Below are 286,880 nucleotides of genomic sequence, written 5' to 3' on the forward strand. Positions count from 1 at the left end.
GGTGGTCTTAAGCACGAATATGCTCACTGAGTAGTCACCCCTGTTCGGTTACAGGAAGTAAATCAATGCCTATGTAATTTTATTAAAGCAATAATGATTACACTTTTAAAAATGGGTTCTATTATTTTTTTAAATAAAACTCTGAAATGTTAAAAGCAGATATCCATACTGGGTCATTAACAAATTCCTTGGACTTTTGTCCCATCTAAGAAATAAAAATGTTACTTGAAAATTTACTGCAGCAAAGTTCTCCTGGGAAACTGTCTGGTCCAGGGATGCGTGTGCCGGGAGGTTTTGGATTCCTGCTTCGATTTCACCACTTGCTGTTGGTCTGTTAGACTCTCTGCTTCTTCTTCGTTCAGTTTTGGTAGAGTACATTTCCCCAGAAATTTGTCCTTTTCACCCAGGTTTTTCAAATTTCTTAGCATATTCTTGTTCGTAGTAATTTCTTACAATCCTTTGTATTTCTGTGCTACCAGTTGTGATCTCTCCTCTTTCATTCCTGATTTTATGTATTTGGGTCCTCTTTTTTTCTTTTTTTTTTTCTTTTTACAGAGGGTTTTTTCTTTTTCTTTTTTAAAATATTTTATTTATTTATCCTTAGAGGGGAAGGGAAAGAGAGAGGGAAATATCAGTGTATGGTTGCCTCTGCTGAGGACACACAATGTATCGTGTGTCCCCTGCCGGGAACTGGCCTGCAAGCCAGGCATGTGCCCTGACTGGGAATCGAACCATGATCCTCTGGTTCGCAGGCCCGTGCTCAATCCACTGAGCTACACCAGCCAGGGCCCTCTTTTTTTCTTGATGAGTCTGCTCAAAGGCATCAAAGAAGGAAGGAGCTCTATCCTTCGTGACAGTATCAATGGAGCTGGAGAGTATTATGCTAAGTGAAATAAACCAGGCAGTAAAAGACAAATATCATATGATCTCACATGTAAGTGGAACCTAATCAACAAAACAAACAAGAGAGCAAAATATAACCAGATACATGGATATAAAGAACAAAATGTCCCTGGCTGGTGTGGTTCAGTGGATTGAGTGCTGGCCTGCAAACCAAAGGTTTGCCGGTTCGATTCCCAGTCAGGGCACGTGCCTGGATTGCTGGACAGGTCCCCAGCTTGGGGTGCATGAGAGGCAACCACACAGTGATATTTCTCTCCCTCTCTTTCTCTGAATACAACTAAGTAAAAACTAAAAAAAAAAAAAAAAGAACAAAATGGAAGTAACCAGAGGGATCATGGGAGTGGGGGGCGACGGAAAGATCTTCAAGGAACATGTGTACAGAACCATGGACAAAGCCAAAGAGGGGAAGGACTGAAGGAAGGCGATGGGGATGGGCAGCGTAGGGAGGAGTGGTGGGATGGAAACAGAGACCACTCTAATGGAACAATAATAAAACATAAGTATGACCTGAAATCAGGGACAAAAAGAAAATTTACTCTAGCAACTGGCAAAGCAATGCAAGGACAACTGGAATGGGAGGGATTACCTCACCGCTACGACCCTGGGTGGAGCCCAGTCTCCAAGGGTCTAGCTGGCACTCCTTTGTGTGATGACACGATGGATTTGTGGAAACCAATGCCTCTGTGGGAACTGCTGTACAATTCACCATCAGTGACAATTGGAGCTCCACCCACTGAGCATGTTACACGGTACACTGAACTAAAATGTTGGCACTCGTGGTCTCCTGGATCTCCAAAACCCTGTGAGGCTGGGGGCACAGCCCACTTTTAAAGTGAGGGACGAGAGGATCAGACAGGTGATTAGAATACCTTGCCTGAGGCCAGTTCACACCCAGCCTGGGGGACCGCACTGCTTCTGCTCTGTCTGTCCCACAGTTCGCTACACTGTTTTCTCACGTCCACTTCTCACTATAAGTATCAACTTCACATAAACACTAGTAATCAGCTCATTATGTTGGGCTGACTGTTGTGGAAATACAACTCCATGTCCCTATACTTAGGGTGTTCTTACTATGCTGACATTTTCCAAACGTTGTTCTACCTTCTCCAAAACAACCACAGAACGGGAGGCCATGCAGGGTGTCCTTTGATGCGTCGGGTCAGCAGTACTGTCTCTATCCTACTGATGTCATGGAACTGGTGCCTCAGAAGGGTCGGGCAGGGCTCTGTAGTCTTGAACCAGGCTGAAGGTCACCAGACCCCCGCCTGTCCCCTCTGCCACTCTATGGGGCAAGGGGTCCTTTGGATCCAGGCTTCAGATGACCAGACTCACACCGCAGCATCTCCACAAAGGTCTGCTTCAGCTTCTTGTTCCTCAGAATGAGAATGAATGAGTGGCCAGCAGGATAAAGCATTGTAATTACTTGTCCGATGAACTTAGTCATCTCACTGTTTGGTAGGAAATAGCTGGATGATGTTATTGTAAAGGCAAGAAAATAAAACACAAAGAGAAAGAGGAACGAGAGGATTATTCTGACAGCCCTCTTGTGGGCCTCAGTGCTTACATCACTGGGGCTGGTTCTATTTTGCCGCATCTGCTGCATGTGCCTCCCCAGGGAGAAGATCAGCAGGATGTAAGAGGCCAGAGATAGAATTAGAGAAGGGAGGTACCACAGCACCTTAAAAACATAACCCATCCAATATTCATCCATTTGCTTTCTAAGGTGCTCAGTCATATTCCCTATGCCAGCAGTTTCAAGGAGAAGAGAATTGACCTGAAATTCATGAATCAGAGATATGGCACTGCCACAGGATAGGAGCAATGCACCCAGCAGCATCCATACGACCACCCTGGAGACTCTCCACTTGAGCCAGAGGAACATGGGGTGGGAGAAACTGGCGATTTTCAGGCAGTAGAGGACACCAAGGCAGGTGGTCAGCCACATGCTCAGATGGTTTGTAAATGTCCACAAAATATCAATAACACCCTTTGCTGAACCATAAGTATAGATGTCGAAAAAGAACGCCACGATGATAGAATCAGCCAGGAGAATCCACAGCAGAACAATCCTGGAGAGAACGAGCGCAGTGAGGATGAAGTCAGAGCAAGAGATTTTCTTGCTCTTGAGCCAGCTGCTGACATTGGCCAACCCAAAGAAAGCATTCCCCAGCATTCCCAGGGTGAACAGAGCGACAGAGAGAAACAGAAACACTGACTTGGCGAGTCCCGGCATGTCGGCTACCAGGCAGTCCTCGTCTTTGTTCTTTCTGCTGATATACAATCTCCTTGTGATTTGAAATTTCTCCCTGTGAACCTAATGCCTGTACCTGCTGGTTTACTGTGCCTTTGTCTTCTCTCTTCCCAATTTAGTCTGCTGTAGAGCAGTCTACTGAACTCTATTCGGTTCTTTCGGGCTGGGCTGTCCTCTTCACAGGTGACACGGAGGGTCACATTCCATCTATGATCTAAACTTAGCAGCTCTTTGCCAATATGCAAAGACAGCAGTGTCCAATGTCACACAAACAAGGAAAGGCCGAGCCATAAAGAAGATGGAGGACTTGGACTCAATTTCTGAGCCACCCAGGACAGAAAGATGAGTGTCACTACAAGAGCCACATACAATCAAGAGGGAGGACTCAGGGACACACACAGGAAGGGGGAAATTCCAGAACTCCACCATAAGGCTCTATCAAAGTCATCCTGGGGGAAGGCTGAAGTCCACAAAGCTGGTAAATCTGAGTCATCACCACCAGTGTGCCTCTGGGGTGTGCCTTACTCCAGGGGCCCCGAGTTCCTCCCTAGTGAGCCGTGTCCTCAGAAACCCTTGCTATCTGAACATCTGAGTGCTAGCACTAATGCAGTAGAGCATATAAGCTCTTCAAAATTTGAATTTGTCAGAGTGCTTGACCACTATATTGATAAGGAGTTGAGCTGACAGAGATCACACACAGATACTACTTGTCAAGCAAAGATGGCTTATTTATCTAAACCTGGGCCTTACAAATTTTGACCATGACCAACAGGAATATTTTATATGACTTTTACATATGTATGTCACTATGTATGTCACTATGTAAAAAACATGCATGTCATGATATAAGTATATGTATATAATATGTGAGGTCTGTCTGGACAAAGCCTAGCCATTGTTAATATAATGAAAACAGTTTGTTTGACATCCATGTACCCTGGCAGCCAAGGAGAATGGACTGGAATGCGCATGTGCAAACAATGACAGCTTCACTGTACTAGTCAGTGGGTGTGGTAGACACTGTTGAGCGAGTATGTGCACTGTGTGGCCCTCACACTGAAAAAAAATAAGTGAGTAGAGCCACAAATCTACATCAACTTTGCATTAAGGACGTCCGGCCAACATGGAGGAGTAGGTAGATACATGCTGCCTCCTCACACAACCAAAAGAAGAACAACAACAAATTTAAAAAACAAACAAAAAAAACAACCAGAAGTGCCAGAAAATCAAACTGTATGACAGTCCAACCACCAAGGAGTTAAAGAAAGAACATTCATCCAAACTATTAGGAGAGGTGGAGACCGGCAGCCTGGGCAGAGAGCACTGGCAGCAGCTGGAGGACCGGACAGTCCCACGTTTTCCTGCAGATAAACCAGGAGAAACAACTGGGGAGCGAGACAGACAGTGCAACCCAGAACTCCAGCATGGGGAAGTAAAGTCTCAAAACCTCTGATTGAAAAGACCTGTGGGAATTGCGGTGGCAGGAGATACTCCCAGCCTCACAGGAAAGTTCATTAGAGAGACCCACAGGTCCTAGAACAATCCCACCGACCTCAGAAACAGCACCAGAAGGGTCCGAGTTGTTGGTGGGTAGCAGCAGAAGTGACTGAAAGCCGGCTGAGAGCTCAGCAAGCATCATTGTTCCCTCTTGGAACCCTTCCCCATACACAGTGCCAGGACACAGCCACATGGGTTGTGCCAACCTGGTGAACACCTAAGGCTCCGTCCCTGACTATACAACAGGTGTGCCAAGGGAAAAAAAATATGGCCCAACATATTTGATCTGAAACAACAGATCAAAGCTCCAGAAAAAAATACAACTAAGTGATGAAGAGATAGCCAACCTATTAGATGCAGAGTTCACAACACTGGTAATCAACGTGCTCATGGAATTGGTTGAGTATGGTTGTAAAATAGAGGAAAAAGTGAAGGCTACGAAACATGAAATAAAGGAAAATACACAAGGAACCAAGAGTGACAGGAAGGAAACCAGGACTCATATCAATAATCTGGATAGAAGGAAGAAAGAAACATTCAACCAGAACAGAATGAAGAAACAAGAATTCAAAAAAAAAAAATGAGGAGAGACTTAGGAACCTCTAAACCTTAGGACAACTCTAAACCTTCCAACATCCAATCATAGGGGTGTCAGAAGGAAGAGAGAAAGAGCAACAAATTTAAAACTTATTTGAGGTTGCTGGATGTAAGGAGAACAAATAATGAAGGAGAAATTCCCTAACCTGGCAGAGGAAATAGACTTTCAGGAAGTCCAGGAAGCTCAGAGAGTCCCAAAGAAGTTGGACCCAAGGAAGAACACACCAAGGCACATCATAATTATATTACCCAAGATGAAAGATAAGGAGAGAATCTGAAAAGCAGCAAGAGAAAAGGAGAGGGTTACCTACAAAGGAGTTCCTGTAAGATTATCAGCTGATTTCTCAAAAGAAACCTTGCAGGCAAGAAGGGACTGAAAAGAAATATTCAAAGTCGTGAAAAGCAAGAACCTACATCCAAGATTGCTCTATCCAGCAATGATATCATTTAGAATGGAAGAGCAGATAAAGTGCTTCTCAGATAAGGTCAAGTGAAAGGAGTTGGTCATCACCAAACCCTTATTATATGAAATGTTAAAGGCATTTATCTAAGAAAATGAGGGAGATCAAAAATATGAGCAGTAAAACAACAACAAACTCACAACTATCAACAACTGAACCTAAAGAAACTAAAACAAAAAGAAACTAAGCAAATAACTAGAACAGGAACAGAATCACAGGAATGGAGATCATACAGAGCGTTATCAGTGGGGAGGGGAAGGGGGAAGAATGGGCAGAAAGTTACAGGTTATAAGCATAAATGGTAGGTACAAAATAGACATGGGGAGGTTAAGTTAGTATGGGAAATGGAGAAGGCAAAGAATTATACGTACAACCCATGGACATGAACTAAAGTGGGGGAATAAGGATGGGGGGGTGCAGGGTGGAGAGGAATAGAGGGGAGAAAATTGGGACAACTGTAATAGCATAATTAATAAAATATATTTAAAAGAAAAAATTTACATTAAGCTTGAACATTCCCCCAAGGAACCTGTATAGGACAACACACGCCTCATGCATCAGGTCTTGTGCAGAGTATTTTAGCAAACCATCAAGTCACCCAGGTGACCCGGCCCCCCCACAGCCCAGATTTGGTTGCCTTGTGACTTCCGGCTTTTCCCCAAACTAAAATCACCTTTGAAAGAGAAGAGATTTCAGGCTGTCAATAAGATTCGGTAAAATACAACAGCGCAACTGATAACAGCTGGGGCAACTGTGTGAGGTCCCAATGTGCCTGCTTTGAAGGGGACGGGAGCATCATTGTCCCATGTACAGTGTTTCTCGTATCTCGGATCTTGTTCAGTAAATGCCTCTATTTTTCATATTACAAGGCTGGACAACTTCTAGACAGATATCATATATAATAAGTATGTATATAAATTGTATGTGAGAACCTCTTCTGCATACCCTCCTGCGTGTACCAGGATCCAAGACACATTGCACTGTATCACATGGTTTGAGTTGAGGCACAGGCTTTACTGAAAAACTTACATCCACAGAAGTGACAGCTCCTTGCCGCCCTGTGAGTGCACGGAGAGCCAGGGCTTCGCCGTGCAGTTCTCTCTGCCCTGGGAGCCTCCTCGGGCTCACACTTCTGATGAGCAGAGTGTGAGAGCAACTCTGTCAGTAAGCTGCTTCATGCTGAAAAATCTGGATTGGGGAGCCAGCAATTACAGTAGTTGTCTGGGGAGGTCAGCTGCTCAGAACCTGGGGAACGCGGAGCCCATGGGATGTAACAGTCCCAACTGCTAGAAGGAGAAAGCCTCCAATTCTATGGGAACTGAGCTATGTGAAGCACTTTCTGTCAGAAAACGTGGCAGAAGCCCTGTTATCTAGCTTGTTGTGCTAGCGAACTAGACTGCACGCGTAGGGTCATTTCTGGACAACCTTCCTCATGGTATAAGTTCCCTGCAATAACGATCACATTTCCCAGTTTGTCCAGGATAGTCCTGGGATGTGCCCGTCACTCCAAATTATTAATAATTCCCCCTTTTGTTGTCTTACTCACTGAATGCTCAGGCCATACAGTCAGTCTTTGGAACATATCACAATAGAACCTCATCAAACATACTGAACAAATGAAGTCTTCGAAGTTGGACTTTTGTCTTTAGCTCATTTAATTTCTAATGGTGTTGGTTTTCAGGAAATGTAAAGGAAAGATAGGTGAACTTCTGGAACTTAGATTCCATCCCTATGTCTGCCACTTACTCATCTAACATTTCTTGAGCATCTACTATGTGACAGGCACTGTGCTCAGGACAGGAAATCATGGGCTAGTCAGAAAGACTAGCATGACAGAAAGACTGTGGTGACAGAAAGACCTCCACACAAAGACTGCATGACAGTGTGACCAGTGCTGTAAGAGGCAGACACAGAACACACGTGTTGGCACAGAGGAATTTCTGTCTGAAACAGCCACAGACTTGAAAGGAGAGATGATATTTGAGATAGGTTTTTAAAAATGAATGATTTGGGGGAGAAAAGGGAACCTTAGTGCACTGTTGGTGGGATTGCAGACTGGTGCAGCCACTATGGAAAACAGTATGGAATTTTCTAAGAAAACTAAAAATGGACCTGCCTTTTGACCCAGCAATTCCACTGCTAGGATTATACCCTAAGAACCCGGAAACACCAATCCAAAAGAACCTATGCACCCCGATGTTCATAGCAGCACAATTCAGGATAGCCAAGAGTTGGAAGCAACCTAGATGCCCACCAGTAAGTGAGTGGATCAAAAAAAACTATGGTACATTTACATAATGGAATTCTATGCTGCAGAAAGGAAGAAGGAGCTCCTACCCTTTGCAACAGCATGGATGGATGGAACTGGAAAGCATTATGCTGAGTGAAATAAGCCAGGCGGTGAAAGACAAATACCATATGATCTCACCTTTAACAGGAACCTAAGCAACAAAACAAACAAGCAAAATATAACCAAAGACACTGAAATAGAGAACAGGCTGACAGGGACCAGAGGGGACAGGGGAGGGAATTTCAGGGGAAAAGGGGAAGAGTTTATAAGAACAAGTATAAAAGACACATGGACAAAAACTAGGGAGGGATGGAAATGGGAGGGAGGGGGGAAGGGCTGGGTAGATGGGCTGGGATAGGAGCAAAAGACAGAAAACTGTACTTGAACAATAAAATAAAACAAAGCAAAACAAAATAAAATAAAAGACTGAGAGTTCACCTGGCAGGCAAGGTGAAGAAAAGGGAATTCCATGCACCACAGAAGGAGGAGGGAGGATGGTGGTGATGATTTATCCACAAACAGATCACACATTGTCTGAGCCCGAAAACAACAGACACACACAGCGCTGAACGATACACTGTGCATTGTGTTGAGGTCTCAGAACAATCACTTCATTTTCAACCATGAGGTGAGCGCCACTGTTGACCCATTTTGAAGAGGAAGCAGCTCAGGCCGAGATTCTCACAGAGTTGTGGCCGAGATTCTCACGAGAGCAAGGGTTCTCCCCCAGGCAGCCTGGGTCAGGGTCCACTGCCTTAACGGGAGACCTCAGAGGTCACCTACTGGTGACACCCCAATAAATATGAGGGAAGAAACAGGGCCTTGAGCAGGAATATTAGGTCGGGGGCAAGGTCTCAGACCCTCTTCCTCCGTCCCACGCAGCACCGTCCGCTCTGGCTCCTGGAAGGAGGCAGCTGCAACCGCCAGGTGTTTGACTCGATCTCTGCAGCCCTGAGGGTCCCCTGCTGCGCCTCTAACACGATTCTCTGTGTGTAACACATTGTATCACGTAATGATCTGCTGTGGTGAATTGGGAAAACCCTCGACGAGACTGGCATCCTTTTCCTAGCTCTGCTTTACCCTGTGACATTAGGCAAATTTCTTGATCTTGCTGACCCTCAAGTTCCAAACAAATGGCATGAAGACTGACCTGATAGTCAATATGAATTAATGGCTAAGCCTGGGTTCAGGAGTCAGACCTGGAGTCAGACCTGAGGGCCCCTGTTATGTGACCTTAGGCAATTAAACTCCCTGGGCTTCAATCTGTTCATCTGTAACACAGGCATAGTCACAGTAGCTACCTATTTATTACAGAGTTGTTACAGTGATTAAACTATACAGTGCCTTTAAAACGTATGGTTCTTTACATGTTAGCTATTACTATCATCGGCATTAACAAGGTCATTGCACTACACACTACCTATCCTTGAGGTATTTTTACGGAAACTTGTTTAATGCCAAGTTTAACACATAGAAAAATACAACAAAATAAGCCCCCATGGCCCCACCACCCACCCTAAGGAGTCAGACCTCACCAGTGGTGGGTGAGGCGGCCTGCACCCTGAGTGCTTCCCCGGCTGCCCCCTTGTGCCTTCCTGTTTCCTGTGGCAACTCACCTTGAGTTTTGGACTGATCAGCCCTTTCCCATGTGAATACTTTTACCACATACGTGCCTCTCCATAAACGTATTTCCTACTTGTGTTTGATTTTAACCTTGTTGAAAGGGACACAGATATTTTCTGTAAGCTAATATTGAGTCCATGTGGTTTATAAGTTACTCTGGTCACAGCAACAGCTGAAATTCAGTTGCACTGCTGTGTAATATTCCACTGTTGAGCGCTCATTGGACCATTTGCTCTATTGATGAGTCTTTGGGCTGTTTCCAGTTTGGTACACGTATGTACATCACGGCTATACACAACTCGTGGACATGTTTCTTGGCCCACCTGGGCAAGTTTCCTGTAGGGTGTGCCTTAAAGGTGGAATAACCAGGTGAAACCTCCACGTTGTATGTTCATGCCAAAATGCCTCCCCAAAAGGAGGCGCCGGTTCCCACTCCCCGCCCTGTTCCACTGGATGTATGGAAATGTGCCAGTGTAAAGGGCTTAGAATGAAATTTCACGGCAGTTTCTGGGTTTGCATTTCTTTGATTATCCATGATCATTTTTCCATACGTAAACGAATCCTTTGTATTGACCTCCCTCCTAAATGCCTCTACATCTTTGACCATTGTTCTACTAAGCTGCTGTTTTTGCATTGCTCTGTAGGTCTTTACATATTCTGGCTATCTCATTTATGTAACTGAGGGTATCTTTTCATTTTGTGACTTGTCCTTCTGCTTCTTGGTGACTTTTGATAAATAAGGGTTATTTTTTCCTTTTAATCATTTTTTTAATTTTTAGTACAGTTCACATACAATATTAGTTTTAGGTGTACATCCCAATGATTAGACATTACATAACTTGGTAAGTCATAGTCCCAATAAATCTGACACCATACATAATTAGCCTATTACTGACTATATTCCTTTCATTGTACTTATAGCCCCGTGACTACTCTGTAACTACCATTCGTACTTCTTAATCCCTTCGCCTTTCTTGCCCATTCTCCCAACCAGTGAAGGTCATTTTTAAGAGTACAATGGATGGCTATTTTCCGTGTCCTATGTTCACATTTTTCTTTGGAAACTTCCATGTCCCCAAGTCATAAAACCATTGTCTGGTATTTTCTTCCAAAATTGTTAGAATTTTGCCTTTCACAAACAAGTCTGTAAATAACCAAGAATCCATTTCTGCATAAGGTGTAAGGTAGAGACCCAATGCCATCTTCTGGTATGGAAATTTTCCTAGCATCACTTATTTAGTAATCTGTACTTTGCCTAGTGATCTGGAAGGCCATTTTTATCATGTAGCATTTTCCCAAACTCAGGGTCTGCTTCTGGGTCTTCTATTCAACACCACTGTTCAGTTTATTGCCGCATCTATGACTACAGCCTTATTTTTAAAAAAAAGTCTTGCCAATTGAGAGCAAGTTCCTCATCTCATGCTTCTTCAGGGGTAAATTGTCCTTGCTTATCAGTAAATCTTTATAATCAATTTGCTCAGTTCCTCCAGAACACTGCTGGGCATTTTTATTCATTTTGATCTGTCTGTAACACCAATCCGGGAAAGACTGACACTTTACTGACACTTCCAATAAACATGGTATGGTCTACCAATGTATTTAGTCTTCTAAAGTATTTCACTAGTCTTAGAAAGTTCTCCAGAGACCACACATTTAGAGACCCCTCTCGTTTTCTAATGTTCTTGTATATGGCATCTTTTCAAAATTATGTTTTCTTTGCTGTTGTTTGCCACTGACTTCCATGCTCATCTCATTTACAGCAATGCTTAATTATTCATTTATAGATTGTGTTCTCTGTGGAATCACAGCATTGGTAACTCTGCTTCTTCCTTTCCAATCTTAATACTATTTTTTCTTTCCCTTCCATAACCGTGCTTGCTGGAGCCTCAGTAAAATAGTTAACAAGATAACAAGGCACCACGCTTTATTCCTAATTTAAATGCTCTCTTCTTCTTTCAAGACTATTGGAGGCACACCTTTGACACTTACCTTTTGTTTCCAAACCACAACGTCAAGATTAATACCTGTCAGCATGGAACCTCCCTTTTCCTCTGTTTCCCACTTACTGATCTAGTTTCAGCTCCTAGTTTACAACTCATCACTTGGAGAGGTCCCTTTCCTCCTGCAAGCTCAATGTCATGGACTAAACTGTCTCCTCAAAATTCACACATGACCCTGGCAGGTGTGGCTCAGTGGTTTGGGTGCTGGTTCCATTCCCAGTCAGGGCACGAGCCTGGGTTACGGGCCAGGCCCTCAGTTGTGAACGTACAAGACGCAACCCATCGATGTGTTGCACATGCATAGATGTTTCTTTCTCCCACTCTTCCCTTCTCTCTAAAAATTGAAATCTTTTTTAAAAAATCACATGCTAAAGTCCCTTTCTCTGCCTGCATGCACAAAGAGGTCATGGGAACACACAGCAAACTGACAGTCACCTACAGGCCAGGAAACAAGCCTTACCACAGAAACTGACTATGGTGCCACTTAACCTTGGACTTGAACCTGCAGAACAATGAGAAAATAAATGTCTGCCGTTTAAGCCAGCCAGTCTGTGGCATTTTATCATGACGGCCTGAGCTAAGACATTGATGATGCAATAAAAACGATGTTGTACTTGGGATCCAGTTATTCTGTGACGGACGCCTCCTCACTCTGAACGATCTGGTAGGCACTCCACCAGGGGAAGCAGAAGGGCAATACTTCCACCCTTAACCTGAGTGCTCCTTTATTTAACAGGGGACTGCTAATTAAGGGTCCTCATTGGGAACTACAAGCAAAACTAAACTATTTACTTGATTTTAAAAAGTGCTTAAATTCACTCTTTTTTTAACACCACTGCTAAGCTTTTGTGTACATTTTACACCCCAGTTCCCCCCAAACTTAAAATGAGACATAGGTTAAAAGCCGAAAGGACTATGGGAGCAGAGGTGAGATTATACTTTCACTTACAGTCGAAGGTCATCTAAGAGAAAGCATAAGAACAGAGTTGATCACATACATGAAAATAAAGGTTAAAATGTATAAATGCGTAAGGACTGGGTTTAACTACAAAGAACGAAAAAGTGGCTGACACAGGGAGAGGTTTATTTGGGTCTCCCAGAGAAGTCCAGAGGCAGACTGTCTGGCTCGGTATGGTGGCTCCTTGGTCGTCGGAGATCCCAGCTTCATGCCTTCCATCCTGGAGATCATCTCAGGGTCCAAGGTGGCTATTGGAGAGCCAATCATTGTGTCCACGTTTCAGACAAAAGCCAGATGAGGGTCTGGAGAAGCAAAAAGCGTGAGCCTCCTGACAGAGTTTGAGGAACTTCCTTGAAAGCTTCACCAAATGACTTCTGCTTGTAGCCCCTTAGCAACCCTGAACTGCAAAGGAGTAAAGGCAGTGTTTAGGCTGTGCACACTGTTACCCCCGGTAACATACGGACTCTGTACATGCCGAGGGGATCATGGATACCGGGTAGCGTACTAATCATGTTTTCTGTATTTCCTGATGCACTGACATCTTGTGGCCTCGCAGACTGTGGGAGGAACTGTCCCCCTCCCAAGTTTAGCTAATTCCTAGAAATAGTAAGTGACTTGCCCATGAACATGCCTTTGCCACAGAGAGCAACCAATCTGAGTCCACACTCCCATTAGCCTCCTTTAATCAGGCTTCTACAGGACAGGACACTGCTCCTCGGTACCAAATCACCCCAGGGCCTGGCACCTGACAGCCAGGGACCCCCTGCACAGCCCAGAGCCTGCTGAAAATTACACACACTGTCCAGTCCTATACTTGCTCAGCTTGCCTATCCTGCCTCATCCATTTCTACCCCGTGAAAAACCGTAATAAAAGCTCTCACCCATACTTCCCCCTCGCTCCTGCCTCCTGACCTACCCATGTGGTCCTACAAGGGGTGGTGTGGTCCCTCCCCTCGGGAACAGTAAGTAAGAAACTTCTCTCTCAAAGGCAGCTGTCTCCATGTGTGCCACCTCACCATACCCAATTCAAACAAATCCCGGGTAGGTGTAAAACAAGCCGGCAACTGCAAAGCTTTCCCCCATTATAGTTTTCCACAACAGAAAGCTGGAATGTAGGCAACATCTTCAAGTTATTCCACAAAATCTGTTTACAATGTGCTTGGCAGAAGAAAAACAAAAAGGTGCTCATCTCAACTTCTCTGCGAGGCCCCAGACTCACCAATCATCACCCTGGCAAATAGAAGCTTAACCTTATCAATGTTCAAAATAAACTCATTACCTTCCCCCTTCTCAAATCTGCTCCCACATCCACAGTCCTTAGTTTCAGAAACAAAGTGCCACCACCCAGACAACTGCCCAAGCCAGGAGCTTCACAATTACCTTAAAATTGCCTCTTCTCTTAGCACCACTATGACATTCTGGGCAGTGGGTACCTGTTCTTACTATCCCTAACCCGCAGCCCAACAGGAGCCCAACACCTCCCGGGCACGCAATGACCACATCAATGCGGATCCCAAACGCCGCTCCCCCTCCTCACATCCCCACTCTACTTACCTTTCTAGGCCTGTTCAGCAGCTTCCTAACTGCCTCCAGGCTTTTCCCTTCTGGCCCTCCATCTGTCTGCACTGTTCTTTCTCAAGCTATTTCTGACAGGCTGTCTCCTTCAAAAACCTCCTGAGCTCCCCACTGCCAAGGTCCTCTGCAAGCTTCCCAGGCCCTTTCTGATCTACCCCTGCCCACTTTTCATTGTTTTATCTTCACTGCTTCCGCATCTCTAAGCTTCTGACCACTGTTCACGGTGTTTCCTCTGCTAAAAACCAACCTACCCATTCCGCTCTGTGCCCCGCACAGGGCTTCACTTCTACCATGTCACACTTGCTACACAGGCTCCCGTTCATCGTTTTCCCCAACCCTCACCTTCCCAGATTAGAGCTCCTTCAACGCAGGACTCCTGTATATTCATCCCCAAACCCAGGCCTGTTCGGGTGCACAGCACACAGCAGATGTCCAATTGACTTCTGAGTTTACAAAGATGCCAGGTTAATTGTAAAACGTCATGGAAGATTAAAAACAAACAAAAGAAAAACACTCCTCAAGAGGAACACGTACTCAGTAATCCATGGGTGTTAGTAACAAGGTCAAGTACAACACACTAAAGTTAATACGTTTATACTCTCGTAAGTGTCCACGGGACTCGATGGCACTGGCTCGATGACTGAGAGTCACGGGCCTTGACTGAAATAGCTATGGCAGTAACAGGAGCCAGCGTGCGCTGAGCACCTGGCCCAGTCACTACATGCTGAGTAAGCTCCAAGTTTCATTTATTGTGCTCGTCACAGCAGGCCCATAAAGTAGATACCACCGCGGCCTCTGTTTTATTTACAGGAAAATAAAACCACTAAAATCAAAGCCTGGGAGAGTGAAGACCCTCACCAGAGGCCACTGGGCTGGTGGAGGAAGCAGGGATTCAAATTCAGGCTTTCGACTGGACAGCCTTAAATGAACTAGGACAACAGGCCACCACTTTTCAAATGACAGGTGTGGCAGAAAAACTACAAAATGTCAACATGTACTACTTGATGGACAGAAAGGCCCTGAGGTCAAAAGCACAGGAGAGCAAAAGGATGAAAGCAGAGACAAAAAGAGAAACGTCATCACTGTGGCTGCCTGACTCCAGCAGCAGGAAAAGCCGTACCCGCTCCCAGCAGGATGGTGGGACGGGCACAGAGGCAGTCACAGTAACGAGAGGACACAGGTGGGTGACGCCCGCCAAGTCTCATTCTCAAGGGAGCCTGACAAATTCTAGAACCACCTTCCCGACAACGTCATCTCTCAGCAGGAAAGACAGTGAGGGGCAGACCCTCGGCTTTAATTTAGCCATCAGAGACACTGCTTGATTAAAAAGCAGAGAAGTATGCCGTTGATAACCTGGTACAGAAATTATGACATTTTCCTGTACGTTATCAGAATGAAAATCAGAGAGAAGGAGGAGGGGGAGGATTTGCTCCCTTGGGTGCGCTCCTTCTCCCACCAATTACATATTCAAGTCCCAGTGAAATCTGGAAGCACCCTGCATGGGGTGCGGGAAAGGTTAGCAGTGGGGGGTCTGGATACCAGGGGCAATGGGAATGGGAGGGTGGCCGGAGGCAGGCAGCAGGCAGAAAGCAAAATGCAAACTTCACACACCTGAGTGCAAACTCAAGGTTGCCTCTTTCAAGCTGCCTGATTTTACTGTGCTATTTAACCTCAACTTGGCATGTTTTTCCCCCTCACAGGCAGAATGGAGATAACACTACCTTCTTCACGGGGCCAAGGTTAAATGAGACGATGAGAAAAAGCTGGGCCCATGTTCTGCACGCAGTACGCACAGGAACAATGCCAGCCATGAATATGGTCCCTGTAAGAGAGTTCTCTACAACTCGTTACCCACGATCATCTCTCACTGCCAGTTTGTTCGCTGTTGCTCCACAGTCTTCATGGCCCATAATGCAAACCCTGGCAGAAAATGAAGTGAAGTGATCCTGCCCGCAGTGTGTCAGTGAGCTCCAGCTGCACGACAAACACGCACCATGCCCCGAAACACCGCTGTGCTAGCTGAGCTGGAGGGGGCAGCCCTGGTTTAGAGCACTGTGTGACCTCTGGGGAACAGGGGGAAACTACCACTGATTTCCTCTGAGCTGCAGAGGCTAAGCTGTATCCCGGCTGGCAATGACAAAGAACCCCCGAAGAGCCAAACGGGCCCTCGGTGTTCTGGATGTCGTCTGTGGATTCATTGTCCAGTGATTTGTAAGCAATGGGTCACTGGCTGAAAACTGCTGGCAGTGAGTAGCAGGCCCCATAGGGGCTGGTCTTTAGAGCAGGTCACTCTAGTTTGCGTCCATGCGTTACGAGGGGAATGAAAAAACAAGGTGAAGCCGTGTCTAAGCATGAGATGCCAAGGCACAGGTGGTGGGGCATACACGAAAACCACCTGTTTGCCTCCAGGACACACTGAGTACAGCCAGGCTGGCTTGGAAAGCTTTTTTCCCAAAAGTGGAAACAGCTTTGTTTATTCTTATTATAAAAGTACCGCACTTTTAATGCTCTAAAAAATATATTAGGAATTACAAAAGTATAAGGGAAATCACACCGAATGCCGGCACCCAGAGACCATAACAGAATCTTGTAATAAAAGGCACTGTGTGCACACGGCGATGAGTGTGCACATGCGCATCAACGCACTGCTGGGGAAACGGGGGAAACAGCCGTGCCTGCAGCGCTGACCTGGGGGGGGGGGGGCAGCATCAGCGTCTGGTCGGGGAAGCTCCTGGAGAACTCTGGGCCAGACTAACAGAAGAGAGGACGGTGGCTGAGAATGACAGGGACCAGCAGAACCGCAGCCCCGGGGTCACCACCTACAGAAGATGGATTTCACCCCTAGTTACAGTGTTAGGTCTTTGCTGCTAGTGAGCTTTATTCCGTAAACGCTACCACTGAAATTGTCCACAAACAAAAGATGTGAAGAGGGTAGGTTAGTCTGGAGGCTGTTTAGGTCGGATACCAACCCACTCAGCAACCCCCTTCAACTTGGGCTAAAGCTTAATATCCCACTGGGATCACGCCTGTCAGGACTCACCCAGCCTCCGTTCTACGGCAAGCACAGGTTACAGTGCGAGTGCGCGGAGAAGATAAAGTCCTCGCCCTCGAGTGCACAGAGCAGGCAGGTAGTAAAATGAGTATCTACAACGGCGAGACGGACGCCTGACACACAGCGATGCTCCATGAATCCCGGGTGGCCGCATCAGTGTTGGGACAGAGGCACGCAGACGACGGGGGTCTTCCCAAAGCACGCTCCTCCCCTCGCTGTAGCACAGATAAGCCTGAGAGTTCCCTATTTTGTACACGGGTACGTAAAAACCATCCCTAGGAGAATAAACAGCCGGTGGATGTCATATAGACAGGAACTAACAAGGCTGATGGCACAAAAAGGGGAACAGGGAGCGACAGTGAGGCGAAAGGAGAAATATTATCACTCATTTTATATAAAAGAATATTTTAATTACTGTCCCTAAAACAATAAAGACTATACATGATTTGGAAAAGTGACTATACCAAGCGCTGGCCAAAGAAGAACGATCCACTCTACACCTTCTCCTTTGTCTGGTCACTTAGAAATATGATGTTATCTGTAAAGAAGTCAGAGCATAAACATTATTTTCAGAACTCTTCGCCATCCCTCTTCATCATTTCCCTCTAAGACACACATACATCAGTGCTGTTAACTAAAAAGACATTACACAGATCCTCAAAACACGACATAACCCTGTGGTGTTCACCGGAGGTGTATACAATAGGCATGACAAAGCTCACAGCCGGGCTGCGGCTGTCTGTCGGCCAACTCGGGCCTTGTGAGAGGAGGTGGGACATTTCTCATCTTCCCTGAAGGGAGCTGAGGTCTTCTCAGCAATAACTTTCTACCAAATAAGCCACAGATTCCGAAGCTTTCAGCACTCAGACAGACGGCCCCAGAACAGGCAGCCGTCTGTTCTCCCGCAGGAGAGGACCCAGGCCCAGCATCACGATGCCAGGGCGTGGAGGAGGGGCAGGGCTGGACACAAGGCCTTGTGAGCAAGGACAGACTCACTTACATGTTCAAGGAAGTCTGAATGCTCACATACAAGCATTTTACTTTTAAATTTCAAAACATTCACTTTTACATATCCATTCTTTGGAAAATTCTTACTAATCAGTATTACAGAGAGCATTTTTATCCAAGAACATCAGACATTACTCTTAAACTGCCGTCCCAGATGGAGTCCATCCCAGATGGAGTTCGCTCAGGACAAGCAAAGGAAAGGAAGTAAGTAGTACTTCCTGCATAGCCCCAAAGGATCCAGACTCCTTTAACTTTGAAATTACGCAAAAATGCTTATTACATAGCAACTGAATATTTGTTCATTACTATATACATCTAAAAATAGAGTATTCTGAGGCAGAATGGTTATTTCAGAAGGGAGTACCAGAGCTGCGACATTGTGTGAAGGCAAGAGCGCCACCCACTGGTGGGGGTTTCTAAGTTACAGGCATGACCCTTAGGAATTAAAAATATGGCCGTGAAACAGATCAACCAAATAAACTCTACTCCCTTCAATTCAAATGTCACTAAAGACCTATTCATTTTTACTATGAGCTATAAACCTACATTAACTACTCAAACACCCATGGTAGTAAATACTGTAACAAGAAAAACACAAATTAGCGGATAATCTGAAATGCATCTATTTGTCTAGGTTCGTAACAATTCACACAATCCAAAATCAGCCCACACATTGGTGTACAGTGAAATAGGAAAGTGTTAAGTGCTCATAAAATAAGTAATTGAGAGAGATATAGAAATGTCAATTATTAACAAATGTCTTATTTTAGTACTTTATCCAAGAATGGGGGGAGGACCATTTACCCCATTATAAGATAAACTGTCAATTAAATTTTAGTTTTTCTTTTTTTTGGATTATTTCTTATAAGATTTTATTAATTTACTTTTTTGGAGAAAGAGAGAGAGAAACATCAGTGTGTTATTGGCTCTCACACACACATGCCCCCTGGTGGGGACCTGGTCTGCAACCCAGGCACGTTCCCTGACTGGGAATTGAACCAGGAACCTTTTGGTTCACTGGTTGGTACTCAGTCAACTGAGCCACACCAGCCAGGGCAGTTTTTCTATTTATATAGCAAAGTTGTTTTGGTCAATTATGTACTAAAACTAACTATAGTAACCCAATGAAGAAGAAATGTAACATTTAGCACCTCACTTTCAAAGAATTAAAAAAAATTTTTTAATTTCTATTTATGTATGTAATTTGTTACAAATATAACAGGACAAATAATAAAAGATTCTTAACTATACCGTGTATTACGATACACTGGGAAGGAGAAACAGAATGGACACACACGTTCGGAGAAAAGGCAATGCAGTCACGTGCCACTTGATGGCGGAGTCGGGCTCTGAGAAACGGGTTGCTGGGCGGTCCCAGCGTGGTGTCGACACCATCGAGGGCACTGACACTGACCCAGATGGCCCCACCGACCACACACCTGGCTATGTGGTGCAGCCTGGTGCTCCCAGGCGACAAGCCTGTACAGCCTGTTACTGTACCCAAGTACATACCATTACGTCAGGAAAAAATGATAAACCCAGAGCTGCTGGGTGTAACACTTTCTGTTCTGTAGGAAAGTTTCTTTTCATAAGTAGAAAGAGTACACTCAAAATGCTAACAGTGTGGTAAATATATGAACCAGTAACACAGTCGTTTAACACTATCGAGTATTATGTACTGTACATAACTGTGTGTGCTATACTTTTTTACAGTGTGTGCTATACTTTTAACTGGCAACGCAGGCTTGTTGACACCAGCACACCTCACACAGGTGAGTAACGTGTTGTGCTGACGTTACAATGGCTACCACGTCACTAGGCCACAGGAAATTTTCAGCTCCATTATAATAATCTGGCTCCACTGCCCACACACGGTTCTTCATTGACCCAAAGGTCTTTATGTGATACCTGGCTGTAAAATTTCCAAATGCTGAAGAGCTTTTCATAGATTTTTTTAAAACAACAGGTATCAAAAACTATGGTATTGAGATCCATTAATACATTTAAGAGTAAGAATGTTATACTGAAAAAATGTTAATGTCAACTTAAAGATGTCCAAAGGGGTAAAGTTTTCAAAATTCCTGTAGTATTCTACAAGAATTTTGCAACCACTTTGAAAACTGTTCTAGGGGATAGCTTCTTAACATTCTTTAACTCTGTGTGTCTATCTTTTCCAGGTTATTTTGTACGTTGTTTAATGAGAACAAAACGAAAGCATCGTAAGTACCAAAAAGGTTCTACTGCCTAAATCTGCACGAACGTCCAATGCCGCTCACACCGGCATAGCTCTGCCTTGCCACGGGCTCCTCCCAGTTTAGGCCGTGCCCTTCAGAGGCCCTGCGTTTCAGTGTGGCTGGCTCCACAGTCGGAACCAGCGCAGGTAGTTCCATCTATGCTCAGCACTGCTTGTGAATTAAAGTGGTCTGAGCACGGAGACCATTTCGTAAAGGAATAGGTAAATGTGCGCAGGCCCACAAACCACACTCAGAATCCCTCTGGTGAGCTGCAGTACGATCCCATCAGCTTCAGCACTCCCCGCCCAGCTGAAGTGACTTGTAACACAGCCAAGCTTCTAAAGAGGGGGGAAAGAGCACAGCTGTCACTACAAGCTCCTTACCAGCTATGATTGTTGTTGCTTGCCGCCTCACGTTATTTTTATCCATGTATTCTCCGTAGTCTACTTTCCCTTCCACATAAATTCGAGACCTGAAATAAAACGTACAGCTTTTAGTCTAGGGATTAATATCCTTTACAAGAGAGAGTCGTATCAGAAGCAGCAATGAGGATACACTAAGGATGAAACACACAATCACAGATAACCTCATTTTTGCTACCACTTTGCAAAGTTCAGAATTACGAGTACTGAAACAGCACGTACACACTTGACTCATCTTGTTAAAAAGGACAATGTTTTCATCCTTGAACTGACTGTGGTCCCAAGAAAGTTTACATACCCAAAGAGGACACACAGATGGCCGGCAGACATGAAAAGGTGCTCAACGTCACTGATCATCAGAGAAATGCATAAAAACCACAATGAGATGTCACCTCACACTTGTCAGAAGGGCTATCATCTATACATCATCCAAGTACTGGTGAGGATGTGGAGAAAAGGGAACCCTTTTGCACTGTTGGTGGGAATGCAGACTGGTGCAACCACTGTAGAAAGCAATGTGGAGAGACCTCAAAAAATTAAAAATGAATCTGTCTTTCGACCCAGCAATCCCACTTCTGGGAATATAGCTGAAGGAACCCAAAATACTAATTGAAAGAACATAAGCACTTATATGTTAATTACAGTGTTATTTACAATCACCAAGATACGGAAGCAGCCCAAGTGTCCATCAGTAGGTGAGTAAATAAAACAATTACGGACATTCACACAATGGAATACTACTTGACCATAAAAAAAAAAGAAAATTTTACTCATTGTGACAGCATGGGTAGACCTGGGGAACACTGCGCTAAAGTGCAATAAGCCAGTCAGAGAAAGACAAATACCATATGATTTCACTCATATGTGGAATCTAATGAACTGAACTAACAAGGAAAATGGGGTCAGACTCACAGATGGAGAGCAGGATGACAGCTAGGGGGAGAGGCAGGAAAATTAGGGAGAGGACTAAGAGAAAAGGAAACAGGACTCATGGACATGGACAAGTGTGGTGACTACTGGGGAAAGAGGGGAATAAGGAGACTAAATGGTAATGGGAAATAAATACAATAAAGATTAAAAGTTTTATAAAACTTGTTTTCAAAATCTTAAGCTAAAATTAACAAAAAAAGAAAAAGCAACCTTAAGACCATGAAAGCGGAAGGGTGACCGAGCTGCAGCCTTCAAATGTCTCGGGTTGATTTCCAATGTGTCATTTCCCTTGACCCTTGACTTTGGACCCCGAACAGATTTGACTTTCACTCATTTTCCAATTCCTAAAGTTATTCTCAAGAGGCTTAAATTATTAAAATTCAAAATAGAGGTTTACAGCTTAGTGTTTCACTCAGAGTTACTAAGACTCTCTGCAGTAGCTAACAGGCTAAGCTAGAAGAGGGTCAGAACGCGCCAGGGGGGAAAACTGCAGGCACACGTTTTCCTTGAAACTTCCCACTGGTTTGCACATGCATGCACATGCTCACACATACATGTATAAAGGACAACAGAGGTACAAAGAAAAGGTACACGGTCACTGAAAAGAAACCGAAACTGCAGTTGCCGCTAGTTACTTTTCATGACATACATTAACTGTGCCCACACCTGCTGTTAAACACGCCCTTTTGTCCAGTGGGTTTGGAAAAAGCACTCGAAAGAGACCTAAGAAGCCTACGTACAAATGTCAACTACAAAATAACTGATGTGAACGCGACCATAACACCTCACCGTCAGGCTTCACGCACCCCAGATCCTGCGCCAAGGCCGTCACGCAGCAGACAGACACACGCACGCACCTCCGCCAGGACCCCTATAAACCTGCGCTGCACGTGCTCCAGGGCACCCGGTACACCTGCCTTCCCCCAGTCTCAGCTGCTCCTATGTATGCACACACCCCGTTTTCCCTAAGCTTTAAGTTCTCAGAAGACTAAACCAGGTTTCACACACCGTTTCACACAAAGCAGCACTTGCACAAGTATTAAGGACTGAGTAAATCTCTCAAGTTCATACAATCAGTGGTACTCAGGAACAAAGGAGTTACACATTCCATGAGGAATACTCATCAGATTTTAAACCACTCCAGTTGAAAGGCTCCCCCTGCCGCAACTTACCCCTTTTTCACATACTGGTACGCCACATCTCTGAGGCCTGGCCGGAAGACGGAAATTCTGTGCCACGTTGTCTTTTGACTGACATCACCTAAATCACAAGAACGGGAAACAGGGTTACAAAGGCCAGCAGGCAACAGAAATACCCAGGGACACATGCCCAGCACAACCAAAGTCCCTGTGTCCAAGACAACAGAGCAAAGCTAGAGAAGAAAGGTCCTTTCTGAAAGCAGCTAATCTCTAGTGAGAGAAGAACAGGAAGTAAACAATGTCTCTTTATTGCTGGTAAAATTACCAGCCCAGTCTTTTACACTCACCCATTTGGTATGTTTCGTTTTCTCCTGATTTCCACATCTCATTTGTGGCTAGAGAGAATATCGTGACTGGGTTTTTCCCTTCCGCCTGTCTCATGACAGGGTCCTGACCCACTCGCCCAAGTAACTGCACACGGTTCAGAGCTGAAATGCAACATGTAGGTAAAATAAGACCGAGAGAAATGTCCACAAGAGGAAAGTCAGTCAAAGGGGCAAATAATGAGACTGGGAGAAGAGGGTGGACAGGAAAGGAGGAAATATTCTTAGAGTAGCCCCACAGAACAATGTTAAGCTCTTTATCTGAAATTCTTCTTTAAAATGCCTTTAAAACAAAAAAAACTGTCGCATTAAAAAAAAAAAAAAAAAACCTGAGATCTGAAAATCTTTACAAATACAAGAAAATGCGTCTGTGAAACAACAGGCTTCACCAACTTTTGGTCCCTTGGCCAAATAGCACATAACCTTTGAAAACTCAAGGAAATTCTACCATAGGAAAGAGATGAGAGGGAGTAAAAACTGACTGGTAACAGAAGAAGGGCCCAGTTCACACTCGGCCCCGCAGCCTGATGGGGCAAGCCAAGACCCAAGAGGCCAACGTGAGCCAAAGGCATGATGACTAATAGATCGTAACCCAACCAGTGCACCTCTGCAACATGTCTGAGAAAATATTAGCACATTGCTAGAAACCATATACTTTAAACTTAGAACTTAGCTACTACTTACATCTTTCAAGAACCAAGCTGCTTACTGTTTCAGACTCATGTCTTACAAATTGATGAAACACCTAAAGTGGAACAAATGAATAAAATGGGTATAATGTTTTGGAATCTTGGGAAGAGGCAAACACAAACAGGAGACCTCCTCACATTCGGGCACCATCCAGTCAGCTGCTCCCACGGCATGCGTCCACAAAAGACAAAAGATGCACACTTCTCATGCTGTCCCATCGCACGGTGCCAGAAGGACCACGCACCACTTAAGGGCAGCCTACTACAGAAGCCCAAAGGTACTGGGTTGGCCAACAAGTCTGTTTAGTTTTCTCCGTAAAATAGAAGACATTCTTCATTTTCACCAATCACTTTATTGATTTGGATATTTTGAGTATGTTGGCTCTTTCCCATGAAGTATAACATTGATTGCTCTAAATTAACGTCTCGATTTGATCACTATCAACTTCCAACTGACCCATCCGACAGTGAAGCATTGTCCAGTGATGAATCTCCAGCACAAAACTTCATAAAGCACTTCTGACACATTCGATCAGTCACAGCACCTTCTCCATACGCTGCACAAATCTTTTTCTCTTGGAATAATAAAAAATAACATGCTGACAGTGTCGCATATTTTATCTTTAATATGAAGATGGCTGCACAAAAATTCACCAACTTTGATGTGTTTTTTTTAAATGCACCCTGATAGGACAGCTGTCACAATATAATCCAATATTGTTTCAAATTAAGTCCGAGACAACTAAGTGCTACCAGAGCCACCTTAGAGACAAAACAAATGAACTTTTTGGCCAACCCAGTATAAGAGACACCAGAGAACATGCCCAAGACAGTGAACTTAGACTATGCTCCTATTTCCTTTGGGGTAACACTCTTGATTATGGTGCTTCTGTGGCTGCGTGCAAAAGGTAAAATTCAATATATGTTGGGAAAACTCACATTTTCAATGGGCCAAATAAAAAAGGCTCAGATACACAAATTTGGTACTTTGAAAAATTCCAAAGATGTTACTGTCCAAATGCGTTGCCAGAAAAAGGCAGTCACTGCCACGTAACAGAAGCGCTCACTGATGACGACGGCTATCATGACTCGACACCGACCGAGTGCCTTAGCTCTTACCAATTAATCCTGAGAATAAATCAATGAACTATGCAAAATTATCCCCACTTCAGAGATGAAAGAAAATGAAGGTCTGAGACATTAAGTAACTTGCCCAAACCCTACAGGAAGTAAGTGGCAAGTCATGCCTAGAACCCAGAACCTTCCAACATCAAGGCTGCTGCTTTCCCAACGCCCTCTGGAGCCTCCTTAAAGGCATTCTGTTCCAGGGCTACTGCTAAGATATGAGCACACATCACCGGGCCCACTGCTAGGTTCACAGTGCTAAACCGTGACATCGAAGGAACCCCACGCACCAAGTGGCAGAAGATGTCCACCAATCAGATGTATAAAGCAGATGTCCACCAGTCAAACAAACACCCATTGCTGGGGCACTGTTGGCTATCGAAGCCTATCGCTACGTTTTGGGGCCAAAGGTGGATAAGAAAATAAAGATGCCAGTCAAAACATAGGAAAGAATCAAGCTGCTAACTAGTCGTATCATGATTCTTCTAGAAGTACACTAATTTGAGTACGCCGATGAATCCGGTGGCTCTTAAGTCACTAATAATACGTTTCACTTTGGACCCTCCATATCAAATCAGTACCCATCGAGTGGGTGGGCTCAAAGGGCTTCTGCCTCTGCAGCCGAATTTCTAAAGAAATCTAACCACCGAGGCTGATAATAACCCATCTTGGCACTAACATGGAAAAGTGATTACCTGTAATACAGGCCTTCGAAACATTGCTTCTGCTTTTCTTTTCCTACAGTCCAATCCTTAAGTCTTTTCCTGGAAGGAAAAAGAGAGGTAAATGAATTCTACCTCTCAGAGCAAGGGCACGAATTCACTAATCCTGAATTCCTACGTGCTCTCCTCACTTTTAAACCACCCACCTTATGACCATAACACGCCGACAGTCCTACACAGCTGACGAGGATTCCTTAACAAAAACCTGACACCTGTTATCTTTTTGATCCCCGTTAGCTTCCTCGTTCTCCAACTCATACAAAAAAAAAAAAAAACTCTTATAGTGAGTTATTCCCATTCCACTGTCTTCTCAAGTTTTAATAAGCAAGCTCCCAGAGGGCAGGGATTTTTGTCGGATTTATTCACTGTCAAATCCAATCCACCTGAAACAGTTCCTAACACATAGGAAGGGCTCCATACACATTACGATGTCAGCAAGGGACTTAAATCTGAAACTTGTTGCTGCAAAAATTATTGCCTCCATCCCGGTTAGTAAAGATTAAGGAGATTCCTGGGCTCCCCCGGCCGCGCCGCCGGGACGGCAAGCGCCCTTTCCCAAAGTGGCTCTCCCAGCAAACGATGTAGAGGGGCTGAGATGGGAGAGGAAACCGCGAAGTCCTCCCCACGCGTGACAAGAGAAGGGACAGACACCGATAACACCACCTCCGACCCACACAGGGCCGCACGCACACCCAGCACGGAGCTCATGCTGTCCTCCTATCCTCACCAGACGCACCAGCCAGACAATGCAGACAGCAGGGCGCTCACCGGCGCAGGTGTGACGCAAGACTCGCGAGAGGAAGGAGAAACCGGAAAGTCCGTGGCGTGCGTAAGCGAAACGCGACCAGCCAATCGCCGCGGGAACCACGCCCCCTTAACGCGTTAGTTCCGGGAGCTTTTTCACCGGCGGGAGCGGAGACGTCAACGCCGCCGCCAAGCGGTGAGTGGGCCCGACTTCAAGTTTAAAATGAAATGAAACTCCCAACCGGGCCCTGGAGGGGTCGAGGTAGGCGACACAAAGGATAGCTCCGCCTCTGGAAAACTAGAAAGATAGAGACGTCCTAAAACAGTACAAGTACTAGAAAGAGGAGAGTGGGCGTAGAGCTGAGAATGCAAAATAAGGAGTCGCCAAAAATTGGCAATCGATATAAGTATTTTCATACAATGTTTAAAAACGAAAATTGATGCCAAAAAATTCGTGCTGAACAAAAATTAATATTTTAATTAAATACAAGATTTGAGCCATACTGAATTCTGAGACACTTGGGAAAAAATATGCCCGCCTGTGTTTCTACGTACTCAAAAAAAAATCCAAAATATTAAATTTTAACTTGAAAAAGTAGCAGTGAATACTTGAATAGGTGTATTAAAACTTACAATATTGTTTAAAGTTTAAATATTTTATTTATACCCAAAACACTTTATTATAATTTTACTTTCCTGGCTTTAATGAACACACACAGATTGATAATATTTTCAATATCTACTGATTTCCAACTGCAAGAATTGTCGTGTCTGACAATTGTCATGTCAACTTTTCTTGACCAAGTGGCCATCTTGAATAATTTTAATTAACTTCAGCTTACAGATCTTGTATTTCTTTAAAATTCTGGTATTTTATCATGGATATTTTTATTAATTTTAATATTTTTTAAATATTGCATTGAAGTATCATTGACGTGGATGGCTGACTTTTCGTGCCCCTTAAATTTTGCCTCCTTCACCCTAATCTTGGCCCTGGTAAAGAAGAGGAGTCTGGAGCCCCTCAGACTACAGAATTAAGGCCAGAGAGGGTTCCCCCCTTATTCTGCTCCTTGCACTGTCCAGCTTCTAGAAAAGGAAGGTACCCTCCAGATCGTTCTAACACACGCAGATTTCCTCAGGACCCAACTTAAACCCCTTCAATGTCCACCTTTGCCCTTGAAGGAAAAACTATGAACTGCTTGACATGGTTTCCAAAACACACCTCAACCCACGTAAAAGTCTGACTTAATGGTTGGTATTATTGACATAGAATGCCCCAAACCTGTCGAAAAGTTTTACAAGTGTATTGAGCTAAACTGATGACATATGCTGGGGAGCAAAATGTGACATACTCCGTAGAATGGCAGTTTATCAGCTTATTTTCTACATTAGAATCAAAGAAGGAGATGTAAGGAAGGTGCATGAAATGCATTGATGGTACATTAAGGAAGTCGAAGAAAGGCCCTGGCTGGTGTAGCTCAGTGGACTGAACGCGGGCCTGCGAACCAGGTGATCGCGGTTCGATTCCCAGTCAGGGTACATGCCTGGGTTGCAGGCCAGTTCCCGGCAGGGGACACACCAGAGGCAACCATACATTGATATTTCTCTCCCTCTCTCCTTCCTTTCCCCTCCCCTAATAAAAAATCTTAAAAGAAAAAAGAAAGTCAAAGAAAGCATGGGGGGAGCAGGAAATCTCTAGGCTTGGATACAAGCAAATGGAGAAACTCTTTTCATAGGTAGAGGGTATAGAATAGTAATAATTAACACAGCACACAGAGATGGTTGTGGGGAACAAGATAACAATAAGGAATTCTATGGTCTCACACTGTGGTGCTGGTGATTGTCTTGGAGGCACAAGAAAAAGAAATAGGCTCTGACATTTCAAATGTATGTTATGCTAGCTGCGTAAGAACAATGGGCAGAGGTTGCTGAAAGATTGACCTTTGCCAAAGGCCTGGGATGCCCAGTTAAGAATTTGTAATCAGACCATCCTGTGGGGTTACTTTGGGTCACTGAGCTTGTCAGGCCTGCTTTGTGCCCCGCCCCCCAGCCCCTTCACCAGGCTGGTTGGTTTTATTGCACAGCCCCCTTTTCATTCACAGTATATTTCTACATGTTTAGCTCCATTGTGTGTCTCCCTTCACAATGTTTAATTCTTGAAACACTATTGTTAAATTAAAAGTTTATTTGGAGTATTGAAGGATTCAGTCCAAACAAGGAAGATTCAGGAAGCAATACAACTGCACGCTGGAGAGAAGAACAAAGAAAGGCGGGGTTTATAAAGACAAAACCCACAAAATGTCATTCTCTCATGCAAATGAGGGATTGCCGCTAGCTTATCAAGGATTGGTTGATTCCAGTATGCAAATAAGGGGGTGAAAGTACGAAGAAGGAAGGTCCACAGAGGTCCAGGTAGCAGCTGTTGTTCCAGGATGTTTATCACTGGGCCTGGCGCTGAGTTTAGCAACAAGTTTAGCAGCTTAATAGCAGCTCTGAGAGCTGGGGCACAAGGTGCACCTCACTTCCTGAATAGCCTCCTGACTATTTTAAGGGACCCCCTTAGCAACGTCTATTCCATTTTATGATTCTGTCTTTAGGCCTTATACGGGTATGAATCATTCCACATTCCACCCCCTGAATCATTACTGTCAGTGCCCTTCTGTGATTTCCTATTTAAAAACCCTCTTTCCCCTTGAGATGTTAAGTCAAACAAAAAACTAAATTTGTCTTTTCCTTTAAAGACAATGTTTCCCCTTCCAAGTTCCTGATTTGTGTTAATGGTGCCAAGATTCTCCCAGACTTGAACTTTGAAATTACCTTTAAAACTTCTCCCTGATCCCCTACATCTATCCCTCCATATACAATCATTTGGCTCTAAAAGTTCTTTCTTTGTTATACCACTAATCACTCCGTCTTTCTTTGTGTTCGCAAGTACTTTGTGGTGAGACGCATGGAAAAGCTTGGCCAAAAAGAATAACAGAAAGCACCATGCACATTGAAAATAGGCACAATATCTTCTACACCCAGCAGTGCCTATGCAGCTACCTTATCTTTTGGTGACTTCCTGCCCCATGGGGACCAGCAAAAGACAGAAGGAGAGAAACCACTAATCCACCACCTAGTACATTCAGGTGTCATGGTAGGAACACAGTAGAGAAGTTATCATCGTCCCTAATAGGAGTAGTTATCGTTGGCTAAGAAGACAAGTATAATGAAAAAATTCCAGTCTATACACTGCATACTGTTAATCTGCCTGCTTATAAATCACAAATTGGGGTTGACCTTGTACTCCACTGAGAAGGACAAGGCTGGCTTGGGAGAGGCAAGAGATAAATTAACTCAATTTTAAAACCTTGAACAAAGATTGGTTTTTAAAAATGGCAATGGGCAATATGGAGCTCTGTACCCCCACTAAATAGCACAGAAAGAATTGCTGCTATAAGACAGAAGAAAAACTGTATGATGGTTTATTCTATTGAAAAATAACATGAAAATTAAGGGAAAGGAAGAAAATAAAGCATTAAAAAAAACTTTACAAACCATTTATAGGCTACCTTTATTAATGGTACACAATTATCAAATGCCTTAATGACCAACATTATTTTATGTCATAGACTGGCCATTATAAGTTTTGGGGCCTGTGAAACTGGGCTTCAAAGCCAAGACCTGTTAGTGCAAGCCTACTAAATTGTCACCTATCTACTTGTGAAATGGTTTTTAACATAAGTTTCTCATTCCTTGTTAGTTCCATATTACAAAGAAGAATGCTTTACCCAGATTTGGCTTTGGGCAAGATAAAAACCTTTATTTACAAATATTCTATTCCTTTAAAAATATGTACAGAGAAAAGGATTTGGGATAAAATATGATAAAAATCACAGGAAACAAAGCCAAATTTTGATAAAATCAAGGAGAAGTTGGTGACATGCAAAAAATCAAAACCAGCCATAGCACTTACAAGAATGTCAGAGTGAATAGACCAAGGAGAGAGAATCACATCAAACTTCTCTCATCCCCTGGACCCAGTACTTTTGTCCCATCAGTTAATAGCCAGCTCAGAAACTTCAAGTTACATGTCGTCTTATTTCTACTCACCTCAAATAATGAGGAAGTCATTTATACTTAATAAAATAAATTCAGTATCAAAGAAAGAGATTGTCTCCATTCAGAGAACACAGTAGAAAACTAAAGTGGCTGAGAATTCTTTCACAAATACCATCATACAGCCTAGGAGACATTTGTTGAAATCCAGGTGCATTTTCTTGTAAGCCGATGCCTCAACTCAAAACAAGGTTGCGTATCTTTCTATGTGCAGGGAGCGCCACTGGATCCTTCCTGGGTTGTTAGCTAGAGCAGCCTCTTAGTGCAGAGGCTGCAGCCAGGGCTGCTGATTCCTTCTCTCCCATGAGTTCAGAAGCCCGTGCTTTCCCGTTGTGCCCAGTGAATGTGAGAAATGGACTCCGGGTGGGTGGCGTTAGGAATATAACAGGAGATTATTGTGCCTGCGACCAAGTCGTAGGACTCCTCAGTCGCTTTCGGATCTTGGCTGTAAGTGCTAGATTAGGCGTACTCTTGACATCTTCGGGCCTTCGAGCTGGTTAATCTTTCCATTTACAAGAGAGAGTCTGGCACAGTCAGTGTTTACTGTGGGTCGGTGTGAAACGAGTCCCTACGAGGAAGAATTCCCATAGGTGAAGCTCAAAGACTTCGCGCTCTTTCCTCCCACCAGGCATTTGGTGCGTGATCCTGTGGGGGTCGCCAAGACCTCAGAGTCACTGTGGCCTTCCTGGGGGGAAACCCGGGCCTGCTGGACTTCTCTCAGCTTCCTGGCAATGAAAGAGGAAAAGCATGTTACTCCATCCTAAATTAGATATTTTACACAAACAGGCCCTAAGCTGTACATGGAACAGAAAGTCTGCTCCTGTGGTTGTCTTAGAAGATGGCCGCCACACCCAGCCAATTAGTTTCCCAAATCCTGCTGATTGGGACATAGGTGGTCTTTAAAATTAAAAAAAAAGTTGGGGGGTGGGAGCAGTGCTGCCAGCTATATATGAAAGCACAGCGCAACAGCCCCTGGGCGGAGTCTGGCCAGACACCTGCTTCTGCTAATAAAGTTTTATTGGAAAACTTGGCCACCCTCATTCATATGCATGTTGCCTACGGCCGCTTTCCCATTACTGTGGCAGAGCTGAGTCATGGCAGCCAAGATCAAATGGCCCACAGAATATAAAATATTTACCTCCTAGCTCTTCATGGGACAGGTTGCCAACCCCTGGTCTAGACAATTGCAAGAAGGCAGCTGAACAGTATTATAATGTTGGCTTCCCCCTGCATCCATAGAGAAGATACTGCAGTCCTATCAGTAGGAGTAGCACACAGTAGGTTCTTTCTCCACTGCGACACCCGACAGCTACCTTTCCAGCGTGGCTGTCTTCATCCTTTCCAAGTTAAGCTGCAGCTGGAGCTCTTCTGCTTTCCCCAGCGAGGAGCGGAGAACTGGGCTTCTAGCCAGAGCCGCTGCGGAGGGCCTCTCCCTCGGGTCCGGGTGGATCATGCTCTGACGACCGACGGAAACAGAAGCTTCAGTGTTGAGGAAATCTCCCCACCCAGGCCACCTCCAAGCCAGCTTCTGCGGGTGGCATTGCTGAAACGCGCTTCTCCTTTGTGCGGAGGGAGCACATAGATGACAACCTCACTCCACCTGGGACAGGCCGTCACCCGCATCTGGTAGCAACAGTCAGCCATGCCTCTGACTTAGCTTTAAGTATCATAGTTTACAGCAGGTTGGATGATTAACTAGTCTAATAGCTTCATTTTCAACAGGAAGAAATGGGTCCTGGCATAAAAAGTGGCTTGTCTAAGTCTTTGACAGGACCGAGACTAAAATCCAGGTTACCCAGCTCCTAGTCTGGCTTGCTTTCTACCACAGCATGCTCCTTTCTCACTTAAAATTAATTAAAGATACTGCACCGTGACAATATATCCCTACAGCACTTGTCTTCAGGTGGGGGTGGGTGTCTGTCACCTAAAACGACCTGACGGCAGGAGAAAACACCGAATTGCATGCAGCGATTAGCAGTGTCCTATAATGAACCTTCCATCTGGGGACTGATGTTCAGTGCCAGTTCCACCATCAACTCTGACGTCTGGAGCAAGTCACTTCCCTAGGCTGAAACCGTTTCCTTTTCCTGGGATTTGGGACAGCAGGATTCACCTTCTGGACTGTTGTGAGAATCAAGTGAATTAACCTATATGTGTCACCTCGAACAGGGCCAGAACTGAGGCACTCGATAATTGCCTGCTGAACTGGAGGGTAACTGGCCCCTAAAACTAGGTGGTCGCACTATGCACAAAGACCACTGTGAGGAAGGGCTTGCCTCCTCCTGTCAGGAAAGCGGAAGTGAGGCAAGACAAGTTTGTAATTAAATTTGAAGTTTTCAGGCAAACCGTGAAACTCAAATTTAATCTCTGAGAAGGTAGATTATTTCTAAGGCTGTTTTAGGGATCCTCGTGGATCTTGTTCCTTAAGCCCTAAAGTAAGTCTTACATATTTTCTTTTCTTAGTTAAGCTTCTCGCCAGTGTAGTTTTTTTTGCACCACCCTCTTTCGGTGTGAGACCTCCCTTCCCTTGTCCCTACACACACTCAGATATCACTGAGTACAAGTGACACGCAGATTCCTGAGTTGACATTACCTTTCTTCCAGTAGCTCAAATGGTTGGTGGTATTGTCACTTATTAATCAATAAATTAGCTTATACTTTCTTCTATACACTCAAAACTTGGGGGTTTTTTTGTTTGTTTGTTTGTTTGCTTAGTAATCACATCACTGCTACTATTGACAATGATTAAAATTATAAAATAGAAGCAAGACCAGGTTTGATTTTGGAGTTCATTGATTATCGAAGGTAGATTGCAAGTCAGGAAAGCATTGTGAGCCTTGACTTTCTCAACCATCCACCTCACAGGGTTGTTCCAAAAGACAAATGGAAAGAATGTAAGCAGATTTTTTAAACTGTGGCATAAAAGGTCTCTGTGATAGTCTCTAAACGTCCTGGAGGAGCCTTCAATCTGCCGCATCTCTGCTGGCTTTCCGGTCGTGAGCCCTTTTCTTTCTGTCAGTGACTTCCAACATCTCCACTTCCCTTCCCCCGCCCACTCGCCATTATACATTTTTTAAAAAATACATATATATTTCATCTCCTTGTTTCACAAGAGAGAGCACCTTGAGCAGACTGTAGAATTCTTCAGAGAGCTCCTGAGGAATGTGTGGAAGGTGACCCTGGCGGATGTGATGCCACAGGGCACCATTGCTGGGTAAGGGCTCGGCGCCCGCGGCCACTGCAATCGTCAGTCCCAAGGCAAATATGTCTCCTTTGGGGAGATGCTGATAATCCTGCAAAACAGAAGACAGGCAGGCCAGTTGGTTTGCTGAGTGGCGTGAGTCTAGACCAAAATACTCCTGGTGAGAAAGGTTCATCTGAGTGCATGTGGGTTTAAACAGACTCAGTAGGCAAGGTCACCTCCACGGTGGTGAGAGGTTTACTTCTAGGAGGACAGAGGGCAGACCACAATCCACCCACTGATACCGCTGTGCCGGGCCTGACCCCACAGACATCCTAGGAGATGGGCAATGACTAACGGCCTTCTCAATGACCAGTGGTGGCACACTGTCAAGGAGTAAGTAGTGTGATAACGATGGGTTGGACCTGTATAGTTTTCCTTCCTACTGGGCCATCCATGAGTTTGGGAATTCTAAGAAATACTAGAAACAGTAGAGAACCTTTACAAAGAAGAGTACAAATACTGATTAATCCATGAATGAGCCAGCTTTCCTCCTGCTTTTTGGGGAACATTGCTCTCCTATCTTTGGTCTCCATTCTGAATAGGAAAAGGGATAACATGAGTTTAAATTATAAATATGTACTTTTCCTTTTTTTCCTTTGAGCGTCAGAAGGTTCGGTGGGTTACAAAACAGCCTCCATTCCCCTAATCTATACCTCTTGCAAAATCTCCTTAGCCAGGAAGTGAATATCTCCCTCCTCCACTTTGGGTTTGCTTATTGATGTTGCAAGACCTAAGTCTCCTGAAAGAGAAAGAAATGGAGCTCCTTAAAAGCATGGCTTTCTTAAAACAGAAACGGATGGAGTCATCAGTATAAATTTTATAGGAAAATAGAATGCAGGTCAGGATACAAGGCAGACTCACCGATTTTGTACATCACGTCAGCAGAGACAAACCAGTCGGCGTCATTTTCAGTCTCTTCTTGGACTACCAGAGAGTTGCTTTGCATCTGGTGGCAAATGAAGATGTTACCTGCAAAAATACAGGATTGACCTACATAATGATTCCTGAGATTTTTCACCCCCGAGGCTTTTTGGATTTGCCATCACAGCTACTCCCCTCTTCCTCTTCCGTGTGGCTGCTACAACAGTACGAGCTTTATCTGTTTCCCTGGAATCTCTCACACGACCTAGGAGCAGTGTGCTCAGTGATTGACAGCGTGACACCTCATTAAGTGAAACTGATGTCAGACACGACCCCATCCTCCAAAGAGGCTGGTGGCCTCAAAACAAAGAAATAAGGGGGGAAACCCACAATACAGGAACAACGTTTCCTTGAGTTTCACATTGAAGAGGGCCAAAACCACTCATTTCTGCTCCCTTCAGCCAGTGTGCAGGGGCTAGCACCAGTAAACACGGGACGTACCCGACACACGGTCACTCAGACCTGTGGAGTACATTAAATACTTATTTCCTCGGCTTCACTATCTGGGAAAGAGTCTTTTTTCCCTGTCCCCCCGGGCCCAGGGAGAAAATGGTGAAAGCCATCTAACTGGACTTGTTCAGGGGAAATGCGCGAAAGGAAAGGATCCAGCCAGCAAATGGTGCCTTTGACATTGGATAGCCACACAGGCACAGATTCTGTCTGGAGCGTGGAGAGGACTAAATGGGGCCAAGGGCGCCGTACTGACTCGGTTTGATGTCCATGTGCACCATGCCAGCGCTGTGGATGTACTTAAGCCCCAGGGAAATCTGTAGAAGGATGTCTTTGAGTTTCGACTCTTCAAAATGATGGCCAGACTTGGTGTTTTCAGCTATGGCAGCCTGCAGACTCCCACCTAGGAAAGAACAAGCAAGGGGAGCACCCCCACCCCCCACAGAATGAGAGAAAAGGTATAAATCTCACGGATGAAAGCAAGGAAACAATCGATAAATTGCTTGTGAATGAACCCCATCCCGTGAGTCTAGATGACTGCAATGTCAATGCAAAACACAGTATCTCCCCCTGTCCACCCCACAGGCATGTTAGAAAGAAGGGTTATAGGGCTTTTAAAGAGGAGACGAGTGTGTTGGATCCCCAGTATCCAATATGTGGCCCTGTTGCCTTGGGTATGCCTCGACCAACATTTTCAAACTTTCACCCAATCATTAACCAGAAGGCCAGTCAGCCTCGGTCCCACAGTTACCGTTGGCGTGATGATTAATTTCATGCCAGTGTCAATCCAGTCATTATAGCCCATGAGTAATTTTAATGCAATTGATTCTATGTTGAATTCCTTTGAACAATATATCATGAGATAAGAACATTTCAGGACTGCTGGCTCAAGGGAAATATGGAATGTCAGCGTGCACCTAAATCCTGAGTCACCGTGTCTGTGCCCTAACTGCAGCTCCTGCTTTGTTGCTGTCATTGTAGGACATGAGGCCTGGACTCACCTGACCACCTGGTCCTGATGGCCCTGCACTGAGGCAGTAGAACGTGTCTGAACCCCTTACTGCATTAATTAGTGTTTATCAGTAGCCCCTTCAGGCAAAATTACAGAGTCCTGTGTCTCCCTGGCAGTTATAAAGCCCATAGTTCCACCCTCAAGTGCACATCAGAACAGGATCTCAGATGGCAATGGTATTTTTAAGGAAATCTGTACTTAAGAGTATCCCATGAAAACAACTGAATTTGAAAAGTGATCTGTCGTGTCAAAATAATTAAGTTCAGAGAGGAAAAGAATTCAGCCCCTTCCAGAAACACAAAGAGGGGCTAAAGGTTGCTTTGTCCACCCTGGGGACCTTCGTAGAAAAGAATGCATGCATTAGAGATGACATTAATTAGAAAGGAAGACTAAGTGAAGAAAGAACGCGTTGGAGATTGTTGAAAACAAAGTCCCCTTGAGACCGAGTTTGCAGGTGAGGTTCTGAGGCAGGACAAGGAGGGGAGGGCTGCGTCCAGGCCCCTGTCCACTTGAACTCTTGTTTCTCTACTAGCCAGGGGGCCCCTTTAGCGCAGGGCCTGCACTGCGTCTCCCCTTTCCCTAGGTCGGGCACATAATAAATATTTTCTGATCTAAATGTTTATCCTGGCAACCAAAAGATGAGAAAGTCTGAGTCAAGTGTCCCGTAATAGGTATGGAAAGAAAGAAGCATGCTGGGGGCACTCAGAAACCCTGTAACGTGTTCTTGTGGATTCGAAGCAGAAATATTTCTAACCCCCTGAAGAACTGCAGGTACTTAGTAAGGGCAACTAGACCCATGCTGGCAGCCCTAGTAATTACTCAGAAGCTCTGTAGGTAATATTAAAGTTAGCCAAGCAATCATTAAAAATAGTAGAAGTTACTGAAAAGTACCCATATGTGCTGTATGCAAAGATATTTGAATATCCGTATTTTGTTACAGCTAATGTTGATTGTCCACTTCTTGGAGAAGGGCACAATTAACTGCTCTTTACTAAATAGCACATGTTAACGAGGAAGTATGTGTGTGCGGGCGTAGCCATACTGAATGGACAGTAAGCATCACACATCACACCTGCTAACCTCACCTAACTACACTGGAGCCTCAGCTCCGTAACCCCAGGTAGCCCCTGTGGATGGCCGTTGCCAGCTCTGTGCCCTGGAATGGATCAACCAGCTCTGGGCAGCGCTTCTCATACCACCTTCAGGAGATGAGCTGCTGAATTCCTTCCTTTAGATAAAATAAAGGTACTTCCCCTCTTGGCAGGAAAAAAAGACCTTAAGAGAAATATATCTACGTTTTCCTGTCTGCTCATGAGGCTAACTGATACCAAACCAAATACATAGTAAGAAATAGCAAATGCAGACCATCAATACAACAGGACATTTTGTTCATACACCTGTAGTCTCACTATCTTGGTTTGATGGTGCTGCCTTCAACACAAGTTTATTTTGCTGCTGGTAAAGGGATCCTGGTTTGGTGGAAAGCATAACCAGTATTCATGGCATTTCACAGGGACACCGACTTCCGGATGTCACATCACTCGGACAAACGTGAGAACCACCCTTCTAGATAAGCATGCCCTGCCAAACCTCAGTGATGGGAGGCATCCCTAGAAAATACAGCCTGTAGGGAGAGACCCATCGTCCAATCCTGTTTCAGGTAGGATCCAGGTGGTTGCAGAATCAGCCTGCTACTGAACACCTTCCGATGGCCTAGGCTGACCCCACGGTGACTTGTAGGGGATCTTGGCGAGGGTTGGGGGAGGAGGAGGGAACATTGATTACTGTAATTGGTTCAGGGCTCTGAAGAGACAATAAGGGATTTCAGATGACTGCTAGTCTCTAGTAGTTACAATCAAAGTTATCTCAACCATCTTATTTACCATCTGAGTTAAAGCCGTAACTGTGTATGATCCGGCCTGATGCTACAACAGGCTGGTGGCACAGGGGGAAGGCGGGCATGAGGAGGAAACACTGAAGGTAGGGGGGCGTAGGGTGAGTGAAGGGAGGAGAAGGAACGAGGCACTGGCTACTCTGCTACCTTACAGATTCTTCGGACTCTTATTTAGAGCCACAGGACAAAGTGTCAACATGGGTATCCATAGCTACAGACAAGACAAGGTAGAAGGGCACGCTTTATTTTCCCCGGTCAGTTCACATTTGAAGGGTTCAGAATATGTGAATTACATCTGGAGAAATCAGAGTTACATTTTGCTGGGTGAGGACGCAGTGGAGTGGGTGGACCAGCATGACAGACAGACAGTGATTAACTCATAATCTGTCACCTCCAGTCCAGATCCACTGCCTGGCCTTCACCGCCCGCGCTGGTCTCCCCGCAGTTCACCATGCTGCTCTTTCCTAGTATGGGGGCTCTTCCGTCCCATCATGTCCCTACTGTCTGCTTGGCCAGACCCACTGCCAGTGCCATCATGCCCTTTGCCTGCAGGCTGTCCCCTAACTGGACGTCTTCCCGGTCCTTCCCTGAACTCTCGTCATCCTCTGCAAGTCTTCCCTCCTGTAGGAGATTCTCTCAGGCCGCTCTAATCACAACTACTGTAGACGTCTTACTCTGTGTCAGGCATGGTCACTGCGCTAGCGTTTGATGTGGAAGGTTGCTAATTGTCAAACTACTCCCTTAAATACTTACTAGTTTCTTAACCCTGAGATTAAGTGGCATCCCGGTGATCATACCCCTAACATGAGGCAGAGCTGGGCTTCAACCCCGAGTCTGCCCAGCTGGAAAGCCCCAGCCCCTCCCCCCACTCCACGATGCCTCTTGCTGACAGTCATGCTCTCTGAAAGCTTTTTATCCACAGTTGTACCATCTGGCTTTGCACCTAGTTGTCTCTTGTGTAGTCACTGTAACGGAGCAAGTGGAATAAAGCTCCTTGAAGATAAGGACTTACCTTACCTCACTCTAGGTACAGTGTTTCTTACCTAGAGCTTAATACAGCGTCCAGCCTGTAGAAGGTACTGGAATGTTGAAAAGAATTAAAAGACGAGTTATAAGAGCAACAATCCCGCTATCTCATTTTTTGCCACTTTGAAATCTTTGCATTGCCCCAAATCTGTTTTGGTTTGCTTTACTGATTTTTGTTGCTTGTCATTATCTTTGTTAGTAGCTAAGAGTCACAGAAATAACAGAGAAATAAGACCAATATTCTGACAGAGAGAAGGAGGAAAGGAACAGGGAATCTTGGGTCATGGTGAGGGAAATTAGGAAGAGGAGAAGATAAGAAACATCTCAACTTTTCAATCCCCACTATAAAGGTAGGGCCCATTTTTTTTAATCTCAAAGAGACAGAAGAAGGAGCTTGGGGTGAGCTTATTGAAGGAAAACCCCACAAAGTCACAGACGGGGCTACAAAGGAATCAGGCTGTAAGGAAATAACAAGAGAAATGCCAAATCATGACTTTGCAGGACATGTGCACCATTGTATATGGTTCTAGCATTTCATAATGCCACTTACTGACCCACCTGTGTATTTACCAGTGCGCACAGTGATGAAGCTCGGTCACCGATCCCCGTGCTCACCAGCCAGGCTGGGCGCACGTGCTCGGGGAAGACGGCCTGCGTGCCAGCGAAGGGGCTCAGGGGGAGGCGTGCTGGGGGAGGGGGATGCCCTTAGCCAGTATCACCGGCCGGAATACGGATTGCTGGATATCCATATCCAGGCCGGAATATGGACTGCGGCTCCCCAGATGGTGGCAAGCTTCTGTTCAGTACGGTGGTACTTTTATACTTGACCACCGAACAACAACACACAGCTGCTGTTAAGTCAGCCCCTTCATCGTGGATTAGAAATACGTTAAACCAGAAGACCACTCTGTGACCTCAGGAGCCCAGAAAAAGTTTTTCTGGTTACCATGTACAGACCATCCTGAAGGGTCTAGGAGAACACATCAGGAGTCCCCGAGTCTCAGACCCCGCCCCTCACCCCATGCCCTGACTCTGGGGAAAACACTATAGCTCACAAGGAAGAAGCAGCGGGAAACACGACCAACTCCCAAACTCAGCAGCCCACTTGAAAAGTAATCGAAAGTTGGCTGTATCAATTTACCGCCTCCTCCCCCCGAAATGGTGGGGACGATGCCTGCATCTTTCAGAATACCTAGCAAATGGTAAAAGGATGGTTTACCCTTCAAACCACTGAGATCAAAGTTCTCCAGCATTAAGAAAAGTGTGAAGGGCGTGATAGCTTCTGTGAATCAGCTACTCATCAGCTTCAAGAGCGAGGTGGAATAGCGTAAACCTGAAGTCCCTGTCCGACCCAACCCATGTCCTCCAGCTCTCTGCTTTCCAAGCAAAACGGCAGTGCAGACGTGCGGGCATCACACCTGGCATAGGCTACAAGGAAGAGGCAGAGATTTTCTTCCAAAGACTTACAAGTTCATCTCCCTCTCCGTCATTGTTAGTCCGCATGCTTACCATTGCAGTATTCGTTCTGGATGACCATGTGGTCATCCTCTACCCATGCAGAGTAGTAACGGACCACGTGGGGATGATGACCAAGCACCGCGTGAGCATAAACTTCATGTAGAGCCGAATTCCTGAGGCAGGAAAGCATTGAGAAGAATGAACCAAGGCAATAGACATGCAAATGTTTTTCAAAGACAAGACACGGAGCATTATGAACAATGTCAGAACACTTATTGAGTGCTTACTAGTTTATCTCTAATTTTCGTAACTACCAGTAAGACACAGTGGCAAGGATAAAGGCTTTAGATTCTAAAGCCCCTGAGTTGACACAGGGGTGTCAAACTCATTCTCACCACGGGCAACACTAGCCTCGAGGTTGCCTTCAAAGGGCCAAATGTAATTTTAAGACTGTATAAATGTAACTACTCCTTAACAGTTAAGCAAGAGCTCGGCCCGTGGGCTGCTGGGTAAAAGCAAGGTGCCAGGCCAGATAAAACAAGGTGGAGGGCCAGATTCGGCCCACGGGCCTTGTGTTTTGCCACCTGTGCCTTAGGAAATTCAGTGACCAGCCCAAAGTCAAGCCAGTGATAGGAGGCCTCAGACCAGAGCCTTGGTCCTCTGGGTACCAAAGGCCGTGGTTTTTGATCAAACACGGCATAAGTAGAGGAGGCTTAGGTGGTGCCACCTCCACAGCAAGTAGGCTTTGGATCTTTAGTTCACTGCATCGTAATCACAGCACCCTGATGGGCTTCGCAAGGAGGCCACCATAGACTTGACTGGGGACATTGTCATGGACCCTCCCTCTTCTCTATGAAGGCCAGACAGTCCAAGTTAATATTCAACTCAGCCAACGTGGCATCACGAGGACAGTCTTGGAGAGGAATATTGATTGTGGAATAGGAAATCCAACCCAAGAAAAGCAAAATACAGTATTCGATGAGTTTCGGTATAAAAACGGAGAATTCCAAAATCTGTAATTCCAGATTTGGCTTAAGTATTATATCCCCACGGATCATTAAAAACTTTGGCTGAGTCTGAAAATATTTGTTTTACTTGGGAAAAAGGAAGAACAATTACTTCTGGGAATGAAATCTAAATTTCTGTTAGGCTTTTCTTGCTTGTAACCCTTGAAACTCGCCTGTGGAATTCACCATTAATACAAAGTAGAGACAAGCCAAGGAGTTAACAATCAATAACTTTCTACTTGGCAATATTTCTGATGAACTAAACAGACACTGTAAGGCCGTTCCATAAATCTATTAATTTTTAAAAAGCAGTTAGGACCAAGGAGTAAAAGCCACAGAAACCACACAAGCACACATACACGCACACACCACAAAATGACCCCAAATGACCATTGTATATTTCAGGAAGTAACTCATCTCTGCTCTGGAAAATTAAGAAAGGTTACAAATGTGAGACAACATACAATGGAGGGGGCAGGGTGGTCTTTAAAAGCCCCAAATGTTTTTCATAACGTCTGTGCTATTATTCAAAGTATTTTGACAAGAAAAATGCTTTCCAAATCCAAGTTTGCATTTCTAGTACATATCAAAGATACTCACTCATTTGATGATTGTGCAAAAGAATTTGTGGAGCGTTTTATTGCATAAACACATCCATCCAGCCTCTTAATGCACTTGTAGACTGTGCCGAATTCCCCAACCCCGATCTTTTCTACCTCCATGAACTCTTTTTCGTAGCGGGAAGTCATGTCAGTCTCTCGTAGGATACATCTCTGAAACATTTTAGTAAAAATAGTTAAAATGATCCTTCCTAAAAAAAATCTGTGAGCAATAAAATTGAGGAAGATTCCTAAATTTCTCTAAGTTTTCAAAACAGACATGTGGGGCAATCCATTGGATTCTGTCTGTATCAATATTCATGAGGGCAACAACCTCCCCAATTGCTGGCTGCCTTCTCTGTGCTTTCATTTCCTGTCTGACCTTACTGTTCGGACCGGTGTGTGCCTGCAGGGGACACGTCTCCTCACAGCCAGAGCTACTGCTCTTTGGCTGAAACACTGACCGAGGCCCAGGTAGAGCACGTTGGAAAACAACAAAACCAAAGAACCCACCAGCCTCCCTTTTACCCGCTACACATGCCTCACGCTCCGGCTGCTAATGTTCTTTATCTTGAGTTGAGTAAGCATACTTATCCTTGTGTTCAGTTTGCTTCCTCACCAATCTCAGCTTGGAAAGCACTTGTCAGCTGGATCATTTCAGGTTGCATGCCTAGATACAGAAACCACTTCCCCTACTGGGCAAGTAGCAACATCACTGGTTGCCGGCTAGTAAATAACCTCAGGTGAATCAGCTTTCTCATCTGTCAGATGAGGTCGATGGCAACTATCAATCTCAGGGTGTGTGCATGCGCACACACGTGTGTGTGTGCACGTGCGTGTGTGGGTGTGCGAGAGAGATTTAGCACAATGTGGAACACATAGTGAATTCCCAGTAAATGGTGACTCTGATTGCCATAAATTTCTATGAATCTCAATCCAAGCTCATTTATCTCCACAAAGTCAGCATGATCCCAGTGTCTCCATTAGCAAGAACTCTTTTTCATCTAACTTGGAGTTTTAAAAATCTTGACTCTCCCTAGCTCTTCATTTTCCACATCCAACACCAGTCTTCATCTGCAAGATCTGCCCCTCCCATTGCCCTGAGCCAGTCTCAAGCTCTGGTTCCTCCCTGTCTGGATTCGATATAGCTACCAGCCCTCCCTCCATCTCCTGTAATAGTGAGAACCATTTCTGCAGGAGAACACTGCAGAATCAGACACACGTAACTGTTTCACCTGAGGACCCCTTCTGATCAGAGGCCTCAAGGCCACTGACCAATCACCCACCCACTACCTTCCCATCCTCATCTCCAGCAGTAAATAAGCCAGCCTGCCCCACCCCTCATCCCTCAAAGTCCACCCCTCAAAGTCCACCCCTCAAAGTCCACCCCTCAAACTCCCCTCCTCCCCCTCCCCTCCCCTCCCCTCCCCTCCCCTCCTGTTTTGTGCCTTGACCATTGAACAGCCATGTTTTGACGGTAAACATCTTAATGGCAGTGCGATATCCCACTGACTTTAAACTGTAATTTACTTGGCCATCCTATTATGGGACAATTAGCACTCCTCCCCTTTTTGTTTTATTGAGTTTTTTTTCTGCTATTACAGTTATGGGTGCAGTAAACGTTTGTGGTGATGATATTTACAGTGCTATTTTTATCAGGTTGAATTATCAAATGAGAGATACTAGATCAAAAATCGTGAGGATTATAAAAATCAATACTGACATACTGAAGAGCTAAAATTTTTACATAGAAACCTCTGGCTCTGTGCTATTTTTTTCTGTTCTGTTTTTCGTTGTTGGGACCTTAGATATCTTGATTTGTCCTTTATTTCTCTACCTTATGCGTATAGAATTTGCCCCCTGATCAAAGACAAAAGCAATAACCTTTAATATAAAAATACTCCAAGGAAATGATTCAGCAATATACCTATCCAACACTGTCAGGTAAAGTAACAACTAGCTAGTAATATGGACCCTGATGAGAATCCAGCTAAATTCAGATGCAAAGCACATTTGCCACAAAGTGTTGGGAGTGGGGAGAAGTGAAGAAAGGAAGGAAGGGGGGAGGGGAGGGACAGATGAGAGGGGAGGAGAGTGAAATGACTGTCACTACAGCATTCCGGACAGAGGACGGCGCTCACCTTGGCAGGCAGCTCTTGTTCTGCCTTGCCTTCCCCTGGATCAGCTTCCTCGCTTAAAAAAAAAAAGTGATATCAATATACAATTAGCACTTACTGTAAATTGAAGTTATACAGGAAGATAAGAGCAAGACATCAAGGGATACTGTAGACAGTCCCCAATGAATTCTCTCAAGAGTCAAAGTCTTTCTCCAAAGAGAGGATCCGTGAGCTAGGATTCCAGGAATGGGTAGGAGCCAGATAAAAGAAGGGAGCGGGGTTTCAGGCAAGTACAACAACATCTGCTGAGAACGGGGGGCCGGAAAGCACACAACACACATGAGACTGTTGGTCGGTGGTCCTCACCGCCACCCTGCGCCTTCCCCTTCCAACACCCACCTCCCCCAGAGCCTGGCTTTGTGGGGATGAGGTTCACGGGCAGAGCGTAGGTACAGCAGGAGCAGCTCTGACGCTGGCTTAGATGTTGTTGATCAGTGTTCCGCGAGCTGGAGTCTCCAACAAACATCCTGTTTGCAAGATTTTAATGCCTATATCAGCCAAGCTATAGATTTTTCTTCTGGAGAAGTACCGGGTGGTAATGGCAAAGGGAAGGCATCACACTCATGGAAATAAATTGAGGTTTGGCATTTCTAACTCGAAATAATATTACATTCGAAATTTTATAAAGTAACAACACAATAAATAAGAAAAATACCCTCTTGGAAGCACCAGGTAACATTACCAAATTGTCACCAATTTCGTTGCCAGGAATTCAGATGAACTGTCTAGTCCTAGACTGGCTTCAGCGACAAGTGAAAACATTCATTCTGATGATTTATAAATAATCCTAAATGGCTAAACACAATTGAATTCTTGGTGACAAGAATGGGCGGTTTACTTGCGCTGAAGTCTGTTTATTTAAGATCCTGGAGGCAGCGCTGAGAAAACCTATTCTGGGCCCGAGGCTGGGTAATACATGGTCATTGATCCCAAAAGAAACAACTCAAGGGAACACGTGAAATGCTCCAAAAACTTCAGACCATGAGCAGTGCATTATTTTGCTGAGTTCATGGCTGCACAAATGACTGGTTCCTTTGTTTAGAGGTGGCTCCGTTCTCTAAGAAAGCATCCTTGGAGAGACTAGTAAGTAAATGCCCCTGAGGAATACGCACAGGAGTGCAGCCGGCTTTCCATGTTTAGCACTTCTGAAAGCAACCCTATCTTCTTCCCCTCAGCCCATCTTTCATCACCTGTGGAGAAGTTCAAGTCCTTGCCCCATAGCTCCCATCTCCAGTGAGACAAGCTAGACCAGAAATGAGATATACTCTCCAAAGTGTGACCTCCACCGTCCCCACCTGCTCCCCTTCTGTGGCCAGAGGTGATCCCCTTGAGGCAATTCCATGGCCCATTTAAGTCCCCAGTGGAAGTCAGAGGTCTCTTGCTTTCTCCACGCTGTCCTTTCATGGGACAGCCACCCTTCAGTGCACTTCAGAGTGGAAAGATGCTGGAGCCTTCATGACAAAGCCCGTGGAGACCAACGCTGACATGTGGGAAGGAGGGGATATTGTAACCCATGTCAAGGTCACCCTAGCCGAGTTCTTGTTCCTGGTCTCACTTTAATATTCTCCCTTCCTCTCGATCAGTTCTCCAAGGTCGCAGGCCACAGCATACATACTTACAGATCTCCTCGGATTTTCCTCTTGCCACTGGACTGGAGGAATTGTTTCCTATAGGACTCCGGGGTGAAGGGGTTAATATTAACCAGAGCTGATGAGGTCACTTCCTCCGTGAAGGAAACAGGTGTGAGCCTGAAGTGCTTAAAGCCTCGGGAGGGCAGCTTCCCTGTCGAGGAGACCATGGGCTGGCTCAGCTGGCCCTGGAGGAGGATGGCAAAAAGCAGATCAGAACGGGGTTAGTGAAAAAAAAAAAAGAAAGAAAGAAAAAAGTTGCCCATCGGCTAGCTAGTTAATGTTTGAACCAAAGACTGTCACTGCGGAAAGGGGCCTTAGAGGTTACCTGCTTCCATGTAAACTAGACGCTTCATAAGTGGTCCTCTGACAAGAATGCACATTGCCAGTCTGCCTCCTGAGAGTCCAACCGCGGGCCCAGCACGGGAAGCTATACTTCCTCATGTCCCCGGCCAGTGCTGGGGCAGTTCTGACGGGCAGCTTGGGACACCACCAAAGACAGTCCCACCTCCAACTTTTTAAGGGTGCCATTTAAGCTTAGACAAAGGAAAATGACTTTAGAACCTGGTCCCTGTGTTCTTAGGATGTATAGTTTAACTTCCCCTCAGTTCTTCGTCGAAATGTGGGTTTGGTGCCCACTAAGTAGCTGAGATAGGGCTGGCTGCTAGGTGGGGAGCTGAGGTGGATTCTGGCTCTTTAGGGATGAACGGTCCTTCGTCCATGTTTCAGAAATAAATCGCTTGGTAAGGGAAAGAGTTCATAGACTAAACATGGAAGGAGAAATTTCCAATCCCCCTTATGATGTAGGCGCCAAATACAGTGGGGTTAAAAAAAGTCCAGAAAACTGAGAAGTAACTCTCAGCCCCTAGCTTCAACACCCTGCAGTGGCTCCAACTAACACACCACTAGGAAGAAAACACATGTGGACGTACCCACCGCAAACAGGAGGCAGGAGGAGAACACAGGCCCGAAACCTCACCGGAACCAAGCCACGAAGCAGAGGGGAGTGGTCAGAGACTTGGAGCTACTGTGTCATCCAAAGAGACAGCAGGATGCTATTGTGACCTAAGGCCAGGGCCCAAGGAGGACCCGAGCCACCACGGGTTCTCCAGAACACATGGCAGACACAGGGGGCCCTGGTCCCGTGCTGTGAGGCCCTTTCTCAAAGATTTCCGCTCTCCCCAGAGTCCCTACCCATGGTTTCTCAGTGCAGATACAGAAGGTGGGTCACGACACGAGTCTGTACATGACAGCATTTATGTAAACATGAAGAACATGAGGCTACAGAAAAATGGATATCGAACTTGGACATACTACATGATCCCTGAAAGTGGAAATGAAGCTGTGGAGCACACACTATATTTTTCTTCATTTCAAAAAACCCGAATTTTTTTTTTAATGAAGAAAATGATGACACTGTCCCTGTGAGAGTTTGTACGAGGGTTTTACACACATCTTAGAGTTCAAAGCATGAACGAGCCTGGGGACACTGTCAGAGAGCCTTCAATGACAGTCTTCTTGCACGTTTATTATGGGGCTGAGTGTGGGTTCCAAAGATGAGCGACTGTGTAATACTTCTCAGTTGTCATGTGATTCAGAAAGCGAATTTAGAATTACAGTAAGCCATTCCTGGGAAAGAGCTTTTTTTTTTTTTATGTTATCATCATGTGGAAAGTAAACGCATCTATCTGGCATGAAGCAGGGACACGGCTGCCACTAGAATGCTCTGGCTGCTACGTCTCAAGGACCACAAATAAGGCCTGGACATTTTCCAGGTAAGAGGAAGGAAAATTATTCCTATCTGGGCAGACGATATCAGAATCCCTCGTTTGAAAATGTGATGACTCTTACTTTGTGATCCCCACTTAAAATACAGGGAAGGGCATCCATTACATTCATTCAGGTTGGCAGTATTATGAGTAACCCTTTTGAAATGCCAAAGAATGTAGTTTGGAACAAGATTTATGGAAGGAATTTCAGAGAAGTAAAGCAGGTGGAAAGTTTCCAGAAAGATGACCAGGTTGAGGGTATAAATATGCCCCAGACAGTATAGCTCATTCTGGAAAAAGAGGAAAAAAAGGGGAAATTTGGGGGAATAGCCCCCTGACTTCTGAGACAGTGGGAGAAGGTGGCAACCCCCCCCCCCACTAAGGCACATCATCACAGGGTCTTGGGACTGGGAAGAAAACGTTCAAGTCCCAGTTGGTACAACTAGTCCCAGTGCTTGATTCCCTTCTATATGTCCACCAAGGGGTCACAGAGCCACAGGGGCCTCCCTCCCTAAGGAAGCCCTTCTACCTCGATCTGCTAGGAAGTCCTGACGGTGAGCTGAAGTCCCTTCTTCCCGTGATTTCTGATCCTATCCCCTGGGCAAGGCTGAACTGAACCAACACTCCTTTCCTGAGCATCCTGGTCTCGGGCATAACATCTCCAGTTATCACTGCCCTGGCCTCTCTCCTCTGACCCAAACCCTCTTCTTCATAAAGTATGTACTTTCCCAGTTACATGTCCGAGTTCCCTCCCGAACTCTGTTCACTGCCTGACCCTCAAATCTTGGCATCATCCGAGACCCCTCACTTGAACCACCTCCCTTCTTACTCAGGCCACACGGACTCACCCACAGCCAAGTCCCTATACGGACCTCCCGCTTCCATTGTTTTCCTGGAGTCAGACCCATGTAGCCAAGCGTTTACATGACCTCTCTGCCTTTGCCAAACCTGTACCTCTCTCGTGTCACCTGCCTTGATTCAAGGAACCACGTAGTCAAACCAGCAAGAGGCCCAACTGCACCTGAGGTCTGCCTTTTCCCCTGAACTCCTCCATCAAGTCAGTTACCAATTCCTAAGCACCTCTCCGTTCACCACTGTTGTAATTCGGGCTCTTCTCCTTTCTCAGCAAATCTACCAAGAATACCACCGGCCACCAGATCTCTCCTGCTCCATCCCCTCCTTCATTTGAAGGTCATGAGTTTGCCAAGGTGCCTCTGCCCAAAGCCACTTAATGGCCCTCTCGACATCTTTAGGGTAAAGCCTTGACGGAGCTCCTGCCTACCGACTCTGGCCTCGCCACCTTCCCTCCGTCCTGAACGGACCCATCACATGGAGCAACGCCCGGCTTTCCCAGGGCCTCTCCCCTCCATCATTTGGTGGATGCTTTTCCCTTGGCCTCAAGGTCTCAGTCCTTTCTTCTTTGCCAGGTGAACCCCAACCCATTCTTTAAGACTTCTCTCAAACATCACTTTCTGTGCCAAGGCGTCTCTGACGTCTTGAGACCTAATTCCCACTCCTTTCTCCTCATGGGTACCACTCCGCTGGCAAACCTGATCTGAACTTGATCGATCATTTCAGGCGGGTGCTTATCTTTATTTGGTGGGCACTTTTGGAAGGCAGTAAGTGGGTGTGACCGCAGAGGGTCAGCCGGCGGGTCAGGGTGTTCAGTTGAGTTTTAAATGAGTGAATGAAATACACATGCTACGTTTGCCTCCCTGCGTACTTTTGCTCAGCGCCACATTCTCTCAGCCCTCTCTCCGCCTGCGTGCTAGGTGTCAGAACCACACCAGCTTTCATTAACCTTCACGTGCCTCCTTCCCCTTCGTATCTTTCCCGAGGAGCAGTCCACCCAGAAACCCTGACCGCTCTTGATGGAACCACTACCTAGTGTCTGTAGGCCCATCTCGTCTCTCTCAGACACCGTGTCTTATGTTCCTTGCCCACAGTGGGTTCTCAAAAAACCAGAAATCAGTGGCTGGCTGGCTGGTTGGTATTGGCCCCTTTAGAAAAACCCACAGATGGACGCGTGAGCATATGAGCGTGGTTTGTTGACAGTGCAGGCAAGAAGCCTAGTGCTCCCTTGGACGCGGTGCCCACACTCGGCAGGCGCTACAGAGACCTGCAGGCAGGGACTGCGCTGCCCTCAGAAGCACAGATGTCATCACAATGATCTGAAGTACTTCACACTGAGCCAGCAGAAAGCAGGGCTAATACCAGCCCTCAGGCTCTCACACAACGGGGCCCAGCCCATTAGAGGCCACCCTGCCTGGCCCTGGCTTTAATGACTCACATGCAGGAGACCAGTAGCAACAAGAATAAAGGAATATGCTAACTACTTGGGACCTTTACTTTTCTGCAATCCTCAGCTTATACAGACGTGTCAACAGGTCACCTCTTTGCTCACATACAACAGAAGAGCCTGAACTTGACAAGGCCCAGGAGGGGAGAGGACTTCCTCCTGGGGAGAGCAGCAGCCAGGAGACACGCACATGCTCAGAGAATAGGGACATTCCTGCAGGAGGAAATACTAGGAAACAGTCACATAAAGACAGAGCCAGTTGTCCTAATGGAAAGCACAGGCTCAGGCCGCAAGATCAGGTTTCTAGTCCTGTCTCTGCCATTGGCCGAGCAACAAGCCGGGTTATCAGACCTTGAATTTCTCCTTCGAGGCGAGCATCTTGACCTGCCTGCCAGGCCCACGTCTTTAAGGAGGAACTCTTTCCCCGCCCAACATTCATCTGTGGCCTCCACCGAACAGTCGCTGGCACCAGTGGTTTTGAGAAGACAGGCGGCGAGACATTTAACTGTTTTCTGAAAACTTTAAACTCCTGTACATTTTCACCAATGAAAACATAACTGGGGATAGGAGAGGCTGGGAGGCAAACCTAGCACATACACACAAAGGACCGAGTCCTTTTTCTCCATCAGCTGAACTGAAGGAACCTGGGTCCATCTCCCCAGAACTTACTCACTTTGGGAGTGAAGGGGCTCTCACAGTGTCGCAGCTTTCCCCTGTCGCCTGGCTGGGTTGGCGTGGAAGGGCATGTGCGAGGTTCTGACACCGGAGTCCTCAAAACAGACTCTGGACTCACTTGGTCTTTTTCCTGAAGTATGAGTTCTCCTACTTCACTGAGGGGTGTCCTGGGAGGTATGATCTTGGCCTCTGAGTCTGGAGCCTCAGACTTCTCTGGGGTGCGGCTCTGGGCCTCCCTGCCCTCTGGGCCTTCCTGCCGCTCTCTGTTCTCATCCTCATCTTCACAACCTGAGAAGTTTAGCTTCTGCTTTAGTTCTTTGTTAATACTGATGTAGTCCATCCTGGCCTGAGCTCTACAACTAGGCAGGAAGGCCTGGCCGAGGGGAGCAGTGAGGAGACGCAGGGTAAGGAGGAGACCTTCGGCCAGTCCGGCTTTTCCTCTGCCCTCCTCCCACCACATGGAGACACGGGTGGGTCTCTCCCTTAAGTACCGCAGGTCTGCAGGCTTCCAGCTTGGCCTTATTTCCATTCTGATTAAAGAAAGCACCAGCAACTCTTTGAACAACTACAGCCAAGTTATGTTGAAATACTTCTAGATCTCACACACAGTCTGTCTCCCTGAACCCACGGGCTACAAGATGCTCGTGCGACGGTGGGTTCCTTTAATTTAGCATAGATTTAAAGACACCAGGTAGCCAATCTGGGAACAAACTCATTACTGAAAAGAAAGTATTTTCCCTCCTTCACACCTACCATTTAGAAATCTCCCCCTCTCCTCCCCTCCTGTCCCCGCCTACCCAGTGGCTACGAAAAGTTCATCAGAATGCAGCATCACTTGGATATAATAACGATCTTTAAACAGCCTCTAACACACCTAGGCTGGAGTTCATCTCCCAAATAGAGACACGTCTTAGATCTTTGCCAGACACACCTGCCTTAATTCAGGCGCCCCCCACTCACTCACCCTGCCCTCCTCCAGGTGTTGACAGTTAAAAGTTTTTAAGGAATTGGACAAATTTTCAAACTGATGAAAGAAAAGCCTGTAAGATCAGTAACACATAGAAGCAGACTGGTATCACTGGAAAGTGGCAATTAGTCTGGCCCCCGGGGTCTTATAGTGAAAGCGTGTTTTCCTACTGCTTGGGAGTCTTTAGCACACGTCAGTCAGTTTCTTTCTCAGGGAGGCCCCCGGGGGAAGGTTTAAAAACTCTTTGAAGCAAAAACCCCCCACCATGTCCTTCATAAGAGGATGCACCTAAGAGGCAGTCCATGAGAAAAGGAAAAGGACTCTCCTGACCCCCTCCACCCTCGGGAGAGACTCGGGAGGTAGCCAACGTGAGGAATTGTTTATATGGTGAACATGGGTCCGGAGAGAGGCCCCCGAGGAGGAGTTCGATGTTGACTGAAATGAATTTAATTCCCCTTCTCTTGACAGCCTTTCTGTTCCTCTCTCTTCCCCGCTCCCCCGCACCCACCTTCTCTCTCCCTCCTTTCCCGTTCCCAGCCTCCTTCCCCAGGCCTCACTGCAGTCTGTTCTCCAGCCAGCAGCCAAACGGGTCCCGTTGTAAAGGATCCTGACCTCAGGTCCTCCAGGGCCTCTTGGCTCACTGAGAAGACGAAGCCAACCCCACCAACCCCCCCAACCCCGAACCAAGACCCTCGGGCCTCCACCACAACCTGCCTGACTCCTCCCATCCCCCTCACACACTCTGCTCTAGACTCCCTTCGTTGCTCCCCCTTTCCCCCACAGGTCGCACTCACCAGGCTTCCTACAGGGGTCTCCTCGACAACCCCAAAGAGGCACCATTGCCCATCCTCTGGCCCCTCACTCTGTGTCTTCACAGCCTTGACGGCTACATCATACATTACGTAGTTAACGGTTCACTTTCATAAGTGTGTCTTCCCCATCCCACCCCCAGTAGAATCTAAACTCCACAAGGGTGAGTTTGAGGTCGTATTCCCATTGCCTGGGACAGGGCTTGACGTGTAGCCGGTGCTAAGAATTGAGGCACCTGCGGTGCGTTCTGTGTATCCTCATGATGGGCATTACTGCAGAGTGATACCTTTCTTGAGTTTTCCCATTTTTCATTTTCAACTCTAATGCAAATCTCAGAGGCCTGAAAGGCAGGAATAGGCTGATTTTAAATAACTTGGTGACTTTGAATATATATCCTATCTTATTAATCCCTACACCAACCTGAGCTCAGCCTCTGGGGTCTGTGATTCACTGTCCTTCCAACCTGGGACTCCCCACCTAGTGCCTGCACCCTGGACGACCTGGGAGGAGTGAAGGGCAGTATGAGTGCAGATGGGCTGGCCTGACGGCTAGCACAGTCTGGTGTGTGGAGTAAACACAGGAAGGAAGCCAGGAGTCTGAACGGATCAGGAAGTGTCTCCGATGGCTGTGGGTCCTCAGTATCCGACCGTGGGACTGAAGTTCATGGGTCAGGTGTGGGCGTAGCGAGTCCTCAGTCATTCGATTCTTTTCTTGATCTCCTGCATTTGCATTCTTAATTGCACCCTGTGACATGTCAGCCTGTCCCATAATCTGAACCCTGCCTGGACCACTAATGTTTGCCCTGGCTGGCTAATGACGCAGAGCGATCACAGAGGCAGAGCAACCCAGTCCTCACTTGCATGCCCGGCTGCTCCTGGCAGAATAAAGTGGCTCACTTATATAAATGCGTTGGTGTGCCTCCGGGAAGCGCTCAGTTCTTATGCCATTTGAATGGGGGGGGGGGAATCCCACTTGTGTTTTTGGAAAATGGATAAAGTAATTTTAAATTTCACAAGGAAAAATAATTGTTAAAAAAGGAGCAGAAGACTTTTTTAAAGAGTAGAAAAGACTACCCTTCCGAGAAATAAAACTTTAAATTATACATGTATATTGTTTTTTTAATCCTCACCCAAGGATATATTTATTGATTTTAGAGAGAGGACAAGAAGGAAAAAGGGAGGGACAGGGAGAGAGAGAGAGAGGAGGAGGGAGGAAGAGAAAGGGAGGGAGAGAGAAAAATCAATCCAATAGGTTGCCCCCAAATGTGCCTCGACCAGGGAGTGATGAAACACCTGCAACCAAGGCATGTACCCTGACTGGGCATCTGGGAATTGAACCCATAGCTTTTGCTGTACGGGATGATGCTCTAACCAACTGAGCCACCTGCCAAGGCCATGTATAGTATTTTATCTACATATAATTAGTGTCATACTAGTGTGAGAATAGACGGGTCAATGGTGAAGAAGACACAGATTAGTAAATATCAGTAATTTAATATTGCACTTTAAAGGGGAATTATCATCATAGGACACCAAATATTTATTTAATAAGTGATGTGGCAATCATAGGTTAACTATTCAATAAAAAATTTTAGGGTTTCACTCCATTTCACATATCAATATAAACATTAAACAGATTGCAATCAGAATCATCCTGCAAATAACTAGAAGAAAATAAAATTGAATGTTGATCACATTTCTGAGTGCAGACCAACTTTCTAAATGTCAAAGCAGCATAAGAAAGCACCAGAAGAATCACTAAATGTGACTACATAAAATGTAGAACTTCGATATTTCATTAAGCAACTCAGCGGCATAGAAACCACACAATAAATCGGAAATGAGACTCACAAAAATTACACCAGGCAGAGAATGACTGTTCTTTGCACAGGGCATAAGGACACCCCCCCCCCCCCGGGATGAGTGAGTGTAAGGCATTCTATGCAGACAATTCACGGCAGAGGGACCACGTGTCCCTAGCATGCAGTTTGAAACCACCATTAGGGTCAGTCGCAAAACATTCCCTTAAAACAAAATGTCATTCTCATCCGAAAAATCGGTAAAACAGCTTTCAAACGGCAATCTCTCACTTGGACAAGAGTGAAAGGAAACGGATGCCCTCAGACACCTGTGAGTCAACAATTTGTCAGTACAACCAAGACCCTTAAGAACACGAACACAGTTTCCCCCAGTGTTCCCGTCTCCGGCAACCTGTCATAGTCCGCAATTCAAAGGCTGATTGCTTTTGCTCTGCCTGTCACCTCTCATTCTGGATCTCATTCCTTGCCCGCTCGCTGCCTTCACTGCGAGGCTGTAAGCCTGATGAGAAGGGATGTCTGACTTCCTCACAGCAGGATGACAGGCACCTAACGCTGGTTCAGAGTGGAGTTCGGCCAATGCTTTAGGCATCACCCAAAAAGGGAGCGGCTTGCTCCTCCAACGGTGAGAGCTGGAATGGTTAAGTAAATCTGCAAACATACAGATCATGGAAACCCTTACAATGATGCCTGTACAAAGTTCTAATGGGATGACGGCAAATGGTCGAGTTCAAATGCTAGAGAATAAAAATATGAAATTGATAGGCAGTCTGGTTTCTACATGTAGCTAGAGAAAAGAAAAACATGTAAATCTATCATCTATTTTAAGAATAAAAAAGGCCCAATAGGGGGAGTCTAAAATGACACCCTGGGTGGGATTGTGACAAATCGACCTGCCACGCAGAGAGAGCCAGGCAAGGACATGGGCTCGCCTCAGCCCTGCCATTGGGTGGAGGGAGGAACCACCGCCCCCACCCATCCACCGCCCGGAAGAATTTGAACTACAAGCAGGGATCACCCTGGTTCGTGTGTTAAATCCCTACTGCCAGTGTGATTCAAAGAACCTCAAGCAGAGAATTTAATTCAAAATAGGCTTGGTTTGGTGGGGCCTCCAAATGGGTGACAAAAGCAAACCCAAATCTGCGGTGAGAACAGGGCCTCAGAGAGGCCGGCAGCAATTATGAGTCACCATGGCGATGTGAGCAAGTCAAAAAATCCTGCAGCCTAGAACTGATGAAATGGGATACGCAAAACCTTAAAAGGGGTCGATTCAGTGGTGAGATTCCAGATCAAAAACACTTTTATATAATGCATGTTTCATACTCACTATGTTTTTATATATTGCAGACAAATTTAGATAACGTGGATTTAGTTTACATAATGTATTTTAGGTAGTGAAGATAGATTTAGTATTTGGAAAGCAAAATAATTTTATTTAAAACTTCTGACATCTTCGGTTTTTCGAGGAACTCGTTGAAAAACGCGGCATTATCCCCGGGCCTCTGACTGTGACTGCCCTTCATCCCTGCTTGCCCCTCACACCGGTCTCCCACCAGAGCTATCCTGATAGCTCAGCTCAGTGAGCTCCCTTCCTTTCATCTTGTGAAAGTCCGGCGACGCAGAGAAGATAACTGATGGACAGACTGCCAATGTGTGAAGAGGGGTGTCACGCCATCAATAACATTTTTTACTGATTTTTAGAGAGGGGGAAGGGAGGGAGAAAGAGGGAGAGAAACATCGTCGGCTGTGTAAGTGTCCAACCAGGAATAGAACCAGCGATCTTTTGCTTTGCTCCTTTTAGAAAGACACCCAGCCAACTGAGCCACATGGGTCGGGTCGCCATCGTTAACATTTTTAAGCACTGTTGAGTGCAAGCTACCTAGGTTACAGCTGGCAGGAGGGGCCAGCTGTACAGAGGTACAAGTCTCCACTTTCCTTCATTGGCTTAGCTGACAACGGTCGTGAGCGCCCGTCATGCACGGCAGTAGGAATTTGGAGACAGACACGAAGGCTGGGGTGCTCGAACCCACACATCCAGTGAAGACTGGATGAGGCGCCAGATTTAGGGTTTGGACATTTGCGGCTTCTGTGTATATAGAAAATTGATTGGGATGGGTATTAGGTGTTTATCTCCTGGGGGTGGAGGGCAGGGCTCACACAAAAGATCGAGAAACTGAAGTCCCTCGGGGGAGAAAGAGCCAAGTCAAGCCCAAAGCTGACATCTTTGGAAACTGAGGATTTTCCAGAGCCCCTATTTTGAATTTTAAAATGACATTTTGAGTGTCTCGACCATTGAGATAAATCTGGTGGCTGGATCACTCTTTCAGAGAAGGGGAAATAAGAATTAGGAATAGCTATCAAAATAATGGGAAAGAACATGGTGAGGAGAGAGACTTGTTCAGACACCTGATTGATCCAAGGTTCAGGAAGGTGGGCAGCTGGCCGCCCCTGGGAAGGACCCGCTGGATTCATGCTAGGGGGTGTGTGGGGGGTGCTCATGAAGATCCTTATCCCATGTGCCAGAGATGTGATGATAATAAGGTTTAACCCCTCTTTTCAGAGAGAGAATCAATGACTGCCCAAGACTGCTACTTCGCCGCCAAAATCCATGACATAACAACAAAGAATCTATTTATGCACTATTTTACCTCCCCCATAGGAACTGCTTTCATCCTATAGATTTAGTTCAGCCTCTCCCAGACTCCCCAGGGAGAGGTGACCCTCCACCACGCTCTGTGGACACTTAGTCTGAGGTGGATGGGGAGCCCCAGACAGGCCCCCAAAAGGCCAGGGCTCACTAGATAGGGCTGGAGACACACTGCCCGGGGCCAGACACCAGGCCCCGCCCCAAGCCCAACAGCACCTGGCAGGCAGGGCTCCCTCTTGAGCTTCAGTTCCCAGCACAGCGGCTGTTTGGCCGCACACCCAGGATTATGTAATGCACATCTGTCATGGTCCATATGACGGCGGGGGGGGGGGGGTGTCTTTGAAAAAATAATGGTGACATAAAAATTCACGGCGATAGTTTTCCCACGAAATCCTTGGTGAGACGGCACCATCACCCAGGCACAGGTAGTCAGATCCAGGTGGACGTGCGGCAGGTCACCACGCACTTCCCACCCCCGGGCGCGCGTCGGCATCCAGGCACTCTCAAACCAGGCGCGCGGTTCAGGGCAGCCGGCTGGGAGGACGCCTTCTCCGCTGGGAGGGCGGCGGGGGCAGGGCGGGGCCGCACGGGGCAGGTGCGGGCCTCCGGCGGCGGGAGCGCCGGGCCCCGGGGGCCGGCCCGGGAGGCCAGTTCCGCAGCCCGCCCCGGCGCCCGCCCCTCGCCGCCCGCGGCTCCTCCTCGCTTCGCCATGGTGGAGCGAGGCGACGCGGCGCCGCTGCTGCGCTGGGCCGAGGGCCCCGCCGTCTCCCCGCCGCAGGCCCCGGAGCTGCAGGCTGGAGGCCGCGGCTGGGGCGGCGGCGGGGGCGGCCGGGTGGCCGCAGAGCCGCGGAGGAGGCGGGAGGCCGAGGAGCTGGGTGCCTCCGAGGTGCTGCTGCAGCCCGGGCGCCTGGAGCTGGGCGACGTGGAGGAGGACCAGGTGGTGGCCGTGTTCGTGGTCACCTTCGATCCCCGCTCGGGTGAGAGCCTCTCGGGGACCGAGGGCGGGGAGAGGGTCGCCGCCCCCACACCGGGCTCGGCGGGCGGCGAGTGGCGCGGGAGGGGCCCGCGGCGCGCGCGCCCACACACCTGCACCCCCACCCCGCCCCCCGGCTCCCGGGGAGCGGGCGGGCAGTGGGCGTGCGGTCTGGGCGCGGGACGCGGGGCTTTGTTCGCTGCACCCTCCGACCCCCTCTACTTTCCGTCCCGAGGCCTCTCGGGAGCTCGCGGTCGGCGCCCCGGGCCCCACTGCCTCGTTGGCGCTTCTCCAGTGATAGAGGGTCCTGCTTGCGGCTAAGGGCGCACGGGCTTTTGTTTTGTTTTCGGGTTGGGCTACAAGATCCCCCTCCACCCTTTAAGAGGAGGAACGCCCTACAGGTCAACTCCTGAAAGTGAGTGTCCGAAGCTTCCCCCCGCCCTCCCCACCCCACCCCACTCTCCACCTGTCCCTGCTCCGGAACTTTCCAAGAAGCCAAAGTCACTTTCTCCGATCGTATTATTTTGAGGAATTAATGCCCGCGGCGTTTGGGGGGAGGAGGGGCACGGGATTGGGGAACTAAGCTGGAGACCGATGAAAGAACGGGGAAGCCTCCTCAGGTGGGCTCTCGGCGTCCGGAGGAGCCAAGGGTGGCGGCACGTAGCCTTTCCCCGGGCCACCCCGTCAGGAAGTGTGCAGTTCGGAGGTGAAAGAGGTCAAGGGGGTCAGAAGGGAGTGAACGGATCCCTCGCTCCGCCAGTCCCGGCCCGCGAGTGGCCTCTCCCTGCGAGGGCTGCTTTGCGGTCGGTAATGGAGGCAGGAGGGCTGAGGTCAGGACTCCGGGGTGTAAGAGCGCCCAGGTGTGCCTTTGTGTCCTTAACTCGCTCGGAGTTGCTGGCGTGCGGAGTGCCTCTTAGGGAAAGATACCTACCTGCTACTTTCTGGCATTCCCCTCCTGGTCCTCCCACGGTGAGCGGGGGCCCATTCTGGAGAGCTTGATGGGCGCCGTGCGGTGGGGTGGGAAGTGGTAAGAACCCTGAGAAGGGGGTGCAGGCAGGGCAGCAGAGAGGGTTCCCGCGGGGTAATGTGACTGTGCTCAGGGCAGTGTTCCGCGTTGGGAGGAGAGCAGGCCTCCGACTTGGACTGTTCCTTGGCCGCATCCCCGTGGCTCTCACACGGTTTTGACCGAGACCCACCCTGTGAAATTAAGTTTACATCAGATCAATATCCTCACGTGCGTACATTCGTGACTCACACATAAGTTTCATGAAAGAGTACCAACCTTTTGCACGTGTATGTAGCACATACTGGTACTTTCTAATCCATTTGTAAAAAATGTTTATGCTATCTACACGTTAATTTCCATATGGTTAGGTCGCCCAGACGCCAGTAGTTTGGAAAACTGTTTTTTTTTTTTAAACAAAGTAACCCTTACTGCTAGACAAAAACAGATACTTTATATTCATTGTACCCTGCCGCATCACCTGCAGGTCAATATACCAGGTCCTCGGATAGCATTGTTTCATTCAACTGCTTTTGTTATAACACTGATGGGGGGGGGGGGATCGATTTCTGATCAGGGCTGCTGTCTGTGCAATTGTCACATTCTTCCCTGTCTCCGCGTGGGTTTTCTCCTGGGACTCCAGTCTCATCACCCCCTCCCCCTGCTCCAACTCCCACATCCCAGGGATGGGCGCACGGCATTTCTAAGTGGCTCCATCTGAGTGAGTGTGGGTGCGAGTGTGCCCTGCGAGTGTGTCCTGCGTCCCGTCCAGGTTGGTTCCCACCCGCGCCCAGGGCTGCCAGGAGCGGCTCCGGCCACCTGCAACCTTTAACTGGCACAAGCGGACTGGAAAAGGGTTATTTTACTTGTCTGTGTTCATCTTCCTTAAGTGCATGCGTAGCTAACATGTCCCTCCATGTTCAATATTTGAAGCATTTGGGGGGGGCGTTTATTTAGAAGTTTGGTGGTGTTTTTGAGACCAGAAATAGGCTGTAGGAACTCAACTCTTGTTTCTGTCAATTAAGCCTTTGGTAACATTGGGTTTGTTACGTGTCCTTTCACTTTGAAGCCTCAGTGGCCAAGACCCGAGGGTCCAGGTTAAGCAAGGACTGGCTTCCTGCTGATGGGAGCTCGAGGTGCATTCTGGGAAGTGTTGGACAGCAGCAGAAGAAATGGGGTGTCGACGGGGGTCTGACGGAGCAGTGGTGGCTTCGGCAGGGAGGGGAAGGAGGAGCATAGGTGCAGCGGCTAAATAGGAAAAGCAGGGCCGCACCCTCGCCCTGCGGTGGCCGTCACAGCGGCTCAGCGCGGGGGTGTGGGTTCCTGTGGGCCAGGCACGAGCCCCGCGCGGGAGGGTTTTTCACGTGACGGTCAGTGTGGAGAGAAGGGATTGCGAATGATGTCCGGACGTTGACTGTAGGTAGGCAGGCAGGCATTTTGCTACAAGGCTGTTTGTTGCATCCGATCCTAATCCCCACTGATACTGGATGATCGCTTACACCCAGTTTTTATGTGAGACCGTAACTCTTCTGGATACAGAAGGAGAGAGTAGTTCTTTTACACCGTTAGATACAAGGTTTGGAAAGCTGGGTTGGGTTGGGCCTCCGCAAGGACCGATCTGAGAAGAAGTTATTTCCACTGGACTCATGGTTGGAAAATGATAGTTGGTGTAGGATCTACAAATGATGTGAGGACTTAGGGGCTTGTGCGTGTGCATGCGCATGCGCGTGCGCGTGCGCGCGCGCACACACACACACACACACACACACACACACACACTCAGTCTTTATCTGGCGCAGGGAGTCCCTAGCATGGCGGTGCTGGCCATCTGGGCCACAAAGCTGCTATTGAAACCAGGCCCAGATGCTCGTGGTGCACGCTGGTGGCAGAGGGTGGCAGCCAGGGGACCGCTTTCTCATGTGTGCAACCCACTCTGTAGGGCCCTGATTTAAAATTTTTGTTTTGTTCTATGGGTTTCTAGTAAAACGTTCTCGCTTTTCTCTGTTTAATTGAGGGGAAAGGCATCGTCACACCTGGAAATCCGCCTTCTGCCTCCCTAGGGAGGGGCACAGCTGTCTCACCACGAGACTGAGCACTTGTGTGCGTGCTCGGGGCAGATAAAGCTGAGGGCCCTCGGTGCAAGACACCTGTGAATACTTCCCCTTGGGCTGTTTCTTCACGAGGTTCACTTTAAATAGTTGCAGTTTCCCCAGTTATTTTCTTGGTGTGTGTGTGAGAAATTCCTGCCCTGTGTGTGTTTGTCCTGGGGCTGCCTCGGGCGTGGGGGCTGACGGAGGGGCAGAGAGCCCACTGAGGTTTTTAAGATGTTTCTTTTCCTTTTGTTCCCCTGATTAAGGATGAATTACTCTCTGTGCCTCCCTCAGTTGCTACCAGTGCCTCAATCACATCGAAATACCTATTTAATGCGGTGCACCTGAATGCTCCTCTGTTCATGTCAAATGAGTGCACACAAATCGCTCCCACGAGTTTCAATCTGCATACCCTCTCTGCGCAGCTGGTGATGCACGAGAGTTTTCCTTCCAACAGTGGAGCCAGAGGAGTTGCCGGGGATGAGGGCTAGGTGTGGTGTCTGTGGCCTGACCCGGATGCTGCCCAGGTCATCTGACTTGTGCAAACAGTGAGTGGCTCCAGCCATGGGTGGGACAGTGACAAAGTGGAATAAGGATGGGACAGCTGGAGGGTAATTTTGAAATACAAAGAGCAGTCCTGAGAATGGCTGGCTGACAGAGGCCAAGAGAAGGCCAGGTCTGAGAGCCCACGGGAAGGTCTCTGAGGATGATGGACGTGGCCACGTCCTTTCTCCGTCGTTTGCATCAGGTGGCAGGGAAGTTCGACTGCGGTCACTTTCATCAATCCCACATTGGCAGGATCTTTCCCAGGCTGCTGGTGACTCCCCTGCTGTGGTTTTCTGAAAGAAGTCCCTGTGTGGCTCTCCGTGTGAATTCTGTCTCTGCCCCTGAAAGTCTAAGGGAGGGAAAGCGGGAGTGGGGATTCTAGCGCCCACCGGTGCTGAGCACCTACTGTGTGTCAAGGACCTTGCTTCTAATCCTCCCAACAGTCTTCTCTGTGCTGATGAGAAAAACCGAGGACCAGAGCTGCTAAGTCATCTCCTGTCACAGAGCAGAGAGGGACAGAGCCCAACTGTGATCCCGGGCAGCCTGTCTCCAGGGCGGGCCCAGGGTAAAAGGATACGGGGCCCGAGGAGCGGGAGGTGGTTTTCCATGTAAAATGCATGGCCTGGAAGTCGGCCCTGGGTTGGCATAGGGCTGACTCCAATTTCCTCCTGCCTCCAGTTTCTCTCTGCTGCCTCTTTCTTCCTTTGCTTTGGGTAGATCCTCCTCCTGGGTGATGTTCAGATTACATACTTAGAGCGAGGGAAGGTCTAAACCAAGCGATACAGGCTGTTTCCTTTCCTGATGCTGGAGTCAGAGCCGAATCGTCCTTTGAGGTCTCCTCCACTTGGCGTTGGAGTACCCTGGGGCTCGTCCTTCTTCCCCTCTGGAATTAGGGCGTGTGTAGGGCATGGGGGGAGTGGGAATCAAAGCAGATGTTGGGGAGGGGAAAACTGGTGGGGGGGGGGGCATGGCTGGACCTCCAGCAGAGGCAGTCACTGCTTCTGACAGGAAGGCCTCACCTCGGGGCGGGGGGGGTGGGGTGGGGGGAGATCCTTGACTGGGAAACACCTGACCACGAAAGAGGAGGAGGAAGGAAGCCGTGTATGTATTTCCCATTAGAAAGAGACTGCTTTGGCTCCAGAACATCGCCTTTTCTACTTTAAATAGATGCGATGAGCTTTCTCACAGGCAGCCGCCGTTAATGCCTACTCTCCCCAAAGAAATGGTGGCTCACGAACTCCGAATATGCCCCCGGGGTACGGTCACTTCACATTTAAGCAGAAATAGAAGACCGAGGCAGCCCCCGGCATAGATAGGACAGTGTGTGTCGCCTAGCCGAGGAGCTTTTATAGCACGTCACCAGCTCTGAGAGGCCCTCACACAGAGCTGCCAGGCTGACCTTGGAGCGGCAGGTACGCCCACAGCCAGGCTCAGCATTGCCCTCTGGCTCCCCAGGGCAGGTGAGCTGCCAACCCAACTCGGTTAGTCCGAGTTCCTTTCAACGTGGACGTATTTGCCTTTGCAGGAGCCCAGGTTATGTTCCACCAATGTTTACTGAATGACTGACGGCATGTACACAGTGTAGGCTGCCTCCTTTGTTCCCCCGTGCGGGCCTGCGGACCCCTCCCCAGAAGTTCTCTTGGCAGGTACCTGTAGGTACCTGCCGCAGCCCAAGAAAAGGGTGGGTGTGGAGACAGGAAAGAGGAGGGGGAAGGGCCATGGGCTATGGTGACGTGTCCCTCTGTGGTTGACTGCCCCTGGGTGAGCCCTTCTGTTGAATCTGTCCCAGCCCCAGGTCCCTGGCCAAGTGCCTACAGTGCCGTGAGCATCTTTGGGAAACCACAGGGCTTGGGGTGTGCAGACTGAGTGTGTGTGTGTGGGGGGGGGCATGTTCAGTTTCTGTAGTGCTACATGGCTTCCCACAAGGATTGCTGTGTTTGTGAAATCACTTCCCTTTCAGCCTCAGTGCCAGGGCTGTCCAAACGACCGGCCGCATGCGGCCCAGCACAAAATGATGAATTTACTTAAAACAGTATGAGATTTTCTGGTGAGTACGTGTTGCACTGTATTTACTGTGTGGGCCAAGGCCCCCTCTCTTCTTCCAGTGGGGCCCAGAGACGCCAAAAGGTTGGACGAGCTGGTGTCCAATTTCTGAGGCGAGCGCAGTGTTTCTGATAAAGGATGTCCTGCCGCCCTGGTGCCTGGTCATCCCCCGACTGAGAATACTGCGCCTCAGTAACTTTTTCCCTTTACCAGGGCCTTTCTCTTCCCTTGCGTTTTTCCACTTCTCGGTTATTTCAACGATGTCCCCCAATTTGTTGATTTTTTTTTAAACCCTCTGTAAAGCTGGAAAAACGCTACAGTAAAAACCTGTATAGCCTTCACTGAGGTCTTCATTTGTTGGCATTTTACCGCACTTGCTTCAGCCTTATACGGTCTGTTTGCTCTAAGGTGCAGCGTGTGTTCCTAAGAATGGGAGGCCTGAGAAAAGGGGAGGTGCGGAGCAGAAAGAGAGAGGAGGCGGCGGGAAAGGCATGGTTGGTAGTGACGCCTGTCTCTTTGATTGACTAAGAATCACTGTGCTGTGAAAATCATATGGGTTTATGGGTAAAAAATGGGGCAGGGGCATATCACTCAAAACCGGCAGTGACTTAAAAAATGATGGAAACTAAATTTTAAAAAATGGTAGGCTAGTTTTCCATAGGGTCCGTGGTTAAATTCATCAGTACTCAAAACATGGCACTTTACCTTTAAAAAGACCCAGGGTTTGGCCCTGGCTGGCATAGCTCAGTGAATTGAGCACAGTGGATTGGCCTGTGAACCAGAGGATTGCGGTTCAATTCCCAGTCAGGGCACATGCCTGGGTTGCAGGCCAGTTCCCTGCAGGCCAACTCCCAGCAGGGGCCGTGCGAAAGGCAACCATACATTGATGTCTCTCTCCCTCTCTCCTTCCCCTCTAAAGATAAATAAATAAATAAATAAAAATTTTTTAAAAAGACCCAGAGTTTTGCATATGAAGGAGGGTGCTGGAGAGGTTGCGTGTTCCTGGGAAGTGGTGGGTGTCTGCGGTTTGTGGGCGGGGGGAGGGGGTGCCTTGTGTGTGCTCTGTGCAGCTCAGGGCAGCTCAGGGCAGTTTCCTGCGTTACCACTGGGAACCTTGTGGTCGAAATCACGTATCAGCCAACATGAAATGCCCTGTGATCAGATTGCTTCCTCATGCATCGGTTGCTGTGGGACAAGCTCAGTGTTGGAGAGAGAAAGCCAAGTGGAGTATTAAAGAAAATTTACATTTTAAATACATGCATTAGAAAAGAAAACTATTAAAAAGAATGAGCTAAAAGCGTTCACTTCGTGATGTCAGAAAATGAAGAGAAGAAACTACAAGGGAAAAATACATTTAAAAAATAGCTTCTCGTGTACCCAGTAAAGACCTGCCAGGATTCTTTTTCAGTTGCAGCTCACATTCAGTACTGTTTTGGACCAGTTTCCAGTGTGCAGCTCAGTGCTCAGACATATGGCCTACTAAGTGCTCCCCCGTTCTCCCAATCACCCACCTGGCACCACACATGGCCACCACAGTGTCATTGGCTGTGTCCCCCATGCTGTACCTTACAACCTTGTGACTTGTTAATCCCTTCCCCCTTTTCACCCAGTACTCCACCCCACTCCCCTCCAGCAACCATCAGTCTGTTCTCTGTGAGTCTGCTTCCATTTTTTTTTGGCTTGTTTATTCTGTTCTTAAGGTTCCACATACAAGTGAGATCATATGGCATTTGTCTTTCTCTGACTTATTTCACTGAGCATAATACCGTCTAGGTGCATCTATGTTGTCACAAATAGTACGATTTCATTCTTTTTAATGACCAAGTAATATTCCATTGTATATACGTACCACCACTTTTTTGTCCACTCATCGATCAGTGGACACCTGGGTTGCTTTCATATCTTGGCCATTGTAAATAGTGCAGCAATGGACATAGGGGTGCATATATTCTGGTGTTCGAGGTTTCTTTGGATAAATATCCAGAAGGGAATAGCTGGGCCGTAGAGCAGTTCTATTTTTGATTTTTGGAGGTGTCTCCATTCTGCTTTCCACAGTGGCTGCACCAGTCTGCATTCCCACGAACAGTGCACAGGGGTTCCCTTTTCTCCACGTCCTCACCAGCACTTGCTGTGTGCTGATTTATAGATGGCCTTTCTGACAGGTGTGAGGTGATATCTCGTGGTGGTTTTAATCTGCATCTCTCTGATGACCGGTGGTGATGAGCATCTTTCAGATGTCTATCGGCCATCTGTATGTCCTTTTTGGAAAAGTGTGTGCTCATGTCCTCTGCCCATTTTTTTAATTGGATTGTTTGGGGGTTTCTTGGTGTTGATTTGAGTTCTTTGTAAATTTTGGGTATTAGCTCCTCATCAGATGTGTCATTGGTAAATATCTTCTCCCATTTATTAAATTGACTTCTCATTTTGTTGATGGTTTTCTTTGCTGTGCAAAAACTTTAGTTTGGTGTACTCTTCTATTTTTTTCCCTTTGGTTTCCCTTGTGTTCCACACTCTCTTGATTATTATGGTTTCGTAGTAAGTCTTAGAACTGAACAATGTTAGTCCTCTCACTGTTTTTCTTAAATACTGGGCTAGCCAAAAATGTCATCTGTTTTTTTCCATCGAGTGGCTCTGGTAGGACTTTGTGGTCTCTAACTTCATTTGGGACAATTTTGTCAGATTGTATTGTAACAGCTGTCATATCAGCATGCATTTAAGAAAACATCAAAATTGGTGAATTTTTACAGCCATTTTAATATTGAAGATGGAAGAAAATACACCACATTTTCTGTGTATTATGCTTTATTATTTCAAGAAAGGTTAAAAACATGACTGAGATGCAAAAAAAGATTTGTGTCGTGTATGGCGAAGGTGCTGTGACTGATCGAACGTGTCAAAGTGGTTTGCGAAGTTTCTTGGTACTACTGACATTTTGACCAAATAATTCTTTGCAATGGGGCCATCTTATGCATTGAAAGACATTTAGCAGCACCCCTGGCCTCTACCCACTAGAAGCCAATAATGGGAGATAGCCAACATACTCAAAATATCCAAATCAATAGTTATTGGTGAAAATGAAAAATGTGTCTTTTATGGAAAAAAACTAAGTGGGTTTTTTGGCCAACCCACTATAAATCTTGGCTATTTTGGGCCTTTTGTCTTTTCATATAAATTTTAGAATTAATTTGTCAATATCCACAAAGTCCCTTGCTGAGGTTTTGATGGAAATGGCCTTGAATCTATAGCATAAGCAAATGTGAACTTTCCTCTGCTCCAGTTCTTCCCCAAAACATCCACTGTGTTGACACAGTGCGCAAACATCACATCAGAACCGACCACACACAGATGTGGACACCCTCCCCCACCAGTCATTTGAAAGGAAATGTAGACAGGACGATCCTTTACTTCTCATACTTGTGCATCAGCGCCCTGAGGAGAAGGACACTCCCCTGTATAACCACACTCACTGCTTCTGGGAAATGAACATTAAGCCGTCGGTTAGCTTGTAAACAACATGCCTGCCCTCAATAAAGCTGAGGCTTTTTTCGGTTTTCTTCAGTTTCTAATGCCTGTCCTGTGCTGATCGCTGTGCTGTGTCGGGTGTGAAGATCAACAAGCAGAGTCCCTGCCTGGAAGAGGGCCAGTCTCCAGGGAGTCAGAGAGCTAATACAGTGGAGATAGCGGCCGGGATGAGGGCCGGGCTTGCTTCACCCACTTCCCTCGCACTCCAGGAGTGTGTCAGCAGAGCGGCGCCCCCTGTGGGGTACCGAACTCCTCCCCAGTGGTGCTCCAGGGCCTGGGCTCCGTCCACAGTTCGTCAGCCTGACAGGCCGTTCTTCCCAACCCAGAGGGACTTGCATCCCCCTGGACGTGAAGAGTGTAACGAATAAATAGGAGGTCGTTCGGTCCACCCGACTTCCTGTTTCAGTATGTTAAGGAGTGGCCTGGCACCGGGGAACCAGGGGGAAGGCTGTGAGAACCCGCTGAGGAATGGGGACTCCGTTCTCTAGGTCAGCTGGGTTACGTAAGACCTGGGTTCCACCAGGAATGACAGTGGCTCAAGATAGGTTCTTCTTTATCGTGTATCGGCCAGGAGATCGCTGGCCCAGGGCGGGCATGCGGGCTCCGATCCACAAGGTCACCCAGGGACCCAGACTCACGTCGGTGCTTGCTCCTTCATCCCCTCCATGATGTGTAGGTGAGCCCTCCGCTCCCCCGCTGCGTGATTCAGGATGGCTTGTTACCACGTCCACATTCCGGGCAGCAGGGTGGAGGAAGGGGTGGCATTTTCCTCCCCATTAAGGCACGTTTTGGCAACTACACACCTCACTTTTGTCCACAGCTCATTGGCTAGAATTTACTCACACAGCCATCCCTGCATGCAAGGAAGGTACTGAGAAACATGCTTGTCATTTGGTTTTGTTCCCTGTGAGAAAGGAAGAATGGATACCGAGGGTCAATTTGTAGCCCCTTGAATACTGGCATTTCTTTTTTTTAAAAAAAAAAACGCCTTCTGTAAAAATATGCCTTAGATGTCCACCTCTTTTAAAGATTTTTAAAATTTTATATTTTTTTTTAGAGAAAGAGGAAGGGAAGCAGAAAGGGAGAGAAATATCAATGTGTGGTTGCCCCTCATGCACCCCCCACCAGGGACCTGGCCCACAACCCAGGCATGTGTCCTAATTGGAAATCGAACCAGCCACCCCTTGGTTAGCAGGCTGGCGCTCAATCTGCTGAGCCACGTAAGCCAGGGCTAGATGCCCCTTAAAATAGGTTTATTGGCTGAAAATTTGCAGAAACGTCCAACACTGTATTCATTTCAAAGAGATTCACAGCACAGAGCAACATAAGAAGGCCCTGGGAAGTCCTGCAGTGCCGTGATGTGCCCCTCTTTACATAACTTAAACAAAGGTGGTTTGGCTGAAATCCCTTTTTACAAATGTGTTGTACGTTTTGCAGAATCCCTGTTAACCTAACTTTGGAAAACACTCCTTTGGAAGTTGTCTGCATTTTCTAGTTTGCAGTGACTCGCGCATTTTTACAGCAGCCCGTCTCATGGTGCCGGCCACGGGAACCTATGCACATGGTGTCGGCCAAGGTTCAGTCCGGGAGGCGGAACCAGGGACTCGGTATTGCACAGGGGGGCAGCTGGGCGGATTCCTTGTGAGGCTGTCGTCTTTGGGTCTGGTGATGGCTCAGCATGTCCTGGCTGAGCAGTTACAGAAGAAGGGAGTAAAATTTGGGCAGGGGGCGGGGGCGGAGAGCACCACACTGGAACTGATGAGGTGGGAAGGGAACCTGGGTCAGTCCGTCACTGCCTCCACTTGAACAGTGTGGGCATCCTGATGAAGCTGATACCCAGGTTGCTATGGAACCAAACACACTCCTGGCTCAGGAGCCAGAAAAGCTGGAAGAGGACCCAGGGGAAGGTGGGTCTGGCCTCAGCAGGCCTGGCTGCTGCCACCCTACTGTGTGAGCTGCCTGGTGCTCCTGCCGCGCCAACCAGTCGTAAATATGTCGCGGCGACGCTTCACTTCTGCCTTCCCAGTCTCGACAGGAAACCCACAGGGAAGGAAGTTCTGAGCAATGGAGCTCAGCCTAGCCATGCGTATTCCACAGATGGCTTATAGCAGTGCTATTTGTAATAGCATTCCATTGAAAATAAGCTCAATTAGTATCAACAATTAAGTAAACAGCGTCACATACAGAGGATGGAAGTAATCAGTGAGCAAACTATTGCTCCAGGCATCAACATAGATGAATCCTGCAAAAAATACAGTGAGTGAAAAGAAACAGACACAGAAGAATGCAAGCTGTGACCGCATTTCTAAAATTTTAACAGCAACAAAGCTGATGTATGGTGTTAGAGGTTAGGGCCATCGTCGCCTTGGGAGAGGGTTGATGACCTGGCAGGGACACAAGAGGCTACTGATGTGCAGACAGTGCCTGCATCTTGGTCTGGGTGCTGGCTACATAGGCATGTGCACGTTGGGGAGATTCTTTGAGCTGTGCCGTTACAATGGCACTTCGGATCAAACTTTCTGTGCATATACAGTAAATCGAAGTTTTACAAGTCACTGATACATTTCCTGAGAAGCCGTGTGTGCTGAGCCCTGCACTCAGCCTTGTTCTTTGCATGCTTTTGTTTTTTAACTCATGTTCTCCCTTCCCCACAGGAAACATGGTAGAGTGGTGTTTACCTCAAGATATTGACCTTGAAGGCGTTGAGTTCAAGTCCATGGCCAGCGGGTCCCATAAAATCCAGTCCGATTTCATGTAAGTCCTTGTGGATGTACGTCTTCTCTGTATCGTTTCCTCTCCACCCTATACTTTCCCCAGAGCATAAGGCTTTTTATCAGGGGTCTGCAGGAGGTGTGTGTAAATGCCCTGGAAAAAAAATACATATATAGTTTTGTGTTTACATCATTCTTCCAGCAAGAAGGTCCCTACTTTTCATCAGGTTCTCCGTGGATTTCATGACCCCCAAAAGTTAACTACCATAGAACGTCTTTCCCTTTCTGAGAAATGACTGGACCTCCCTTGAGCGTTGGCTCCAATGAAAGTGTGGAGTTTTGGTTTGGTTTCAGTTAACTCAAATTGTTTATGTGCTAAAACTAGAAAGCCCGGCTTTCAGTAAGGCCAGCTGGCAGTCCTGTGGAATTAAAGACTCTTGGGAAGAGCAAAGAGCATACAGGGGGTGACGTGGCTTTAATCTTCTGGGTGGGCTGGGACCTTGACCGGCCAGCGTGAGAAAGGGGAAGGAAATGCCACGGCCCTGGTCACGTGCTCTGTGAAGGGCCTCAGAGCCCCAGGAAATGAGGAAAGAGTCAACGCGGTTTATGCTGCTGAAGCGGAATGCGGTTCTAGACAGGCCTGCAGATGGTCTGTGCCCTGGGTCATCCGTTGTCAGGCAGGAGCGGAGAAAGGCGCCGGAGTAGCAGGCCTGCCAGAGATCAATCCTGGCTCCGGCTGGACGGCCCTTGGCGAGCTCCGTAATTTGTGAGCATCGGATGTCTCAGTCCTGAGCAGCTCAGGCCAGTTCCCGTGAGGTTCTAGAANCGGAATGCTGGTTCTAGACAGGCCTGCAGATGGTCTGTGCCCTGGGTCATCCATTGTCAGGCAGGAGCGGAGAAAGGCGCCGGAGTAGCAGGCCTGCCAGAGATCAATCCTGGCTCCGGCTGGACGGCCCTTGGCGAGCTCCGTAATTTGTGAGCATCGGATGTCTCAGTCCTGAGGCTGAGCAGCTCAGGCCAGTTCCCGTGAGGTTCTAGAAATGTGGTTTTTTTAGGCTGAGCTTTCTCACGTAGAACCCTGGACACAGTTACTTCTTTTCTTGGGGACCGCATCTCAAATGGAAAACCAAAGCAACCCAGACTCTCTGTCTCTGATTTCGAAGCTATTTCCGGAAGGGGCCCTTCTTCGGCCTGGCCTGCTTCGCCAACATGCCCGTGGAGAGCGAGCTGGAGCGCGGAGCACGCATGAAGTCCGTGGGCATCCTGTCTCCGTCCTACACGCTGCTGTACCGGTACATGCACTTCCTGGAAAACCAGGTTCGGTAGGTGGCCGACCGACGACGTGTGCCTGGAGGGGCGGCAGCAGGGCCCTGCCGGCCGGCCGGTGCCCCGGTGCGCCCTTGGCGGTCCGGGTTATGTGCCCATGCGACGGGCGCCTTTCTGAGAACATCCACGGCCCTGTTTCCTCACGCCTCGGGTGCAGGCCTTTTGTTTCGACCGGCGTCCTTCATGCTGGTTTTCACACTGTCACGGCAGCTGGGCGAGATTTTGGTTTCAGGTTATTTTGCTGCGATCATCAACTTGGTCTAGTTAAACAGTTTGCCGTCCTGCGCCCGATCTTTGTTTTGCTTTGCTCCGATGATTGCCTCCTCGCCCCACGTGGGCACACTGACTCTTAACTTCTTTTAAGCCTCCTCATTTATTATTTAGGGTAATTATTACTATGGTGGGTAATAGAAAGGGAGTTCTTAGCAGAACTAACAAAGCCATTTATTAGTCTTTTAATATTCTTTTTCATGATCTGAGCATTCCGGTTTCCTTTCAGATTTTTGAAGGAGAAATCTATCCGTAAACCCTAAAGCACTGTTAAAATTTTAGCACATTTGCCTCTTTTCTCCTATGTATGCAGGCGTGCGTTTTAAAAAATACATCCTTTGCATCATACTCTATTTTGAAAATTTGTCGTTATTTTGATCGTTAATGTAGTAACCTTTCTTGATCATTACCTTTGAAAGAACATGAAATTTACTGCTTGTGGGGAAACACATGTCTATTAATAATTTATATAGAAGTGCAAGTGAATTTTAAAAATCCTCCCAAATCTTAGCACTCAAGAGAGATATCCATTCTCAATATGTGGCAAATGCCATTCTAAAATAGAAATAATTTTACAAAACTAGGGTTTATATTTTATGAAGATTTAATATGATCAACTGGCAACCTATGTTCACAAACTGTATTTAATTTTACTTGTATCTATCAGGAAAAGAGGAAATGAAACTGAAGGAATTATCAAACTTTAAGGGAATTTTTTTTCCCACAGTAATATATATTATTTCTTGATCCGTGTCCCCCCTAATTAAGAAAAAATTGGATGGAAAGCAGGAAGCGGTGGTGCCATTCTTACTTTGATTGAGAAATAACATGTACAGCAAAGTGCAGAAACCTTTGGACAGGTATCACTGGTTTGTAAATGGCGTTTCAACTGCTGACAGAGTCCATTGTCTCCTACGCCCGCCCGGCGCCTCCCCTCCCTCCCGTGTCTGTCTGTAGAGTGCAAGACCCATGGCATGGAGTTCAGGGTCGTAATGCCCACAGTTCTCCAGTCCGAGCTGCGTATTTCCGACCACACCCGGGGCTCCACGTGGCTTGCTCCATTCCTGAGTTCCTGACTTGATTTATTTCTTGATTGGCTGGACTGTGCCATCAAGCACTTTTTTTTTTTTCTCCCGAAAGGATTGTGGGCCCTGCCTCCTCCGAGGTCTCGCCTGCTTCATCTTTTTGTTCCCTTTCCTCTCGGCTGGTTCCGAGCTTGAGTCTTCCTTCCTTCCTCTCGGGAGGCTGCATGGGATGCTGTGCTGCCTTCTACTCCCATTGTTCCGGGGAAGTTGCTGCTGTCCGGGTGCCTTGGGTCCTTTCTTTACCTTTGTTGTTTCTGAACTTTTTATTTTTCCTGGGATAGTTTGTTCCCTTGGATCTACAGATACATTTTTTTTATTTTTAGTTTCAGGAAGCTTTCCTTCTATAATAATTCAACTTTTCCATTGCATGAATTTTCTTTTTCAGGAGCACCAGTTATGCATATGTTTTCTCCATATTATCTATCATTTGATAATAATTTTAATAGCTTATAAAGCTAGCACTGGCCCAAAAGTTGACTCATTTATTCCCTAGAGTTGAACATTTAGCATGTTTCTCTACATTTGGAAGCTGTGGTAGACACCTTCCAGCATATGTCGTTTCCTCTCTTTAAAATATTTAGTTTTGTGTTCCAGAAGTAATATTATAGAGTAAAAAAAAATTTTTAATGGGATCCTGACACTTTGAAAAATATTATTCTTTTGGAAAAAATGAATTTCCCTAATAAGCAGTACATTCTAAAATTACATGGAGGTATTAATCAGGGTCCTGGCTAAATGGTGGTAACAGAGGCCCCGAGATACAGTGACGCAGATGAGGCAGAAGGTCCTTCTCCTCGGGGACAGTGCACAGAGAGGCAGGTGCCGGGTGGGCAGCCTGCGCTTCCTTGCAGTCGTTCCGGGACCCACGCTGCTTCTCTGAGTGCTCCACCAAGTTCTAAGAGCATTTCCTGTCCTCTGAGCTGTTCTTCTCAACGCCACTCAGGGCCACACATCTGATTCCGGCCCACAGGGGGAAGGAAACACCTGGAAGTCGCCTACATCACTTGCCATTCCACTGTCACGTTCTTGGTCACAGAGACATGCCTCACAGCAGAGGGGACCAGGAAAGGTCATCCCTAGGTGGGCAGCCTGCTGACCAATGAAAATCCTGCAGCTTCTGTTACAAACAGCAAGTGGGAAGAATGGATTTGGAGGGGAAATTAGCAACCCCTGCTTCTGTTTGCCCCTCTGGCTGCTGAGGTTCCCACGTGTACTCGCCTTCCCACACATGGAGAACGTTTTTCCCACCCCAAGAGGGACACAGAGCTTCATTCAGTGAATGCCTCAGGCCGAAACCCCGGGACTTCTGTGTGAGGTGGGCAGTCCTTCTCATTAGACGAGGGCACGCTGCTCCCCGTTAGAGACCTATGAAGGAAGAGACAAGTTCATCCATTCCCCACCTCCCAAACGCTGCATGGAAGCTGGAGTAGAAACCACCACATTGACTCCTGCTTGGAAAGGGAAGATGCGAAATGCCATCGTTAGTCCGTAACCGCAATAACACAGCTCCGCCAGCAGGGGCTGCGGAGGCCCCTTGGCTAACCTTTGGCTAACCTTTGGCAAACCTTTGGCAATGCTCTCCAGCATCCTCTCGGCCACCTTCCTGCAGGACTACTTCTGAACCGCTTCCTGGGGCTGCATAGCTCTAGAACGCTTTTTCTGCTCGTGTAGATCGGGGGTCTAGTGGTTTCTTTAAGGGTCGGAAAGTCACAGACTTTTCAGGCCGGCCATGTGACCATATATATACATCCCTCAGAAACTGAACAGCGTTCCGTTTGCTGCCAGTTGGCTCCAGGGGTAAGTACCTGCTGCCAGGGGTCTCTCGTGGGTCTGTTTTTAGGCCGGTGGACTGCAGATTAGTTCCTGGTGTCTGTTCTCGGCCCATTCATCTTTGCCTCATTTTATGGGCAACTCCCTGGAGATGGGACCCTCAGTCTCATTTTTACAAATGGTCTGACTCCAGTGTCTGGCCAAGAATAAACTTAACTAGAGAGGCCTCGAGAGAAATTCTTATCTCCTGTGTTTGGGGTACAGAAGCAATTGGCTTTTCTAGTCCCAATTGCTGATTAGAGTCTCAATTAATTTACATGGCAGGGCTCAGGGAGAATACACTCCCCTTGGGCTGTATTTCCTTCCACTTTGGCTTATGGACCTGCCAGTTCTGGCCTGTTTTCATCTTGCTCTTAGAGTAGCTCACTAAAAACCAGCAGGGAGCAATCAGCATCCTGTTTCCCAGGGCTGCCCCTAAAGCTCCACGTTCAGGTGACATAGGACCTGTCTTCAAAGTTACTGAAGTTTTAGTAAATGTTTTGCTACAGTGTAGCAGGGGCAGCCCTGCTGCCCAGCCTTAGAGTCTGCAATATCCATTTCGATACCACCTTCCCTTGCCAGCTGCTAAGCCGATGCCACAACATGGTTTTGACACTGCGGTAACTCATTTCTGGGTATCACTTTAGTTAGGCAAAGTTGCTTTAACAAAGACCTCCAAAGTGCAGTGAATCAAATAAGACAGAAGTACAGCTTTTTTTAGCATGATAGTCCCTAAAGGAGAGAAGCACTCCGGAATGGTAGGTGGCTGGCTCTGTTTTATTGGGTCATCCCGGGACCCCAGGCTTTGCCTTGTCTTCTGCCATGTTCTAGAGAAGTGTCTACATCCACACAGTAGAGACCTGCTTGTTAGCAAGTCCTATTTTGTGCAGGAAGGCACAAGACGCAGACATCCCAGGAACACATGGCTTCTGCTCATCTTCCATTGGCCACTTGTTAGTCACTAGCCACGCCTAGCAGCAAGGGAGTCTGGGAAATGTGGTCCTTAATGTGGTGGCCATGTGAGCAGCTAAAATTTGGAAGGTTCTGTTACTAAGGGAAGAAGAGAATGGCATACAATGAAGAGTCTTCACCCAGTTCCCACATCCATCCAATATCCCCCGGAATCACTGTCAGAGTCTTGTGTCTCTTTCTAGACTCTGTGTACGTGTCTATGCAAACACAGATTTAGATCCTCATTTCCCCCTTTTCATACAAAAAGTAGCAGGTGTACACGTTTTGTACCTTCCCCTTCCATTCAGTGGTGCATCTGGTAGGTCTTCTCATCTCTCCTGTCTTTGATGATGAGTTTCCTCATTGTTTCTTCCTGTTGTAAAGGTGCCCCATGTAAGAGAACGATGTTTTCTTTGTCAAGTCTTACATTGACAGACACTTGGTTCCGTTACAAATGATGCCGCACCGAGTACCCACTAACAGGTATCGTTTCACATGTGAGCAGAGCATGTGCATGTCAAATCCCCGAAATGAAATTGGTGGTCCGAAGGGTCTGTGTATTTGTAATGACAACAGACGTCCTCACATTGCTTTCCGTGCAGACTGTACCGTTTTGCATGCCCTGCAGTAGCTCAGGGACGTGCTGTTTCCCAAAGTTTTGGGGTTTGGGCATTTTGCTAGGTAAAACATGGTACGTGAGTAGTTTTAATTTTCATTTTTATTCTTATAAGGGAAGTTGAGTTTGAGCCATTTGTCTTTTCCGTGAACTGTTCCCAGCCTTTGCTATGTTTGTTTTTGGTTATTAGCCTTTTAACACCTAATTTCGAGCAAGTTCTTTGTATAATGGGGGCTTTGTTCGTTGTGATAGAAATTGGAAATATTTTTCCACTTTGGTCTTTATTGTGTGACATTACTTTTTTGCCATGCAGATTCTTTTCCTCATTGAATTCAGTCATCTTTTTCTGGCTTCTAGATTGTGAGTTATACCTAGACAGCTTTTCCAGCTTGTGGATTGCAGAGGGCTCAGGCCACGTGAGAGGAGAGACCTGCAGGGCAGAGCACGAGGAAAAGAGAGCAGCGTCAGGAGCGAGGCTGGGGTCTGGGCAGGGACCAGGCTTGCTCACAGCCCTGACGTCTATAGAAGTTGACCAGACTGTACTTCTGAAAACACCTGACCTCTGTTCTATATTCATTCTTATTTCTGCTGTCTCTGATATCACAAACTTATTTATTAGTATTTCTCCTACAACTCTTGGCTTCAATATCTTCTAGTGAGAGAGTCCTTTCTATAACTGTTTCTTAATAATTAGAAAATATTGGAGAGCTACTGTATGATATTAAAAAAACTTAGAAAATGGAAGACAGAAGGTTGTAAAATAAAAGGAATTAGGACACATCATGACATTTTTGGGCCTTGCTTAGGTCTCGATTCAAACAACTAACTGTAAAACAACATTTTGGGGATGGTGGGTATAATTTGAATGTAGACTGGGTATCAGTTTATATTAAGGTATTATTATTATTGTTAATGTTGTTAGGCATGGTGGTGATATTTTGCAAGTAGACTTTCTCCATCAGAGATGCGTCCCCAAGTATTTACAGGTGAAGTGTTATGGTGAGAGACTTGCTTTAAAATATTTCAGGAGAAGGAGTAGACTGGGAAGTAGGGCACAGATGTGACCCTGTTGATAAAACATTGGTTGCAGTTGAAGCTAAGTGATGAGTCGATAAAGGGTTAATTATTGTCTTCTTTCTACTCTCTGCACATAATTCAAAATTTCCATAACAAAATGCTTAAAAAGACTAAATACAAAATTAACATGTAGTGATCAAACTTTGAAAAATAAGACAAAAACTCAAAGAAACAAGAATATGATCCCACCAACCAGTCATATCTACTGTTAACATTTACATTCCTCTAGTCTTTTTCCTCTGTGTAAATATGCACACGGTAATTTTTTAGAAAATGCATCACTCATTGTTTAAATTTTCTAACTTGCTATGTTAGCCTTTCAGTATGTCATGAGGGACAGTCCTCAGTGTCATTTGGGTGGGCTCATAGCATGTCAGCACACAGGCGACCACAATTTATTTAACTACGTCACCCTTTGGGGGCTTCTAGGTAGTTTGTTACTTTTCACCACTGTAAAACAAGCACCCTGTAGGCAAATGATTGTTCATATCCACATACTGTCCTTTTGGCCCCATTCCTAGAAATGGCATCTTTGGGTCAAAGGCTTAATTAGCCTTTACAGTGTACAATTTAATACAAGTTGCAAGGGATCCTCCAGAAGGTGAGACCGTTTTGGATCCGCACCAGCCGTCCCCGGGAATGTGCGCTTTTCTGCACCTGCAAAGCCCGAAGACAGGCTGGGTCGCACGGAGGGTGGATGCACTGGAGCGGTGGTGCGTCATCCTTGCACGGGGCCACCTCTCATTCTTTCGCCGGGTGGCTTACTGCTGGGTGTGGCGGGGAAAGTTGCAATGGGTGTCTGCATGGCCACACAAGTGTGTTATCCGTGAAGGGACTCTGGGTTTAAGGAGACTGCCAGTAACTCTGGTCCCACCGGGGATCCTTGATGTGGCCCAGAAGCCATGGCCCAGATCAGTAGCCTAGGTTATGTCAGTTACAATGTCACGTTTCTTGGACATCTCCCAGAGATGCTCGGCCTGCGTCTCCACATGGTGGTGTCGTCATCCGTGCCTCCTTATGGGTAAGCTCACCAGGAAGGTCTCCTTTTGAGTCCTCTTTGACGCCCACTTTACCTTCGGGCACGCTCAGCGTTGCTTCAGTGTCTTTCGGTGTGTCTCCGTAGTACGGTTTGATGACCAGGCTTGTTTATTGCAGAATCCATAGTGTGTTTGAAGTTCCAGGCTTTCACACCACACTTGTTTAGCATTTATGCAGGAAATGCCGATTTGTATTGATGTGTGTGCTCCTAGTCCGCAGTTCACGTTCTTCCTGTTCCTGTTTGGCTCCGTCGGTCAGGGGTGGCTGTCAGGGGGCAGGGTCCCGCAGCAGGACGACAGGACTAGAGTCTACAGGACTCTAACTTAGAGCTTCCCTTTAGAACCTTGGTTCAAGGGGGAGGCCCTCCTGGCGTCTCTGGGCCAAACTGGAAGAAGAAGAGTTGTCTTGGGCCACAGACTAAATACACAAACACTAACACAAACTGATGAGTTAAAAAAAGTTGTATGTAAAATCATGATTCTGTGTTGGGCCACCTTCATAGCCATCCCGGGCCGCATGTAGCCCACGGGCTGTGGGTTGGACATCCCCGGTGGCACAGCATTTGACGTGGCCACACAGAAAAGACGGTCATTGGAGCAGCACGTCAACAACAAGCCTGGGAAATGACCAAGTCTCACATAAATTACCCTGAGGCAGCCCCCCCTTTGACGAAGAAAATGCATTATTAAAAATACCATGAAACGATTCTCACTGTTCTTTTTAGGGAAATTAGGTCCTAAGGAAAACATCCTTGAACTTAATCATCTTTGTGTTATTTTGTATGAATCAAAATTGCATTGATTTGACACACCCCCCGCCCCCCCCCGCCCTGAAAAGTACCTGAAATCTCCCATCTGCTCAGCTGGAGATACACACCTGAGTCACCGCGGATTCCCGTCCACACCCAAGCATTTTGTGAGAAGGAGAGAAAGGGCTGTAAGCGCCCTCTGCGGGGTCCTCACGCATCACAGCCTCCTTGCACAGAGCTGACGGGGGAGCCCTGAGTCAGGGAGCTGCTGATCAGGGAGAGCCTTATTTCAGGAATCGTTTGTGGAACACAGTTGGTGGTTTCTTTCTCTTTAAAGTGTAAGTTTGCCTGAAGGTCTGTCCCAGGGCTCGCCCAGAATCGTCCCCATTTACCTAGGCCCTGAGCCCTCCCAGCACCGAGGCTGGGCTCCGCAGGAGAGCTGGGAAGAAGGAACGTAGTTCTCTGGGAGACTGACGTGTCACGCACGGCACCAGCTGCTTTTTCTACCTGATCCCACTTACAGCTCAGAAAAATACCGAGGTGGCGCCGGCGTCCACTAAAATGTAGTGCAAGGAAAGAGAAAATAGTGGATTTTAAAATGATTAGCAAGTTGCCTGAGATCTCGCAGACGCGAAATGGCAGGCGTGGACTGGACCCGGGAGCTCTGAGTCACTCCGGAGGGGTGGCCAGCTGCCAGCTGGATGGTGACAATCTCCGATCGGAGTGGTTTGTGCCACCGTGGCAGTTTGGGGAGCTTGCCTGCATTAGTCAGTCTTCAATGGTCGGGCCCAGTTGCAAGCAGGGGCGCCGCCCCTTGCCCAATAAAGCTGGACCTCAGTTCTTTTTTGTTTCCACGTGATAGAAATTGCAGGGTGCCACGAAAATACAAATAGGCTAATAAAAAGGTTTAAGTGCCTGTTTGAATTCCTGCCAATGTTAGTGTCCCAGGGTTGCTGAAACTAAGTGCCGGGTGCTGGGTGACTTACAGCCACAGGAATGTGTTTCCCAGGGTCCGGTTTGCTGGTGATCTTGACCTCTGTGGCTTGTAGGTCATCCCTCCTGGCCCGTGCCTTCATCTTCTCATGACATCCTCCTCATGGGTGTCTCTGTGTGCCCAAATTTCCCTTTTAGAAATATCCCAGTCATATTGGTGTAAGACCCACCTAAACCAAGACCCTCTCTCCATATAAGGTCACAGTCTGAGGCCTCCAACATATTTGGGGGTGGGGAGGGGACGCTGTTCAACCCTTAACACCCCCATTAAACATAGGGCCAAATAATACTCACTGTGCTCCTACATTCGCCTGGAAGGCAGGGTTCTCCACTGTCCAAATGGTCAGGGGCCTCAGTGTAGTTTTCTTGGTTTGGGGGTCAGGGGTCAGGGCCGCCCACCGCCAAGGCCCTGCCACCCCAAGCAGGATGGGGGGTAGAAAGAGAAGAGATTCTGAGCGTTTTATTTGTAACTTGGTGCAGAAGTTCTGAGCCCTTAGTGACGTCCTACAATGATGGTTTCCTCTTCTTTGGGACACTGTGGGGCAAGCTTCCTCGTATTCCTTTATAACGACCAAGCCAGCCAGCATGAGTCGTAAACAAAGGGCAGCTTGAAGCAGGGAATCGGTGGTCTTCCAAGTCACCCCTCTCCTGGCCCACGGCCACGCTCTGGGAAGCCCACACGGCCGGGCCCCAGCCTACCCCGCTCACAGACAAAGGCATTAGTCACAGTCCGTGAATCCTGCCCGTTTCCCATGAGAAGGGGAATGAGTTAGACAGCGGTATCAGACCCCACGCTGGAGCTTTCCCCAAGGCTCTTGTGTAATTCCCGAGGAGGCATCCTGCGCAACCTCAAAAAGGGGGCCTTTTCAGTTTACCTAGGCCTTTGCCCCTACGTGGTGTAGTTGTCAGGGCCGGGCAGAGGGGCTGGCGAGTGGCCAAGCTGAGGCAGCCGCCTGTCTCACTGTGCACCTGTGTGTTTGCAGACACCAGCTGGAGACGCCGGGACATTACTCCCACCTGGCTGCCTTCTACGAGGACAAGAAGGGGGTGCTCCACGCTGGTCCCGGGGGAGGTGGCAGCCTGCCCCCCGTCTACTGGCTGCCGTCCATCCACCGGTACATGTACCCTGAGATGAAGGTGAGGTCTGCCGCCCCTTACATGCCCGGGGCTCGTGTCTGTGTACAGTAGCACTTAATTATTTTCTTAATTAATAAGGAATTATGTATTGGGCTCATGCCCAAAGTCTGCTTTTGATAGAATAAGTAGCATTGCTAACTTCAGCATTTGGGTTCTTTGAAAACATAAAGCAGGTTCTCTGAAACAATATGCTTTCTAGACTCTTCACCATCATGGTGCAAAACTGCACTCACAGGCAGTCCTGGTAGATTCCTGGGGGTCGAGGAGAGGCAGGTTTGATTCTGTTGATTCTTGCTTCAGATATTTTAAGGTCAGACATCTGAGCTAACAATAAAGCATTGTAACAGGCATGATATTTCTTAGTGACAGTATTTTGGATATTGCTTTATTGTGTATTTTTCCTGAAGTACTTTGCCTTTGTACCAGAATAAGTTTGTTTACAGTTAACAAAACACCTGGCCAAGTGTTAGGTGTTGGCAGGGAACAAAGATGACTGTGAGTTTGAAGCTCCTCCCCACCTTCCGTGTGGACACCTCAGCCTTTTGGTAGAGAAATTAGGTCCTGAGTTCAAGGGAGAAATCTGGGAAGGCCTCTTGGAAGAGGAGGCAGCCCCGGAAGTGTCTGGCAAGGCAGAAAGTGAGGGAGGCTAAGTCCAGACTGAGGGAAGGCATGGCCAGTGGTGCTCCCACATTAATGGTTTAAACCAGTGCCTATTTATTATCTTACAGTTTGGGTGCGTCAGGAATCAGGCATGGCTTAGCTGGGTCCTCAGCTTTGTGGTCTCTTGTGAGACCACAGCCAAGATGTCAGCCGGGGTAGGGGTCTCACCTGAAGACTCGACTGGGGGAGTGTATCCACTTTTGAGCTCACATAGCTGCTGGGAACTCCGAGTTCCTTGTGGGCAGGCAGTCGGACTGAGGGCCTCTGTACTGTGCTGATCTAGCTGACAGGCCCCCGCGCGTTTAGCGTGGAAAGCACGATGGTCGGAGTTGAAGTGTGGCAGGCCGCTCCTCCAACAGGCCCTGTGGGCCTTGCTCCCTGTGCATTACGCACAGAAGCCAGTCCTGATATATTTGGGGCCCTAACCTGGGGCTGTTTGCTCGCCATTGTATTCCTCCCAGTGCTCAGTAACGTCTGTGCATTGAATGTCCTCGGTGAGGTGTCCTGTCACTTCACAGGCACATGTATTTCTGATGCTTAAGAAGTTACGTCCAGTCCTGCGTCCTTGGCACCACTCTCTCCTGAGGGAAGTAGTTAACCATCCTTGAACTGGAACTCCAGCATCAGGGGAGCATTTGAGTTGTAGAAATCTGGTTTCAGGGTGAGGCTTTGAAAGAGGAAAACACCATTCTATGTGGAAGTAACCATCCCTGCGTCTTTTTGGTTGTACTCTGGGGGTTTTATTTCCAGGTTTGCACGTGCCTGTATTGAGTATTTTCCCCAATGATGCTCAGACGAGCTGTCCCCCCCACCACCCCGCCTCCCTTTTGCTGTTTTTCAGATCACACACCCAGCCGGCTGCATGTCTCAGTTCATCAAGTTCTTCGGAGAGCAGATCCTCATCCTCTGGAAGTTCGCCTTACTTCGAAAGCGCATTTTGATATTTTCTCCCCCTCCTGTGGGTGTCGTGTGCTACAGAGGTAAGGAGAGGCTGGTGTCCGGGGCTCTTCCTGGGTCCCCAGGGCAGAAGCTGCTTGTGTCTTTCCTTCGTTGACCGAGTTCAGAAGAGCTGGGGGCTTTATCAAGGGGGTCACGGATTTCAAGCCTGGGAGTGACGTGGGCTGTGGTGACGATGCAGATGGGCTGGGTGACTTACCCGTAGTCTGGTGACAGATTAGGGTCTGAGCTTCTGCAGAGAAGGTGGATTCTAGATGTCCTCATGTTTAAGGGATGAACTTGACAATGAATGGGGTGTGGTTGGGTTCTGGGATTCTGACAGGTGTGAGGTTGTGATGCAAGACCAGTCTAGGATGACAAGGATGGTGGGGCCACCAGACGGGGACCAGGGTGGTGTAGGAGGTGTGAGAGCTAGCCTTGGACTTGGTGAGCGTGGGCTGCCGGTGAGGCCGTCTGGCACTATCCACGGGGCACTGGTGCCACTGGGTCAGCCTCCCAGGGGAACAGATGGGCTGTGAAGAAGTTGACAGGTCCTCATACTGCACTGGTGACCCCGGGGTGGATGGCGTCCTGTGGGGACAGTGAGTGGGCAGAGGCATGTCCGGGTTTATGGTGCAGGCACAGGATGGGAACTGTAAAGGTGGCAGACAGAGGGGACTGAGGTGGAATGTCAGGAGGCAGGAACGGGAAGGTGGAAGGGTTATGGTGGGCGAGGGTGTGGACAAGGTCAGCAGTGCCGCGTCCAAAGCCAGCCCAGCTGCGCTGAGGGCTGAGACCCATCCGCTGGGTTTGGTAGGGCATCACTGGAGCGGCCTTGAGATCAGGTTCTGCCATGGCACCTAAAAGTGCCCCCTGCCCACCATATCCTCAGAAAGCAGGACCCTGGCTCCTCCAGTACCAGGACGGCACAAGGCCAGGCCCTCATTAGCAACCGAGGAGGCTGGCTGCTCCGAGGTGGCCAGCCGGCTTTGCAGGAGGAGGAGGGGCCTGGAGGGACGGACTCCCTCCGTCACTGTCTCCACCTTGCAGTGTACTGCTGCTGCTGCCTGGCCAACGTCTCGCTGCCTGGCATCGGGGGCACCATCCCCGAGTCCAAGCCTTTCTTCTACGTGAACGTGGCTGACATCGAGAGCCTGGAGGTGGAGGTGTCCTACGTGGCCTGTAAGCACGCCCCCCCAACCTCCCACCCCCAGGTCCCTACCCAGAGGACGGCCTCCCAGCTCCCCAAGGGCCCTTCTGCTCACGGGCTTCGGGCTCCCCGGCTCCTGGTTTCCCTGGTGGGCCCAGCTGGTGCCTTCCGTGACAGCCTCGGGGTCCCACCTCCTGACCGCGGGTCCCACAGGCACCACAGAGAAGATTTTCGAGGAGAAGCGAGACCTGTACGACGTCTACGTGGACAACCAGAACGTGAAGACGCACCACGACCACCTGCAGCCCCTGCTGAAGATCAACAGTGCTGACCGGGAGAAGTACCGGAGGCTCAATGAGCAGAGGTAGCTGGCCAGGGCCGGTGGCATGTGCGGGCACGGCCAGCGCACACTCTGACCGACGTCCCCCAGGTGGGACCTCTGAGCCAGGGCCTCGGTCAAACCCGTGCCACCTACCCCTTCCCTCACTGCTCACTCCTGGCAGTGGGCTTGCCACCTGGGCGACAGGCAGTGCGGAGGCCACGCCCCCTGCCCCCTGAAGTCTCTGGACAGGGCAGCAGACCCACGGGGGGACTCCTTTCTGGTGGACATCCGAAGGCCGAGCCCTGAGCGTCTGGTGTGGGCGCCACAGCACTGAACGCTCACTCGTGCTTCCCCTTGTGTGATTCCCTGCATTTGGTTTCCTGTGAAATGAGCAGCCTCATTTTCATCCCTGCTGGACGGGCACTTTGGAAGGGTTGTCCCTTGCCTCAGGGGGCACAGGGCCAGAACCAGCCCTGGGCCCATGGAGTTTTGACTCCCAGCCCTGTATTTTCCAGTCCCTCCTCGCCCTGCCTTTGGACGGGGTCAGGTGGGGGTGCTCCTCGGGGTCACTCTCCCTCCCAGGAGGGGGTGGCCTGTGCAGACACCTGCGTGATGACCTGGCGAGGAGGGCCCTCGCAGCTCGCACAGTCTGACGGGGACTCCCCACGACAGGCAGACGCTGCTGTACTCCCAGGAGGTGGAGGAGGACTACAGCCCGTGTGAAGAGGACCTCTTTGTGCTGTAAGTTGCCTGGGCTGGGCCATGGGGCCTCCCCGAGGGACCCTTAGCGCCAGCGCTGTAGGCCTGGATCCGTCCCGGGTCCCGCCGCAGGCCAAGGGGTCCTTTATTGCTGCTGTAGTGCGAGAACTGCCTGCACTTGCAGAGCATTTGTGCGGCTGTGTTGAGCCAAACTGACAACAATTGCTGGGGAACAAACTCTCATGTGCTCCAGAGAGTGGCCGTTTGCAGCTTATTTTATCCATCAGAATCCACAAAAAGAAGGTTGCATGAAATCCAACTGGTGGCAGACTAAGGAGGCGGGACAAAGCAAAGCAGGGAAGTCTCTGGGATTGGATACAAGGCAAATGGAGAAGCACATACTTCTTTTTCATTGGTGGGTACGGGGTAGCTAGTAATGAACGCATAGAGCACACAGAGATGGGAGACCAAGACGACAGTGAGGGGGGCTCTGTGGTTGGCGCTCTGGTGCTGGTAGCCGTGCCTTCGAAGGGTCTGGAAGAGGAGTTACTCTGATGTTTCAAAGGCAGGTTATCCTGGCTGTGTGGGGACAGTGGGTAGAGCCCTCTTAAAGACTGGCCTTTGCTCAGGGACCCACACACGTGGGGTGTGACTACCAGCCATGACCTGCCCAGTTAGGTGATGGGAGCTTTTGCGAGGTTCCTTTTGCTCACTGAGCTTGGCAGGCCCACCAGGGGCCCCTCCAAGGCACCAGGTTTATCCTCAGTCCCTCCTGTGTTCACACTGCACAGGGCACTTAGAGCTGGGCCCCATGCCGCCAGCCCCAGAACCCGAGATGCCGTCAGCAGGGGACGCAGAACAGTGAAGAAAAGCAGCAGGGGAAGGTCATTCAGGGAAAACAAGGGTCCTGGGGTTTGTCCACGGCACGGAAGCTCTGTCTGTGGCTCAGGACTCAGGGACTCCTCATCCACGGCTCCCTTTGAATAGAGCAGTCCTCTGCACTGAGTATTATGGGATAATCTGAAAACTCAGCTCTTGCACCTACTGGAATCTCTCCCTGGGACCTGTTGGTGGTCAAGGCAGGAGCCCGGCCTTCATCCCTTAGTCCATTGGTTTCATTTATAAGCATCTGATGACACAGCACTCAGTGATGAGGACAGAACTGCAGTGGCTTCCTGTTTGGGCTTCCCGTCCGTGTCCTGGGAGGGGGGTTGGGAGCAGCGCTTGCGGTTAGCACCCTCTCTGGCTTTGGTGTTGAAAGCTTACTGTTGATCTTTCTACAAAGTGCATTACTGGGCTTCTAAGACAGTGTGCTTTCCGATGCACACTTAGAAAGCCATTCAGACATAGTGTCTGAGAATTGAGCAAAGAGCCAGTGGTCTCCTCCAGGTTTGACACCCTCCCCTGTACCTGAAGTTCCTGGGTGTCCAGAGCTTCCAGGGCGCGGGTCACCTTTGCAGAGCCCCAGAGCCCTGTGGGACACAGCAGGAAAGTCTTGATGTTTAACCCTTTCCTGAACATGGCTCGCCCACTCACATAGTGCCAGCAGTTGGTGACATTGAGGTCATGCTCTGTGCATAAGTAAAAAAAAATAATCCAAGCAAACCACCCAAGGATGGTGGTGAGCCAGGGCAGCGTTGGGACCTGCAGCTCCCGCCCCTGCTCCTGGGAGCTCCACCTCTGGAGCGTGGACGTCAGTGTCAGCGTCTAGTCCGAGGTGGCTCAGGGGCCACTCGGGTGCCCTTCAGTTCCTTGCTCAGAGGTTTTGCTAATTACACCCTGATTGATGCCAGTGGATTCTTTGCGAATCTTAATAGCATTTTAATAACCCTTCCATTTAACTTTGATCCTGTTTTCTTTAAAAAAAAAAAGATTTCTGGATTTTGGAGCCAGTTCAAGGCACACTGAACAGAAAACAGCGTCGCGTGGTCCCCATGTGCGGGCCGTGTGGCGAGCTTTTGTTTTTCTCACCCTCCCTCCCTATCTCCCTCTTGAATGCAGGTTTTTCCTGGAGCAAAACAACCGGATATTCCAGACTTTGCTGGAGGTGTCCGCCAGTCAGGACAAAACGCTGACCGCCGAGCATGCCCGGGGCATGGGCCTGGACCCCCAGGGGGACCGCAGCTTCCTCATGGACCTGCTGGAGGCCTACGGCATCGACGTCATGCTGGTCATCGACAACCCCTGCTGCCCCTAGGAGGGGCAGGCTGGACGGGTGAGCCGCTCTCACACGGGACTCAGCCCAGGCCCGGACGGCTCGTTTTTTATTAAGTGGACACAAAGGAGTCTTGTTTATACTTCCCATCAGATGTACTTTAGGCGGTCTCTGTTCTTCCCGTGCCCTGGAGAGGTAGGAGGCTGCCGGGGTTTCGTGTCCTACGATGTGGGAACTGACCGTGTCCCACGGAGTCTGCCTGGCTGGGCCTCCGGTGTTCTCATCGACGTGTATTCTCTCACCTCCCTGTGAGTGACCTGAGAGGTGGCGAAGGCCCTGTGTCACCAGGAGTGGCTGAGCTCTGCAGACACTGGGGCGGGCAGTCCAGGAAGCCTGTGTGGTCTGCATCCCCTGACGTATTCAAGAATGGGACCACTGTCTTCCCAGAGTGGCTCCAATGGTGGGAGCTAGACCGTGACCTTTAGAGGTTTTTGTCAGTTCTGGGAGTCCCATTCTGGGATCAGATCCATCTTCCTGTTTATTGGGACACGTCTGTGTCTTCTTGTGAGGAGAGACCCCAAAGTGGGACAAGGGGATGTTCCTGACACCAAGTACGAGCTTCCCTAAGGACAGGATGACAGGGAGAGGCTGCTTATCAGTCAGCTGACGACTGAAATTGTAGCATGAAGCCTCGAGACTTGCCTCAAAGTTGATGGCGGCCGCTCAGCGTAATGTCCCTCTTTCTCAGAGACCCCGCCTCCTGGGAAGGGTCAGCAGGTTGCTGAGGGCCAGAGCAAACTCGTTTTCCAGATGAGTCTCCATTAAGGGCTAACCATCCTCTTGACATCCTTTGGGTGTTTCTGAAGAGTGGCATTGGCTGCCACCGAAGATAGAGGAATCAGGGTGCGGGGTAGAGGAGATGTCTCTCCAGCCGGACGAGCCCCCGGGAGGCGTCACTAGCAGAGCCCCGGGACCAGAGCCCAGTCGCCGGACGCCGTAATTTAGCAAGGCGCTCTGAGCACGCTGACGAGGCCGTGCACCAGCTCGGTGCCCGTACAAACTTCCCCTTGGCAGAGAGGACATTCCCTGAGCTAAGGAATTGGGCCAGAGACCTAGCAGATTTGCCAGAGAGCCACTAGGACAGTGCCTTCACCCAGGAAGTGGTTGGGAACCCCCCCAACGACAGGGACGAGTGTCCGCTTTCCTCTAAAAGGTGGTGGCCCGGCCACCTTCCCGCAGGCCCTGCCTCTTCCCTTTGGCTGGGCGTTCGCTGGAGGTCAGCGTAGGTGAGGCAGCGCACAGGAAGCCAGCTCCTGGGAGTAGAGTCTTGGGGCCATAATTTAGGATTTGGACTTGGGGTGCTAGGTTGTAGGTGGCAGATAACGCCTTCCCCTGTACCCTTCCCGCCCAGCAGTCCCCGGAGTATCTGTCTGCCCATGTCTGAGCTCGCTCCCTCCAGGCTGCCGGGCACAGCACACAGGGGTAACTTTCAGACAGGCCGGTCACGTGTCTCATCTCAAGACTAGCTTTTTAGGGCTTATTGTTTTACTCAGAACTACTTTCACTATAGCTCCGTAACGCAGAATTCAGGACTACAGAAATTCACGTGTGGAACTGCAGAGAGACGTGGATTCGCTACGTCTGGGCACTGAAGTGTACGGTGCACCGCCCATCCGTTTCTGTCCCCTGCCGGGTGGGCATAGTGTCCTGTCAGTAACACACCCATTTACAAAAGAAGATCTGTGTGTCGAGGCTGAAGCTTCACTGAGCTTTGCCTTGAAAAGCACGCTTCTCCTCTTGCCTCTCAGAGCGGCCTTCCTAAGGGGCCGCGTCCCGGCTGCTGTTCGAGGGGTCCAAGAGGTTGGAGGGTTTCTGATGTGCCTGGGGGTGGGTGGTCAGAGCAGGGTAGGGGTGAAAGGTTGGGTCAGGTTCTCTCGGAGGACGCAGGCCGATCCTCTTGCCATGGAATCGGGGAATCTGGTGGAAAAATTCTCTTTTTTAGTGCTTTTGCTGCGGTCTGTCTGCATGAGGACACTTGGCTTCTGTGGTTTTGTGACTAAGCTTGGAAGTGCTACAGTACAGGCAGTGGGGCGAAAACGAGCTTTCTGTGGTTCCCTTTGAACCCTGGGCTTCTGAACCCCACACTGGTGCAGGCAGGTGTCTGTCTGGAATGTCCTCACACGTGTACAGAGGGCTGGGGTCTGGGTGCCCTGCTGGGGAACACACCTCCAAGGCAGAATGCATGTGACCCCACCCTGTGCTCCGTCCCTGCACTGCGGCTTCCTCGCGAGGCCAGGAATCCAGGGCGGCGTCCCCTCTGCCTGGCTGCCCAGACTGCTTGGTGGTTCTGAAGTGACCTTTGTCCAGGTTTGTCCACTCCTGAGTACTTCTTGCCTTGACTGAGATACAGAGGTCACCTTGGAAGGCTGCCTTTGTACCTGACGCTGCCATTCCCCTGCCTTCTCCCCGGTGCCTCAGGTGGGCAGCCCAGCCCAGCATCATCGGCCGCCAGTCTTCTAGAAGGGGAAGAGGTGTGCCAGGCAGGAGTCCCTGTGCGGTGACAGCAGAAGCTGGCGGCCACGTGGATGTGGTTTCCTGTCACTGTTGAAATGCTTCCTGAGAAACCATCCACTGTGGTTAGGAAGGTGCTGGTGAGCGTCCTTTGAGGTCTTGCCTTCTGGTCTGTAAGCTCTGAAGGGCCAGGGACCATGACTGTGAGCACTGCCCTTCTGGACGGGGTTGGAAACCTCCCATGGGGTGCGGTCCCTTGGCTGAGGGGTGTTGCTGGAGCACACGGCCCCCCTCGGCTGCTGGGCGTCCCTGGGGAATTTCAGCCTGCTCTAGTGCCCCGGCCGGGGCCATGTGCCCACCTGGGAACACTGCCCACCTGACCCCTGGGCCGCCCTCTCATCCTGAGACCACGCTGGAAGAAGGTCCGGTGGCAGGAGCCCTTGTGAAACCTGGAATCCAGCCTTGGGCGTTACTGACGGTAGAGTGGGTTTTTCTGAGTTTGCCGGCTTGGCAGATGGCAGCATTCAGCCTTTGTGACAATGTCTGCGGGTCTTCTAGCTTGGAACTCTTTCTTTGGAAGGAGTCCGAAATGGCAGGGCTTCTCTCCCGCTGTTTCGAAGGAGTGGGCCAAGTCCTGGGTTGGGGGTTAGCGTTGGCTTTCACGGAGCACAGAGCTCTGCTGAGGCAGTTCTGTGCCTGCGAGGGCGGCACAGCTGGGGCCCCTGCGTGCTCTGGGAACCAGGAGGCATGTGCCTCCACGCCCATCACCCATTGCAGCACCTCTTCCTCCATTTGGCCGGGGAGGGGGCACGGGACTCACCGATGTATTGGTGGAAATCATTTAGCACAGGAATTTGCATCTGTAACTTAACCTTGTTTTTGTCCACGTGAGTGAAGATGGGAAACTGAACTGTAGCCCCGGGTGCAGATAATTCCAAATACCACCTGGGAAGATTTATTTATCAGTGTGACAACCTGTGATTTTTTTAGCTAGAAGATAAAGATCAATTAAATCCTAGCCAGACGGCTGCTTTTCCTCCCAGTGGCAATGAGGACGAACTGGCTATTTGTCCTGATGCACTGAAAGCCCTTCAAACACAATAAAAAAAAATTGAGACTATTCACCTTTCCACCGAGGCCTTTTGGGAAGCTTTTGCAAAGGGCAGTAAATAATTCACCTTTTAACGGTAGTACAGGAGCACTCCGGATAGAGGCCGAGACCTCAGGGACCTTTTAGTTTTCTTTTTCTGATGAAACCGCGTGGCCCAGGGAACAGATTGAGATGCTTTCTCCAGTCCTGGTACAGCTCATCCTGGCAGAGGGAAAGGAGGGAGGTGAAACCAGGAGACAGCGTTCTGACTGACCGTGAACTTGCCTTAGCGTGCCAACGGTTCTAAAGGAGCAAGACAGTTCACCTGTGGGCCAGCAAGCACGCCCAGCTGTATCTTCCTGTGAGGTCCCTCCCTGGTGGGCTGCAAATCCAAGGAAAGTCCAGGCCGCGGCTTTCCCCCTCCCCTTCTCTGCTCAGTGACCTGGGGCCTGGGGTGGGTGAGGACCCTGGGGCCAGAGGACAGGAACAGCCTTTTCTGATTCAGGTAGGGGGAGACAAGGAGGCACAGGCTCCTTTTACTCCCAAGTCAGGACTTTTAATATTCCATTTGTGTTACTAATATACCTCCGTTCCCAGGAGCTGTTGGAGCGCAGAGCGGCATGGGAAAAGGCTAACTGTGAATTCGGTTCATGTTTTTCTTATAAGAAATGGAAGCTTATTTTTGTATCATTATTATTACTGTGTGATGAAATGAGTATGCAGATCTTGAAATGGAAAGAAATTTCCCAGCTGTAGTTTTAGGAGAAATGGGCAGTTTTGGAATTTGGAAGCAACTGAGACCCCCATAGAAGTTTTATAACTTAAATGTTCTGGAGAGTGAACAAAGACTGTGAAATGGCAATAGCACTCTTTTGGAGATGAACTTGACCCTCCTAGGAGAGGACGACGTAGAGCCCCCAACCTTAGGTGAGACTCTCGCACAACAGCGGGCGGGTTGAGACGTAGCTTTGTGACTGGCACTTTGATTCATTTTTGGAAAAAGCAGGCAGCTGGACGAAGCTGCACGTTCAGAAAAGAAATCAGAAAATTCTACTGCTCATGAATAGATGAATAATGATGGAGAAGTTAAGCTCTCTTTCCTGTCTTTAGTTTATTCCAGAAGCTCGGCAGGGCCTGGCCTTCCAGAGGTAATAGGAACTCAATTCAGAAGACGACTTGACCCCTGTAGGAGGAGGTTGGGGGACCACCCGTGCTGTGGGATGCGCATGGAGACTAAGGATGCACTTCTTTGTTTCCTGAGGACCCTTGGGAGACGCAGGGGGTGGGGTATTTTTGTAAATTGGCCAGAGACCCAAAGAATGGAAACTAGGCAGAGGGCAGTGACTTAGCTGATGGCGAATTTTCTTCACAGGATAGTGAAAACGTCCTCTGGGCGAATGAAGCAAAGATAAAAGCATTAAAAACTTTGGCAGGGAGAGTTCCGGTCCAGCGAGCCCAAGGAAAGCCACAGGGACAGCAGGTGCAGGTTCTGGGCCTTTGGACAGACAGGGTAGGAGGTGACATTAGGGGGACAGAGTACAGAACAAAATTAACTTTCTTATTCACCCCAAGCTGGCTGGTTACACTTTTTGGAGGTCTGGGGAACTAAGCCTTTTCTGAAAAGAAACAGTGTCAGCTTTGGGGAAAAGGGTTTTCCTCTATTTCCAAGTTAGAAAAAAGCGTCACGTCCCGGTCGCCTTAGATGTCACGACGCCTGTGTTTTGATTAATGCCCCGGTGTTGGAGTTCGAGCAATAAGCGAAACGGAATCTATTTTTGTTTCCAGCCCTTACCTCACATTATGACATCGGTGTCGGTTGTGATAAATTGTGCCCTCAGTGCTAGTGCTTACAGGTGTGGTAGTCTTGCTCTGTGTTCAGCGGTGGTAACTCTAAAGGCCTCAAGCTGGGGTCGCCCTGAACTTCGGGGTAAACGTTTCCTGCAGCGATTCTGTCCCGTGGCACAAACACCATCTGTGTTCGTCATATCTGTGTATACCCGAAACCAAGTTGTGTGCAGAGGGGGCGGATATAACTATATTTACAGACAACACTTTTTACGATTAAAATTCACATTTTAACACGAACCCGTGTGCTGCGGTCCTTCCCCTGGTCCAGGAAATGAGGTTTGTAGTAGGAAGGAGTGGCGGAGCAGGGCCCGCAGGCCGCACGCCGCCCGCCGCCCTCGCCCCTGGGCGGGAGGACGGAACTGGGAGCTGCTGGCGTCCGTCCGCCTGTCCTCCGGGCAGAGGCCGAGGTCTGGACAGACGCGCTCCAGGAAGTGGGAACCGGTGCCGGGAACACCTGTGCCACCCTCCGTCCCATCAGACGACCTCCAGAGAAGGACCCCGCAGGGACGGAAGCCCTTTCGATTCACGTCTCTTCCCACCAAAGGTTACTTTAAGACGATCTGTATTTTATCCGTGTGTGACTGACATATGCAGAGCGCGGCAGAGGTAACGCCTGCGTGAGTGTGGTTTTAATTCGAACATTCACCTAAAATGTCATGTGGCGTGCTTGAGTGTGATATGGTTATGTTATAGAATTACATGCTTATGATTCTGTAATAAGAGGTTTTGTAATAGACGGTTTAAAAAGGGGGGAGGGTGTTACTATATACTGTGTATCGGGTATATATAGACACTGAAGCTTCATTTTACTTTTAACCTTATTTTCAGGCAGCAAATTGTTGAGGTGGCTGCGGTGTGTTCCACGTCAGGCTCCTCCTCTCTGGGCCACGTGACCACGGTGGTGCCACCCGCTTCTCAGGGGCCTTAGAACAGGGGGAAGCAGCTGCTTGTGTAAAAGCACCAGACACACAGTAATTATAACCGTGCATGCAAATCGGCCACAGGTTACGCAAAAGACTCTATCAAGCTGTAGTGCATGGAAAGCATCTATATTTGTAATGGAAACAATATCAGCTTGAGAGTGAAGTTCGCAGGATGGAAGGTTAGCCGTCAGCAGGAGGCGGAGCCCCGGGTTCGCCCCGCCCCCGCCCCGTGCTGGAAAGGGCCTTCACTAGCACACAAGTGACGTGCAAGGGCAGCGCAGTCAGTGATAGTAGGCCAACCACATTCTCACAGGACATAGTCTGAATCAGGAGAACAACTTGAACCCGGGCATATATAGGTTCAGAGTGAATGAAAGTACTAATCTAGACTAAGTAGCCTTCCCCGATCTCGATGTAAGGATTTGAATCACACACGCGTGTGCGGGCACCCCATCAAGGCTACCGATTCTGGGCTGGTTGGCCGTTACAGTTTGTTCTATCTAGCATCAGGACATGCTAAATTCTCTGGGCTCACGTGGAGACTTTTCCCAGCTGCAGCGTCTCCCCGCCTCTCCGTGGGCAGTGTGGAGTGGGTGATCCTCCCGCTGCCTGCTTGGACCTGCCTGGACCTGCCTGCTCCTTTTTTGGCAGCAGCGTGGCCTCTAATGCTGCTGCGAAGACAACACAGGTAAGCCTGGTCCTCGTGCAGCTCACGAGTGGCCTTTCCATAGCTGCTCTGAGACCCCGTAAGCAGCAGTCCCCACCCTGCAAGCAGCTCGTGGGTGCAGGCTCACCTACTGCCCTAGCGCTGACCGGCCGGAGCTGAGCCCCAGGCTAAGACCTGCGAGTCCCCTCACACCGTCCCTGCCTCTTTACAAAACAAAGGCATCTGCCCCGTGGTCCATCGGACTGCGCTGCTCACCCCTCTAGTGCTGGAAACCCCAGGGACCCCAAACTGAGGAACTTGCGCGGGTGGGGTTAAAAGTGAACCCTGACAGAGACTGGCAGGTCAGGTGGTTCCTGGCTTTCAACAACCTAAGGGAAGGTGTAATCAAGCTGTTGAAGGGTCATCATTCATAATTTTTATATCACTGATTTTTGACATATAACTCCAAAGGAATTCAAAGAGCTACAGACATTGTTGTAAGAGAATTCTTTGTCTCATCTAGTCCTGTGCTTACATCTATGAAAATAGGACAAGGAATATAGAGTCTACTTCATCTTAGCTACAACATTCATGCGCTCTTGCATAAATGAACTAATGGGGATAAAGAACATTCTAATACATAAATTATCGAAATCTTGTGATTATTGATATACAATTGATGAAACTAGTATCATAATGTCCCACAGTTAGTGAAGAACTACGAAGTTTTGGGCATGAAAACAGACTGAACCATGGTGGCATTCTCTTTGCTGAGGGAGGTATGGAACCATACAAGGAGGAAAAATGTAAAATACTAAAGAACTTGTTTATTTTTGGTATGGCAGATGCCAAACTGCTGTGTATTTAAGTTACACTGAATATGTTTAAAAGAGTGAAATGAGTTTTTATTTCAAAATATCAATATTTACAGGACAGCAGGACGTGCATGCTCTGCCAGCTCGAACCTCCCGTCACAGACTTTAGAGGTCAGGTTCGGAGCGAGCCAGGTCGCGCGGTTTCCAGAAGACGCCCAGGAAGCCCTGTCTCGCGCCCCCCCCAGCAGTCGCCTGGGGGGCGCGGCTGCTCTGCAGGAAGGACGAAGATTGCTGGGCTCCTCCTGGACTGAGTCATTTAGGTTCAGGTTGGCCCCCAAGTCCCTCCGTTCTCAACAGGCACCCTGGACAGTTCGACACGCAAACCAACGTTTAAGAACCATTGCTGAAAACAAACTAGGATTTTACAGTACTTCAGCCATGGCCGAAGAGGGAGACTCCTCACCCACACTTTTGTTTGGAATGAGGCTCAAACGGAAACAAGCTGAGTAAGAATCAGAGCTCACCGAGCAGCGGCACCCATGGGGAAGCCAGGACACGGTGGCAGGAAGTCCTCAGGGGCCACGCGTCAGACGGATGCAGGAGCGAGGCTAGGATCCTGCTTGCCCCAGCGGTTGCTTTAGCCCTTCCCCATCTGCTGAGTGTGAGAACGTCCTTGAACTAGCCGGAGGAGGAGAGAGCAACTGCCTCACAGAGGTCAGAGCATGCGCTAATGGGAAGCAGGTGCCCTGTGCGGACGGGTGAGGTGTCTGCTCCCTGGGGTCCCACGGTGGCCTCGGGCTCGCCTCCCCGGGCGCTCACTGAGCTGAGTGTGGCGTCAGCTGCTCTCGCCTCCTGGGGTCCCAGAAGAACTGCAGCTTCCGGGGCAGCAGCTTCACCTCCACGGGCACTGCCTCGTACTCCTCGCTGTCGATGCCGAAGGAGCCCCCCGTGCCCTGTGGGGGAGACAGTGCTCAGAGCGCTGCATGCACACCAGGTCGTCCTCTCAGGGGCCCGAGTCTCTGTTCTTTTAAGTCACAGATTCACTGCTACTTCTGCAAACACCCCATCCAGGAAAGATACAGCAATGATGAAAAAGATTTCATCATTTCTCTGGCCTCTTATCTCCTACAAGACGGGTACTTGATAAGGTCATAATTTTCAAATATATATTAAAAGACAGGGGTCCTGCCACATCTTTAAGGAAGGAATTCATAAACATGACAAGTCCTTCTTTCCCCAGTCCTGCTCAAGGAGAAAGACCACACATCCATCCTCGTAAGAAAGCCAGGATGGCCACTTTCTAAGGTTCTTTGCGGTCTACATGCAGGTAGAGCAACCACCACTGTGGAGTCTATAAAACTGGGCTGGAACTTGTGCCTTTAATGCAACACGTCTATGTTGAGATTGGTGCCACCCCTGTGGGGGCACCGCAGTCCTTCCTGCATACGGTGACACAGTGGCCATGAGTGTGCAGAGGTGACCTGGAGTAACTTTGTTCCTGAGGTATTGCTAATAGAATAACTAACCTTTAACTTTTCCCACTGATATAGGTTCTTGTAGGCTTGGCATTTCACGGCACAGAAAAATTTAGCACCATTCTGAAAAACTGCTTCCAGAACAAGTGTGAAGGTAGAATCCACTGTTAACATTTGAGAATTTTCTGTGTGATAGTATAGTAACTCCGCATAATTTACATCTGGGGCCGGGGGAGCTCAGGAGACCCAAAGCTCATTTTAGAGAGCCTTGTCTTCTCTCGGGTCTGCCTCTTCTGACCCAGAGGCTGGCAGTCTGCTCAGCATGTCCGAGGGGCCTAAAGGAGGGTCTGTTACTCGAGAGGAAGGGGGCGCACAGAAAGGAAGGAACCACGAAAGACCCGGAGCTGCGGGAGGGCCTCGCCTGCTTACCTCGGGCAGGAGCAGGGCACACTGGCTGGCTTGGAAACACTCGGTGCCCTCAGCGCGCAGCTTGGGGTCTCGCACCTTTTTGCTTCTGTGAGCAGAAGAAAAAGCACGTTTGGAAACGAGGCTGCAAGAATGTGGCAAGTTCTGTTTTTGAGAAGGTTAAGCAGACGGCTCCCGATCCACTGAACACCATGGTGTCCTGTGAGTAATTTTTCCCATGAGGACTCCTGCTCAGGAGTGGACGCGTGCTGGAGCGAGGAGGCCGCCTTGCTGGCGAGAGCTGTGCCTAGAGTGGAGACCGCCTGATTTTAAATCGTCCACACAGACCCAATTCTTGGACTATTAAAGACCCCAAATTTAACAGAATTGAATTAAGTCCTTTAGGAGAAGTACTAAGCTTTTGTTATCTGGTGGTACTTGGGCATGAGTCAGCTCTTGAAGGAGAAACTTTTGATTCCAGTTTAAGGCAGAGGTTTCTTTTTCATGCGTGAAGCCCCAGTTTCCCACTAGGCTCCCTGCCGAGTCTCCACGGTAACCGCCTGCTTGGCCAGCTCCTGCTCACCCTCACTAAGTGGCACTGGAGGGAAACTAGGCGAGTAACTCTCCACACACAGCCGCCCTTCACTGCTGGGCGTGGGAAGTACAGAAAGGGCCAAAGCTAAGGGAGAAAGGGTTGGGGAGAAGGGCGGCTTCATCCAAGCAGGTTAATCCATTCTCTGTCACTGACTGACAACAGTAATTCTTCATCAGTGAAACTTCATCCGTTTTCTAAAGCAACTTCTCAATGGGTATTCAGATACCCAGAGAAGACAGACATTACCTGATTTCACTTCTTGCAGAGACCAAAGGGGACCGTGTTATTGCTGCCAATGCTCGCAATAACGAGGAACATGATGACTTCACTTATTCACCACGATCAATTTTCTACTTTTGGATGTCAGAATTACAGAGGAGATGGGGTAGAGCGGCCCCTACTGGTCAGACTCTGTTAAGACAGTGAGAGGCTTCTGCTCGCTGTACCGAGGAAGGGACGTATTTCCCCTCCCACTTTCTGCAGATACAGCAAATAAACCAATGGATGCAGGAGCAGCTATTCAGCCTCTGAAGAATCTGTACCCAGCAAACACACCACAAACAAATGACAGTGTAGTGAGGGTTCTGGCGCAGACAATGAGGTTGCCATGGAGACCCGCCTCCCCAGCAGAGATGTTTAACCCCATAGTGGGCGCAAGGGGGAGCTCTGAGCCAGAGCACAGAATGCAGGGAGCAGACTACCAGTTGGCATGGTAACGGGTCCATGAGGCTTTGAAGGCTGAGGGAGGGCCTAGAGCATTCTTAACCAATAAAACTCTGGCCAAGGGAGGGCTGAACAAATCAGACGGGACCTGAAAGAGTACTTTGTGGTGGAAAAGAGAAACCTGGAAAATGTTCAGGTTTTTCATTAACACCCAGGAGCAGGTCACTGCTACTGGGAAGTAGGTCATGATGAAAAAGGCCTTCCCCGCACATTCTCTCACCTGAGACCTGAAAACGACCCTGAGAGAGTCAGAAGCGATTACATCACTCCAGTCCACACACACGGAAAATGATTCAAAGAAACGAGGATTCCTCCAAAACATGAGGCCAGGGAGTGGCAGGATCCAGCAATTTGGGCCCTGACGCTGACATTGCAGGCACTGTGCCACGCTAGGCTGAGTTCCTTCAGTAGAAAGGCAAGGACTGCCCCCGTCCTCTGACCTTCCCAAAACGAACAGGGAAGGCCAGAGCGAGAGAGGAGCACTAGACATGTCCGCCCAAATCAAACGAAGAAAGCTGGGATTCCCAAACCAGGCGCGTCCTTCGCTGGGTCCCTTACATAGACCTCACGGGCACTCCAAACACGAGAGACAATACAATTCAACTCCAATGACTTCAGCCTCATTCCCTCCAAGCCCCAGTTAGGAAATTCCAATCCACTTACCCTATACTTATGAAGTCTCCTTTGCTGACATTGTCAGGTTCAATGCAGATATTCATAAAGTCTTCTGTGCTCTGAGAGATTAGGAAGATAAACGTCAATACTCCAAATTGTGGCTAATGCAGCCTGTTGTCGCCTTACCTTTAAGACCCACAGGTTCACATTTCAAAGCTGTGCATTAATTATGCAGGGGAGTTTTAGCAACTTAACCTTTTCCTTTTTACATTAAGACCTTTATGGAGCTGTACTTTACATACCATGAAATTCATCTCCATTGTTTTCTCCATCTCCCCACTACCTATATACAAGTAAAACTCAGGTTTGGAGGTTTGTCAAAACTCAGGGTGGGGAGTCTGTGAGGTTCTGTCATTAACAATCAGCGCCGGCGGAGGCCGGAGCAGCCCCTCCCTGCAGGCCGAGCTTTGAGCCCCGCCTCCCCAGTGCATCTCACCTGCTACAGCGGCTTCTCGGTGGGCAGGGCCCATGTGTCTTTTTTAAAGAGCTGTAGGTGCACGTCTGGTGTGCAGCCAGCCTTGGCAGCAGCAGGCCGTGATGCCAAGGTGATGTCTGAAGAGCTCTCCATTCCCAACCCCAGAAAGCTCTGAGCTCCAAGGAAGTAGCTATCAAAGCAGACTTGGTTCGAACCCCTCGTGCTCCCCCGACTGACCAGCAGTCCGTGGCTAGCAGTACCAGCTGGGCCCTCTGCAATTCCACCCCAACCCTTCTCTCTGCGTCTACTTCAAATGCAGGTTGTTTCTGTACGGACAGGCAGGACGTCCGTCTCCCCAGGCTAACTAACCCGCAGGCCTCCGAGAGCCGGCAGCACTGGCGAGGGTCACAGGGCTGACCTAGCACGGGGTTCCCTCCCCACCAGACACTGCAATGCACAAAGGAGGTGATTCGGCTCTGAGTTCACCCTTTATTTAATACCAACTTGTTGAATGAACTCCTCCAGGTGCTTGGGTTACATCAAGGAACCAATAACCCAACAATTTCTGCCTACAAAGAACTTGCCTTCTACCAGGGAGACTGAGGGATAAGCAAAACAAAATAATAATCACACTAAAACAGTAAGTGAGAGAGAATATTAGAAGTATGTTAGAGTATATCAGTATAAAAACAGCAATTATGGAATGAATGTATACGACATAAATGGTAGACTACAGAGTATATCAGGAAACTATACTAGAGTCCTGATAGAAAAATCAGGAAAAAACATGGGGCATCGGTGGCTTTTAAAGAGGGGTCCAGGCAGGCAGCAGGGAGAGGTGGGTTCCGAGCAGACAGCTCCAGGAGGTGAGGGGAGTAACCAGACACCCAGGGCCGCGGTCCTCAAACCCCCACGAGGGCCACTTAGAGGGCCTGTGACAGCTGGACTCCGACCCCATCCTCAGAGGTGGTAGTTCCCTGTGCCGGGGGAGGCCCAAGAGTTCTTGTCTCTACCAGAAAGTCCCCAAGTGAGGCTGCCATTGCTGATCCCAGGCCTGCACTTTGAGAGCCACTGGTCTCAGGAACAGCGATCTACAAAACGGTGGGAGCATGGCTGGCGGATGCGAGGGCAGCGAGGAAGCCAGAGTGGCCGCAGCAGAGTGGCTTAGTGGACAATGGGGTGAAGCTGGAGAAGACAGGAGAGAGCACAGGGCCCTGCAGACCATCCCAAGGAATGGGGCTGGGAGGCTGAGTGAGCCCTGTGAGCCCCGGGAAGGTTTCAGGCTGGGCAAGGAGGCCTGGCTTCATTTGAATAAGGCCTCAAGGGCCGCTGTGCCAGGAACAGAATAAAGGGGAGCAGGGAGACCACGCAGGAACCGATCCTACGACATGGACCAGAGGGCGGCGGAGGTCCCGTGAAGCGCTGGCAGTATTAGAAAGTGAAGCCACCAGGACTTCCTCAAAGGTGAGCCGTGCGGAAGGTGCAGCCAAAACTGGCTCCAAGACGCCTGAACAAATGCAAGGCCGGGTGACCTTGGGCCGCAGTGGGGAGGGTGGGTGAAGCAGGTCTCAAGGGGTGGAGCCAGGACTCAGGTCTGGAAGAGCCGAGACTGAAATGTATAGGAGACATCTAAGAAGATGAGCAGATAGTTACATGTGCAAGTCTAGGATTTGTCTTTGCAAAGAGTGAAAATGCAAAAATCAACATGCTGTACTACTACACTTACCAATGAGATGAGAAAACCTTATCTCAACAGATGCAGGAAAGGCACCTGATAACATTAAATATCCACTCAAGATAAACTCTCAGCAAAGTAGGATAGAAGGGACTTCCTTAACCTTACAAAGGGTCTACAAAAAGCCCGTCAAACTTGGGAACGAAGCAGTGAACGCTCCCCCTCTCCATCGGGAGGGAGACAGTAATTTCCATTCCACACCGTGCCGAGGTCCCAGGCGACGTGGAAGTAAGGGAAGATCAAAGACCGGAAAGCTAAGCATTTGAAAGGAGAGAGCAAAACTTGCAGTCAATATGACTGAATCAATAGAAAATCCAAAGGGAGCCGTGAACTTCATGTAATTAATAGGAATTTAGTTCGCTGATTCAGCATCAATGTAAAAAATCAATCATATGTTTTTCTACTGAATCAGACAGTTAGAAAATGAAATTTTAGGAGATACTACTCACAGTGACATCAACCATTGGGATAACCGGACATCTATACCCAGCAAGAGGCAAATGTTATAGAGAAAACTAAAACCTCACTGAAGACACGAACAAATCTGAATAAACACAGTGCTAGGCCACAGCCGTCTGACAGGGGAGTTGGCACTGCCGAGATGTCCTTTTCCCCTCAAGCTGCTCTGCAGGTTCAATGTCATTCTGACGACTGTAACAGGTTTTTATGTGGAACTCAGTAAGATAACCTTTCCAAGGGCCTTACAGAGGTCAAGGAGTTGAGAATAGCCAAGTGACTCTTTAAAAATAAGAAAAAATAGAATTACAGAAACAATGCTCATTAAGAGAAGCACAGAACTAGAATAAGTACAGGAAAATAGTATAATTGAATAGAGGCACCGCAGGCATTTCCACACATGCGGACACCTGACGTGTGACAGGTGTTGCAACCAGCGCAGGGTTGGTGGGGGAGTGGACCCTTCAGCATGTGGTACCTGGACGGCAGCCTTCGACATGGACAGAAGGAAAACTGGAGCCTTCCCCCTGTCACCCACAAAACTCAATTACAGGTAGAAGCGCTTCTTCTTAAAATAAAAATGAATTTGTTTGGTGCAAATCATTTTAACCTGGTTTTACATCTAACAACACACGATGAGCATCTTTCCCTGCAGTAACATATGCACCGAACCGGGCCGAGTTGGTCCCCTGATCAGCTCGTGCGGTGTTGCCCTGACTACAGCGGACGCGGCTGCCTGACAGCCTCACTCCCCACGCTCCGCACCCGACGCCTCGGAGACTCTGCCTGCGCTGCTTACATGATAAATGAACATTTGGAGCCCTCACTTGGCACCTTCGTTGTCTGCGAATATTTCACTGCACGTTCACTTTAACAGAGGGGTGTGGAAGACAGAAAACAAATGAGCTGCTACGGCACAGTGTCATAAACTTCCAAAACGGGCACAGAGGCAACAGCCCTGCGCCTTCTGCACACGGCGCGCCCTGGGCCACCGTCACATTCGCCTGCACTCCGTCATCCGCTGGTGTCCAACCACCAGAGAAAGGAGCCGTGTTCCAGAACAGCAGCAACGTGCTGGAAACATGTTACCAGGCTGGGCCAAAGGGAAGTGTATAATTAGAGATGTTATCTTTTTGAAATTCTTCTAGGACTGACTCTGTCTGTTGTAACCTTAATACATTCGCTTGCACCAGTGTTCCCAGAATTCTGCAATGTAAGAAGTGGGGGGCTGACTACACTGTGCACCAATCTGACGATTCCTGTAGGACCAGTTCTAGAAACACCAATGGCCCAGGGCAGGGTCGTATCTCCAGGGCTTCACATACACAGCCAAGGAGCCGCTGAGAAAGGGCGGCTGCTTTCTGCGGCAGTCAGCAGTGCTGGGACTGCCCGGGGACGGCCCGGCCTGGCAGCACCGAATGCCGACGGGCTTTCTGATCTACGACAGCTCCATAGTTGCTGTGTCAGTTTACATTTTTTCATGCTCAGCACTTTTCCTGTTTCCTTACCTTCAAATACAGTTAAGAGTTACATCTCCCCACTAATGTAGATGTCAAGGTTACGTGCGTTGATGTGTAAAATTCTTAGTGCACAGCATGTAGTATATATTCAGCAAATATAAGCCAGCTTTTTCATTTTTTATTCCTTTTGTGAATTCTATTCTTGACCTTTGCCTGTTATTTTAGTCCTTTGCCCATTTCCTATGGATTTACCCTAAGAAGTTGGTTATAAAGGAAAGCTATGAACTTCCACTCTACCACATTCTATAGATTATTTTCCCCAACTTGTCATTAAAGAATTTTGTCTATAGTTCTTTTTTAATTATACAAAGGTAAATGCATCGAAATGTGACTTCTGCCTGAGGCTCCCTGCCCAAACTTCTATTGCTATCCCTTAGATTTCACTCTAGGGCTCCAATGGTTCTGTTTTTGTACATTTAATTCTTAACCTAACTGGAATTGACCTAGAAGGCAGGGGGAGCTGTGTTACACAATGAACACGCATTCCTTTTACAGTTGGGAAACAGCTCCATGCTCTACTAATACTGGAATCAGAATGTGCCGCGCGCTCACCTCACCCACTCCTCTCAGCCCACTCACACGTCCGTCACCACGGTCACTTCTGTGTGCCTGTTTTCAGAGTGACCCAGCCAACTGTGAACACACTGCCCCGACTGCACAAAACCCAACTAGAATACAGAGTCCAGAGTTAAGGACAACGTCCTGTGGCGCTCTCATTAACATGCGCCACCGTGGGTTTCTCTAGCCCAGGGGTCAGTAGACTTTCCATGAGTGGCCAGACAGTGATGCTGGAGGCTCCAGGGTCACCGAGTCCCTGTCACAACTCTGCCTCGCAGCGTGAAGGCGGCCACAGACAACACGTACGCCCAGGAATACCGCTGTGCTCCAGTCTAGCCTTACTTACAGATATTGACCTTGAATTTCATATACTTCCCATGTCTTGCAAATTATATTGTCTTCCAACCATTCAAAAAGGTAAAGTCAATTCTCAGCCAAGCCCGACTGCCAACCCTGCTCTGATCCAACGCCTGCTCATGCGTCACCTGCAGCAGCCCCCGCCTCCAGCAGCACCAGGGGCCGTTCAGGTCTGTGCTGCCCCGTGTAGTAGCCACTAGCCACAGACAGCCACTGGGCTCTTGATGGGTGGCCGGTGTGCTTAAAGAAATGAGTTTTCAATTTTATTTAATTCCAATTAATTTAAGTTTAAATTGCCACGTGTGGCTAGTGGCTAGCACATTGGACAGGGCATATCAATAGACTGGACTCAGATAATAACAATACACACTTGTATGTTCACATACAATTAAAACATATATAGCATTTTTCCCTGGGGGCCTAAACCTACATATTTAATATAGTTTCAAAAAGAATGGACGTTTCTCAAGTGAAAGCCCCACGATTTTTCATTCCTGTGACGCACGAGAGCAGCTAACCTTTCATCCCTGAAGGCCTCCTGCCCTCAGGCCCCTCCAGCAACGCCCAGACACGTGACCAGGCCCCATGAGCTTTTAGCCACCACCTCACTCCCCCGTCCCTTCTGGTCGCTTCTGTTCCTCAAGGCGGCCCCCACATCCTCTCCTCGCACCCCTTCCTCTGCGTCCCACAGGACAAACGCGAGAACACTGAGTCAGTGGGACAGCGTGCCGCCTCCGTCGGCTTTCCCGGACACCAGCACTCTAAGAGAAAAGCGCACTCACGGTCAGGTCAAGCTGGCTGTTCCGTGTCGTGATGGACAGCTCGATGGTGGACAGCTGCACATCCCTCCAGACCTCCGGGCTCGCCTCCTGGGAAGGGGCTGTGTGGGGGCACAAGACGCGGGTCAGCCCCCCCCACCCCCCATAGCCTCTCCTGCCCGCCCCCCAAGGCCAGCTGCTCAGCTCCGTCTCCCCAGAGCATCTGCTGACTCTCCACCGGTTTCTGCACTGCCCGCTTCCCACACACGGGACAAGCAGCCGGGCTCCGGAAGGAACCTCTGCACTGGAAACACCCTCCCAGTGCAGCTGGCAATGCAGAAAGGTCGGTGACAGAGTTTATCTCAAGTGACATGGGGTGTTCGTAACCATGGGGCACTGTTCGTGCTGGTTTGTGTGCAGTGGCACATGGGAGGCTGACGACAGTGGTCCCCCAAAGGCTTCTGCTCTAGGGAAGCCTGGCACAGACTCGGGGTCTGCTCTGGACGCCTCTGACCTGACCAGCTCGTTCAACCTTCAGCCACCCCACCGCTCACCGTCCTGTGGCTGTGCCCAGTATGACACGAGCCTGCGCAGTATTCTCCGGTACAGAGAGGGCCGTGGGGCGGTCTCGTCGGCGACACTGGGAGGCCTCGCTTTAGGTCCCGTGTACGAGAGGGAGGCTTGATGAGTCTGAGGCCACTCCTTTGAAGGTGAAGAGGGAAAAACATGTGTCACGAACGCACAATTCCAAACTCGGGGAGTCTCCCTATGCAAAGGCTGGTTAGTGTTCTGCCTAAACCTGCTAGGAAGCCGACGGATCTCCCACAAGGCGGCATTATCTCTGGTGTGGAGCGTGGGATCCTCGAGCTCTCGTTTCCTACCGAGGGTCTGTCCTGAAAACCATGCACCCAGGGGCTGCCGCCCTCACCGACCTCCGCAACGTGGGGCAGAGAGAACTAACCCGAGTGGACTAACCACCGAGGCTCAGACTTGTCTAAAACCCCCGACACAAACGGCACAGAGTCCATCGCATGGTAAGTGTGTCATTGGCACACTGACGGCACAAACAAGGAACTGATGAAATTCAGTTCCATCAAACACCTCGCTTGCTTCCAGAATCACTTTCCACACTGCGGCCGGAGAGATCTCGCCCAGCCTCAGACACCGCTCGAGGCTTCTCGGGCCTGCTTCGAGGACAACAGCCCCGCGCTCTAGCCTTTTTGTCTCTACTGCCTGGCAGCGAAACATGCCTGCCCAGTGTTGACACGGGAAAAACAGTCACCCACGCACGCACATCCCTGTCACCACAAACGCTTGGTCTCGGGTCCTCGGTGCCACTTGATAATCCTGCCACTCGGCTCTCTGTGCTACGTGAGAACCGCCTGAACTCTCCACGCATCCATTTTCACCCGGGCTCTCTCTCCGGTCTTGGGGACAAAGTGCCCCTCCCCGGCCCCAGGCGACCCAGGCCTTTGGGTCCCGAGCCCCTCCCCTTGCCCGTGGATTTTGCCAACTCGGGTGTCTTTTCCTCTCCTTTCGTTCACCTCTTCCCTTCTTTGTTCCTCTTGCTTCAGGTTGGAAAGGCACGGATCTCTCTCCAATTAGGAAAACAACACTCCTTTGATCCCCTTTTTTCACTAGCTTTTGCCTTTTCTATTTCTTTTCCTCTCAAGTATCTTGACTGAGCAGCCCACCCTTGGGGTCTCCGCTTCTTCACCTCCATTTATCCCCTCACCTTCTCCACTCGGGTTCCCAACCCCCTGAGGAGGTAGCCAAGTTCAGTGGACACTCTCCTGTCTATAGTCAGACTCCGCTGTTGCTTCCTGAAGCCTCCCTTTCTGCCCGAAACCCTCCGTCCCAGTGGCTTCTCCATCAGTCCTCTCCCCTCAGCTATCTCTCGGCACCTCGGCCGCTGTGTCTGGTTCTTTCAGTGCTGACCTTCCGACGGGCTGTTCCCAGCCATTTGTTCTCTCGATGGTACCTTCTCCAAACCCACAGTTTCGATGCTACTCACACAAAGACATTTAAATTATTTCTTCAGCCCGGATCTCTGCTGAATCCCAGACCAACATCACCACCGGGCCTCCACCTGTCTGCCCCGGGGGCAGGTTGAACTCAGTCTGTGCAAAATGAAAACTTCCTCTTTCTTCACAATCTTGGCCCTAACGCCAACATCACTGACACTCACGGAAAACTCTAGTTATCAAAGTGCAGCCCTCACACCGGAAACCTGGGGATGCCAGACCCTCCTCACAGCCTGTGTGGGCTCTGCCTCAGCATCTCTTTAACCCGCCCTCTGCTGCCGGGGCTGACTGTGACCACCCCGGTCACCTCATCACCAGATTACTTTCGCAACCTCCCGACAGCCTTGCCACTAGCTGCCCACACCAATCTCTTGTGTGCACTGCCACCAAACAATGTCTCTACAGTGAGTGGGGCTCTGCGCATGTCATCCCCATGAGCTCAGGGCTCAGTGAGTCCCCCGTGCTCTCACAGGCTGCCCCCACTTTGGAGTCCCCTTCCCGCCGTCCTGCTGCCATAATGACAGACCATTCACACCACTGTGACTTCACACGTCCTGGCCCCATTATCTGGGCCTACAGATACTTCAAAGCTCAGCAGAAGTGACGCCCGCCCTGTGAAAACCGCTGACCCTCTTTCCCGCCGACCCTCTCCCAGAGGGGGTGCCCCTCCTCTCCGCTCCACCCCGCCCTTCGTCACACCTGCCACAGATTGACTTGCGCCTCCCTCCCAGCACCTGGACACTCCGTGAGGGCAGAAGCCTGTCTTATGGGCCTTTGTCTTCCAAGCACATGGAAGGGCTTGCCGCACAGCTGAGAGTCGGTGGGTGCTGAGGACCCGGGGGGCAGTCTGATTCCCCCAGGTTCGACAACTTAAATCTGCAGTTACTGCATTTCTTCCTAAACGCGCTCACTGCTCCACTAACGGAGTGATTCCTTGAGCAACAGCAATAATGCATTCTACTCAGGAGAACTTATTCAGAAGGTGATGGGAGCTGTTTCCCAATGCTCTGCAGGAGACACGTACTGCCGTTACTATAACCAGGAGACCACGTCACAATCTGAACATTAACACGAGAACCAACTTCATTCAAACCTCACACGCCAGTTCTCAGATTAGCCAGCCAACCGGTGACTGTACTAGCCTGATGTGCACGAGCCACACACAGTGTGTGGTCCACAGAGAAGATGACTCCTAGTCGCGTTTTCATTAATAAACGCTGCCCGGGTTCTCCAGGCCAGCATTGCTCAGTGCACAGCCCGAAGCAGCACTTTCCCTGACGATGGGAACGTTCCGTGTCTGCACCGACCGAGACCGTAACGCTGCCTGCGTGTGGCGGGCATGGTTTGAAACCTACTGTGGTGCACGTACGCCTGTATGATAAGACGTGCTCAGATACGAATCTCCCATTCATTTCTAGATACGGAGACAGACATGTAAAGGATGGATGACACAGGTCCTTCTGTTCAAGGTTTGTCTGGCAGCAGTGTGAATGAACAGGCAAAGAGAAGTGGAATATTAAAAAGAAATTAACTATTGGATTGGTGTGGGAGGGAATGAGTTGGTACATGAGGGGAGACTTCATGGAGGGACGACATTTTCATTTTTCAACACGCTTCCTCAAATGTCATTTCACCGAGCAACAACAGAATGGCGCGGGGAACAGCCCCCCACGCCGTGGCCTGCCTTTACCTGCAGAGTGCTGAAGAAGTGAGCGGCTTTGGTTTTCAGAGGCCCGAGATACCAGTACCTGAGAACGATGAAGACAAACATCTAATTAGAATATGAAAGGAACGATGAGTGGGACAGACAGCGCCTGTGACAGAGGCACCACTGGAATCACACCTCTTCCAGCGTCTGCTCTGAGGACCAGGTTTAGCATAAAAGAAGCACAGCTTTTCATCTGCGCTTCAACACCGCGTCACGCAGCCCGCAATTAGTGCCACACAGACAGATCCTTGCAGTGTACCAGGGGCACAGAACCAGTCTCCTGGAATCTCCGAATTCATCAGCTTCGCAGTCATGTGTGCTTCCAGCACAGACGGGGGCTGAGAACACACTCAAAGAGCACGGAGCAGAGATGACACAGCCGCAGGGAGGTGTCACCCACAACCTAGAACACACTGGTGTGTTCTCTCACACACCAACGTGCAATCGGAGTTGTAAAGCCGCGTGATTTCACACTACTCATGTCACGCAGCTTTAAAGTGGCAACGTAAAATCTGGGAGTGAGGGGTCTGCGTCACGCCGCTGCCGCACAGAAGCTGCTGGGGAGAGAAGGACGCCTGCGTGGAGCTGGACCCGTGGTAGAAAGCAGGTCCCTCCCCACAATGTGTGTCACCAACCAGCCTGTCCTAGCTGCTCCCTCTCTGATGCTGATCGATGTGCACTCACTTAGCAAAAGAAACAGAGTACAAATTCCTGCCTCTGAGGGCTATCATTTTATAAAACACGGTCCAAAAAAGAAACAGAAGTCAGTAAGGACTATATAAACACATGTGACACAGCCTGGACTGTTTATCGGCAAGGAGAGTGAAGAAGGACGAGGAACCACTGAGGCCCAGAATCCTGGGTCGGATGTGCTGCGCGACGCGGGGCTCAAGCCCGCACTGAGGGCGTGGAGTTCACTGCGACGCACGGGATTTCGATGTGGGACAGAGGGAAAGAGCTCATTCGGGGCAGGAGCAGCAGCCAGGCACAGGAAACACTGAGGGTGACAGGCTTAGAAGGACGGACGTGTGACTGTGCAGTCGGGGGTGGCGACGGATTCAGCGGGGCCTTGCATGCCGGAATGAGGAGTTCAGAGATAACCCCGAGAGCACTGTGCAGCTGGTCTAATTACTGTTCAGGTGGACGCTGTGCTGCTGCTCGTGCGGACCTGGATGGTCAGCCGACGTCACGACTGGCTCCGAGTCAGCCAGACAGAAACACGTCCCGGCTAGAGCACTTCGTTCCTGAACTGCCTGCAGTTGCCACCATCTCTACCAAGAGCGAATTGTGACAGCTAGGACGTCGTCTCCTGCCTCCCTGCTGTTTCCCCACAACACACACAGCAACTCCACGGACAGTCCTCATTGGGGTGTCAGGTGACCGGAATTGAAAAGTCAACGTTCTGAAGTCAATCATAACAGAGGCAAGGGAGTGAGATATTCCGGACAGGGCCTGGCCTCTGCCGGTGCCTAACTGCTGGTCAGCGCCTTTTAGAAGGCCGTCTGTCCTCAGCGGGCTTTTCTGGGCAACACTGAACACCTCCACTCGGCCAGCTGCTGGGACGGTCGGACACTACAGACGCCCACAGGGTTCCTCGGGGAATCAGGATGACCCTGGGGACTGCGGATGACAAGCTGTGAGACACCGAAGGATGCAGCGTGTGGACACAAACCAGCAACCTCTCTCCCTGGACAGTCCACTGTCAGGAACGTCATCGGCGGGATGGACGGAGTAAAGTGTAGGAGACGGCTCTGAAGAAGCTGTGGTGGGAAGGCCTCCAAAGTGAAAGAAGGATTTCGTGCTAAAAGCTATGTGTGAGATGGGTCACAATCCATTCACACTAAATTCATTCCCACTAAAACGGTGAGCCTGCTTTTAAGAAGAGGTAAAAGCGGACACCCACCACGGAAAAAGTGAGCCCCGGCCAGGGCCCCCTTCAGTCCCGCCCCAGGGGGCCTGAGCCCACTGATCCTCTCCGCAGCAAACACAAGAGGACGCCCGCTCCGGCCAGGCCAGGGGCTTCCTGTCCCACAACAAAGTCTCCAAAAACAAGTCTGCTCCCCTGAGGAGCCGGCGACGGCCCTGTAATCACCATCCCCACTGGCCCGTTCCCGCCCCCTCACAACGCAGCCTGGCACCGGCCTTTCTTCTCTCCCTGCGACCAGCCCAGGCCTCTCAGCCGGCTGGGCCTTTCGGAGAGCACCTCCCAGGGCTGCGACAGTGCCCCAGGCTGTGTCCCCAGCGGTGCCTTTCAGTCGGCGCCCAGACAAGCAGGGTGCGCGGTGGCAGGCCATCCAGGCACCCTTCCATCCAGCCTGAGCCTCCAACAGTGTGTGTGGAAACAGAGACGCACCCCTGTCCCCCGTGGCCACCACCACGCGAGTGTGGGGGAAACCGGAGCCTGCCCCGCCCTCTGCAACGAGACATGAACCTCTGTCTCTACGAATCCTGCATCAGACACCAGACCCGCCACAGCTATCCCCAGAAAATCGATGTATATGGACATGTCAGAGACAGGAAAGGAAGGAAAAGACTTTGAAACCACCACCACACATCCACTGAGTAAGTCTTTACTTGCTAACTTTGACGCCAGCATCTCTGAAGGATCCCCACCGGAGGCCGGTCACCGCAAACACAGGCTGCTCCTTCTCACCCTGGAAGAGAAAGGCATGTCACTGGAATTAATGATTACGGCAGCTTGGAACTCTGCACAGGTTAAGGACCCCACAAGGGGTCACGGCCTACTTGTCATGAAATCAAAACCTAAAAGGACGTTCACAATTTAAGGAATCAGCTCCATGAATGCTCAGTGAAAGTACTTGAGTAAACCACACTCTAAATGAAAGTAATTTTTGTGATTAGGCTTCAGGAATCGGCTGCGAGGGAACCTATTATCACACTTTGGACTGAGAACTAGAAGTACCCAACTAGGCTGGTTTTCAGACCGATTGCGGCTCCCACGTACTTGACCAAGGCCAAGATAAGGTAGGCCTGCGGTCCCCTCGGAGGCCGAGGACTCTCAAGTGTGAACAGAGCCCCTGGCTCTCTAGAACGTGTCACCTGAATGTGAAAGCACAGTCAGACATTCGTCCTAGCAGGTCAGAACACAAAGGGGCCTGGCTTTAGCCCAGTGCTCTATGGGGAAATGTTGCCCATACAAATTATAACCAGTGAGTTTCTATGAACCCATGAGATGAGCAATGGACACACACAATAAGGAAACATGCGCGATACAGCCACCACCTCAGAGGATTCCTGCTCGGTGATGGCCCTTCCTTAAGGTGTAAGTAGTACACACACCAGCTGGGGGGCTTCTGTAGCTCTGAATCACAGCTAAAGCCCAAGAGTGCCCTGCATTCTAGACAGAGCCGCCCAGCACCTGACACAACGCCCCGGTTTCCTAGATGGGCGGAACCAGCTGTTTCCAGCGCTGCAGGCCATGTGAGCAGGAGACTCGGGGCTAGAGGAGAATCCTTGACCCCGGAGGCTGCCGGCCTGGAGATGATAGAGAAAAGCCCCTTTTCCGCTAGCCTAAGAACGCCCCGTAGGAGAGTCTAACTTGCACATTCCGTTTCTGTAACCTGCTTCTGCCGCGCAGCCAAAGAGACCCACAGCAGCTCAGATATCCCCAAATAAGGAAATAGACCTAACTTCCACATTTGCTTCTGTAACCTGCTTCTGCCACGCAGCCTAAGAGGAAAGACAGGAGTATATAAGAAAGACCTCTGCCACTGCTCGGGGCTCAAAATTTGGAGGTCACTCTCCTGTGGGCCCGTGCACGTAAATAAAGATCGTGCTCCTGAACCCTTGGTGTCTGGTTGCTTCATTTTTCTGTAACAGAGGCGCTGGCTAGCTGTCCCCAGGGAGGGCAAGCTCCGCCCTAGGTCCCACCCTCACACCCGTTCCCACTACCCCCAACCCAGGGAGGGATTTCTGGGAGAACCGCACAGGAACAGCCCCGGCCGCTCAGGCCTTGGGTGTGTGCCTGCTGGAGCAGCAGGTCTGCTTTTCTGCGCCTGCGCGAGCAAAGGCACGGACGAGAGACGGGAGAGCAAAGAGGGGAGGGCGAGGCCACTCCCGGCTGGCAGTGTGGGACACAGCCGCCTCCTGGGGCCATGGGCAGAGCGTGGAAGACAGCAGGGCTTTGCGTCATCCCACTAGATGAAGCCGACTGTTCACTCTGTTCTCCACAGAATTTTGGTTAGCGGATACGTGTTATATGTCAGCGGCCAGCAATGACAAACGTCCGCCCTCAGAGGGCTCACGGTGCGGTGGGGGTCAGACTCAGACAACGCCGTACAATGTGCGAGGCTCGGACAGCATGGAGAATCACGGATAACATCGAAATCACAGAAGCGCGGAGCAGCTGCGACTGTGTGACAAGTGTGCGGGGAGCAAAGGATGTTCAGGGAAAAACGCACGTAGTTCCCAAGGAAACCAGTGAAATGGTGAAGAATCAGGGGAGGCTGGGGGGAAGAGTGGAGGGGAAAGAAACGAAGGAAGAAAGGCGCTCTCGCCTACACGAAGCAGCACTGTGTGCCTTTGCCGGGACTGTAGGAGCATTTCCCCGACGGCCCGTATGATGTTACTAAGTGGGACTAACCGCTACTACGAATAATAATGACAGGAGAGTCCACGGTTTAGTAAGTTGGAAAACACCAAGCTTATTTGGTTGTAGCAGGCCAGGTTTACTGCAGCTGTCCTCACGAGTCTGTAAGAAGTGAACACACACCACTCAGATTTCCCCAAGGAGAAACCAGCACACGGTCTTCCAGAGCCCCTGGCTGGCGGACGTTCTGCATGGCCAGCGTTCCTGGGAAGTGCTGTCCCACGCACGAGGTGGGGGCGCCAGTGCTGACCCTTCCACCCCGGGCTCAAGACTCTCTTCCTGTATCTGCGGGGGAAGAGTTTTAGGACTATTCTTTTCAGATTAACAGAAAAGCCTTGTGACCCCAAGGTTCCACTGAGTTGGGGACTATGTCCTAGTGAGGGGTGCTGATGGCCCTGGAGGGACAGGAGATGAGTGTGAGAAGCTCTAACAAAGCCCAGCCAGCAGGCAACGGGCACAGAGACATCGGGATTCACGAGGGGCCCGAGGGTCAGTGATGGAGAGACTGGCCCGTTGGGGACCACGCGAGCGCAGGAAAAGCAAGCGAGCTCAGGAGGACAGAAGAGGAGCCACTACACGGTGGCCTCTGAGGCCCTGTCACCAGCCAGGACGCACGAGGGCACAGGGAGCAAGGCCCCCTCTTGCCGCCTCCCCTAGGCTCCCCACTTGCTTCTGGGTTGGCAGGGAGTCTGACCGAGAGTCCGACCAAGAGTCCGACCGAAAGAACGAACTAGAAAGCATTCCCTCCGTCTTTCCGGTAGTTACTTTAGAGCCAGGTCCTGTGAGTCACAGACGTCTGAGCAGGAAAATGCCCATCAAAACTCACAGGACAGCGCCGAGAGGGACACCATCTGGGCGCAGTGAAGCGGGAAGGTGATGGGACGGAAGACAGAAAATCTGGACGCCACTCCTGTCCCCAGCACCTCCAGTCACATGGCCAGAGGGCTCTTACTTTCTTATTTGTCAAATGAGATACTAATACTTGTCTCGCCTTCCTTGTTGAGGTGGCGGCCAAAGGAGCTGTGAACGCACACTGAGCCAAGTGAAGAGCTGCATCACAGCTCCCGAGCACTCTCAGAGCTTCCAAGGACTTTCTTCCTACCTCTGGAACTTTCCGTGATATGATTAATTGGGTTGGGGTTTGTTTCCTGAAAGAAGAGGGGTGTGGTCTTGGGCTTCAGCTACGACAGTAGGGAATCAGGCTTCCCCTCCATGTAAGGCTGGCCCCGTATTCCGAAAGCAATCTCTGAAGTCAGGAGGGGAGAGAAGGCAAACCCAGCTGAGCCGCATGCCTCAGACAGAAACCACCACTGAGGCAGCTGGGTGTCATCTTCTGGGAACTGATTTTCAGTGTGCCGCTTCCTGGCTTGTGTCGTAAACACACACAGCCCCCAATACTGCTTTCATCCACACACAAAATCCACACACGGGGAAGAAAACACAAAGGACACAGGAGACATTTACGAGCACCCAGTCCATTCCTAGTCTCTCTGGAATGCACTGCTTCTCACACCTGTGTGAGAGGCAGTAGGTCACTCAGCTACTAACGGGTATGTCCAGATTCGCCTCCCTGGGTAACAACAATATTGTAGAATATCTTCATCAATGCCAGGCTGTGGTAACTGCACTAGGTTAGGATTTCAGTACAGCCCTTCCATTCTATGACAGCGATGTAGCTTTATCAGATGCCGAAGACTCAGCTGCAACTGAAGTCACCTTTGTCAAGACCAGTGAGGTCCAGGAGCCGGGCATCCCTGAATGGAGAGCAAAGGGAGAGAGGCTGCTGGCCAACAGTTCGGCTGTGACTATGCGGATGGCCAACGCTCTGGACCACCAGCAGCAGCAGCACCCTAGGAGGGAAGTTAAGTTATGGCCCATTTCCCTCTGTGATTGCTAAGTAACCGGATACTGTGGGGGGTCTAACAGTTGTGGCAGCCCCTGGGGACCCCTGCCCAAGTCGGTGCCTTCACTGGCGATGACGAAGTGGTAATTCTCAGAGTGTTCCCACTGCATTTACTAACCAGCGATTATTCTGTAAGATCTCTGGGGGCGAGGATTCTTCATTAGCCTTTTTCTGCTTTTTGATTCCAGCTGTCCCAAAACCAGTCAGGAGGATGCCAACAGGCTGGCTCTCTGTCTTTCTGTGCTGCCTCACCCAGTTTTGGGTACTTCCTCACCTTGTTCTTGCCCTGCCTCTACAGACCAGCCCTTCAGAGGGTCCTGGTCACTTAGCTCAGAGAACAGCTTCCAAGACCGAAACCTGGGTGCCAGGCTGGCTCACTGCTGTGGGGAGTTACCGGTTCTCAGCAATACGGCTGCAGAGCCAGTAAGTACATCTCTAAAGCAATTCGTGAGTTCGCCTACAAATCAGCCACAGTGCGTCAGACAACCTGATAGAAAAAATGGGAAGTTTGGCTTCCATCTAGGATGTTGGTCGCTCCCGAGAACAGTGTTCTCAGAAAATGAGAAAAAGCCAGATAATCTACAAAATCAAACCACTTCTTATGCCTGTCAGAAGGCTGAGATTGTGAGACAACCAAGTAACCTGAATTCCAAAGAAAGACGAGGCCCTGCAAAGGACAGACGGGACAAGAGAGGGACTTGCCCTTTGGCAGAAGGTGGGAGGCGGAGGCGGCCACCACGCACACCAGGGAGGAGAAACCAGGCCCAGTCCAGGGCTCCTCGGTGGCCTCTGGGGCTCAGAACGGCCACCGAGGCAGAGGCATGCCCGAGGCCCAGAGTCGGTCGATGGGGGAACCAAACATAGTGACACACAACATTGGGAGAACAGACAAATTCTCAGATGTGACGAAGAGGCCAAAGATGAGGTCAAAAATGGAGAAATCAAAAACTAGCATCGCAGACTTCGCAGTGCTGGGCTGTGTGCTTAAAAATGGTGACAACGGTAAATTCTATGGATGTTTTTAACCACAATTTTTAAAAGTAGCATCATTAACACACTTATTGGTGATAAGCAGAATAAATAGGTGAAATTATTTTTCCCCGGGGAGCTTTACTTGGGGTAGGAAAGGGGAAGAACGGGGACTGTTGTTTTCATCATCGCAGCTGAACGGTGACATTCTGTTTTCTTTACGTGTGTTGCCTTGTTAACATTTTCAAACTCAGGAGAGGACTGTACCTTGATCTGCAGGACATCAAGTGGGACTGTCTCTCCTCTCACAATGGCAAGTGTAGCGTCAGTAATACGTCTGCAAGACACCAGGGAGGAAGTGTTGTAAAAAATAAGCACCACACACACACACACACACTCCTGCCCACAGCACTAATAGTTGGCTCAGGAAAAAAAGACACAGTCCTTCAAGATACTCTGGGAAAACAGAACCAAGACATACAAAAGAGTTACTAAACAAATTCAGGGGAAAGCTCTGGTGCAGACTCAAGGGGGAGGCTTTGGCACAGAGAACTTTATACCAGGTACCAATCATTTAATTACTTGACATTCACTGAGTCTCCACATTACACCTGATCCTGATTACTGGAAAACATCCTGCTACTCAAATGGGTGACAACAGAATGTGTTTCAATCATTCTACTGAACTACTTCTTATTGCCCTAAGCACCACCCAAGGGTAACTAAAGGAGAGGATGTGTTGGAGCTATCTCAGTAAAATATAACCCAGAACCCATGACACAGTTCTCTTATTCTCCAAGATTACTAGGGTGTACTTCATTTTAATTGCCGACTCTTTTGTTCAAAGACACAATACCACTGCTGTTTACATTCTGACAGTCGGGTGAAAATCCACAGGGGAAAAAGGCATGGTCCATCGGCACCGATGCAGGGCGTGAAACTATGCCAGGCTTAGAAACCGTTCTCGAGTTTATGCTCTATTAAAGCCAAGGTCAGACACACATGAATGCACACAGATAGTCAGCAAAAGAAACAGTAAGTCACCAAGTGGCTGGACAACCAGGTATTTGCCCTTGGAGCAGGGAGAGGGTGTGAACCCACGTCGAACCTACCCTGGCCCAGCCTGCCTCGCGTCTGCACCGCCGGCTTTTCCCACCCTCAGGACCTCAGCTGGACGCCACCGTCGGCCCTCACCAGCCTAGACATGGTCCTGCCCTATAATCCTCCACCACTGAGCTGTGTTCATTTTCTCCACTGAACTGCCTGAAGGCCTTTTCAAAGGCAAAGCAAAACAAAACAAAACAAAAAACAAGCGTCCACATGCGTGTGGGCCTAACTCCAGACACTTTCTTTTCCTGATCTCTCTGTTTCCTCGTTTGCCGACACCAGGCTGCCTTGGGTTACTGTAGCTTTAGAGCAACCTTGAAATCAGATAGGGTAAGTCCTCAAAAATGTTTACTCTTTTCCAAAATTATTCTGTCTACTCTAGTCCTTTATTTTTCCATATGAATTTTAGACTCTACTTGCCAATTTCTTCAACAAGTCTTCGGGAACTTTGGGATGGTGCTGACTTTATGGGTCCATTTAGAAAGAGCCAGCAGCTAAATATTGAGCTGTGAATTGCGTGAACACAGATATCTTCCCACATATTTACGTCTTGGTTCTCTCTTCGGTGCTCTGTAGTTTCCACCGTATAAATCTTACACATAGTTTGTTACACTTATCCCTAAGCAGTTCAAGTTTTTCTAAAAGCTTAGCAATGTTAGCATTCTATTGCCTTTATTATTGCTATACCTATTTTAGAAAAATATATATTTTAGAAAAATAAATATAGTTGTCATTAGTACTGAAGTAAAAAATGTATTGTGTCTGGAGTTTAAGTACAGCTGTAAGACAGGAGTTATTCAGAAATTACTTTAATTTCCATTCAAAAAAGACCAGCTTTTCTCCTAATATGGCCCTTCCTAGTTTAACTCTGCTCTGTACAGTTCCCTTTTTTAATTTTGATTTTTTTAGAAAGGAGAAGAGAGGGAGAAAACGAGGGAAAGATATATCAATGGGTTGCCTCTCCCATGTCCACAGATGGGGACCCAGCCCACAACCAAGGCATACGCACTGACTGGGAATTGAACTGGCGACTTTTTGGTCTGCAGGCCAGTGTTCACTCCATTGAGCCACACCAGCCAGGGCTGCTCTATACAGTTCTGATTAAGAATGTGTATTTGATAGGCAAGTTACCTCTTCATGGTAACTGACGGGAATACCTATAAAATGTTTTCCTTTTTTTAAAACAATATTTTTTATTTCAATATAGTACCTTTTTTAGATTTTATGTTTTGAGAGGAAGGGAAGGGGAAAGAGAAACATTAATGTGTGGTTGTCTCTCGCACGCCCCCTACTGGGGACCTGGCCTGCAACCCAGGCATGTGCCCAGACTGGGAATATAACTGGCAACCCTTTGGTTTGCAGGCCAGAGCTCAATCTACTCAGCCATACCAGCCAGGGCTGTTCTTTCCTTTTAAAAAAAAAAAAAAATTTCTAGGTGAAACAGTTTGCAAGAGAATTTAATTATAAAATCTAATCTCAGTAATTATGCAGTCATCCTATTTGTTATTTACTATTTTCCATCCTAAAAATGTTTCAATAATAGGCATAAAATCTTCACTGTATTGTGTAGCTTGCTAAGCATGATTACGTATTTACCCAGCTAGTCTTCATTTTGGTTTTTAAACAATCTTCTGAAATAAGTACCATTACTGTGCATCTGACAAATACGGGGGTGGGGGGAGTGAGGTTCAGAGAGATCAAATAAAATTCCTAAGATCACTGAGCAAGCCTGTGGCAAGACCACATTGACTTCCAGGTCTTCTCCCCAAAGGTCCACTCCCTCCACTTTGTGAGGCCGCCGTGGACACAATCAGGTCACCGGGGATTCCCAAGGGCAGGCCCACACCTAAGACCTGTGCCCCACAGACGTCCCCATCGGTGTGGCCCAGCTGACAATGTACACACCCAAGTCAGGAGTCATACCCACTTGAACGGGCGTTGCCCACAAAGTCACACACGACTTCAGATACTTCAAGACCCCCAAATACACAGGTCAACCCAAATGCTTAGGTAACATTCTGGGTTCCTCAGGAAGGTGGGTTTGTGTTGGAACACACGAAAACACCTATTTTTACTCTCCTACTTCTTTATTGAAATGCCTTTACCCCACTTTTTCCCTTCCAGTCCAGATGCTATCCGTGAAGTAGGCGGCCCTTTAGAAAACGAGATTCGATTAGGGAAAAGCAGGAGGTGCGGCTGGAATGAGCGTGTTCGCTGTGACGGAAGCCGTCGGAAAGGGTTTTGAAGCTCTGCTTGCTCTGAGGAGTGGCGAGCACATCAACAGGCTTAGGAAGTGCTTCTGAGAGACGGACCTTAAAACCAAATGCTGCAACTAAAAAAAAAAACCCTTTATAGTCATTTCCCCCCTCAAAACTGTTTTTGTGGAAGATNTTAGAAAACGAGATTCGATTAGGGAAAAGCAGGAGGTGCGGCTGGAATGAGCGTGTTCGCTGCGAAGGAAGCCGTCGGAAAGGGTTTTGAAGCTCTGTGCTTGCTCTGAGGAGTGGCGAGCACATCAACAGGCTTAGGAAGTGCTTCTGAGAGACGGACCTTAAAACCAAATGCTGCAACTAAAAAAAAAACCCTTTATAGTCATTTCCCCCCTCAAAACTGTTTTGTGGAAGATGGCTAAAATGCAACCTTAAATTCGTCATTCTCCAGCGACACCTGCAAGTTCTAAATCAATCGGCCTTATAGCACTGTTTTGTGATTGGTTCCCTGCAACATTCCCGATCCCTTCTTTGTCCCCCGAATCCTGGCATCACCGACTGTGACCGCAGTACAGGAAGCGAACCCTTGTTCTCTGCAGTAGCCGAGGGCATCTGCCATGTTAACAGGTCTGCACAGTTCTGAACCCAGGGCAGACTAATTACCAAGAGCCCTGCCGTGTGCTCTACAGCAAGTTTTCTAAATGTTTAAGTTAGAAACAGAAGCAGCAACAGCATTAGCTTAACTACAGAGGAAGATCAGCTTCTCCCAAACCGAAGGCCATGAAGACCTCGGGCGGCCACGGTGAGCACACGCTGGCTTTTGGAAAGGCAAAGGGTTCTCCGAGGAGCAAGGCCTACCACCCTCTGGAGCACTGACACATCTGGGAGTGTCGGCTAAGTCGTTCAAACACCTATATTCATACCAAGGGAAAGACGAGCTCTCTAACCAGGACCCAAATCAGATAGGATTCACCTTAGGTGAGCGAAACAGTAATTCATGGTCCTGTCTACTGCCCCTTGGAAAGTCTACACGGGGAACACCAAGTTCGGCAGAGTGGACCGGCCTCAGAGTGACCAGCAAAGAGCTGGCCCCGTGAGATTAAGGCTGGGAGTGCAAGAAGCATTTTAGTGAAGGTCTGCTGTATGGCTCCGTGTGAGCCTAGGGTTTGGTATATGGACCCAGGTTTTTATTTTTAAAAAGGTAGAATTGTCGCCCTGGCTGGCGTAGCTCAGTGGATTGAAGGCCAGGTCCCCACTTGGGGGCACACAAGAGGCAACCACACATGGATGTTTCTCTCCTTCCCTTCCTCGCTCTCTAAATATAAATAAAAATAAAATCTTTAAAAAAATGTAGAATTGTAAAAACATATGACTCCTAAAATTACAACAGCAAAAATAAAACCGCAAAACTGGCCGAAACAAATTCCCAAAGAAGAAAAAAAATTCAAAGAAGAAAATCACCTCAGAATTATTATTGTCATTGACTCTAGAAGGTTATAACCAGAAATCATAAGATTCTGATTAATTTATTCAACAATTAATTTAATGTATTTAATAATGCATAAGTTCATTATTCATTTTTCTATCGACCCCGCCTCAGGTGTGACAACACGCTTATTAAAGATGTGGCAACTGACAGTGAGCCCGGAAACAATTTGCTCAAGATTATATTATTCATTGCCGTCAAATTCAAGACTCAAATTCAAGATTCCGATCTACTCGAAAGCCAAGAGCTTGATGTGTTAATGCTTTGGACAGGAATGAGCAACAGCAGCAGCAACCTGCCTGACTCCTGAAGACACCGTTTGACTCACGGCACCTGAACTTGGGCGTCCAGGCTGCCCAGCCCCGCCCCGCCCCCCACCTGCTTTCCCCGTGCACCTTCCTCCATAGGCACTGCCCCAAGGGTGTGACTCCATGTCGCTGTTTTAGCTACTTACATCACCAAATAGTAAATCCAGGACTACTGTTCAGTTTTCAGAGGAGCTTGCTATTTGTCATCGTGTATATTTAAAACAGACAATGATTAGTGCAAATCTGTTTTTCACTAGAGACTCTTACAACGCAAAAGCGTGAACACAGTTTGGGGAGGTCTCTTTGTGACGGACAGAAGGATATCAGCGTCACCTCCGTGCCTGGGGACTTGGGTTAGGTCACCTGAGTCCCACAACCTGACCGGGAACAGACAGGTTCCTCTGGTCCAGGTCCTCAATGATTGGAGGCTCCAGGCTATCAAAGCGCAACACAAATATCACATCCCGCGTGTGCACTGCCCACCCCCAGGCTCGCGCAGCCACGACGCTCCCACCCCGCAGGGACGACCTACTGGACTTTGTTTCCACTTTCGGCGAAGAGGGTCGGGCTCAAACTGCTGGTCTGCCCCAGCGGGATGAAGCCAATGGGGATCTTACTGAAGGTGGCCTGGGAGGAAAAGGAGAGGCAAGTTTTACTGCTGTGGTCAGAAAATCGGACAGGCACAGAGGTGCCCCTTTCGACAAGTGACTGGAAGTGACCCTGGGCCCCCCTCCCGGTCTCTCTTCCCCATCCCTAGACCAGCCATTGGGCAATACTAAGTAAGCAGCTTCTAAATCGAGGTAGTCTGTGAAGTCAACATGACTCTGAACTTGAGAGCAATATTCTGGTACTCGCTAGTAACAACTGGTGGAAAAAATACTGGTTAAAAAAATGAGGATCTTGAAGTTACTAGACAAACAGACAATTGTGACAGAGGCTGTATTATGTCCTCACACTATTCAAAGGGGCTGCAGATAAAATCCAACTCCGAATACCTAAGCTGCGCACAGTACCTGGCGACAGGTGAAAACGCCTCAGAAACGATCCCCAGTCCAAACGTGGCAGAGTCAGCGAGTCTGAGCAGGAGGAGGAGGGGGCACAGCCACCGATTTAATGAGTGACCAGAATAAAGAGACGCTGTAAGGGCCCTAAGGCCTATTTTGAAGATGATGTACTGTTATTACCAAAGGGACTGGGAAGGATCTTCTTTCTTGTTTTATTTGCAACGTATTTTAAAATTCTTGTAGAAAAATGTTTAGAATAGTGTCACACTCATACATCCATGACCCACATTAAACAAACGTTACATTTTGCCAGATTCGCTTCAGATGGTGCAGGAAATGAAATGGTAGAGATCTAACTGGGGCCGCCTCTCACCCTCCCCTCCCCTCCCCCCGCACCGCAGGGGGGCCGTTCGCCTGAGGAGGCCCTGTGGGGTCTCTCCACCCTCGCTGCACTGTGTGCAGCACCCCTAACAGGACACTTGTGTCTGAGCTATAAAACTTCGTAAAAATGCATAACATACTTTGGCAACTTGCCTTTTTTACTTAATATTTTTTAGATTTCACCGTGTAAATATTCACAAATGCAGGTCATTCATTTCAACCTCTGTGTGCCTTCCAGTATATGCATACGCCACAATTTATTTATAAAGGAATCCTTTGAAAAAGACTGTATAGAAAAGTTGTATTTTAAAGACCTCCTGGTAAAAGCTTTCGGATACTCTGGATTCCCAAGGCAGAAGAGCCCACCACGGGGTAACCCAGTGCCCCAGGACACGGGAGCCATGCTTGTCTTTCTAAAATCCATGGGCACACAGCCTACGTCCACCTGAATGTAGAAAATGGGCAAAAGCTAAAAGGAGGAAGAGAGAACGGAAACGTAAAAGCTGAAATGCAATGAGTTTCTTAAAAGCTCACCTCATCTGCTCTTCGAAGAACCCCAGTAATAACCTAAAAATGTTAAAGAAAAAAATTTATGGACAACATGCATCTCCTTTATCACAAAAGAACTGGATTTCATTTTCATGGACCACAAATGTGCTCCTGTTCTCTCCCTGGAAATGATGTCTGAAGGTGTACTGGCTCTTGAAATGCATAGGATTCGCCAACAGGGTCAGAGCTAAACTAAATTTTATTCTGGACCCAAGGCGCTCAGTACAATAAAGACGAAGGTAAAAGAATTCTAAACTCCCCACGTTATATTAGCAAAATTACGTTTTCAGGCCTAGAAGATGGGCACAAACGTGCCGCTCACATCGTTTACCCAAAAGGCCCCAGTTCGCCACGAGCAAGCGCACACGCAGGAAAGAACGGGCCGGGCCACCCTGAGAAAACCGCTGCTCACCGATGAGCACGGAGACAAGCGGACGGGAGGCCCTCTATTAAAAGATGCGTTCCATTTGCCTCTCTACACAGTTTACTTTTACATTTAAAACACAGTGCATTGTGTCTTGTGAAAACTGAACCACACCTGGAGAAAACATACTTCCTCATAAACCTGCTCTGCAGAGGCACCGTCAATCAACAAGTATCGATCGGGTGTTGCTATTCTGGTACACTTCCCTCTAATTCCTTTTTCTTGAGGGCATATTTTTTATGGCTGGATTATACCAAACAGACGATGGGAATCTTTCTTAAGATGATTTCGGGGCGTCGAGGCTGATGCCAGTCTCCTCCCTTCACCTCCTGCCTCCATCTGTGCCTTTTAGGATTAAAGGGGCCGCCATGACGTCTACTGCATCTGTGCTGACATGCCATCAGTCTTCTCCACACTTCATTAAAAAGCCATTAAGACAATTACAAGATCACTAGCACAGCCTTTTTAAAAGCAGCTTACTAAGGCTCCCATAATTGCTAGGCCGAACAAAGCACGGGACAGGGCGCTGTCTGCGGGGCCAGCTCCTGAGGCCTGAGCACCGATGAGACCACCACACGGAGGCAGAAGTCGACCCGAGCAAGGTGCCCTGTGAGCTGCGGTCACCGGACGCAGACTGCGCGGAGGGCGACGGCCTGCGCCACGGGCTGGGCTCCTCACCGGTTCCCACACCCAGGGGAGTTTCTCGTCTGCTGCTGGGAAAAGGGCTCTTCAAGGTAACACACTCACGGCCCTTACCGGGCCCAGGTGGGCGTCGGGGACTGGAGGACAAAGGCGGGGCAGCCATCGGAACACAGAGGTCACAGAACGTGTGACAGAGATGAACTGGGAATAAACGGGTGCCTCGGTTAAGGGAAACTCTGCTGCCTAAGAAACATCCCTTGCAACTGAAACTATGATCCCCATACCAGTCTTCAAAGTATGAAAAGCTTAGCATGCCCACCACCATCATTCCTGTTGTCGTCAAATTTATCGGACTTGAAAACAAAGGGCACGTGAGAAAAATGTCACGCTGTGCTTGTCTGAGAAACGATCCTGAAACCTGGAGAGGAAGGAGTCATTTTCTTAAACGATGCCCACTGTATGCCACGGCTCTAAGGGCAACTTTCTGCCCACCCCGCCCCCCAAAGCTGTTTTGGAAGACGGTGGCCGCACCTCCTGCAACGTCCCGTCGCCTCCAGCCACAACGATGACGTCTGTGTTCTCCATCAGCTCCAGCAGTTTCTTGGCCTGGCCCTCATAATCTGTCTGCAACACAAAGGACGCCTTTGGTAAATGTAACATCCCAGGGCTACCGGTGACAGGTTTAAAATACAGGTTATTTTACTCAGTGTAAAAGTTTTACACTGAGTCTTCTCTTAAATCCTGTTTGATTGATAGACATGAACCGCTGAAAGCTAACAAAGCAATATATACGGTTTTCATAGCTCTATGCCCCTGGAGCCAGAAGGGACCTCCCAAACCGTCCGTCAGCCCCTCCCCTGATCTCAGCTGCGCTGTGAGCTCCTCAAAGGGCCATCCCTGGTCCAGGGCGGACTCCATGACATCACTCACCAGTGGCTTTCCTCCGAAGGCAGGGAGTCAAGTGCAAACGCAAATGAGAAGGAGCAATGGAATGAGAAGAGCACAGATTTGGGACCCAAGAGACCTACATTAAGTCTCAACTCTGCTGCTTTTTTAGCTGAGTGGCTTTCAACTCTCGGAATCTTAACTTCCTTATCAACAAAATTAGCGTATTTTGCCATGTATAATGTGCACTTTTTTTGCCCAAATTTTTGAGGGGAAAATAAGGATGTGAATTATACATGGGTAGTACCTGAAATACCTCATACCTATTCTTGTGTTTTGTAATTATGTTACATAAAATTTCTTGTACCATAATAGGTTCAAAAATTAGTGCTCAAATTCCTTTATAATACAAATTCCTTTATAATATTACAAACTATAATATTTATATATTATAATTATAATGTATAATTATAATACAAATATAATTATATATTCCTTTATATAATTCAATATAAATAAATAATGAATTTACAAAATTAAAACGGAAAACGTTTTTCTGAAAGTTTGGGCCAGAAACGTGGGTGCACATTACACCCCGGTGCATATTACACATAGCAAAATACGCTGTGTGCTGGGGGTGGGCAATAATCAGAGCCTCCCCATAATACTGTTGTACAGCCGTATGCAAAGCAATGAGCAAGGTAACCCTTCATGACTGGCACTATACTCAATCAAAGAAGGTTTCCACTGTAGACAGAAATATTGTACATACACTATAGGGATGACCCAAATTAGTCAAAACGTACCTAGGCATCACCATTTTTATTGATAATATTTCATTTCGGCTATATATGTAAAGTAAATGAACTCCCTAAGCCGCCGCCTCTAAAACCAAGCACTGAATTTACTAGACATAATGCAACTAATGCTGAGACAGAAATACTCCCTCCAACGGGCGCTGCACTAGACACTCTAACAGGCAGCAATCAAAGACTTGGATTTCGGGGGCTACGGCATCTGAGCCAGCAAGTCCATCCACACAAAGCAAAGAGAAAGTCCCTGGACCAACACTACTTCATTTTAGGATCAAAATTGATCCTAAAATTATTCTGAAATTCTGAATTTTTATTCAGAATAAAATGTCCTACTTTTACTCTGAAAATTGAAATGACTGGCTTTATATATTTTTTTAAAAACATGCTGATCCTAATTAAAAGAAGAGTTTGTGAGCACCCTGAAATGGATGATTCTTGGGAACTGGCACGGGGCCACTAAGAAGGAAGCCTCTCAGAAGCCCCCTCCCCCTCCCCCCCACATGACTAGTTCCGTGCATCTGGGAGACTCGTCCGACATTGTAACTGGTTTTCAGCAAGGCACCCACCCAGCAATTGGATAATATCCTTGGGGACCAGGTGGGAAAATGTGGAAACAATGTGTGAGAATACAATGACATTAGTTAGCAATTAAGTAACATCTAGGCTCAAAGTGCAGGGCTCAGTGAAGTGACATCGGCGAGGTTCTCAGCGACTTCTCTTTGGGGCTCCTCCCCCTTCAGCCTCCTCCCGCACAGCTCTTTACCAACAACAGAGGTAGAAGGTGATTTACTGCTTACCTCATGGAGACAAAGCAACAGCCCCGCCCCTCCTTCCTTTTCCAACCCCATCCTCTCTCTGGTCTCCCCCAGCTCACTCCACTCCACGCACACTGGCCCCCGCAGTCTCCCTAAATGCCCAAGTGCACTACCGCCCTGACCAGCAGTGTGTGCGGCCTGAGTTCTTCCCCTCTTGGAGCAGCTGCGTCACTCACTCAGTCCCCTCCAGTCTCTGTCCTTGGCCTTCTGAACTAACCTAACGCCTCCACTATATTCAGTCTCTTTACCCTGCTTGATTTTTCTCCTTGGCAGTCATCATTGTTGGACGAATCAAATGTTTATTTATGAGTTTCTTTTCTGCATCCCTTCCTTTCACATTGTGCCTGGAGCTCTTTCAGGAGAGATGGGGAAAGATTGTTTTGTTCTGACTGTATCCCCAATACCTAGACAGGGCTTACCTAAGTGGGCACTCAATAAGCATTTGCAACAAATTAATCAATGAGAGTAAGTGCATGGAGGGAAGAACCAAAATGCAAAAAGATCTTCACTGATTTAACAGACCCTAATTTAAAAGGTTACATTAACAGGCGTAACGCATTAGAGGCTCTGATCTTCAGATGAAATTTTCAAATGCACCAAAAAAGGATTAAAAAGTGCTGTAACGATGCAAAAAAGATGAATCAACACACTAAGCTTACACCTTTGGCAAAGTTAACTCAAAATGGGTCATAAACTTAAATGTAAATTTTTTGGAGAAACCCTATAAAACTTCTAGACTGTGACATAGAAGATCTAGATCCTGGGTTTGTTAATGAGTTTTTAGATAAATCAACCAAAAGCAAGATCCATGGGAGAAAAATTGATAAGTTGGACTTCCTTAAAATTAAAAACTTCTGCCCTGTGAAAAACACTATTAAGACAATTAAAGAACAGGTTTAAAGACCATATAAGAGAAAACACTTGCAAAACATGTATCTGTTAAAGGATACAAACAACTCTAGAACTCAACAATAAGAAAACAAACAAGCAATAACCTAATTAAAAGAGCAAAGAGCTGAACTAACACCTCACAAAGAAGATACCCAGATGGAAAACATGCACATGAAAAGATGGTCAACAGCCTATGTCACTAGAGAACTGCAGATAAACCTACTTCTGCCCACCCCTGTATATACCCATCAGAATGGCTAAATTCAAAACACCGACGCCACCAAGTGCTGACAAGGATGTGGAGCAATGGAAATTTCATTCATTGCTGGGGGGAATGCAAAATGGCACAGCCACTTTGAAAAGGTGGTCTGGCAGTTTATTTCATCGTTTTGAATTTTTATAGAAGTTAATTGAGTCAAACTGATGACATCCTGGGAAGCATGACCTCAAATGCAACCTGGCAGGTTCTGGCAAAGCTAAGCACACTCAATTACACTCTTAGGTACTTGTCCAAATGAGTTGAAAAATTGTCTCCACATGAAAAGCTGCACATGAATATTCACAGCAGCTTTATTCGTAACTGTCAAAATTGGAAGCAACCACAATGTCCATCAATAGGTAAAAAAGGCAAACAAACTGCACAATGGAATATTAGTCAGTGAGAAAAAGAATGAGCTATGAAGCCATGAAAAGACACGTCACCGAGGAGCCCAGGCTGGACCAGTGGAGGAACAGCCTGCTGACCGACAGACTCAGAAGCAGAAAGATGGCTGTTGAGGCAGTTTGTTATAAAGCAATAGGTAACCAGTTTTTTATAAATCTAAATATAGCAACAATTATAGTAAGTGTTCATGGATTAAGTGGTCCAGTCAAAAGACAAAAAAAAAAGAGAGAGAGAGAGAGAATGATTTTTAAAATACCTTGTTTTGATGCCTTTACAAATGACGCACCTAAAATATAAAAATACATGTCCTGGCTGGTGTGGTTCAGTGGACTGAGTGCCGGCCTGTGAACTGAAAGGTCTCTGGTTCGATTGCCAGTCAGGGCACATGCCTGGGTTTCGGGCCAGGTTCCCAGTTAGGAGCATGCGAGAGGCAACTGATCCATGTCTCTCTCGCACATCAATGTTTCTCTACCTCTCTTTCTCCCTTCCTTCCCCTTTACAAATAAATACAATCTTTAAAAAAATAAAACATAAAAATATAAAAGGCTGAAAGTAAAAAGATGTACAAATTATACTAGGCAAAAAACGATCCAAAGTAAGCTGGTATAGTTACTAATCATAACAGGTAAGATGGACTCGGGCAAAATGCAGGATCAGTGGGTGCTACAGAGAGTCACTCAATGCTGGGGTCAAAGTGCAAGAAAAATAAATTGAGACTTGAGTGCAAACAGTCTCACAGTATCAACAGCAAAAAATGGACAGAACTAAGTAGGGAAACAGACGAGTCCACGATCACAGTGGGCGGTCTCTAACACCTCTGTCTCTGAATAGTCTGCAGTCAGAACGGGAGGAAAAATCAGTGAGGACACGGACAATCCGAGCCACACGACAGATGTGACATAAGGGACTGGGTCAGAACCTGACCTCCAACAGCTGACGCAAATTCCTTCCAGGCACACATGAGACGCAGTGAAACAAACCACCAGGCAGGCCACAGCAAGGCTCCATAAATTTTAAAATACTGGAGTTACACAGACTTCACTCTCTGACCAAAACACAGTAAAATCAGAAATCATTATGATAAAGATTTGAAAAAACTTTTAAATTTAGAAATTTAAAAACATGCCCACCTAACACATAGGTCAAACAAGAAACATGATGAAAATTGGAAGATACTTAGAAATTAAAAAATTACACATCTACACTTATAGAATGCAGCCGAAAAAGCAGAGTAAAACATAGAGCTCTAACGCACATAGCAGGACTGAGGGGTGCGAATTAATGACACAGAATCCACGTCACAGTGTCAGAAAGGGACAGCAGGAGAGCAAGGTCCAAAGAAAGGAGAAGAAAGGGAACAACAGAGATAAACCAGAAACTAATACAACAAACGCAAGTGACAGGGCCAACCAAAGGCGGCTCTTGGCAAGGATGAAGTATGTACATTAATGCACCTCTCACAGGACGATCGAGGGAGAGAGAAAACAAAACGAGGGGACAGATAAACTATACGAAGCAAAAAAATGAGATGCTATAGGAACCTAAAAGGTCAAGAGAGGATTTATGAACAATTACTTTGAGAACACGGATGACATGAACAAACTCCTTGACAAATTTACCTTACCAAAATTAATTCAAGAAGAAACAGAACTTTAGTACCTCTAGAGCCATTAAAGAAATCTGACACATATTTTAAAAAATCCCTCAAAGAAATCTCCAGGCCCAGATGGTTTTACTTGTGAGTTCCACCAAACATCCCAGGAACAAACAATGTCAGTCTTAAGTATCCAGCCTCTGGTCTCTGATACACAGAGTCTGGAATCTGCACATCAGGAACTTACACAGATGTCAGTTTGCACACACACCCCCCACTCAGTCCTGGAGGGAGACAGCTGGGACCCTACCTCTCAGACAGACACGCTGGGGAAGAGAGGTGAACGGTGCATGGGAAGTTGGGCTGAATGACCTTTTAATCCCTATGATTTAATGGAAGTGTGTAATGTTAAAAACAGGTTAACCACAGACTCACAAACATATAACAGTGGTTTCCAGCTACTACACATACCCCCCCACACACCCCACACACACCACGCACACATCACTTAAAAGCCAACAAAGTGGTACCCTGAAGCATCTTCTGAGAGAACACAATGCCCTTGAACTTCTTTTATCAGCTTTTCTTCTTACCTAACCCTTGCAAATTCTGAAGCTTTACCATTTAAAATTCCTCACCAGGGATAATTCCTCACCAGAGGGAAAAAATGTTGACTGGTCTGTGGAACTAGCAAGAAATTACTCACTCAAACTTGCAGGTTTTGTTTTTTTCAAAAAGGAATTCTTACAGCTACAACAATTTTCATCTTCCGAGAGACAGCGATTCCACGTCCTACTTTCACATGAAAGGAGTCAGTTATCTGCCTCCATCTAACCCTCCTCTGACAGTGAGAAGCTCCAAGGAAACAAAACGGCTTTCCTTGTCACAGCCAGCACACAGCGTTGACCTCTCTGTCCGTGTCTTCAGTGACACTGATTTCTGCAAACAGGCCAAGAGGAGAGGCCGCGTCATGAGCCGCGGCAGCCGGGACAAGACCGACGCTCCGCAGCAAGCCTCACCTTGACGACGGTCACATCCATGCCAGACAAGTGCAAGATCGGGGCAGCATTTTTTTCAAACAGAGTCCTTGCTTTGCTGTAGGCGAAGGAAAAAAACACAAATATTTTAACACGGATTCTCAAGAGAAGAGCATAAAGCCCAACCACCTTCTATACTGTAGAACAAGAAAGAGAGTAAGACACACAGGCTCCCTTTATTAGTTCATGTGTAAGAAGTTTAACAATGAGAAATGAGCGTCTTGGCTAGGGACATGGACTCCGCACTCGGGGCCCGAAGGAGTTCGGTCTTTGTCTGAAACGATAAGCTCGTATGCATTTGAGATGTTTCAGCTCTCGGTGCAGTTCCCGAGGAAGAATGTGCACCAGACAGAGCCACTCAAGCAAAAATGTTTGATTCAGTCAACAAGGACTTATTGAGCACCTACTATGTGCTAGACAGGTGTAGGAGCTGGAGATGCCACAGGACAAAGCAGACATAAAATGCATGCAATTTAAGTAGAATGTGTTACATCCACGAGGAACTTACTTGTGTTCTAGCGGCGGAAGGAGAGAATATATTTACTCTACCTTTTTTCGCATGGCCCCAGGGAACAGACTGAACCAGAGTATCACTTAATTCTAACCAGGAAACACAACCTTTGCAGGAGAAACATGTCGTTTGTAACAATTTCAAATACCATCTTTACTTCTTAAGTTTTAAACCTGCAGTACAATTCCTGGAAAAAGCAGTACTCTTTTCCATGACGGCCAAATTTCTGCTAGGATAGAGAGAAGCTAGAAATGAACTACAGGACAATCAGCAGCTTCCCAAACTCCCGGCACGGCCCGCCCTTCTCTGAGCTGCCCCAGCACCGGGTCTGCATCTCCTCGGGGACTGTCACACGGCAGGATGATTAGGGGTTTGCTAGGCGGTCTCCAGGACCAGACTTGACGCCCTAAAGACATGGACACCGAGCACGTCCCTGAGTCCCCTGGCCTCTAGGAGTATGCCTGGCGCAGGTGGAACGTACTTATTAAGAACCTAATGAATTAATGCACAAATGAACGCATGAATAGACCCACCCTAAATGTGGACCCGTACATTCGGAGGGGAAATGACATGACTATGACGTAACAAAAGAAACAGTTAAAAAGCCCTTAGAAAAGTTTAAGTGTTTTAAAAATATCAGCCCTGGCTGGTGTGGCTCAGGGGATTGAGTGCTGGTCTGTGAGCCAAAAGGTCACTGGTTTGATTCCCAGTCAGGGCACATGCCTGGGTTGTGGGCCAGGTCCCCGGTTGGGGGTGTGTGAGAGGCAATAGATTGATGTGTCTCTTGCACATCGATGTTTCTCCCCCTCTACTTCTCCCTCCCCTCCCCTTTCTCTAAAAATAAATAAATACAGTCTTTAAAAAATAAAAAAATACACATCATTCTGATAGTGACTCTTGTCCAATTCAGGAGAGGATGCAAAACATAGGAATCAAGGAATACAGAAGTTGCCCAAAGTCCCCAGTGGCGCAGTCTCGAAGCTGAATAAGTGTGGAACATACCAACCAGGAGATTGGCCTTTTCACCCAACTCTTTTCAACTGTTACGTCAGAAACAAACTACTCCTGTCGAAACAGTCAACTAGCCAAACATCTAACTGTTACATCCACATTTACTCAGCTCTCTTTCAGAAAGTTTTCTTTCAACCAGTCACGCCTGCTTTGACTTTCTTAAGAATGTTTTACACTAGAAAGACACAAGGTTAGCCAGTGACCAACACGTACAGACCAAATTCCACATTCTCTACGGTGACGAGAACCACCACCAACGGCAGACAAAATGCAAAACCCTTATTATGAATTAAAATGGAAATTGAGAAGCTTGGATAGACGTTCCCAAGAACCATTTGAGAGACCATCTCAAGCCAAGGGCCTAACCGAGCAGGTGATGAGCAAATCACACAAATCTCCCCTGCCTTTTCCTCTGCTCTGAACACTTCATGGAATGAACGTGAAAGCCTAAACGGAAGGTTCTCCATGCAGCTGGCCATGTCTGCGGCTCACCCCCAGCAGCAGCGGGCTGGGACAGTCACACCGCACACACTCCTCCCTTCTGGACGCTTCCATTACCGGATGGATAAGACAGGATGCGCTGGAGGTGGACTGGCTCTGAGAAGTGAAACTCTGAAGAAGTCTCAATCTGCTATATTAACTACTTGGAAAAATCCATGGGCTCCTTTAAATTAGCCTAAGAAATAAGACTTGAACATCTGGACCTTTATTCATGGCTTTATGTGATGCCACGGGCACAGAAAATGTGTGAAAGTGAAGACATTGATTTCCATCCTAATGTTCCATGTAAAAGATTAAAAACCAGGTGTCATAGTAAGAAATGCATTATTTATTATACAATCAAGGGTGAGACAGCACTGGAAATAAAAACTGTATATACTTGTAGCAATTTCCAGGTTGACGCACACACACACAAGAATAATTACTCCTTAATGCATTATTTACTAATGATAAACACACACTTGTATTGTTTCTTAAAGCTCTTATGTAGCTTTAAACCAGTACTACATAATGATATAGCTACACAATAAATTATAAATTATGTGTCAGGGCAGAGTCGAGATGAGAAAAATAGAGCAATAAATAGCAAAAGCTGTAAAGAGCGATGCCGGGGCGTTTCGGAGCGGCTGCTTGCTGGCACCGCGCAGGGTTCACCTTGCTCAAGGGGACGGCAACTCGAGGGAGGACAGCCTTTCCCAAGCCTCAGCTTTAGATAAAGACAGTATGCTTTTAAGCAAGCATCCATCTTTAAAAATGCAAACTCGTTTAAATACATTTACGTGAACAAACCTAAAAAATAAAGTCTTTAAAAATGTATCTCTTAGAACTAGAAACTCAATATAACTGACTGTAGCCCAAACTGCCATCTATTTTTCTTCATCAGAATTAACACGTTGCTAAGTTACTAGTTTTCCAAAGGAACAGGAACTAGAACAGTCCAAAGAGGCAGCAGGAAGGGTAAAGGCACTTTGGGGATGGGCGGGAGAGCAAAGCGGAGAATCCTGGGAGCCCGCAGGTAAACAAGGGCAGTAACAGCAGCTTCGACTTCCTTTATCCCGCCTTCCTGGGACTTGGAAACCCGCCAGACACTCCAAAGGGATTATCTCACTGCATCCGAAAGGCACCTATTACCCAGGCAGTTTTGTAAGGTTCTGGGCCATTGCTTTTCCCATTTACAGAAGAGTAAACAGAGCGTTTAAGTGAAGTAGCTCCCACAATACGACAGAGCGGAAAGGAGTTTACGGACCTGGTCCTCCAAACTCGCAAGCTCACAAAGTTCTGTGCTACTTCCACCCCGACCACCACCGGCTGCTGAGTTATCTGGGGTGTTTCGACTGTGTTGTGAGGCTCGACGGCTGGTATGACGCAGCAGTCATGCTGTTAGAGGAGAATGACCAACGGGCATTATGACTGGGTGTGTTTAGGGGAAGGAAGCGGCTTTCACAGGCCATGCAGACAGGATTCCCTTAGGCAGAGTAATGGAGCCGAGGTAAACAACCTGTAGGTGAATATCTTAAACTGTTCAACTGAAAAGAAATAAGGCATGACTTGTCCTCACATCTGTGACACCACATGTCATCCCAAGAAAGTACAAGAGAAACTCATTTCAGAAGCTGAAAGCGTTTCCTCTAAGATGGGTAACAAGGCCAGGATGGCCACCACCACCACCTGTGTGCAGCAGCAAACTGAAGTCCCAGCCACAGCAGCCAGACAAGACAAAGAGAGAAAAGGCACCCAAAATGGAAACAAAAAAGTGAAACTCTCCTTGTCTGCAATGACATGATAGTACACATACCGTGGAAAACCTGGAAGGCTTCACGCCAAAACTGTTAGAACTAATAGATGGCTTCGGTAAAACTGTAGGATATGAAATCAATACATAGAAATCTATTGCATTTCTACACACCAATAATGAATGATTAGAAGAAAAATTAAACTAAAATCCCATTTACAATTGCATCAAAAAGTATAAAATGCCTAGGAACAAATTTAACCAAAGAAGTGAAAGACCTTTACTCTCAAAATTATTATGAGACACTGGAGAAAGAAACTGAATTAGATACAAATAAATGGAAGGATATACCTTACTCATGGATTAGAAGGATTAATGTCATTGAAATGTCCTTCCTACCTAAAGCAATATACAGATTCAATACAATCCCTATTAAAATACCAATAGCATTCTCCTCTGAATTAGAATAACTAATACTAAAATTCAGATGGAAACATAAAAGACCCCAAACAGCCAAATAAATCTTGAGAAAGAACAAAGTGGGAAGTATCATGCTCCCTGATATGAAACTACACTACAAAGCTACAATAATCAAAACAGTATGGTACCAGCAGAAAAACTGACACACAGACCAATGGAACAGAACTGAAAGCCCAGAAATAAAACAATACCTGTGGGTCACTCCTTTTCAACAAAGGAGCCAAAAACACACAATGGAGAAAGGAAAGTCTATTCAATAAATGGCGTTGGGAAAATTGGAAAGCCACACGTAAAACAACAAAACTAGACTGCTATTGAATACCATACACAAAAATTAACTCAAAATGGATTAAAGGCAGCTGAAACAATAAAATACATAGAACTAAAATACATGGGTACTAAACCTGTGGACCTTGGTCTCAGGGAAGTTTTTGTGAACTTGCCCCTGAAGACAGAGGAAATAAAAACAAAAATAAGTAAGTGGGACTACATCAAACGAAAAGCTTTCGCACAGCAAAAGAAACCATGAACAAAACAACAAAGCAACCGACTGAAGGGGAGAAGATATATGCAAATGGTTAAGGATCTAATGTTAATATTTAAAATATAAAATGAACTCATGTAACTTAACAACAAAGAAGCAAACAGTCCAATTAAAAAACAGCAGAGGACCTGAACACTTTCCCCACGAAGACATACACGAGGCCAACAGATACATTAAAAAAAATGCTCAACTTCACTAACAATGACTGAACAAAACCACAATGAGATACCACCTATTAGAAGGGTTATCAATAAGAAATGACCTGGGGGAAAGTGGGGGTGGGAAAATGGAGACAACTGTATTCAAACACTAATGAAAAAAAGAAGTAGCGAGTGTCAGAGAGGATACAGACACAAAAAGAACTCTCATTCACCACCGGTAGGAATGGGAATGTGTGCAACCACCATGGAAAACAGCATGGAGGTTCCTCAAAAAATTAACAACAGAGCTACCACGTGACCCAGCAACCCCTCTTCGGGGGTATGTACCTGAGAAACGTGAAACATTTATCGCAAAGATACACGTGCCCCTACGTTCCCTGCAGCATTACCCACAACAGCAGAGGCACAGAAACCCCCTACCGGCCTCCCCACAGCTGAGTGAGCAGAGCGGGCGGCACACGCCGGTACCCACCACGGGCAAAAAAGCGATGGACTGCTGTCCTTTTCAGCCACGAGACGGGCGCTGAGCGTTTTGTGCTAAGTAAGTCAGATGCTAATGTGTGGGATATAAAACAAAGCAACAAACAAACAAAACAAAGGAACAAACTCACTGATGCAGACAACAGCCAGGTGGTTACCAGCGGGGAAGGAGGTGGAGGAGGGAAGGAGACGAGGCTTTGGGTGGTGAGCACACAAGGCAATACACAGGTGATGCGCTAAGGAACTGCACGCTTGAAACCTACATGATTAGCCAACGTCACCCCCAAAATGCAACTGTTTAAAATAAAAGTGCAGAGAGCTCCCACATACTCCTTGCCCCACTCCACACACAGCCCACCCCACAGTCAACACAGCACACCGGTGTGGGACATCTGTTACAATAACGCACAGGGACACGTGAGTGGCATCCAAGGTCCCGAGTATTCTTCACATCTGGATTCCCACATTCCCTCATGTGACCCTGCTGGCCACCAGCCAGACCGGTTTACTCACGGTCCTGCGACACAGCAGGAAGCACACCCAGTCCCTCCTGTCCTAGGCCCCTTTCCACGGACCATCTCCTCAGCCCAAAAGAGGGAGCACTCCCCTGGCACCCTCCCAGGCCTGGCTAAGGCTCACTCCTCCAGGGCAGAACGCGGCTGCCTGTGCCAGCCCACAGCTCTGGGCCGTCTCTGAACGCCTTGCAACGGAGAAGGCCCAGTAACCCACGTCGCGGTGGCAGGGGTTTCCCCAGGGGGCTGCTGTCAAGCAGGTAAGACTGACTTGCGAGTGTTATTCTGGAATGATCAGTGAACTTCAGTTAGCCAGGTTTGCTAAGCACCAGTTAGCTTTACAGTTGGCCCTCTTAACCGTTATTTCTTCATCACACAAAAACCTTATTGCTGGAAGAGTACTGAACCTAGTCTTCCAGTTCCAAACAATCCAACCAGCTGCCTGATATTTCATGATTATCCCCCCTCTTACAAAAACTGAACATGCAACAAGCCACCAATGTCCGTGTAACAGATCGCCTACCCTTTGCACGCGGCGGGGTTGAGGAAGACGGTTGCCTTCTTCACTTGTGCATTGGGAGGAATCAGCTGATTGCCAAACACCTAGAAGGGGGAACAGAAGAGTTTTAAGTGAATGTCCTTTTATTCGGTTAGTGATCACATATATTCTTTCATCCCAAAAGAATTTACTTCCAGAAGATAATAATTGTTACTCTAGGAGAAAAAAAGAATGTTCTTTCATGATTTCACATTAACACAAACACCATAAATAGTAACACAAAAGTGTCCCATTATTTAATAATAAACAAACACCGCTTGACCTACTAGAGGTAACTTGTGTTTTCTCCACGAGCTATGGCCAGGTTTATTATAAACACACAAGCGAGACAACAGCTGCCAGAAGGGGATTTTAATACATTTGTCTTTAGTTTTCAGAGTGTAACCTTTTTCTACTTCAAATTATTACTAAAACTTATTTATGAGGAACCTTAGTGTCACCCATTAACCTTCATACATTTACATACATATCTGAGCTAACGCTCTGCCTGNTTAATAATAAACAAACACCGCTTGACCTACTAGAGGTAACTTGTGTTTTCTCCACGAGCTATGGCCAGGTTTATTATAAACACACAAGCGAGACAACAGCTGCCAGAAGGGGATTTTAATCCATTTGTCTTTAGTTTTCAGAGTGTAATCTTTTTCTACTTCAAATTATTACTAAAGCTTATTTATGAGGAACCTTAGTGTCACCCATTAACCTTCATACATGTACATATATATCTGAGCTAACGCTCTGCCTGCCTCCTCTGCTTTGCTACCTTGAATGATAACCAAGCAGCATCAACTGTGGCAGGAAAAGAAATGCAATTAATGTTCACTAACCACTTAGTATCTGCCACTTCCACACGCATTACCCTTAGTTCTGAGAAACCTAGGAGGTCTTAAACTTTCCCACTTTAATCGATTAGAGAGACAGGCTTCAGAGAGACTTAATCAAAGTCACAGGGTTAATAAATTACAGCCAGCATTTACATCCATCGAACTCCAAAATCCGACCTTCTCCTTCTTTCTCAGCTCCAAAAGCAGAGGAAGGACTCAGAGACAAGGAGATGGAGGGGTGGGGACTAACTAACAGGAGCACAAGATCCGAAAAGGACGAGCGGCACGAAGGGCTAAGTTCCGAGTCTTAGCCGGCGGGGAGCAGGTCTGGGCCAAAAAGGCAGGATTCCAGGGAAGATGTACAAAGTAACTACCGGCCAAATAAAGGTAACAGCCAGATTTTCATTAAATAGTTGCCTCTAAATCTACCTCCGGCCTGATGTCCACTGGAGATCCTTTCTTACCATTGTCTATTTCTTGCTTTAAAAAAAAAAAAATTTTCTGAATGCTTCAGAAAGACATACTGTTTCTTTGTTAAAAAAAATACATTCTGGTACATTATAATTTCTACTGTTTTCAGTCTTACTGAATTAGACCTTAACATTTGGCTGCCAAATCTCTAAATATTATAATTTGTTCTTGTTCTACCCATACTATTTCTGGAATGTGGCCACAAATGATATAATTAACAAGTTCTCGTGCCCACCCAGTTCTGGACCCACAGTGCCACATTCTTCCCCCTTGTCCTGGTTTCTAGTCTCCAGAATACTTACTTGCAACTCAAGTTTCAGGCTGACAGCAGGTTAAGGAGTTTATGTAAGACTGTGATGAGTTAAGTTTACATGAAATTTAAAAAATCAAATTCTTTCAAAAATTTAGACTTAAGAGAAGGGCATAAATAGGAAGCGTCACTTTTATCAAACAGGAGCTAAGTATGTGTGTTGGGAAGAGGAAAATTAGAACAGTGGGAAGAGCCCCAGCTGGTGTGGCTCAGTGGATTGGGTGCCGGCCTGCGAACCACAGGGCTGCAGGTTCGATTCCCAGTCCAGGCACATGCCTGGTTGGCGGGTCAGGTACTAGTAGGTAGTGCACAAGAGGCAACCACACACTGATGTTTCTCCCTCCCTTCCCCTCTCTAAAAATAAAATCTCTAAGAAAAAGAACAGTGGGATGAGGTAAATAAATGAAAAGGTGGAAATAACTCAAGGAACAGAGTCTCTGAAAAAGTAAGAGGGAATGGACTTTGGAACAAAGGTTGAGGCATTTATCTCAGGCAAAGGAGGACCCCACGACCATTCCCTCTTGAAGAGCGAAAGAGAGGGTTCCTCTCCCAATTTCCCAGCTTCTAATGGAAAATTAACTTGTGGTGGGGATCACCTTGACTGAGTACGAAGTTCGAGTTCATTTCCAAAAGAACTTAGAGCCATATGAGATAAAACAAGCGACCAAGTGCTCAAATTCAAAAAACAGATTTAGAATGGTTAGGCAATCATAAAAGAAAGGAATTTATTTCCTAATAGTACTGATTGTCCCCGTCATCCATGAAAACATTTCCGGAAAAACAGTAGGTTCACCACCCACGTTTCCCACTATACATCTCATACCTTTTTCATTTCCTGTTTCTTTTTTTTTGGTATTTCTGCCATAATACCCTTAAATGGCATACAACAAGAAGGCAACTCAATCATGGAATTCACCTGCAAGGTATAATGCACAAGTGTGGAGGGGAAGAGAACAAAAATGTGGCCTTGGACTTGAAAGGATTTACAGCTGAACCATACGGAACACAGCGCGATACAGGACGATTTAGGCGCCCTATCGCGGGGCGGCCAACGGCGCGCTTGGTATGAACTGGCTGTGCTGAGAGTCAAGCTTTAGAAATATGAACCAACAGTTATAAGAAGATCTGACTTTGAGAAGTAACGCCTGCTCTGAACTGATAGCCTATGGGGTTCTTGATGGGGATGAGTCAGGGCTTGGCCTCGTCCCGGTCCTCAGGAACGACTGTGGATGGGAACGAATTCCCCGAACCCCGCCCCAGCCACCCAGCCGCATCCTCGGTAAACCGGCCTAAGGAGGGGGCAGCCGAACTGCTCCGCACCAGACGGTTCACTTCCTCCGCTGGCTCTCCGCCCCATCGTCCCCCAAGTGGGGAAACACCCACGTCTCCAGAGGGGAGGCCCGGCGCCGGCGCCCGAGTTGCCCGCGTCTCCCGCACAGAGGACGGGAGGCGCTGCCCCCGCTCACAGCCAATGGCCTTACCTGAGCTTCTTGGCAGGCCGCTCTCCGCAGCAGGTTATCACTATCAGAGGAAACAAAGGAGAACGAGTGTTAGCTCTAATAAGCAGGTGAAAACCCAAACAAATAAAATGGTTTCTTAAACACGCACAACTCTCCCCTATGAAATACCCGAGTGAAAGGTTCTTGAAGACCTACGACAAATTATGAGCGTGTCTGAAAAACACTTCCTCTGAATGAAACGCGGTGTGAACAACTTCCATATAATGGCAGGCAGAACAACGCCCCCTACAATGGCCACACCCGAACCCCCAGAAGCGGAGGCTCTGCGGCGTCACAGGTGGAAGTAAGCGAGGCACCCGGCGACGGACAGATTCCAAAGGTCCGCGAAGGAGGCTGAAATTAATCACCAGGGTGCTCCGAAGCAGAGAAACTCTCCTGGCTGTGACGATGAGCAAATCCAATTATGGGGGATGGGTGGTCGGACAGAGGCGGCCCTGCGGGCTTTGAGGACGGAGGCCAGGACCAGGGGGACCTCCTGGAAGCTGGAAAGGCAAGGACATGGGCTCTTCCCGACAACCTCCAAAAGGAGCGCAGCCCTTGCCGACACCTGGATTCGAGCCCAGAGAGACAGCGCTGGACTTCTACCCCACAGAGCTGGGAGAGAATAAATCTGTGTTGTGCTAAATCACTAAGTTTGCAATCGTCTGTGAGGGCAGCAATAGAAAGGTAATGAACCCATCCTGCATGTTTCGGACCCAGTGGAAATGGCTCAGGTCACTCGCCAGAAACAAATTTGATGTTTAGTTGCTTCTGCTGCTGTTTTAGCTAAACCTCTTATTTTTTGTATCACTGTCAGACATACACTTTATCCCAAAGGGAAAATTGTGGCATGAGGCAAAATTCTGCCTTTCAGGAAATAGACATACAAGATATAGACATACAAGTCCAGGAAGCACAGAGAGGCCCAGACCAAGACACATCATAATTAAAATGTCAAAGATTAAAGATAAAAGAGAACCATAAAAGTACCAAGAAAAAAGCAGAGTTACCTACAAAGGAGTTCCTGTTAGACTGTTAGCTGATGCAAGTCAGAAGGAACTGGCAAGAAGTATTTAAAAAAAAAAAGAAGTATTCAAAGTGATGAAAAGCAAAAAGCAAAGACCTACAACCAAGATTACTTTATCCAGCAAACCTAGCATTTAGAATTGAAGGGCAGATGAAGTACTTCCCAAAGTAAAACTAAAGGAGTTCATCATCACCAAGCCATTATTACATGAAATGTTAAAGAGACTTATTTAAGAAAAGAAGATCAAAACTATGAACAATAAAATGGCAAGAAATTCACAACTATTAACAACTGAATCTAAAAAACAAACTAAGCAAAATACGCAGGTCGGGGCTGACCTGGGCCTGTACCACCTGGGAAACCCCAGGCCCAGAGCACCCAGCGAACAGCTACATAGCTCACTGGAGCACCACCACCCTGCCCCTGCACAGCTGATCCTCCATGGAGGACAGAGGTTGGTGGTCAGTGGTCAGAGCCAATCCCTGCAGCTGACTGGCCTGGGTAAATCCCTCCCATTGACCTGCCAACAGCAACCAAGGCTCAACCACAGGAGGAGGGTGTACTCAGCCCACACAAAGGGTGCACCTCAAGTACCCAGCTTGGGTGATAGGGGAGGCTGTGCCATTGGACTCTACAGGGCACCTACTACATTAGACTACACTACCAAGACATGGAGTCAAAGCAGCTCTATGTAATACATAGAAACAAACACAGGGAGGCTGCCAAAATGAAGAGACAAGGAAACATGGCCCAAATGAAAAGACAGATCAAAACCCCAGAAAAAGATCTAAATGAAATGGAGACAAGCTATCTATCAGATGCCAATTTCAAAACACTGGTTATAAGGATGCTCAAGGAACTTGGTGAGTACCTCAGCAGCATAAAAAAGACCCAGTCAGAAATGAAGAATACACTAACTGAAATACAGAACAATCACAGGGAAACAACAGTAGAGTGAATGAAGCCAAGAATCAAATCAATGATTTGGAACATAAGGAACCAAAAAACAACCAATCAGAACAAGAAGAAAAAAGAATCCAAAAAAACAAGGACAGTGTAAGCAGCCTGTGGGATAACTTACAAGGTGGACACAAAGAGGCCCACCCCAACACACATCATAATTAAAACACCAAAGGTTAAAGATAAAGAGACGGGAGGGTGAGTATGGGAGAATGGGTGAGAGGTGAGGGGAGTAAGAAGCACCAAAATAAATGAATAAATAAATTTGCCTTTCAAAAATAAAAACATTCTATCAAAATATCTACCCAACATAAAGGTTTCTCAAATGTGTCTGCCGTGTATACCACGAGAGCACTTTCAGCGGCTGACTGCCCACAGGGCCCAGAACCTTCTCCTTGTCATGCCCTGCTGCTGGCACTGCCGAGACAGCTGCAGTTATTCAGGATGAAATTAACGAAACTAGCACCCAGACGGGATGGCCAACACATAATTTACAGAAAAGAATTAAAGGGGGAAATGGGCATTTCATGTGAATTCTCTTTTTAGACCTTTTTCATAACATCGTTGTCCTTGAATTTTGCAGCTTTACAGTGATTTAAACGAAGTTTTTATATTTAAGGTTGAACTAAGAGAAATTAAAAGAGCCAACCATTTGCTTTTGGCCACAGGTGACGTCTACGGCTGCCCAGTGATTCTCCTCCCACAGCCAGGCTGCAGAGGCGGTCTCAGGGCCCACCTCGCGGCGGCTTCCACCAGAAAACCCTACCCCGGGCACACACCAACGCTGCCCAGCTGAAACCTAGGACCGAGGTGCCAGTAAAGCCATAAAGACACCAGTCCCCCCGAGTGCATGCTGTACCGTGACAAAGACTTCACAGGCACCAGACCCTCGTGAAGTCCAGCGCACAAGGCCTTTCCGGCCAGGCTCAGTCCCACATGCCTGCGTGACGCTGCTCCACAACCACCCTGTGGCAAGAGGAGTTATCCATACAAGCTCCTCTCGCCTCCCTCACCCAGGATTCACAAAGAGCCCTGCATCCCTCTCTGCCTCCCCATCCCTTTCCATCATTCTAGCATCAACAAGCGTACACGTGCACACACACCCAGAGGAGGAGGTAAGTTCAGGGTACAAACTAGTGAAATCATTTAAAATAACTAACGTGTCCACAACCCTTTACAGCTAGCTGCCTCAATACCTCACATCCATAACCTCTCTACACAATGACAAGGGATCACACTGAACCCTCAGCAACTGCTGGGCCACAGACTACATCGAGGCTCCAGGCACCTGTGCACTGTGACCAGTCCCTGTGGACTGGAATCCCCCGTCCAGCTTCCCCAGCCCAGGGTTTCACAGCATCCAGCCTTGCCCGGCTGGCTGCTCCCTCAACCACTTGCTTTGGGTGTGTTTTCTAGTTCAGGCATTCACCTGTGCCTCCAGTCTCGTACCTATAAGCACACCCTGAGGGTCATGCTGTGCAAGCCCTCTGTGCTTCTGTAGAAGCGGAGTGCCTGTCTCTATGTCCCTGTCCTTTCCCCCAGCGGCTCCGCCCTTCCTGCGGAACAGGCCCCTGAAGGTGCTGGGTTCTCTGAGTCATAGTGGGACCACCTTCCACAATGTGTTTCAGCCACACTGACACTGTGGCCCTCGCTGGAAAGGGAACAGCCCCGAATTTGTGTAAGAATATGGGGTGGCACCTCGGATCATTTTTTCCTAAATTCTTCTTTGCTAGAAGGAAAATTTTGACGGTCGACTGGTAATTAAGAATATTATTAAAGATGTCTCTTCTGAGCTTACTAACACTGCTTGATTTTATCAGAGTGCGATTCAAAAATCAACACTTTCTGATAGTTTCCTGAATGTTAACGTGTCAAAAGGAATACGCTGTCAGTATCACTTGTCAGAAAGCCGGAATACGTATGAATTTAGATACTACAAAGGAAAGTCTCATTGTAATCATGCTTCTATTAGATACCAAAAATGGTGTTAACCATCTTGGTCTCACTCTGTGAACCAAGCTGTTTCTGAAAATCAAACATTCTCAAAGAAAAAAAGAGCTCTCCCATTAAGGCGTTCTGATGGCCTACAGCAAGCTCCGCAAACTACTCCAAAAGAGCAGTCCCTCCCTGCTTGGTGTGGCTCAGCTGGCTGAGCACCATCCCATAACTGGAAGGTTGCAGGTTCGATTCCCCATCAGGGCCCATGCCTGGGTTGCCAGTTTGAACCCTGGTCCGAACGTATACAATCCCCAGCCGCAGTGTGGAAAGCCTGCAAGGGCTGGAAGGTGACCGACACAGGAGCCTGTGGGCAGGTGGGGGCAGCTGGAGGCCACCGGCCATGGCAGTGGCAGAAGAGGAGGTCTGAGCAGTCAGGCATAGGCGGGTCACCAAAGGCCTTTTACGCTATTTAAAAATTCAGCAGATACTCAGGAGTAAACATGAGGGCTGGCTCCCGGGAAGGAACGGAAAGGGTGGGGTCAAAGGCAACACCCGCGATTCTGCGATTCTGCCACGGCCACGTGGCGCTCTTTGCAGAGGAGGAGCAGGCAGAGGAGGAACTGGATCTGTGGGCCTGCGACCGTGAGGACACCCCAGGCGGCGTGTCCAGGGGACAGCAGGCTGTACCCCTGGAACGGCAGCCCGCGGTGCTGACTAAAGACGCACATGATGAGAGGAGGGAGGGGCGTGGGGAGGATGGCACAGCGGCCGAGGAGCGGGAGCGGGAGCGGCAGTGGAAGGAAGAGCCGCGCTGGGCGCGCTGGGCACTGAGACCGCGCCTCCTCCGAGAGCCGAGAGCCGAAGGAGAAACGCTGCGGACCACGGAGGCGCAGGCTAAGCACCATTTTCCCCATCCCCCAGCATCCCCTGATGCTGCCTCTACACTCGACAAACTGCAGGTTTTGCTGTTTCTAAAAGTCACAGTGATTTGCCCCTCCAAGGATCTGATCATGTTATCTCCTCTGCCTTTAAGAAATAGAAGGCCAAGCACATACCACCCGTGCCCTTGCCCCACCACACGCAAAGCTGAGTGTCAGCTTTCTTCCTTGACTGTAAGGGTCTAAAGTCACGGAGAAGTCACCATTTTCTCTTCCAGAGCATGGACTCTTATAGCTCGAAGGTCCTCAGTGAATACCTGTGTGATAGTAAGCAACAAACGTTTGAACAGGAGAGACTTACTGCAGGAAAGGCTGAAGGTGGCTGGTTGTGTGAGTATCCAGGGTCCTTGAACCAAGGGAGCAGCGGGGCCTGTCCCTCAGTGGGACGACCCCCAAAGGCTAGAGGAAGAATCACTCTGCTGAGTACAGGAGAGGATAAAAACTTACAATAGTCATAGGCATGTTACTAAAGCCAAGAGAGGGGTATGTGTGTTTGGGGAGGAGTAACGGAATCAGCACCCCCTACACAAGGTAAGTGAGGAATCACAAGACACATCCCAGTGGCTGGGACTGGCCATCCGAAAAATCCTGAGTGCTAACAGTCAAGAATCCGAATGTGAGCTAAAACACCTGTCTCACACACACAGACACACAACTACTATGTATCCACTCCAAGCCCGTGTTCTTTCCCATACACCTGTTGTCTCCAGGGAGAAATGAGGCCAAACACAACCCGAAAGAGGTGCTGTAGGCGGAGTCACATCAGAAAGGGTCTCCGAAGATGTGCTCAGCATGAAATGCAGGTATTCTTTGACAGAAAAAAATGAGAAGCTCCTGGATTATAAAATGAAAAAAAAAAAAATCTGATGTCAGGCAGCCCAAGGCTTTAAAAGAATACGAACGTGCCCACTACCACAGGAAATGAGATGCTCTCAATTCATTCCAAGCCGTGAATGTTTTATTTATTGCTGTAGGACTGCAAAACGAGATAAGTTCTTCCTTCAATAGCAACTTCACACGGAGAGAAAAATCCCATCGATCCTGCTTCCCACTACAGGCCAGAGGCGAATCATACAGTTTCCACCACCAGCTTTCCCCTTGGTGTATGCAAACACAGTTTTGCTTTACATGAAACAGATTTCAAGTTTCAACACTTATGGCAATTACTTCAACCTATCCGAGCTCCCCAGAATAATTCATCATCACATCACCAGGGGCGGTGCCCACTGGTGGCCCCTGTACCAGTGGGGATGGGTGGCAATGGAAGCAAGATGAAAATGAAATTCAGAGAAGGGATTCTCTTGTGTGCGGAGAGGAAGAGCTTTTTCAAATGAACATCGCGCCCGACTCCCCACCCCCACGGATAATGATCTGGGCGGTGCGGCTCCGCAGGCACAGAAGCGCTGACCACGTCTGCCCAAGAGAAAGACCTGTGACCACTCGGGGGAGGCACTGCCTGCTAAGGAAGAAAGAAGGCCTGGTATTCTGGACCGAGAGAGGGCTCCTGGGGCTAGGAGACAAAGGGCAGTGTGAGAGGCTAGACACTCTAAGAGAACAGTAAAAGTGTTGCGATTCTTATGAAAATGTTAGGGCCTTCTGGCCTCGCCTTTCCAGCAGCCTAAGGAGGACCTCTCTTCTCGTTCCCCAGGCATCCCCATCACGTGCCACCTGCTACTTACGAAATTTGTACCTTCTTACTGGTCCCCAGCACGCGGACATGGAGACCTTCCCTAATGTCGTGGAAGTACAAAGGGCCGGGAAGAAACCCCTTGATTACTGCGTAGGAAGGGCCGACCCCTCATCTCAGCGCCCCTTAGTGCGTATAAAAGAGGGGAGAAAACAGGAGCCCCGGGGTCCTCACTGGCATTAAAACGCCACCGGCTCTGTTGCTGACGGTGCAAGTTCAGCAACAGGAAAACCGAGCTAACAATGTCCGTCACACGCACGGGACAAGGGCACTGCTTCCCTCTGGACAAAGGGCAAATGCACTGCCCTCTGGGTCCAGGGCTTCAGGGTCAAATGGTGTCTCTGAATGGGTGTCTTTAGTGGGTGGTCTGTTTAGCAAGGCCACCAAAAAAATCAACACTTTTAATAATATAAAGCAAGCCAAGAGCATTTCCCCAGGTCTAAATTTGCTAAAATAGGAAGGAAGGAAGGCAGGCAGGCAGCAAGGAGGGAGGCTGGGAGGCAGGGAGAAGTCTCATTCTTGGTTAAGAAGAATGAATGGCTCAGCACTGAAATTACAAATCTAGTAAAAACTGCTACTCTGAGGAGTGAGTCGATATGAAAGGAGCTGCAGTATCTCACGTCTCTATAAAGTCAATCCTCCCTGTGGGCCTTCGCCAAAACGCGTTTTAACCTGCTCACTGCATGAGATGTGTGACTTACCCCAGATAATGAATGTACCCGCCGTTAACCCCAGCTTCCTTAGCATCCACAGCAACTGCCAGGTCGCCAATCCCTGTTTCCACTATCTGTGTCTATCTCCTTGTCCAAGTATCAAAGCCCCACTGCAGCCAGGCAAACAAAACGCCCGTATCAAAGGTACCCAAGCCCAAGTTCTAGTTCCTGAAAACCTCGAGTGTTCAGGTTGAAAGAGACCCTAGCAGTTGTCTGGCCCCACGTTTTCTACCTTGCCCCGCACACGCTGATCCCCGCCAACCAGATGATACAACAGCATCCCGGGGGCAGCACAGTACCTACCATCGGTGATTCTCATTCGGGCAAAGACACACACACGTGCGGTGCATATAGAGCATATGCACCATAGCTCCAACCCGAGTCCCGAAGCCCCGGGGAGTCCCATGTGCTCCGTGGGCGGGGGGGTGGGGGGTCGTTCTGTTCCGCAGCACCTTCTCCTTTGAGCGCCTGGAAACTTGTAACTGGTCTCAGACACCACGCCTGGGGAGTCGTGCAGCGTCGGACAGAAGTCACTAAAGACAGCACTGGGAGTCACGTCTCCTGATTCTCAGCATGGCCTTTTTCTCTCAATGTTCTCCTACCCTGTTCTCTAATGGCCTTCCCGAATGACGAAAATGCGACCCATAAGGGTCTGCCCACGGTTTGATGACACACACAGGCCACCACCTGCGGTCAGCTCAATTCATGAGTCCTCACTACAGTGACGCACTGTTTTCTTTTCTGCAAGTGGGCTCAGGAAAAAACCCCGCTCAGCCCAACCCCGCTCTTTATTCACTCATCCAAAAGCACTTAGAAGCCAAAGACTCGATCTCCCCTCAATGAGAAAACTCCACTTATAATAATAGTTAGTAATTTAATAATAGCTACAATGAAGCGCTAATGCGTTGCCTTTTCTTTCCCACCCTCTGAAATACAGAAATGTAAACCCCCCCCTTCTCCCAGTCTTATTAGTCCCCAACCATTTTAGTCTATGCAGGGTGGGGTGAAGGTAGGCTTACAGTTTTTCTTACGGAAAACAATAATTAAAAAATAATAATACAAGAGTAAACTGTGTTTCGCATGCTCACAACGGTAAGCCAACATTTGTCCCCCTGGACTGAGGTGGACTTCAGCGGAAAAAGCCACTGCCTGTAGACATGTTAAGTTCCTCCAAATTTCTCAGGTTTTCTCCACACAATTTGTTCCCCTTCCAATTCAGGAGAGGAAATTACTTAATGAAAACTGCCATCCCCTGAGGGGTCCTCTCATACAACCCAGCTAATCGTTTTGGTCCGTTCCAGAGCAGCTTTCAGCAACCCAGGCGGTAGAAGCGGATTCTGCGGGTCAGTCCCTCATCCCATGGAGGAAACTGGAAGTGCAGGCCGCCTCTATCTCCACATCTCGCTCTTTTTCTCCTCCTAGAACACGGAAGTATTCTGTTTTCACCCTCGTATTCTAGCCTCAGCTTTCCACAGAAATATCAGTTTCTGCTCCTACTCCAACATCCTAACACTCACAGGAGCCAAGTGAGTGGGTGGAGCTCTGTGGACATCCCCGAGGGCTGCTGGGCTCACGTTCAAGTCCACACAGCAGCACCACGTCGGTGACTCGGGCTGCCCCTGAAGGCCGCGTTCTGAACTGCTACCGCCAGCCGCTTTTGCAATGATCCCTACCCCTGCGTAACTCTCCTTAGCTCTACCGGCATTCTTTCACGGCCCTCTTACTCCTTCTACTTCCTGCTCTTTTTTCCATCCACTCATTCACACCCAACACCTCAATTTAAACATTCTATGCCAGATACTTTTCTTTCATTTACTATAAAATATCAGCATCACCAGGCAATCAAAACCTAGCTCTTTCTGTTGGATTGACCACTGTGTTTGCATGCACCACTACAAACACACACACACTGGGTGTCCATTACATACAAGGTACTCCAATCCACAGGGATCGTAATGGCTCTTCCACAAGACAAGTTGCCTCCCACCCAAGCAAGTTGTTCGGTATAAACACTGTGCACAAAGTGATGTTTACTCTGGGCTCCAGGATGCAGCGCAGATCCAGACAACTCCTGACCTACAAACTCAAATTACATGGTATTTGTGTTGGTCCCTGACCCAAAATACAGGAGAGGTCAGGGGTCGCCTAGCAAGGGGTTAGAATTACCACCGCTGGCGCTAAAACTGTCTGTAGTGCTGGGAGTGGCTACAACCATTGATACAAACATCACTAAAGTGATGTGAAATCAACAAAACAAACTATAACTTAAATGTATCTCCTGCCCGTCCATCTCAGCACCCCCCCACCAGTAAACATGAGGAAGAAACAAAATAAATTAAAAAATAACAAACAGCCCTGGCTGGTGTAGCTCAGTGGATTGAGCACAGGCCTGTGAACCAGAGGATCGGGGTTCAATTCCCAGTCAGGGCACATGCCTGGGTTGCAGGCAGGTTCCCTGCAGGCCAGTTCCCAGCAGGGGATGCACAAAAGGCAACCATACATTGATGTTTCTCTCCCTCTCTCCTTTCCCTCTAAAGATAAATAAATAAAATTTAAAAAAAATAACAAACATCTGTTTTCTAAGTAATCTGACAAAAGAGTTGGAAGGAAAAGGAATGTAATGAAATTTCATTGCACTTAAAAAAACAGCCCTGGCCAGGCAGCTGAGTTGGTCAGAGCGTCATCCCCATGGGCCAAGGTTGCAGGTGCAATTCCCAGTCAGGGCACATGTAAGAATCAACCAATGAGTGCATAAAGAAGTGGAAGAACAAATCAATGTTTCTCTTTTTTTTCTCTCTCTCAAATCAATAAACAAAATAAAATGCATCTTTCTAAAATAAAAAAGGCTCCCCGATTCCCAATCAAATCAGGGCTGACAGGCACATATATTATTTAACTGTCCATAAATGAGCTTCTTTAAATAGTAACTATTAATACCCCAAATCTCAGCATCCGCTTGGGCACACAGTAACAGCCATGAACCTTGAAATGGCTAAGAAGAAGTCAAACAAAGTGCTTTCTTAAAATTGTAACACATCCCCGGCTGGTGTGGCTCAGTGGATTGAACGCCAGCCTGCGAACCAAAGGGATGTTGGTTCGATTCCCAATCAGGGCACATGCCTGGGTTGTGGGCCGGGTCAGGTGCCTAGTAGGGGGTGTGTGACAGGCGACCACACACTGATGTTTCTCTCCCTTTCTCCTTCCCTTCCCCTCTCTCCAAAAAAATAATATTCAAAAATTTGTAACACAATCCACAACAAAGAGAAGCCACGAGGAGGAAAGCCCTCACTACCTTCTGCAGTGGCTGAACCAGCCAGGCCCAGGCCCCCTACTGACTGCCAAGTCAGGGGCTTCTCCAGACTAATGTCATGTAAAACTCCTATTTGTCTGAAATCCCAGAGATACTGATGAACGAAGCACAAGACATTACTGAAACCATGATCTGTACGCCCCCACCAAAATACCAGTCCAGTCGAGTGCGGCTCCCTCCTCATTTCCCCCAGGAATCCAATTCCCCCTGGAGAGCCTGCCAGGGTCTCAGAACCAGCGTCTCTAAAAAGGAACAGAATCCCGTCTCCTTCAGTGGATTCTCCCGGCCACTTTCCTCTTTCCGAACAGCCAGTTCACCCCTGTCCTGACGCCAGCACGGATTCTCCGGCCTTCCTCTCCCTCAACCAAACTCAGCCAGAAGTAAGAACAACTAGTGTTTTTTCGAGAAGTCAACTAGTCACCAGGCACTAGACACCCAAAACCAAAAAAAAAAAAAAAATAACAAACATCTGTTTTCTAGGTAATCTGACAAAAGAGATGGAAGGAAAGGGAATGTAAAGAAATTTCATTGCACTTAAAAAAATGCATCTTTCTAAAATAAAAAAGGCTCCCGATTCCCAATCAAATCAGGGCTGACAGGCACATATATTATTTAACTGTCCATAAATCTGCTAAAGAGATCTCAGCATCCCAGTCACCTCTGAGGAAACTGAGGCGCAGTTCCAAGTTCAGTAACTTGAAGAAGGTCACACAGCCAATAAGCAGCCAGACCCAAGCCCGACAGTGGCCTCTCTGCCTATGCACCACACTCAGGTGGCATTCACACCATCGCAACCTCGCATCTGCCCATTTATTTGTCCTGTTCCTAAGGTGACCACACTGGCTCCTGCCTTTCTTCTATGCCAGCCACAGATGCCCTCTCAACCTTCACACTTCCCATTGCAAAAAAAATGCAACTCCACAATGAAGTCCAATTCTTTGCCGGTCTCTAAAGACACACTATGCATTTCCATTTCCGGTCTACGGTGAAGTCATTAATATCAAGCAGAGCACTGTCATACTCAGTCTGCAAGGTCCGATTCCAATGACACCTTTGGTGTGACGCTTTCTCTGATAAGGAGGGAAGAGCCATAGAAGAGAAAAAGAAGTATTATTCCTGCCAGAGCGCTTTCTTTGAGGGAAAGCCTGCATGGCCACCCAGGGAGATGGGGGCCGCTGCGCCCTCCAGTTGGCAGACAGACCGACACATGGGCGTAAGTACTGCATCCAGGGCTGCACAGCTGGTGGGTGTGAGGTCGACATCCAAATCCACGCCTGCAGTTTTCCTCCTTACCATGTGGCTCTAGTAAACTCTCAGGAGGCCCCCGTCTTAACTTTCTCACGGGTGGACCAGGCTGACCACAGCTGCCTCCACCGCTCAATCTGGACGTCTCCAAAGCAGGACCACCGAGCACGTGTACTTCCTGATGGGACGCAGCCAGGAGAAATCAACACGCCTCTGAAGCAGTCTCGCCAAAGCAATTCAACCTGAGTCTAATTACGCCTCCCAAGTGGTGCTCCGCAAACATTAACGTGCACGCAGAACCCGTGGGGTCTGGTTAAATGCAGGTTCTGACTCAGCACATCTGGGCATGGGCCTGAGATTCTGCATTTTGAAGAAGCCCCCAGAAATAACCTGTGCTGCTGGACCACACCCATGCTTCAAACAGCGAAGCCCAGAATCTGGACCTGATCCCTAGTTTGTAAGACTCGGGAAAGACAGAGGAACCAATTAAACAACTCACGGCCAGGACTGGAATGAGGGGAGTGAGGCACACGCCTCGGATACAAAATTTAAGGCAAAAAAACATAGTAATAAAGGCAAATATTTTAATACAAAATTTTAAAAATTGAAATAAATGCAAAAAAATCCATGATGAATACAATGTCACAGTTTTAAATACAGACAGTCAGTATTACTGGTTTTTCCTTCTGTCTCCTACTCCAACACGGCTGCACTGAGACCTGCTGTAAGCAACCTGCCAAATCCAGAGCACGAAAGAGGCTGGGGCAGCGGGGACCTGCCTGGTCTCGGAACCACGTCGGTCGCATGAAAGGGAGGAGGCATTAGCAGGCTTCAGAGACAGACACCAAATGCAAAGTATGAAACTTGTTCTGACCTTGATGAGAACCCAACTGCACCACAGAGAATGGGGTGACAACAGAGGAAACACAAACAGACTGAGTATTGGGTAATACAGGAGACTGTTGACTCTGAAAGGTCCGAGATAATGGCATTGAGGTTTTTTAAAGTCCTTACTCATTGAAATAAGGTACTGAAGTATTTATGGGTAAAATGATATGAGAGAAAATATCTGAAATATCCCAGGGAAAAAAGTTACAAGATTAGTAAAATGTTGCTATCTGTTGAAGCTGGGGGATGGTATGTATATGTGGATTCATTATACTATTCTCTCTAGTTTTTATACTTAAAATTCTCTAGTTTTTATACTTAAAATTTCCAGAATGAAGAGGAACTAATCCTGTTTTCTTTAGGCAGCCCCTCCATTTACTTTGAACCACTCGGACAGGACACCACACAGAGCGCCTTACATGTCAACAGTAAAAGTAGCCGCTCTGTTTAGCACATGCCGGAAGCAGTGATGATCTCACCAAAGTGTCACCATACTACACTGAGCAACTCTGCCACAAATAAAAGTGAAGTTCAGCAAGCTGGAATAACTCGACCGAAGTCACTGAAGGCTGGATGGAGCCCAGGTTTGACGCTGCGCGTTATAACATCCGTCCGATGCCACGTGGGGCTTATGGCGTAAGCATCCTCAGCTTGCAGTCCGTTTCTCTCCGGGCACCTAATCAGCAGAGCCATTCCGAGTGGTTAAGATGAGGACCACCTGGTTTTGAATCGTGGCTCTAACACTCACTCTCCGTGTGACCTGTGGCAGGTAACTTCCGACTGTCCCTCAATTCCTTCATCTGCACAGAACTATTAATCTCATACTACCGGGAGATTAATTACCATCTTGTAAAGGTGTTAGAAGATCAAATGAGTTAATAAATGTAAAGTGCTTAAATCATGGGTGACACATGACCAGGGCTGATTAAGTGTTAGCTATTATTACCATTGTTATTACTAAGTTCTCAATCAAACTGAACGACACTGAGCCTACCCCTGAGGGGTGGGCTCAGGCGATCTCCGAGCATTGAGCACAGGATTGAAAGGTGAGTTGCCACCAATGTTTACGAAAGCCCATACATAGTAATCAAGACTAACGTTCCTATATTCAGAGGAAAAAACCCAATAATAGTAAAAACATACAGACAGGGGGCCCAGGACCATCACTACAGTATCACATTTGCTTTGCAAGTTTAAGGTTGAGGAATTCATGGGGTTTACAGGATTTAAAAATCTCCAAGAAGGTACCAGGAATTGCTGCTAAGCTAAGAGCCTGGATGCTCCACAAAAATAAGCAGGATGGAGCCCTGGGTCAAGGCCAAGGTGGGGGGCAGAGCAGGTGCCGGCAGCATGGAAATGAAAGAGGCTGAGAGCCAGGAGCCAGACCTGAGCAGCAGCAGAGCCGCTGTCCACAGCTGAGCCGAGAGGGTCAGCGGAGGAGCTGCATGCACCAAGGTGCACCAGCCAGGACCACAGGAGGTGACAGGCCAGGACAGGCAGGGGGCACAGTCCCAGTGGTGAACAGGACAGTGGCTCCGACTGGGTTTGCTGGTTTTAACTGTCCCCTTTGTGGTGAAGTCCTGTCAGTCCCAATACGACCCTTCCCCAGCTGTCCTTTACAGAAGGTGAAACAAATAAAGGCCCAGATCCTCTCGGGCCACCTGCCAGGTCCCGTCTTCCTTCCCCACTGGCGTCTCTGCACTCACTCACTGCCCCGCTGCCAGCAGGCACTCACTCTAACTCCCAAGTACTCAGCGTGTGCCGCATCACATTCCCCCACAATTGTGAGCATTTATGGAAGCCTGAGGTCTATCAGGCAGGATGCTCAATGCTGAGGGCTTCACGGTCATCTCAGCTGGTCCTTCGGAGATGCTGTGAGGCACTCTTACCAACCCCACCTCACGGATGAACCTGCGCCCAAGGAGCCCACGGTCACGCAGCCACAAGTGTGGGTCTGTCGGACTCCGGGCACTGCCTCCTTTCTGCCGCCTTTTATTTTGTCCTGAAAGGGCTAGGGAGGAGGGAGAGACCCCTGCAGGTAACCTGGAACACAACCTCCCCCCAGGGAACCCGGAATGCTCGGGAAGAGCAGGTGAAGAGGAACGAGCAGTACGTAAACTCTCTCCACCCTGGGCACATGGGTCGCCGCCTTCCCTTCGCTCGCTCTCACCGCTGCCGAGGGTGGTGGTCCCGGCTTCCCCTGCCAACCAGCACCGTTACACGGAGGGAGGCTATGCAGAGGGGAAAACGGCCCAGGTTTTTCCTCCCTTAAAAGAAGGGAGAAAAAAGCAAGAGGATTCCCAGTGGGAAAGAAAACTTACAAATATAGTAATGATGGAATGAAGCCTACAAATAGCTAATATCTATGTCAAAAGATAAATCAAAAACAATTAAGAAGAGGACATATAAAAATAAGTTAATACATTAATTTTTTTACAGATCTGTTAAAAAAAACTTTTTCCCTTAAGAGTAAACTATAGTTTACACTATTACTTCATGTTCATTATTAAAATCTTAAAATCGACATTAAAATACAGGCAATTATCATTACTGTCATGTGATTTCTATATCAGGAGATGTTATTTTCCTTTCAAAGCACTGAATAAAAGTCAAATACATATAATACAACAATCTGCTTGCTATTTAAAATGAGAAATGTAAATTATTATGTCCACTGATCTTTGAAATCAAGATCAAGGAGCCTGAAATTGTCTAAAATAAGTGGTAGGTGACTATCTTCTAGAACACTGCTCAGCACAGAAAGGACCAAATGAACGAACTGCAGTAAACGCAACAACAGGGAGAACCTCAAAGCCACTACGCTGAGAGGACAAGGCCTCACGAAAGGGCCGCAGAGAAAACACGAACAGAGTGTCGGCAGCACCCGGACTGTGTGGGGACCCCAGTCACACAGGTGCGTGCGTCTGACAGAACTTAGCAAATGTGCGCTTGGGATCTGTCCTCCACATTCCAAGTTTTCCAAGGAGGGAAGCAAATCCTGAACTCTAATCACTGACCCACATGGTCAGGTATCGAGGTGGACGTGCACTGATGTCTGCAAATTACTCTGAAAGGCATCAGGAAGTAAGACTGAGCCCTGGCCAGGGGGCTCGATGGGTTGGGGAATTTGCCCAAGCACCAAAAGGTTGCAGGTCCAATGGCTGGTCAGGGCACACACCTAAGATGCGGTTTGATCCCCGGTCAGAGCGTGTATAGGAGGCAATCAAGAGATAGTGTCTCGCCCTGGCTGGCGTAGCTCAGTGGATTGAGCGTGGGCTTGCGAACCAGAGGATCGCGGTTCGATTCCCAGTCAGGGCACATGCCTGGGTTGCAGGCCGGTTCCCTGCAGGCCAACTCCCAGCAGGGGACGCACGAAAGGCAACCATACATTGATGTTTCTCTCCCTCTCTCCTTCCCCTCTAAAGATAAATGAATAAATAAAAAATCTAAAAATATATATATATATATATATATATATAAATGTCTCTTTCACGTCTCCCTCCCTTTCCCTCCCTGGCCCCTCCACACATTTCCTCTCTCTAAATTCAACAAACCTATCTGGGTGAGGGTAAAAAAAAATTAAAAGCAAGACTGAGAAAGGGATGCAGAGATACACAGATATGCAATAAAGCAAATATAATAGTAAAACCTAGAATCCAAGTAGCAGATAAGCAGGTGTTTATTGTAAACTTCTTTCAACTCTGTTGTGTGTTTGAACATTTTCATAGAAAAAAGAAAAAATATACTTGTCTATATATTAAACAGGAGACTAAGGAGACTAAGAAAAGGACAAAAAAGGGAAAAGGCAGAGTGTAAGGGAAAGAATGATAAGAAAAAAAAAGAAGGGGAGTCAGACAAAAATATAAATTGAAACACATACAGAAAACTGAGGGCATGCAGAAAAAAACAAACAGGGGGATTTGTGATGCGTGTCTTGGTCCCTGGGCCATGTGTCCAGTTCTTACCACTAACCTGTGTTAAATGCTAACCTCCCTGGCTGGTGTGGCTCAGTGGATTGAGCACCAGCCCGAGAACCAAAAGGTCACCGGTTCAATTCCCAGTCAGGGTTTGAGCACCAGGTCCCCAGTAGGGGGCACTCAATAGGCAACCACACACTGATGTTTCCTTCTCTTTCTCCCTCCCCTCCTCTCTAAATATAAATAAATAAAACCTTTATAAAAAATAAATGCTAACAAATATGTTCTATTTCATAAAGGAGCTTCATTCAATTTGAGGTCTGAAAATGTAACAGGAATATGACATTCTAATAAAGCTAGTAGGAAAGGTACGTAAGAGGCAATATTAATAAGTACAGCACAATTTGTATGCTGAAGTGAGCACTGCTCTCCAAAGCTGTCACAAGCACAGAAATTATGTGAGATTTAGAGCATGATTAACCTGCATCCGAATCCCAATTTCATGAGTAAGCACCCATATGACTTAAGTTACTAATCCCTCTAACCCTCCATCTCCTTATCTGTGATATGGAAATAGGATCACCTCTCTCCCAGCGTGATTTTGAGGATTCAATGAGACCATATCCATGGAAATGACTCGCTCAGCACCACGTACCAAGCAATTCTTCATTAGATATTGTTTTTCTTTCTTCGTATTCTAATAATGCCATCATTGCTTTACATAGTTTTGTGACACACTTTTTGAGTTATGGACCAGAGGAGGAAGAGAAAAAGTGTTGCGGGTGGAGGGGAGAACAGGGGCACAGGTATGAGGGCCAACAGCAGAGAGGTCTTCTTTTAAAGGCTGCTGGGGCGTGGAGGTCGGGTTTAGAGGCCACGGAGAGAGGATGAGAAGGATGTAAAAAAGCAGAGAGCAAGACAAGGGCAGAATCAGGCAGGGCCCGTCATGCCCTGCTGAGGAGTTGGGTCTTTGTCTTCCAGGCACTGGGGAGTCACTTACTAGTGACTAACCCCCTCCTAGGCTGTCAGTGGAAGAGCGACATGGTCCAAGTTGTCTCTTAGACAGAATATTCTGCCCAGGCTGGTGTGGCTCAGTGGATTGAGCGCCAGCCTGTGAACCCACAGGCTGCTGGTTCGATTCCCTGTCAGGGCACATGCCTATGTTACAGGTTGGGTCCCCATGTGGGGGCAAACAAGAGACAACCAATCAAAGTTTCTCTCCTTCTCTTTCTCCCTCCCTTTTCCTCTCTCTAAAAATCTAAAATTTTAACCCAAAACACCTAAAAAAAGAATATTCTGATGGCTGACTGCACTGTACAACTCCAGGACACTATGAACACAGAATGTCAACAGAAGCAAGATGTGGACTGGAACAGTATCATGAGTCCAAAACCTAAGCACAACACCCGAAAACTCTGGTGAGGTTATGATCCCCTGACAAGCATGGGGAATGAGGATGGAACCTGGGGACACCAGCATTTACTGATGGGACAAGCAAAGACACCCTACAGGAAACTGAAGGGGACACGGTCAAAGAGAACCAAATGTGGCCACCATGGACGGAAGAGTACCGGTCCAATGTGGTAACTAGGAGGCGATCCCCGACCTCGTCAAGAGCAGGTTCCATCAAGTGACTGGACAGAAACCAAACCTCACTAAACTACTCTAAAGTGGAGACAGAGACTGCGAGTGTGAGGCACACTTTCAATGGCGCAAACAGGAGAGACAGGGCAGCGGGTACATGGGGACACACAGTTGAGAGAGCACTAGGAAGAGTGAGAAATGGGGGAACGAAGGGGGAAAGATGAGACTAAGATGCAAGGGAGGAAAAGGGTAACCATGGCGGGGGTGGGGGCTGGGGATGGGATGCAGGTCGGGGTAGAGAGCCGGCCTTGGGCGGAGGAGGCAGCCTCACCCAGAGGCAAAGAACGAATGTGCACACACGAACAGCTGCCTGGTGCTCTTTCTCTTTGCAACTGGAGTTACAGTTGTCTAAGGAGGAGTATGGAGAAGGCAGAGCAGGAAACAGAAAACCTGCGGATATTTCAAAATAAATGTGTGGAGCACGAGAGAGTCACCTGGCTGTGGGTTTTGTACCTAACCCCCTCCAGGAGCATTCAGCAGCCTGGACGTGTGGGTTCCCCACCGGCCGGGCCATCAGCGGGGCTGGGATCCTGCCCTCTGGGGACTCAGACCTGCATCCTCAAGTCAATCCCTTCCTCCATAAATAAAGTAACAAGTGTTTTCTACAGGTGGGGCTTTGGGAACAACACTGAAAAAGACAAACAGAACTTCTGCTCTTTTAAGTCTTATGATGTAAGAGAAGAAACAAACGGAACAAAAAAAAATGTACAGCAGTGGTGAATATTACACAGAGAAGTTCACAGCACCATGAAGAAAAGGTAGGAGCTGCCTAACCGAGACTGTCTCCCCAGACAGGGCGGAAATGATACGAGACCTGGAGACATGGCAGAGGACTGCTGTGTGAAACGGGAGGGCATTCCACGAGACAACAGCATACGCAAAGGCCCTGCAGGGAACCCGGAAACAGAAAGAACGTGTCCCTTGGCGAGACTTGGAAGTCCCACGTGCTAAAAGGTAAAGTGTAGCAAGGGGACACGCATTTTGTGGGGATGTATCCACGGGGGCCCACGGCACAGAGAGCTGAGGAGAACTGCGGACGTGAGTCTCAAAAGCAATAGCAATCTGCACTTGTAATAAGACTGTTCTGGCAACGGGAGGCGAAACAGATTAGAAAGAGACAGAGCAGATGCCAGGAGGACGGTAGGAGCCACTCGGTAAGAATCCAGGCCAGGGGCGGTGGCACCGCAGACAAAGGCGCTGCCAGTGAGGACAGACAAAACAAATCAAACCAAGTACGAGGCTTAGAAGAAGCAGAGTCACTTAGGATGTATAATCTGAATGTGGAAGATGACGGTCAGTCGTTAGTTTGGGGAATCAGTCGGAGGGTGAGCAGTGCTAATCACGGAGAAGGCACAGGTTGGACGGGAAAGCTTTTGATCTTCTTAGTCCACTGAGGCAGCTGTGAGGCATCCAAGGAGACAGGCTAAGCGAGCAGCTGAATGCATATACCCCCAACCTTGTCATATAACAGTCCTCGAACTCTTTATGTTTGTGGAAAGGCAACAGAGGGAAACTTCCTCCACGTAATAAAGGCCGCGTGTGACAAGCCCGCAGCTCACATCACACTCAACAGTGCAAGAGTGAAAGCTTTTCCTCTCAGATCGGGAACAAGGATGCCCACTCAGCACCTTCATTCAACACAGCATCGCAGCCGACATGATCTTACATGTACAAAACCCGAAAGATTTCATGCAAAAATAAAAGTTAGAATAAACAAATTCAGCAAAGTTGATGATTACAAAAGTTACCATGCAAAAAATCAGTTGCATTTTTATACACTAACAATGAACAATTTGAAAAGAAATTATGAAAATAATCCTATTTATGAGTGCATCAAATAGAATATTTAAGAATAACTTAACCAAGGAGACAAGAGATTTGCACACTAAAAACTAAAAAAAACTGCTGAAAGAAATTAAAGACAAGCATAGCGGGAAGCTATCTCAATGTTCATAAATTGGACCACTTTAAATGTCCGCACAGCCCCGAGTGATCTACAGATTCAGTGAAATCCCTACCAAATCCCAGTGGCATTTTTTGCAGAAATAGAAAAAAAATCCTAAAATTTATATGAAATCTCATGGGACCCCAAAGAGTCAAAACAATCTTGAAAAAGAACAGAGTTGGAAGACTTACACATTCTTATGTTAAAACACATTACAAAGCTACAGTAATCAAAACCATGCAGCACTGGCATAAAGACAGAGCAACGGCACAGAATGGAGAGCCCAGAAGTAAATCCGTGCATGTCCGATGACCAAATGACCTCCAACGAGGACGCCAAAACAACACAATGGGTGAGGCTGAAAATGAATTGATGACCTAAATCTAAAGCCTAAAACTATAAAAATTCTGGGAGAAAACTTCACGACCTTAGATTTGGCAATAATTTCTTCAGTGTGACTCAAAAGCAGAAGCAACAAAGGCAAAAACAGACAAATGGGATGACAGCAAACTTAAAAACGTCTGTGCATCAGACGATACAATCAGCAGAGTGAAAAGGCAACCTACAAAGAGGGAGAAAATATTTGCGGACTTACACAGCTCATAAGGGATTAGAGAATGCTTACAACTCAACAACATAAAACCAAATAACTTTATTTTTCTTAATGGGCAAAGGACTTAGACATTTCTCCAAAGAAGATAAATAAACAACCAAGAAACATACAAAAAGATGTTCAACATCATCAATCATTAGAAAAACGCAAGTCGAAACCATGAGATGCCCTATCTGCCCCATTAGGGCGGCCGCTATCAAACACCTGGAAATAAGGAGCGTCACTGAGGACGTGGAGTAACTGGGGCCCGTGTGCACCTGGCGGGAACGAAAACTGGCACAGCCCACATGGAAAACAGTATGGAAGGTCCTCAAAAAATGACAAGCAGAACTATCATTGATCCAGCAATCCCACTTCTGAGTGCACACCTGGAAGAATGGAAAACAAGACCCCAAAGACAGAGCTGCACACCTCGGTGTACGGCACTGCACGGTTTGCAGTAGCCAAGGGGTGGAAGCGGCCCAAATACCCATCAACAGACACATGGATAAAGAAAATAGGGTGCATACACATAACCAACATCATTCAGCCTTAAGAAAAGGAAATGCTGCCACATGCTACAACATGGATGAACCTTAAGGACATCATGCTAAATAAAATAAGCCAGCTATAACAGTCAAATACCACGTGATTCTGTGTATAGGAGGAATCTCAAGCAGTCTGCAGTCTAAGAGGCTGAGAGCAGGAGGGAGGTTGCCCGGGGCTGGGGGAGGAGGAACTGGGGAGTTATTGTTTAGTGGGTAGAGAGTTTCAGTTTTACAAGATGACAAAGTTGTGGATATCTACTGGGTAATAACGTGAATAACTTCACAGCAATTGCCGCACACTTAAAAATGGTTAATGTAAGGGGGTAAACTTTATGTTAGGTGTTTTTTACAGTTTCTTAAAAAGGGGGGCTAAATTTAAAAAGGGCAAAATGGTACTGCAGCACACAGGAGAAAAGTTTGAAGAAGAGCAGCAGGACGATGGGCGCTGCATTCGAGCCGTGACCTTGAACATCAAGGGGGAGACCGCAAAGTGAGGCCTCCAGGCTCCCACTTTGAACCAGTGTCTGGTTCAAGCTGTTTCACATCCAATTCAGCATGAAGCCTCCACAGTAAGTACAGCGGTGGTTGCCAGGTACTGGGGGGCCGGGGGTAGAGGGGAGGAATTACTGTTTAATGAGTATGCGTTTTCTGTTTTGCAAGATGAAAACCATTCTGGAGATGGATGGTGGTGATGGCTGCATAACTATGCGAATGTATTCATTCAATACCACTGAACTTCGTACTTAAAAAAATGATTAAGTTGTTAAATTTTATGTTACAAGCATTTTACCAAAATAAAAATTGTACAAAAAAAAAGAGAATAAGGCCTCTGGTGTGCAGGAGACCTCATGGAACTTTTCAAACTTTTTTCTTTAATCCTCACTGAAGGATATGTTTTTATTGACTTTAGAGAGGGGGGAGAGATAACATCGAGGTGAGAGAGAAACAGCGACAGGCTGCCTCACGTACGTGCCCAGACCGGTGCTGGAACTGGTATGCGCCCTGACCGGGAATCCAACCGGCAACCTCTTGGTGCATGGGATGACGCTCCAACCCACCGAGCGACATGGCCAGGACTACACCGACAAGACATTATCATGGGACCTCTAAAGACACCCTGAACAGGGGACACAGTCATTTCCTCCAACCTCCCCCTAGGTAATGGGAACAGCAGCAACCCACCGTGAGTGCGAAGTCCTCCCTGACTGCACTCGCCCAGGCCTGGACTGCCTGCCCCCCCCACCCCACCCCCAGCCAAACCGAGTTCCAACCTGCCAGGGGCACCAGGGGCTGTGTCCCCAGGCCCAAAACGCTGTCGCTCGTGCCCACGATACCAAACCTAGATTTAACTCCCAACCTAGCTGCAGATTCCCTCTCCCAGAAACACAGTCTCCATTGGCCAGTCTGTGGTGAACTGGTCAGGCACCAGTAATCTGTCCCACGGCCCCTCCCTTAGCCAGACAGAAATGGCAGGATTAAACCCTCTCCTCCTCTCCCCACCCCCTCCCCCAAATATCCTGGACCAAGAAAAATCTTATCTTTTGTTAACTGCTCCCTCACCCCACCCTTCTTCCTATCAAAATGTCCCACTGCACACAGCCCCCCAGCGCCCTCTTCTGGTTGTGAGAGGGGACAGTGCCTGGTTTCCGAATCTCTGTATAGCGACAATTCGATCTTCACGTTCACTGTTGGATTTTGTGTTTTAACGGAGCCTCCCTTGAGGACTCAAGTACAGCTGGGAAAGGGAGTAACAGGCAATCACCATGGCTGTCATATTCCGTTTGTTAAAACCTTTCCTCTACCCTCTTCTTTTTTCTGTATTACCGAATCTAAGCTTCTTACGTCTGTTTTTCATGTATCAGTTAATGGAATTCAAGTGCTTGGCGTTGAGAATACTTAGAAAGAAAGGGGGGGCGCAGTTTCATCGTCTCTGTAGCTGCAAAACACTAGATGCCGTGTTGCATCATAAAACTATCTGACAGTGGGGAACAGAGACGCTCACAGAAGCGTCAGAAGCGTCGTACGAATCTCCTTTCCGACGTGGGGACTTCGTCTAGAAGCGGCCCTGGCCTGTCTTCTGTGTGACAAAGCAGTCATTTAAGACACCTGGATTGCAGCGAAACTTGCTATATATTCAGGATGGAGCCCTTAATCCCCCCAAAGCCTGCAAATTGATTGGCTCTCTGAATAACCTGTATAATTCTTATGCAAAAACTCTTGTGAATTTAAATCTTAGTACCCTATTAAATCAGAAGAGGCGCTCAGGCGCTTTCTCCTCCCTCCAGGCCTGAAGGCTAATAAAACCCAGGACTCTGTGGAATTCCTTATTCAAACAAAGGTCTGACAGCCTTCCTCGAATTTAAATGAAGCCCAGCTAGAGGGATGGAGGAGGGCAGTCACAGGGGCTGGGGGAGCAGAGCAGTCTGGCCGGGCCACCAGAGCAACGAGCGATCAGGAGGCTGCAGTGCAAAACAGGAGTGAAACTCCAAGGGACACCAGTCCCAGTCGCAGTCCCGGCCCACTGTCAACAGGGCAGGCAACTCTCTCTCCCTAGGCTGGGCTCCATTGCTTCACCTCCCCAACCCGCAGCTACAACCTACAGCCACCGCAGCACCAGCGTGAGTAGCTCTGCATAGCTCCAACTTTACAGATCTGGTTGCCACAAGAAGCCTCTGTCTCTGTGGGTTTAAGACTTATTCTTTTTTCTAGGCCACGGCATTTCAGAGACCATGTTGGGAACCACCCCGCCTGGTTTCAGAAACTGTAGCCACCATGGCTAAGGCTGAACAAAGAGACCTTGGGGCCATAATCCACTAAGGAGGCAAAGTTTATCTTCTGGGTGGGAGCACGGCCTCTGCACCCTTTTACCTCACCTTGCTCAGCCCTTGGCACCAATGACAGGTAAGATTCCTCAAGGAAGGGACAACCTAGGACAGTCATGGTCACAAAGGGGCCCTCAGGGAAGGACTTGGGGGGCTATAGAAAAAGGGGATGATAGACTCTTGCCCATCAGCTTTGACATAGTCTGAGTCCTCATTCTATCTGTAAGAAGTCTCCTACTCTCTTGCTGCCTTCCTACCCCTGCCTGACTTAAGCCGGGAACAATGAGGGTGGTGCAGCCCTGGGCAGTTTCCGGCCAATCAGACCTAAGAAAGAATGCACAAAATCCTGTGAAACCTGCTTTGATAAGAATGTCCTCAATTTCTGATAAGGGTCCAAGCATAAAATGAGTTTGTTTCCCAAAGTTTTATAGCCCTTTAGCTAACTGACCCTGACTCAGAATAAACTCTCATAGTTCTTTGAATCCTTACTGCATGACAATAATTGATAAGCTTTACCTTTATTCCTGTGCAAATTGAACCCAATAAACGCCCACTGAGAAACAGGCTCCTGGCCCTTCTCCTTTGAGAGATCAGCCACCTTTCCTCCCAAAGCAGACCAGGTCTTGGTAAACTTATGCTTATCAATGGCAGATGGTGTCAGGGGTGGCAGGAGGGGGCTCTGTGGGCAAAGCTCCCCCACAGAGACAAGCACAGCTGAACAGGATTTCACCCTCAGGCCCTCTGGGACAGTTTGGTTGCAGGAGGGAAGGTGGGGTGGGGTGGGCGGGGGCTCTCAGGTAGTTACCAGTGTTTTCCGTACAGCCAATGGCTTCCCCATGTCAGCAGGCAGACTCCAGCTGTGGTTTTCTTCCAATGACTTCGAAGTGTTTTGAAGAACACAGTCATCTTCTAAAGGCAGAAAAAGAAAAGATGACACACGTGATCATCCGAGGCCAGCACCGGGAGTCCCTGGGACTCCTCCACGTTCACCCGCCCAGGTTCCCTTCCCTCGCTTCCTTCTCCCGGCTTCTCGGGCCTCTACTCGTCTTCTCCCTTCTAGTCCCACAGTTGTGACCTTCTCACCTGCCCACCCACCTTCTGAAACTCCTTTGTTCACTTCTTTGCACCTCAACTCCAAGTTCCCCTCCCTGATCACTTTTACTCATTGTGGGGGAGGGGAGGGGTAGAAAGGCGAGAAGGGAATTCTAGGCTTCCTGTTTTTCCTTTGTTCTTACAGTCACTACACACAGTTTAAGGGTGTCTGTGGATCTGTTGTGTGTGCATAAGACACAACACCAAATTAGTAGTGTAAGAGCTTATTTGAAATGGAGAACACTAGACCCTCAAGAGGAGAATAAGCAGAGAACAGGCACAGAAACTCAACGAGGAGGAAATGTACGTGGCTATGTGAAAATGTTCAGCTTCCCCCGGCTGGTGTGACTCAGTGGATTGAGCACCAGCCTGCGAACCAAAAGGCCGCTGGTTCGATCCCAGTCAGGGCACATGCCTGGGTTGTGGGCCAGGTCCCTGGTTGGGGGGTGCAGGAGATTGACGTATCTCTCATGCATCAATGTTTCTCTCCTCTTTCTCCCTCCCTTCCCCTCCAGAAATAAAATGTATTTTTTAAAAGTTTGGCTTCCCGAGTCATCAAAGACATGCAAATTACTAAGAGCTATCGATAGTCACCTATAAAATAAAATGTTTTCAATGCTCACATTCACCGATGACACAATGAAATGAGACAGACCCTCTCACACACTCCCACGTGGAAGGTAAATCAGCTCGCTGTCCCTAAGATATGAAGGGATAGTACATATCCTCATCCTGTTTGTCTTCTTCACAGCACTCATCACTTGATCCTCACTTGCTCATTTGGTTACTAGCTCCTCCCACTGGGATGTAAACCCCATGAGAGTGAGGAGCTGGACTGTCCTGGTCATTGCTACATCCCCTGTGCCTAAAATAAGACCTGGCTCATAATATCTTTGCAATCAGTAACTGTTGAACGTGATGAAGTTCAGGACATGCTACCCCACCTGGGCATAGTGAATATTTTAAGCAGAACGAGTCTGACCTCCTCCTTATTTTACTGGCCTCGAACAGGTCAAAAACCCTCATGTGAAAGATGCTCTCTTTACACCCAGAGGAGACCATCCTGCTCTCCCAGGGCAAAGGGATGACAAGGAGAATCCCAGCAGGCAGCCCCCTGCTAAGTTCCCCATTTACGACAGTTAGCTCAGACCTTTTATTCCATCACATTCCTCCACTCTCCATCAAACCTAGCATGAAATACTCAGGTCGGTTTGCCTGGGTCCTCCACTCCTTTTAAAGTCTCCCGTGTCATGTAAAACTTACCCTAAATGACTGTGCGTGCTTTGCTCCTGTTAATCTGTCTTTGTCGGGTCAGTTTCCAGGTCCAGCTTTGGACTACATGAGGGTCAAGTGAAACTTTTCCTCCCCTACATTAAATGTTTCTTCCCTAAGGATTTTTGATGTGGGAAAAACTCAAAACACAATGGTAAGTAAAATCAGCAGGCTAAAAAGCCGTATATAATTGGTACTATCCCAGTTATGTCCAAACATAAATATAAATGGGAAAAACACCAACAGAAATAAACACACAAAAATTTAAGTAGTTCCCTCTTGGTTGTGGGATAATGGGCGACATTCATTTTATTTATTAAATTACAATGTGTTTTCTAAGTTTTCTATAGTGAAATAATTTTCTGAACAGATAAATATTTAAACAGGATTTTTTATGACCATGCGTGCATGCGGTAAATAAACCAATTTTAAAAAAAGCCTGAAGATCCTGCTTTCACTGAAGATCCTGCTTCTCTTATCGCTCCCTGGAACTGCAGACAAAGGCTCTCTTCTGCCCTGACTTTAATCAGGTCCCCCTGAGCTGGTCTGAGCCCCACTGTGGGCTTCCCTCAGTCCTAACAGAATCCAGTTCGGGCAAGAATCCTGTCAAGGTGGTTTAGCACGCGCACGTGCACACACACACAAACTCGCCCTTGGTTTTCTGACCACCCTGCCAGACTGAGTCATTCTAACAAGAATCCCCCGTATCCCTGGTATTTTCTGTAAGTAATTTTTCATCCACTGACCTCCTCCGCCTGGTTCTTGGCTCTACCCCCCACAGTCCTGGGTGGGGTGGGAGCCCAGTCGTCTGCTCCTATGCCAACACGCCCACTGCAGTGGTCTCTACAACCGTGGAGACAGATGCCTCTCTCTCGCCTCCTTAATAAAGTCCGCCTTACCATTCTTTAACAAATGTCACAAAATGACTGTTTTCTTTAACACCACCATTGGTTAAAATTCCTCCCAAGGCAAGAAACGTCTTTATCACCAGCAACAGCGAGACCCGTACCAGAAAGTACAGCTTCCTGTGAACCAGGGGCCCAGTCCAGGCTGGCAGTCATGGAACCCGAAGGCACACCTGGTAGTAGTTGGGAGGTGACGCAGAGGCGCACAGTTGTGCATGGTCAGGGAAGTCTTCCCAGGAGTGACAGTGACACCGAGTCTTGAAGAACGAGGAGGAGTTACCAAAACAGGAGTTCACGAGACTGATATGCACAAAGGCACAAAAGATGCTAGAGTGAGCTCAGGAAACACAAGGAGGTAAGCAGGTATAGATAAGAACGGGGTGGGTACGGGGGAGTACCTAGAACTAGGCCTCTCCAAGGCTAGTAAAAAAAAAAATGCTAAAATGCTGAGAACATATATAAAATACAGATTCTTGAGCATTACCTCCAACCCTGATTTCTTCTGGTTGGGCTGTCATTGTCATTTGTAACAAGTACACCCAAGTTTCTAACTGAGGTCCGCACTACACCACGCTTGGAGCAACAGTGGTCAGGAGGTGAAGGATGGGGAGGGTGGGGGAGGTCCGGAAAAGATCAGGAAGGACCTTGAATCCACACTAGGGACTTTGAATATTATGCTGAAGATGACAAAAACCTTGAAGGGATTTAAGCGAGTGAGGGATATGATTATTATATCTGAACTGTAGAAAAGATCACTTCGTAGCAGGATGGCAAACAGAATGGATGAAGCTGAGCTTAAAGCTAAAGAGAACCAGTAGGAAGATATTACCATACCCTCTAGTCACCAAAAGAAGGAAGGAAGGAGCAACGAAGATAGAGGATGGATTTGCGAGATCTTTATAAAAGAGAATTTGGGCCCTAGCTGGTATGGCTCAGTGGATTGAGCGCGGGCCTGGGAACCAAACTGTCACTGGTTTGATTCCCAGTCAAGGCACATGCCTGGGTTTCAGGCCAGGTTCCCAATGGAGGGGGGGGGGGCACACAAGAGGCAACCACACACTGATGTTTCTCTCCCTCCCTTTCTCCCTCCCTTACCCTCTGTCTAAAAATAAATAAATAAAACCTTCAAAAAGAGAGAGAAAATTTGGAAGCATTTGGTGATCCATTGATTGTAGAAGGTGAGAGAACAGGAACCGAGCCAGGTTCGTGCTTGGGCAACTGACTGGGTAATGGTTTCAATCATTAGATTTGGAGTGTTGGTTTCTGGAGAAAGGCAGCACATGCACTTTAGGGGGCGCTATGCTTGAGGTGGTTGTAGGGCATCCAAGTGGAAATGATCAGGGAAGCAGTTTGAAGCTGGGAGAAATGGGGTAGAAGATGGAGATTTCAGAATGATACGGATGTGGGATTCTTGGCTACGAAGGAAGTCGAGGCTGAGTGCAGATAAAATCACCCAAGAGTAGAGATTGAGAAGAATGCCAGTAAGTCTGAGAACAATCTAAGAGTCCATGAGTCTGTTTAAAGCTCACCACGACCCAATGAATAATTCATGTGTTATAAGAACAGTGGGCACACACAGGCGACCTACCCAGTGTGTTGCAAAGAGCGCTGGTTCAAAGTTCCTGAGGCCTAGATTCTAGCTGCAGCTTTGCCACTCACTGGCAGTGCTGTCTGGGTAAGTCATTTAGCTTGTGCCTCTCTTTCCTCATCAGTAAAATGAGGATCCACCACCAGCTCTGACTAACTTATTAGGCTGGAAGGATCACACCTGACAGGGCTGGGAATGCACTTCCCTCATCAGTAACCTGAAGACACACCACCTGCTTGATGAACTCATTAGGCTGCAAGGATCGCATCTGATGGGGCTGTGAACGCACGCTGTAAATTTCTCTGTAAGCATTTAAGTTGTCATCCCAATGTGCAATATTTCAGCTCGCAATGTATATGCCTTCTAATAACCCAACGGAATTCTCTTTCCCCAATATCAGTAAAAGTCTAACTTTCATGTGTTCTGATGACTGTCTCTAGCCTGCAAAGCAGGGTGTTCTTTCCCCTCGAGGAATTGCCAAAATCTAATTGTACTGGACCCAGGTGAGGGTTCTCTCACTAGACCCCAAACCCCTGACATGCAAGTTCTGCCTAGGGCTCCTGTAGCAAACAGAACCTGGTAAAGCACCTGGAATGAATGAACCCAATCAATCGACCAGACACTATTCGCCCCGTTTGTCAAATGACTAAGGTGAAGCCCAAAGGAATAAAATAAGGGTCCCACAAGTTAGCGACAGCTCTGGAACCAGAACCCAGGACAGCTGATCCCCTCAGTGACCACAAGGACCCCGCCATCCGCAGCGGATCCTCCCGGCGACACTGGCTCTGGGCCCTCCCAGGCTCCGCCCGCACTCGCGGCCCCGTCGCAAGTCTCGGACCCCAGGTCCCCACGACCGAGCGCGACCCCTAGGACTCCGCTCCGCGGCCCGGGGCCCGTCGCTCACGTCTAGTCCCAGCGCCCCGCTCCCCGCTCAGGCCCCGCCGCACTCACCACGGCCGGTCAGCTCGCCGCCCCGCCTTCCTGTGTGCTCCCTCAAGCGTCCTCCGCTCATTCCAGGGAAACGCTGCCGTCGCCCTCGGGTTCCGGCCCGGGTTCCGGCCCGGGTTCCCGCCGCGCGGGGACGCTGCGGTGTGCAGGGGCCGCCACCTGGGGGCTGCCTTCATTTTTCGTGCACTCATTTACTCAACCTTCCATCTATCATTCAACTCTATTTTAGGGCCTAGCACTGCATCAGCAAAGAGGAAAAAGGACTCATGGATATGGACGGCAGTGAGGTAGTTGCTGGAGGAAGGGGAGGCCTAAGGGGACTAAATGATAATGGAAAAATATATAATAAAGATTATATATTTAAAAATAAAATTAAAATAAAAAAAACTCAATGAACAGGGCAATTTTAGGTAGTGATAAGGGCCACAAAGAAAATGAAACGAGTGATATAAAGGAGGTGAGTGGGGGAGAACTGTTTTAAATGAGGCAAAGTTAGGCCCCCTGGGTGAGGGGCAATTAATCTGAGACCTAAAAGGTGAGAAGGAGCAGGTCAGACAGAGATCCAGGGGAACCGAGTGCCCAGGGGATGGAACAGCCAGTGCAAATCTCTAAAGCCTGAGGCAGTTTGACAGGTCGGGGTCAGTGTGTGTGAAACCCAGGGAGCTAAGGAGTAAGGAGTGGAGTGAAGCTGCAGCAGTGGGCAAGACAGGCCCACCACTGCAGGCCTGTGGTGTTGAGGAGTTAGGACATTAAACCATGGTGTTGAGGAGTTAGGACATTAAACCAAAAGGGATGGAAAGGTGTTGAAGGGATTCAGTCCTAGAAACGATGTGACCTGGTTTACATTTTTATTTTTATTTTATTTTATTGATTTTCAGAGAGAGAAAGAGAAACATTGACTTGTTGTTCCCCTTATTCATGCATTCATTGGTTGATTCTTGAATGCACCCTGACTGGGGATCAAACCCGCAACCTTGACACATTGGGGCGATGCTCTAACCAACTGAGCTACCTGGCCAGGGCTTTTAAATATCTTTTACGTTTTTAAATATCTCTCTGGCCACAGTGTAGTGAATGGATTCTAGGAAGCAAGAAAGCTACAGAGAAGCCAAGGCCAAGGCCAATGCCGACCAACCAACAGCCCTCTCACTTCTCTGTCCCCCTCCCCATCCCCATCCCCACCCCCACCCCCACCCCCAACCCCACCCTGTTGGTGTGGAGACCAACCCAGTCAGCCCAGGCTTCCTTCTTTCCTCCTTCTGACCATCGTTCTGTCAACTCAACATCTGCTAAGTGCGTGTGAGGATGCCCTCATACACAGCCGCCCCACAGGTTGCAAGCTTAGAGAGCTCACAACCTAGTCTCCGCATTTACAGGCTGCACCACAGCTCAGCTTCGCCCTCTGCCTAGTTCACCTTCAGCTCCACCTTCTTCATAGGTGCTGATTCTGAACACTAAACACTGTGCACCAAACAGAATGAGCCCCTCCTTCCCCGGGATGCCCTTCTTAATCCCTGGAACCTTTGACTACCTTACAGATGTGATTAAATTAAGGATCTTGAGACGTTTAGCCTGTGTTATCCAGGTGGGCCCAGTATAATGAGGCGCTCATAAAGGAGGAGACCAGAGATGAGAGTCGGGGAGGGAGATGAGGAAGGAGCCATAAACTGAGGAATGTCGGCAGGATTGGGAGTGGTGAAATATGCTAAACTTGGTCATGGGGATGGTTGCTCTACTCCATGAATATACTGAAAACCACGGAACTGGGCACTTTGAATGGGAAGATTGTCTGGCATGAGACTTACAGCTCAATAAAGCAGTTTTTAAAAAGAAAGTGATAGTCCCACGGTTTCCCTTAGATAGGATCAAAGGTGCACAGGATACCTGAAATTGCTAGGACCTTTGTTCAGCCATGAAGGGGGCAGGGAGCCAGCCTGGGGCAAAGCCAACTCGCAGAGGATGAAAAGAACCCGAATCCTTGATGACATCATCGAGCCATTCTACCCTGCCAAGAGCTTGCTCACACTCTAGGCGTCCTATTATGTGAAATAATAAAATCCTTTATTGTTAAGCCATCGGAGTCAGGGATTTCTCATCCTTGAAGATAAACTACCAGCCTACTGATGCGTACAGAACACAGTGAGGACAGTGTTTTTGCAAAGATTATGTGGTTTTAAGTGGGGGGTGGGGGAAGGCAAGTAAAAACAGATGGCAGAAAGGACCTCCTTGACATCCGTGGTATGCTTAAACTTTTCTTGTCCCTGACATCATCACCCAACTATTTCCCTGGACCTGTGCCCTGCTCCTATTCTGTGGGTTTGTTAACCATAAAACAGAGTTAAAGGTTCAGAAAAAGGGATATAACACTCACATCACAATGAATAGCCTTACATGTAGCATCTCAGATTGATCCTGCTTGAGGGAATAGAGCTTCCCAGGCAGAACTTCTACCACAGAAAATTACCCGCAAAGCCTTTTGACACTCATTTTGGTTTATTTTCTTATTTTATGCACAGAGATACTTCTTTAGACCGCTTTGTTTACTTTGAGAAAAAATATGAAGTGGGGTTCTTAGGATATTTATGCTTAAAATCTCTCCCTTATTGTAACCTTTAATACCCACTGCATCTAGTGCTGCCAGATTGGAAACATGTAAATGAGACCTTTCAAGAAAGCAGTGGGTTCCCGGGAGAGGGAGCGTCTTCCATACCGTAACGTGGAGCTCACAGGAACCCTCCGTGATGCCCACTCTCACCCTGGATCCACATGGCTGTGCCTTTTCCTGAATGTGACTTCTTTTGTTCCTGGGTCATCTGGCTGGCACTTTCCAACGGCCTGTTTAATGTGGGAGTGAAAAGGGCCAGAAGTTGCATGTTGATTGCATCAGTCAAAGGCCCCGATATTGTTTTGCAAAACCCAGCCTGCCAGACAGGTGGGGTCAGCGGGCAGGAACTGATGCACGGGGGTTGTGCCTGTTTACCCAGGGACCTCAGTGGGTGTAACACCCAGCTGAGAGTCCAAACTTCAGATTCAGCAAGAATATTATTCCTTTGGTGCCAGCATCCCTTTATTGGGTATTCCCTGTTTGATACAATGGGGACGAGAAACAAACATTTGGGGTGTTTGCCAGCCATGCTGTCCCCAAGTCTGTTACTTGATTTCCTGACTCACATATTCTGGTGAAAGGAGGAAGAGCGACCGCGGATCACTCTGGTTCAGAGACTCCCCTCAGTCTGACGGTCGGCACTCCACACTGAAAGAGTTTGTTTAACCAGCTGGAGGCACTTGTAGATTTTAACACGCCATTCCGCTGCTCTGTAAGGCCAGCGCCTGGGGTATGGTGAGAGCAGCGACCCTCACGGGCCGCAGTCTGTTACCTAACTTGGGTTCTTGGGTTAGAAGCGATGTTGCATAAGATACCATGACCATTTGTAAGGCCCCTGGTGAGTCCCCAGACGGTGGCTTCGGCAAGGCATGTCAGGCGTGGAAACGAAAACCAAACTGTGAATCCTTCCTGGGTCTTGCTGCAGGCTCCATTCCACCTCCTTATCCGCGCCCAGGCCTCAGGAGTAGGATCAGACTTGCTAGGTCTGCAGGGCTCTGATGGCTTTTCATCAGCACACACAGATGTCCTATCTGTCACCTCAGACGTGCGTCCCTTCTTTGGGTGGAGGATACAGGGCACAGTGTCCTTCACTGTGATGGCTTTAATGCAGTGGGCCGGCCAACAGGATGTCTTCGGCCAACAGGGCTAGTGTGGCAGTAGAAGTCCCTTGCCCTCAGTGGCTACAAGTTTCCAGGGGACCGTAGATGAGAACAGGTGCCAAAGGTACCTTTGAAACCTCGGGCACGCAGGGGCGGGGGGCTGGTTAAGATGGGCCACCAGAGAGACTAGCAGTCCAAGAAAAGGTGAAAGATGGCAAAGAAAGGAAGGGAGAACCTTTTACATGTTTGTGGGGAACCCTGGAGATGCTGCTGTACCGCCGAAATCCAACTCTCCTGCATTAGTTCTGTCTTGAACCAGGGAAGTTCCCAACAATAATCTTAAAATAAAAGTATGCTCTGAGCTGTTTTGGGCAAGTATACCCGACGACCGTTTTAAAAGATTGGATCTGTATTCAGTTCACAACTCTCTCTCTCTCCAGACCCCGCAGCAGGTGATCTCCATCGACATTTCTCATGGTGTGTTTACAGAGCATCATTCCAGAGCAGAGCTAATAGTTACACACACTCACACAGCAAACAACAGTAACAACAAAAAAAATCCATGAGCGGAGAAATCACTAAAAGTGTCTTTATATTAGAATTCAATAGAACCTTTGATATATAAATGAACATACGAATTTCCAAATGAGTAACACAATGCACAGTGTTTTATGTATTTTGGTTGGAAATAAAACTTCGACTTCCTGACTGTAAGTGTTGTGGAGTCAAGGAGTACTGCAGAAATACTACCAGACTTTGAGACAGGAAACCCAGGCTTAACTTCTAGACCTTCTGCTTAGTAGTTATGTCCTTGGGCCAGTTGTTTACAATGTCTGAATCTCTGTTTCTTTATTAACAGATAATTCTCTAATTTACCTACAGGGCTGGTCATGAAAATTAAATTAGTTATTGATGTAAAATCATCTACTAAGTGCCAAATACATGTAAGCTCTCTGTTTAACTCCAAACCACACGGCCTTTTTTAAAACAACAACAACAACAAAAAATGCAACTTGTAGTGTGGTGATAGCCAGAGGGAAGGGGGGCAAGGGCTGGGAGGAGGGGGGTCAAAGGTGGGGGGAATGGGACATCTGCAATAATGTCAACAATAAAGATAAAGAAAAAATTCATCGTGAATTGTATGAATTAGATCTACAATGTTACCTACAGAGATGTGCCTAAAAGTTTAAAACAGGTGGAGGGGACGTGAGTTGACATTACATATACGTCCTGTGTGTAGCAAATGCCATAAGCTGCCATCCACATTATGGAAAGTCTCTTCCTGCACGAGGGACAGGAAGCCTTTAGTACAGTTGGTGAGTACGGAATAGGATAAAGATGGCTGACCCGCTGGTAGGAGGGCATCAACGTCACTGCAGCAAAACAAGGCAAATAGCAAAAGAAAGAGGAGGGGACACTCTGCAGCAGTATCGCAAAAGGAAGATAACCCGGCACCCAGCTAGGCACTCGCCTCCTTCACTGGACATATTTGACCTTGGGCAGCTAATGGAGACTTTCTTGCTTTAATCGAGAAATGGCAGTAACACTTCCTCTGAGTGCGGGTAGGGGCTGGATCGGATTCTCCTTCCAGCTTTGCTCGGAGGTCCTTCTGATCTTGGCCCCCTGGTCCCAGGTTGCTCGATATCCCACACTGCAAAAATGGGAAGCAGAAATACTAAATCCTGCTACTAACTGTGTATGTAATTGCTGAGATTAAGTTCTGTGACTTAACATTTCTGACGTTAATTCGTAAGCTCTTAATATAGTCCTTACTTCCACCTGGTCTCTTATCTTAAACCTTAAAGAGAAAGCTTCTAATCTTTCTAGGTTGAAAACCAGGGCAAGAAGCCTGGGTTCTTTGCTCCGGTAGCGCTGCCAGCCTGAAGCGCACGCCACTAGATGGCGCTGAAGACCCGACAGTAGCAGGAGAACTGGGAATAAACACCCACAAGCCATTTTCTTCTGGGTCTATTGGTTGGCACCAGGCTGTTGTTTCCTTCATTGCTAGGGATCTTGGGGGATATCTTGGCTTGAATCTAATGCGAACAGTCTCTCCTCAGTGCTCAGCAGCTCGTAAAGGGGTCTTAGGTTCAGCGGTAGTATCTCCAGGGCCTTATCCCAAGATCATGGATGAGCGAGGCTTTCTGCCGGGGACCCTGCACCTTCGCTCAGTTTCCGGCCTGGGGCCTGGCTTGTGTTTCTGCAGCCATTCATTCAAGTGTGCATTGTCTGTCGCGAGTGTAGGGCACACCTCTAGGGCTGATGTGGTTGCAGAGGTACCGGACTTCCGCACCGGTTTCTCTCGGTCTGCCATTAGCCTCAAGCCTCCGTTCGCACGGTGCACCAGGGGGAGCGCTCAGGCCCTGAACTCAGGGGACCGAGCTGCTGGCAGCTGAGCTGTGTTTTCGGGATGGGGCCAGAGGGGGAAATACTGTGGTTCTTCTATTTACCACCGGCCCACAACCCCTCTCTCTCCTCCGATACACCATCTCCCTACTGGGTATGTGATTTCCCTACCCCCGCCCCTCACCCATCAAGCTGCCTTATACCCTTTTCTTTCTAATTCAGCTCTTGCTCTTTAATAGGATATAGTTTTGGGTGTTTTATTTTTTTTAAGTAAAGAATCTGTCAAGAATACATTATTATGGAATATTATCCAGCAATGAAAAAATGAGCTACCAAAGAAATGACGTGAAGAAACTTTAATAGCATATGACTTAAGTGATAGAAGCCAGTCTGAAAGGGCTACATACTGTAGGATTTCAGCCATTTGACCCCAGAAAAAGTAAAGGTATGGAAACAGTAAAAATATCCATAGTTGCCAGGGGCTGGGAGGAAGGAGAAGATGGATAGGTGGAGGGGGCACAGGGAATTTTTAGGGTAGTGAGACCAGTCTGTATGACACTGTCATAGGGGATAGATGTCATTATACATTTGTGTCCCCAAGAGATGTGCTGAAGTCCTAACCCCACGTACACACAGTCTTTATGGTTAGTTAAGATGAGGTCCTATTGGAGAAGGACTGGCCCTTAATCCAATAGGACCGGTGTCCTTAAAGGACAGAACGACGCAGGAAAGAGAGGGCCCCATGAAGACACGGGCATGTGAGAGGAGGTTGTCTCAACAGAGGCAGAGTCTGGAGTGATGCTCTGACAAGCCAAGGAATGCCCAGGAGTGCCCGAAAAACCGGAGGCAGAAGAGGCAAAGAAGGATCCGGCACTGTGGGTTTCAGAGGGAACGTGGCCCTGACGACAGCTTGATTTCTGGCTTCCAGCCTCCGGACACAGTCCTGGTGTTGGAAGGCCCTGGTCCCTGGTACTTGGTCAGGCAGCCTCGGAGCCTAGCATAGCCTTCGCTCTGCTTCGATTCCCTCCTAAGTGACCTCGCGCACTCCTGTGGATTTGAAAACCATGTGTGTGCTCATGATTCCCAGGTTTATCCACCAAAGCTGTATTATGTGCACAGCGATTGCAACTCTGCCCACTTGGCAAAGGAAAACTCTTTGTCCATTTTCTCATTTTTCCCATTTCCACCCACCAGGCTTCGGTGTCTGTTAACCCAGAGAGATATTGTTGGTGGCGGGGCAGATTGAGTGGGGTGAGGGAGAGATGAGGGTTGTGACCACAATGCAAAGAAAAACAGAAGGAAACCCTAGAGTTGAGCTTCCAAAGTTCAGGTGCAGGAGATATGAGAGTTTTTCAAAGGTGATTTTTAATTGTCTATGCTTCAGTCTTACGTGCTGACTGGACAACGGAACCCCAAGCTCAGATGAGACTCTGTTCATTCCCTGGGCTACACGCCACCTCTTAACTCCATGTGGCGCAACTGACCGCTGGACACATCTGACGGCATCTCGCAAGCATCTCAAACAAGAATGTCCAAAACTGCACTTTGGATTTCCTTCTTCAAAAAAGATGAACAAGCCAAAGAGGAAAAGACTGGTCCTTGCCAGAAACTTCCTGTCTCTGAGCATGGAAAGCCATGTGGAAGGTGGGGGCGGTAGTCAAGAAGGGAAGAACTTCCCAGGAAGATGAAGAAATAGAACTCGGTTTACTAAAACGCCGAAAGCATGAAAGAGAGACTTCTGAGAGGAGATAGTCTGAGGATGGGGAAGGTGAAAATCAGCATTGTCTTGCCCAGTGCTGCTAGTATGATGATCCTACAACCCCCTCCTGGTAACGCGGGAGCCCCTGTGTGTACTGGTTCACCACGGGGAAGAATCATATTTTGTATGAATAGTTTTGGCTTTCAGCCCATCTTCATGCACGTTCAGGCCCGATTTTTCTGCTCCTCACCAGATTGCACTCCCGGTTGCCTTTTAATTATTGGATCTCTGTTCTTTATCTGCAGCCTTGACTAGTAAGTAACCTTATTACAACAATTGCCCGAGACTCCGAACCAAACAGCGCACAATAAAAACCCACAATAATGAAAATGCTTCGATTGAATAAAAATCTCCTAACAAGTAGCAGGGCATTCTGGAATGGATGGCATGAGTCACTGACTGTGTGATTTATTTTGGAAGTGATACCTGCTGAAGGAAATCATTGCGATCCCAACGTTCAATACCCAGGCCTGTTCTGACACATGAATCAGAGCCTCTGAGCGAAATAGCCTCGTGCAGTCGATATTAATCTGTAACGAACCCTAATGATCTGTTGGTACTTATGACTGATGTTTTAAAACGTATCTGCTGGTGACTTCAGTAGTTACGGCATATTTCTCTTCATTGTCCCTTAACTGCATATGTTTAAAAGTGCGTGTGTGTGCTGTGAACTCACTATGGTAGTTACTATATTTTCAGACTGTAAGATGCACTCCCCCCCAAATTTGGGGGGATATGGAGATGCATCTTATAGTCTGAATGTAGCTTGCCTGGCTCACTGTGGGGGGCAGGGGGTGGAGCGAGGTTACGGCGGGGTTATTAAATATTTTACCACATTTTTGGCTTCAAACTTTTTTCTTTATTTTCCCCCTCTAAAACCTAGGTATGTCTTATGGTCTGGTGTGTCTTATAGTCCCCAAAATATGGTATACTGTGATTTACTGCCTGGAATCCCCTTCTTTTTCTTCTTTCTAAAGAAGAATAAGAAAAGAAAAAAGTCTCATACATGTTTAAGAAAGTCCTAATTTTGTGACTTGAAAAAGCAGAGCAGTTTTATGAACAGACCACTAGAAAGCTATGTTCTGAATTCTATTCTTCTTCTATTAAAACAGCACAAAGTCACCACGTGGGAAGAGATCGGATCAGACACTTTACAAAAAATGAGATGCAAATGGCCAATAATGATACCAAAAGGCACTCAGGCTCCTTAGTAATCAGGGACACACAAGTTGAAATAAAAAATGGGACGCCGTAACAGGATGGCTATAATTACAAAGACTGATGGATAGTGCTGGGTTTGGAGGAAGACATAGAGTGGTGGGAACAGCCACACACTCCTGGTGGCAGAAAACCAGTATAACCACATTACAAAACTATGTGAAATAGGTACAGAAGACAAACATGGACAGACCCAAAGATTCTGCCGATAAGGGTCTCACTGGATGAATTTTTTATTGCTGCCATAACAAATTACTGCAAACTCAGTGGCTTAAAACAACACACGTAATATCTTTCAGGTCTGCAATCCCAAACTTGGAAATGGCTCTCCTGGGCCAACTCCGGGTGTTAGGAAAGCACTGTTTACTGATCACGTGATGATTTCGGCTTCTAGAGGCCACTGACGGTCCTCGGCCGGTGGCCTCACACCCTGCAACAGAGGGTAAAGTCTCACCCTGCGCCCCTCTGGCCTCCTCTAGTGCCCCTGTTTAAGGACCCCCGAGGTTACACTAGGCCAGATCATCCAGAATAATCTATCTCAAGTTCAGCTGATTAGTCAATTCGCTTCCATTTGCTACCTCAATTCCCCTTTGTCACTAGATGTGACATATTCCTGGGTCCTGGGGGTTGGGACGTAGACATCCTACACACCATCACTCCTTTGACCACCACGGCGGCCAACTGCGATGCACACACATGTGTGCATCAGAAGACATGTGTAAGCATGTGTTGAGCAAGTGTGGTCTTCGCTGGTCCAAAGCGGGGAACAACCCGAGTGCCATCAGTGGTAGGGCTAGATTGTTACGTATTGTGTGTTGTGCTATAGTCATAAGACAGAATCCTCTATAGCAATGAAAGAAATGAGTCCCAGCTACAAGCTACCGTTTAAATAGACCTCACAAACGGAACGTTAAGCCAGGAGCCAGACACAAATAAATACATATGGCAGGATTCCACTTATATAAAGTTGAAAAACAGGCACATGTTTCAATGACACCTCAATAAGGCTGGGGGGGAACCAGCCCACCGCAGGGCTAGACGCCACGGCATTGACCTCATTCTGGGAGGAAGAAGAGAGGAGCTGACTCGGAGGTGGTCGGGGGGCTTCTGGATACGCTGGGGTCCTGTTCTATTTCCGGACCTGGGTGGTGGGTTACATGGGTGTGTTCACTTTATGAAAATTCGCTGAGCCGTACAGGTAAGATGTGGGCGCCTTCATACCTGTGTCCTGCTTCCATAGAAAGGTTTTTAGAAACAGCACACTGGTGATGTTGTGCCTTATTAAATTACTTTCTGCCTAGCGGTCTCACGCCATGGGGCAGCCTCGGTCTTCCGAGGCCTCGAAAAGCCACAAAACGAGCTTGGAAGTGGCCTTGGAGCCTTTCCATGAGTCTACCGTCGGCCGACACTGTGACATGGCCGATGAGGGAGGCAGAGCCAGTGGCACCAGCCAAGCCACTCCCAGATCCCTGACTCCCAGGAATCGTGACATAACAGATGTTTGCTGTTCGAAATCACTGTTTTGGGGGTCGTGTGTTGCTCAGCAAGAGCTCACTAACAGAGGAGCCATCGGCAGGAATCTGAGTGAGCGCCTTGCCCTGTGGAGGGCACCTGCCCACATGGAGCGGAAGTGGGGCGCTGAGTAGGAGATCAGTCCCCTGTCACAGAGGACATACGAGGGACTGATTGAGCGTGCCATCCACATTGGCTGGTCAAAGAGCAGCACCTTAGTTGTGGGAGACAGAAAATAGTGGCGGTGTACTGGGACAGTCACGCCTGAGCATCCCAAACCAACTGGGCAGCAGAGCTCCTTCTGGCTGAGGTTCCCACACACTCCAGGTGCCAGTCCAGAGCACTGGTCCCTTTCCAGCAAGACATCAGACGTGCCCTTCTGTTCCTTCGGGTACAGCAGCCGACGGTTCCCGGGTCCTTTCCCACCCCTGCGGGGGTCATGCAAACCTTCCTCAGAAGTGTTGTTCTGAGGATGCCTCCCAGGTGAATTCTGGGAAGTCATGTCTCCCCTCACCTCCTCCCAGCCTGGCTCCCTGAGTCAAGGAACCAAAATCAAGACCTGCCTCTGGGACCGTGTCTCCTCAGCTGCCTCCGTGCCTCCCTCTACAACCAGCACAGAGGAGGGTTCCACCCCTCCAGGCCAGCCTCGTCCAAAGCTTTGATGGTTATTTATCACTGAATCCAGCCACACGCTTTTGTGAGGACATCTCCAACCTACCGAAGACGTATCACAGCACCCCGACTCGCTCCCCAACTTTTGAAGGCAGGGACTTCATCTCAGGCATCTGCCCCTGTAGCATCGCACACAAAGGCAGGTCGGCCACACGTGCCCTTGGACTCACGGGAGGAGCCGCAGAGACATACATGTGTGGAAATATTCCTATTGCTACACTCCATCACCCGGATGGGCCAAGAAATGTACATTTTTAAGGTTCCCTTCACTGATCGGCTCTTCGGCAGCAGCAGCCCCTTATCAGGCTAGTGGATAAGAAACAAAAAGTTAAACTGAGTTCGTGTATGAAACCCAGCTACATATGTATCTATCTCACTCAGCCTCTTCGTGGTACAAATTTCCTCCACACCTAGTTCCCGTCAAGGACCGTGAGTGGGGAGGCAGAGAACAGCCAGGGCCTTCTGGTAGCAGAGGTGGGGGACCTGGAACCCTTCACTGGACTATTTCAAAAAATACCGATGGCCCTGGCTGGGTGACTTCGTTGGTTGGGGCACCGCCCCATACGCCAAGAGGTTGCGGGTTTGATTCCCAGTCAGGGCAGATACCCAGGTTGTGGGTTTGATTCCTCGTCAGGGCACGTACGAGAGGCAACCAATCAATGTTTCTCTCTCCCACTGATGTTTCTCTTGCCTCCACTCCCTTCTTCTCTCTCTAAAAATCAGTAAATATAACTTCAAGTGAGGATTAAAATAAATACATAGATACATGTACATATACAGGGTCCAGCACAAATAACACCCCTTTTTATTACAAAATCTTTTCGTACAAAAATCATAAGCATGGAATCCTGTAACATAACATCACACTCTAGCACACCACATGCCATTGGAGGTGAACTGTTCACACTAACACTACAGATGATCACACCCATGTCACTGCCCCGCCGACCACACTCGCGCAGGCCGTACTTCTGCTGGACCCTGTGTGGGTGTATCTACCTTGAGCCCCTGCTGGGTCCCAGGCAGTGACCTGGGTCCTGGGGTGTTGCATGCATAGCAGCGAGCAAGGCTTGCCCTCGGGCCTCCTGGACCTCCCATCACATCCTGTTGGACACGTGAGAGAGGCACAGACTCGATGCGTGGTACGTCAGGGAGAGCTGGGTGACACGGGGTGGCGAGGCCGGTGAGGGGGCACAGGGAGGGTGGGGGGCGGCGGGATTCCACACGGGGTGGTCGGGGGGGAGTGAAGCGTGACCCTGGGTGGTCTCACTATGGGAGGTGCGTGCAGAGAGGAATTCCAGAGTTTAGAGATAACAAGGAATCTGCAAGGGGCGCTGAGAGAGAGGGCAGGTCGCAGCCATTTGCCCTGGGCTCCATGTCTCCCTCACGGCAGTGCCTTCTGCCAGCCCCAGCCTTCCGTCTATCCCCAGCTCTCCCAGCATCCTCTCTGGCCCAGGTTAGACAGGCTGGGTCCTCCGCTCTTCCCGAGCCCATGATGGGGGGTCAGAAGTACCGTCTCGGGCTCCTTCTTCCCTTCAGATCCTCAGCCAATGCCTTATAACTGCTCCTTCATCCCCAGGTGGGACTTCACCTGGGAGCCTCCTCTAAGGTGTGCCCAGGAGCACACGGCACAAGCCCCCCCTTCACCTTAATGTGCTCAGTCACCCCCAGAACCACACACATGAGTGCGCATGCACACGCACACACACACACTTAACCGCTCTATCCCTACCAAGTGGCGCACAAGAACCTGTCTGATGTCCTGCCCCAGCTCGGCCCCTCCTCACTCATCACCATTCATCTACCACCTCCTGTCTGACGTGGACCTGCCTTTGCTGCAACTCGCCCACCCATCCAACCAGGCGCGGCTCCGGCTGCGTTAGAGGGGACGTTCCAGAATTTAGGAGTGCCCCCTCCCTTTCCACAGCCCCCAGCTTTCATCCAAGACCAAGCTCTTGCTTCGGAGGCCCCGTGAGACTCGCTACTGAAAGGCAATCACTCGCCTGTGTGTTCTGCCCGCCTTCTCCTTCCCTGGGGCAGGGAACTCCTGGCTGAGATTTGGCGGTGGGGGTGGGGGTGGGGGGGGGATTGGCAGGGGAACCGAAGGTGATAGGATCTCAAGGAGAAAGAAAAACAAGTCATTTTAATGTTTTCAAAATACGAGTCTGGTCTCAGCCCAACCGTGCACACTCAGTTTACAATTGTCCCTCGTGTTCCCGCCCTACGCACCTAACGGAAGGGGATCGGGAGGTGAACTGTGAACAGGAGATTTCTGGGCCGGCGGCTCGGAAAGTGGGACAGAGGAAGCATGGAGGCTGAGTGGGGAGAAGGGGGCCGATGAGGACCAGGGCCAGCGGATCAGCCTCCCCTGCCTCTCTGCCAGCCTGGGGAAGGGCTGCAAAGGGGAGGGCACCCATTTTTAACAAGCAGTTCCCACTCCTGGAGTCAGGTGCAGGGAGAGGCCCGGAGAGCTTCGGCCGAGGCCAGCAGAGGGGAGCTGTCATGGAGCCCCGGGAAGATTGAGCACATTGATTTGTTTCCCCCCCCTTAATTTTTTTCTAGTCACTGTGGTTTGTGATTGAGTGGGGAGGTTGGGGAGGACGGCCAAGGCTTTTTTTTTCCCCAGGCAAGGCTTTTAAAGGTGCCGATACTCCAGCAAAAAATAAGAAATAGTGGTTGCTGAAAGTGCCCGGATTCTCCGTTCTCCCTCCCCGTGCCTCATTTTTCTTTTCCTCTTTTACTTTCCCGGATGACCCTGCCTGTCGGTGAGGTGATTCACAGCTCGGGCTCAAGACAGAGTCGGGAGTTGGTAGGCTCAGGTCCTGGAGAGGCTGGTGACCTGGCCTTGACTCCGGGCTCCTCCCTTCCTCCCTGTGCCCCTCACGCTTGCACCCCTCCGATGCTCGTGGGGTGTCCATCATGCACCCGGCACTCCCCATTTGTGTAACGTGGCAGAACAAACACAGCCCTGCCCTCGGGAAGCTTACATTCTAACCCAGTAGAGCCCAGACTGGTGTGACTCAGGGGCTTGGGTGTCGCCCTGCGAAGTGAAAGGTTGCCTGTTCGATTCCCGGCCAGAGCACATGCCTGGATTGCAGTTTAGTCCCCAGTTGGGGCACGTACAAGAGGCAACCAACCGATCCATGTTTCTCGCCCTGTCTCCCTCTCCCTTCCACACTCTCTAAAAAAAGTAAAATAGATATAAGAATAAAATGGAAGATAATACTAAAGAAACGGCAAGACATGAACGCGTGCCTACAGGTAGTAAGTGTCGGGAAGAGAAACAGAACCACACTGTGAGAGAGACGCGCCAGGCGGGGGCTTCCTGCTTCCGACGGTGGTCAGGGAAGGTCTCTCCGAGAGGGCACACTGAAGCAGGGACCCGACGGATGACATAAAATGCAGGCAGACCCAGATCACACCCACAGGGGCACTATGCCCAGGAAAACCAGAGGTGGTGGCACTCCTCACACCTGACAAACAGGTGTAAAAATCACTTTGCATATTTATTTGGGGGGGGGGTCATGCTTATTCATTAGCCCCACCTGAAAGGCAGCATCTGTCAAAGGAAATCATATCGAAATGGTTCCTGTTTTGGGGAGGGGCATGCTAAGCCACTGGCGATTTTTTGAAAAATAGAACTTCCTAAATCAAAAGAATTTGTGAATCATGCTATAATTTGAATCTAAAATATTTTTTATCCCAAAAGCAGGAAGCAGACATATTTGTAACATGAACAATCTTCCTCATTTTCATCGGGGGGAAAGTCTAGGTTCTTTTGTGGAAAATAGGCGATGGAGGCCCTGGCTGGTGTAGCTCAGTGGATTGAGCACGGGCCTGCGAAGCAGAGTATCATGGTTCGATTCCCAGTCAGGGCACATGCCTGGGTTGCAGGCCAGTTCCCAGCAGGGGACACAGGAGAGGCAACCATACATTGATATTTCTCTCCCCCTCTCCTTCCCTTCCCCTCTAAAGATAAATAAGTCAAATCTTAAAAAAGAAAATAGGCGATGGAGTATGTCCCGGCGTCTTTCTCACACAGTGGTAGCGTTTCCAACTCATAGACTTGGAGCTATTACCAACGACAGTCATCAAAGCCGAGCTGCGTGTGTACAACGTGCCCACGCATACTCCTTCTTTTCTCCCTGTCGTCCGCCCCTATGGCCATTCATTTGCTGCTGGCTGGGGATACAGGTATGAACAGAACAGAACCGACTACGTCCCTCTTCTTAAAGATTCTGCTGAGGGAGGCAGTCAATAAACAAACAGGTCCACACACAATGGGTGGAGAAATAAAACAGAAAAAGAGGAAAGATAGTGATTCCTAGGGGTGGGGGTTCCTGCTTTATATGCACACCAGAGGAGGCAACCTTGGAGCCGAGACTGGAAGGACTGGAGGGGAAGACTAGTCCAGGCAGAGGCAACAACCCTGAGGCATTAGAGACCAGAAGCTGGTATGGCCGAAGTGGATGAGCGGAATCTCAGTTTGCACACTCCCTGAGACAAGGATCTGAATGCAAGCCTTTTCTTAGGAAGCACAAGACTGAATGAGGAAGTCAGAGAGCAAAAGAAGGGAAGCTAATCAATGGGACATTGATGAGGGGGTTCCTGCCACAGGCAACAGAGGCTCAGCCTTGCTGGGGACTTCTTCTAAGCAAAAGTGTGGGCTGGCCACACCCCAGAACTCCCCGGGAGCAGTCAGCAGGTGGTCGTGGGTCCAGCTCCCGTCCCCTTGGGGAAGGTGGCTCTGGAACCTGCCCCTGAGTCCACAGAAGACTTCAAGCAGAGAGAGGACGGCCACTGGAGCACAGGGCAGTGTCTGCAGGTGACCTTTGGGGCAGGCCTGGGGACGCAGCTATGGCATTGACCTGCTGCTGGTGGAGGGATGGTAGAGATGAGCCAAGAGAGGAGGGGGGTGGGGTGCAGGCGGGGGGCCCAGGTCATGCAGGCCTGGTCGGCCACGATGAAAACTTTGGGTTCTATTTTCAGCAAGATGGCAAGTATGCAGAGAGTTTGAGCAACATGAGCTAACTTCCATTTTTTTTAAATAAAAATATTATGACCGCTGTGGGGAGGACAGACCCAGAGGGGAGCAAGGATGGAAGCAGGGGGCCAGTGAGGAAGCCTTTGCGATAGTGGAGGCGACAGATGATGGGAGGTGGGCAGGGGATGCGGGCAGACTGATGCTAACGGGCAGCTGGTTCCTCAGTGTGTTTGAAGGTAGAGCACGCAGAATTTGCCAGTGGATTAGAGGCGGGGCGTGAAAGAAGGAGGAGTTCAGACGAACTCTATGGCTTCTGGCTGGAGAAAACGGAATAGACAGTTCCTGAGGTGGGGTGGGCTCAGGGAAGGATTTCGGACCTGCTCTGTTTGGAAGGCCTCCCATAGAGACAGTCAGGCAGTGCACTGTGGGAGCTGGAACCGAACTGGGGCCGACCTGACCCGCAGCCCTGGCCCGTTCCCGTCTGGCCAGCCCAGGGTCGTCTCTGTCTCGGCGTGACACTTGGCCTGGCAGGCTGTGGGAGCCCCTCCACCCTGCCTGCATGCTTCTGGGTAGGGCCACTGTTTGCCCCGGTTCTCCCCCTGCCCCGACTCCCAGGCGAACAGGAGACCAGGAAGCACCCTATGCCTGGAGAAAGACCATGTTAAGACCTCCCTCCAACCTACTTCCGACAACCTCTTTACGGTACCCACCTCGAAGGCACAGATGCTCGGGTAGGTTGTACCAAAGCCTAAATAAACAACATCCATTTCATGCTCGCCCTCGAGCTCCTGAGGACAGGGTTTCTCAGGTACCCAGGTATGGGGACCAGGATGTCTGGGACAGTGGAAACAAGTTATGTTTGCCCTAGAGACACATGCTAATGCTAACTTCGGAAGTAACCATCTCTCCAGTTCAGTGTCTTCACACAATGTAAGTTTACTTCTGGTCCACATCCCAGTCCATTGTGAATCATGCATCTCTCCTGGTGGGGGACCCAAGGTCCTTGCACCCTGTGTCTCCTCCACTGAAGAGCCCTTCATGGCCACAACTTGGGGCATCGTACGGCCAGGTCTGGAAGTGGCATGCACAGCCTCTGCCCACATTCCACGGGCTAGAACGCAAACACGTGGGTCCACCCAACCGCTAGTGAAGCTGGGTCATATAGGCGACCCACCTGCCCAGGAAGAAGAAACAGGACTGGTGACTGTCTCCCCCGTTCTGACACAAAGGCTTAGCCCTCCTAGTAAATTACCACGGGGGACTCTGGTTTTGTCTTTATTCTCTTGTGAGTGTCACAGTGTGACTCTGCTTTGCAATTGTTCCAATTGAACAAAAAGTTAACGTTTCGGAATCGGTAAAGTCGAGAACCCAACCACGCCGACCCCAAAGTGCGGTCAACCTGGGAAGTGCCTCCAGCCACATCTCATGGGGAGCGCCGCCCACAGGAGGCCCCAGGACATTACCCACGCTCTGTTTAACACATCCCGGTGTCCTCCACGTCCCTATTTCTAGATCTCTTCCTAATTCTTCAGGAAGCCAGGGTTCACGCCTGTCGCAGGCCACCTGGGGCCAGGAAGGTAGCTGACAGAACGTGATTCAAAAAAGAAAAGGACAGAGAAAGGGAGGGAAGGGAAGGGAGGAGAAAGGGCTCAACAGAGAAGAGGAAAACCTGTAACTTGGAGGATGGAAGAGAGACTAAAGGCGCGAGTCAATACAGGAGAGAAAGGGGTGGGGGGGACCCACCCGGTGACAGAAAGGTGGGGGAGGCAGTGGAGAGGTAAATGCAAAGGGGAAGGAATGCCGGAGGCAGCCTGGGAAAGGAGCAGGGCTGTTACTGAGGCAGCGCAGGCTCACTGACTGCCAGTAGGGGGACCCTCGGGGCCGGACGCAGGAAGCTGGGAGATGGAGCCCCCTGGAGGACTGAAGTGGGGAGGGCTGAAGGGGCGGGAGGGATGCCAGTGGGGAAAAGCAGAGACGCACAAGAGGGAGGGGCAAAGCTGCCAGTGCAGGAAAGAACCGACAGGCCGCCCTGTGCTGGCCAAGAAGACCCTCTCTAAGCTCACAGTTTTCTGCCTGAGTTTGGAATAAACGCACTTGCCCAGGAAGAGAAGATGGGTGCCCCCGCTCCATCTCAGCTGTCCCCTCACCTGTGCTTGGTTGTACCTGGGTGCACCTGGGCAGGTGCACAGGCTGTCTCCTGGACATTCTGTTGCTCCTCAAGGATGCCAGGGCTGGGGCTGGAGGCCAAGGAGTGTGAGGTGGGTGCCAGTGACAAGAAACCTCTCTGAGTGCTCAGAGGGGGTGCGGCGTTGGCCGTGAGGTCAGCCACAAAGGATTAAAGCAGCCCCTCCATCTGGTGTCCTGGTTTACTTGGTGACATTCTTCAGACGGAGCAATCAGCAGACAGAGCATGCGCAGAAGAGGTCGTGCTGGCCGGGGAGAACCACGTGGGGCAGGTGGTGGAGGAAATGCCCCTCCGGGAGACCGCCCAAAGCTGGGCAACCTGGGCCTCGAACCTCCTGGGACGGTTCACTATTCTGCTCCGTGAGGTCAGCCTCAATTTGGTGTTTTCTCCTCTTCCTTTTGTTCTCTCTTAAATGTTGCCTCTCCCCTATTTTTCTTCACTCAGAGCCCACCTGACACTTCTCATGGCTCCTTCAGGAGGGCGTATCCCCAAGGCCATCTTTCTTCAGGCACCTTGGGAAATTCGTGTCTGTTATCACCAGGCTTCCTCATCGCCCAAGTCCAGCCAAGCCTGTCAGTTCAAACGCACGGTTCACTTTACAGCCACTTAAAGCCAGGAAAGGAGCAGCTGGTCTCCGCGTCGCGGTGTCATGGTGATCAGGCTGCCAGTACGAGCCGCACAGGAAAACCAGGCCATCGCTGCCGAACAGTGGCCGTCTTGCTGCCATCTTGTCTCAACTCAAACACCTCTGCACGGGTTGGAGGCTTTTCAGGGTTCCCCTGTTATTGCCCCCCTTTTCCATCCTTTCGGCCAGGTTCCCCGGATCCGGGGGAAGGCCACCAGTGGTTTGCGGTGGTCCCTGCTCCCACCCTGCCTGCCTCTTCCTTCACAGTTTTGGAAACCAAGGCTTGTAGGTCGTCTGAGTCACCCACAGCTACCAAGTCCAAGTACTTTCTGGGCTCCACGCTCCCAGATCTGTTCTTCCCTCTGGTTCTCACTCTGTCTCTTCCTGCCCTTGATTCTAGGGTTTCCCGGTCGGCCCTTCACCCCAATTCAGCTGATTTTAGTGGCTCTGCCTGTTCCGGCTCCTGCCCTGGCCTTGGCAGTCCCCCACCTGCCCTAAGTGTTCCCTCTACTCTGACCCGTAACAATCGGCAGGCTCCAGGGGTCGGCGGGTCCCGGCTGGGGTCTGCCCTGTAAATGACAGTCTTCAGAAGTTGAGTCACTGGGCTGTACTGCAGCTGCCTCATTTCCCATGTCGACCTCGGGTTCCAGTGGGGACACGGCGCCTGCAGAAGGGGGGGTTATGAACTGGGTCGGACAGCTGGGAGGTCCTTACATAACAGAGCACCTTCTGGACTCTGTCATGAGAGACGGGCTGGATCTTACAGGTCCCCTCGCCCAGTGGTTCCCAAGGAGACGGGGGGATGAACAGAGCCGACACGTGCCCGTGACGGGAAACCCAAGTCTGAGCATCTGTAGCGTAGTGGGCGGCGGGGCAAGCGGGCAGGAAAGCCGCCAGGAGCCCGGCTGGCGGTCAGAATCACAGAGCAGTGTCTGCTGGGCGCACGCTCCCCTTCTCCCCTGAGTTTCCCTAAAACGGGATTTCTGGACCCTCTGTCCACTTGCCCTTGTGAAGCGTCCTATCTTCCCAGCCACTCCTTCAGGGCTTGGCTCCCTCCCCTTCACCGTCTCTGTTTCCTCAGACCCTCTGCTTCCCCCCACCAACCGGAGCCCACACAGATACCCCAGAACAGCACGGACATGCCCATCGCTCATACCGACCCCGGGCCTTCACGTCCGCTCTCGTTCACGCTGGCTCCTAAAGGACACACCATCCCGATCGGCTGTCCTCCTGTCCCACCACCCGCGGCCCACACGGACACAGCTGTACATGTGCACGCAAGACAGGGTGTTTAACAGCACTTTTCTGGCGTCTCCTTGTTTCCGTTGAATCCCCAAAGGCAGAGACGCATATAACGGGCATCAAGCGCCCCACCTCCTAACCAGGTGCAGGACACCTGGGGAGGTAAACAAATGGAGTTGGCCCTTCACCGCCTTGCAGCCTGCGGAGGAGAGACCTTAGAGACAGGAGGGGGAGACATTCCTGCAGGAAGAATTTACTACTGGGCATCCTTCTTAAGTCAGCAGTGGTTGCTAGGGAATGCTCGGAGAGCCCGGCATGCTTTGGGGGCACGTTGAGGACCAGTACATAATACATGTCTGAGAAATATACAGGCGAAAGGCTTGAGGTGGAGGGAGGGAGGGGAGTGGAGAGAGAGAATGAGAACCCTAAAAACCACAGGCACTTGCACAAGTAACACAAACCAGTGTTGTTTCCCGGTGGGTCCCCTGTGTGGCATGCTGGAAAGAGGTGACCTGCAGCCACCTGCAGAGGGACCTGGCCTGTAGGCACACCGCCTGGGAGGAAGAGCAGACCCAGCAGAAGGGCGGACAGTGAGGCGAGAGCCAATGGTTACACGGCTGTTGGGCAGAGCCATGGTCACCAGACTCATGGCCCTCAAGCTTCTCGTGGGGCAGGGGTGTCCGACCCTCGGCCTTTGGGCCACATGCAGCCCAGAGTGGCTGTGAACATGGCCCAACACAAAATCATAACTTCACTTAAAACAGTATGGTGGGGTTTTGTGGTTACACGTCACCTGTATTTAATGTGTGGCCCAAGACAACTCTTATTCTCCCAGGGAGGCCCAGACATGCTAAAAGGCGGGACACCCCTGTAAGCGGGGCCTCTCAGGGAGACCCCCGGAGAAAGCCTGGAGCAAACAGCCAGCTAGGCAGTTCTGCCGAGGGCAGAGGCGGGAAACGCCTCTCGTCACCGAGGCGGGGAAACGGGACTTTTTCCCTAACCTCTTCCCCACGCTGACCAGGGCCCCAAAGGGCAGCCAGCACGTGGTTGGGAAGCCAGCGGAGGAAAGAGAGAAGCGGTCACTCTGTCTTGTCCTACAGGCCTGGGAGTCAGAAGCAAGCTCTAAAGGGTGACCCTTATTATACGGGACTGGACGTGTCAGCCATGAAAAGGAATCTGTTTTGTGATGATAAAGATCGGGACAGTCTTAGAGCTGCCCAGAATTTCCCCCAAGGCAAAAACTGGGCCAAGGAGCAAATGGACACAGAAGGAATGAGCATCCTCCTGGTTCAGTAGAATGAGCGTGCCCGTTCGCACCAGCCGGGGGGGCACTTGGGCAGGTAGGGACATAACTAAACAGGAATCGGCCCCAGTGAAGATGATCGAGAGGGATGCAGACTTGGTACTGGACTGGTCATTCCATCCAAGATGTTCCTTGCGACTGGAGGCTGGGCTGCCCACACCCACCAGCAGGGGGCGCCCTGACACCCAGTGCAGTGGGGCTGAGGGTCATGGGTTTATGGCCCAAACCACTAGGCTTTCTATAGAGTATTGAAGAGCATGCTTTTTTGCTCAGTTATACTTTTGGTATTAAAAAACCGCATCTTTATTAAAACCATATCAACATAAACTAGTGTTAGCAGAACATATTTTTCCAAACAGTGACTCTCCTATTTCTATAAAGAGACAGAACTATCTGGCTTTTTTCTTTCGAACCCAGAGATTCACGTGTGCAGAAGAACCAACATAGGGCCTGCTGCAAGGTGGGGTCCCAGGCCTTGTCTTGCAGGCAGCAGGAGTAGGGAATCCAGATTTTAATCAGCCCTCCTAGCAGCTCCATTTTGAGACAATTGTTTCAATTATTGGCTACTGGCTACTCCTTACTTAATCTAACCTTTTGTTTTCTCCTACACTTGAGTGAAACTAGTTTCTCCTGAATCTTTCAATTCAAAGTTGTTACATTTCAAAGGGCCCTAGGTTTTAGCAACTTCACGAGATAGCAAACGTACTAAGCGTTTCTCTTGTATGGAAAATTATTTAGTTGGTTCTAAAGACCTGCCTTCTGGTTTTCTAGAAAAATATGTATCTGCCCTTTGTGTTGGCCCCTGTTGCATGAGGTGATAGACGCAAATAAAACGACTAGTTAACTGTAGATTTACAATGTTTTTTCCCCATCAGAACTTCTGTTCCAGTCAATTACAAACCATTGCTGAAATTTATCCATGAGACATTTTCCACAGCCAAAATCACACATCCTGACAAGATTCAAGCCTGCTTTGAATAGGGTGTAAAAATCTAAGCTAGCCCATTTGAGTGGAATTAAACACGATTTTTCAATAGATAACATGATTTCTTCGCACACTCGGAGATCATCAGGCAGAAGCAGGTGTGAGGAGAGCAGAAGTCAGAGGGAGGAAATCCTTCCAGTCACGGATTTAATCAGAGGCTCCGGGCGCCGACCTTTCAGGCCCTTTGCCTCTAAGATTCTGCTGTTTGTTTTTTTATTATTGACTTTCTTCTTGGCTTTGGCCCCTCATGCAGCCTGTTGAGAACATTTAGAGTCTTGGTTTTGTCTTCTCTCTAGCATATTAGCTGTTCCCCCAGCTTTGTTTGGTCCTCAGTTCGCCTCACTACGAAGAGGCTCTTTCAAGCTGGTCAGAAAACCTGGGGCTGGACAGAGACCTCACTTCACTGCAGGGCAACCAGATTCACCCTGGTTTGCACGTGGAATCTCAGTATACACTTGTGATCACACACACACACACACAGAGCAGAAACGTATTGAGTACCTTCCCAGCCTATTGTCAGAGACACGGGGCAGTTGTGAGGAGGTCAGGATGGGAGGTGGGCAGCAGGAAGGTGGCAGGGAGGGACTGACAGATGTCTGTCAAAGCCCCCAGGACACTCAACAACTGTGACAAGAGCAGCTGCCTTTATTTGGCACTGACTGGGTGTCAGTCACCAAACCAGCAGTGAGCACAGTTCGATTCCCAGTCAGGGCACATGCCTGGGTTGCGGGCCAGGTCCCCAGTAGGAGGCACATGAGAGGCAACCACAGGTTGATGTTTCTCTCCCTCTCGTTCTCCCTCCCTTCCCCTCTCTCTAAAAATAAATAAATAAAATCTTAAAAATCAAAAGAAAACGACGATCGTAATAGCTCCAGGCACGGGCTTGTGGAATGACACAGGGAACTCCTGCCGCTATAACAGAGAAGCCCTCAAATCTTAGTGACTTTACATGGCAAAGCTTTTCTTCACACACAGAAGAGTTCAGTGGGGGGCCTTCCACGGAAACTTAGGGACTCGAGTTCCTTCCTTTCTGGGATTCTGCTAACTGCTGGGTAGAGAAAGGTGATCTGGGGATGGGATAGGCTGGGTGGGGGAGGGGAGGCCAGACCAAACCTAGAAGAAACGCACAGTCCGCAGTACCTGGAACCCGGTCCCGTGCTGCTCCCACCGCAAGGCCCGCCAGGAACTGGGCTCTGTGAGTCCAAGAGGTACAATAAACGAATTCGGTCTCTTCCACGGTCATGAGGATTAAATCTAAATTCCTTGGACTGGTACCTGGCACAATAAACAACAGTGATTATTACCATGTTTATTGCACTAGCTCTGGCTGCATTTCTCATGCATCTTCCTGATCCCTGTGTCCCAGCTGTCTTAACCTCTCCCTGCCGAGTTCCCCCAGCTGTACCTTGACCTTGGCTTTGTGATGCATTCAAAGCCCCAGCAGCATTTTCCCAGAACCTTTCGGTCATAACACCAGTGGGATGTGAGGGAGAGGCCAGGCTAGGGCGGTTAAATCTGCGGGAAGAGCCCAGGAGAGAGCTGCAGAACCAGACAGCGGGGTCCACATGCTACTGGCGGTGAGTGAATCTAGGCTTTCAGGTAAGAGCTCACGCAGAGAATATAGCGAGAGGAGACCAGAGGTCCGAGTCCTGAGGGAGGGGCACTGCCGTGGCAGACAGTCTCCCAGATCTCACGCATCGGACACCAGGCTTCTGTCTCTCGTACTGTGGTTTTCTGGAGCTTTTTCTCCGTTCATCTCAACTTTAATTTTTATTTTGTAAGGAAATGTATTACCACTACAATAAGTGAGCAACTAGTATCAATGCTCCCCCCCACAGAATGTACTCCCCCAGATAATACAATCAGAACCAAATGAACAGACAAAACCCTGTTTCCACATGCCAGCTGGTGGCACGTGGTCACGGTAGCCTCTAAGTCTGAGACCGCCTTCTTCTCCCCCCTTTCCTTCTCCTCCTCTTCCTCCTCCTTCAGAAAAGGAAGAGTAGCATGCACCAGAAAGGTGCCGAAGACATTAATTCCCAACTGAGGCTTTCTCTGAGTTTCAATCAGAAGAATTGAAAGAGCTCAGAGAGAATCTATATTCCCACGACACAACTCACACTTCATTCCGTGCTAAGGCGGGGTTCCAATCCAGAGCGGAGCACTCGACCCAGTGCACACGGCCCTGTGGTGGCTTTGCCCCATCTAAGAGGACCCCTTCTGCCACCAGGGGGATAAATCTCTTTTTTGGGGAAAACCCGGAGAGGGTGAGATGGCGTCACGGCACCTGAGAGTGACAGCATCCGGGAAGGCCGTGGTCAGCGTCAGGGGCAGCAGAGGGGCCGGGCCAAGTCAGGACAGGGAAGCTCCTCCCGGACTTGGCAGCCAGGGGTCGCTGGTGTTTCCGGGAGCGAGGGGCAAAGGCGGAATGCCGTGGCTGAAGGGTGAGTGGGAGGCGCCACTGTGGAAAATCAGCAGCAAGGAGCTTGGCTGCCAGGACTGAGATAAGATGCCACTTAAAATTCAGGGAGGTGTTTTGTTTCCTTGCATGGAACATGGGAGGCATCTGAATAAGCTTTTAGGTAGCGGGGGAAGGAGGTGGATCCCAGCCTGTAAGTACTGGAGAGAGCAGAAGACAGATGGAGCAAGGTCCGGGTCTGGGGAAGACGAGAAGGTTCCGATCAAGAGCACAGGTGTTGGGACGAACCTAGAATAGGGAAAGGGCCCTCTCTTCTTAGTTTGGTGGTAGGAAGCGAGGGCACATGCGTGCCCAGGTAAGAATGGGGGTGTAGGGATAGAAAGAAAAAGGGGTTCATGTCTGGAGCCTGATTTTCCTCTGTCAAAGAGGGGGGTGAGATTATTGCTGGGATCAAGGGAAACACTTGAACTACTTGTTCTTCAGCTGAGAGATTATATTAGCCAGGGCTCTCTAGAAACCCAGAGCCAATAAAATGTGGGGGAGAGAGAGAGAGAGATTTTAAGGAATTGACCCACACAATTGTGGAAACTGGCAAATCTAAAATCTGGAGGGTAGGCCTGCAGGCTGAAGACCAAGGGAAGGGTTGACATGGCAGCTCAAGTTCTAAGTCAGTCTAAGGCAGAACTCTCTCTTCCTCCTGAAGACCTCACTCTGTTTTCGCTTAAGGCCTTCAACTGATTAGACAAGGCCCACCCACACTATGGAGGGTAATCTGCTTTCTCAAAGTCCGCTGCTCTAAATGTTAATCTCCTCTGAGGAGAAAAACCTCACAGTAACACCCGGATTGATATTTGACCAAATAAATATATGGGTTCTCCAGCCTCACCAAGTTGACACATAAAATTAACCATCATAAAAAGTATTAATGATCTCATTTATATCAATAGCACAAAAATGAGATGATGCAGAGAAGGAGAAGACTCTAGAAGGGGAGAGAATCCTCCGGATTCTAGGAGGTTCTGCCTGGTAGGAGGTACCCTTTGGACCACAGGGTTCCTTGCGGGGCCCGAGCTGATACAAACAGCATGGAAAAGCCACGGGGGCCAACCCACCCACAGGAGCCCACCCCACCTCCAAGGGGGGTTACCTTCTCAGCACAGCAGGATGGACCCTCAGAAAGGGAGCCTTCTAAGTGCAAATTCTGATCTCGAAGCATGGCCGTTAACTGCCGGGGATCCCCTCTTACCCTGCGCCCAGCAAGACACGGTGCTTTCAGGACACCGAACTATAGGAGTTCCTTTTCATCCTTCCCCCCCCTTCTATTCTGGGCATGGACCAGAGGCATCTACCCTCACCTCACTGAGACCCATATGATTACTGACTACGTTTTCTAGGCTGCCTTTTCTGGGTGGAGCAGAATTTCCAGCTGAGCTTATTCTTCCCTTCACCCACAAGCCAGGGGTCTTTCCACATCCGTCCTGGCCTTGGTAGGAATTCTTGGAGGGCAGCCTGGGACAGAGCGAGTGGTAAGCCGCCTACTCTGGGTGGAGGGCGGATCTATTCTGGTCAAAGGCATTGTGACTGGGACAAAGGAACCGAGGATGCGCCTGTCAAATCGTCAGGCTCTGCTAAATGTGGAGGCCAGCTGGACTCTAGCAGGAACTCGTGCAAGATAAGGGTTAGTGACTGGGGCAAAAGAGGCCCACAGGAAAGAATCGGGTAAAATTCAGCAGGAGTACATGGCCATAGACGTCTAACACTTGGATGGCCACAAGCTACGGGACTGTAGCGCAGGGACAGGTCCTCGGATAAAGGAGAGAGTTATGCCACACCAAACAGTTTTGGAGCCAAAGGGACCTTTAAGAAGAAGCCCACCCCTCATTGTATAAGCATCAGGGAAAAGATTTCTTCCAACTTTAAAAGGTTATGGTTCTCGCCCTGGCTGGTGTGGCTCAGTGGATTGAGTGCTGGCCTCTGAACCAGAGGGTTGCCGGTTCGAATCTCAGTCAGGGCACATGCCTGGGTTGCAGGCAAAGTCCCCAGTAGGGGGCGCAGGAGAGTCAAGCACACACTGATGTTTTCCTCTCTTTCTCCCTCCCTTCCCCTCTCTAAAAATAAATAAGTAAAATCTTTTTAAAAAGTTATGGTTCTCAAAGTTCACATCCTCCGAGCTCTCCTGATTCTGCCCCTGATCCTCTCCACTGGATTCTGTACACCGGCCCGACCCGTCCCCCAGGGCCATGCTCAGCACTCTGTGGCTCGTTCTTCCCAGGCTCAACTCCCATCCTGTGCAGCTCTGCATTTCCCAGGCCTATTGTCATGCCTGCTGTATAATTAATGGTCAATAAATATTGATTGACTAATAATACAAAGAAACTCCACAGCTGTTCCTCCACATGGTTATCACACTTTTTCACCTCAGATACTCCTCTCTATGTACCGCCTAATTCAGTGACTCTCTCACCATTGGGGAGGTCACACGCTGGCCACCTTTCACTAGGTCTCTGAGCAGCAAAATCCATAAGGAGAAAAGATACTTTGTGCCCAGACGTTCCACTGCTGGGAGGAGAAATGCAAGGCTGCATCGGCTCACTTTCAAAGGTGCACGCCCACGAAGCTTGTGCTCAGCAGGAACACTGACCTTTTCGTGCGGGTCTCGGCCAAGCTGCACCCTCTCATTCTGCAGCGTGCCACGACCTTGCACCCAAACTGCGAGACTTCGTACGAATTTCTGGGCTTGAGCTCAAGGTGAAATTCAACCAAAATCGCGTTACATTCGGCACTGCCACGGACGGTGTTAGCAATTCTTCATGGGTTTGGGTCCCTGGCAAATTGGACATTTCACCTTTTCTGTTGTTAGCCACTTTGACAACGGTGTCAAAGGGGTCGGGACCAGGACGGGGGCTCTGAGAGCAACCGTCCCCTTCTATGTTGACCCCAAACCGATGGTGAAGTGGGTGGGTCATCCGCCATGAACTAGAAAACACGGCCAAACACCCCCTAACTCTCCATCTCACCCACGCACACTTTATGGGTGACGCGTTAAACACTTTTTGTAAAGTTCGTACATGCTTTCTCTACAGCAGTACCTGGAATTTGCCAGCCGCGTAGTCCATTAAAACAAGTGAAGGGGGTTTGTGCGGTGGGACCTCTTACCACGCCTACGCCACTCGGCCCCAGCACCACTGACACGTTTTTGGAAATCTCACACCATCGCCTACGAATGGATCTGATCAGGATTATGGCCGGGCGTGGACGTTGAGCTGATTTTACAAGGCTGGAGTCCCATCTGGCGGCCCATCCGACGTCATTTTTCTCTTCCGCGATCCCTCGGCAGTGACCCACTGTGACGAGGAGATCGCAGTACAAGTTCTTCACGCATCCCGGACGAAGCTGTTCAGACGTGAGGACATGTTGTCGGGGGTGGCCCTAATAAGCACGGGGCACTGTCACATGGTCCGGAGTGTTGCCAGCGCCTGCAGTCACAGCTGTCCCTTACTTCTCCTGATTTCACCCGACTCTGCAGGACAAGGCAATGGAGCAGGACTGTCACCGTGCACACCCTCGATGCCGGAAGAGTCACCTGGTGAGAAGCCATTCATCCTCCTCACAGGGCACTTCCAATCCTGTTCCCAGTGGAGAAGAAGAGTCTATACAAGTGGGTATTTGTCTGGTTNGGCTCAACTCCCATCCTGTGCAGCTCTGCATTTCCCAGGCCTATTGTCGTGCCTGCTGTATAATTAATGGTCAATAAATATTGATTGACTAATAATACAAAGAAACTCCACAGCTGTTCCTCCACATGGTTATCACACTTTTTCACCTCAGATACTCCTCTCTATGTACCGCCTAATTCAGTGACTCTCTCACCATTGTGGAGGTCACACGCTGGCCACATTTCACTAGGTCTCTGAGCAGCAAAATCCATAAGGAGAAAAGATACTTTGTGCCCAGACGTTCCACTGCTGGGAGGAGAAATGCAAGGCTGCATCGGCTCACTTTCAAAGGTGCACGCCCACGAAGCTTGTGCTCAGCAGGAACACTGACCTTTTCGTGCGGGTCTCGGCCAAGCTGCACCCTCTCATTCTGCAGCGTGCCACGACCTTGCACCCAAACTGCGAGGCTTCGTACGAATTTCTGGGCTTGAGCTCAAGGTGAAATTCAACCAAAATCGCGTTACATTCGGCACTGCCACGGACGGTGTTAGCAATTCTTCATGGGTTCAGGTCCCTGGCAAATTGGACATTTCACCTTTTCTGTTGTTAGCCACTTTGACAACGGTGTCAAAGGGGTCGGGACCAGGACGGGGGCTCGGAGAGCAACCGTCCCTTTCTATGTTGACCCCAAACCGATGGTGAAGCGGGTGGGTCATCCGCCATGAACTAGAAAACACGGCCAAACACCCCTACCTCTCCATCTCACCCACGCACACTTCATGGGTGATGCGTTAAACACTTTTTGTAAAGTTCGTACATGCTTTCTCTATAGCAGTACCTGGAATTTGCCAGCCGCGTAGTCCATTAAAACAAGTAAAGGGGGTTTGTGCGGTGCGACCTCTTACCACGCCTACGCCACTCGGCCCCAGCACCACTGACGCATTTTTGGAAATCTCACACCATCGCCTACGAATGGATCTGATCAGGATTATGGCCGGGCGTGGACGTTGAGCTGACTTTACAAGGCTGGAGTCCCATCTGGCGGCCCATCCAACGTCATTTTTCTCTTCCGTGATCCCTCGGCAGTGACCCACTGTGACGAGGAGATCGCAGTACAAGTTCTTCACACATCCCGGACGAAGCTGTTCAGACGTGAGGACATGTTGTCGGGGGTGGCCCTAATAAGCACGGGGCACTGTCACATGGTCCGGAGTGTTGCCAGCACCTGCAGTCACAGCTGTCCCTTACTTCTCCCGATTTCACCCGACTCTGCAGGACAAGGCAACGGAGCAGGACTGTCACCGTGCACACCCTCGATGCTGGAAGAGTCACCTGGTGAGAAGCCGTTCATCCTCCTCGCAGGGCACTTCCAATCCTGTTCCCAGTGGAGAAGAAGAGTCTATACAGGTGGGTATTTGTCTGGTCTTTTGATGCTGAACCAGTAAGGGGCCTGAATGCCACCCACAGTACCAAGAGGGCAACCTGATTGTCACAAGATACCAAGAACACAGAAGACCGTCTAGGACAAACGCGTCGAGGTGACAGTCCCAAGGCAGGCTCGCTCCGTCCCTGATGAGACCCCGGCTGCTCTCAGGAGCTGAGGTGCCGGATCCAAGTGGAAACAGGAGAAAGTCCCGACGGGAGTTTTCCTCTTACAATCTTTGTTCAGCATGTGAGCTTTGGAACAGGGTGAGTGACACTGTGTTCTCGTTCCCCTAATCTTTGTTCAGCATGTGAGCTTTGGAACAGGGTGAGTGACACTGTGTTCTCGTTCCCCTAATATGTCAAACAAGGAGATCGACAACACGTCCTATGGCTCGGAGCACCCGGCTGGGCTCGGTCTTTCCTACCCAATTCTGGGACTCCAAAGAGCCATGTGCTTTTCAAAGGGGACAAAGTAGTGAACTCGGTTTATGGCCGAGCACTCAAGTGTGCGTCTTCAGAAGGCAGCTTAGAGGCGAAGCGGTGGAATTGCCCCCTTCAACAGGTAAGGACGCTGATGTCCAGAGGGGGCTGATGACATGCCCAAGGTCACACAGGTACCCAGAAATGGACCTGGCCGGTGAACCAGGGCTTTGCAGTCCAGGGTCCCCTTCACGGTGACACGCTGCTGGGCCTTTCACACAGGGGTTGTAGTTTCTCTCGGACCCTTAATTTCTGTTCTTCTGACTCACAGACGTTATTTTCTTCCAAGAAAAAAAAAAACACAGAGTTTGAATAGTTCTGGCTCCCGCTGCTGCCAGGCCACATTTTCTAAGAGTGGGACCGTGGAGGGCGGTGGATTCAGAGCCAGTTATGGGGAAGCAGTGTTGGAGAGCACACACAGGCCCAGGTGTGACCCAAAGACCCCAGGGCGGTGACGACTGGCCACCGGGGGAGGGAGGCCGCAATGCAGGTCGACTGTTGCAACGCCCGAAGTGGTTCGGGGGTGTATTTATAGGAGGGTGACACGCACAGCCCGGGACGTGACCATTAGGCTGCAATCTGCATCAGTCAGATAGCTATCGAATAGGACGCCAGGCTTGTCACGCTGTGAAATGCGAGAGCCCAGAGCGGGGAGCTTCGTGACAGGCAATCATTACTTAGCCTGAATGTTAAGGATTCCGGCTTGCTGGAGGCTACCATTTCCCGGATTGCCCCCACCCTCCCATTGCTGGCACAGGTGGGAAGCAGGAGGGCGGAAGGGGTGGGGAGTCACCTCAGCCAGAAATTGCCCGCCAACCTGCTGGCCTCTCATCATAGAATTTTCTAAACCAGCTCTGTCCTATCTCCTTGCGGTCAAGGTTAAGATCCCCTGCCTTAGTTCTCTCTCTCTCTCTCTGCAGAGACCTGAAGGTCTAGCATAATCAATTCTCATTGATCAAGGATGGCTTCTCTACCTGTGCAGGGCACTTACTAAGCTACCACCTCCACAGGTTGGTGACAGGGACTTCAAGAGCAAAGTGTTGGGTGGACTCAGGCTTGCAGCCGTCACCCCAGGCTGACCTCAGAGGCCCACAACCTCCGCCTGGTTTCCGAATTTATTGTCAGCCTGTGCGTGGAGGCTGTTTTCCCTCAGTCTTCAACAAACCCCTGTGGCAGTCCACACCTCAACAGCCTCACCTCCTCCACACCTGAGTGGCTCCAGCTAATGAGGGCGGTGGAAAAGGCAGGTGAACCTCGGAGACATGACGTCGGGACTTGTCTGGCTTTGGACCTATCTTCTGCAATAACTGCCTATTTGGGGGAAAGGCGGTGATGTCTTTAAAGCAAGTCTTCTCTGTCACGTCTCCTCTGCCCTTCTACAGAGATTTTAAGCTTCATTTAATCTCTCCTGAAAAAAAGAGAAAAAGACACTCAAAGGAGAAAGCACGTTGTAGGGACCAGAGAGCAGTTTCTCGCGGACCAAAGGCCACAGGAGGAAAAGTCCTCGTGCTAGCTCTCTCCATCACACCCCAAAAGAAGTACTCCCCCCCCAAATAAGTAAAAGGACATTGTGTCCCAGTTGCAGTGGAAAAACTAAAAAAGTGGAGTCCCAAGTGGCTGACCCTGGGACCAGCTGGTCCTCGCTTCTCTCCAAGGAGCATGGTCTCCATTTGCTCTCTCTGGTCCAGGGCTCAGGGGCCCTTTCATGGAGAGCTGTGGGGGTGCACAGGGCCGTGGAAGTGGAGAGTGTAGCAGGGAGGGGCTAGTCCTCACGCGCACGCCTCCAGAATTGCAGAAGATGGAGCGCGTCAACATCAGGAGGCCGTGAATGTTTGGGAGGTCAGGCTTTGCGCTCAGAGAGACCTGGGGTTCCACACAGCCCCCACCAGCTCCCCGCCCCCAGCTCAGGGCAAGTCTTGGCCGCATGCGAGGACACACACAGACCTTCCGGCAACTGCTAGTCTCCTCTCAGATCAACCCCCGAGTCTGGTGCTTTTCACTTAATACTTTATCTGGTACATCTTTCTATCCCAACACACTGAGATTGCCCTTGACTGTTTTCATGGCTGTATGGTATTCCGCCACATTGCCATGTTCATTTCTGCCATTCCCCAAGACTAAAGTTCTTTTTTTTTTTTTTTTTACGATTTTTGCCACAGCAAACAGGGCTGCTCCAAACAGCCACGTACAAACATCTTCACGCGGTTATAGCTGTAGGGACAACTCCCAGAAAGAGAGTGGCTGTGAGTGACTTTACAGTTCTGCCATTGTTCATTTGTCCCCAAAGAGCCTCCTGTGATTTGCCCACCCGCGGACGGTCCCCTAAGAAGTCTCTCTGAAGAGGCAGCACAAAGAAGGACGACAGGCGTGTACGTGGGGGAAGAAACTAAAAATGTCCTTTGTCATCCTTGGCTTCACCCACAAAGCATTGTTGGTGCTATTTTGGGGGCCCTGGGGTGTGGAGTCTGTTGAAGATGAAAGCACAGTTGTGCTTTTCTTGGAGGGGACATCTGTCAGAATCAGGCTTATTTTCGGCAGCTCANTGGTACATCTTTCTATCCCAACACACTGAGATTGCCCTTGACTGTTTTCATGGCTGTATGGTATTCCGCCACATTGCCATGTTCATTTCTGCCATTCCCCAAGACTAAAGTTCTTTTTTTTTTTTTTTTTTTTTTACAATTTTTGCCACAGCAAACAGGGCTGCTCCAAACAGCCACGTACAAACATCTTCACATGGTTATAGCTGTAGGGACAACTCCCAGAAAGAGAGTGGCTGTGAGTGACTTTACAGTTCCGCCATTGTTCATTTGTCCCCAAAGAGCCTCCTGTGATTTGCCCACCCGCGGACGGTCCCCTAAGAAGTCTCTCTGAAGAGGCAGCACGAAGAAGGACGACAGGCGTGTATGTGGGGGAAGAAACTAAAAATGTCCTTTGTCATCCTTGGCTTCACCCACAAAGCATTGTTGGTGCTATTTTGGGGGCCCTGGGGTGTGGAGTCCGTTGAAGATGAAAGCACAGTTGTGCTTTTCTTGGAGGGGACATCTGTCAGAATCAGGCTTATTTTCGGCAGCTCAGCAATGGGCTCCCTGCCTTTCCAGGGGGTTCTTGGCATCCCTCAACACTGACCCATTTGTGGCTGAACAGTTTAGCTGTTCTCTCCAGCCTGGTAGCTCTCCTACAGCCCATTTTGAGCGTTGATAGGTTGTTTCCCAGCAAAAACTGTGGATGCAAAGCCCCCAAAGTAGGGTCTTACACTCCTGTTACTTGTCTGGGAAGGGTGCGTGAAAAAACCATTGTTTTTTTTTGTTTTTGTTATTTAATGTTTAAACTTTTACATACACAGAGATGAGTGCAGAAGCAGAGAAGAAAAACTGACCATCAGTTTCAATGATCAACTCAGGGCCCATCTCATTTACTTCCGCCCCGGCCCATGCCCACCCCCCACATCACACACGGAGGCACCTCCCAGCAGCTCAGCATTGCATCCCCAACTGTTTCGGCGTCTGCCTCTAAAACATAAGGACTTTTTTTAGAAAAAAATTTGCACATTGCCGTTTGCACCCTGAAAGAATAAACAATCATTTTTTTGAATGTACCAAATTCTTCAGTGTTCAAATTTCCAATGGCCTCATAAAATGATTTAAACATGACTTTTAAGTGGTAGAGAAACAGACATTCAGGGCCAAGAGGACTGAGTTCAAGCCTTGAGTTTGTTCCTCTCTCCTTGGGTAACTTTAGATAATTCTCACAGCTCCTCTTTGCCTCCGTTTCTCAGAATGTGGAGGCCGGAAGAAACCAACCTAAAAACCTGCAGATCACACTAATGATGGGGGGCCAGAAACAGAAAATAACCCACTGCAAGGACTGAAACTAGAGTAAAATCTGATTTCAGCATAACCGTGACCAGGCCAATACATGTCTACTAAAGTCAATAAAAGTTGTGAAATCTGTCTCCTCTTATCCCCGTGAAAGAGATATGTCAGGGTCGGGGGGTCCTTACCTTCTCCTCTGGGCAGATAAGTGATTTTCAAAATGAAGTCGATATAGGAGCTGCTTTCATTTTCAAAGCACATAATTTTAACATTGTGTGTGTGTAAACCCCCTAAATATGCCTCAAAATATCCTTGTGGTCGTTAGGAGACAGGGAACAGGGTGGGGAGGAGGGAAGAGGGAAGATAGCTTTGCCGATGATTCTGGATGCCATGGGTAAGTGTTATCGAGTGAGATAATGTATGCATACAAAAAAACCCGATAAAGTGCCATAACATTGTTATTCGGAAAGCGAGGGTCCCCACGTGGTCCTAAATCACCCCTAGTGTTTTCCCCACTGGATTTCCATTCACAGCCACACGATCCCTCTTCTAAAGAAAAAGCTGAATTCTCTCTAGCACCCAGAGGACAAGAGAAGGAAGGGGAAAAGCCAAACAGAGTCATATATTGGCAGGAAATGGAAGCTAGTGCTGACGCTGTGTCAAGTCCTCTTAAGAGAGACCATTGCAAATGCCTTTTCCTGGCCACGGGCACGGGGGCGGGGCAGAGCACACGGCCTAAAGGGAGGCAGAGACCACGCGTGGAAGAGGCATCTGTACTCCTCAGTGTGGTCTGGGGAGGACAGAATGAAGAACACCTTTCCCCAGCGGGTGGGCCGTGGCTTCCTGGAAAGGTGTGTGTGTCTCTGTTTTTTTCTGGAGGGTGAGTCTTCTCTGACTTGTGACTCTCACAGTGTTCAAAAAGCCCCAGGTAAGCTTGACATCCCCTTTTCAGCCCCCTTGATTGTGCTGTCTGTCGCCCAAACGAACAAGGGAATATAATTCTCTGAGCAGAGAAAGAATTGGTTCCTCCATCGGACAAAAGCTCCGGGCACTGATCAGCTCCTGGGTGACCCCGTCCTGCAGTGAAAGGAACGTAGGCTGGGTCCTTCCTGGTAAGGACACACTTCTCGTTGTATGTTCTTTTGTTTAATTGTGTGTGTTTTTTTACTGAGGCGAGAGTCACACAAGTTAACCATTTTAAATGTGTACTTCAGGGGCATTTAGTATATCCGCAATGCCGCACACACTTCTGCCAAGTTTCGAAACATCTGTGTCGCCCCAGGAAGAAACCTTGTGCCCGGACGCAGTCCCTCCTGCGCCCTCGGCCGTCACCAGTCAGCTCTCCATCTCTGTGCATTCGCCGGCTCCGGACAGTTCGTACCAATGGAATCACACAATGCACAGCCCTTCGGGTCTGGGTCCTTTCGCCTGTCTTCTCAATGAGTGGCATCTCTCTGCAGAAAAGCAGCTTGGGAGGGAGGTGGGCCGGGCACCTTCTCTATCTTTTGAAGACAGCGGCCGGTGCTGAGGGTTTGAAGAGGCTGGATTTGTGCTATTTGAACGCCCGCAGAGCACCGTCTTTGTCCTTCATCTGAAGGCAAGGGGCAGGCATGCAGATGCGATACCTCCTTCCCCTGAATGAACAGGGGACTAACAAAGCCAGCCCTCTGCTCTGTTCTGAGAGCACGGGGTGGGCAGGGAGAGATGCCCTGTGGGGACCTGGGGTGGGGGACCTGTGGGGACCTGAGTTCCTCACGGGCTGAGACTGGCCAGAGCAGTAAGATGAAGATTCCGAATTACCTTGGCAACCAGATAACAGGCACAGCTGTTACTTGGCAATTTCCATCGACTCTCGGTCCCCTCCCCCCTACACTGTTTCTCCCACTGCCACACACACACAAACACACACACACACATACACACACACACAACACTGTTCCCTTTAATATGCCTCTAAGACCACAAGACTATTTGTGCATGAGGAAATGAGGGAAAGTGAGAAACACAGAGAGATCCAAGACGCGGGGAAGAAGAGCACACTTTCTAAGCACAGGTGGGAGGTTGCGGTTTGAACAAACCTCCTCCCACTGGTGACAGGGGCGAGAGGAAAAGGGGACAGGGTCACAGGGGAGAGGGAGAGGGGAGCAGCAGAGCAGAATATCAGGCAGTTTACCTGCTCATTGTTTCCAGAAACCAGGAGAACTGAACAGAAGTAGAGGAGGTGAGGAGACCAGACCGCTATTTCCATTTTGCTTTCTGTCCCCTCCCCCCCCCCCGCCCCCGCCTCCTTTCCGAATGGCCCGGTACAGAAAAAACTTGCCCTGAGAAGTTCCTGCTCCCCTGGTTCCTACCCAGTGGGTGCTGACCTCCCTTTTCCATTCAATTATTTCACACCCATCACTGTGCGCCTACTGTGTGCCAGGCCCTGTGGTAGGCTCTGAGGCCACAGAGTCAAACACAGGCATGGCCTCTGCCCTAAAGGTGAAGGGCAGTGCAGCCCATCATATTGAGGCAGGTTTGCACGGTGACAAACCTAGAATTAGGGAGGCAACTGCACTGTAAGGCCTAAAAACATAGAATCATGCCTGAAACGAATATAATATTGTCTACCAAATATACTTGAGTAAAAATAAACAAATAAATAAACCAACCAACAAGCAGGCAGCAAACAAAATAATCACCCATTAGAATAAAAGTGCATTAATGAAAACCAACCAGTGACCCAAAGTGAGGGCCGGAGGTTAAGGCTAAAAGAAAAGGACTAAACGTTCATTTGTTTCTCTTTAAACTTTTTCTTTAGAATATTTGGGGGCAGAAGAGTCAAGCTCTTCTATACCCTTCACCAAGCTTTCTCTAAGTTCTTTCCAGCAGCTCCATCGAAGTATAGCTGGTACATAAAGAACCACACATACTTAACGTGCCCAGTTCGGTGGGTTTGGACGTAGGCAAATGCCTGTGATACCATCACCACCATCGAGATAAGGAACTCGCCCACCACCTCCCAGAGAGAGTTTCCCCGTGTCTGTGTGTGTGTGTACATGTGTGGTAAGAACGCTTAGCACAAGATCTGTCCCCTTACCAAATGTGTCTCGGAGCGCACAACTCCGCGCTGTTAACTCTAGGCGCTGCGTCCTACAGCGGATGTCTAGAACTTATTTCTCTTGCAAAATTGAAAGGTTATACCTGCTACATAACCACTCCCCATCCCCCCCACCCTCTGGCCCTGGCGACCGCTGTGGCATTGTCGGCTTCTGCGGCTTTGATGATCCTAGGCACCTCGCCTAAGTGGAACGGTGCAGTGTTTGTCCTGTGACTGGCTTATTCACTTCACATGATGTCCTCCAGGCCCGCCCAGGTTATTCCAGACGGCAAGGCTCCCTTCTTCTTTAAGACTGAGTCATATTTTTTGTATGCATCCCCCACACTTTCTTTATTCACTCACCCAGCAGAGGACACGGATCGTTGCCGCGTCTCAGCTATTGAGTCGTGCTGCGGTGAACATGGGCGTGCAGCCATTACGGCATGGAGAGGAAGGACCCACTTCTGACGAGGCGGTCAGCAGAGGCCTTTGTGAAGAAGTGCCTGTTACACGGAGACCTGAAGCCACGGGGGCCACCGTGAATACTGTCCCCACTGTACACTGCGCAGATCAAGAGGAGGCCGTTGACACACAGTCTGTTCAGCACCAAATATGCAGAAACCGTAAGACTACNCAGCTATTGAGTTGTGCTGCGGTGAACATGGGCGTGCAGCCATTACGGCATGGAGAGGAAGGACCCACTTCTGACAAGGCGGTCAGCAGAGGCCTTTGTGAAGAAGTGCCTGTTACACGGAGACCTGAAGCCACGGGGGCCACCGTGAATACTGTCCCCACTGTACACTGCGCAGATCAAGAGGAGGCCGTTGACACACAGCCTGTTCGGCACCAAATATGCAGAAACCGTAAGACTACAACCCCAGTCTTCTCAACTGCTCTTTCCCGTTTTCTAGCTATGTATTCAGGCTTTCTTCTGATCTGTTGGTGGGATGTGGTAGTGTGTGGGGTGGGGGGGGGGCAGGGAAGAGAGAGAGAAAGAGAGAGAGAGAGAGAGAGGGAGAAGGAAGGGGAGATAAATGAGGGACCTAAGAGGCCAAAATAGAATATTCTTTATATAATCCTTTAACAGGCTCACGGTGGGAGCCGTGCCTGGTGTGGCTCAGTTGGTTAGCGCATTGCCTCATAACCAAAAGGTTGCAGGTTCTATTCCCAGTCAGGGCACGTACCTAGGTGGCAGGTTGGATCCCTGGTCTGGGCACGGACAGGAGGCAACCAGCTGATGCTTCTCTCTAAGCATTGATGTGTCTCTCTCCCTTCCTCTCTCTCTCTAAAAAGCAATGAAAAAAATGTGCTCCGGTGAAGATTTAAAAAAATACAAGGTAAGCAATAGGAAAAGCAACAACTTAGGTTCGAATAGTTCTAATAAGAAAACCCACTAAAGGATGGAGAAGAAGCCATCAGCAGAAATGCTGTGCTGATCACGATGGGATACGGGAAAGGGAATGTGAAAGGCGAGGCCTCGCCACCGGGCGCTTGAAGGCACGACAGGCAGGACTTAACGCCGACACCGACTTTCCGGTCAAGTCTGGAGCTGCCGGCTGGACACTGGCCTCACTTCCAGCCAAATAATTTGGAGGTTGAAGCAGGAAGATGATGAGGGATTAGAGGATGAAACTTCGGTGTGAGAAAGAGCAGGCGTCTGAATTTTCTAAGCTGGTGCATCGCGTGTGGTGCATAACCAGTGTGCTTACTGTGATTTGAACAAGTAACAGGTAGCAAGGAAATACGTCAAAATACGATCGGTGAGCACCTTCTCTGGGTGGTGACCTGCCGTGGATTCCTTCCTCCTCTCTTCTCTCCCTCCTTCTCCTTAAATGGAGGGTCTTCAGTTAGATACGACGGCACATCAAAAATTTCCCTGGAAAATGGCTGAAAGCCATTGTACATTTTAGTTTCAGAAACGTGTGCCATCTCAGAGGAATTGGGTTATTCCGAAAGAAAATGCATACGCTAGGATATGCGATATTCGGTAAGATGAATCCGCACTTGGCCTTCAAAATAGCTACGGGTAGACTGTATTTTTGCCTAGTCCTAGTTTTAGGGGAGACGAAGCTCAATCCTTCAACATTTGAAAGTGATATTAAAAGGCAGACCTCTAGGGGCTAGAAACCAAATTCTCAAGCTTGTGTAGCTAGATTCCTTTCAGAAGGCCATTTTGCTTTATGGCCATTTGGTTCAGAATTAATGAGAAATGCGTTGCATAGACACCACTTTACATTCCAGACAGTACCTGTTGGGGATTCTTCCCCTCGCCTTGTAGGTACAGAATATCAAAACTAATTTCTTTTGTTCCCAACCCATTACTGTTCTAGTCTGTGTACCTCAGAGATAATTATCTTTGAAAGCCCACAATTTTAGAGCATCGATCAGCTTATTAAAACCACCAATTATGGAGGTAAACACCCAAGGAATAGGGGGCCTGTTGGGGAGAAAACCAGCTTCAACGATTTCACTGGGAGGACGGGCCACGTGGAACGAGAAAAGCCTCTGGGTCGTGATGAAGCCCCCAGACTTCCACATCTTTTGAAATGAGTCCCTTTTCTTCTCAAGCTGCGGTGATTTTCACTTGTGAACAAAATCCCCCGAAGGCGACCAAGGACTACAATTTTAGTGGTGTCCCCAAGTCTTTTGAATGATTAATGTCCCCCCAAAGAACACAGCAGTGGAACGGCATTGTCACAGATGGGGAGCCCTATGGTGTCACACAGCCGGCGAAGACCTCTGGGCCCCACGGTACCAGGGAGAGCAACTGCATTCAAAGACACCTCTGAACGCCCATCTCGGTGGTTTATTCTCAGGGCTGGAGGGAGCCGCCCCTTCCTTGGTGGGCCCAACCCTTCCTAAGTAGCTGGGCTACGGAGAGAGGAGGTGAACATTGACGCAGCATCAGCATCACGGCTCGGTGAACAATTTTGTTCTGAGCCCCACCATTGTGTAAAGAGCGTAGGGGTGCGAGGCTGCATTGCGCACGCAACTTAGAATGGATTTCCCTGTTCCTTCGTTCATCCTCCACCTCGTGTTTTCTGCAGATGGATCCAGCGACCCTGTCCCCGTATCTCTGCCTCCCAGCGTTTCCGTTCCCACTTTCTGATTTCGTGTTTCCAAACAACTCATCACCACCTTGGAGGCTGCTTATTTTACTACCCATTTCTCTGATGCCCACACTACGCTATCGGCTTCGTGAAGGTGCAGATAACTGTGTCTGTTTTGCTCACTGCCCTGCCCCGTGGACGGGACTGGGCCTGACGCAAAATGCCTGCTCCGAATGATGCCCTCCGAATGCTTCTGGCACAGTCTGAAATCTGAGAAAAAAATGGTTACCGCCTCCTTTGGAACTGATCTGCAGGTCTGAAGTCATTTTTCATTTCTACTGACTGTATTTATTCAAGAGGTTTCAAGTGATTCAGTTTGAAAGATAGGAGAGTGGACTATATACTGAGAACAATAAGATTAATTGGTTTTAATAATCAGTAGCAGCACTGTTTTGTTTTGTTTGTTTTTCCGTAGGTCAGGGGTCAGGGGGACAATGGCTTCTCAGGGACGGGGCTACATTTGGGCTGCGTGTAGTGACTTCCTTCCAAAGAGGACCGTATGGAGACGGGAAGAGGGCTTCATTGCAGTGAAACCTGACAAACAGAACCTCAGCCACATGGTCAAGGTGAATGTCAACAAATAAGCCACATTGATAGGACGTCCCTTGATGTAAAGTGACCCCTAAATAGCCTTCAACTCAGTCTCAGCACTAGAAAAATACAAGACAAACCCCAATGGAGAATCAGTCTGTGAACTACCTGAGTCGTGGGCCTCAAGACTGTCGAGGTCGCCAACCCCAAGGGCCGTCTGAGGAAACTGTCACAGCCCAGGGGAGCCCAAGGAGATGGGACAGCTAAATGTGACGTGGCATCCTGGTGAGATCCTGGAACAAAATAAGAAGGCCAAATTAGGCAAAAATGAAGGAAACCTGAATGTTAATAATGTGTACAATCCATCCACTGTATTAAACATACCACACGGCTGTAACCTGTTAGTGAGAAGGGGAACTAAGTGTGCGGTACGTGGGAACTCAGTATTATCTGTACTTTATTTCTGTGCATTTAAAAATGTTCTAAAACAATGAAGTTTCTTCTTCAAAGGCAAACATTGGTTCTTTTGCCTTACCTGGCACACTGCCAAACCAAAGAGTAGGTAGGGAAGTGAGTGGGGAAAAGCTACAGGTGACCCTCCTGTCCCAACCTCGGTGACAAGACCAGCTGAACGCAGGTGGAAAATGCTGCCGGTGGTCATCTCTGCCTCAGATGTGGGAGTGGGGTGGTCCCGAGGCAGGGCTCTTTATCCTGCCCCAAACACTGAGAGACGGAGGCCCGGGAAAAGTCCAAAGGGGTCACCACAGTCCCAGCCACTGACCAGGAGGAAGAACAGTGGACACGGTTGCTCTCAGGGATGCAGCCCAATCGCTGGTGTGACACCTGGCATGGGAAGGTCAGGCCACAGCCAGTGATGCCGACAGAGGATCATGGGGACAGGCCGTCCCATTACGCCCAAGCAACTAGAACCGCCTGCAACCTCACAACGATGCTCGGCAAGAAACCCCGTTCCTCTGTCACTCTTCACGAAGGCACTAGGCTGCAGCCCTGGCGTCACACCGTCCGAGCAGGTCTCACTTGTCGTCAGTGGCACGTCATCTGGGCTGCTGGAAAACTGAATTATTTAATAACAAGTACACATACAGTACCAGGCACTATTTTAAGCACGTGGCAAATATGAACCCACTGTACCTTCACAACGGCCCCACAGGATAGATATGACTGTTATCATCCTCAGTTACTGAGACGGAAGGTGAGGCGTGGGCCTGCTAAATATCTCACCCAAGGTTACACCACTACCAGGTGGGGCCGAACTTGAATCTGTGCCGGTCAGACACAGAGCCCTTGCATGTAACCAGTGAGTTGTACCGTCACTAACTAAAGCTCCACCATCTAGCTCACAAAGATACAAAAGAAGGGGTATTGGGGGGGTGGGCTTCCATTGGGAACTGCCCCCCCACTCCCACTTTCTTAGGAAGAGGACAAACTCTTCCCCCAGGACCACCTGTGCCTGCTCTCCCCTGGTGGCGGACAACCATGTGGTCTTCCGCACACCTGCCAGCGGACAGCTGCTACCGAACTCATGCTGCCTGACACCTGTCCATTGGAAGAAACGAAAGCTCTAATCGCTTGGCTTTGTTCTCCTGGCACTGACCCCAAAACCAAGGTTAGACCCAGAAGCAGGGACCTTTCTTGGGACAGTAGTTAAAAACCATACCTGCTCCGACGTGGCTTTGAAACCTCAGACTGGGACTAATTTTTTTTTTCCTTTGTCCTTTGAAATTCTCCTGTGACCTCTACCCTAGATAAAAGACATTAGCAGAAGTGTTGAAACAAACTTCCAAATCACGTCACCAGGTGCCGAATTCTTCAGACTGTAGGACGTGCAGGACCATAAGATGCACCTAGGTTTTAGAGCAGGAAAACAGGAAAAAAATTTTGAAGCAAAAAATAGGGTAAAATATTTAATAATGTAATTAACATAGGTAACTGCCCCCGCACACACAGTGAGCCAGGTAAGCTACATTTGGACTATAAGACACACCCCCATTTTCCTCCCAAATTTGGGGAGAAAAAAGTGCATCTTATAGTTCAAAAAACACGAGTAAGTAGGTGTTCCAGACCAGTGCAGGCAAACCGCCTGTCGGTCAGGTTCAAATGCAGATTCCAATTTAGTGGCTCTGGGGTTGGACTGAAGCTTCTGCATCTCCAGCGAGTCCCCCAGGGAAGCTGATGCTGCCGGTCCATGGACCACGCCCTGAGCATCATTCGTCTCCCTCCAAGGAAAAGGCAGCGCTCTGGCACAGGAAAGCAGGATGTCCTAGCCCAGAGTTTCTCCTCTCCTGAATTGTATTGCAAATCACGATTGTACTTTACATGGCTGGTGGCTGATGTGAGGTGGTCGTCTTGACTGAACCATAGTCGAGTACAATAAATATGAGTTTGCATTTGCATGATCAACATGCCCCCCACCCCTCCAGCTTTGGGTGCGGTGGTGAGCGCGGTGCCTGTGGGACCTGCCTTCTGGCAGGTTCCCATCCAGAAACCCACCTCAGAGGGGTAAGATCTGGAACCTGCTTAATAACGAAGGGGACATGCTGTGTGGGGGGCGCAGGGAGGCTGGCAGGCACTGAGGAACGACTCTGGGCCAGGCACTCTCATCCGGTTAATGCTTTCATTTTCTAAAGTAGTCAGGGTGGGAGTGGGGAGATGCTGGAATTTGCACACACGCAAGAACACATCGACTCTGCCCTGGGCGCTGTCCGCCTTTGCCAGTTTTGATCTGAGCCCTTTCAGTGAAGCAAACCACCCCTCCCGAGGTTCCCCACCACCCCTCAGCTTTTCCAAGCTCTGTCAGTCCTTCTAGCAAACCGTGGATGCTAGGGCTCCCAATAACACTCTAAGAAGAATTTAATACCTCCATTGAGGACCAACTTGAGTGGGTGGGTGGGGAAGACCTCAGTTTGGTTCAGATCAGTATTTACTGAGCACCTACTACACACCAGGCACTACTAAATTGCTGGGATATGAAGATAAGTGACAATCCCTGTCCTTCAAGACGGCCCAGTTCCTGAGGCAGTCCCCAGGAAAACACTGATTTCACCTGGAAGTGCTAAATGCCATGAGAGAGAGATACAGCCAGGCACCATGCGGCTGGGAAAACAGCACTTGGCAGGATGGACAATCAGGCAAGGAGGGCTTCCTGCAGGAGGCACCCCTCCATGGACCACCCTGGTATTTGGAGGTCTTGGTCACAGTTCCTGGAGCTGCCTTCCTCCCATTATTTAACAGCTCTCACGGTGGGGATCTTTGGGTTAGGAGGCATAGGTGCGGCGGTGAGGTAGGGCAGGTGTGTTAAAGCCAGCAGACAGCAGATTCATCACAGACAGAGAAATCAAGTTGTGTTTTATTGGGAAAAGAGAACCAGCCTGCTCACCTCTCTGTGGCTCGCCCCCAGCTGTCCACAGGATGCGCAGGCACTGGGACCAGGTAGCTGCCGGCCCCTCCACCCACCTCTGCAGCACAGATTCACAGGACCTGGTGGAGCAGCAGCCCCCCCCCCCCCGCCCCCGCCCGGCCCTGTCCTCACCCCACCCTGGCTGGTGGGCAGGAGGTCTGCCATCCCACCTGCCAAAAGGCTTTGCTTGTTTATCAAGGTCAGTCGGGGTTTCCAGTCTTTCTCTCTCAAGGGACATTACTACGGAGGAGGGGAGGGGACCCTGAGGATTCTGGTTCCCTGTGTCTTCAAGTTCTTCTCCATCACCCGTTCTACAAGGCACTTACCTTTAAGACATTTTATTGTTTATTTCCATGGCTTCCAGGATGCTTCCTTTTTTGAAAAAAAATTCTACTGCTTGCAATCGGGTCCCTATCACAGACTAACTCTAGACGGGGCTTCTAGGACAATGGCCGACACAGCGCACGTCTTGCGAGGGAGAATGCCAGCTGTGGGGCCCGTCGCTGTCTCGATCACACACACGTCCATCTGACCGCTTCTCACAGACCACAGAGCTGCAGCAACACACCCCTTCTCAGGGATCTCAGGGATGCGCGCTCTCCCCCAGGTGTCCGGCCCACGGACACTCCTCCTCCGCCTGTCCCACCACAACACCCCTCTGTAAGTTTGGGGAATTGTCTGCTCTGCGAACCTTGGCGGGGGACAGAGCTCACCACCCAGCAGAGAAGCTGAAGACTCCAGGTCTTTTTTCCCTGTCCCCCCTGGGCAGAGCGCCACGTGGGATTCGGAGAGCAGTGGGACCCTGGGGTTCATCCTGGTGAAGGCGGCCGCAGAGCCAACACCGGGTCTCCAGGCCAGCCGCAGTCGGCTGCAGTGTCCGGAGCCCAAGGGCTTCCAGACTGGACTGGGCTGTGAGACCAACCCCTGGGTGATCATTGCTTCTCGCCTGCGCCGCAGGCTTCCAGACCTGCATGTTATCAGGACATTGCTTTTTCCTTACAGCCAGTTCTTCTTCCTTAAAACAACAGGTGCTGGCTGACACATGCCTCCCACCATCCTCCCTCCTTCCCTCTCGGTCCCACCCAGCTGTGAGCCAGAAGCTTTTAAAGGGGGCGTGGGTGGCTTGGCCAGGTGGCTCGGTTGGATGGAGCTCCATCTCTTACACCAAAGGGCTGTGGGTTCGCTTCCCAATCAGAGCATATACCTTGGTTGAGGAATGATCCCTGGTCAGGGTGTCAACAGGGGGTAACCAATCAATGTTTCTTTCTCACATCAGTGTTTCTCTCTCTTTTCCCCTTCCTCTCTAAAATTAATAAACATATCCTCACGGTGAGGATGGATAGATCGATGGATAGATTGATAGATAGATAAAAGGCACCTGGGGTGAAAGGAACTGTGTGATTCTAACTTAGGGCCAGAGAGGGTAAAGATGTGAGAGATTTCTCTCCGTGTTGATAGTGAGGAAACTGGTGGAGTTAGAATGTAACCAGTCATTCCAGCATCTCCTAAAGTCTCTTTAGAAAGGTTATTAATGTCAGTGATAGGAGAAAAACAGCAGTCACTTTCTTTTCTCTTCTGAATGCCTCTCCATCTTCTCCTCGCCCAGCTGTGAAGGCAGGTACCTTTGGCTTACACACGCTTGAGATGTTTACTATCTATGTCCTTCAAGATTCGAGTTTTCAGCCTGCTATCTACATAAGAGTTGTTCTATCTTTTTTCTATACAAAACCTGAGAGGAAAACATCGTCCTCTCTCAAATACGGCAGGGCCTCCTCCGCTTCCCCAAGCAGACACCATCGCTTAAAACACACAACATGATCTTCTTTATTTAATTGTTTAATCAGTTTACATTCCACAACTGACAGGTTATTTATTTTTATTTTTTCCATGAACAAGTCATTTAATTAATTACCAGACACTTTTTTTTTCTTCAATCGATGGAAATACAGTATTTCTGCCGATTTGAAAAAGAAAATTGCACGATGCAGTGTCAGTGAAGTCCCCAGATGCTCTCTGCTTCCTCAGTCCTTGCAAAGTCCCAGGAACCTGGCAATTTCCCTTTTCATCCCCCCTCCCACTTCCCCGCGAAATTCACCTCTCAGAATAGCACAAGAGTTTCAAGATCTGGTTTGGATCACCTTTCGTGTAATTAATTAATTATGAGAAGGAACAGACAGTACAGTAGATCTGATAAGATGTAGCATTCTTGTTCAGATTAAACAACACATTTATTCACATCGTATCAGAACACATTAACAGAATATTTAATCTTATTGTAGCACCAATAACCACAGGAATTGCTACCTCCCAGGGCAGAGGCGTGTTGGAATCCTGCAGTACACGCCGCTCCCAGTCTGACCAATCAGAAAGCACTATGCAAATCAAAGGTAAATAACTGTATATGGACTGAGCAATAACCTGGTGGACCATAAACACTCCAGGTGCTGGAGAGCTTTGTCGGCTATGGTCCCTGCCTAATGACCACATATAAAACATACCAACTCGGCTCATTTTCTTGCACTCAGTAACAAGGCTCGGAATGGTATACTGTATTTTGAATGTGTCGAACCTTGTCATATTGGCTCTTTGAAAGGCTTTGAGAATGAGGGGTCGCTTGCTTGCATTTTATTCTGTTCTCTGCACTAAGATATTGCAACTCGTCTTTCTTCTTCCTGAACAAAAGAAGTGTCTTTAAATGTAAGGAAGGTCCCGGGCAGGGAAGAGATAGGCAATGGTGGACCGAGTACCAGGGCAAAGGACAGAGCTTGTCACTGCCACCTCGGAGGAGACCCAGTCTGCCTGTGCCCACGGCTCCTCCCAGGGTGTCTCCTTCTAGCATTTGACTTTAAGATACAAATTTAAGGAAACTGAGGATTGAGCAAATAGCTCCAAATATTGGTGAGATGTTATTAGCAGGTGACTGGAACAGATGACAGAAGGGTGGTGATGGATCTTTGTTCTCGACAAGGAAAGACCTGTCTGCCCCACCCCCCAAGGCCCCGCCCCATCACTTGTAAGACAATTGGGACTGGATGAGGGATAAGCTGATGCTCCTGTAACAGAAGAAAGCGACCTGCTTTGGCCTCTAGGATCTCCACAGGTGACTGGGGCTATGCCCAGGGGCAGTGCTGATACCCCTCCCTCCGGGGCAGTCGCAACAGGTACTCGATAAGCATTGGTTTTCTCTAACTTGGCAGGTAGAGCAAGACAGGACAGCTGCCTGGACGGGGCTCCTATCCATCCCTTCTACTCTGAGCTAACCCTGACCTCTAGCCTCTGCTGGATGTCAGATCTGACGGACTCACGGGTGAGAAGGGTCCCTTCTGTCTTGTGACAACGAGTTCCAACCTGCGCTGTCCTATACAAGTGCCAGTAGCCACATGGGGTTATGGAGCCCTGGAAATATGGCCAATCTGAATTGAGATGTTTCCTAAGAATAAAATGCACATTGGATTTGGAAGGCTTTGTTCAAAGAAAAAAAAAAAAAGAGAAGAACATACCCTACTTCAGTAATTTTTTATATTGATTCCCCGTTAAAATAACAATAGTTTTTGACACGTTGGGTTGAAATCTGTGTTAAAGTGAATTTTACCTGTTTCTCTGGACTTCAAAAAATGGCATTTGTGGCTCATGTGATCTCTCTGTTGGACAGAAATGGTTTAAATTGCCTTCCTTGCTCTGGATGGTGTGGCCCAGTGGACTGAGTGCCAGCCTGTGAACCAGGAGGCCACGGGTCCCATTCCTGGTCAGGGTACATGGCTGAGTTGTGGGCCAGGTCCCCAGTTGGGGGCGCTCAAGAGGTATCTCTTGCACATTGCTGTTTCTCTCCCTCTCTTTCTCCCTTCCTTCCAGTCTCTCTAAAATAAATAAATACGATCTTTAAATTGCTTCCCTTGTGCCAGAGATGACCCAGGTGGGCCGTCAGAGAAAAGGCAGGTTTGGAAAAGAAGGTGCCACGGGAGGGGAGGGGTTAGGTCCCTGGCCGAGCCTGGTGTGAATTCCCCTCCTCGGGCAACTGGTCTTCTCAGTCCCAGGGGGAGGCAGCTCTTTTCATGTTATAAGATCATCCACTCTGCTCCTCTTTCCTACTTCCTCTTATCTCAGGGGGCCCTGCCTTTGGGGGCTCCTTCTCTGCTGCCGCACTGAGGATGATCCGGGGTTCTGCCATTTTCCCTTTCAAAGGGTCCTATATCTTAATTCCACCTCTGCTGCCCACTGCCTCGACCCCGCTGCCCACCCGGGATTTCCTCCTGATTTGGCAACATCCCTTAGCCAGACTCTCCGCTCAGGGCGCCACCGGCCCGGCCTGGGCAGGGAGCCACAGGTCACAGAGCGATTCGCATGCATCTCGCCCCGTGACAGTGCCTCTCCTGCCCCGGCACAGCCGAGCTCTGTCAGCAGCAGCAGGAGAGGGAGACCATCGAAGAGGGGGCGGGGGAAGGCATCTGAGAGTGACAGGTAGATCGAAGGCTTTGGACTCTGGGCACAGGCTGGCTGTGAGCTCGAGGCAGCTTTCTAAGGAAGGAAAGTGGAGCGGGAACAGCAGGGAGGGACACTCCAGATGCACCTCCGTGACGTAAGCACGCCCCAGCACGGGCTCCAAGCCTCTCTAGGAATAGCAGCAGAATGGCCAAGGAGCCCTGGGAGCCCCCCTGCTCCCGTTTGGCTGGGGGGATATGCTGACATGGTGAGGTAACAAGGTGTCCCCGAGGCCGCGAGCAAGCCAGGGACAGAGCTGCCCATGCGCCCCCAGGACCAGGTCTCTGTACTGGCCTCTGTGATCACCTGCACCTTTCAGACTCTGATGACTTATTTTTGCTTTTGGGAAAAGGCTATTTTACTTGAAAGGCAAACAGAGAGTTCCAAGCACACACTAATGACTGTCAGAGGAACAACCAGACAATCGTCCTAGGCCAATGGCTTCCCTCCTTCCGAGTCCCACCCAGTCAGGACTTGGAGGCAGTCCTCCGAAAACTGAGGGCTACATCCATGCATTCCTTTAGTCCGAGTCCCTCCCCTTGGCGTTCAGTTTCCACTTTTATTTGTACATTTTTACAGAGTCTGGAATAGCAACACAGTCACACCAAACGGGAACGGGAACGGAAATGGAGGACGAGGAGGAATCCATGGAAACTCTCCACGAGAAAGGCATCGTGGCACTCACACAGACACCCTGACACACCCAGGCTGGAAAGGGCCTGCAGGTGTCCAGGAAAGGATGGGGGAGGCTTACCCAGAGGAAGAGATGGCAGACAGGAGAGGACAGAGGGACAGAGAGTGCCCCGAGGAGCGACAGCCAGTCCCCGGGAATGAAGAGGAGGGTTGTGATCGCTGAGGTTAGTGTGTGTCAGAGGGCAGCCTCCAAGCTCACCTGCAGGTTTCTCACCCTCAACAGGGAGCAAGCCACCCCTACCAGGGCGTAGCTCCCCTGTTCCTTAGGGAAGTGCTCACTGTAACACCACAACCCACTCGCCTGCAGAGCAGAAAGCGTGCGGGCCCCACTGAAGTGGATTCCTTCCTCGTGTAGATCCTAGGGTTCAGTTTTCCCCGACAGCACCACACCCAGAACCTGTCCCCGTGGGCAGGAGGCATGGGAAGGAATTCCTAAAAGAACCCACACTCCTCTGATGACGCCCTCCGTGGCACCTACCAATGAGAGAAGGGTCCCGGTTCCTTGAATCTTGTTCCCATCTTACACTGAATGGGCCATGGAAATGCTCCAGAATCTGACCTTCCCCCACCACTTGGGCCTGTACAGCTAGACATACTGTGAGGAGGATGGCAAAGAAAAAACCAAAGGCCCTGAGCACGTGCCTTGGTTTATACAGTGAACTGTTTTTGCTCATGTACGTGATCTGCCCCACAGGGTTTACTCATCCCACCACCTACAGGAATAAGCAACGAGAGGTAAGAGCACCCCTCACAAAACTGGCTTTGGACAAGAGGAACAAAGCCTGGGAATGAGCCGTTTAGGGAGCCAGCTTCGCTGAGGGACCTGGGTGATGGAGTAAAATCCCTAGACAAGCGGCCAGGGTGACCCCCCTGGTCACTCAGGACCAGCCTCTCAGCAGTCCGGGCTGCAGCAGGATAATTCCAACGGCGGCGCATAGTGCCCGTGGCACTTCACGTTTGCACATCACTTTGCCATGTCCTTGTCCCCCTTCAGAGACCAAGAGGTCAAGTGTCATCACTCTCCTTAACGTGTGGATGAGGAAGTTCAAGTTTGGAAAAGACACAGTGCCCAGAGCCGCCAATCGCTGCGGTGCCGCGCGAAATGACGTCTACAGGGACTGGCTTGTGCAAGGGTCGCCAAATTACTGTGCTACTCCGGCTTCAGAGCTCTTGCACCTACAATTAGATTGAGATGGCACACACATGCACACACACACAAAAAAAAAAAAAAGAAAGAAAGAAAGAAAAGAAAATCCCAAAGTAGGAAACTTTTAGCTCTATTCCAAGACTGCTACTACATTCGGAGCTGAGGTTTTTCAAAGGCCTCCCTGATCCTTTGAGGGCACAGCCCTGAGCTCTTGATGCCAAGAACACAGACAAGGTCAACTCCACACAGAGAGATGCCACTGTGGTTCTGTCACCTGGACCGCCCTCCTAGCCCCAGCTTCCAAACAAGAGACCACAACTGACCGGGAAACGCTGGGACAAGGACCCTGTGATGCCTCAGGGTGATGGAAAGATGAACGATCTCTTAGCCTTTTTTTTTCATATTATTTTTCCAATTTTCTACAATGAGCATATAGTATTTGGGGGGGGGGAAAGTCAAATAGCCAAGAGTAGTGTAGTCTAAGAACTCGCAATAATGTCGAAGAAGCATTTTTGCACCATGGCGGCATCCACGGAAAGAGGGCAAGCACAGCCCAGCACGTTGGCCGCTGGGAAGAGACTCCGGAATCTCTTGTGTCCGTCAACTCAGCTGGGCTTGTTTAAAAATCTGTCCCCTGACTCAATGGATACACCAGCTGGAAGACAGCCCAGAAGCCAGCCTGGCTGGTGTGCACCGAATATTTTTATCTGTGACGAAATCACCTCTCGAGATGACTTGTTTTTCCCTGGGAAGGGCCGAGGGTGCCCACCGGGACGGGTGAGCCCTGGGGCAGAGGGGACATTTTCGGAGAGTTGGCCTCACCTTAGTTCTAAGAATCAACCAGGCACCCCACGGAAACCCTACCGAAGATGGCCAGAGTGCATTTCTTCCCATTCCTTCTCCCCAGATACTTGAACGCCAGCGAATCAGTGCTTTCAGAATAAGCCAGGTGAAGACAGAGCCACGGCTAGATGCGTTTGGGGGAAGTCCTCGATTGCATTACTCTGGCTCCGGTGGGCGGCTGCGGGGACCAGAGCCGTGTTATCTTCTCACCAACTCAGCACAAACAAAGGTGATGACTGGGGGGTGCATATTAACACGCAGGGCCCAGTCTCAGAGTCTTGGGATACCTCCTTCCCTCGTCCCCAGCAAGAGAACGCACCAGCAGGCCACTGGGCCCGAGGGGCTGTTACGGGCGTGCGGTCGTGCCTGGGTGAACTTGTCACGCCTTCATGACGTCCTGNACGTAGCCACAGCTAGATGCGTTTGGGGGAAGTCCTCGATTGCATTACTCTGGCTCCGGTGGGCGGCTGCGGGGACCAGAGCCGTGTTATCTTCTCACCAACTCAGCACAAACAAAGGTGATGACTGGGGGGTGCATATTAACACGCAGGGCCCAGTCTCAGAGTCTTGGGATACCTCCTTCCCTCGTCCCCAGCAAGAGAACGCACCAGCAGGCCACCGGGCCCGAGGAGCTGTTATGGGCGTGTGGTCGTGCCTGGGTGAACTTGTCACGCCTTCATGACGTCCTGATCTCTGAAGTTGAAAAGGCGGGGTCGTGGAAAGGCCGGGGGTGGTGGGAGGGTTGCAGCCGAAACAGGCACATTCTTAAAAAAATATTTTGATACCCAGGAGCCACAGACCTCTTTATAAAACCTACGGCCACAGCAAACAAGGGAGGGGCCGCCGCGGAGAATGAGCCTCTCTAGAGACAGATTCCTTAACGATTTTAACGGAGCGATGCTGACACGGAAGGAAAGGAGAAGTGAGGGGAGAGAGGGAGAGGAAACAGAAGAAACTGTACCCCCCAAATGGGGAGAGAAAGAAATAGGGCCTCTTTACGGGCAGACACCCCACTTGCCTGAATCCTCAGTCTCATAGGATAAGGAAGGAAACGAGAGCTGAAGGGGCCCCTAGGCATGGGGCCCAAACACACACAAGGTCACAGATCTTTCGTGTACACCTGTAAGGAATTTGAACTTGATCTAGCCTTGGGGCTGGTGGCCTCAGTGAGGTGAGGTTGCTGACCCTAAATCTCTCAGAGAGTTGGGTTCTACTTTGACGCCAAGTTAGCAGAACCTGACTTACAGAGTTCTCCAGTCAAGGCTGCCCCCTTCTTCCTTCTCTTATTCCTCCGGCACCTCACACCATGAAGCTTCAGCAACTGCTTGGACCGGGAAGCTTTGATCTGACCTCCGGCTCCCAGGCTGGAGGGATCCAGGTCACCTGGGGTGTTGTCCCATTGGTCAGGACTTGCCATCTCTAAGGGCTTCCATCCTGGCACTTTCTGGGCCCCAAGCAGGATCGGACCCCACAGAGGGTGTGTGTGCCTGCATGTACCTATTGGGCCCCATCCCCAGAAAAAGGCAGCTCAGAGCTTCCACCCGGCTGATGGGGACTGGGCCTCAGATGATTCACTTCTCTCCCGAGAGACCTCCTGACCTTTTAGGGAGGTTTCGAAGAGACACGGTAAGCTGCGTCAATGGCCTGTCCCACTGATTAGCCCTTGGAGAGTGTGGACGACCTATCTAGGGCCAGCGTGGCGCAGAAACAAGAGGGTGTCCATAAGGCGAGGTCTACAAGGGAGGACCCTCACGCACAGTCACTGAAGTTTAAATGGCTGACAGCAAATGGCCTTGTTCAGGGCTCCTTCCCTGCTTTCCTGCCACTGGGACACAGCTGGAATGTGGGCCGGGCTACTCGCCAGCCCTCGGCCCCTAGAGGGCCCTCCTGGACCCCTGCCTTCCTCTGCTCAGCGGAACCCACTCAGGACACTCGGAAGGAAGACGAGGCTTCTCAATCTGAGACACCTCTCATTCTTCCTCAAGCCCAAGTATGCCCTCCCCCTTAGGAGGAAATCTAACTTTTAAAAAAACAATCCCCCGTACAATTGAAAACTGGATGTTCCTGAAAACAACTTCCCTTCTCGTGGAACAGAGCCACTGTTCTAGAAAGAATCCTTAGAAGCTGAGCTGGAAGCTAGCAGCATTTCCTGCCTGTACCCCTCCCCCTCGGCACCCCGCACACCCATACCCAGGGCGCCCACTCACACGTGAGACCTTCTGCCAAAGCTGACACACGTCATTGGCAAGGAAGCCTCAAAGAGGACACGCACACCTGCATCCANCCCCCGTACAATTGAAAACTGGATGTTCCTGAAAACAACTTCCCTTCTCGTGGAACAGAGCCACTGTTCTAGAAAGAATCCTTAGAAGCTGAGCTGGAAGCTAGCAGCATTTCCTGCCTGTACCCCTCCCCCTCGGCACCCCGCACACCCATACCCAGGGCGCCCACTCACACGTGAGACCTTCTGCCAAAGCTGACACACGTCGTTGGCAAGGAAGCCTCAAAGAGGACACACACACCTGCATCCAGGTACGTCTTGGCAAACACACGCAAACCGCACCAGAGGGATGCCCACACACAAAGACCCACACTCGGGCCCACCGTGCACACCGGCCGTCCTGTCCGATGGGAGTGACACGCAGTCAGGAGGGCAGAGGAGGACAACAGGCAGGACACGAGGCCTGGCGGAGGGAGTGGCAGACACCAAGGGGTCAGTGGGTGAGAAGAGGTGGGCCCTGGAGGCGGAGGTACGAAACACAGGGCGTGGGTGGGAGGGGAGGCTGTGAGTGGTGAGTTGGCGAAGTTTCCAAAGTGCATTCATTTCTGAAGCAACTGGGTTCTCGGCTCCATCTAGAGCTCAGGGACTCTCTCCTGCCTCCGCCGCCGGGCTGCTTGGCCCGGGCAGGGCGACTGAGGTGGTCGTCAGCTGCTCCTGCCCCTCCAGCCTCCATGCCTCTCTGCAGCTCCATCGCCTGCAGTGTGCCCGTGCACTCGAAGGAGCCTGAGGTACCGGAGCCCCCTCTGTCTGGGGGCTGGCCGCTGGGACGGCTCTTTTGGGATTCCTGGCTTTGACTATCGAGAGGGGAAGGAGGAGGAGGGGAAGCTTCGAGGGTTGTCCATTAATTTACATCATATCATACAAACTTGGGCCCAGGGGACGTGAAGGTGCTCCCTCTGCACACGACCCATTTTCTTTCATCCGTACGGACGTCGCCTCTAGGGAGGGGGGTAGATGTCCTGTGACGAAGGGCCACCTCCAGGATGGGGAGGAAAAGGTCTCGTGGAGGGCACAGACTCATACAACCGCAGCAGGGGCCACTTCTGTACCCCTCCTGAACCGTGTCCCCGCTCTTTGCTCACGGCTCCTGGGCCCCGCTGTGTGGAGGACATCTGAAATGAGAGGGTTTAAATCCTGTGCTGTCCCCGCACTGTCACGTGAAGAACCACAAGCAAGGTCCTCTGCCCGGCGGTTTTGTTCTTGGCTCTGCCCTCTGGGAATTTCAGCTGCACTAAAAATAATAGAAAAATGCAACACAAACAACAAAACGTACACTCAGGAAACATCCGCCACACGCACACGCCAGGGATCAGAAGCCGCAGATCTGGCACCCATGTGGGCCTGCCCCTCGTTCTTCTTCCTGGTCTCAGGACCTCCACGCAGGGCCCTGAAACCGCCCTGGTGGACAGAGAGACAGCAGGCATAACGCAGTGTTCCCATTTTAACACATGAAAAGGAAAGAAGGAAACCACCCAAAATAGTCGCGCGCGCGCGCGCGCGCACACACACACACACACACATCACAGCATCACCCCAAGGCTCCGGTCTGCCCAGGGAGTGCAGGTGGGGCCGGGCGAAGGGCAGCCTCTTGTCTAACTCGGTGTAAGGCAGCTGGACGGTAAGACTGGGTTTTCTGAGCATGCGCCGAAGCGTCCGTTCATGGACGCGGATCTCGCCTCTCAGCAGGTTGTTCTCGCCCCCTTTCCACCTCCTGCACTTTGTCCAAAAGTTTGGTGGGAACGAGGAAACTTCCTTCGCGCTTCCGTCCTCTCTTCCACTTCTTGTGCTCGTGGCTGGGGCCCCAGGAAGGAAACGGGAAGGGGGGAGCTGGAGGATCAGTGGTTCCGCCCCCGCCTCCCGGTTCGGTGGGTGACGACGGTCTGTGAAGGAGAGCGCTGCTTCTCTGCCACGCGGTCGGTGCCGGGGTGGCGGCCCAGTGGGTGGCACTTCTGTCCCCACTTCAGTGCCGCTCCAACCCGCTGGCACTGTCCCTGCCCAGCCCAGCCCCCGGTCCTCGCGAGTGACGGGGCTCAGGAGGCTGTCGTGAGCGGGATGTTCACTGTGTCTTCAGGGAACCACGGAGCCAAAAGGTAAGAAGTGATGGAAGAGCCACGCGGTGGGAACGCCTTCCCCATCTCGGTGACGAGGCGACAAAGACAAAGTCCGACAGGATGCGGGTGCCTGAGCCAACTCCACTCGCCTTGGCACTAGCATCACCTGGATTGAGTTTCGTTTGATATATGTATATTATATATATATTTATATATATATATATGCGTCGGGGGGGTGTTTTTAGCACACTGTCCCATTCTCGGGTCTGGATTTGGGGCAGTTGGTCCTCGGGACAGGTTGCACAGAAGGGGCCAAGGTACAGAAGAACCCCGAGATGAGCGTGAGGCCCAGGCCCCCCCACGCACAGAACATGGACCATCCGTAGCCATGGCTGATGTCGTCGGGGAGTCCGTACAGGTAGCGAGGGTAGCGCGACAGTTCAAAGTTGATCCCGGCCACACAGGTGCACAGTGATATGATGCAGAAGGTTCCTGAAGGCGGGGTGGGGGAGGGGAGACAGGGGGTGGGGGGCGGAGAAGGAATGGAGGAGGAGAGGGAGACACAAAGAGAGAAGTGAGGTTTATCGCAGTTTCAGAAGCCAAGATCAGGTAAGAGGAACCGTCTAACAAGTCCAAGACCTGGAAGTAGCCACAGAGAGGAGGATGTATTGAAGGGTCAAAGCCCCTTGCTCTCCAATAACTGTCCAGTCTTGGACAAACTCAGGAAGCACCTTCTCTGGGGAAAACACCCAACAGACGTCTCGGTAGAGTTTTATGCAGCGTGGAGTGAGGCAGGGAGCCTGCAGTTCATTTTCCTAAAGCCCTTAACAATTCATTGTCTTTCTTTGGAGGCAGGGAACACATGCCCTTTGCTACTTCTCTAAAGAGAAAACGAGGTTTATTCTCCTCTTTCCATAGGTAATGTCTGACTGTCCTATCGGGGTGTCCTTCAGTCCGTCCGCCCACAGGTCGTCGACATCCGGGAAACCCTCTCCCGTGTCCTGCAGGACATGTCCCCCACGCGCTGACCCGAGGAGAGACACGTCCACAAAGCAGCAGCAGGATCGATCGACGACCCCTGGGCGCCTCTCCACACCGCCTCTCCCCCACGAGGGTTCGAAGCCCAGGGTGCACACGTTAACTTTTCGAACCTCCTCTCTCGAGGCATCCCCCGGCCTTCCTTCCTGTTAGGGCCTCCTCTGTGCAAAGACATCACCCACAAGGACCAATGAGAAGCCTGCTGGGAGAGACCAGGTGTTACCAAATGCCAGAGGAGTACACACCCATTTTTAACCAGGAGAGCTATCTGCTGTGCCTAAAATGAGCTCAAGAGCTTTTCTCAGTAATTGCTGTGTCTTGTGTTTCTTCGGTGGCCACTGACGGACGGGGGCAGTGGCCCGAAGAGGTACTCATAGTGTGGAAAGGCTGGGTTGTGGAAAGGCAGAGAGAGGTAGGAGGATATTTTGGGGGGGGTCAGGAACAAGAGAGGTGTACTATGTTTACATTTATTGAAGAGCTCTTGTCTTCTGCTCTCAGGCCCGTAAACTTGGGATAGTTTAAAGGGCCACAGGGACACCCACCAGACCTAACATTATTTAGTGTTGCATGCTAGGACCTGTGCTAAGTGCTCCACACGGACTGGCCCTTTAATCCTCGAAACAAACCTGTAAAGTAGGTTATGGTATTATTGCTGTCTTACTGACTGAGGAGCTGGAGGCCCAGAGAGCCTAAGCCACTTGTCCAACATCACACAGGTGGAAACGGGGAGAGCCAGGCTAGGAACTCAGGCAGGCCAGTTCCAGGGTTGACAGTATTATCATTTCTGTGCTATTCAGGATGGGGGTCACACAAGGTGCACCCTGGGGTTCCACATGAATTCTGTATTGCTCAGTCAAGGGTAGGGTAGTCTGGAGTCCCAGAGGTGCGTCCAGGCTGGCTGCTGGGCCACCCCCCCACCCCACAGTTTCTGGTTCGGAGGATCTGGGTGTGGCTGGAGAATCAGGATTTCAACAAGTTCCTGGGGGATGCAGATGTCACGGGTCCACGAACCGCACTCTGCAACCACTGGGTCAGGGAGAAGGTTTTATTGGACAAAGACGAAACTTAATGGCCCAAGGCTTGGATCACAGAGGAAGAAATACAAATGGGCAAAAAATGTGAGAAACGCTCAATTTCACCCACAACCAGAGAACTAAAATGAAAAGCATTGTCACAGACCACCATCTATCAAGTCAGCAAAGTTTTTTAAGAAATCTAAATTTATGTTTGCATTGCTTTGTTCTTGAGTGACCAGCCCCGAAATGAATGAGGGAGCAGTGAAACAGCCAGCCTATCGCGAGACTCTCGGGGAAGTCTTCTTGAAGGAAGACACGCACTCCTCTGGCGCAGTGACTGTGTTCCCGATTAAGAAAACAGTCCTGCCTGGAAACAGAGGTGTAGATCTGAGGGTGTTCAGGCGCTGAGGGTGCATCTGAGGCATGGCTGTTGGAGCAGGGCTCAGAGCGAGCCCCAGATATTGGGGTGAACGCTACCCTCAGGGCTGTGAGGGTGGAGCTTTCTGGGCAGTGCCTACGGCGGTTGGGATACTTTGGTGTCTCCGATCTGCATTACCAAAGATCACTAAGTCCCTGGTGAGTGGAGAAAACAGTGCAGAGGTCAGTCAGGCCACTGAAGTCATCGGGGAGAAGGGAGGAGGGACTGCAAGGCGGGGACAGGGTGAGTGAACGATTGCGTGGAGAGGCTACTGAAAGCCAGGCATTGGGGGTGACCTGGGTGCCGGGGCTGCATGAATGTGTGTGTGCGTACATACACGTGTGATGTGTGCATGTGCGTGCACTGGCTCTCAGATGTGTGTGGTGTGTGTGTGCATGTGTACATGCAGGTGTGTAGGGATAGCCACGGTGTACAAACACATATAGAGATAGAGAGAGAGAGAGACAGAGAGAGGGAACCATCAATGTGTGAGAGACATTGATCGGTTGCCTGTAGTACATGCCCTGACCAGGGTCCAAGAAAGGCCAACGTAGCAATGCACAGTCACAGCAGCTGAACGAGCCCCCACCCCTGGCTTTTGGGGGTTTGGGCTAATTCCCCTCAGACTCCAAGACTGACCGTAGCCATAGTGGAACGACCCGATGGAGAGAGCTCCAGCCCAGGCCCTTCCCTTTGGAGCCGGGCTCTCCTCTGTGCTCACACCTGGCTGCAAGAAGTGGCAGGAGAAGAGACAGGGCAGTAGGGGCCACAGCAGGAGGACCACAGGTCTGGGCTGGGGCGGCGGGCGGACCGGAATGGGGCAGTGGGAGGAGGAAAGTCCCCTGGTAGTGAGCTCCGTGAAGTGCAGAATAGCTCACCAGCAGAGGGTGGTCGACCTTCTGTGTTGGTGCCCAGCATTACGCTAGACAGAAGAAGAAGATAAGATCCCTGCGCTTAAGAATCTCTAATTAAGTCTCAAATAAAAAGGTGGAAGGCTTGTCATCTAGTTGGAGATGTGAGCCATCCACGAAGGAAAAGGTAAGGATGAGGCGGAAACAGCAGCAGGGTGGGGGCTGAGAGACCTGGGTTTAACATCAGCTCCGAACCCTGGGTCCACTCGTCTGTGAAACCCGGGAGCCAGCGGCTGCAAGGCCGCTCCCACGCCCGGCAACCTCTGGGATAAGGTGGCACTGTGCCCAGGAGTAAGTGGCAAGAGGCAACCCTTCGATGGCGACAACCACGGAGGGCCAGGGAAGGTTTCCCAGGGGAAACAGGTTCTTGGAGGTCGAACAGAGATTCTGCAGGCCTGCAAGGAGGGTGCTCATCTGGTCTCTTTTGACCTCAGCAACCCACCATCCTAGGACCCGATGCCTCAGGGGAGGTGATGTGCCCGCAGACCACCCGCTCTGTACCCCTGACTTCTGAAATGCGTACTGCTGCCCTCCGAGTCGGGCTTCTGTCCTTTCCCACACAAACTACGTCACCGATCACTGCTGTCCTGCCTTCTGTTCTTGCCCCCTGTATCATAGCCAGTGATATTTCAAAAATTTAGTCAGATTGTAATTTTAACCCTGCAGCTTCCTGTCACACTCAGAATAAAGCTCAAACTCCTTACCCTGCTCCCATGGCTTTACTCGAGTGGCCCCTGCCTCCCTTTCTGTTCTATTTCTCACCTTGACCCCCTTCCCCCGGCCCCACTACCTGTACTTCAGCCACACAAAGGAGCAATGAATAATGTGTTGTGACTGTTACCTAGCGGCATATTCTGACAATTGAAATAACAGCATGCTTTGACAAACCGTGGGGGAGCTGGGGGCGCAGCAGGGGAGGACCCGCTGGGTCTGAAACTAGCTAAACTTGTACCCACCCCAGGGCCTTTGTGCTTGCTGTCCCCTTGCCTGGAATGGCCTTCATCTAGCTGTTCTGAGACTGTGATTTAACTGCCGTTGTTGCAGATGGACCCTACCTGGCTCCCTCCACAGCAGTGCCTCCCAGTGCTTTTCAGACTGGGCTCCCAGGCCTCTCCCCTCTCTCTGGCCGGCACTGATCTGTTTCCACGTGAAATTTTATCTGAAGAGAGGAGTCCCTTGACTTCAACATTTCTGAGAAGCAGGGGCCTAGTCCATTCGCAAGGGGACCTCAAGGTACGTCATTGTGGGAACGATGCTCCAAAGGCAAAGTCCGATGGCCCTCATTCGTTCACTGCAAGTCCACGCCTTTCGGCAGAAAGGGCTAGTCAGTCTCAACACTCCTTCCCACTGGCTCTGGAAGGGGCCTCGGACCCCTCCTCAGCCTGGCCCTCCGGGCAGCCAGCCGCCCACCGGTCAGTGTCAGCAGACTGGAATGAGAAACGAATCTCATTACCCTCTGCCAGGCCGCTGGCCCGACGACGGGAATGACGACGGGAATTGGAGCTCAGGAAGTCCAGTTGAAAAAGCCACACCTCCCCAGGGAGCTTGTGCTAATGAGACTCTGCCATCCATGGAGGGGATGGTCGGTGCCTTCCAGAGCCGCCTCCTGTCCCTATTTGCAAACTCCATCTGTGAGTGAGAAGGCACGGCCGACAGGAGTGACAAACTATGTCAACAGAAGTGCTTCCTTCCGAGTGTTCGAACACAATCCCGGCTTCCTCGGATGACCGTCCCCACGGACGCTGTGTCCACAATGTCACCTTTCAACCTACGGCCCCACCCTGGCCACTCCTGTCTTCGGGTCCCGTAGGCACCTGTCTGGAGGAGGAGAGGGCCGTGCCATGTCCCGGGGTTGCCGCCCACCCTCGGTCCCCCACCCCGGCCCCTGACCCGCCAGGCACAGCTGAGGATCGGCCGGGGTGAGCAGGAGGAAACAATCTCCACGCCCAGGCTGCTGACTCCGCGTTCCAACGCCACAGGCAGCTCCCGCCCCACCTACCTCCTTCCCGTTGCTGCCATTTCTAACTAATGGTCCCCGGGCTGCCAGGTACTAGATTCATGTTTTCCCCCTCATTTTAGCTTCTTGGCTATTTGACAACTTCCTCCTCCTTGGCGATCTCTGTCCTCGGTGTCCAAGCTGTCCCCTGACCCCGGGTCGCTCCCACCTCTCTAGATGTCCCTCTCTGTCTATGGTGGCGGCCTCTCCACCTGCTTTTGTCTTTTCTGACTTGGAAGTCCCCCACACACGTGTTCTGGAGCCTTCACCCTCTCCTCTGAGTGGAACGACCACCAGGACATGACAGAGTCATGGGACTGTGTGATGTCATGTATTATGTTGTTGCAGACCGCTCTGCCCGGTTCTAGGAATTGTATCTCGACCCCTTGTGACTAAGGGTGAGGGACGACCTCTGGAATGCGAGCCTCAGGAGACAAAGCCTGTCTCTGGTAGCAAACACTGCCTCAGTTTCCCCTCCCTACCCCCAAAGTTTGGTTGGAAGTCAATGATGGGTGAGACCCCTCACGGCAGGGGGGCAACCTAAGCCAGACTCGATCACTTGGGAGGCCTTCATGGAAGGACTGGGGGGGGGGGTGCTGCAACAAAGAGCAATGGACTCTTGCCCCCCCCTCCCCCAGCTTTGACATAGCCTGAGTCCCCATGTTCTCTGGGAGAAGTTCTTCCTGGCTCTAATCCCCTTAAGCCTGAATACCTGATGGGAGAGGTGCAGCTCCTTGCCTTACTAGAGCATGTCCTGGGGAAAAATTTGACATCATAAAGACTTCCTGATAAACCTGTGAAATCTGCTCTGCTAAGAGTGCTTTCATTCATATGTTAAGGGTTCTAGCAAGAAACCCTAAAACTCTGTTCCTGACAGACTCTGAATCATACCAAGCCCTCAGATTTCTTTGAAATGTTATCTACTGTTTGATCCTTGCTATCCTGTATTCCTGTGTATTGCAACCCAATAAAAGGCCCTGGAGGAGGGGGCTCGAGGCCTTTTTCTCTTCAGAGAAACTGGCTGCTGCTGGCCTTTTTCCCCTGAGAAACTGGTCACTGCTCACGGCCTTTTTCCTCTGGGAAAATGGCCACTTCTCCTCCCCAAGCAGATCACATCACGTCTCAGTCATGATTACTCTCATCCATGGCGGCTGGGGGGACTTTCGAGGAAAGTCGCCCCCACATTATGTGACATGTGTCCCCAACCCCAGGCACACGGCATGTTCAAAACATTCCCTGGCCAAACGCAGATGTCCAACGCTTCCCCATAAGCCCCAATTCCCTTACCCCTCTGACTTCTTTCATTCTTTCAAAGTCTCGCTTCCCTAGTAGGGGTTCAACCATCCCTGCTTGCCTGGGAGTTGGTGGGGGTGGCAGGTGTGTCCTGGCCTGTGAGACTTTTGGTCCTGAAACTGGAAAGTCCCAGGCTGAGTGGGACACTGTGGTTGCCCCCCCCACGCCCTTCCCGCTCACAGGTTCCCTCCCAGTCCTGCTCTCCACTCTGGGGTCAATCAGTGATACCCTGATGGCGACATATTTCATTCTCTGCTTGCAAGTGAAAGAAGCCATAAGGATGCCTTAACCCAGTGGAAGCACAGAAACCTGGGTCCCTGAAAGGTGGTGCTATTATTAAGAAACCTGGCTGGGCCCTGGCCAGGCTGGCCAGTTGGTTGGCGCCTCATTCCGTACAAAAAAAGGTGGTGGGTTCAGTCCCTGGTCAGAGTACGTACATAAGGGAGGCAACTGATTTGTGGTTCTCTGTTCCTCTCTCTCCCTCCCTCCCTCTAAAATCAATAACAAAAAAATATCCTCGGGTGAGGATTTTAAAAAAAAGGAATGCCAGGCTGAAATGGCATTGCTTTGGGGCAGCTAATTCTTTTATAACCCTGAAATGTCCCCAGGGAACACCCACTCAGCCACCCACTGAGGGCTCTCTCCCGGTGCCACCAAGGCCATTGTAGGCGGATATGGAGGCTTCTTGCGTTAACCCCCGTGCAGCTCACTTCTGAGCTCTGAGGGCAGGTGTGTAAGACGGACGAGATGAGCTCCCTGCGTGGTTGCTGCCGCCTCAGCCCCCACAGGAAGGGGCGGGGAGGCCTGCGTCTCCATCCCCTGCAGGGACTCAGAGCAGCCAAGGCAGGACTGCGGCACCCAGGGGCCCTGTGGGGAATTAGCGTCAGGACTGAGGCCTGGGGCTCGCCAGCAGAAATGCTCTTACTAATTCCAGAAGCCATCACCTAGGCAACCGAGGCCCTCAGGAAGGTTCTCGCAGGGATCCAGGGCATACTGTGTACGCAGGCGTTTGCCCGAACAGCTACTCCTTGTGTGACTGCGTTGTGCCCACGTCGTTGCCGGAGTGTCATTTCCACAGCTCCCTAGGGCGGGAAATCCATCTGTGTGACATTTTCCGCTCTCGGGAAGAAGGAACAACGTGTGTGTAGCCCCAGCCCTTGCTGCTGCGTGGCCAGAGGGCCTCCGTTTTGACCCAAGCCCAACAGGTTTCTGCAAAGCTGTCGCTGCAGAGGCAGCCGCCCACGTCCTCCCCCAAGACTCCGCCCCACCAACGCCCCTGCGGCTTCTCTCCCATCTCTGAGACCGGAAACCAGCAAGTCAGCAAACAGAGAAGGGATTCCTCCTCCTCCTCCAGGAGCGGTGTCTGCATCCTCGGAAGCTGATGTATACTAAACCCTTCTCCTGCTTAGATTAAATGCCTGGGTAGCATTTAGCTCCCAAGAGCACTTTATAGCTTTGCTCAGACCTGCATGGAATATAAATGACGGTTGAACTATATACCATTGCATCAGCAGCAGCCCACAGACAGGTCACACGGGGTTTTCCCAAGGTGCCCTAGGGGTTCACTGGGACAACGCAGGGGCTGGTGACAGCCTCAGGAGAGCCTGCAGCAAGGGATGGGGCCCTGAGTGAGGAGAGAATCAGTGTCATTCCGCAATCGCTGCACAGGCTGCGGGCCGAGACACTGCAGGGGTGTCGCTACACCCCTAGGGAGAGCGGCACTCGTGCCGCGAGGCTGCCCGATGTCTGGATGGGATTATGCCCTATAGTCGTGCAATTTCCCGACTCAGGCACCAAAAGGGGCTGGCCCACTCAAGGAGTTTGGCGTTGCCTCTAAAGTGAAGGCTTCCAGAGTCCTATCACAGAACTTGGCCCCTGGTTTTCACAAACCGACAGGGCGGCCACAAATGCGGAAACACAGGCGTCACAGCCCGAATTGCGTCCTTTGCAAAATTCAGGCTGAAGCCCTAACCCCTAGCGCCAGAGCACGTGACTGTTTGGAACTAGGACCATTGAAGAGGCAATCAAGTTAAAACGAGGCCATTATGGTGGGCCCTAATCCACTCTGACTGGTGTCCTTAGAAGAAGAGAGTAGGACAAACACTGAGACAGCAGACAGCCCCAAGCACAGAGGGAAGACCGAAGGAGGAGGCCGCAAGAGAGCATCCATCTGCAAGCCGCCAAGGCAGGCCTCAGAGGAAACAGCCTGTGGACCCTTGATCTTGAACTTCCAGCCTCCAGCACTGTGAGCAGATACATCTCTCTGTTTAAGCCGCTCGGTCTGTGGTGTTTTGTTTTAGCATTGTAATTATCCTATTAAAGATAACATTTCAATACAAGACAAAAGGAGACTGCCTTCGTCTCGGACTTCACGGCCACCCCGTGGCTACCTCGGGCGTCTAAATGTAGCCGTTTGAGAGAGAGCTGCTGAGCCTCTTGTGTCTTTTTCTCCATCTAGACCTGTTGCCAGTGCTTACTCCCACTTAATATCAATCCGTCCCTTTATTCTCGTAGGAGTAGATTTAGGTTTGGTTACAAGAGCAATGGCCTTGGTGGCCTCTGTACCAAAGATAGAGTCTTTGCGAACAGGCTACCTGACAATTAACGAAAGGGACACGGCTCGTTTCAGCTTGTTGGGCCAGACTATAACTTTGTTCGGAGCCAGTAGGGTGGCAGCGACTCCTTTGGCATTGTACCCATCCTCGGGCGTTAAAATCCAGAACACCGGGAGGAACAGATTCCTTGGCTGTGGAGCTTCTGGGTGAAAATAGGGACTTTGACACCTAGAGGGGAATGAGGCAGACAAGCCCTGCCCTGCCATCCCCATCCTCCTAAATCATTTTGTGACCGTGGAGGCGTCGGTGCAGGTGTGAGTGTGCCTGCGGCATGCCCACGCACGAACGTGCCTCCTGGGGTTTCAGTGGGTCCTTCCGATTTCAGGAAGCATTTTCATTTTTACAGAGGTTCGAATTCCGAATAATACCCTCTCGGCGGGATTATTTTGAGGAGCGATGATAATAAACGGGGAAAGGCTCAGAGAAGTTAAAATTGCCTTCTATATGTGATGTATAATATTCGAAATTGCCAGCTTTAAGTGAAGCCGAAGACGGATTGTTCTGGAGGACCAGGAAAAAAAATGCGGCTGCTGCCTTCATTACCGACACCCGCTCCTTCTCCCGGGCTCCCCCCGCCCCCCCGGGGCCAGATAAAGGCCTCGCCAGGCAGTGACTGCCCTCAACAAAGAAAGTGCTCGTTCAGGGTTCTTCATTCTGTGCAGTTTTGGGGACCAGGACCAGAGAAATCAGGAAATCTCAGAATATGCTGCTGAGGCAGACCCTCCTCGGTAACACATCTTGTTTTGGGTCTCAGAGAGGTGACGGCATCCAGTGGGGGTGAGGGGCTATGTTATGACACTGTGGTGGGGGGGGGGGCGTTGGGATGAAGAAGCCGTAAGGCTTGCGGCTCACCCAGGATGGATGGAAGGAACCAGCCCGGGAGAAGCGCTGGGAATTGCTACGTCACACGAGATGGGGACCTTCGGCAGGCGCTCTGGAGGCTCTGACCCTGGTCTTCCCCTGGGATAGAGGTGGCAGGTGCGGTTCTTCCACACTCATTTATGAAACACCTACTGTACAATGGACTGTGAGAGCTGGCTTTTTAAAATTATTTTTAGTCTACGTTCCCCTTTTTCTTCTTTTACTCAAACACCACCACCATTCTTTCTCCTGGGGAAGCCATTCTGTGACCACAATGATTAATTCAGTTTTTGTCCCTTCTGTACCTCTTGAGGTTGCTGTGAGATTACATACATGCATATAATTCTACATGTAAATGTTATAAATGCATATGTATATTCATATGTGTGTATGTGTGTGTAATTTATGTGCACAGCGCATGAATTACATAATTCTCATACTAATCTCAAATTAAATAATTTGCTAAAGGTCCCAAAGCATAAATCCCAAGCAAATATTTGATTTGGCCGTAGAGCCAAACCATTTGATTGCAGAAACATTTGAGAACTAGCCACCCTCCTCGCTTCCTCCGCCCCCCTTGGAAAACACATCCCCCCACCCAGGGAAGCAACTACGGGCCCACGCCCCCTCTGCGCTCCGACCTCGGGCATTTCATGCTTCATGGAGTAAAAAGTTGGAAAGATCTGAGGCAGCTGGTCTGCGGTGCGCTGTGAGCCTTCTAAACAGGAGGGGAAGAGAGTTGCAGGAAGAAGATGAATCAGAGGGCAGCATGTCTGCAAAGCTCACACAGACAGCAATCCGGTGACTGGCAGAGGGGAAGCGGCGGGGGGAGAGTAAAAAGGGGGGCACTCGGCGATGGAAGGAGACTGGACAGTGGGTGATAAACACACAACACAATATGCAGATGGTGTGTTATAGACGTGTACACCTGAAACCTATGAAATTTTGAACCACTGGTATCCCAGGAAATTCAATAAAAAATTTTGAAAGTCAGTACTACGAATAATTGTATGCAAGCAAATTAGGTGGCTTGGATGAAATGGACAAGTTCCGGGAAACACAAAACCCACCAGTACGGAGCCAGGAAGAAACACAAGCCTGAACAAACCTATCACTCACACAAGAATTGAATTAGAAAAAGGGAGGAGTGCGGCACGCCACCCTTTCAGTGAGAACCTTCGCGCTTCCCCTCCATCTGGGCCGTGGTTCGGAGCGCAGGATTAGTGGGATCCAGCTGGCTCCCGAACTGAACTGAGAGCGGCGTCTGCAGCTGTGCAGAGAGGAACATGCTCAAGCTGTGAAGAGAGAGCTTCCAAGAGGACAGCCACTTAGAGTGGGCCATCTTCCTGCCTCTGCTCCTCTCTGTCTCCCTCCTCTTCCTCGGCAACGCGTTCACTTTGAGAAGCCCTGGGGCAGAGGGGCCACCTTGCCTGGGTTTCATGCTGGGGACAGTGCTCAGAGTAACACAAACCCTCCTGCACAGTCCAACCCTATGGCTTCCCAGGTAGCAGACCCAGGGAGCTCATTATGTTTTCTAATCCTCACCTGAGGACATTTTTTCATTGCTCTTTAGAGAGAGAGGAAGGGAGGGAGGGAAGGAAGGAGGAGGGGGCAATGAGGGAGAAAGAGAGAGAGAGACACAGATTGGTCGCATTCTCATACGCACCCCAACCAGGGATCAAACCCCTAACCTAGGCATGTGCCCTGACTGGGAATCAAACCCACGACACCTTTTGGTTTACAGGGATGATGCTGCAACCCACTGAGCCACGCTGGCCGGGGCAAAGCTTTTGCAGAGGAAGCCACATCACTTTCCAGGACCAGTGGGAAGCCTGCTAAAAGTTGCTCTATCATTACACTCGAGTTCCTGTCTTAGTCATCATAAACCTCTGCTGGCCCAGAGGTGCCCCAAGTGGTCCTGCTCCAGTTTCCTGGTAGGAAAGCTGCACATGATGGGGACGGGGCTTAGTGGACAGGGAACCGTACAAAGGGTCAGAAAATCTAGGCTCTGCTCTCATCCTGGCCCACGAAGTGGGCCCATCACCTCGACTCTCTGGGCTGTGATCCCTTCAGCCATGAGACACGGGAGGCAGGACAGGTCTTGAATTCCTGCTAGTGAAGTGACGCCAGGACGTCAGGCACTGGGGTGAAGAGCTGCCATCCTCCGAATTGCTCCAGGACCAGCTGTCCGTTTCATCAAACTCAAGCCACCTGGGAGAAGATCCGGCCACTCACCTGCTGACGTGCACAGGAGGGCCGGGCAACGAGACCATCGGAGGTCATTATTCAACATCAGTGTGCATGGGGGGCTCGGCTCTGAATCACCTTGAGTTTAAACGTGGAAGGCTTGGGACCCAGCTGTTCAAGTGTCCAGAAGAAATTGGCTCCTGCCCTGTCTGCTCCGAGCCAAAGCCATGTTCATTAGCAGAGAAAGTGGCTTGGGGCGGGAGCCAGCAATCAGGCGAGCCTGCCACCTGGTTTGGTTTATGCTTCCACATGCCCGGCACATTTGTCAGCTGGGCCTTGCTTTTCCTCCAGATGCAAACCTGGACCCAAGTGACTTTTGCACACTGTCGCCTCACTGCTGGATCACCGAACACGTACATAGCTTTACAGGGATCACACCCTGACATGTAATACTGATAATGTGACAGGCATTGTTTCAAACGCTTTGCCAATGTTAACTCTATAATCCTCAAAGCCATCTTCTGATGCAGACAGCAACCTCAGAGGAGGGAAGTGAGGCACAGAGAGGTTAAGCACATCGCTGAAGGTCACACAGCTCGTAAATATGGAGCCAGGCTTCAAACCCATGCCTTCACCATGGGTCACGTTGCCTCTCATTTCTCAAGCACATGCATTGTCTCAGGCCGAACTGCAAGCAATGTAAGCAGAGGGGCTCTTTTCTTCCCCACTAGGGTCCCATGAGCCACGGTGTTTGAATTAATTTAGCAATTAGATAATGAGACTCAGGGAGGAGACGCCCTGAGGAGGTTCCAGGCGCTCTCGGACTCAGGCTCAGCAAATCTTGTTGCTGACTTCTTCAGAGAACTAGGAAAACCTGTATCATGCCCTGCATACAAATTCACTCTTCACCTGTGTCAGATGTGAATTTGATGTGAGTTTTTTTTTTTTTAAGCGGGGGGTGGGGAGCAGATTTATTGGAAGGCGGTGGAAGCTCAGAGAATCATAGGCAAAGCTGGGGAACAGGACAACAAGCCTTGGAGAGTAAAGGGCAGCAGCCAGGGCCAGGGCTGCGATCTGGTGGCAGGAAGAACAGGTGTCCCCAGGGAGCTCTGCGGAGGACATGACTGAGCCTGGCGGTGACTGTTCTCTCAGGAGTCTCATGGGCAACGGGGCTGGCTTCATGGGCTGGGCCATGAGTTTTCCATGAGGGTGGAGAGCTCAAGAAAGAAAAGGGGTCAGAGCAGTCAGTCTTTCCATAAGATTCCCTGCAGCTTCCAAACAGGCCAGAAACTAAACCCAGTGGGCAGAGTGAGCTGCTGGTTTGGGATGAGGGCAGGACTCCAAGGAGCTCAGCACAGAGCCCCGCCTACAGTCTACCGAGGGGCCCCGCCTCCCACTGGCTCCGCCCCCAAGCCTACAGCCTTCTGCTCTCATAGCTCCTCTTTTCTCTGGAAGGTTTTGGGAATGAAAATTACTCCCTCTTCTTCTTTTTCTGAATTCAAACTCAAACGAGAAAAGAGCCACAGACAGGAGACAGATATGGAGGAAACTGTCAGATTTATTCCTGAGGAGGCCAGTGCGGCCACTGAGGCTTGAGTCCTGGCCACAGTCAAGCTCTCCCACACCTTCCCGGAGGCTGACAGCTAAGGACGATTTTCCAAAGAGAAGGTTCCGGTCTGTGGAATATCCTCACTCTGAAGTGTTGACTCACTAGCAGGCCAGAGAAAGAAAGAAAAACGGGCCTCCAAACAGGCCCCCTGATGCTGGCCCTGGCCTTGGGCCTGGAGATGGGAGTGCTGGCCACCTGGAGAGCTGGGCAAGGGCAGAGGACCCAGATGGTGCTGGGCCCCACCCAGCTCCGCCTCCTCTTCCAACCTCACCCCTCGGAGAAGTTAATTGTCTCTGGTCCCTTAGGAAGAAGGGCCTTAAAGGGCAGACTGTGTCCTAAAGAGATGGGAAAACGCCCTCCGGTTTTACTCGGCCATACTAACTCATGGCCCCCCGAAAAACTGAGGCTCAAAGGCTTCTGGGAAATGTGATTTCAATGGAATTTGTCTGCAAACGTTAAGAGCTGAGCCAAAGATGGGCTTTTAATGAACGAATTATTTTAAATAAATCATAGCCAGGACATATGGTGGAGTCTTTAAGAGGAGACTCCTAGGTTTTGTCTGGGAGGCAGTGATCGGCATTCCTTCCTACCCAGGGCCAAAACTCGGGGGGGTCAGATGTCATCTATATTTTTTCTTTATGTAAGCTGCTTAAGCCTTTTTCACAGGTAAAAAATTTTTTCACTTCATTCACCAGAGTTTAGTTACATAGAGCTATATAAAATCAGCACTGTGTTAATGACATGTGAGATTCTAGACTAGAATGAGGAAACAAAGACCTGGCACACTGCTTCCGAAGAGCAGCCAGCTCTCAGTCTGGCAGCGTTTCGCTGGGTAAAAGCCCTTTGAGGGTCAACGATGAGAACAGGGCGGGCTGACTCAATTCCCCCTTCAGCCCTTATCGTTAGCTCCCGATGAAGCTGCTCCTGACTCCCCAGAACGGGTCCCCTTTCTCAGGACACCCACAGTCCCTTCTGTTATGGCCTCCACCACCTGCCTGGGTGGCCCTTAAGGACAGAAGCCATGCATAGTCTTGTTTGTGTGTTCTGGGTGCTAGCACAATGCCTGGCACATAGTAGGCACTTGACTGACATTTATTGAGTCGAATTTAGTTTGTAGAGCAGATGATTAAGAAGAGCAACAGGGTGTCTTTGAATATTTGAGAGACTATTGGAGGAAAATGGTGCTGGCTTTAATTTATGCTACTTGAGCAGAAAGGGCCAAGTCCAATAAGTCAAGGTTACCAGAAATCACATTAAGGCTTAGAATGAAAAAGAACAAAATAATGACTAGCGTACCCAATAGGGACACAGTCCCTGCCACTGTGGAGGCTTGAACACGGTGGAGAGAGAGGCAATGAATTCGATTTCCGCTCTCTGAGGTCTTCCCAATGAACTGGGCGCCACGCAATTGGTACAAAGGGTCGTCTGAGTTCACAGTCCGGCGTGAGCTCCCACGGTCCAGAAGGTTTCTGGAAGAGGCTGGCTGTCAGCTGGGCCTTGAGGCAGCACAAGGCTTCCACAGTCAGAGGAAAGGGCCGGGGGGCCCATAATGACTCGTGGTCTGGGGAGGAGCACAGGACGAGGGGCTGAAGGCCAGTCGGAGACAAGAGCATGGCCGACACTGCCCCCCACACTGGGGACATTGCCCTTTGTTCTGTCGACAGCACGGGACTCAGAATGTTTTTCATCAGAGAAATGATGTGGTAATACACATACTTTAGAAAGACAGCAAAGGCTGGATTTAGGGGGCACTGTGGAAATGAACATTTATGGAATACACATCCGAGGCTAGGTGGTTTTCTTGCATTATCTCACTCCAGCCACACAACACACCTGCACGGCAGGCAGCTCTATCTCAATTTTACAGGTGAGATAAAGGAGGCTCAGAGGTTGGCAACTAAGTGGTGGGCACAGATTTCCATCCGCCGAGGGCTAAATGGCTGTCAAACTACTGTAATAGGAATAAGCGAATGAATGGGCCACCGAGAACACTGCACAGGAAATATTGGCAGATGCGGACAATTGATGGAAAGGCGCGGGTAAAACCAGAAAAGTGAAAAATGACTCAGAGGTGACTGGCAGGCTGAGGTGCGGAGGAGGCCGAGAAAAGCCGCTCATTTCGGCGGGGAGAGGGGACGGAGGGGAGCTGGCATTCACCAGGTGCGGAGCCCGTGTGCAATAGACAGAAAGCAGCCACGTAACGTAGGTAAAGGACAAGTCTAGTTCAAAGCCGGTGTGAGGTGCCAGACGGGTGCAGAGGCCGAGTGAACAAAGAAAAGCATGAGTCTGGAGCTCGGAAAAGATCGTCTCACACACAGGGTCCAGACTGTACTGGGCTGAGATGGTTACCGTTGTGAGGGGCGGTGCCGTTGACAAGGAAACACATTTACAGGGAAAAAGCAGAGAGAGCTGGTACCCACGTTCACAGGTAAGACAGAGAGTGGATAAAACAGGAAAGACGTGGAGAAAAGGAAGTCAGAGTGTGCTATCGCGGAAGAGCTGCGAGTGTCGGGAGAGATGGAGAAGGAGAAATCCTCGTTTTCCCAGGAAGACGGGGGGCGCAAGGGGATGGCTGGAGCCAGGAGTAAGCGAGTTGCCAAGAGCGCAGCTTCGGTGACATGGGGCGAGCAGCAACCCGACATCAAGAGATGAAATGGGTTGGTGGCAGAGTTCTGGAAGTGATTAAATAAGGAGTCTTTTCTCTGCAACACAAGTGACCTTGATCTTCTGGCTTAGAGCTTTTGAAAAGGTAAGGCCCTCAGAAGAGGCTCCTTGTCTAGTTCCCTAGAAAACAGTCCCGGGATGGAATCAGCCTGGTCTCCTCCGCCACCCCAAGAGCAGCGCCCTCTATCTGCCACGGTGAGATATGTCTGCGTGGGGTTGTCTCTCACCCTATCAGCTCACAGGCTGCTGGGCGGGTGTACATGTGTCAGCAAGTTCATTACTATCTAGGAGATAGGGCTGCATGATCCTTAAAAACCCAGGCTTCAGCGTCAATTAGATTTGAGCTGGAATCCTCGGCCTGGGAGCTATGTGACCTTGGCCAAGGTACTTCAACTGTCTGAGCAAGCAAGGGGAGCGGCAGAGAAGGTGAGAGCCAGGGATAAGGGGACTGCGGTGAGAGAAAAGGCAGAAGGCGTTCCTTCTGTGCCAGGGGCACTGCTAAACCCAGGACACAACTTAACTTTCTTCTGGCAACAACTACCCCCCCTGCCCCACCCAGGCACGTGCTATGTTGCAGATGCTGGAATGAGCTCTAGGGAGGAGAGGTGTGCGCAAGGCTGCAGAACTTGGACTCAGGCCTGACCTCCCGCCATTTTTAACACTCCCTCTGCGCCTTCTCTTTCCCTCCCAACCTGCCCCAAACATCTGCCTGTCCCTGGCGGGTGGGGACCGAGGAGGACCCCTCTGGGTTACAGGTGTCAGTGACTGCTTTTCGGGAAGCCTCTGTCTGCCCTGCCGGTGGAGGGCTCAGCCTACTTCCTGACCCCGGGTGGCCTTGCCCAGTGTCCTTTCCTTTTCTCCTCCAGGTCCCAGGAACAGAGAAGAGGTGAGTGGGGACCTCAGATTCAGGCCCCACCATTCACTCAATCAAACGACTCTACCACTCTATGCTGGTTTCGTTTGTTTCCCCAGGCCTAGCTCATTATCTACAAAATGAGGTGGTGATAACACTTATTTGGAATGCCAGGCTGATGAAAGAATCAGGTTTGAAAAGCATTTACCACTGATTCAGCCGAGATGCTCCATGAGCTCCCACCTTGCCCCTGTCTGCCCCCTCCGCCTGCCTCCTAAAGGGAGGTCCAGGTCCGGTGAGACCTTCCACCCGAGGAGCTGAAAAGTGTGACCCGGACCATAACTGACCCCCCGTCCACCCTTTCTGGGTGACCAGCACCTTCCTTCCCTAAGAATGGTAGGTGGAAGATGCCCTGGCCTCTTTTCTGTTGAAAAGACAGAATTATTTTTATCTTTTGCACTTTGAAGATGTCAGTCACTAAAAGGAAAACAGCTCATTTATCATGCTAATGGCTCTGAGTGTCTGCTGCTCTCTAACACTGTGAGTGACCCCAGAGCTGGAATGAGCTTTATCTTCTCCAGAGCAGGGTAGCTCCTACTTAGCAGGCACTCACTGGTGGGTTGTTTATGTAATGAATAATGAGCCATGGGCCGGGTCTGTGGGCTAACTGAAGTGGGGGTGGCTCAGCTCTTTCGGAGACACACCCTGGACACCTCTGATCTGTTGCTGGTTTCTATAGATAGACAGGGTGAGTATTTTCCAAGTCCCAAATAAAGGCGCAAGGTACGAGAAATAATCTGACAAGGAAGAGCTTGCCACCAGGAGACTTGCAGAATGTCAGGGAGGCACAGCGGCTTTACACGGGCCCTCATTCTCCCATTATTTACACCTGGGGACAAATGCAGGTCACTACCCACCTGTCCCAACAGCCCAGGTTCTGTTAGGATGACAAGAATGTCCACAAAAGCAGAATTCCTTTCCACTCCAGGGGCCAGCTCCTTACGCCCTGTCCAGCATAAGGCCTCCCCAGAAGTCTCCTGTTAGCACCCCCTTCAAGGCCATCACCACCACCACCCACCCTGAGTATGCAATGGGGATGAACAGTGCAGGCTTGCCAGGCTCCCTCTCCCCCCACCCACAGGGGGCATCATGACAGTGAGGTGCAGGGATGTACCCTGGACCCAAAGGTGGCCCAGCTGCACACCGGGGGGCTGCCTGGCCCTGCCCCCCGCACCTCTGACCTGGGCCACTCTCCCAAGCCATCTCTCTGGTACACAGAGGTAGCTGATGCCCTCCTTCCTGGGTACAAAGTTGCCTGCTGGTGATGCCCTCTCGACTCATCTTTCAGGCCCTGAGTCTGCTCACGGCCATTTCCCTTGGCATCTGGTCCTCTGGCTCCGATCCCCACACGCATGGTGTATCTCAGACGGCCAGTAATGGGGGTGACAAGGGACGTTTCAGGGCAGAGCCCCTCTCCCTGCCCCCAGGACCGCAGGAAATCCTTCCTCACTCTCGCATCCTCATTCTTGTTTCCTGGGAGCAGCTTCCAAGCCCAGCAGTAGGACTCTCTCCATCAGCTTGGGGACTCAGCATTTTTCTTCGATTTATGACTAGTTTCAAGGGCCAGAAGCTTGCCTGACAAGTTCCCTTTCTCCGAAGCTTTCACACCTAGGATGTGTAAGAACATCCTATAAGAGCCACGGGGAGGGTGACTTTTGAAGTCGACTTAGAAACCACCCAAGTTTCCATGGCAATCAAGCACCGTGGACACCCCACCCCATTCTGGGTCTTTCTGTTTCCACTGAAAAGGCTGCTGGAGCAATGAGTTTTCTCCCCCAGCAACGGAGGTGGTCTCTAGCCACCCTGCCCTCTCTGCCCCTGCCTGCCTGCCCCCCACCCCCCACTTGCTTCCATCATCCAGAAGCAAGGGACCCCAACTCAGTGCAGCGACGTTGGTATTTCTACCCTGGGAGAGACAGTCTTGTTTCAGGACAGGAGGGGACCTCGGGCTGTCAGGGTCCCAGCCTGAGCCTGGATGATGGCCACTCAGTACTTCAGACCCACCTGGGCATGTCTGTGTTGGTGGCCGCAGGCTGGCCCAGAAGGCACCAGGGTGTGGAGGAGTCACTCATGGTGAGGGACACCCCAAGCCATCCCCCCTCACTCAGCCCAGACAGTGAACCAGAACCACGCCCTATAGTCCATAGTAACCCATGGTGGCTCTTCTTCCCTTCCAGGGCTGTGCCGCCCACGGAAGGGGCTTGACTTCATTTTGGGCACTTCCCAAAAGATCCATCGCTGCTACAGACAGTGCGTACGCTCCGACTTTATCAGTCCCACTGGTATTCTCACCCAGTCTTCATCAAACACCCACACTTGCAGTTCTGAGTGACTTCTGGCCTTGCCCGCCCCCCTGCCCCAGACCCTACCATCTCTACAAAGAGGAACGCTGCCTTAGCCAGCAGGCGGTAAACGCAGCTCAGCCAGCCCTGAGCAGGCTGTGTGGGCAATGTTCGGGGAGTCCACTTTTGACCGAAGGGAAGGGGAACCCGCTTTGTGTGGTTACTCAGTCATCAATCAAGAGGGGTGATTTTAAGCACAACAGACGTGGCCTGAGATGGGGGCGGTGGGGGGGGGGGGAAGGAAGCTGCACACAGAAATAAAGACCGGATTTCTCAAGATCCCTGGAGCTCCCGTAGCAAAGGCAGTGGTGCCCCGGGATCAGGCGGTTTGAGCGCGGCCCGGTGCCAGAGGCGCGCCTGGCCTAAAACACAATAAAATAATGCACACGACGCTACACTATGTGATGATACAAGAGGTCATAGAACATCACATGAATAAATGAATGAGTAGGTAATTTGCCAGAAAGACGCTGTCTGTTCAAGCAGTTTCCTCTTTCTCATCCCATGGCATGGTCTCTGTAGCGGTGGCATAGGGCTGCTCAAAGCAGAACGTCCCTAGACACGGTTATTTTAAAAAGCAGTATCTCAGTAGCTTAAAAAAAATGATACTTAAAAACTGATTGAGAGCAGTGTCAGGCGCTGTCCAAGGCCTTCTCGTGTGTCAGCTCTTCAGCTGGGCGCCATCATGACCCCCCGGTACAGGTCAGAGGTTGCAGGCAGGTGTCAGCAGCGATTCAGTGACTTTCCCGTGTCGCCGGTTCTCTGTGATAACACCATTATTCCCCCTTACAGGTGGTTCTACTTCGTGTGCAAGGACTTTACTGTCCACCCCTGCTAGATGGCAGGAAACTGGGGGTGGGCAGGGACGCTGAGAGACGAGGCTTACTTCTTCCCAGAGAGCTCTCTCGGACGCCTTCCCCAGCCACCCTGCTTTCCATCACCTCCCGGGGGCTGTGCTGTCTCAGCGCTTCCCTCTGGGGACTCAATGACAAAGCCACCCCTGCTCGGTGAATGTGCTTTCTTGAATGTGTGGGCAGGCAGGGGCATCTGCCACGGCCTTCGCTGACCAGATCTGGGAGGACAGGGTCAAGGCCACTGAGTATTCTCTTCCCAAGGGCAAATCTACAATGGAGGCAGGTCCCACTGGGTGGCAAGGGTGGGACCCCTTTGGGCTCCTTTCCAAGCTGAAGGCAACAAAAACTTCCCTGCTGCCTGGGTGGCTGAAGGGACAGATCCCGGCCACTCACTCTACCTTAGGAAAGAGTGAATGGCACGTTCCTCCTGACACGGTGCCTCCACCGCCCGATGCCTTTGTTTGGAACGTAATGATCAAATGCTAATACATATTCAAATATATTCCTTCCAAAGGGCAAGACATGCTCCAGGGTGTGAAGCAGATTCTGGAGCTCTGCTTTAGATTTTGAAAGAAAGGTTATGAGACAAACAGTCGAGAGAAGAGTCGTGATGGTCTAGCAAGATCTTCCGGAAAACTACTGACCGGGTCAGCAGGGGAAGCAGGTCAGTGTCATGTCCTTGACCATGACCATGGGGGAGCACGGACCCTTCTCGGCCGGCTGGAACAGACTTCCCTTCGGGAATACCTACAATAGTAACGGCCACCGTGTATGCAGGGCTTCTTATTAGCTTCGCAGCATGGTGAGTCACTGGCTTACCGGCCTGTTCCCCCTCCCCAGATCACCTACTTTATACAGGTGGTTCCTCCTCTCTCCCCCAGGAGCCATGCGGTTCGAGGCACAGGGCCTCCCGGACTTACAGACCCACCGTCCCAGCCGTGTTTCCAAGCTGTGAAGAATGACAGTGGAGAGGCTGACGGGAGCCTGGGTGTTGTTCTACTCCATCGGAGCCTCTAAAATGACTTTACTGCCTTAAAAGAAATGGTCTTCCAGGCAGGACCCCTGTGTCTTAGACTTTTCATTTTTAGCTTCTACATCTTCAGAATTGCTGGACCTTTAGCAAGGTCTCTGTCTATCAAAGGGGAGTGTCAGGGGCTCGTCCCACCGATGAACGGCTCCCGGGTGAGCGGGGGAGGGTGTTGGCATCCGCAGTTTGCAAATCACAGCAATCACTCACGCTTGATAGCCTGGGCTTCTTCAGGGCATTCTCTTCATTCCTCCTGACTGACCAGGGAGGTAGAAAAGGTTCCACTGACCACAGGTGGTAGAAGAAGGACCTTTAATGATTTCCTTTTCCCATTACCATCCATGCCCTCAATTATGGCCACCAGATGCCCCTCTGTGCTTTGAGAAGGGAGGGACAGAAGGGGGATGGAACGAGATTCCAGGAACAATGGCATCTGCTCAGTGGCACGGAACTGGAGCCGCGCCGCGTGGGGGACGTGTGGGAGGCACAGAGGTCATGCGGAACTTCAACACAGGGCGCTGAAAGCAGAGGCAGCGGGCTAGCGTCACGGGCTGGGCCCGGGCTTCCATGATGCCCCCTCCCTCGCTGGGCGACCTGGGACAACTGGCACGACAACTATCTGGACGCACAAGGAGGGCCAAGCTGCGTGGTCTCTGATTCTGTTCCCTTTCTAACATCTCTCCTTCCAGAGAGGATCTGGGACACACTGCCTGGGACGCACACGGACCCCAGGCCTGTTTGAACCAAGTTGAAAAGAGAATAAGGAACTCGTGGAGGGGCAGAGAAGACCGGGAACAGGAGATAAGAGAGGGTACTTTCTGGAAGGATTGCCATTCTGTGGAGACAGAGTACTTCCGCTCTCTAGCCCATAATTCCCGTTTGCAGTGCACACGTTCGGCAGACACCTGAGCGTGCAGACACCTGAGCGTGCAGACACGGTGCCATGCTCAGGGGCCACCCGGAGAACGAGGCGGACAGGCCTGGAATTTGTGCGGTTTTCACATCAGTGTTGGGGGTGGTTACTCAATGGCCACACACGGCACGTTAAAAGCACTGCAGACACCCGTGCCTGGATCTCGGGTTCTAACCACCCTGCCACAGAAGGAACCAGGGCCCCTTGGAGAAAGGGCTGAGGCTAGGACCGGGGCAGGAAATAGACAAGGTGAGCTGCAGCGCCTCCTAGTGCCGAGAACAAAGTGTTCAAAAAGCGAAAACACATAACAACCAACAAAAACAAAACCCACATTGAGAGGAGAGTATCAAAGGGGCACAGAGCGGGAAGGACAACAGAAATATAGTCCTGGAGTATAACTCAAAGCATAAAGGAAATAGGTACGAGTCCACACTGGTACAAACAAAGGACTGAATAAATTAATAAATGGGAAAGAAGAGACGAATTTCCCATGTAGAAGAACCCCAAGTAACCGATGCAGCTGTGTCACCCGCAGGGAGAGGGAGCCACGCGCCCCACTCCTGAGGAGTGGGCTGAGTCTAGTGGCTTCCCGCCCAAGAAGACAGGATGGAAACAGGGAGGGAAGAGTGATGCACAGTGGGGACACCTGACACACCCACGACTTCAGCCAGGTGACCAAGGTCCCCATCGACTGTCACCCCTGAGAAAAATGTGTCCTGGGCCCCGACAGAGGAGCCTGCTGCCGTATGGATGACCAGTGCCCCTCAGAATGGGCGAGGCCACTGAAGACAAAGAAGTTCAGAGACACTGTCACAGCGAGAGGAGGCCAAGGGGATGTGACACGAAATGTGATGGGGAATCCTGCGTGGGACCCTGGAACAGAAGAAGAACATCAGCTAAAGACTAAGACTCTGAATAAGCTATGGATATTAGTTATTAATAAGATACTGATATTTATTCATTAATTATAACATGTGTACCCCTAATATAAGATGTTAACAACAGGGGAAGCCCCGTGCAGGGGCAGAGCGTAAAACCTGAACTCTGTACCAGCTGCTCAGTTTTTCTAAAAGCCTACAACTGGGCTAAAAACTAAAGTCTTGAAAGAAAGAAATGATCTGAAGTTCAGAGATTAAAGAAGTCAGAGATTCTCCATCCTGCTGGCCTTGAAAAGCCAAACTGCCCGAGTCCCACAGCCACGTGGAAATGGATTCTGACGACGCCATTGTGACTTTGGAAGAGAGAGGACCCCAGCCCCAGGTGAGATGCCGGCCCCAGCCAATACCCTGATGATTGTTCTCTGAGCAGAGAATCCACTTAAGCTGTGTGTGGAATTCTGACCCAAGGGAACTTCAAGAAAATAAATGTTAGTTTTAAGCTGCTAAAAAAAAATCAACTAAAACCAAAACGCAGTAACAAACATTTCAGAAAATAGTGAGTGCACTGCCGAACATTAAATGAGGTGTAGAGCCTGACTTCATGGAGGTCAAGGAAACCCTCTCTGAGTCCTAGAAGGAGCCGGCCACAAGGCGTGAGTGGGAAAAGCCCACGGGCAAAGGGACCGGCCAGCCCGGTGCCTTGAAGCAGCGCTGTCTGTCCCGGGACACAAAGGTAGCCGTGGTCAGAGCTACATGAGTGTAGGGAAGGACCGGAAAGGGGGTGAGAGAGGTCTCACAGAGCCAGACGACACAGGGCCCCCAAAAGTCCAGTGTTGGAGTCCTAACCCCCGAGGAGGTGGTATTGGGAGGGGCCTGTGGGAGGAACAGGATTGGTGTCCCGAGGAAAGAGCCCCCAGAGCACCCTCGCTCCTTCCGCCAGGTGAGGACCAGGAGGAAGCAGGTTCTCACCAGCCAACCTCCAGGGCAGTGAGCGCTAAATGTACGTCCTTTATAAGCCTCCCAGCCTGTGACATTTTGCTACAGCGGCCCAAGTGGACTGAGACAGCTTCTGAAGAAGAGAAAGGAATCTGGGCTCTGGAAAACACTCCTGCTAACGGCTCTACGAAGGGCTGATGGCTGGGTGGCAGCCTCAGCATGAGCTCCAGGGGGCTCAGTCCAGCGGAGTCCAGCTCCAGGGGGAGATGGTGGAGTCTTCCGAGAGGGGGGGCGGCGAACGGGCTAAATGCTCACGGTCACCCAGTAGGTCTGTGTGCGGGAGGCGGCTCTGAGGCTCAGCGGGCGAGTGCACTACGAGGAACCGCAGCCTTCACACACTCCCTCGGCAGGCTGTCTTCCCCCGTGTGATCCTATTCCTGCACTTCTGAATACCACTGATGATTCATCCAGACACTTGTCCCTGGCAGTTGCTGGCACCGGAGTGGTGCCGTGCCAGTTTGGGCTCGGTCCTCCCCTGGAAGCCCTGCCAAGGGAAAACTGGTTCCCACCCGCCCGCCCCCAGCCTCCTGGCTCCACAAGGCTGCCCTACTTAATTGCCTCCTCTGGGTTGAGTGTTAATTAAACAATTTGTTGCTAGTTATTTCACAAGGTGCGGGAGGGGCCCCCTCTGTGGCCCAGGGAAATAGTTAAATCTGGAGCAGAGAAGTGCCCAGTGTGGGCCATCTTCCTTCGAATCTGGACAGGCTGTGAATAGAGTTCCTCCATTTTCATCTGGGCCCTGGTGGCTTCACCCAAAATCAGCTTCAGTTCCGTCGTCAGACCCTGGACTCCAACTTTATCTTTGCCACGCTCGCCGACCTTCCTCATCCACCTGCTCCCAGCACTCCCAGCTCCCAGGCACGGCTGCTGCGGCTGGGCCCCACCGGCTGGTCTCACCTGTCACCCATCTAGCCCTCTGGGCACCTGTCTGCGCTCAGTGACAGACGCCCGAAATGCACTCTGGGAGCAGGCAGAGGCCATGGCCCGTTTTGTCTCACTTTGCCATCGAGGTCTGTAGTTTGAGAGACGGGTCGCTTTGCCACCGCATCCATGAGGTGGTTGTCACCATAGCTGACTCTCTGAGTTCTTCAACAGGTCAACCTGGAGGTTTCGCTCTTGGAGGGCAGGGACTGCTCAGGTTCTGGGAGGGGTGGGACTGAAGTGACTCCTGACACACGTGGTGGAGGCCTCATTTCTGAGTTGATCCCCAGCCTTGCAGTGTAGCTCCCCCTGCTGGGCAGGTGTGGAGCGAGAACCAATCGTCTTCTTCAGTGGGCTCAGCCCCAGCTCTGGGCACCTGAACTTCCTGGCTGTGGCTGAGGGTAAGCGCAATAGGATTCTGTCTCTGGAAGCTGACTTCAGCAGCCCAGGAGGAAGCGGCCAGAGTCCACAGGTCCTGGAGTCTCACCACCTGGGCAGGTGGGAACCCCGTGCCTGGCCTGGAGAGAGGGCGGTGCAGGGTGTGCGTGCAGGGAGCCGGGAGGGGCAGGGGATGAAAGAGTGTCAGCTCCAAGAGCTCCCATCCTGGATTCCTGCTCAGCGTGAGGCCTGTTTGCTCAGCTTTTCTCAGGTTCCTGGGAGACGTGGCCAGAGCCTTAGAAAAGCCCTGTGTTCCTGGAGCCTGTCCTTGTAAAACCAAGAGTCTTAGCCAGACCACTCACTACAAACAGAGCCCCCCATGTTTCTTGTTACATTCCCAGAACCACACAAGATATCCACTGGCAGTGGAAGCCAGAAGGACCCAGCTGCTACTAAGCCACGTTCGGACGTGGGGTTTACCCCTTGTTGCACTGGGGTGGACACCAAGGCACAACAAAGATCAGCCGGCTGGTTTTCTGTGAGCTTCCAGAGAGCCCCTGGGGCCCTCCCACCACCCACCCCTGCCAGCGGGTGTGGGGCCTAATGGGGCAGCCCGGGACCATCACCATTCTCCTCCTCTGCCACACCCATGCTCGCCAGCCCCCAGAGGCCTGTGCGCACGTGCAGGGACAGCCACCTCCTCCCCCAGCCGACCTGCTCCTCAGCCCCCTCCTCTGCTAGGAAACCCAGAGCCAGGCATCTCACAACAGGGACCTTGGCTGGGCAGACGCACGTGGTCAGTAGGACTTAGAAACATCCCTGTCTTCCCCCAACTCCCCAATACCAGGCTCTGCGCATTCACCGATCCACTCCTCTCCAAGGAGCAGACTGGGACGGGCACGCCCCAGGGTTAGCTCTGCTTGGACCTAAGACCCACCACACCAGAAAACCCAAAAAGCACATTTTAGCTCTGCACAGAGAAAAGAGGCACATGTGGATCCCTGGCTAACATTCATGTCCCTCGGACGGGGTACTGTCCCTGAACAGCTGTACGTCCTCCACGCCAACAACCCCTTGGTAAGGGCCACAGTGGTCCTATGGCCGCGGTGGTGACAGAGCAACCAGACAGCACCTGCTTCCAACCCTGACGTCTAGTATGTGTATAAAATGCCAAGGTCAATGCCACAGCCTCTCCCTCACCAGGCAGCCAGACCCCCGAGGGTAAGGACCAGGCCTCTCTCATCTTCTTAGCCTCTTTATCTGCAGCAGCTAGCGCGGTGGCAAGTGGGTAAAAAGAATTCAAAAACAGCTTTGATGTGGGGATGGGTAGAGCCCACTCGAGTTTCGGCTTTCACTTGCCCCGCACCTAGCCACTCTCCCAGAGTCCGCCCCCGCAGGAGCCCCGCAGGCCCAGCGCCTTACCTCCCATGAGGAAGAGCAACCCTGCCACGTACTGCATGAGGCCTCGGTCCCAGCAGCAGCCCAGCACGCCGATGATCCAGCCGAAGAGGATGATGGCCACCGCCATGCCCATGAAGCCGGCCGTCATCCTGCGCAGGTCTGTGGGGAAGCGGGAGGGCAAGGGTTAGCATCAGAGCCTGGCACCGGGGGTCAGGGTGCACCACACCCCCAGGCAGAGGGGGCAGGTGGGGCACTGCGCAGGCAGGAAGGAGCCAGCCCTTTCAGCCAGGTTGGCACAGAGATTCCTTTGTGGACCAGAGTCCCCACGGTGACTGCATCATCACGTACAAAGCCTGGTGGGACGACTTGGTACATGATACAGGGGGAGACCACCATAACAGTTGTCCCTTCTTGTATGCGTCCTTTGTGCTGGGCACAGCGCCGGCCTTCCAGCAGCAGTAACGGCCTTCTGAGCCAGGCACTGTTCTTTCCCTGTTTGAAGATGGAGTAACTTGCTTCCCGCCATACCCCTTGTGAGTGGCAGGTCAGGGCATCCTGCCCACCTCTGTCTGCCCAACCTCAGCCCCATTCACCTCTCAGCTGGGTGGGGGCCAGGCAGTCGGGCTCCACCTGCCGAGAGTTCCCTCTTTCCCCCCGGGCTTTGCTGGTCTCTCCAGGAGGAGGCCGTAGGCGGCAGCTCCGGCTCCTCTCCCTCCAGGCCAGCTCCCAGGGCTCCCCTCCCTTGTGTGGGGGGCTGCAGGGTGGGGGGCCGCACTCCCTGCTCTCAGACTGAGCCCGGAGCAGACCCTCTCAGCCCTCCACCCATCAAGCCAGCCCAGATTTCTGGGTCAGGCCCTACCCCACTCCAGGCTTCAATGGCCATGCCAGACGAAGCCCAGCGTGGGTGCCAGCAGGTGGAGGGCTGTCTGGAAAGTGGGGGTTTTTCAGTGGCAAGAGGAGGGCAGAGTTGCCGTCCCACCTCAATGAGCTTCACTCATCAACACCTGCAGATGGCTCAGTCTTTGCTACAGATGCTTCGTCCACCCCCCACTGTAGTCGAGGGCAACGGGACGGCGAGAATGGGAAAGGAGAGGCTGGGTGTTTTCACCAGGAAGGAGGTCGGGGAATTTCTCTCCTATGCCCCGGAGCAACCACGGGTTCCCTCTCCGTGCAGGAAGGGTTTCCAGGAGGAAACCAGAGACATACAACCCTGTGGAAGCCATAGAGCCCCTCCCTGCAGGACTTGGCCTTGCTCCTTAGAAGACCTGACTGGTCCCCGGGCACTGCAGACCCGTGGGAGCAAAGGTACTGTCTAGTGGATAATGTGTCACGTAAGGTGCGCCCACCTGGCCTAGGCACACTGCGGGGGAATGTGCTGGGCAGGAAATGGGAAACGCAAGTCAGAAAAAGAGGGAAGGCTCTTGTCATCAGAGGACAGCGCAGTGTTTTTACTTAGAAGGAAAAGAGGAGAAAGCAGGAAGGACAATGGGGAGAGGATCATTCCTCTTCCAAAAGTTCCATCGTGGATAATTGTCATCTGTGGCCCTGGACAGGGAGAAGCTGTGGCCTCGAAGAGGTAAGTGCACTCCGCCATCTCCCAAACGGTTGTCAACAAAAGCACAGGGTCGTGCTAAATTGTTGATCTGGAAAGAAGGGTGAAAACCAGAGGTCAGGCCTGAGTATTTGCACTGACCTGGGAGGAGACGCGCCCTCGCCCTGAGAGACTGATTTCGCCAGAGCTGTTTACTTTAACCTAGAACCCAGGTGGTAACACTCAGAGCAGCTGCAGCCGCCCCCTGGAGACAGGTGTGATGAGACACAGTTCTGTCTTACAGATGAGAAAGGCAAAGGGCCAACGGAGTTAGATGATGGGCAGTCTCCAACCCCGAACGGAAAGGAGAGGGAGTCGGGTTGAGCTGTGTGGGAAGATGAAATTCATGATGTAACTGATGACCTCCTGGGTAATCCTGGCAGAGTGAGCAAATCTACCTAGCGTCTCTTCCTCCCAAGCTAAGAGTTTTTTCTTTAAGATAGAAATGGATAAGGATGGAAACAAAACAGGAAAGATGTTGACAGCAACACAAAAGCTGACGGACAGTGTGGCTGATCCAGGGGATTCAGAGCCCAACCCAAAGCTGCAGCCAGGAAGCTGAGACCTGCGGGACCCCCAGGAGGCTCCGAACTGGCCCCAGCAGGTTCCTTTGGATCAGGCACACAGAGGGGAGGGACACAAACCAAGGATTTGGTGGGGGTCGTCTGAGATTACACTGGACCCTGAGATTCTCACCCCTGACCCCACTCCCCATGCCCAGGAGAGGAGTGTGAGCATGCACGTCTGGAAGGCCCACAAATTCAAGGCTGGCTAACCAGCACAGCTGAAGCTCACCACCCACTGGGCAGTTCCGTGGCTCCGCCCATACAGGATGTTGCGTGCTTTCTCTTGAGACGCAGCCCTCCTCACTGGGCGCCTGAAAGCTGACTGCCCGGGCTTTGCCCTGCAGCCCGGAGGCAGGACAGACCAGTACACACCATCCCCAGGGCTGCCCAGGAGAAACCCCTGGACCACTCGCTGTCCAGTGAAGCCCACCCAGCACCACTCATGCTTCCAGGCAGCTCTTTAGTAGCCAGACCACCCAGCATCAATGGGTTTCTGAGAAAAGCCTATGACCTGGGAGAAAAAGAACCTGAGGAAACACGATGCAGAGGGAAGAAACAATAATTTAAAATATGATTGATGTTCCCAGAGAGACAGGATAAGAACAAGAGAAGAAATAAGAACAGGATACCATTGAAAAGAACTATCGAGAGAACAGAAATCACTCCTTAAAATAACAGAATCAAAATCACTGAAATTTATCTGGCAAACCCATTTCCAGTTTATGGATTAACAGTCCTATCCTGTTCCCCACCCCGCCCTGCCCCCCAAAAAAAGATTAAAAGGGGCTTGCAAACCACACATAGTATAACAAGATACACATAATTAACGAGGAAACAAAGGAAAGAGAAAGTAAAAAAAAAAAAGAAAAGAAACATGAAGCCAGATACACACTCACACACAAAGTGGAGCCCAAGAGGTCCTCAGACAGACAAGTACAGGGGCCATATCTGAATTCAAAGGCATTAGGTATTTTCATTGTCTTACAATCTGTAATGCCTTTTGTTTGCACATGGGTGAGTGCTGGGGGCTGCTCGCCCTGCCTCTGGGAGGGGATGTCCTGCAGGTGGCCGGCCCCGCCGCTGCCCACCCAGGGCCACCTGTGTGACCGTGTCGTCTCTTCAGAAGGAAAGAACCACCATCTCTCTTCCTTCTGGCAGCTCACTGCACCCACAGCAGTACTTCGCCTCCGGGATCTTACATCTCTTACACTTCTTTTCCTGCCTCTTCCTGCCTTTTTAGAAGGGAAAAAAGAAAAAAGAAAACCTAAAACCTGTCTGAAGCCCTGGAAAACTATTCTGCAGGGTCGGCCTCGGAATCCTCCCCTTGGAAAAGCTCCTGAATAAAGAGGCGAACTCTGCAGGCGAAGGCTGGGATACAGAAAAGCCTCGTGAGTCGTGCTGGGCGGGAGTCCATTATCTGTCGTCCGTGACCCTAACGTTTAACATGTCAATTTTTGAAATAAGAAAGGTGCATTCCAGGCTTTTTAGCAAAAGAATTCAGCTCCGAGTGGTGGGAAGGGGTGGGCAAGACGGGGGTTGATAATGAGGGAGGGAGGACAAGGGAAACCATTGAATGGAAGCAGAAAAAGCCCTTCTCCCACGTGCAAAACTTGATTTTGAAGTTTACACACCTATTAACATTTCAATGGAAAGGTATTGCTTGCCACTCCATGCAGGAAGCCAGGATATATGCATTTAAATCAACACCACTCAGAAGAAAAATGTATATGTGCTCTGAATATCTTTCTATTTGCTCTTTCAAGACCTTGCACACACACACACAAAAAAACCCCAATGATGATTGGAATTAAAAACAAAAACAAAAACAAAACCAAAACAGAAACAGTGAGGGTCAGTACAGGCCAGACCTTGTGATGGTGAAAACTGAAGACGGAGAGAGGACACTGTCTCAACGGCCCCAGCATCAAGAGTTTGGAGTGACCAGCAAGGCCATGGTCAGCTGTCCCTGCTGGCCACCTGTGCGCCTCTGGGAGGGACTAGTTTGCAGGAAGCTCTCCGTTCCCAGTGCATGATGGGAGCAGGTGGCCCGTGGAAGGGTGTCAGCTGCTCAGGGAGCCAGCCATTTGTCCCCTGGAATTAGTCAGTCCCTTGGGGTGACCTTTCTGCACAGCCACCACCTCCGAAGGACGTGGGAGTGTGGATTCTGGGTAACCGCGCTGAGATTTACCAGACGGGGTGGAAGCACAGATCGTTGGTACCAGGCTGCCCTGGTTCCAATCCACGGCTGTGTGAGCTTGGGCGAGTTAGTCCAAGTTGCCATACTTGTAAGTGGAGGTTATGACAGTACTTACCTCAAAGGGGATTTTGTAGTATGAGGATTGAATAAGTTAATACGTGTAAACTGCTTGAAATAACACCTTGGCACCAAGCATGAGCTATGTGAGTATAAACAGAAATGGAAGTCACTCAAATGGGTGTTTTTTCATGCCCCACATCCTTTGCCTTTGCTGCACATGAGCACATAGGAGCTGAGTAACACGTTGGGGTTTGCCCCTAATGAAGGCTTTGGTGCCCGGAGGGAGCAGGCTTCTGCAACCTGTTTGTGGGCCTCTCAGGGGCCTGCAGAGGCCAAGGGGAAGGCTCTAGTTTTCTGTTTATTAACACTGAGGTGCATCCACCCCAAGGTACTGATGTGTGCGTGCTATCCTCCGAGGACCAAAACAGCCCGAGGCTGCGGCAGCTAATATAATAGCAGAGGCGCCGGTGGCCATGGAGGCTGTTTGAGCCCTGGGCTCTGCCAGTGAGAAGTGCGCTAAGCTGGGAGGAAGGGACATGAGCAAGACTGTGACTCTGGTGGGAGGGCTTCGGTGAGCTGGCTGGTTACAACCAAAACCGAGAGGTAGCTAACAGGAGGTTCTGGTGGTCGCTTTCTTCTAGAGCCTAAGTTGGCTCGGCACTGCCATGCAGTTATGTTTAAGGGAGTGTTTTTATGTGAAAACAAGTCATTCTTACGTTTCCATGAGATAGTGCCTGACTTGGGGCTATGATCCCCAAAAGGTCCTTTTGCTCCATCTTTCTCCAAGCCCCGCCCCCACCCCGGCACTCATCCGGACAGACTGCACTTCTCCGAAAGACTGGCTCTTCCCCCCATCTCTGCTCAGTGGCACGGTGCTCTCAGCCAACATGGCTGCCCACATGCTGCACCTGGCAAGCTTCTCAGCATCCTTAAAAACTTCCCCAACAAGTAGATATCTGGGAGGGGGGGCATTGGGTACCTGAGCATGAGCCGGTGTCCAGGGGCCCCTGTGGCACTTGGTCAATGCCACCCCTCCAGCACTTGCCACACGCCTTACCGCAATTACTGATGTCTCCCTCCCGCCAATAAATGCAAGCTGCTCAGGGCCATGGCCATGTCTGCTTTGTTTTGTTTCTGTGTTCATGACACGAGCAGGTGATTGCTAAGTGAGATCACCACCCCACGCTGTAACAATGACTAAAACCACGTGTGCCATGGAATCACGCAGGCTGAGGATGTACCCACCCAGTTCAACCCCACTCCTGTGGCCCAAACGGTGCAGTGACTTGGAGACAATTTCCCTTTCCTCCAAATTAAAGGCTGTGTGAAAGCCAGTATGAATTATTGTTTAGAAATCCGACATAGTTTTTTTTTTTAAAGATTTCATTTATTTATTTATCTTTAGAGGGGAAGGAGAGAGGGAGAGAAACATCAATGTATGGTTGCCTTTTGTGCGTCCCCTGCTGGGAGTTGGCCTGCAGGGAACCGGCCTGCAACCCAGACATATGCCCTGACTGGGAACTGAACCACGATCCTCTGGTTCGCAGGCCTGTGCTCAATCCACTGAGCTACACCAGCCAGGGCCCGACATAGTTTTTATCACACACAAAGCATGGACAGAGGTCTGGATTCCAGACCGGACAGGCCATGCAATATGGGGGCTCCCTCCTGGGAAGTTTCGTGAGCACACAGGAAACCCCGCTGATTACGGACCCCACAGATGTTTCTGCGCTGCCCCTCAGGTCGGGAAGAGATCACAGGTGAAGGTCACTGTGGTGAAAATAAAAAAGGATTTCTGGGTCAGAAGATGGGCTGGACACTTCCCTGTCCTCAGCCTCACCTCCAGATCAGAGAGCCACCATAAATAGGGACATTATGGGGTGCAGCCGTGCACAAGTCACATCCGTTGTCAAAACAACGGAAGGCAAATTGCACATGTCTACTCACCCGATGAAAGCAAGGTCAGCAGCAAAAGCAAGAGCCTGGAGACAGGAAAGGAGAAGAGGGGAAGGAACCTGGAACTGAGAGGCAGAGCCCCCCAAGCCAAAACGTCACAAGGGTGACTCCCCCGTCCCTGCAGCCACACCACTAAGCCGAGAGCAGAAGCTGCAGATGGAAGCTATGGCTCAGCCAGCCGGATTCAGCTGGGTTGGCCCAGCTCCGCTCCAGGTCTCGGTCACGGGAACCCTCCTGCTCTGAGGGATGCGCTAGACCAGCACCAGGCCCAAGTCCACGCCAGAGAAGCTCCCACGCCTTCTCCTCTGTATCATGTGTCACTGGCAGCTGCTCTGAGCACAGAGTCTAGAAATCGAGGGGGCGGGACACACATGTGCCCCCAGAGAGTCCCCGCAAAGCAGCCAGAAGATGGGAGCTTTCACACGTGTGAGCTCCTTAGAGGGTGCCGTGCTTTCCAGAAAGAAAATACCACAGGCGTCTGAGAGGCGGTTGGTGACAGAGATTTGGAAAAGCCTGGAGAAGGGGAAGGTAAAGAGGAATGGACGTTTATTGTAAATTTACTATGGGCAGGCCTTGGGTTGGATAATTACATAGAACATGTCCTCTGAGCCTCCCAGTGGCTCTGAAGGGAGATGTGGTTTTTCTCGCTTTGCAGACTTAGAAATTGGGACAAGGGAACGTCAGTTGACTGAGGTCACACAGCCCGTGAGAGGTGGCTCTAGGGGAGCGGTCGGCCTGCCGAGACCCTGTCCGTTCCTCTGTCCCTTCAGGTCCATGCCCCTTCAAACCCCAGGGGAGATTTAACATGAAATGAGATAAAGTGCAATGCTATTTGGCCATATAAAAATTACTCTTTTGAAGACTGTCAACAACAAGGGCAAAGTCTAAAATAGAAAACAAAATGAAAAAGAAGGCGCATGCGCCCCACACGGCAGGGGCACAGAGGTGCGTCCACGCATGCACCTTACGCCCCATGGGGAAGCCAGGGGAGACCAGACGCTGACAGGGAGACATTCCAGCCAAAGAAAAATTTGGAAGCAAAGAAGTACTTGCTCTACGTAGCTAAGTTCTCTTAGAAATTAGGCAGGGGCAAGGGTGGAAGGCAGTAGAATGAACAGGAATTGGTGACTGGATGTGAGAAAAAAGGAACAGGTTTCTGGCTTGGAGGATGAGAAAAATGGTAATTAAGCAAGGCACAGAACAAAGGGAGTGGCATAGAGCATTGCTTCTCCGTGTGGGTTTATTTTTACTTCTGTCCGTCTTTTGGAGAGGGGCTAGGACGAGGGACATGAAGGACCGGTCTTGGACAAAGACGAGAGGATGTTAAGCTTGGTTTGTTAAGTGCCGAAGAGACACCCAATTGAAGATGCCCGCGTGGCCCTGGCTGCACAGGTATAGTGCGTGGGAAAGAGATCAGTGTGTGAGATACTCATGTAAGACTCACGCCATTAAAGCCGCAGGACTGAACGCCTGCTCTCCGAGGCCAGGGGTATGGAAGGGAGAGGCAAAGTATTGGAGGACAGAATTTGAACACCAGTATTTAAGGGCTGAGAAGAGGGAGAGAAGGAGAATGAGAGCAGATGAACGAACGGGACAGGGCAAAAACCCAGCCTAGGGGACATCCGGGGAGTGAAACAGAGCAAGGGTCCCGGTTACGGCCGACCCTGCTGAGATGAAAGAAGACAGAATGCCATAAACACTCCTCGAAGATGGGCTGGGCCCCAGCTGCGTGCCAGGCAGTGCGCTGGCAATGGCAGTGCACAGAACCCGCCCGGCCTCTTCCCACACTGAGCCGTGACCTTGAGGGGGCTGTGTTAAGGGAACTCCATCTCCTCCGGGCAGTAGGAATGAACTGGAGGTAAGAAGTAAAAGTCAGTTCAAAGACTGTGCTTTCACATGGACTGAGGTCGAGAAGAAGAGGAAAACGGGGTCACAGGGTGAGACAGAGGGAGGGGGGCTTTTTTTAAGTAGGTAAGACTAAAGTCTCTTTGTACACAGAAGAGAAAGAATAAGCTGAGAGGAAGAAACTGAAGATACAGGCAACGCCCTTTCACACCCATCCTCTGAATTTCATCCAAGCCCAAAGGTCAGACCCACACACAAAGACTCAGGGACGTCCCTGATTCCACCTGACCAATGTCCTTTCTGAAACCTCTCAAGGGCTCCTACGCAGAATCACCCATTCTGCAGAAAGTGCCCACCTTGGGCATACCTGGGGGCCCCACGTCTCGCTTAGGGCACTCATTCATTCACTGCCTCGTCCATCTGATCGCCGTTTGCCGAGCTCCATCTCTCAGCCAGGTGCTGTCCTACGAAGATGTCCCAGACCCCGGCCCTTGCCTAGAGAAGGTGGCAGGGCCGTACGGCCATGTCTCTCCCTCACTTGGAGACCCAAAGAGGCAGTGTCTCTTCTTTGTGTCTCTCTCAGAGTCTAACACATAGTAGGGGCTCTAAATCTGCACAGAAGGGAGGAACGCCTCTACTCCGTTCAGTAGCTCCAAGTGCCCCTCCGGAAGATCAGTTAGCAAGGGACAGAGGAGCTGATGTGCACCGGTCACCTAAATGCCAGGCACTGTTGCCGGTGCGTGGCTCACTTGCACCAGTCGTGAGAAAGCTTTTTCTGTTGGTTAAAACGTGGCACCTAATGGCTTCGCTTTCCCGTTTCCAAACGTGTCCCACTTTGTATGGTTTGTTCTCCACGCTTGCAGGGTCTCAGGCGACTGAAAACATTTTTATGCTTCCCGTGTTGTCTGTCACTCGGATCTTGCCACTGTTCGGCTCCCGGGTCTTGCTTCAGTAAATGCTTACTATGAACTTTGGATCGGGTTCCCTAAGGACAGGCACCCACCCTGGTGGCCCCGTGTGTCCCCTCTCCCCCTCTGTCCTGGACATTGCTGTTCCAACAAGGTTCTCATGACTGAGGCCGGGGTCAAGGGCCAATGTGTGAAAACCCACAACAAAACGGGAAACCCTGGGCAAAAACTTCATTTTTCGGTTCTCCCACAGGAACTGGTGTGTTTGATTTACCTTCAAGTCAGGGGGGAAGCAAAGCATGGCTTTCTTTAAAGTGTGATGGACAAGATACCGAAAGCACCATATTCACTTGTGAATTCACACGGGTACCCGGCCTTTTCTACCCCCCAGGGAATTCTAAAGGCCCAGGAGCCAGGAAGGTTATCTGACACCTGCTGTCAATCTTCACACTTCCTGTGCCCCTCCCCCTAGGGGCAGCACAGGACATCCTCACTCTCCAGGTTCATTTGTGCTTTCGGGAGACACCGTCCTTGTCCCTGGAGAAAGGAAAGAGTCAGAGCCTCCAGTGCTTCCAGGACTGAGATGCAGGAAGGTAGGGGTGGAGGGACCTTCGTGTGCCCTTGGCCTGGACCTCATGGGTCTGTGGGTAGAACGGACCCTCCTGGTGAAGTCACCTCAATGGTCTTGATGACGCTGAAAACGAGGCGCACACTGTCCTCCTGCCAGCTCAGAGGCCTCAACACCAGAGGACACAGGACGAGAAGACTCAGGGCTTTTTAACTGCAAGGAGATGAAACCTGGCTCTTCCGGCTCCGGGAGCTTAGGACTCCCCAAAGAATTTAAACAGAGCATTCTCTATTGAAAGGTGAGAAGTTAAATTTATTCTATCACATTATATTGTGTTTTGGCTGCTTTAACGTGTGTTTGCAACGTACATCAATCAGAACTAAGTTCCCGCTCATCTGACGTCTGTGAACTCTACATCAGCAATGCAGGCCCTTCTCCTAGGCTCCTGGTCCATGTGCCTCGTGACTTTTTGAACATGTTGGCGAGGCTTAGGCCTCCAATTCTGAGCCTCTAAAACCCAGTTTCTCATTCTCATTCTCTAAGTGCCCCCTCTCTTCATGCCAATAGCATCAGTATCCAGGTGACCGTCTGTCCCCCAAATTCAGTGGCATTGGGAAACCCCCTCCTTCCTTGCCCCTTCATGTCTGATTAGCTGCCAAGGTCACCCGATTTTGCTCCACAACCAGAATGCAGGTACCCCTTCCTCTCCACCCCCCAGCGCCTCTGCCAGGCCTCCGCCTGCCTCCCCTCACCCCAGGGTAGTCAATGGGCCTGAGCTTTGGAATGAGAGTTAACACCCGCCCCTCGACTTCCCGGCCACATGACTCTAGCAACCCTCCATTTCCCCATTTCTCAGCAGAGGCAAGAGAATGAGAGGCTTCAGAAGGAGCCCAGTTCTGAAGCTAGCTCTGTTCCTGCTGGCTGACCCGCCCCTTGAGGGTTTCTCCGCTCCAGCCCACCCCATGCTCTGCCACGGCATGAACTCTTTAAAACAAAACTCACTCTCTCTCTCTCTCTCTCTCCCCCCTCCATGCTCAACACCTGGAACGGCTCCCCACTGTCTGTCAGAGGNCAGGGTAGTCAATGGGCCTGAGCTTTGGAATGAGAGTTAACACCCGCCCCTCGACTTCCCGGCCACATGACTCTAGCAACCCTCCATTTCCCCATTTCTCAGCAGAGGCAAGAGAATGAGAGGCTTCAGAAGGAGCCCAGTTCTGAAGCTAGCTCTGTTCCTGCTGGCTGACCCGCCCCTTGAGGGTTTCTCCGCTCCGGCCCACCCCACGCTCTGCCACGGCATGAACTCTTTAAAACAAAACTCTCTCTCTCCCCTCCATGCTCAACACCTGGAACGGCTCCCCACTGTCTGTCAGAGGAAAGACCACACTAAAGCCCGGTTTCCATCCCTTCGTGCCTGACCCTCGTTACCAGCGCGATCTCTCTTCTCTCCTCCCTCTTTCTTGGGGTCTCCGCTGAGGCCGCCTGAGTAGCGCCCCTTCTCCTAGCGCACTCTCAGCTCTACGCAGCTGTGACACAGCTGGACAGAGGCACATGCTCCGTCCCTGTGCGTGAAGCTCCGCCCCTTCAAGCTCCGCCCCATCCGGCTCTGATCCGCTCTTCACCGGCCCCACCCTGGAAAGTCTTCCTAGCCCCCGGGCAGAGGATTCGCTCACCTTCTTGTGACAGGTCCATGGCCAATTTAACATGATTTGTGGCAAAACCCAAAATAAATAATAACATGCACATATCATTTACCCAACTTTTAGCACTCTGCAGGGATCATTCAACTGTCAAAGCTGAATAATGTTTATGTTAAGGAGATGCCATTACGAAATATAGACATATAAATTTATAGTAGCTTAGTACATTTGTGAGTGTGGGAGAATAGACTGTAATAAAAGGTAGGCATTAGCTTTCTATACTGAAGTGATTATAATTCTACATAGTAAATTAGTTTCAGAAATAAAAGTCATTTGCAAATACTCTCTCGTGAAGTATTAATTTCCAAATGTTATAAGCTGACCACACATATCTTTCTATGTAAGAAATGTATTACAGACATTAAAAATCCCACTGTGAAAACTGAAAACAACCTAAACTATTCCAATAATTAGAAAATAGTTAAGTAAATTATGATATACTGACATTATGGGCTATTATGCAGCCATCAAATATTTTTGAAGAAATTAAATGATGTTGAAACAGCAAGCTTTAAAATGGTATATTCTGTGGGCTCCTGGATATGTAGTAATAATTATTATAACAAATACTAATGATAATAATAAGAAAAAAGACCAAAAGAAAACATACCAAAAAGTTAATTGTGGGGGAAGAGGATTATGGGTGATTTTTTATGTGTTTCTTTAATCTTTTCTGTGGCTTCCAGATTCTCAACAACAAGCATGTGTTGCTTTTACAATCAAAGAGAAAAATATTCAAAGCATGATTTAAAAACAAACACAGGAACAATGTCACTGAGCCTAGATGAAGCGTACAGGGACAGGGGAGGTTCAAAGAGCTCCTTCCAGCATCCCCCACCCGGAAGCTGTCCCTCTGTGGGGAGCAGTTGGCTCCCACGGCCCAATCACAAAGCAGCCTTCCTCCTCAACAGCCTCAAAAACAAATAAGTGAGCAGCTGCGTGCTGAACACCTCACCAGCTTTACTTCTAGGCGAGATGACCCAGGAATGCAGGCAATGGGAACCAGAGTCTTTCAGAAGAACAGAGTGGTTTTTCTTTTCCCTGTATTATCTCTGCCCCTCCTTGCCCAGGTACACTGGTAAAAAGTCTTTCTTTTATTAACTTAGTGTTTTAAATTCTTAAGATGGCTATGCCATTTCAGCACTAGGCAATCTTTCGGGAGGCCTCTGGTCCAGAATCAGAACACAAGGAGCATATCAATCAGTGTCATTGCAGATTTATGGACACAAGTGACTGGGACAGGAAAACTGCTCCTTTCCATAGACAAGCAGAGATGCAAAATGCACATGCGCCCTGAAGACGGTGTCGGCCGTAAAGTCCTAAGGGTCAGACAGGACGGGGCAGCAGACAATTGCTCTGAACTGGGCACCATGCTGGGCACAGACAGAGTGCTCCAGAAATATTGCCGGCGGGCCAACGGGCAGTTGTTGAACAAGAAAGTCCACAGTGACATGGTAGTAGAATGCTCCTCTATGTTCTGAGTGATGTGCTGAAGCTGAGTGTCCTTCCAAAGACCTAAAGAAGAGCAAGAGTCCACGGAGCACAGTGATGTTTTTTAATTAAAAGCAAAAATGTTGAACCTTGAAACCCAGAAGAGCCCGAGGTTGGACTGCCTGGGTTGTCAGCATTGGCTCTCGTGAGCCACGTGATGCTGGTCATCTCTAAGCCTCAGTTTCCCCACCTGTACCACGGAGTTAGTAACAGGGCCTCTCTCAGAATGAGGGTAAGAGGGGACCGTGTACAGCACGCAGCAGGTTCTCCGCAGAGGCGAGCTCTTCGGGAAACTGGACCGCCAAGTGGGCAAAGCCAGTTCTCTCCATTTCCTCTCTGAATCTGTCTAAATACTCTTTAGCAAATGGTTTAGATCAAATGAAACCTGACACATTCCAGACTCTAAATGCATAAGTTAAGTGAAAATTTTCTCTTGTCAATAAATAGCATAAATTTTGTTGTCATCACACTCAAGATGCTGCAGATCTCCTGGGGCCATGATTCGCAAGCAGAGACATAAAAGAGGATCCGGCTGCTTCTGTCCTCGCCGTGATGACAGAGCCCAGGGCACCCGTATAGCAGGTTGTTGGACAATTTATATATTTGAAACGAGGCAGGCACAGCGCATGGAACCTCACTCAGATTGCACACCTGGTCCCTCCCCTCCCCCCCACTTTCCTCCTTAGGGTCTGACACTGTGCCTGCCTCGCTTTGCAATAACGAAAGCATTTATTTGGCACCTACCACACCCCGAAGGAAGTGCTGATGAAGACTTTTACACTCATTAACTTGTTTAATCGTTACAGCAACCTTATGCGTTGGAGACTACTCAGAGGGGCTCCCTGACCAATGGGGTCACTTTTACTGAAAAAAAAAAAAAAAGCGGGCCCAATCAGATCCTCGGTGGGGATGTAGGAATGGGAGGGCCATATAGAAAGGCAGGTGACTCAAGCTTGGTCTGGCGTCCAAAGAACACCGGGTCACCATTCCCATACCATTCAAGTGAAGCCACAAGACCCAAGGACACTGTGGAGCTAAGCACATGCTGCCCCCGTACTTTGTTATCTTGAGTCTTTGCAGCAAAAGCTCATCATCAAGTACAATGTGGACCTGCCTCCTCCCAGCAACCTGAAGGGGCCTCGCCCATAAAGCCCACAAGAGCCAAGAGATTCCTGAAGTCCCGTGGCTTGCCGAGCGACGTGTGAGAAAAATGGTGACCATTTTACATTAAATTCAATTAGTGAGTCTGCATTGATTGTTTTACTCAGTGCTGAGTGCTGCGCCTCCCACTTGGGCTCCATAAATGCTCTAAATGAGCAGGGGAGTCGTCTGAGTTCTACTTTTAAATTGAATACACTGAGCACGGATCATTTTGTGAACAACCCGAGTTGCACGTGATACATTTTTACCACCCGAAGGTGAGAGAATGACTTAGAATCAATACATGGGGCTTTCAAAAAAGCTCTTTTTGTAGTTTTGCTTTCCCCCACATGTTCATTTTGCGCTTTAAAAATGCTCTCTTCCCGTGAGGTGGTTCCTCCCTTATTGACACATACGAGTTACCATTGCAACCATTTCTAATCGCACAGTTCACTGGCATGAAGTGCATTTGCATCATTGTGCAACCATCACCCCCACCCACCTCCCAAACTTTTCTGTTTTCCCACACTGAAACTCTGCATCCATTAAACACTAAACATCGATCAATGTAAGAAAGAAACATCGATCAGTTGCCTCTCGCACGCACACCAACCGGGGACCAAACCCACAACCTAGGTGTGTGCCCTAACTGGGAATCGAACCGGCAACCTTTTGCTTTGCAGGATGCCACCCAGTCAACTGAGCCACACCAGTCAGGGCCCTCCTTTGTTTTTGTTTTGGTTTGGTTTTTTCTTTGATTTTTTAAGAAAATGCCCAAGGACACAGTCGCAAGGAAAGCAGTGAGAACAGTAACACAAAGAACCAGAGACCCGACTTGGAAAGACGTCTGTCCAGGGCGTTTCCTTGGCAGGATCCACTGCACCCGCACTGGCAGAGCAGGGTTACGAGGGTCCGAGGGTCCGAGGGTCCGCCGGCCGTGACGCAGACAGAGGCTCATTGCTTGGACCCAGGCACCACGCCGAGGGCCGGGAGGGCCTGCCAAGTCAAAGCCAAGTGCTTGCAAGAGAAACACATGCCCCCTCTACATCTGCAAGAAATCGGGAAATTTTCCAAAAAGCAGGTAACTGGGGATACCGGGGAGAGAAGGAAGCAGCAGAGAAAGGACGCACAAGGCAGGTGAATGTGGGGGAGGCCCCTGGTCCCTGTCCTTGTGGCTGCTGGGCCCAGGAGGGAACAAAGATGAAGGTCCTCAGGGCTCCAAAGAGGAGAGAGGTCACAACGCAAACCCCAAGTGAGAAAGGGCGAGTCTGAAGAGAGTTCAGAGCTTCAGCCCCATGTAGTGTTAATTAACAGAACAGCGACTTGCCAATGCGCGCCCAGCAGGGCCATCATCTGCCCCACCGAGAGGCTCCGCTTTCCTGATGGAATCTCAAGTGCACGAGCCATGAAATTACCTCTAAAGAAAAAAAGACAAAGACAGTCAAAGAGGACAAGCACTTACATTTGGGTACTGGAGAGACTCTTGCTGTTCTCTTTCTTAAAGAAAACAGGCTAATTACAGACCTGAGATGACACAGAAATACCCAACCTTAGCATCTCTCTCAGGAAAGCAGAAAATGCTAACTAAAATAAACTAATAAAAATACTGAACTGGAAAGAAAATACTGAACCGGTGCAAAACAACGAACCTGGAGGTATTTTACCTACACTATCTCATTCAATCTTCCCAACAACCCACTATCATCCAGATGAGGCAGCAGCAGCACAGAGAGGTTAAGGAACTTGCTCAAGGTCACCCAGCAAAATGGAATCCAAACATCCCATCTTCCCTCCTGACATACTCGAATGAAATCCCACCTTTTCCAGGAGCCATGCAAGGCCCTTTGGGACCTGGCTCCCATTGCACTCTCCAGCCTCTCACTATCCTCCACCTGTCTCTTACCCACAAATCTTTCACGCTACTCATACTGATCAATGAGGAGCTCCCACCCCTATACTCGTGATGGGCGCTCCAGCCTCCCACTCTTCTGTCCCTGGGCCTTTTCACCTGCTGCTCCTTTTGTGTAAAAACACCTGCCCTTCTGCCTGGATAAAGCCTCCTGCATCTTCAGAGCCCACCTGAAGCCACCTCCTCCATGGAGCCTCCTGTGCCTAGACAGCCAGAATGGGCTTCTTTCCTCTGCTCCCCGCAACCCTCCCCCCCACCAACCTCTGCTATAGCTCTTCATTCATTCACTCATCCACCCACTCGCACGTGTTAGCTCCATATAAGTTTCAGGGCCGGAACCACAACCATCTCTGGTTTATTTGCTGTGTCTCCAGCCTCCAATCCAACAGTCCCCCAAGTATGGTCCTGGCAGCAGCCTGGCCAACCTGGGAACTTGTTAGGAATGCAAATTCTTGGGCCCCACCCCAGACCTACAGAATGGAAACTCCGGTGATGGATCCCGAGTCTCTGCTTTAACGAGCTGTCCAGTTTGGAAACTGCTGCCTGAATTCGGTACTTGGCACTATCGTGTTCAGTGAGGGTGGAGTGAACGGACACACAGCTGTTACTAGAAGCCTGTGACCCTGGACAGCCTGTGGACACCTCACGCTCCATGCTCCCGGGCCAGTGATCAGACTGCCTTTCTTAGCTTCCCTGTCCTGGCCCGAGATTCTGGGGTTACCACGCAGTTGTCCCTGGGTGTCTACAGGGGACTGGCCCCAGGATCCCCCTGCAGAGGTCCACCCACCAAAATCAGCGGACGCTCATGTCCCTCATATAAAATGGGATTGTATTTGCATGTAACCCATGCACATCCCCCCCCCATATACTTTAAATTATCTCTAGGCTATTTACAACACAGAATGCAATGGAAATGCTATGCGAATAGCCATTATGCGGTATTGTGGAGAGAATAACAACGTAAAAACGTCTGTACGTGTTGACTACAAACACAACCATTGCAGGCCTGACTACACAGCACCTGACTACATCAGCAACGGCCTAACATTTCCCCCTCCCCCCAATATTTTCAATCTAAAATTGCCTGAATCTGCAGATGCAGCTCCCATGGACAGGGAAGGCTGGCTGTATTTTCAATCCTGTTCTAGCCCCGGTGCAGGTGCTTGAGTGACTTGGGAACAAATCAAACCAATGGACCGTCGGCTCAGGTGGCTTCAGAAAAACACAATGGGCCTCGGCGTCAGCAAACTCAGGGACGGGACGCAGCCCCGACCCCTGCTTGGTGACCCACTTGTCCTCCCTGCTCCTCCACTTCCCTCCTGAAAAGCAGACCTGCCTCCCTCACGGGGCCGACATGAGCATCGTAGGAGAATATGGGGGTGTCTTCTTCCACCTTAGAGCATCCCATATACGTTCATTACTGCCGACAAAATGAGGTTCGCTGGGCCGGGTGAGGGCCAGTGTCCAAAGGGTTTCGGGGCTAAAACTCTGTAATTCTGTGAAATCCAGATAAAAATCCCATTTCAGAGGACACTAAAAACGGATGGGCTCCTCGTATGGGTGGTGGGTGGTGATGCAGGGGAGGGTGAAAGACTGCTTCTAACGAACCAGCTCAGGGACCCCCCAAGTGCGTGACGTGGTAGAGCTCCTCACCCTTTGTATGCAGTTTCCTCGTCTGTAAAACGGGTCATTACCACCACCCACCTCTCGAGGTTGTTGACTATATGGGAGGCATCGGAGTGTATCGTAAGCACTCAGTAAATACGGGGGCTCTCGTACTAATGCATACCGCTGTTGTTCACGGCACCGTTTTCATCCCTGAGGGGCACAGCACAAGACAGGAGGTGGTCTGGAGTCAAACCATCTACAAAGAATAATTGGAGTTGTCAATACGATCTCCTGATTCCACGGCACCAGACTGAATAGTTTTGTGCTCCAGACAATGGAGCCCTGTTTCTTTGGTTTCGGTCTGTTTTGGTTTTGTCTGATTTGATTCAGACACCAAGCAGGGCAGTCTCCTTGAAATCGTTTGAATCAAAGGTTTTGGCGACCCTCTCTGCTAAGAAAGTGCCCGACAGTTTGGAGCAAGGGCCAGACAGTGAATATGTCTGGCTTTGCAGGCCATCGTCTCTGTGGTCATTGCCACTCAATTCTGTCGTTGTGACATGAAGGTGCAGCGGACACCATCTAAGCCAGAACGTGTACTTGGAATTGGCCCTGGGCCATAGTCCATGATCTCTGGCTTGGAAAGTCAAGAAACAGGAGGTGACTGAATCTTGACCCCCCTTTTCCCGTCGCCATTCAAAGCACTTTGTTTTCTTTGCTAATTTGTTATCGAGAAGTTAGCCATCAACTATTTTATCACTGGTTCAGGCAGCCTGAGGCTGTGAATTCTAGAAATGGACAAATTGTGGCAAACTCAACTTCAGAATTCGAGTCATGTGAAGTTCATTATAGGATTTTTATCCTAACAAATGACATGCAAGGGGAGGTCCAGTATTAGAAAACAAAACCACTTCCAGGTTTGCCCACACCAACTGCTCCTCTCTCATTCTAGTTAGAATATAATGAATTTCACTAGGTGAAAATTTTAACATACAACATGCACTTCAATTAATTTCTGTTTTTCTAGGTGTTAATCAAAGCCATGAAAAAGTGGTCTTTTTCTCTTTAGTCCTCACCCAAGGATTTTTTTTTTCACTGCTTTTAGGGACAGGGGAAGGGAGAGAGAGAACATCAATTGGTTGCCTCCCAAACGTGCCTGGTCCACACAGGTATGGGCCCTGACCGGGAATCGAACCTACAACCTTTCTGTTACAGGACGATGCTCCAACCAACTGGGCCACACTGCCCAGGGTGAAAACATGGTCCTCTGACCCAATATATATGTATAGTACAAATGGAAGAACATCAGCGCAGTGATAAATAACCTTAATACACTCAGACACAGGTCTCCGCATGATGTGGGGTTGATTTGTCTGTTGGGAATCTTTAGAATTCGGAAGTGGTAGACAGAGTTCTCATTTCCATATCCAACTCCGGTGCCACCCGGGAGAGAGGACAGGAAGCTTGGTCAAGGCAAAAGGCAGGGGACAAGGTAACAAATGGAGGGAGGCAGGAGCGTCCCCAAAGCTTAAGGCAGGGGCTTCATGGAACGGGAGGTCGAGAAGAGGCCAGAACGCAGAGAGATGGCAGCCAAAGCCAGGAAGAAAGAAGCAGAAACAACCCCTGCCCGCGGCCAGGAAGCCAGGCAACTCAGATTTCTGACGCTCTGGAAATGGAACATTTAACCTACAGTGTGCAGTGAGCAGACGTGAGCTGGAAAATGACAGGGTGCAGAGAGGTGGGTGGCAATTTTATCTGCCATTTGAACCTGAACAACCCAGTTTTAGGAAAACAGATTTTAAAAAATGCAATAAATGGTGCAGTGCACCTCCTCTCTGACTGGTGGTGGCGGGCTTCCATTTTGAGGGGACTGAATATAACACGGACCTTTTGATGCCCTGATACGTGCGTTCAAAGGGAAATCTGCCTGTGGAGGCTGTCACATTGGCTTCACAGCGCCAGGAAGCCCACTTCCCACTCCAAAGAGACCCAGAGGTTTCCGTGGCAGTGGGAGAAGGAGTCCTGTTGCCATGGCCATGCAGGCCTCTTTACGACAGTCCCCAGGGCGTGTCCTGGGGGCTCTGAGCAGAGCAGTGAGCATGTATCCTAGGCGAAGGAGTCCAGTTTCTTTGGGGCCTGTGTTTGGGTTTTGTGGGTAGGGTGCAGGGAAAGTGAAAGAACAGTATAATTAATCCTCAAATTGTATTAAAGCACTTTTCTGTAAATTAGTTCATTTGACCCTCAGGCAGCAAGATAGACGAGGAGGGTGTTTTTCTCAATCTACAGTTAGGGAAATGGATCCTATGGTCAGAGTCAGCCAAGGTCAAGGTAAGTGGTGTACACAGATCATGACCTTGTCTCTGGACTCGGGGAAGGGCTTCCAGGATGGTGAGGTCCCTCCTATTGCACAGGGACATGTGGTTGATGGCATGGCCCTAGCCTGGCCTGGTGTGGACACTGGGTGTTTAGCTGTTCGTGAGTATGAAGCAGGTGCCCAAAGGCTCAGAAAGGGCACTAGTGTGTCAAAGGAGCTGCAATTCTGCGTCCATGTGATTAAGACTCGGGGCCTCCAGATCTGGCTGTGCTCCCCCAGGGGATGGGGGAGGATCACATTTGAGTCCATTATAAGAAGAGCAGGAAGCTCTGGGCAGGTCACAGGGAAAGCCTGTGCTGATGTGAGAGGTGAAGGAGGGAGGTTGAAAAGCCTGAAGCGGAAGCGCCGAGTGCCCACCTGCCCCACAGCAAGGTACAAGGGGGCTCCGCCCATGGTCTTGCCCTTGAGATACTGGATGTGCTCCGAGGGGTAGACCCAGCACTGTACCAGACGCAGGAAGAAGACCTGGGTTGCAGGCCCAGCTCTGCTGCTGAGCAGTCACACAAGCTTGGAGAAGGCAGGAGCCCCGATCTCCTTGTCAGTAAGTGGGTGCTGTGGGTTGGATTGTGGCCCCCCAAAGAAATGCCCAAATCTCAACCCTTGGTGCCTGTGCCATATTTCTTTCAAAATATGAATATGACCATATTTTGAAATAGGGTCTTTGCAGATGTAACTAAGTTAAGGATCTCAAGATGAGATCGTCCTGGATTTAGGGTGTCTCCTAAACCCAATGATGGGGGTCCTTAAAAAAGAGGGAGATTTGCCACATGGAGACATGGGGAAGAAGGCCACATGTGGAGCGTGGCAGAGACTGGAGTGAGGCTGCCACAGTCAGTGAGTACCAGCAGCCACCAGAAGCTGGAAGAGGCAAGGAAGGACCCTCCCACCCCCACCCCAAGGCTTTAGAGGGAATGTGGCTATGCCAACACCTGGCATTTGGACTTCCAGCGTCCACAACTGGGAGACCATAAGTGCCTGCAGTCTTACGCCCCTCAGCCTGTGGTCAGTCATCATGGAAGCCCTGGGGACCCAGTGGGGCCACAACTGGGAGACCATAAGTGCCTGCAGTCTTACGCCCCTCAGCCTGTGGTCAGTCATCATGGAAGCCCTGGGGACCCAGTGGGGACAATCACCATGTCCTGCTTCCTACCAGGATGGCCCTGAGCACAAGGGACATTTAGCAGCTGCAAAGGACGAAGTTGTGAAGGGGACGCATTTTCTGGGAGATTTTCGGCCCTCCTTCTGAGGGACTCCTCTCTGCACTAACTCCCTGTGACCATGCCCTGCTCCCCGGGGGGGCAGGGAGCCGTCAGGTGGAGGGTTCTCGGTAACAACCGCTAAGCAGAGAGTGAGGGAGCTGACCCCGCTCTGTCCACTGAACTCGGTGTCTGGTGTGGATGCTTGTGCTCCGTGCTTTCAGAACTGCGAGAGCTAGGTCCCGTTCTTAATCCCACCTTACAAATGAAAAAATGGACACCGAAAGTGAGCACCTGGCCCAAGATCACAGCAAGTGGCAGAGACAAGAGTCTGGCCCCACAGGTCTGCACCCCAGACCCACCCCAGGAGGGTGACTGACAACCAGGCCCCTCCCCGAAGGGGCTGTGACCCCAGCATGGGCAGCGGGAAGCGCCGATGCTCTTAGTTACTAAATGCACTTACTACGAACACCTACGAGGGGCGTCCAACCTCTTCGCAGCCCTGGTAGCATCCCTGGGCCCCACTGGAAGAGGAGTTGTCTTGGGCAACACAGTAAATACAGTGCGACATGTAACCACACACACACAAAAAATCTCATGATGTTTTAAGTAAATTGACAATTTTGTGTTGGGTCGCATTCCTAGCCATCCTGGGCTGCATGTGGCCAGGTTTGACTTCAGGTTTAGGAGTTTTCTTGCTCCCTCTTTTCCTTCTGTATTTGAAAACAAATGCAAAGATATTCTCTATCTGGGGGAAAAAAACTTAGTGGGCAACAAAAATAAATATCCGAAAAACTTAAAAACCGTAAGTCTCCAAAGCGTCAAACTCTGTGTTGGGTTCTAGGAACACAATGATGAATGTAAGCTGGTATTTATTCCCAAGAAGTCCACGGTCAAGTGGAAAAACGGGCACGGCTGCAGACAATTACACCCTGACATTACAGGTGTGGCGGGTCATCATTCACCCACTGGCAGGGGTTGTCCTGGAAGCAGGCCAGCCTGAGACACTGGAGTTCGAGAGTTTCATTCAGACCAGCCTTGGTAGCCTTCACTGCTTATATTTTTCATCTTTCCCGTATCTATTTACCAGATGACAAGAACAAAGAGATATGCAAATTAAGAGATATGTGACTGAGTTTCAGAAGTACAGAGAAGTTTCTATACTCACTCTCTCTCCTTTCTTCGGTCCCCTCTCCCCTAAGTGACCAGAAGCCCTCACCCTGCCTTAGTCTCTCTCAAACACAGCTGCGTTTTTCTGCTTTATCCCACGGCTTCAGCTTGCACCCCGAGGGGGATGTGGGGCCTTCCCTCGGGCCAGTTTTGCCTTTCCTTTTCCAATATAGTTTCATCTTTCCTGGGACTTCCTTTCTTTTCTTCTTCCTCCCATGGTGGGACTCTTCCTGCCCATTCCCGGAGTAGCATCGCTGCCCCACACTCTTGCCTAAGGAGCCTGCAGTTTTCCACAGGAGGCAAGCCATTCGCGCAATTCTGAGAAAAGGCGTCACGTTTTCTTGTAAAGCCAGAGCCTCCTCACACTCTCCCAAAGAGGGCTCAGGCGACTCTTTCTGGTGGGGGCCAGGGGAGGCGGCCAAGGAGGGCTGCAGGGGGCAGTGGCCTTTAGGCCGGGCTTTGCGGCGTGACCGGTAGAGCAGGGAAGGTATTCCAAGGACAGAGCACACCTGGCAGGACAGAACAGGGTGTGGCAGGACACGGTGCAGCATGCCACCGCCTTTGGCCTGCCCTCTCTGCCCCGAGCTTACACGGTGGCCAGTTGTCGTAATGTCCTATTTTTCTTCTCTTTTATTCTCCAACGCCTTCTCCAAAGGCCTTGTGACCCCCTCCTCCTCCTCCTGAAAGACCTTCTTAGAAGCACAATGAGGGGAAACAAGGGTGGGAGCCGGCGACCATCAACAACCCCAGTCTCGAGTGGCTACTTGCTTATCGAGGGTAGCTGCTGCCTGTGAGCGCACCGCTCCCAATTCTATCCAGTGCCAAGGAATCCTTAAAATCCTTTTTTCCAAAAGTCAAGCACGTGACTTTTATACAAGACAGAATGAACGTGCCTCAGGAACTCATCCACCTCATTAATGAGGGGACCAGTAAGATGGTATAGCTGGTTCCAAGACCAGTAAAGAACTGGAGTTTATAGGTCCCGCTGGGGACGGCACCTAAAGCACACTAGCTTTAACGATAAGATTGCTGGGTTAGGTACAAAACTGGTTCGTGGGCGTCAGGAAGCACCGACTTCTCTTTTCTCCAGGCCAGAAGTCATTTGTATTTCTACAGGGCAGTATGCACGCATGACGTCTGGGTAGAGTCCATTGCTTTGCCATCGGTCTTCTGAAAGTTAGCACCTGCCCTGATCAAGTTGTAAATAGCCTCGTGAGCGATAAATGGCACATCCAGCCGAAGAGCTCACCCCTGCAGAGCCAGACGATTCCAGGCAGCCCGCTGGACGCCTTCCTGCCCTCCGGGCAGAGCACCCAGCCCAAACCCCCTGCTCCATCTCCACATCTGGGACGGCTATTTCCTTAACACCAGCAAAGGCGGCCTCGGACATTTCCGCATCGTAGTTTTGCTCTTTGTTACTCTTCCTTCCGAACACTTAGTGTCTTCGATGGGCCTGCCGGGTATGCTGCCCTGCGGGGGCCACACCGGCAGGAAGCTAAGGCCCTAGTGCCTGCCCTCGGGAGGGACTTCTCTGCCCCCAGCAGGCACTAGGAGGGTTGAAGAGAGGAGCGGTCCAGGCGACAGATACTATTCAAGTTCTGGGGAGAGAGAAACCTGCTGTGGCGGGGAACAGCAAGAAGGCTTCTTCAGGCAGCTCCGTATGCCTGAGGGCTTGGCTGAGCTGGCCCCCCCTTGTCTGGCACGTGGTGTCTGCCTGCCTGTCTGCAGGCGTGGGCGCAGGCTCCCTTCTTTGCCTGTTCTGCAGAGCTGGGGGCTGGGGCTCCTCAGCGATTCCTTTCCTCCGCCCCTCTCCGTGCCTGTCACTACTACCCACACTTCACCTGTTGTGGGGAAGCTGCATCGGGGTAGAGATGGAACGCCCTGCACAGTGACTGTGTGGGCCGTGCCTCGGTCAGCCTGGGATCAAGAGTCTCCGTGTGGCTGTGCAAAGACCAAACCGAGAGAGGGGAGGATGGGAGGGATGAAAAGGCAGGAGGAAAGGAGATTGAGGAGCAGTTGCCAGGAGACCGGTAGACAGATGTGGAATGAGCCAAGATGGAAAGACTAGAGGAGACATATGTCACAACCTTGGCTAGTTTGGGTCTGTGATTATCTGAGCCCCGACCAGCCTGTTATTACAGGCACTTAGCCGTGCCAAGGGGAGGCCTGCGGCAGACGGAGCACTCTGTGGCCGGAGTGCCGACGGCAGCTGCAAACCTGGGAAGGGCTCTGAATTACACCCGAAAGGAAGAACAGAACGGAGAGACAAGGATACTTACTCTCTTTTGTTACTCATTTAACCCCCACAAAGATGAACCTACTACTGGTGGCAGAACTCAGTCGGGTGCTATTTCAGGTAATAACACGGAGGCAGGCTGCCGACGGAGCAGTGGCACCGTGGGCATTGCACACCCCCCCCTTCGTAGGTGGTATACACTGGCTCGACTCTCATGCAGGTGGACCACCCATGGCCTTGCCTAGCCCAGCGTTGTCCAACAGAAAAATAATCGGAGCCACACATGACATTTTTCATTTTCTAGTTGCCGCATTAAAAAAAAACTCTTAAAAACATAAACCTCTAAAACCAAACAGGTGAAATTAATTTTAATAATATATTTTCTTTGCCTTAGTATATCCAAAATATCACCCTTTCATCAGATAATAACACACATTAGCGAGACAACGTACAGGCTCTGCACTCGACAGCGCGTGTCCATAGGGACCTGTCAGGGTCAAGTGCTCAGCAGCCACATTTGGCCCGTGGCCACCGTACTGGGCAGCACAGGCCTGGGCAAGGCAGTTGAGGAGCTTGGAACCTGGAACATCAGGGCCACAGTCCTCTCCTGCTGTACATGAGGACAATGACTTTGAGGCCTTGACTTGAAGGGGTCAAGGACTTGCATAAGGTCACACAGCTAAAAAGCCAATCAGTGGCAGATTCACTGCTGGCAAGTTCGGTGAGGAGTATGCAGTGCTGAGATACCCTGGAAAACAGCTATGCTGACGGGGGAGGGAGCAGGAAGGGCCTAAACTAGGGTGGGGACCGAGAGAGCAGGGCGATGAACACATGCAGACACTCTGCCCACTCTGGCCGTGCGTTCATGGTGTACCCCTGACCACCCCCTCATTCCAAGGCCACCTGCAGCCCATTCTCCAGCCCCTACACACCCTCACCTTCAACTTCTGTATACTGACCACCTGTTTTCCCCTAACACCTGCATTTTCCCACCTGTCTCACTTAGATAAAGAGGCACCACCAGGCATCTATAGCAACTGAACTCTAGCTCACCTCACGAGACCCAGTCAACATCACCTCCTCCATGAAGCCTTCCCTCATTCTTCCCCAGAGGCAGAATGGATTGCTTCTTCCTCTGACACCCAGCATGGCTTACTGCACTTCACACAACTGGCCATATATGTTGTTGGGGTCACCGTACATGCCACCCTGCGCGTCGGGTGCACCTTGAAGGCCAAGGCTGACCCTGTTCCCCTGGGCGCCCCCACAGGGTCTTGCACTGGGCTCAGGAGAAAATATGCTCTCACTTCATATTTGCTCAATGACAAAAAGCCTAACTGGCTTGGGCGTGGCTGGCCTCAAAATTATGTGATGCTGTGAAAAGAGGGGAGAAGGGGGTCCATGCAGATGGCCAGCCCCAGCACGAACACACAGTGGAGAAGCCAGAGCAGCCCCTGGGGACAGTCCCTGAAGGAGGTGCCTCTGCTAACAAGCCCACCCTGCTCCATCCCCAGAGAGGACGTGCCTCGCCCCCTCACCCACCAGGTCTGGAGGCCGTGGCCTGTGGCCACCGAAAGCCACACCACGGCCACTGGAAACCTGCCTCAGAATGGCTACGTCTCAGAAATGAGGTCGCTTGGGCACACACGGCCCTGTGTGCCCTTTGTAAGCAGAAGCAGCCTGGAGCAGGAGGGTGGGGTCGGTGTGAGTCAAGCCAGCGACTCACTGCTCCCTGGAGGTTTCAGGCCTCCCTGGCTGAGCGCAGACACTCAGGACTGTGTACAAACCTACTGGGCTGTTCCAGGCGGACGAGGGACAGGGACACAGCTGTTCCGTTCCCTGGGGAGCTGGTAGGACACTGGCTCCGGTGGCTCAGCCACGTGTTGTGACGACGGCCTGGGTTTGGTGTCCTGGGAACCTGGTGGGACCTTAAGGAAAGTGAAACAGAAAATCTTGGGGCCAGGAGAAGAAAGAAAAGGATCAGAGAAAGGAAAGCAGGCATTGATGGTTTAGCTTCTGGAAGCCATTGGATTCTCCCCTAAATGTAGTCCATTGTGCAAAGGGGCCAAGAATACGACACCTATAAACCATCGTCCAAGAAATGGCAAAGACACAGACCTAGACATGGCGTGTGCAACTAATCACCCAGGTAGAGCCCCAGGGTGTCAAGCGAACCCTGTTAAAGACAAGTTATTTCCCTAGGACGTTTGTGATTATAGGGAATGTTCCATCACCAGACACTGGAGAGAGGGGTCAGAGTCCACCCTGAGTGCATATCAGCTATTACATTGAAATGGGATTCACCACATGGGTGAGTTCCACGGCCTTCCCCAAATGCTAATTCTGGCAACCAGGGGTAGCACTGCCCAAGTCAGGGGCAGGCTGAGGCTCGGGACCAGGCCAACGGCTGCAGCCCGAGTCCAGGTGTGAGGAGAAAAGCACTTGAACTGACTTTGAGATAAAAAGGCAAAGCCTGGGTTGGGGTGCATGGTAGGCACCTGAAAATAAGAAACAAGAAAATGGGAGGGGCATCAGGACTGGGGAGCTAAATCTGGTTTGAATTTGCAATGATGTGAAACCTTTCCAAAATTAAAAAAGCAAAAAAAAAAAAAAGCAAACAGGTACGAATCTGTGCTGTTCACATATTCAGAGAACACTAATTACAGCTTGACACTTTCTAATTTGGGACAACTGGGGAGATGGCGTGCCTTCCCGTTGATGAAAACNAATGGGAGGGGCATCAGGACTGGGGAGCTAAATCTGGTTTGAATTTGCAATGATGTGAAACCTTTCCAAAATTAAAAAAGCAAAAAAAAAAAAAAGCAAACAGGTACGAATCTGTGCTGTTCACATATTCAGAGAACACTAATTACAGCTTGACGCTTTCTAATTTGGGACGACTGGGGAGATGGCGTGCCTTCCCGTTGATGAAAACGCCCTCTGAGCCTCTCCCCTCCACGCCCCTTCTCTGCAGACGGGGAAGGAATCGCAAAATGCCAGAGTGGAGTCATCGTCCTGCCTTGGTTGCCTCCCAGCTGCGCGTCCTTGGGGGAGTTCGTTCACCTTCCTGGGTCTCAGGCTCCTCCTGGGCACAAGGAGCAGGCTGGACGGTGGCGACCTGCCTCTCCTGGCAGCCCTGGAAGCTCACACCAGAGGCCGTTAGCACAGTGGCCCACGGCTTCCAGACAGCCCGCGGCCTCTCTACCCCACCATCCTAGCAAATCATCTTTTCTACCCCCCTTCTAACAGTCTGAAATTTTTGTTGTTGTTTTCATCAGTGTTTGTATATTTAATGTGTGGCCCAAGACAACTCTTTTTCTTCCAGTGTGGCCCAGAGATGCCAAAAGGCTATACACCCCTGGCAGCTTTTAAGAGGCCAGCCTTGTCCCTTCATCTTCCTGAGGCTCCATCTTCTCCTCTGTCCTGTGAGAGGCCTGGACCAGTTAAGGCCTGAAGGTCATGCTGGCTCTCAAGACCTCGGAGCCCCCGAAGGCAGTAGGACCAGGAGTCCCACAGCACCACTGGGATAAGGAGCGCAGCTCTGCCCCCCAAGCAGGTGGGAGGCTGGTGGTAGGAGCGAGGGGTCAGTGAGGGGAAGGGCTGGGGCACTGGCTTCTTCTGACCTTTGAAACAGACTCTGTCCTGTTCCTCTGGAGTTTGGAGGGCAAACTCCTGGAAGACAAGGCGCCCAAGACGACCGGGAGTGACTCGGGATGAGGAAGGGGCGAGGGGTGCGGGCGGAGTGGCCCCTGCCGTGGTGTGATGATGACCTCCCTCCACCTTCATGCTGCCTTGCTCTGCACTCCCCCTCTTTTGGGAGGGTGGAGACGTGACCAGAAGGGGCCCCTGGCCTCCCACTTCACCCCATTTCCCAGGGCCAGACGCAGGGCTGGGAGGATCCAGACCTCCGTGGTGATTAGGAGGGGGAAGATAATTCTATTACCAGTAATAGTACATTGTAAATAGCGCATCCCCACCTGTTAATTAGTGCCCCCCCCACACACACACACACGAGGAAGCAATGCTGGGTAATCATGGCATTTTGCATTTTGTGGGTGCTGCTGTTTATTACATGCGGTATTTCGGTGGCTTGTGTGGGAGAAAGAATTAATTATAGCTCTCTGGTTCCAGCCCGTCCCAACCCCACCCCATCCTCTCCTCCCATTCCCCTCACGCAGAAAGCAGAGTAAATATACAGCCCTGGCTCCCTGCTTACTGAGGCGGGGAGGGCACTGCACTGCACATCAGGCACGAAGCCCGAAGTCAAGGGCCGCCTCTGGCGCCACCACCGAAGGACAGAGGGGCCTTGGAGGCGCTGCTGAATGTGTCTGGACCTGGGTTTGCTCTTCCTAAGACGGAAATAATGAATCAGCTCGCACTCTGAGCTTGTTATAAGGCCACAACAAAGAAACTCTGGAAGCTGTGCAATGCTACATAGTACGGCATACATGCAGTTAAATTCTTAATTGTATTGTGTGTGTGTGTGTGTGTGTGTGTGTGTAATTTCCTCTGTAGATTCTTCTGGAACCTATCTGTAGCCAGGTTTCTTTGGAAACCTGACCGAACTAAAGAACTATAGTCAGAATGATCAGATACAAGGCAGTCAATGGCAGTGGGGGTGGCTTCGGCGACAGGAAGAGGGAATGAGGGGGCCACACCGGGTGTTAGTCAGGCACTGCAGGGGGTTGTGGGTAGCCAAAGAGAAGGTTCAAAGTAACAACAGATCAAAGGTATCACAGGTGGGTCCAGAATTTGTGGGGAGCACAGATGTAAATGGAACAAGAACCTAAAAATGGGCTAGAACAGTGGGGGAAATTCAGAGCAGGGAGGCGGAGGAGGACTGGGGTGAGATATGGCTAAGGAGAAAAAATACACACACACACATATATATATATATATATGAACTATTTATGTAATTTGCTTCATCTGTATCTCAGAATGAGAGAACATGTAAACAAACCAGGCATAGATGGAACATGGAAAATGACAGACGTTGCTCTAAATGCCGTAAATCTACATTAACACGGGCACGGGCAGCTGGGTCACAGACGGTACCCCCGGTGGGGGAGGTGCTGTGGGCACCGTGGTTCTGCACAGGGGCCGAGACTGGGCTTCTGTTATCAGACGCTGTGTGTGTGTGGGGCGGGGGGGCGGGGGGGCAGTGGCATTTTAGGATTAATAATCCCCTGAACAACTCCTGAAGTTAGGTGTTATTACTGAGCAGGAAATGGAGGGTCGGAGAACATAGGTTTCTTGTCCAAAGCCACACGGCCAGCTCATGGTAGAGCTGGAATTCACGCCCACGTGGAACTTCTGAGTCACCTCACTGGGCCGTCTCTCCCGGTAGACAGGAGGGCCCCTCTTTCGCATTAGGCCCACATGACTAAGATTGGGGGGATAACATCTAAACCAGGGGTGTCCCACCTGTAGTCCACAGGTTGCATACAGCTCAGGATGGCCATAAATGCGGCCCAACCCAAAATCGTAAATTTACTTAAAATGTGATGAGATTTTTTTTGTGATTGCATGTTGCAATGTATTTAACGTGTGGCCCAAGACAACCCTTCATCTTCTGGCGTGGCCCAGAGATGCCGAAAGGTTGGACGCCCCTGAAACCAAACTCTCTTCAGCTTCAATGCCTAAGTTCCTGCCGTCACACCCCACTTCCTCAGGGAAGAGCCCAACCTGTGTTTGTCTTGGAAGCTCAGGAAATGGGGACCGAGGCCAGTGACAGTCGGGAGGTGCTGGACAGCCGTTTCCTTTCTCCGTCTTCCAGGGGGTCCTGCAAGGCTCCCAGGGTGCTCTGTGGTCGTTAGAGGGGACACCCTGGACCAAACTGTGCAGGACCAAGCGTGAAACAAAATCCCCCAGGGATGCGAGTGCAAGTGAAGGGGAGGTCAAATGCCAGAGCTCGCTGATGATTTGTGGGGACAAAAAGAAGAGTTTCCTGTCTTTCAATGTGTCCAGTCTTCAGAAGGTAAGAGAACATAAATTACAGAAACAGAGGATACACTCCGAAAGTAAAGCCATCCCTTTGTCTAAAGTGGAAAAGGAAAAAAAGAGAGAGAGAGAGAAAAGTCAAGGCTAATACAGTCTTCCTAAATTAAGGCAAAAGTGTCTTTGTACTAATCCCCCGCAAAGCAGGATGCTGCGCGCCTGGATTTTATGTGTCTCGTTAGCCTTCTCCAAGCCCAAACTTGGCTCCCCTAAGAGAAAAGTGGGTCTGTGGCCTGTGGTAACCACGTGCATAAGAACAAGCAGGAGGAAAATGAAGGTCTTCTGGAGAACGCGAGACCATCTTTGCAGAAGACTTGTGACGCTCTCGTCTTGGGGACCTTACTCTGGAGTACCAGCTGCCGGTAGATCATGTAAGTCAAGAGTCTGGAGGGGTTTCTAGGAAGATGCTATGCCAGGGTTAGAACCAAGCTCTGAACCCGGAATGCAGAGGGGTGATTTCATTTCCTATCTCCTGACCCCTTATAGCTGCATCCCACAAATTCTTCCAGACCCTTCAACTCCTGTCTTATCCTGGACGTCCTCTGGCTCCTTCCCGCATCTTGACCCAAACGTCTTCAACTGTTTGCACTCTGGGTTGAATGTGTTGATTCTGTAACTACTACACCTTTATTAGGTCTCTTTCTCCGGGTTCAAGAGCTGTTATATTGCCTTTGCATCCCACTCACTGCTGAGTAAAGAGTTGTCGCTCAGTAAATATCCTGCTCATTCAGAAACAGACGAAGGATTTGGGAATTCATGATTACTTTAAAGACAGAAAGAAGGGGGAAGGAAGAGAAAGACTAGGTTGCCCCAGGGGAGAGAAAGCCCCCCCACCCCAGCACCCAGGAAGGCCTCCATCCCCAGAAACAAGCTCTCTTTATCCAAAAGGAGAAAAATGAGTTCCCGCCTGCGTTGTGAATTCCCAGCATCCAAATGTACCACAAATGTGCAGGCAAAAACTGCTGGGACTGGCAAGTTACTTGCCTTAAGTGACAGGACTCGGGGACGGCATTTGCAGAGCTTCTGGGAGCTTGGTAATGAGTCACTGTGAGTCTTTTTCCAGACACGTTGGAGGTTTGGCAAGACTCTCCCTCAGAGGCAAGCCCCGTTCGAATCTGTCTCTGGTGTGCTTTGGAATAGGCAACTCACGCTTCAGGGTCTTTCTTGAACCCACTCTCAGGAGTCAGATTTCAGTCCCAAAGGGTCCAGAAAAGTTCTGCTGTCCGTGGTGCCAGATTTCAGGTGGAATCTCTCTCTCCTGATCAAAACCTTCAGTCTCTCCTTTCATCTGCTGGATGAGTCAGAAGTCTGTCGTGAACGATCTTTCGGGGACTGGATTCCAGTTTGGAAGGAGAAACCCACCCACCAAAGACATCTGGGGGACACCTGCAGACACCGGGATATGAACTAGCCCCGGGTGATGTCAGGACACTATTGTTCACTTTCATTGGGTGTGATAACGACAACATACATGTGTAAGTGCACTGACGTGTTCAGGGTCACGAGGTCTGCAACGAACACTGAAGCGCTTCACCAAAAAGCAAACGTTTTTGATAGGTGAAGAGAGAAAGAGGAAGTAAAAATGACAAAAATGTTAGCCTTTGCTAATTTGGACTGTGGGTCTCTGCATGTCCCCTGCCCCATCAGATGTACAGAAATATAGATTTTTCTCTCAAGGAAAGAAGACTTGGGAGCTTGTGTCTGGTAGGGTCAGGAGGGCTAATAGCCAGGACTGGGCAACAGGGACCGCTGGCTCTCAGTCCAAAACTGCGCAGAACACTCTCCCCAAACGGCGACCTAGGGCCAGGCAGTCTGAGACTTTGTTTTCAATCTGGGAGGTGAGCGTACGGGTCTTTCCTGCCCTCTTCTTTCAACTTTCATGAATGTTTAAAATTTTCATAATAAAAATGGTATGCAGATTCCTCAACAAGTGAAACACAGACTTATCACCATGATACGGTAATTCTACTCCTGGATAAATAATAACCAGAAGAAGTGAAAGCAGGGACTTGAACAGATATTTGCACACCAGTGCTCACAACAGCACTATTCCCAAGAGCCAGAAGGCGGAAGCTACCCGAGTGCCCATACGCAGATTAGTAGGATAAGGATCCGTGGGCTGTATATACAACGGAATGTTATTCAGCCTTAAAAATGAAGGGAATTCTGAGACACGCTACACCATGGGCGAACCTTGAGGACAGTATGTTAAGCGAGTAAGTTAGCCACAAAACAGCAAATACTGAACGGACCCTCTGAAACGAGGTACCTAGAGCAGCCAGTTCACAGTGGCAGAGAGGGGAACAGCGGTTGGTCAGCAGCTGTTGGGGGAGTGAGTTTGTGTCTCCCGGGTGCAGAGTTCCAGCTGGGGAAGCTGAGAAAGTTCTGGAGATGGGCAATGGGGATGGTTCAGGGCAACGGCAACATACTGAATGCTATAAAGCTCTACACTTAAAAATGGCTCACACGGCAAATTCTATGTTATGTGTATTTTACCGCCGTAAAAAAACGTCTCATAATGGGGAGATGAAGGAGAGAAATTAGAGACACTAATGGTAACCTTCCTCAGCTTGGCCTCACCATCGCCCCACCCTCTGCTGAGCGCTCCCCTCTCAGTGCTGGGCCCCGCACACACCCCACACCGCCCAGCCTCCTGTCACGCCCTTCCCCTTGCTAATCCTGCCACGGAACTTTCTCCCCCTCCTTTTCCATGGGTCGAATGCCATCCATTTGGGGAGTCAGGCTCAGGTGCCGTCTTGTTTGCAAAACCCTTCCCAACTCTTCTGACCAGAGCGGTCCTTTCCCTCTGATTCCTGCTGCGCTTTGCTTGCACTGTCCATAAATGTTTATTTACTCCTACAAACAAAACCAACACTCAGACACTGGCCAAGGCCAAGTTCGCTGTTATCTATCATTCACCTGAGAGTCCCTGCAGAGGTGCAAGAGCATAAATTTTCCTGCGAAGAAATATGTCCATTAGAAAGGTTATGGGTGACAAGGGACTGAGAGCTGAAGGTCAGAGCTGGGAAATTATGGTCCCTGCTCTCATTCCCAAGCTAAACATAAAATTTCTAACCATATGTCATCCGAGGATGGGCCAGACAGCTTGCGAA

The 286,880-nt window shown here is 49.7% G+C and overlaps 5 protein-coding genes across 10 annotated transcripts; 1 reads left to right on the forward strand and 4 right to left on the reverse strand.

The window, feature by feature from the left end:
- Positions 1-2,050: 2,050 nt before the first annotated feature.
- On the reverse strand, positions 2,051-3,136 carry TAS2R3 (taste 2 receptor member 3). Its single transcript, XM_037049306.1, has one exon. The coding sequence runs from the start codon at positions 3,134-3,136 to the stop codon at positions 2,186-2,188; it is 951 nt and encodes a 316-aa protein (XP_036905201.1). The 3' UTR covers positions 2,051-2,185.
- Positions 3,137-17,595: 14,459 nt separating this feature from the next.
- SSBP1 (single stranded DNA binding protein 1) lies at positions 17,596-26,657 on the reverse strand. 4 transcript variants are annotated; one of them, XM_037049050.1, is made up of 7 exons: positions 26,587-26,657; positions 25,833-25,901; positions 24,008-24,068; positions 23,288-23,428; positions 22,974-23,061; positions 20,833-20,921; positions 17,596-17,745 (listed from the first exon to the last, which is right to left on the reverse strand). In XM_037049050.1, exons 2-7 carry the CDS (start codon positions 25,854-25,856, stop codon positions 17,702-17,704), a joined length of 447 nt encoding a protein of 148 aa, XP_036904945.1. In that variant the 5' UTR covers positions 25,857-25,901; positions 26,587-26,657; the 3' UTR covers positions 17,596-17,701. The 4 variants fall into 4 exon arrangements, with proteins under 4 accessions (XP_036904945.1, XP_036904947.1, XP_036904946.1 ...); XM_037049052.1 differs by having other exon boundaries at positions 26,596-26,617; XM_037049051.1 differs by having other exon boundaries at positions 26,523-26,591.
- Positions 26,658-30,492: 3,835 nt separating this feature from the next.
- On the reverse strand, positions 30,493-51,203 carry WEE2 (WEE2 oocyte meiosis inhibiting kinase). Its single transcript, XM_037049307.1, has 11 exons — positions 50,862-51,203; positions 46,112-46,308; positions 44,457-44,508; positions 42,317-42,489; positions 40,761-40,882; positions 35,576-35,722; positions 34,810-34,917; positions 34,602-34,687; positions 33,827-33,997; positions 32,018-32,160; positions 30,493-31,429 (listed from the first exon to the last, which is right to left on the reverse strand). Exons 1-11 carry the CDS (start codon positions 51,201-51,203, stop codon positions 31,273-31,275), a joined length of 1,698 nt encoding a protein of 565 aa, XP_036905202.1. The 3' UTR covers positions 30,493-31,272.
- A 6,542-nt stretch (positions 51,204-57,745) lies between these two features.
- On the forward strand, positions 57,746-99,067 carry DENND11 (DENN domain containing 11). Of its 2 annotated transcripts, XR_005066945.1 has the most exons (10): positions 57,746-58,080; positions 69,935-70,034; positions 71,155-71,313; positions 80,888-81,041; positions 82,543-82,681; positions 83,688-83,819; positions 84,001-84,151; positions 84,782-84,850; positions 86,810-87,423; positions 99,056-99,067. XR_005066945.1 is itself a non-coding variant. In XM_037049054.1 (9 exons), the coding sequence occupies exons 1-9, from the start codon at positions 57,813-57,815 to the stop codon at positions 87,003-87,005; spliced, it is 1,368 nt and encodes a 455-aa protein (XP_036904949.1). In that variant the 5' UTR covers positions 57,746-57,812; the 3' UTR covers positions 87,006-92,649. The 2 variants fall into 2 exon arrangements, 1 of the variants encoding a protein (XP_036904949.1); XM_037049054.1 differs by lacking the exon at positions 99,056-99,067 and having other exon boundaries at positions 86,810-92,649.
- On the reverse strand, positions 94,789-170,117 carry AGK (acylglycerol kinase). Of its 2 annotated transcripts, XM_037049055.1 has the most exons (16): positions 170,071-170,117; positions 165,068-165,171; positions 140,071-140,110; positions 136,949-137,028; positions 130,476-130,551; positions 124,324-124,416; positions 122,712-122,744; positions 121,325-121,419; positions 115,949-116,018; positions 110,775-110,854; positions 108,183-108,240; positions 105,023-105,170; positions 104,493-104,590; positions 98,658-98,728; positions 96,701-96,785; positions 94,789-95,749 (listed from the first exon to the last, which is right to left on the reverse strand). In XM_037049055.1, exons 2-16 carry the CDS (start codon positions 165,166-165,168, stop codon positions 95,612-95,614), a joined length of 1,266 nt encoding a protein of 421 aa, XP_036904950.1. In that variant the 5' UTR covers positions 165,169-165,171; positions 170,071-170,117; the 3' UTR covers positions 94,789-95,611. The 2 variants fall into 2 exon arrangements, with proteins under 2 accessions (XP_036904950.1, XP_036904951.1); XM_037049056.1 differs by lacking the exons at positions 104,493-104,590; positions 105,023-105,170.
- Positions 170,118-286,880: the final 116,763 nt, after the last annotated feature.

Source organism: Sturnira hondurensis, unplaced genomic scaffold (assembly GCF_014824575.4).
Source record: "Sturnira hondurensis isolate 20B ecotype Veracruz unplaced genomic scaffold, ASM1482457v3 Scaffold0006437, whole genome shotgun sequence".
NCBI classification, from domain to species: Eukaryota; Metazoa; Chordata; class Mammalia; order Chiroptera; family Phyllostomidae; genus Sturnira; species Sturnira hondurensis.

Bases quoted from the DNA above. Each gene is read 5' to 3' on its own strand.
- TAS2R3 (XM_037049306.1), bottom strand. From the start codon at position 3,136: ATGCCGGGACTCGCCAAGTCAGTGTTTCTGTTTCTCTCTGTCGCTCTG.
- SSBP1 (XM_037049050.1), bottom strand. From the start codon at position 25,856: ATGTTTCGAAGGCCTGTATTACAG. The intron at 24,069-25,832 runs GTAATCACTTTT...GTTCCACTTTAG, and splicing joins TTCGAAGGCCTGTATTACAG to GTGTTTCATCAATTTGTAAG. The intron at 17,746-20,832 runs GTAAGGAGCTTG...ACTTCTTTACAG, and splicing joins AGCAACAACAATCATAGCTG to ATAACATCATATTTCTAAGT.
- WEE2 (XM_037049307.1), bottom strand. From the start codon at position 51,203: ATGGACTACATCAGTATTAACAAAGAACTAAAGCAGAAGCTAAACTTC. The intron at 42,490-44,456 runs GTGAGCGCCGTC...AAAATGTTTCAG, and splicing joins AACAAGAGCTGCCTGCCAAG to AGATGTATCCTACGAGAGAC. The intron at 34,918-35,575 runs GTCAGTACGGCG...GTATTTTTGCAG, and splicing joins GCACATGGACATCAAACCGA to GTAACATCTTCATTTGCCAC.
- DENND11 (XM_037049054.1), top strand. From the start codon at position 57,813: ATGGTGGAGCGAGGCGACGCGGCGCCGCTGCTGCGCTGGGCCGAGGGC. The intron at 71,314-80,887 runs GTAGGTGGCCGA...GTGTGTTTGCAG, and splicing joins TTCCTGGAAAACCAGGTTCG to ACACCAGCTGGAGACGCCGG. The intron at 84,152-84,781 runs GTAGCTGGCCAG...TCCCCACGACAG, and splicing joins CGGAGGCTCAATGAGCAGAG to GCAGACGCTGCTGTACTCCC.
- AGK (XM_037049055.1), bottom strand. From the start codon at position 165,168: ATGACTGTGTTCTTCAAAACACTTCGAAGTCATTGGAAGAAAACCACA. The intron at 96,786-98,657 runs GTAAGTGGATTG...TTCTGCTCACAG, and splicing joins GGAGACTTCATAAGTATAGG to AAGCAAAAAGGTGCGAGACC. The intron at 95,750-96,700 runs GTAAGCAGGCGA...TCTCCCCCACAG, and splicing joins GTGCCCTGCTCCTGCCCGAG to GGCACGGGGGGCTCCTTCGG.